The sequence below is a fragment of the Tauraco erythrolophus genome, chromosome 13 (assembly GCF_009769465.1).
Source record: "Tauraco erythrolophus isolate bTauEry1 chromosome 13, bTauEry1.pri, whole genome shotgun sequence".
Taxonomy (NCBI): Eukaryota; Metazoa; Chordata; class Aves; order Musophagiformes; family Musophagidae; genus Tauraco; species Tauraco erythrolophus.
In genome coordinates, this window is record NC_141477.1 from 10,159,052 (window position 1) to 10,447,409 (window position 288,358).

The 288,358-nt window shown below is 43.6% G+C and overlaps 2 protein-coding genes across 2 annotated transcripts; one reads left to right on the plus strand and one right to left on the minus strand.

Annotated features, from left to right (window-relative positions):
- The first annotated feature begins 5,719 nt into the window (after positions 1–5,719).
- On the plus strand, positions 5,720–18,954 carry IL13RA2 (interleukin 13 receptor subunit alpha 2). The gene is made up of 9 exons (XM_086619800.1): positions 5,720–5,813; positions 9,605–9,756; positions 11,708–11,861; positions 12,335–12,455; positions 14,774–14,958; positions 16,084–16,241; positions 17,095–17,239; positions 17,893–17,995; positions 18,912–18,954. Exons 1-9 carry the CDS (start codon positions 5,720–5,722, stop codon positions 18,952–18,954), a joined length of 1,155 nt encoding a protein of 384 aa, XP_086475926.1.
- A 15,253-nt stretch (positions 18,955–34,207) lies between these two features.
- HTR2C (5-hydroxytryptamine receptor 2C) lies at positions 34,208–153,892 on the minus strand. The gene is made up of 5 exons (XM_086619563.1): positions 153,863–153,892; positions 144,139–144,562; positions 93,473–94,114; positions 54,461–54,661; positions 34,208–35,040 (listed from the first exon to the last, which is right to left on the minus strand). The coding sequence occupies exons 3-5, from the start codon at positions 93,855–93,857 to the stop codon at positions 34,208–34,210; spliced, it is 1,419 nt and encodes a 472-aa protein (XP_086475689.1). The 5' UTR covers positions 93,858–94,114; positions 144,139–144,562; positions 153,863–153,892.
- Between the last annotated feature and the right edge of the window lie 134,466 nt (positions 153,893–288,358).

The following is a 288,358-nucleotide window of genomic DNA, read 5'->3' on the forward strand; positions in this document are numbered from 1 at the left end:
AGCTTGTTTAATGCAAGTTGTATAAAAGAGACTGGCTTCCCTGAAACATGAGGCAGTTAAGAGGCTTTTACAAGTCATTGATTTTTTTGTGCCACTGGCAATTTCAAAACCATCCCTTTGGATCAAATGAACCATACTGTTCAATACCAAATGGTCTGTTCATAGCTGGAGCCTTTTAGTTTTTATTTTGTCAAATAGGAAGCTACTTCTAAACGTGGAGCTGAATTGCAAAGTTGAAAGCTTTTATTCTGAACTATCAGATCCCAATATTTTCGTATAGCGAGACAACGGATTGCCTGACAGAACCAATTTAGCACAACTGGGAGGAACACATCAAATCCATTTTAACTAAAAAGGATTTGGCCCATTTTTTTGGACTTAGATCCAGTAATGATCTTTGCTAATTGCTTTGCCATTCTCAATGAGACATTTCAGCAATGATGCCGCTCTTCGTTTCCTCAAACAAAAACAGGTTTTTACAGAAGTGCTTTTTAATTCCTGCACGCGCCTGCCCAGCATATCTGTCAGAGGCCAAGGACCCAGCCCCAGGGCTTCTCTGCTCTTTGAAATCTCTTGTGGAGCGTGGAGGCATTTGTACAAGTTTGCCTTCCCTGGACTTTAGCTCTTGTGTTAATCTTGCCCCTGTAGAGCAGCTGTGAGGCTCTGGGACCTGGCCAGGCTCCTGGAGGAGGAAGCTCCTGCAAGATGTTCGTCAGCACACAGTGACTCCAGGAGTCACTCACCTGGCTGACAAATCCCCAAAAATGTCATTCATGAGTAAACCAGACAAGTCAGTGGCATTTCCAAATACAGTTGTAATGGGTAAGGCAGCCATGTGAACAGGAGGAAAAAATCCCTATGGCTTTGCCCATGGCTGGGAGTGGGGGTGTCTGATACCATGGGGCTCTGAGGAGAGGCGGGTGCAGGGCATGGCAGCGGGTGCTGAGCCCAGGCAGGAGCTGTGCCAGCCATGGTGTTTGGGGATGGCTCGGTGCACAGGGGTTTGCCAGGGCACCTTCCCAGTTGCACCCAGAGCTTGCTGGTGGGCAAGAGTGGGTATAATTAATTGACCCCTTCTTCCATGAGCTTGTCATCACCTTACGCAGGAGTTCGTTGCAACTTCACTCTATTTGTAGAATAGTTAGTAAGATTCAAATCACCCACCTGTCCCTGCCCCGAGCTCAAGGCCATGAGGCTCTGGTCCGGTCTGTGCAGGGATTTTTCCTGTGTTTCCCACAGCTTGCGAGGGTGTGGCTGACAGCTACAGCTGGTATGGTCAGTACAAGCTGCGGTCTGAGCATGTGGCCTTTGCAGAGGTGTGCCCTGAGCCACCACGCTCTCTCCCACCCCCGGGCAGTGCCTCCACTCAGCATCACTGGAACAGGGCTCGGATCCTGTCCAGCTTGCCCTCAGCCCATGTCCATCTCCAGGACCAGTGTGGGGATTGCATTAACGCTGGCAGAGGGAGGAACACCAGGAGCATCAGGTACCAGCTCAACAGCGCGAGGCGAGGAGGAGAACAGTGTCTGTAGTGTGCAAAGGGAGGTAGTTTGGGCGGGAGGAGGCGGAACGTGCAGACGTTCTCCAGCACAGAGATGCACTTGCAGCTCCTCCCTGGGTGCTCCAGCGCTGCCAGCTGCATTGTGGAGCCCTATTGTTGCAAATCCCAACTAGGCTTTTTTTTCAACCTAATTTTCCCAGGAACTGACCCAGTTCTTGCACTTGGGAACTGGCATTCACCCTACTGGCAAATGTTTCTCATCTGCTTGAAATGATCTGTCCAGTGTGACATTTTCAGTGTAAGTAGTTTACACAATGAAAACGCATGAACTTTAAATCTCAATCTTGCATAACCCCGAAAGCAGGGACATACATTTACCAGCAGCAAGGGACTTTTTTCCCTGTCCTTTGCAGAAAGTAAGAAGGAAAGAGCCAGCACTGTGCAATTGCAGTGGAGGAAGAGCTCACCCATAGCCCCCTCACCCTCAAAGTCACAGTGAACTCAAGGCAACAGGGTTTGTACTGCTCATTTCTGCCACTTTTTGCCTTGGAAAGATGAAAAGCAAAGGGCTGTTCACCTCTTCAGTGGTCTCCAAGCACGGGCAAAGCCCCCGTGGCCTTCTGGAGCTGTTTCCCAACCAAACGCCACCGCAGATCAGGACAGTGGTGGTGGGTCATGGGCTTCCTGGTTCCCCACTTCAGAGCTCCTCTTGGCACTCAACAGGATTAACTGGTCTTCATAGTCCCAGTGCTGCTCCTTGCTCTCATCTCTGCTTTCAAAGCTGTGGACTCACCCAGCACACAGAAGTTGGTGTCCGTTCTAGGAGGTAGTTGCTATAACCGGACATATGGGATCACTTTTTATCTTTAGCATAACAAAAGGCAAAAAGGTTCTGCAATTTGGCTTGTGACTACCTTGAAAGTTCAAAAAGTTCAAAATTTTGAAGGACGGTCATGTTCTTTCCGTTGGCACCTACCTTCCCAGCGTCTTACCAGAGCCAAATAGCAATGATGGGATGAGAATGGCTTCACACCTGAGAAGCAACCATGCCTTCCCCAGGTCCGCATGGCCACCGCAGCAGCACTGCCCTGCCTGAGCGCATGTCTACCAGCCTGCACACAGGGAAACGGAGAGGATAACTGGCAGGTGGAAAGGGGCCCGATCCTGCCTTCTCTGCTCCAAAGCATTCCCGTTGACTCCAACTGGGAAGCAATAACACATTCATTCGGGCATCAATTCAAACAAGTTAAGTAAAGTTCAGTCTTGCAGGGGTGCTTGGAGGGCAGATTTCTTCCTAATGAGAAGTGCTCCATCGGTTCCTGATGCTGTTTCTTATGTTCGTAGTATGTCTGAACTGTTTCTCAATGTTCCTGAATTTGACTATGGGAAGATCCAGCCTCAGCCACTGCTTGTTGAGGCATGTACACAACAGCTCCACTCTTGCTGAGGCATCCTTTTGTTGTCCATCCTGGAAGGATGTTGCAGCACCCAACTTCCCTCGACTCATGCAAGGCAACATGGAGATGACCCACCCGTGTATTACTGGTCATGACTCCAGCACAACAACAGGAATCATGAGATGTTTTTTTCAGCAAGGTATATTCGGTACCAGAGCTCTCACTTGAGACAAATCAGGTGGGGTTGAAGGACCCTTTCCTTGCAAAGGATGCTCCAGGCTGGGGACAGGGAAGGAGGGATGAAGTAAATGGTGAGAGGCAAGGCTGTACAAGGGTCATGTTGACCAGCTGTGCTGATATGCCTGGTCCACAGGAGAGCAGCGAGGGGATGCATAATTTTGTTATTTCCTGCAGAGCCCTGAGAGGCAGGAGCAGCTGCATTGGCTCCAGAGCCAGCAGAGCCAGCAAGCTTGGGGGGAGATGCTGCGGTGAGTCAAACCAGGACTGGCCCTAGGGGACCACTGGCCAGAGCCACGTGGGCACAGGCGCTGAGTGAGGCCGCAACTCCCAAGTGTCGGGGATGGCCATGTGCCACCACCGCAAGGGTCTCAAACAGCCCCTGGCAGACAGCCTGCACCTATTATGCCATCTGGTTTTCATTGTAATAAGTCATTTAAACATTTTGAACATCTATTTGACCTACTTGAGCACAGTTACAGCAACAATTAACACCAACACCTCATAAATCCTGGCAATGTCCTCTCCAGTGCTAGCTTAGTAAAGACTCCGATTGCGTGGCAAGGGCCATAACATTGCAATGTGGCATCTGATCCCTGAAGAGGAAGACGGGCCTCTTTAAAAACCTCCAGATTTCTATGAAATGCAAAGTTTTGAGCAGAGCAGCCATGAGGCTGCTGAGGAGCTCAGCACTCCAGAGGCAGACGGGCTCCTACGCACTGAGAGGTCCAAGTAAGAGCACTTTGCTGGTTTTCAATCTTCCTGTGTAAGCCTTTGTTTATTTTTACTCACTTTTTGAAATCATGTGAATACGTTAAAATTAGCTGTACTGGAAACGGAAAAAGCTTCCTCTGCTAACGTTCGTGCGCACTCCTTGGATGCTGTTACCAACCAGCTGTGAGTTACAGCTGCCGCTTTGCCAGCTCTGGGAGCCAGCTCCCCTTATCATTGCAGCCTTGCTCTGAGTTATGAGATCTTGCTAGGGCAGAGACACACGCATACAGCCAGGTTTGTACTGACACCAGTTTTACGTCGTGTTCGATGTGTGAAGAAGTAACTCCGGTCATTTCTTCTGACTGGAACGTCTCCATATGTTCTCATTTCATAGTGAAACAGAAAAATTAGTGGTATCGCTTATACTTATGTGATGGGCTTGGGAGGTGATTTGATATTAATTTAAATTGAAAATTAGCTGTTAAGATTGTTTTATATTTCTAATTGCTGCCATGTGTTGCCAGTTAGAATTTCTGGTTAATTTAAACTCCACTCCCCTCCCTCCCAGCACAACCTGTCTCCTCTGGCTCCCCTGAGCCACTTCTTCTTTAAATGAAGGGGCTTTTGTTGGCCCCAACCCTGGCTTCCCCAAGGTCCCTCTGACTTGAAGCTCTGCCATTCAGCAAACCCCCAGTTTCGCATTGTTGCACCACAGCCGCGGGTGCTGAGGAGTACGCAGCCATGCCAGAGCATGGCCTGGGAGTCCACCACATCGCCAAGGCTGCGTGGACAGGGACTTTGCAATCTGAAAGGAGCTTGGTGATGCATTATGTCTTCATGTAGATGTTGCCAACTTCATACACAAGCAGAGCTCAAGCAGTGGCTTCAAGCTTTCAGAAAGATTAATATTTATATCTAATATATATATATATCTCCCCCTATCTTTATCTCCTTATCTCTATCTAATATATTTCCATATGTGTATCTATATGTAAAAATTAAAAGAAAAAAACCCCACATATATTCATTTTACATGAAATCCATGTGCTTTCTGGTATAGGGAAGCAGGCTGGGCTGATGTGTCTGTAGGCAGCAACTCCTACCCACCTTTAGCATGAAATCTGAAGGAAGGAGAAGCCCTCTGGAAACACTGATCCTCTCTCCCTCTCAGTCTCCATCTTCTCTCCAGTAGATCTGCTCAGGAAGAGAAATTTGTCCCCTTCAGAAATTGTCATGACAACTAAGAAGACTTCTCACAAGCATTCCTACAATTTCTTTCTTGTTGAAGGGTGAATTAGAAAGGAAATTCTCTGTCTACATTTTTTTTTCTTTTTAGATACCAAATCCTGAAAGAGGAAAGCCCAAAGCACTGCTGACAGTTGTATAAGATGTGTCTGTTTATTTGATAAAGCATGGCTCAGACGTTCTGTTCTGGGTTTTTTTAAGTGAAAATGTCATTGGACCGAGGTGCTTCCTACAGCAGGCGGGTCAGTGGCTTGGCTGCCTCACTCTTTCCATGGAAGATGTCCGGCAGACAGCTCGGTGACTGCAGCACAGGCTGACGTGCCTTCACAGAATGTGCTTAGCTAGCCGGAAAGTATTTCAAGTGAAGCCAAAGTCATCCATGTGTTGCCATCCCCAAAAGTTACAAATAAAAGTCCTCTGGGAAATGATTAAGCTGACTTGGTAAACAAGTAAAAAGGCACTTGTTGTCAGTGCTCAGCTCACAGAGGGAACACAAGGGCCCCACCGATGCACTGAAGCCTTTCAACTCCGCTTTATTTCCCCAGCCTCCGTGCACGCGTGCTGCAGGACTGCTTGTGTGATGCTGCACCTCTCCCTGTGGGAACCCCCGAGGCCCTTCCTCCGAATGGCTCGCTGGTGGCTTCACACTCTCTCCGTGGCGCTGGTGTGGGGCTGTGTGGCGACTTCGTCCTCCTCCTCCTCCTCCTCCCGCACTGCAGGTAAAGCCTGGCACGCCGCTCGGTTGCTGCCTAACGCGTGCTTCACGTTAACTCGGGCCCTTTATGAAGTTTGTCCTTCAACTGGAGCTTTTCTTGTGTGTGTTACAGCGAGTGGCTGATTTATAAACCTGTAATCAATTGTGTAAATATATTGTGTGTTTAGTGGGGTACTTTTCTGAGTAACTTCAAAAGGAGCAGAAACTGCCTTTGGCACACAGCGAGTATATGGTTTGGTATAGAGTTATGATATATCAATACCACCTGGATACGTAAATACTCCTGAGCTTGATTCCAGCTGGACAGCCTGTGCTAGGTGTAAGAAACACAAGGCTTATTCATAAGGGGAGAATAAGACTTTCTTCTAAAAAAATAATCGCTCTGAAAGCTATCTCTCATGACAATGGCACTTCAAGCACCCTTTGCTTCAAGCCTTCCAGCATCTCTTCGCTGCACCGCACCCACCGGCCCCAGCTCTTTTGGCCTCCAGTAGCTGGGACTTGGCACTCAAAAGCTGTCCTTCTTCAGAGAGATGGTGAGCAGATCTGGCCGTCCCTGCTGCAGCCGCTGCATGGTGGAGAGATGAAAACTTGGCCCTGAGGGCATCGAGAGGCTCCCTGTCCTCCCAGCCAGCACCCACAGAAAGCTGCCAGCAAACATGCTGCTGCCACACTGAGCAAAGCAGCACGGCCTTTAAAATGAGCTTCTCAGACATGAAAGTCACCCTCACCTCTCTGAGCAGCATGGAAGAGTGCAGGTATAGAAGATATGGGAGGGCACCTGGCAGGCTGCCATCTTCCCACTGCCAAAATAAGCAGAAGATTACAAAACCTCCCGCTGCGTGCACCGCCGGAGGCATGGCATGGCGTGGGGCAAGGCAAGGGAGGCAGCTGGGGATGAGCAGGGGGTTCGTCATCAAAGCCATGATGTTCGAGGGCAACCAGGAGTGGGTGGCCCCGCGGGCAGCAGCGGTGTGGCCAGCACATGGCTACCTGACTCACCGCCACGCAGATCAGGTAGAGAAGTTGTTTGGTTTTTTGTTTCAAGAAACGTTCTGGGTCAGCTTTCCTTCAAGGCTGGGTAAGGAAATGCAGTATTTCTAGTCCTGTGTTCTGTATGAATGAGAGGGAGACTGGTTTGTCATGTCATATTGTGAAAATGAGAAACTGCAAGAAGCAGTGCTGACATTTGAAAACCGATCAAATCCCAGAACAAAAGCTACATCCCAAAAAGAAGCCTTTTCTTTCCTTTAGAAATTCAGTCAAAATTTATTTTGCAAGAATTGCTTTTTACAGTTGCGATTGCTTTGAAAAAATATCACTGCTTTGTTCAATCTCAAGATGGAAACACGTTTCAGAGTGTTATTTTTTCGGGTCATGAATTCCATTTTTGACCAACCTAACCATCTCTTGACAGCTTATCACCAGTCACAGTTTATCATGACAAAGGCTAGTAGCTTATGCTTCCCTGTTTGCTCATCATTTATCCGCTCAGGAGGAGGTTCCGGAGCGCAGGAGAGCCCTGCTCGCAGCCCTGCCCACACGTCTCCCTGCCCAGACACCTGCTCACACGCAGTGCGCTGGTGGTGTGGAAGCCCTCCCTCGCACCAGCCCTGGTGGTCTCTCAGCCTGGGCTGGCCAGTGGGAGCAACTCCCCTCTGCCTCCTCCCCACTCCCTCCTCAGTGAGGCTATAATGGCCGTTCTGGACCAGCCACTCATCCATTTTTTAGCAGCTGCAGCTCTTCAAGCACCATTCCTGCAGACTTGCTGTTCCCCGCACTGCTTCTCCCTTTCCTAGAGACTTTGCATGTTTGTGAAGACCCATGAGGTGAGTGAGGTGCCCTCGCCTTGCTCCCGCTCCCACCTCTGATGCTCACCAAGAGCCCAGCTTGAGCACTCCTTGCACAGGCAGGGCTGCTCTTGCCCCTATTTCCCCCGCTCTGCCCATGCTGGGAAATCTGTGCCTGTTGTAGCGTAGCAATAGAGTCATAGAATCATAGAATGGTTAGGGTTGGAAAGGACCTTAAAGGTCATCTAGTTCCAACCCCCCTGCCATGGGCAGGGCCACCTTCCACTAGATCAGGTTGCTGAAAACCTCATCCAACCTGGCCTTGAACATTCCCAGGGATGGGGCAGCCACAGCTCCTCTGGGCAACCTGTTCCAGTGCCTCGCCACCCTCACAGTGAAGAATTTCTTCCTCAGATCTAATCTAAATCTTCCCTCTTTCAGTTTAAAGCCATTGCCCCTTGTCTTATCCCTCCATGCCCTTGTAGTGATATCAGACCCTTACCTCCTGCGGGAATATGGGGCTGCTGAATACAAGATATTACACGTGCAGGACCATGCCCCATTGCCCCTGGAGCTGGAGCAAGCCCACCACCCCCCTCTGAACCCAGGCTACATTCATGGGACTCACAGCTGGTAGGAGGGAGAGTGTTTTACTTGTTACACAGAAAAACATATAAAATCTATTTTTTCTCATAATTATTATAGTCTATTGTTCCTTGACCCAAGACCTCCCTAAATACATGGCCATGATATCCTACTTTGCCATCTAATGTAACAACAAATCTCCCATGGAGCTTTACATGCTGGGAAATGTTCGATCTTAAGACTGCTGCCTGCAGCGTCTTTCATTTGGGAGAGTTTCCTTAGAAGAAATAAATCCTCCAAAGATGTTCTCTGCAAACTTTCCAAGGAGCACATTAAAGTTTGATTTATACCACCATCTTCTACTGAAAGATATTCTCAGGATCTGCTTTCTTCATGCATTTATTAAAAAAATAAAAGGAAATAATGGTGTAAATCCTGATGAAGACATGAAAAGGTGGCAGAGAAGCCAATGACCTGGAGGCCAGACTCAAACAGGGAAGTGGTGGCAATGCGGGACTCGCATTGCCAGGAGGTGGGCTACAAATCCCAGTGAAAAAGGTGTATCATGCAGTGAATCTGTAGAAACACAATTGGATAACCTCACCTCTAGACAGTGGAGAAAATTACCTTAGATGTTACAAAAATTGACTATGAACTAATAAAACTGAATAGCCAAACGGCTTTCGTCATGTAAATGACCACTCCATACAGATCTGGGCTTTTAGGAAGCATGTAGGGAATTCATCCATAATATATGCAGATTTATTAATATATGCAGCACCTTACCATAGCTTAATAAAAGCCAGATTGACTGTAAATGCATGTTTTTGTATAGCTGATAGGTTTCCAAAATAAGAATGATTTTAACACTCTGCTTTTCTGCTTCTGTATGCTTTTTGTCTTGTTTTTTCATTAATCTTTAATATACTTGAAAGGAATAGTTAAAGCAATACGGGTGATTTGTGTCTGTTACGGTTAAGCAATATAAATTTCCCTGACAGCATGCTGTGATCTGTCATCCTACGCTGGTGTATGTGCTGAACACAACGTTTGCAAGGATACTTGTCCTGACAGTCAGTAAACATCGTGAGTTAAAAGTAAGCAAATACAGGACTTGAAAGGTCATCTCAGGACAGTAGGTTTTTTTAAAACTGCTTGAAAAAGATCGTCGAAGATGCAGCAATTTTTGTGCCTTTTTAATGAGCCTTGAGTGATTTCTCCCAGCATCAGCAAAAACTGTAGAGCAGGAGTAGAGCTTGTGCATGTTGAGAACAGGCTGTTAATAGCCAGGGCCTGGGCCGGCAGTGCTTCCCTCCACATCCAGCAACTCCATTTGTCATCTGGTCAAATTTCACAACGTGTTTTTTTTTTTTCTTTACATCGACACTCTGTTTTACCCCCTGCTTTGTTTTCAATTTAGTTGCTCCCCCACAAGAGCTTCAGATCACTGATCCTGGCCTCTTAGGTTCCCTTGATATAGAGTGGAAAGCTCCACCCAACATACAAACCTTCAATGACTGCACAGTAAAATACAAGTTTGAATACCGCAACTCTGGTGACAGAGACTGGAAGGTAAGACAAAGCACAGTTTAATCTTCTTAAATCCAGGCTATTGTTCTGCCTTTAGTTTGTGCATAGGTTTATGTTTGCATTTCAAGGGGGAGCGGGTCCAAAGCAGTTTCAGCTTTCCATGAAAAAGCCAGACTTTCCAGTGGTTTGAACCTTTTGCCAGATGGGAATATGTTTTGAAATGTAACAGCAGCAGCAGTCAGAGAAGGGGCCGTTTCTGTCAAAGGGTGTAGTGCTTGCAGCCAAAACCAATCCAATAATATCTAGCAGCATTCCTCGTCATACACTTTTTAGAAAGTCTTTACAGGGCTTGAACTCAAACTCAGTGTCAACAGATCCTTAGGGATGCAAAGTGGTGAATAAATAAAAGATTAAATGGCATTAATTATCCTAATGCGCTCACACTGCCTTTTCCAGAAGGGTGTTTCTAACTCCCATTTAGTTTGTCTTTTAGATTCAGTTGACTCTATGACAAAATTGTCAGTCTTCTCTTGTTGCTGTGTAGCAGGGCAACAGCAGACAGGCACAGGACAGGAGGGGTTATAGGAATGTACGTGGGGAGTGCTTAGAAGACGAAAGCTGCTGCAGGATTAGGAAGGTAAATGGAGTGAGGTGAGGATAAACCCAGCCTGTTTGGTTGGTGCAAGGTCCTGAGGAACACATGAAAAAAACACTGAAGGCGTTCCCCAACAACTCAAAATACAGATTTGTTTCCTGAAAGAGAGATTTTTTTGCACAATCTTAAAGCAGGAGTGCTAGAGAGCTTGTCAGCTGAAAGGACTGGGGAGAGGGAGAAGGAGCAGTGGTGCTGTGAGCCCCAGCTTCTCGCTGTGAATGGTTTCCGCGCATCCTTCATGAGCTGATCATCAGCTTCCTCCACCCAAGGCAGCCAAGCCACGGCTGCCAGGCTGTGCTCAGCTGCCACGCAAAGGGCTTTTGGCCCAGCCACCCTGCGGAAGCATGCCGAGGTGGAAAAGCATGGTGCCTCCCACCCTGTTAGAGCTATGGATTGCAATAGGGAGGGCATGGAAAGGAGCTCCCCACCACGCAGCACAAAGAGAGAAAAAATAAATGCGGTTTAAAAAACCACATCAGATCTAAAAAGTAGAAAAAAATCATCACATCTGGTACCTTGCCAAAACCTTGACCACAGATCAGGTCACGAAGAGTCAGTCTGAAAAAAAAAACCCATGAGACATCAGAAGAAGCAAGAGTCATTGATGTCTGTTAGAAACACGTGGCTCTTCCTTACACTCTGGGGCTGCTGACAAAAAGCCTGACCGTGGGCTGCTACAGTTCCCGCTGTAGCACACGTATGCGTTTTATGGCACATTGCTTCTGTCCTGCCTGGGCTAATGTGACACCTTCTCTCTCTTGTCGTTTGTTGTAACTCTTGCCAACTTATTTATCCCTTGTGTAAAGTAAGGCAAAGCAAGTCTGAGGAAAAGAAAAAAGCAAATAACCTTCAGGGGAGGTGCTCAAAACGTCCTACAAAAGGCTGAGTCCAGTAGCATGCAGTGGTGAGCCCACACTATGCTGCCTGGCTGCTGCTCCATCCTTGCAGGGTCTGGTTGTGCTTCCAATGGGAACCATCAGTTACAAGACTTGTTGTTCGTTTTGTTCCTGATTTTCTCATGTCACATCTGGGTTTACAGTAGTGTCCTTGTCAGACTCTCCTCTGTGCTCCTGGCTGGTGGGGACCCCTTGAACCATAGTCTGCTCTGTCTTGTCGTTGCTGGTGTCCTGTGGGTGGAGGGACTAAAAGACAGTGAGGCTGGGCAGAGCAGGTGGTACAAAAGTGCTGGAGAAGCACTGGGCAGGAGAAGCAGGACAGAAACGAAACATTAAAGCACAAAAAAATGGACCTACTCACTGCTACAGCAGGAGCAATGGTAGCTGATTCCGCAGCCCCCTTAATGACAAGAAGTGTTTATAGAGTCTGTCTTTCAACCAGGTTATTTTTACTAGGAAGCTAAAATTCAGAGTTGGATTTGACCTCAGCAGGACTGCTGAAGTGAAGGTACAGACACTGCTCAAAGGACGGTGCACTGATGACGTGGAGGTGCAAAGTGACTGGATTTATGCTACCTTTCAGGTCCCATTGCAAGGTTAGGAGCAGCCTTCGATTCCTGGTGCAGTTTTGCACTTTGCATGAGCCTGTTGCATGAATCACTGCTGGCCTGAGGGTTGCTGGATGGATAAGCCATTGCAGGGCTTGTTGACATAGAAGACACCAGAGCATCTGCCTGCTTCCACTGGCTGTGGTTGTGGTTACTGGATACTTGGGGCTCCCTTTCCCCCTGCCCATATCCTGGTCCTGCTGGGCTGCCCTGCACGAGCTCCGCTGCTGAACGACAGTGTCAGTTATCCATCCTTCTGCTCTAAGCACAGTGAACCGGCTTTTATAGGAAACAGGGCAGTTGGCAGCAAAACTATCTAATAACGGTGATTGGCCTTCTTTTCTTTTCCTTTTTTTGTCTCTCAACCACAGTATAGAATTGTTCGAAGACATAAAATGATATTTCTGCTGGGCCTGACTGGTACGTTGCTAAATAATGCTTATTTCCTTCTCGTTTGACAGGAGAACTGGAATCAGAGGTTCAGAATTTCCACTGCATCTATCATGACTGGGAATACCTCAGATGCACTTGGCAACCAGGTCTCCTCACTCCTCATGGTGTATACTATGGATTATATTATTGGTATGTATCAGCAAAATAGAAAAACATCCAGGCAGCAATCAAGTGCACCTGTCAGGGTATGAAAATGCCACGGCAAATATGCTTTTACAGCTGGCAATGCTATTACATGATCCACCCAGACTGAGCAGAAATAATGCTCCAAGCAACACGTGCCTTCTGCCAAGGAAATATCAAACCCCTCCTTCCTTCCTTAAAGTCAGGCTTGTGCTGACCTTCTACAGGGACTGCCTTCTCCCTTCCTCCTTTCTCTTTTATTCACTCCATGGAGTGCTTTTTGCATGTTGTGCATCACGAAGACTTGTGCTTTCCCTGTGCTGAATGTACCTGGATCATTCTGGCTGCACATTTCCCTTGATTGCAGTGCATATATCTCTATAGGACAGGATTCAACAGAAGATTATCAAGCTCAGTGAACCCTGCTCAAAGAGCAGGGCTTCTTAGCAACTAAGAGTTTTACTTCCCAAATACACTTTCGTGGCCTTAGCACCTCTCATACACGCAAACATGCTGCCAAGAGGTAGTAATAATGCGTGTTTCTCAGTTATTTCTTCTATACTGCTGCCTAATGATTCTGTTCTGCAAGAAAAACAAAGCTAGACTCGGTGTTTTTGGACAAAGTAAAAGCTGTATTTGTGCTTAAATGCTTATGATACTACGGCAAGGATGACTAGTTATGAAATCATTGGGTTTCACGCCTTTGGGCTACAAGTAGAAAACCATAGCTGCTTTTTAAAAATAGTTTCCATGTAGCTCTTGGTAATAGTCTTCAAGACAGAAACACTGATTTAAAACCATTTTGCTAATGACAAATATCGTTCTGCTTGAATGAAACCATGGAAATGCATGATTCGTTCCTAAAAAAAAAAACCAAAACACCCTTATTTAACTGCCTGTAACAAAACCAGGCATTTGAATCTGGGTCTCATTTTATAACGTGAGCAGGTGGGAACACAGCCACAGCATCCTTTGATCCCTGTGAGTTCATTTTTATAGCACTACCACATGAAGTTTTTTCCCCAAACATGAGGTGCTGTGCAGGGAGGCTTTCATTAGGGATAGAGGATGGAGGCCAGATCTGGCCCTGCCTCAAGGGCACCAACCCAGCAGGAGTCTTAAAAGGTAAAAGGAAATGCTACGTAGTATTTCCAGAGTGGGGCCAGAGGCTGAGCTCTGGGGGGGGCCCAAAGGCAGGAGGCAGTCTGACAGGACAGGATTGCTGTTGCACATCACCTCTGGAGTCCCCAACACAAGAAGGACATGGAGCTGTTGGAGTGGGTCCAGAGGAGGAGGATCACGAAGATGATCCAAGGGCTAGAGCACCTCTGCTATGAAGACAGGCTGAGAGAGTTGGGGCTGTTCAGCCTGGAGAAGAGAAGGCTCCAGGGTGATCTTATAGCAGCTTTCCAGTACTTAAAGGGGGTCTACAGGAAAGCTGGAGAGGGACTTTTTACAAGGGTATGTAGTGATAGGACAAGGGGCAATGGATTTAAACGGAAAGAGAGGAGATTTAGATTAGATCTAAGGAAGAAATTTTTCACTGTGAGGGTGGCGAGGCACTGGCACAGGTTGCCTAGAGAAGTTGTGGATGCCCCATTCCTGGAAGCATTCAAGGCCAGGTTGGATGAGGCTTTGAGAACCTGGTCTAGTGGAGGGTGTCCCTGCCCATGGCAGAGGGGTTGGAACTAGATGATTTTTGAGGTCCCTTCCAACCCTAACCATTCTATGATTCTATGATTCTAATAACCAGCAAACCCCTTCCTCGCTCCCACACCTGGTTTTCCATTACAAGCCCACATAGGTGCACAAGACCTACCTGCAATCAGCCATAGCTGCTCATTAACAGCCATTACATTCATGACACACATCATCTGCCACAAATCGATAGGGTTTGGCTTGGAGGGGACTTTTCTGCAACTCCAGACTTGGTGACTGATGGTGTCACAAGCGCCCCATGGGAGGATGAGTGTCTCCATGAGTAGGGTCCAGATCCCGCCCGGCTCCACTCACGTAGTGGCACCTTGTGAGGCCTCTTGTGCTCCAGGAATGGGCTTGGGGAGAGGCTGACACAGCCTACAAACCAACCTGGGAAGCCACCTGTGCATGGTAATTTTTTTTTTCTCCTCCCCACACTTTTCCCATAGCAGGAGTCCACGTGACTGATGCATAACTGTGCTTTGGATCACTTGTGAAAGGCAAAGGCTGGGTAGGATATAGATGACACTTGATAGGTCCAATCTTACAAAAAAGGCCTTTACCCAAGTACTAACTGCCATTGCTTTGGTTATGTTTTTCTTTCTGTTTTCCTAACACCCTGGTAGGTATGAGGGCCTGGACCACGCAGCACAGTGTGATGACTATATTCAGGATCACGGTATCAACATTGGCTGCATGTTGCAAAATCTGAGCCAGGCAGAATATAAGGATCTGAGCATTTGTGTCAATGGTTCAGCGGCGGCCACTCTGCTACGGCCGTTGTACGTCACCCTTCGCCTTCACAACCTAGGTAACGCTGGCAGGAAAGCAGAAGGGCTCTGGGGACCCACATGGCCACCACGCACCCAAGGCTCATGCCTTGCACGAGGGGGCTGAAACAGACGTGTGTTCTTGTAAATGGGTGGCTGTAATGTGTCTGGGTGGATTTCCCCCTGGAGAAGGGGCTGTGGCATGTGCCACACAGGACTTCAGTTTCCAGCAGTGTTTGCAGGGGAGCAACCCCACTCAAAACCCACCCTGGAGGGTCTGTGGGTGCCTCCAAGTGCTGCGCTTGGCAGCTGGACAGCTTGGGACATAATGGTCTGCTGAGCCTGGCAGAGCAGCTATGGGTTTCCTAGCTCTAGCAGCACCACCACAGAGGTGGCTTCATTTGTGCCAGCTGGAACTAAAACCGCTGCTCTGCTCCCGCAAGCACAGGATTGATCTTTGTGCTTTGCTGTTCAGAGCAAGCTAAGGAACTAAGGGCTGGGGAGAATTGAGTGCAAGGTGTGACAGGGTCTGCCAGAGCAAAGGTGGATTTCAAACCCATCAGAGACAGGGAAAGGAAGCAAACCATAGCATGATGTATGACCCGATACATGTACTCGCTCTTTGTTATGGGCACTTACCATGCTGATGCATTCACCCACCTGTATATGTCAGGGGATAAACAGTCCTTCAGTTAAGCCACTGGGCTAATAGGCAGGATTCCTGGATTCAATTAGTGCTGCCATGTGCTTCATGTGTGGCTTCGGGCATCTGACATAAACCAGAGCCTCTTCTGGGATGCAGAGGGTGTCATGCCAGCACTGTTGCAGTGCCCCGCTGCAGGGGCTGAGGCTGCCCTCGCAGCACAGGGAGGGCTGGCCGGATGCACTGCCAGGGGAACGTGCCCCGCGCAACGCTCAAAATGCTGGCATTGCAGCCCAGAGTGAGAAGCTAGCCCAGCCCACATGCCGAGTTAAAATAAACAACCCACTCTCCAGCCTCAGTGACAACCCAGCTCCCGCAGCATTGTGGCTGATAGCAGTGGGAACTCAGAAATCCCACCAACTGGGAGACGGGGCAGAGGTGGGCAGTGATTAACTGAAGTCTTTCCTACCAGAAGCTGTTTGATTGCACCTCTTGTCCTCCTCTCTTTTTGTTCTCCCCTCAGCAAAGCCCTCCCCCCCGCAGCAGCTGGTGGTTTCCATGTCTGCATCTGAGGAGCTTCAGGTGGTGTGGAGCCCGCCGGGCAGCGGAACGCCGCCCCAGTGCCTGGAGTACGAGGTTCAGCTGGCGGAAGATCAGGGGAATGCCAAGGCTGCCTGGGCGGTAGGGACAACACGCACCGTGCTGCAGGGAGGGGGAAGGGTCGGGGAGCCCTGCCTGATGGCCGGCAGTGGGGAGGCACGCTGGAAAATTGGGGTTCACACCGAGTTGCGGATGGAGCGTTAGCTACCCCATGCAGGGGCTGTGCAGGGACATGAGCTGGTGCTGCGGGTGGGAAATGCTGACCGGCTGCTCCATTGCATGTGTTCCTCCCCATCACCCTCATCTCCAGCCGCAGCGTTTGCTTCAGCAGTGACAGATGCCAGCGCAAGCCTCTGAGCGATTGTGTTCACAGGCCTCCTGCCTGTTATCTCAGGAAGTTGTCATCACGGAAATTTAAAGGTTGTGGATTGTTTTCCTGAGTATGGCGGCACAACTTGGTCCAATGAAACTGTAATTCTAATCTCTCCAAAGAAGTGGCCTGGGACACAACACATCCTTTATGCACGGTGCTTCTTCCTTGTGCGTTATCCACGTGCAATTTTGATAGCAAAAATGGCAAGAACTAATTAACGGTAGGGGGCATCTGAAGGACATTTTTTCTTTAATTGCCATATTCTGCACATGAGAATTCTTAGCTAATTTAATGAAAGATTCCATAAATTAACGGGCATAAATGGCAACATACATGATAAGGCCCCCCAGAATGTAGGTATTTTCAGTAGATTCATCTCCATGATCATCTTCCTGGCATTAGCTGTCCAAAACTGTTATGAAATAATTCAAAACTGCCAAAACATAACACAAGGGTTTGCAGAGCCTGGAGAGTATGTTCAGAAACATGAGGCCATGCCAGAGAGCTACTGGTGATGGCACATAATTCCTTGATGTTTGTTGTCTCTGTTTTGTTTCTCAGTCTGTGTCAACCCAAATGGAGACCACTTTAACAATTTCCAGAGCAAATCAAAGCCGCGTTTCATGTGTTCGTGTCAGGGGGAGAACAAATTTTTTATGTGCTGACCAGGGCTTTTGGAGTGAATGGACGCAGGAGTGTTTCTCTGGTATGGAACCCAAAGTAACTAGTGTTTCTTTCACATCTTTTATAAAGCCTGTTTGGGACCAAGGGCTGATGGCTGCCATGGGCATCTGCTGGTGTCCAGCACTGGAGATGGGATCCTGGTTTAGTTACACCCTCAACCTACTCCAGCACAGCGATTCCTACAGCTTTGCATCTCCGGTGCACTGAGCAAACAAGCCTCCAAATATTAACGCTTCTGCACCAGCACCTTCCCCTGCTGCACGGGGACAGCTGTGATGGAGGAATGACTGCTTTGCAAAAGAGAGCACTTGGTACTCAGATTCTCTCCACGGGCATCCTCCTGGTGTCCTGGCCCGCACCATGGATCAGTTCCTTTGCACCCCATAGGCTCTATAGAGCTGTCCCTGTGTGCACTGGCTCTGCTGCAAGATGCAGAAGGCACATAGTGGTGGCTACATATATATGCAGGACATATCTTACACTGAAGGAGTATGTTACTCTATACAGTACCATACACTTTTTGTATATCTGTAATAAACAAACAAACAAATAAATAAATGTAGGGTAACAAACCTGGACACACTGAGTTTGCATATGAGCCCAAGCTTTGTAAGAGGTAATACGATCCATTCTGGAAGCTACAGTTTTCTTATTCGCTGTCATTTGTCTTTGCAGTGTCCAGAAAAGAGGACAAGCAGCTATTTATCCTCATTCCAGTCATTCTGAGTTTGTCAAGTAGCCTCGTAATATTTATGTTGATTGGCCACTGCAAGAAAAGGTAAGCACCAAGGCAGCCTTTCCATGCAATGCACTTTTATGTGAGTGTCTCAAACTACAGTTATAAATGAAACAACACCCTGAACACTAAGAGCCAAACATTAATAGGTGCTCTATGACTGGACACCAAACAACAGTTTATTTTCAGGAAACAACCTTGTTAGTGTGGCTGTTCCTGATATGAAATGCCTCCCAACAACACTTAGAGATCCAACTGCAGAGACCCAAATCCTGGTCGTACAAGCCCAGACTGCTTCTGTTAAACACCGCAGTTACTTGCAAGCACAGCAGTGTAAATGTCTTGCCCCAAACTGCTCAGACAACTGAGATTTGTACTGACTGTGTTAAAGAAATGCCATTTGTATGGGCTAAGGCCTCATTCTCTTTGCGCTCCCATCCCAGTTGTTGGCATTCATGTCAGTGGCAGCACATGGGGAAAGCAGACACAGTGGATGAATTTGCCCGTATCCAAATTATTGCTACTGATGACGTTTTCTTCGGGTCTGAAGGACCACTTAGAGAGAACTGATCCCCTAGTACTGGTAACTATTATCTTTTCCTTATGGCCACACAGTGTAAGCAAGTGGGTAGGTTTTCTAATATACCTTTTAAGGCATCACTGATGAGGGAGAACTGGTTATAGAAATACCTTCATGTTGTCCTCAGAGATGAGCTAGCACCTATTCGGTAGCTGAATGCCTGGAGTCTGACACACACTCCCTCATCTTTGTTTTGTATCTGCCTTTCAAATGTTTTAGTTTGTGAAATTTGAACAAAGTGTAGATGCTAGTAAGAAAACTATGGAAAGCAAGTGCTCCCTGCATTTCCACTGGGAGGCGGTGTTGTGTGACGGGGGTGCTGTAGCATGTCCCCAGCTGTCTCTTGGTGCTGGGAATAACAGTCTGTTCCCATTTCAGATCCCCAGCAGAAAAGCCATTGAATGCACCAGTGGGATGCTAAGTCTGCTTGCGACTGCTGTACCGCTTGTGTTTGACGGATTGCTCTTAGAACATCATCCCAAGGACAGCTGAGAAACCCTGAGCTTTCTATAGCCCATGTGGGTCTTCCCTACCCGCTGCCATTCATGAGGCTGGTTGTTGGAATTGAAGTCCCCAACGAGCTTGGGAAAATGTTGGAGGAGTTTTAAACTGACTCTGGAGCAAGCTGTTTCCTATAACAGGACAAGGGAGAAAAAGGAGGCAGTGAAAACTGCCATGAATAAAGATAACACGTTGCTCTGTGGGTTGTCTTTTTTTTTTTTTTTAAGGACGTCTTTAGAAATCTGTCAACAGGACACAAAGAAGAGCAGCATTCACACACAATGCTAGGTACAAATGCCTGCATCTAGCCACTGTACCCCACTTCACTTCCACCACATCATCACAGTCCCCAAACACAGCCTGCTGAGACCATCTAAGTGCCAAACGTGAGCTACTTGAGCTATTTATTTCATTGACTGATATGCCTTATCTGTTGCAAAGCTGAAGTGGGGAGGCCTTAAGAGAAACCTTTATTGTAAAAAGGCATGATCATAGCTACTGCAAAGAGCAGATGCTTCAGAGGAGAAGTGAGAGTCACTCTGGCAAAGGCAGCACGGGAACTTCTCTAGGAAGTGGGCACTGGTACCAGAATTCAATGAAACACCCAAGATGTCTCTCAACACCATGTATTCAGCTGACGAAAATGATTTTTAAGGAACCATTCCCTATGATGATAATAAAAAAAAATTAAAAGAGATCAGCACTAGATGAGATGCTGTCCTCCAAGCCCATTCTGGATTTCTTTGGTCAAAGAAATAACCCACTCAAACCCAGATGTTTAGTGTGCTTTCATTTCATCTGAACAACCCAGAAAATATATTTTCTTGCAGGAGCATTTATTCGAAATGGGAATTTCTCGTGAACGGTGGAAGCTCAAAGACAAAATCAAGTTTGCGTCAATCAGCTACGTAAAGAGCCATGCTAATCCAATCAGGCACAAAACAACACAGCAAGTGCTGTCTTACACATCCAACTGCAAAATTATTCAATCGCTGTCAGCTGCTTCCACTGCTAAATGGGCAAAACCCCAATGTTATTTGGAGAGCAACTGAAGGAGGAAAGCACCAGAAAAAAAAGGTCTATGCACAGACTGGAGCAGAAATGAAGTTTCCTGGCTCCTGTTGTTTTGATGAGACACAATCTCTGCCTCTACTGCCTCCCGGGGCTTCTGGCCACCCAGCATGGGATGGCTTTATGTTTAAAAAGACCCATGAGCGTGCAATGGGCATTGAAATACTGTGTTTTACCTTGATGAATGCAGCACGTTAGAATTGGAGAAGGGAGCTGGACGTGCAAGGCACTGACTGATCAAACAGAGAAGGTGAAAGAAACCATGAGAGAGGGAAGGAAGCAGGAATAAAGCTGGCTTGGTCAGAAGCAGCCCCAGCCCCAGCTCAGGGAGACCTGGCTTGCAGACATCTCCAAAACATGCTCATCAGAGCATGCAGAGTCCCCTTCCTTCCCTCTCCGGTCTGCAGCAGGAATTTCACAGTGACAAAGGGCACAGCCCTACACCGTGGCTGCCCCTGGCTGGCACAGCGCAAATCAAATGTTTTGCTCTGGCTTGCTCCGAGGCTGGGCTGCCTGTGCCTCCCTGCAGAGCGACGGGCCATCAGGGCAGGGCAATCTCTGGGAGGACCAAGCCTGGATCTCCTGCTCTGCAAGACCAAGATGAGAAGGGATGCTCAGCCAAGCTCATTCTAGAGTTCTTGAGTACTTTCAGGAACTAGAGGACTTTGGCACATCCAGAACTGGATAGCATTTGGGCTATGGGCTTTCAGAACTGCCATCAGGGCAACAGCTACTGCATTAATAACAATAGTTAAAACCAGAAAAAGCACTAAAGAAAACTATTGGAAAGAATCCCATTGAGATTTGCCATTATTGGAAATAACTCCTGGTAGGTCTCTGAAGTTCTGCAAGCCTCTTAAACAGTTTAAAGGTCTACTAAAAACACATGAGTGTGTTGTGAACCTCCCCCAGGGGAAAAGCGAGGCAGGCAGCTGGAGCCCACCTTGCTGCCCTGGGTACGTCTGGTGCAATCTCACCCGCTTCACCACGTGGGAACACTGGGCACGGGCATTGGGAGTGGACCAAACGGTGTGGCAAGCCCGACTTGCTGGATGGGTTTAAGTTGAATTAAAGGTTCTAGTCTAAATTTGTCCAAAAAAAGGTAAGAAGGGAAGAAGAATTAAAGAGAACGGGCACAGGTAGGAGATGGCAGAGGAATGGATGTTGTACCTCTGCAGCTAGAACTCAACCCAAAAAAGATCAGAGCTATTTCAGTAACCACAAAATATAAAAGCTAGGCTGAAGCCTGCCTAGAAACCTGCCTAGTAACAGAGTGATAAATTAAGTACATCTACTTATGGTATCTGTATGCTGCAGCTTTACAGGAGTGTTTCGGCAAGGAAAGCTGGGCTTGGCCCTGGCACAGGTCTCCCCGCTCACCAAAGTCACCCTGCAGCAGCAGCAAGGCATCCCCCACCTGCTTTCTCACAGCATCACATCTGCAGCATGTGCAAAATTTAATCCTAATAGGTGGCCAGCTGCTAGTCCTTCCTAACATCCTGAACCTTGCTAGAGTTTCTGTAGCGTGCTTTTTTTCCTGTGTTTATAGAATTACAGTAATTACATATTTCTTTCACATAGTATATGCATTGCAGTGGTTTAATTCATTTGCTGTAGTCCATAATTAGTATTTTCAGTAAAGTGCTTTCAAAATCCCTCCTTTGGAGTATTCTGTACTTAATGTTCCCAACTCATGTCTGAGTTCCCGAGTGTTTTTAACCATCTTAGCCCCACATGCCTGGTGAGGCATGTCTTTGCCAAACATACAAAGAGAACTCCTTTGCATACCTTTGAGTTTAGGGCCTTTTTTCTGTCTTTAACTGATAAAGTCTTAGAGCCATTTGTTGAAGAATAAAAAGCAACCTTTCCTACAGAATTTTTTTTTTCCCTAGTGAATGTCAATGCTTGTCAAACATGTGAAAGCACGGTCCTGTGCATGCTGCAGGGAAATGCAAAATCAATTTGCGTCTGGCATATTCTAACAGCCTTTGGGAAGCAGCAAACCAGGGAAGGCCAATGCCAAGGTCACCAGAGTCTCTGAAATCACAAAATCATTCTCCTTCTCCTACAGAGGTCTATTTTCAAGCTCCCAACAAGAGAATAATTTAAAAACCACTTTACTTCTGTTTTCTCATTATCCATCCTCATATTTTTTCATTTTTCTGACTGGCCTCTGAATATAACATTTCAAAGTGCTTCAACCATTAGAACCTGCCAATGGCTGAAAGACATAAAGCAAGGCTGGCATCTCTTAGGAGCTCTTTACTCCTCTTACACTTGGGGAAATGAAAAGGTAGAAGTTGTATCTCACCTGCTGAGGCATCTCTGCTGAAGTTTTCCATCTCGTACAGGCGCCAGAACTCCCATGGCCACTGGGTGTCAGCAGCTGTGCTGGGACGCAGAGGAGGAGGACAGCGGGTGCAGCATCGCTTCTGCCAGCATTCAGTATTTAGTGCATGAAAATGACATAGAGGGGACAATGGCTCTCTCACTGTAAGACAGATGAGGTTTTTTCTTTTTGTAGTGCTAAGTGGAGAAGTGTCACACCTTTGCTCCAGCATTCAGCGCCAGGCTGAGTGCAGGGTAACATCACCTGTGCCTCATGATCACGGCCCAGCACTGCTGCACTGGCTGCAAGTGCATCTCCCATGGCATGTGCCAACCAAAACCAGCCCTTGCCACTGCCCTCCCTTCCATGCGTATGCCACTGAGCACTCACAGAAGTACCCCATCGGCTCAAACTGGAGGCTCAGCCAAGCAGGGATCATGCTCCACTGTATGTCCCTGCCTCACTCTGGCATCAGATCCTGCATCCCAGAGCCACCATGGGTCTCAGCACACACCCCAGAGCCACCATGGGTCTCAACATGCATCTCTGAGCTCCATGGGTCTCAGCAACCACCTCAGAGCCACCACAGGTCTCAGGACATCCCCGAGCCACTGCATACCTAGATCTTGAAAGGACAGAAAGCGGAACAGCCCTTCTGGCTTCAACTTCCAGATGTCGAGGCTTTGGGAGAGCAGTAACTAATGATACTTGGTGGACGAGAAGCTCAATATGAGCCGGCAATGTGCTCTTGCGGCCCAGAAGGCCAACTGCGTCCTGGGCTGCATCAAGAGGAGCGTGGCCAGCAGGTCGAGGGAGGTGATTCTCCCCCTCTACTCTGCCCTCGTGAGACCTCACTTGGAGTACTGCGTCCAGTTCTGGAGTCCCCAACATAAGAAGGACATGGACCAGTTGGAGAGGGTCCAGAGGAGGGCCACGAAGATGATAAGAGGGCTGGAGCACCTTTCCTATGAGGACAGGCTGAAAGAGTTGGGGCTGTTCAGCCTGGAGAAGAGGAGGCTCCGGGGTGACCTTATAGCGGTCTTCCAGTACCTCAAGGGGGCCTACAGGAAAGATGGGGAGAGGCTGTTCAGGAGGGCCAGTTATGATAGGACAAGGGGTAATGGTTTTAAAATAGAGGGAGGTAGGTTCAGGTTGGATATTAGGAAAAAATTTTTTACTATGAGAGTGGTAGAACACTGGAACAGGTTGCCCAGAGAGGTGGTGGATGCTCCATCCCTGGAGACGTTCAAGGCCGGGTTGGACAAGGCCCTGAGCAACCTGATCTAGTTGGAGATATCCCTGTTCCTTGCAGGGGGGTTGGACTAGATGACCTTTGAAGGTCCCTTCCAGCCCTAACCATTCTATGATTCTATGATACCATCTAAATTTTAAAGAGCTTCTTGGGCCACGGCAGGTTTGCAGCTCACTGCCTTGTGCAGCAGGATATATTTGAGAGCACTGTCAAGATCTTTATGTCTATGTAGAAGCTGAATTTTCTCAGGAGGGCCTGTAGTTCTCATAGCTTCAAGGCAAACAAGCACAGCTGATGCATGTGCTTAACAAAATAATTTGAGGCAACATATTGTGGCTGAACTGTCTGAACAGCTGAAACAGCTCTGCAAACCGTCTGTGTCAAGATCCTCTTCCTGGAGTAGAGAGAGACAAAACAACCAGCTGAGAAATGACGGCCACCACAAAGTTTGCACCAAAACCAAGTATTCATCTCTCTGCTGTCCTGGGCTGCCTGCCTCCTGTGCCAGATCCTCATCCAGATGTACCACGGGACTGCTCTGCTCAGGAAATAAAATGTTGTTTCAGCAAATGTTATGCTACCAGAGACATTTAAAAAAAAAAAAAAAAAAAAAAAGAAAACTAATTTTGCAGAATCATACAATCATGGAATCATAGAATACCAGGTTGGAAGGGACCTCAAGGATCACCTGGTCCAACCTTTCATGGAAAAAGCATGGTCTAGACAAGATGGACCAGCACCCTGTCCATCTGGATCTTAAAAATGTCCAATGTTGGGGAATCCGCCACTGCCCTGGAGAGATTATTGCAATGGCTGATTGTTCTTATTATGAAAAATTTTTCTCTTGTGTCCAGTTGGAATCTCCCCAGGAGTAACTTGTCTTTTCCCCTTGTCTTTTCCATGTGACTCCTTGTAAAAAGGGAGTCTCCATCTTCTTTGTAGCCACCCTTTAAATAGTGGAACATGGTGATAAGGTCTCCCCTAAGCCTTCTTTTCTCAAGGCTGAACAAACCCAGTTCTCTCAGCCTTTCCTCTATGGCAGGCTCCCCAGTCCTTTGATCATCTTTGCGGCTCTTCTCTGGATCCTCTCCAGCCTGTCAACATCTTTTGTGTATCACAGGGAACAAAATTGAACACAATATTCCGTGTGTGGCCTGACAAGTGCTGAGAAGAGTGGGATAATGACTTCCTTATCTCTTTTTTTAAAAAAATAATTTGAAATTCCTAAATTCAGCTTTGACATTTCCTCTTCTGATGGCTCGGCCCAGGAAACAACCTCAGTGTTTAAGCAGGTCTCACCCCACGGAGAGCTGAGGGCAGGTACATCCTTAAGCACAGGATCTTGACAGGCATGGTGGCAGCCCTGCTGCGGTCCCTGACAATGTGTGCACTCATCTCCGACAGCAAGGAAAGCCTGTGCAGCACCTCTACCTCCTCTGAGATGCTGAATTATGCTGCATTTCCCTGCCTTTGCTGAAAGGTGCAGAAGATCGCCCTAAGTTCCTGCAGCTGCAGTGGAGGCATTTGGGTGGTCATCAGTTGTTGTTCACAAACTATTGTTTTTTTCCTTCCTTGCCTGGGAAAATGTGAATTGTAAAGGCATGTCACACCTTTGGTGTGTTTGGATGTCCCACCTCACCAAAGCACCAGAGACTTGCAGGAGTAATTTTCATTTAGGAAAAAAAAAAAAGTCATAAATATCAGAGGTGTTTTTACAAACCAGAAAACATCTTCCTTTAATAGAATTCACTTATCTAGATATCTTTACGATTTAAAAACAAATGAAGTGTGGCAGAATGTTCTTCATTAGAATTCACGCAGTGGTGGAGAAAACATGTTATACCAAACAGAAACATGATGTTCTTGGGATAGGAAGCTCTATTTTTCAAGGCTAAAATCTGTAAACACATCAGTCCCTTACCACCCAGGAATAGGGTCAGGCTCAGAGCACAGAAGAGCTATTTATCTGCCCACGTTTGGAAAGAAAAGTTGCACTGGAACATATGCCAGATAAATGAAAGATGCCAAGTGCCCTGTGTGAACATGTTCTGCTGTTAGTGTCCAACCATCCCCAGCTCCGTCCTGCTTTGGATCTGCTGTTGATCTGCCTGTGTGCTGACCACTATGGTGATCCACAGCAGGTCTGTTGGGCCAGCCTGCTTGTGCAAAACCTCATCTTCACAAGGATTGCAGCCTCCCAGCTGCCGTCGAACACGTCAACCTCCCCCGCCCAAGCGCCACTCCCTGTGTGGCCATGACACGCAAGTGCAACTTCAGTAACAGCAAACAGATGCGACGAGTCCGTTAAAGCACCCGGTGCATGCAGCTTTCTCCATGGAACGCCTACAGAAAGTTTACGTGGGAGAAGAAACCAGAGACAACAGATGCAGGTTCCCATCCTGCCTGTAGGTACCCAAACATCCGTTGCACCCTCACAGGGTCTGCCTGCAGAGCTGGGGCCACCCAGGGAGCCTGGGAGAGCCGCTGTGCCACTGAGAGGTCCCCATCTGATGCATAAAGCCCAGCAGAAGATAGTAGTTGCCTTTTATCTGATGATATTCCAGCTCTTAACTGTTGAACTGGAAACACGTCCTAACCTTTGGGACTCTCAAATTGGTCCTGACTGGGAGCTGCCCAAGAAGTTTGTCCCCATGCTGCCAATTTATTTAGAAACACCCACGCTGAGAAAACAACAACCTTGATGTCTGCCTGGTTCAGCTGAGTCCACTTTTAACAACAGAGAGCTTAAAAGGCCAACAACACAATTTATTTTACTGAAGCAAAATCATGAAGTTCCTGGCTGCACAGTTGGAAATGCAAAGACAAAGAAAAACATTTAAAAAGTCAGACAGTACAAGCACAAAGCAGGCTCTCAGCCCTCAAAGCTGCTCACCAGCATTTTCTCAACCACACCAGCTAACGGCAGCCCAACAGGACATTACCTCAATGCTGCGGCTCTCCAGAGCAGACTGAGACTGGCTCCAACGGTACTCAATGTCAACGAAAATGTTGTTGTGGGTAAATAAAACTTAGTTATGTGACTGTGTGCAGTCAGGCTTGGGCTAGCCGAGCTGGTTGGTTCTGGATGCTTCTGAGAATGCAGATGAAATATTGCTTCATAAAATATGGGGCTGGCTCAGGGCTGGGAACATACAGCCTTCACGATCCCTTGACTTTATGTGGTCCTGCTTGTGGGAGAGGCACTGACTTGGCATGGCCTCGCCTGTCTCCCTCCAAAATTGTGGCATTTTTCCTGGATTTGCTAGGACTTGGAAGGAGCGTGGTACGAAAATAGTGTTCTTGCTTCAAGATGTTTGTTCCTCCCATGCTTTGGGACACACCTCCGAGGGGGTGAGAGGTGCTGCTGTGCACATGGCTGTCTTGGCACCTGAGCTCTGCCGATCAGGAGGCTGAGGACATATGGGCTGAGGTGGGCCCTCCAGCTGTACCCCTATAGCATAAATTCCTGCGTGAATGCAAGAGCAGAGCCCTCAATGAGCCTTTCAGTTGCTGTTACTGCTGCCTCACCAGAAAGTGCAGTCCTAGACCTGGAATACTCCACTTGTTAGAAACCTGCTTCTAATTCATAGTTTATTTCTGGCCCTTTTTGTGTGCCAGTGTTTTTCTCTAGCCTAAATAGCTCCTTTCCCTCTTTAGTCAGAACAAGCACTCCCTGATGTCCTGGTGGAGAGCTTTCTTCACCCGTCTTCGGATGCTAGGAGGAACAAACCAAGCTTTCTACTCTCTTCCCATTGAAAGCACTCTCTATGCTTCTGCCTCGACTTGTGCCTATAACCTGGGCTCCTGCTCAGGCCCAACACACAATCCTGTCTATTTTTTAAAGCAGAAGTGTCAACTAACTACAGTGCAACAGGAAATCACATTCATTTACCCCCAAGGAGCAAAGAACTGGCCAAGGAAAACCACCATTTGTTCACCACAGTTTGCTGCATCACCTGCTTTGTTGCACAGAGTCAGTAATACATCCCACCACTTAGCTAAACACCCTGGCAGGACAGATTAGGAGAGGATGCAGGTGGTTTTCTCTTCAGCAACACCTGGGAAAAGTGCAAGATGGACCAAATGCTCATTGGAGGGTTATCCCACCTGTGCTCTGGCTTTGTGGCTGCGCTGCAGAAAGAAGGGGGAGTACTTAGCTGAGGGGGCTAAACATTGCCGTGGCTTCACGAGTGAGTCACTGCGACCTGCAGATCCTCTCTGAAGACATTTTGGGACATGAAGCATTGGCACCTATAGGGGAGGAACCCCCAGCACTGCTGAGATCTCTGCTGGGTGTTCGCACTTACCTGTTGCTTTGAGCAGTATCATCATCATCTTTGGGAAGTGTGGGCTCTGCAGGAGGGGTACTGAACTCTTCCTCCCCAAAAAGTCACAGAAGAGTTGTTCTAGCCTTCAGTCAGGGAAAAGGACTCCCATTAAAATCTTCAGTGGCATCAATGAGCATGTTGTCAGCACCCACCTGTTCTTCTGCAGGAGGAGACACTAACGTTAGCAGCACACACAAACGTAGAACTACTCTGAATTTTAACAAATGCAACCAGGCAGAGGTCTAACAGGCACCAGCCTACACATTGCTTTTAGTGTATCAGCAATTTAAATAACTCAAAATGCCACAATTAGATCCTATTAAAAACATATGTTGGATAATTAGGCTGTATTTTAATTAAACATTAATTTATCCAATTTGTTGAATTAATTACGATTCAAGCACAGGAAAGTTCAGAACAGTGGATTCAACATGCCCCTGTGTGATGCTCCATGATTCATTTTTCAAGTCATTGAACACCTAAGTGCTGGTAGCCCAGCGAAGTGACAAAGCAGTAGCCGTAGTCCCAGGAAACTGCTGGGAAAATTGTATTTATACGCTAAGAGATCCTTCATTTTGAGGGGGAATAGAACATAAGGCCACATTCATGAGAGATGTAATACGTAACGAGGATTGTTTTACCGTCTCAGTTTTCCACAGTAAAAACTTGTGACTTGTGTCACCGCTAGACACTTACCCACTTGCTAAGCCCCTCTCCAAATCTTTGAAGTTGTGGCCCAGGAGGCCAGGCTTTTGCAACCTTTTCTGCAGTTGCAGTGCTCAGCAGAGAGTGGAGCAAATCCCGCTGGGCAGCACGCCAGGACGCGCTGTGCTGGGTCGTAAATCAAGGAGGCTCCCGGGGAGAGCGTGCGGGAGAGCTGCCCAGAGCGCCCAGGCTGCCTCCCCACGCACCGGCACACCCTCCTGCTGTCAGCAGAACCCGTGGTTCAGGATAGTTTTAAGTAAAATTTTTTCAGTGTGTAGCTCATGCATTTGACCGCTCATTAAAGATCTTCTGGTGTAGTTCTTTAATCAGCCAGTGTGCCTTGCTGCATTGATTTTCTGTCTCCCATATATATAAAAGCACTCACCTGCAGACTCTCCATCTCCAGGTGGTTATGGGATTGCAGCATCCCTGCACAGCTGAGACACAATGACACATCACATAGCTATTTTGTCGACTTCTGACAGCTTCAGAGCACAAGTGTCAGAGTGGATAAAAGGAAACAAGCAGAAGACCTGAAACTTAAAGAAAAATGAGGGAGAGGCAGAACAGTCAATAACAACTTCATAGTTAAAAATGAAAAAATAAAAGCCTTTTTTTGGTACATGCACCCCTACCACTACATTATTGCTAGAACAGCTCACATTTCACAGTTACACCTACAGCCACATTTGATCTCTCCTTCACAGGCTTCCTCCCGAGCTGTTCAGCTATTCCCATTTTTTCAAGGGAAGACTGAAGTATGATGACATCTCCTGTTGTTTTCTGGGGGCTCTGGGATGTGTGTGTTCATGTGTGCAGATGTGCGCATACATCTGTCCATCTCTTTTCTTCTGCTGCACCTGCCCAGGGTTTGGTGGTCTTTGTATGCTTTTTCCCAGGAAAAAGCTTCTGGTTCCTTTTCTGCCCCAGTCTGAAATGAAGACAAAGCCAAGTGCAGTTCCTGGCTTGGCATGTAGCTATCCTAACGATACTGTGACCCAGGGAGGAAACCCATTCAAGAGACATCTGCATCTTTATCACACGACAAACACTGCTTTTGGAATGCCAAATTAGCGTAATTTGTCTGCAAGAATATCATACACCCTTCATCAGCTCAAAGCTAAACTATATTTCTGAAGAGTTGCTTGTCATTTGCTTTTTTTCTTTAAAATATGTTTTTCCTTTGGAATTTGGGTCTCCATATCCAGGGCCCTCACATCTCTAGCACATCAAATAACTGCAGTCAACCTGCTGACTTGAAAGGGAAGAGCACCAGCCACGGTCCACACCAGTGATGAACCTCCTTGTAGGGCTGCCCAGAAGAAAGGCACTAATGGTTGGCATGAGTGTTTCTATGGAGAAAAAGGCACTAATCACACTGTTCACCCTGACTTCTCACACATCACCTAACATCAGCATCTTTAAATTATCATTCAGATAAAAACTATTGCTGACTCACAAGCCATTAAAACAAGGAGAGCTGTGCTGAGGTGGGATGCCTTGAGGCTCCTCAGCATTGGCTCTGAACTGTATGCCACAGCCTCTGGGTAGCTGCTCTTATCTTCAGTGAGCACAGGACTGAAGGAGCAGGAACTTGTCCTAAAAGGACAGCCTTTGAGGTCCTCAGAGGTCCCCAAAGCCACCACGGCTGACTCCATGGATGCTACACCCCAGACTTGGCTGTATGGGGCAAATGTCACAGACATAGATGAGCCAGCTCAGGTCTGGCAGCCAGGTCACTCAGCCACAAGGCTTTGTGCCTCAGCAACCGTGGCCAGCCTTGCTCTGGCCTCTGGTGGGGAAGGCTGCAAGGCCCTGCAGCTCAGGAGGGTGCTAGTTCAGGGGCTGACCCCACAAGTAGACTCTCCGATGCAAGTCAGACAGGGCGGTCTGTTTGCTGGGTCACAGCCTCTACGAGTGTGCTCAGTCTTGCAGGCAGCCTGCCCGCACATCTCCCATCGGGTTTGGGAAATGAAGCAACCAACACATTTCAGCCTACAGCACCATTTCCTAGAAACTATTTTCACTTGTTCAGTTCAAACTCAAAACAAAACACCACCACACATACTATTTGCAAGACAAAACTGTACCTGAGCCAAAGTTTGAGGACTCACATAAAACCTCCAGCAGGTACTCTCACCAGGCAGCCCCAGGGCAGAGCTTCTTGAGGCACCACCATGGTTAATGACTACAGCTCAGGAGAAGCAAAGCTGCTGTGGGGACAACCTGACTTTGGTTAAGTTGCAGAGAACTAAATCCATTCTTCAAATTGAGGTAATTTAAAAAATGTTATTTTAAACAGTTATTCATGGAGGGAGCAAGGAGAAGAGGGGGAATAGTTTATCATTGTCTTCATATTTAACAAGTTTTGGGGTTGGAAGTGTTGGGATATCTGCTGACACTAATTCCTGTGATTAAGCAACTGTGCGCCATACTTCAATTGTGGGAGGAGAAATGAAAGTTATCCTTATCCTTATTCTAATTTTTTGTCGTTGTTTTGTATTTTGGTCAGGATATATTTTTCACTCAGGAAAGATTTTAATTGGGGACAGATGAAAGAAAGAGAGGGCACGTTCATTTATTTATTTTCTGATAGACCATGAAAAAAAAATTGAGTGATTAAACCAACAAATTTTCTTTAATAAATTAATAGCAGCATCACAAAACCCTGATGTGAATGACCCAAAGGAAGTTGGGTAAGTGACAGTATTTAACCATTGACAAAAATGTTACCAACCGCTGCCTGGGAGAGAATGCAGGCACTGTAAGGCAGTCCCCTTGTCTATTTATCTAAACAAGTGACATACATCAGTACGGGTCCAGCTGAGTCGCAGCGCTCAATGTATTTACAGTTCTGGTGCTGAAGTTTTAAAAAACATTTAAAAAATTCTGTAAATTCTCTGTTCAATTCCCATTATTTACATCCAAGTATAGTAGGTTCCCTTTTTGCCCATACAATAGAACCAGCAAGATGTGAAGGTTCCTACGCAAAGATGCCTGTGTGTGGACTTATACTGATTTGAGGATGCTGTGGAAAATGAGCTATTCACACATGACCTATTCACACATGTGCTAGAAGCTACTGTAATTCAACTTATTGCTAAATGCTTTCAAAGTCTGTGGTTGGCTTTTAAATATACATATATGTACACACACACATATACACACACACACATATACATGTTTAGAAAAGATGTGCTATGAATTCACCCAAGGGAAAAAAGAATTTAAGAAGCAATGTGAGCTTTCTGATTTCTCTATACTGTTTGAGACAGTTAAATCTGACTCACAGCAAAGGACAGTCACTGAAGACACAAGTTTGTGTCTCTGACCCATCCTTTTCCTACTGGTTACCAGACCTTTTTGGAGAAGCAAGTGGATTCCCAAGCGGTCAAGCCCATGATGGTATCAGTAGGCTGGCACACGGTGCATCTCTCCTGCCTTCTGCAAGCAGTAAGCCCCACTCCGCACTGGGATACCTCTGCTGCACACATGGAAGTACTATGGATTTTACCCAGGAGCGGATGAGTGAGAAGTGAGGACCATCAACCCTTAAGGAGCAACTCAGCAGCAGATGCGACCCATATGTTGTGTTTCGGTAGTGGAGTGGCCTCAGTGAGGTTGTTGCTGTATACAGCAATGCAACAGCACAACGTTATGCTAAAGCACTAGCAGAATTTTCCATTTCTTCTACAAGTTAATTTTGATGGGATGAGCACAGCAACCTTAGAGTACAAGCAGTTCATGTTAGTAAAATGCAATTTATCCGTGCCTAGTGTAAGCTTTTCTGTTCTGAGGATTTTCATAGCCAGAGGCTGTCAGTGATGCTAAATGTATCCATGTTAGATGGGCACTACAGCATTTGTGTATTAATGAAAACCTAAAAACCTTATAGGTGATATCTGGCATTAGACAATACTTTACACAAGGAAAATTATATGAGAGGCATCACCCCAGAGGCACAGTGCCAGAAAGACACGATGCCTTGGAGTTTTTTTCTACATGGGAACACAGAGGAAAATTAATTCAAATTATACATGGTGTGAACTAAAAGCAGATTACTTAAACTGCATTAAATCCTGATGTGGATGCTTTCATTAAGATGTAAGTGGCGTTAATATGATATACCATAATTTACTTTGGGAGTGAAATGGAATAAATCAAATTTAAAAGTTAATCCAGATTAATCTTTCATATAGACTAGCTCCAGGTCTGCTTCTTTCCTGTCCCTGGTCATCGTTCACTTTTGAAGCACGTCACCAGCAAATGATTCCAGTCATATACTCTGTCCAGCTCTGCCCACCCCCTCCCGAGACCGAAGGAACAAGCAGGGACCCTCATTTATGCCTCTCTTCTGAGCATCCCCCAGGGAGGCGTATCCTGCACCCCACAGCCTGGTCCTGACCAGCACCACACGCGCAGCAGCTTCTGCTCTACACACGAACCAGCGTTTTATCATCAGCACTGCAAGTCCTAGTGCGCTGAACAGCAAAAGCTAAACAAGCTAAGGAATAAATGGATGTGAGGACCGAGAGGACGAAAGCTCATACAAAGCCAGAGCGCCCTTCTCCAGGTCGGCTAAAGACCCTGGTCATCCAAGCAACCTGTGAAGGCAGTGCCATCCACACCGAGCATGGCTTGTTCCGTCCCAGACCTGATGATTATCTATAAGACCAAAGGAGGGCTTTTGATAAATCTGAGGCACTCCATTTGTGAAATGGTTGAAGCAGATCACTGGGGTTCACTCTGTTTCTCACGCTGCTTCTCCAAGTGTGCAAGCGATCCCAGCCAGGATCGCAAAACCACACCAGAACTGCATTCCCCACCTTCCTAAGGGCCGCTGGAGCCTCCTGAGGGATGGAAAGAAAACAGCAGGTTTGGAGAGGGAGTCAGAATTTAACAGAGGTCCCTTGAAGTGCAAGATTGCCCCAGTATGGCAGTGAGCCACCACCCGTAACAGGACATCTGGCCAGGTGCCTGCACAGCTGTTACACTTTCCTGATGCCTCTCTGCCAGGTTTCTGTACAGTCTTTACACGGCACAAATAGGGGTGAGGATTTAAAGTATATATTTACTGTCAACTTGAAAAAGAAAGTTATACTGACCAAGTCTAATAGCATGTATTTGATATATAACTATTAACGTGCCATTCTGGACTCCAGCAAATGCCACCTGAGATAAATATTCAGTATTTTTGTTCATGCACTGGAAGAAGAATTCAAACATTTTTTCCATGACATATGCAAAGTAACTAATAGTTCTGATCTAGTATTAACAGTAAATATAGAACCTTAAACTTCACTGCAGTATATTAATATATATGATTTTAAGTACTGGACTGGAAAGACAACTCTTTTTTTTTCTTTAAAAAAAAAAAAAGCTTTGTTTAGAATGCAATATTTACATTGTCCTTTGACCAACACTTACATTTTTACACAACACATTTTGGCTACAGATACACCGTAGCACAGGGCTGTGTGAGCCACCTTTACACACAGCTCACTCTTTCGCTTACAACATTACAGCTGTTTATGGAGAGCTCTGAGGTCCCTGGTTGCATTTCAAGGCCCTCATCAACTTCACCTAGTTCCATGCTGTTGAGTTCATTGCCATTTCGATAACTAGTTAAAGTCAGGTCTTTCCCATATAAAGCTGTTGAAGCGACATTCAGACACTGATTCTGCCGCAGTGCTGATTTTTTACCAGTCTTGTACTGGCAACGGATGTAATTGGAAAAAGCCCTGCGGTACGTTTTATTGAAGAGTGTGTATACGAGGGGATTAATCCCAGAGCAAACGTACCCCACCCAAACAAACACATCCAGGAGTTCACTCAAGAGGTCTTTATCGCAGGCTTCCTTGCAAAGGACAGACATGACATTAGTGATGAAAAACGGGCACCACATGATGAGGAACAAAAAGAAGACGATGCCCAGGACCTTGGAGGCTCTTCGCTCGTTGTTGATGGACTGCATAGTTCCTTTCCGAAAAAGCACTGCTTCCTTATTTACAGGAGAGTTCAAGTGAGATGCTCCCTCATGATTGTGAAGCATTGAAATGTTCTCTGTGTTGTTTTCCTTCTTGAGGCAGTTTACGCTGCTCCTCCTCTGCTTGGGCACCTCTCCGCACATAAACACTGTTGCCTGTCTCTGCAGCACCTGGACGGTCAGGCAGTACGTGATCACCATGATGATGAGAGGGATGAAGAATGCCATGAAGGATCCAATGAGGACAAAGTTCTCATCGTTGAGGACACAGGTCCCATTTACGAACACCCTGGATTCATCCTGCAAACCAATGACTGGAATGGGCATAGATATCCCTAGAAGAACGAGACCAAAAAAGAGACAGTTACCTTGGATGGACGGGGCTCCGAAGAGGCAGCAGAGATGGTGCAGGTCCTGCACACACTCAGCCCACTGCCTAAAGCTGTTTGAAAGTGAGGTTACTACTCCCAGATGGAAGGAAAAAACGTGTAACAACACTGCGGGGAGTGCAGCTCCAGGGCATCAACATCCTCCACTGGGAACAACTGCAGCTTTGCTGTGCTCCACAGCCGACACAGTGAATGCAGTGTAACTCCTTTATCAAGTTCTTTTCCTAACATTAATTGTGATTTGTGGGTGTAGAAAAGGCAGCCGTTACCCTGCTCTGATCCAGCTGGCCACTCCGTGCCTGCCAGGTTAGGGGGGTTTTGAAATCACTAACATAGGGTAGATAGTAGCAAACTTTAAAGAGGAAAATTATCAAAATGCAAAAGAATTACATCTGTGAAGATTTAGAAGCAAGTTTCTTAAAGACACTGAAATAATCCTAATTGATAGAAAAATGGCCGCTTTTGCTATGGCATCATGGACACAGAGAAGAAAAGCTCCTGGCTTTCTGGGTCCTTATTGACGGTCCCAGTGCAAGCAGACAGTGGTTTCTGCAAGCTCTGCCTGCCCAGGCATTTCATGCACAAGCAGTGTTAAACTGGGAAATATCACAGAGAGAGTCTTGCTTGAATTCTGACAGTCAATCACATAGTCAAATGAAAAGGCTGCAGCACACATCTGCCTGCTTCCTATCCCTCTATCTTGAATACAGGGCTGAAAACTGGAACAATAGACAACGTGAGAGTAGAAAAGGTGTAACTAAAATGGTAATCAGATTGAAATGATGGTCTGAAATCAGAACCCCAGCTACAAACTGTGAGGTTGAAAGGAAGGAAACTTTAAATGATTCAATTATAACAATAACTAGAATACATCTTCCAGCTACTCCTAAGCACTAAGCAGGCTAATAAGCCTTGGGAATCACTGCACTCACCAAGGGAGTTTCTTTGGTATCTTGATGGCACAGCACTTTTTACAGTCTTGGATTTAACAGTAGACAAGTGAGATTAAGAATATTTTTGATCCCTTTTCCTCTTCAACATCACCCAGTGCAGCTTGTTTGTCCAGGATTTCAGGCCATCAGGCCTTCCTGAAGCAGAAGCAGGAGTCCTGCACGGAGGGTCTTTGCAGACAGCTATGTGCCCATGCTGTTGGGCACATGAGCAGAGCAGACAGCATATCAAGCCTGGAGCACAACTGTCCAGGACTGCACATAGTAGCCCACACCCACAGCTAGCTGCTGGCTTGTCCCTTGCAGAGTGAAGGAATGAAAGAATGAAAGCAATTTGAATAGCTCTAATTCAGATGCATCAACTTAATGTCCTCCAACAGTGTTTTCCTCTAAGGAATATATCTGTATACCGTCTCTATTCTACCTTGTGAAAGTCATCAGCAATTTACCATGGGGACAGAAAGAAGAATACAGGACTCATGCCAGAGTACTGGATCTCACTCGAATATTTTTCATGTATACTAAGATCCAAACTTTGTCCCCTGATCTGTGGAGCTCAGTCTTACACCAGGACAGACTCAAAACCTTCCAAAGAAATCTGCCTAGGCACAGCCAAAAACAACAAAAGCAACAACGTATTTTGGAATATCACAACCTGTGTGTATGTGAGAACATGGAAAAGACGTGGTGGGCTGGATCTAGATAGACCATCATGGGTTCATCTAATCCTATCTCTTGTCCTTGGCAGGTTTAGGGCCATGATACAAAATGGGGCAGCTGTCAGCACTCTAGCTTAAAAAATTCCACAGCAAGAAGTTGCATCCACACCTCGTTTTTAAAATAACCTTTGAGAGACCTGTCTTCCATGAATTCTTGATCTCATTTATAACTTCACAACACTCAGTGGCATTCAGTTCCACAGTCTATCTGTTTGTCATGTGAACAAAGTATTTCTTGCTCATTTTAAATTTGCTGCCTGATAATTTCCTTTGAATCCCATTGGTTCTTCTACTGCGAGAAACAGTGAATAATCACTCTCTGGTCACCTTTTCCACCTTCTCAGTGATTTTATAGACCTTTATCATCCCTACTGCCTGATATCTCTTTTGGAACTGAAGAATGTTATTCTATTTACTCTCTCCTCATGCCAAACTCATTTTACGCCTTTGATTATCTTTCTCCTTTTCAAACTCCTCTCTGTCCTTTTAAAGAAAGGAAAAAACCTGCACATCCCAGCAGTTAGCACCAGAATGTCTTTTGTTCTCCCCTTCCTGTCCTCTGGCCGCCCAGCTGTAAGCAGGCACTCACACCACAGACATGTCTGTGGGGCTGGCCATGCTTTTCCTTAGCTCCTTCACCCCAGAAATAGCCAATGCTGAGGCCACAGTTGTGTCTGGATTGCTTTTTTTGGGGTTGCCATGAGCAACACAGGTCTGTGTGAACTTATTAGAACTAATCCTGTGGGACTCTGAATTTCTAAACAGGAAGAGTAACATGCTAAAGAGATTAATCGGGGCATTTTTCCTGTTCCAACTAAGTGTTTTCCAGGATTCCGGAGAATACATTTGCAATTTGTCATTACTATAAAATTACCATTTGCCAGTAATCTAGTGAAGGAATTTCTTCTGAAAAGTAATGATTATAAATGCTTTCTGCAATTATAGCTTGTGTTTCCTTAGCCCAAGTGATAGTTCCAGGACTCGGTCTTCTTTCCCTCTACATGCTGATGTTTAGCAGCTTACCCTTGGCAAGGCAGTTGCCTCCTTTCTGGTATGTTAACCCCTGTTACCTTGCCTGTGCCAAATCCCTGTGACTGCAATAATCTTGATCCCATCAAGCCATTGACTCTTTATTGCTAAAGACATCTTTCTAACGCCTTGGCTCCATAAAACCACAGACATTTGGGAAGTGATGGGAGGTGGACAGAACAGTCTTTAGACAAAGAAGAAATTTGAATTAGATCAATGGTATTACACTGGGATTATATTTGTACGGACAATTTTATGATTTAGAGCCCTCTATAACATATACCCTTTGAAATAAAACTCCCAAATTAATACAAGTTCATTCATGAAGTAGTTATCACTGAATTCACGTTACTGCTTTAGCCAAGGGAAATGAGATGAGATTTCAGGATATCTTCATGTTCACACACATAAAGTACATTTGGGAAGAATAGCCTACTTCTGGGATATGATGGATATACAAACCACGAGCACTGATGGGAGCGTAAAACTCTGCATGAGCACGAGATGCCTCAGCACTGGGGTATGAAGAGGAGAGAGGAGGTAGCTGCTGTAATGAAAAAGTGTCCCTCACCTCCCTCTGTTGTAACAAAGTGAGATTTCAAATGAGAAAGCACAGAAGAGAGAGAGAACCAGGTCTTTGTCTGCTCTTTCCTCCAATCCAGGAAAACCCCATCGCTAACAGGGAGGAAGAAAGATGCCCTTGGAGGAGATGTCAGCACATGTTCACTCAGCTGCCAGCTAGCCAACAGGACTGCTGAATGGGCAGCACTACCCTCTTCTCAAATCCTTTTTTCCTCCTCACACTTGTCCTTTGTAACTCATTCTTTAATATGAGTTTTATCACTGATCCACCCCACAATCCAGACCTAAAGGGAACTAAGTCTGTTACACAACTTGGGTAACAGGGACTAACTCTGTACCACCCAGGTAGTGAGAAGGGAAGTGTGAAAGGTCTCAGACAGCCCAGAGGGACTTCCTGCACGGGGGGTTACTGCAAAACTGCTATTGCCACAATCCTAAGTGCACAAATACCTGCTTGATGACACAGTTCAGACCCTGGCCCTGATTACCCTGACCAGTATGTGCTGTGCTTACCACTAAGCATTCCCATGGCACCTGAACATGAATGCCTGCCTTACTTGAGTTCAGCTGTCTGAACAAGCACAGAGAAAGCATTCCACTCCGCTTGACTCAAGCAACCCGCAGTACTAACACTGTGGTTGTAACTGTTCATAATTTAAGAACTAATGTCAGTTGGTCAGAGAAAGCCAAACTCCCTACACCAGCAAATGGACAGTGAGTGCCAAATCAGGCAAGAGGCTCAGAAGCCTGCTGCTGCTGTCCAGCCTTACGGCTGTTCAGCTTTCTGAGCCCCAGTGCAGAGCATTTCATGAGCTTTAGCCTCGCACCCGAGCTGACACACTCTTCATCAACAAATGTCAGGCTGATTTAGTGAGCTGAGGTTTCAAGACTTGGAGATATTTTTTCAGTTGTGTCAAACTCTAGAATCATAGAATCACAGAATGGTTTGGGTTGGAAGGGACCTCAAAGATCATCTAGTTTCAACCCCCCTGTCGTGGGCAGGGATAACCCTTTCTTATCAAGGCAGCAGAGAAGCCCCAGAGAGAGGTGGTGGTGTGCAAAAAACTTGCAAGGTAAAAGCTTTGCAAGCTTATTGCGTATCACACATTGGTCTTCAGAGCAAACTTGGTCCTCTTACTTGATGTTTGAGCAGTGCCTGGGGCAACTGGTTTTGCCCCAGTAAGAAGAGACAACCAGCCACCACCAGCCACCAAGCCATAAACCAGGTCCTTGCTAGACTCAATGCTGGGAGCTCTGTGCACCCTTCTGCCAGGCAGCCAGGCAGCAGCAGGACATCCCTTTTCAGCACAGTTCACAAGGCAGAAGATGAATGTGATTTCTTCTCTTCTCCTCTCCTTTAGCTTCTGTCTGACAGAGAAGAGGGAAGCAAGACACAGACAGACCCTCTGGGTTACAAATCCAATTACAGTTGTTGTCCTAACTGCTTCTCATCAGTTTTAAAGATGTTCTTAAGCCAGCAGAACAGTTCACCAGATGGGGCTGAGATGGCACTGTGGACATAGAGTAACAGATGTTCTTCACAGATTCTCAATAAAACAAAACCTAAATGACTACAAATACAGCTTTGTAAAACATTTACTAGCTTGTTCCAGAGAAAAAGCTGGCTAGAAAGTCCAAACTGACATTCACAGAATTTAGACTTAAATGAAAAACAATAATGGTTTTGTGTTTTAATATCTTGTTTTCTTCTGTGAAAGCCCATGAGACTGATAGAGATTACTGGGAAGATGGAGTCTTTGATGGTTATTTCCACTCAGAAAGGAAGGAATTTCCATTCTTTCTCATAACGTTCTTACACAAGAAGTTATTTCATTTCCTCCAAGACAACAGCCTCACTGAAGAAAACAAAGGCCTGTTTGCGGGTTTACTCTGTCTTTCCATGTGTGGGGTTCTCAGGGCTGAACACGAGAGGGGCCAGGTTTTGCTGCAGGTATATGGGCTTGGGAACATCAGGGATCGCCTCTTCTGGTGTCAGCACTGGATTCAAAGTTTGCTGTGGGCCATGGCAAGGGCTCTGCTGATGCAGGTGAGCTTTGGACCTCGCTACCATCCTCCTGGTGTTTACACATGACTTAAAAAAAAAAAAAGCAGAGAGAAAGCTATGTGCCAAACCAGCCTATGGCTGCCACAAAAGTAATCTGTGCTGCAAAACCAAGACCACTGCTGTCCATGCTAAACACTGCATGTTCAAATCCATATTTTTAATCTCATATTTATTGTTATACAAGATAAATATGGGTTACAACTTTAAGAGATGTTCACCTGAATATTAGCAGCTGTGGTAACTATGCAATGGCATTCAAGTCTGTCAGAGGAAGTAGGAACTGACTCCCCTAACCCTCTCAGAAAAGGGAAAAGAGAACTAAACCAAATCTGTTTGGTTTCTTAACAGAAGTGTCTTGAAAAGTGCCTGCACATTTCTCTGATAATAACTGCCAGACAGGGAGAAGTAAACCACAATAGACAGTAGCCTCCTGACTTGCATCGTGAAAGAAAAGGCACCGGTCTCAGGAAACAAAGCTCTTCAGAGGCAAATTGAAGAACATGGGCTTTGAAGGGTTCAAAACCACAAAAATTCCATGTATTTCCCATATGTCAGCAGACTAATTGCTGTGCATTTCACGTGCTAATACAGCAACAATGCACCTTCAGAGGTGGATTAGGTCTAGTTTTATCTAACCGTTCCAATAAAACAACAATGCCAGCCTTGTGTTGGTTTAAAGTCAAGGATAAAAGGGGGCTGAACTTTGAAGGATCTCCCTGCCTGCAACACGCACAAGTGCAAACAGAGGAGTGTAATTTCTGACTGTGCCTGAACAAGCTGCTGACCTTTAATTAAACCTTGCAAGAGCACTGAACAACCCACACCCAGATGAAATAACAGCAAATGCTGGTAAGAGACTGAATGTCATGGGTTAGGCCAATCCAGCAACTAAACCCCACGCAGCTCTCCCACTCCAGTAAAATGGAGAGGAGAAAAATGTAATAAAAGAGCTGAGGGTCGAGACAGGAACAGAGGAGCACCCACCAACCACGGTCCTGGGCAAAAGAGGCTGTTTTCTTAAAGCAAAACAGTTTATTAACAGCTACCTACAAAGAGAAAAGCAAACAAAAATGGTTACTTGAGAGGATAACAAGAAAACAAGGCCAGATCTTAAAACCAACACCAATCCCCCCCTTTTGCCTTTTCTTCCCAGCTCTACCTCCTCCCCTCAGCGGGGCAGGGGGGCAGGGAATGGGGGAGTGCAGGTCAGTTCATTCCATGTTGTTACTGCTGCTTCTCTTAAAGGAGAAGGAGTCCTTACACCATTGTCCCTTGATCCAGTGGATCCCCTACTCACGGTGAAAGCGTGAATCCTGCCCGCTAGGAGGCAAATCCTTACCCCATTGGATTTGCCCCAGGTGCGGGCTTTACCAGTCTCGGACTTTTAAGGAGCTGTTGCCACTCGCTCTGGTGTGGGTCATCACACAGACTTTAAATGCGCTCTGGCGTGGGTTGTCATACCGACCTTAAATGCGTCGTCATACAGACTTAAAATGTGTAAATGTGTAAATGCGCCTTGACCTGTGCCCATGATTCACAATAGTCTCAGGCTCAGGCATCTCCTTTAACGAAACACCTCCCCATCGGCGGGGGTCATCCCACGGACTCTAGATGCGTACCGTGCTCAGGCTCAGGCATCTCTTCTCGACGTGAATCCTCCATGGGCTGAGAGTGGGTCTCTGCTTGCTCCACTGAGGACTGGCTGCAAGGGGGCCACTTGCAAGGGGAACTCAGCCGCGGCACACGTTGTTCCGTTCCATCTTCACTGACCTGTATGATGTGTGTGGCCGTTTCTCAGATCTCAGTCTTTTCTGGTTGAACTCGGCCCGGTGGGCACCCTGGGAGCGGGGCTCTCCCCAAGTTCCCCAAGCGGCTCCGTCGGGGCCATCCTCGACAGACGGGGTACCGACCTGGCTGGGAGCGGGGGCCGTGCCCCCCTCCCTTCTTGCTCCTGGGCAAAGGCACACCTTTCCGGTTCCTTTGTCCCGAGGTAAACAGGCCAATTCGCAGAGATGCCGGTTGGCACAAGCCCCGAGGGGGATGGGAGTCCGGTCTGATGGGCAGCTTCTGCCACCCAGACCTCTCCCCCACTTCAAACCATGACACTGAAGAAATAAATTATTTTCCCACCTGTCCTTCTATTTTGCTGGATTACTTCTCTTAGTTTGCTCAGCCATGTGTTTCCAACGGTGCATTTGAACAAAGGAGGATGGAGTTCCTGTTCCTGCTCGCAGCATACCTGCTACTAGGGCTGGGCTTTCCCAACAAAGCCAAAAGTGATGCCTGAACTGATGATCAGTAGCAGTAACCTCAAACAGGAGACACCGGCATCTCCTTTGCCCCTGGAAATGAATGTAGTGGAGTGATGAATCCATCTTCCGTGGAAAACACTTTGCAGACTATCACCATCTGCTGCTGTTCCAGGCAAAACATTTCACTGGTGTCTGATGACAAAATCAAACCAATCTAGGCACCTGTACCTGAAATCCCAAGGTAGTTCCCTTGCTACAAGCTCAGCTTGTTATCAACTGCTGTGATCTTCCTCAACCTGATAACTCTTGCTGATGTGCTAGGGAGATCAATGCCCCTCTTGGGAATCACCGTACAAACACTCAGGAAAAAGAATGTCTTTAGAGAAAATAACCTTGTAGTTAATTCAAACGAATGGGAAACAGGCAAACAAAACCTTAGTGTCATGCTCTAGGCCATAAAGCAAGGGTTTCTGTCTCACCCACGACCAGGAAATAAGCCCGAAAAAGTTTCATGAGCACAAACCTGCTCTACTGCTCCACCAGAAGCAAGTAGTAGCCTGGCTTGCAATGCCAACACCACCTCCACGTTCACTTGAAGGTGACAAAAACTATCAGGACGGCCACCACTGCAGCACCTCTGCCTACAGAAATCAACTACAACCCTCATGCCCATGAGGGAAGAATTTCAGTCCAACATACACTGTCAGACATTTAATGTCAAACATATAAAGGCAAAAACACATTAATAAATTTTTTTTGCCAAATCTGGAGAGAAATTAATGCTGCCCTCTCTTAGGATTTACCAACACAGAACCATTTTTCTCAGCAATAGTTTTACCGTCCTATCAAAGCAGTGCTCGTAGTCAGGAATTTGTACACTTCTCCAGGAGTTGAAGGGTGCCTGTCTAACCTTTGCTTTGCCAGTCATAGTTGTCTTGAGACTACTTCTTTTTCTTCCAGTGATGAGCCACAAACAGAACCAGCCTGCTTGGTGGGAGAGGTTTGAGCAAAATCCTGGTAACGCCCTTCCGTTTGTTGTCTTCTCCAATAGCAGTGCATTTGCTGTTTTTTTTTCCATGAAATGTGTCCAAACATTTGTTTGCTAATCAGATCATGAAGCCTACAAAGAAATTCACGGGTGTGTGCTCTTATCCCAAAGCACAGTTTCTCAGGAGCAACTACTGCCCAGCGCAGAACAGAGGGTGCTCAGGAGCAAACGTGTCTCATCAGAGAGTGCGCCATGGGAGCAAACAAATGCCTTGCTGAGAAAGTCACTGATCCCAGAGACATACCTAAAGACAGAAATGCAAATCAAAACCCTAAACATGCTCTAAAACCATGATCCGAGGGAGGCTACATGAATTACTCCAGTCCTTTATCTCCATTGCATAACCTGCTCTTAGCCTGTAGGGAGACTACAATTCCTTTTAGTGTTGGTGGTATCACTCCAAGCATGTTCCTCAAACTGAGTATCATTTCCCACTGGGATTATCCCCAGTGAGACAGGGGAAGGCTTAACTGATACCTGGAGGCTCTTTAAGGACATCATTAGGACAGTTTGCATGCATGTTTCTCTGTCATGAGAGAGAGGAACACTCAGAGCAGAAGCAAAAAGCTGTTAGACATAAGATCACTTAATCCGAGATGAGCATTTACTGATCCTTGCAGCACACATCTTTCATACTTGTATAAATAGACCTCCTCGGTGAAACAATGAAGTAGTATGAAAGTTGAACGGGGATGTAAAATTCCTTTTTAAAGTTGAATAGTTTATTACAGATACAAACTCAGGATATCTACCTGAAATCAAAAATTATAATATCATTAGTGAGTCAGAGAGAGAATAAAAAGAAAAAAGTCGGATTTTAACACAACACATCATGATATTGCCATAATTCAATGGAAAATTTCCTTTTTTTGTTACTGTGTTTTCAATAAATAAACAAACAAAAGACATGCAGGCTCTGCTTATGGCACTGATACAAATAGCAGAATTTAAAGGATGGACTGATCTCAGTCACTTATCAAGTAAATTGAATTTGCACTGTTACTAAGGATGTAAAACTGAGCTGGGAAATTATTAGCAAGAGTAATTTTGGTGCTCTCTAGTAAGCCACCAAACTTTGAACTTTCTGGGAAGCGGAGGAAAACCCCTTTTGTGCTCACAGGCACACAGCTGGGCCATGAGGAGCTTCAGAATTAGAATGTTTTACTTGTTTTCGTATCAGATGCAATGTGTGTGCACCCTTCCGCATCGCTGAAGTTTTTATTTCACATTTCCAAAGTGGTATTTCTTTTACATTAATATTACCCAGTTAACACTTTCTCATGTATTATTGGTGTGCATTTAGAGCTTGACTAGCTCCTCATCACTCCTGCTGAGAGCTGCATGGCGATCTCCTTTCTTGGCCAGGGTGGTCCAAGGCCACCTTCCTCAGAGCAGGTTACAGGTCGCCCAGCGAGATGGTTAAGTCCACGTGTTACTCCTGAAAACCTTTGCAACTGTGTGAAGTCTGAAGCCTTGAAACAACATCAAGATTCTGCCAGCAAGCTCACATCTATAATGTATCTTCATTTTAAATTGTGTGGATATTTCTGTTGCCTACATTTTTATTTCCAGCTTCAGCACAGTGCTATCTACTACAAAACTCATTTTTACAAGCCGAGCACTCTGCAGCACTCACTTCTTCTCTAACTGAACACAAAAAGTCTTGCTCACGTTACATCTGCTAAAACACAGGACAACTGGCTGTGATGTACTTTAATGTGGAATAAAGAGGACTTTGGAAAAGACCCAGCAATTGTCAACAGACAGGAGGACTCTGTTGTGTTCCCCTGCTTAAAAACCTAATCATAGGTTTAGGCTGGTGCAACCTGCCAAATTCATAGATCAATTAGCAAAGAACCTCTATTATATATTGTGCTGTCAGCATTAACACTTCAGGAAAACGGAATGTGAAAGCTACTAAATAAAGATAAATTATGTGCTTTTTATTTCCTATTTTAAATCCTGATTCTGGAACTGAATTCAGGATTCTTTACATGGGATGCATTTAAAAGATTCTTCAGTCCAACTGAAGGAGGATTTAGGAAATGGCAAACTGACCAGCCTGCACTTAAGTGTTGGTTTGAATTTGACACTTCAGTAGATGTACAGAAAGGCACAAATTCTTTCACAAATTTTAAAATTGATTAAAATAGATGAGTTAGGAAGTACTTTTTTTTGCATGAACACTGCCAGAACTGGAAGCCTAAAATAGGGCTGTACTAACAGGTGCAGATATTCCGTGTCAACAAATAGTTGACAACTCACTGTCCCTGATTGCTTCTTTCATTGATTGGGTTGTGAACGCTCCTGCTGGGTCTTGTTGCAGGCTACCATTTGGCTATCCTTTTGGCCTCGATAAGTATTTCCTGCTGCAGAATGCTACTGGAATAAGCTTTTAACATGCCTGTCTTCTGGTCCTTGGAAAGCCCCGTTTTTCACAGCACATTTTCTTTTGAAGTTTGATTCAAAGCCCATTGTAATGGGTGTAGTCTCCTACGCATTTTAACGCAGCCAAATCAATGGCGTGCACTCAGGAACAAAGAAGATGGCTGCATCTGCAGGGTGGGAGGATTCGATCTCAGAGTGCCATGATGGTGAAAGGGACTCGGAGTCGTGCTGAAACCCAGCCACGTGTGAGCTTTGGCTTCGTGCCACTGAACGAGCCTTCGGACGGGACTGTGGGGGGAAAGACTGTTGCTCCCGTGCACCCTGCCGATGCCAGGGCTGCCCAGACATTCAGCCCCACTCTGATGTTAGCAGGTTTTAAAAAAGGGTTATACCAATTTGTAGAGGGTTCAGAGAAGTTCTGCAAAAAATGATGGGATGTCTGTAAAACCTGCGTTTCTAATGAAGGCTCAGTCCCGTTAAAATAACGTTAAGAGGATATGTATCAGACTGGATAAATACCATGGAAACAGATTTATGGTTGCAGGAGGCTTTTTAAACTAATAGGCGAAAGTGGAACTATATAAATCAGTGGATGGAAGCTAAAATTAGGCTAATACATGTTGGAAGAAGCATGACCCTAAAAAAATCTTACCTAAGAGCAGAGTGGATATTTATCACTAGAAGTCCTTAGGAATATACCAGTTATGAAGGTCGGCACATTACTGACTTCCAGGGTAGCTGCTGGAGACTCTCATTAAAGATTTCTGGGCGATACTATGTGCAAGACCACAATAAATGTTTAGACTCTCTACTCTTGGCCTTAAACCTGAACACTTGGCATTCTCTGATGTGAGTGAGCTTTGGAGAAAATTCTTTCAAAAATCACACCATTAGGTGCTAATTCCCATAAGGACCAGACTCCATTGGTCAGGATTGCTCCAGGACACAATGATTTTAAAAAGAATTCTTTTTCTTTACTGGTATTTTTTTTTTTTGTGCTGATGTCCATTATTTTAAATTGATATTTCTTAGCATATCTTTTTGTTGGAGTAGCTTTTAAATACAGTGTTTCTAACTATATATAAAATTATCTTGCTGATGCTTATAAATGTTTTCTCCCAAGAGCAAAATCTCTAGCTAAACATTCTGGGCAAGTAATGAAACCGTCTTTAAAAAAATAACCCCTTTGAAATGCACATATTAAGTAGAGTGAAGAAATGAAGAATTTTTTTTTTCTTTCACAACTTTAAGCTGTAGTGATCTTAGATGTTGCTAACAAATTTAATATGTATAAAATTATCAGAAAGATTTTCTTTTTCCCAGATTTTACTTCCCTTTAAACAATGGTCATCAGGTTTACAGGTCACTACATATGTTGTAAGTAGGATTTTATAATAAGATCACAGCTTTGAGATTACAGCTCTTTATTTTTTTTTATACAGCATTTATTATGATAAGACTGAGTAAATGTTCTATGTATCGATGTCCTTTGAGTAGTACTCTCCATTTTTCAGTTCTGTCAATACCATGCTCAACTGAAAGCACCATCCATGCTAAGGGTCTCCTTCTAACCCCACGCAGACAGATTGCCACCCCTGACCATGTGGCATCAGTTTATGTCTTACGTCTTCCTTAACTGTTTGTAAATTATATGCTTTGGAAAGCAGAAAGGCATTTTGATTTTGTAATACAATATTCTCGAGGCAGACTTGCCTTGGGAAGCTGTAAGCTGCATTCTTGCCTTGGAGGTTTTTTAAATTTACTAAAAAACTTCAGGTTCAGTAGAAGCAATGGATGTGGGTCAGTGTGGCAGTGTCACAAAATCCAAGTGGATGACATTTTAATGCCAAAGAGAATTGTACTTCTGGAAAATAATAATGACAGTGCTTTACCCTGCTCAGTCTGCTTCAAAATGTTTCATTTGCATTAATAAAGCTTTGGGATGTCCTTGTATGGTCGATGCTATTAGTATTGCAGGCCCATGCTTTTAATGACATGTGTGTAGAAGTACAGCAGATGGGTAATATAGGAGTAAGAATAATAGAAGTTTAACTAAACTGGCCTAATGGCAGCCAAGGCAGTGGATGCTGCGGCGGCGAGCGATTCAGCCAGCTGCGGCTCAGTGCCAGGCAGCCTGGGCGACTGCGGCTCGGAGCGAGCCGAGGGTCTTGCGCACCGGGCTCCATCTATCCCCGATGCCTCTTGCTGGAGAAGACTGTAAAACATCATGGAGCAGTGCCGGGAGACAGCTGGGAAGAGAGATGTTGCTGGTTGTCAAACACAGGCATGTCCTGCAGGTCTGGGGCTGAAGCCCAGTGCCCACCTTCGTGGTGCGATGGGCTCAGGAGCTGGGGCAATGCGTTCAGCCTACGAGTAGGCTCCGAGGCAAAACGCGGTGGTTCGCTCACGTCCTTCAGCTCGTTTTCCAGCCCAAGCACATCAGTGAGCGTGGGCCATCTCTGCAAGGAGTTCTTCTGGTTTCCTTGAACAGAGCAAAGAGCTGAGACGTTGCGCTGGGAGAAGAGGTGCCACTAATAAGGCAGTAAATAAAACACATGTGCAACGTTTTACCGTTCAGTTGTAATTAACTCTGCACCGCCAAAAGAACTGAAGCCAGAACCACACCTCAATTACACACCAATGTGAACGTTCATCCGCTCTCGGCTGGCTAGCCCTCTGGAGACCATGGCTTCTATTTCACTTTTGCATATGCCAAAACCACCACAGCCTGGTGGGACCCAAGTGGAGGCAGTGTGCTGGTGTGGTTCCTGCTGCTCCTCCTAAAACCCAGGCCTAAAACCCAGCAAGGCTGAAGAAAATCCTGGCAACTTAAAATTCATTTCCAAAAGTGGAAGGAACAAGGTGAGAGCATGAAGGATTTTGGCTGCTCTCCAGGGGCAGTGCCTGCACCCATGTCCAATGCCTCCAGTCAAATTCAGACAGATCGTGGTTTGAGAAGCAGAAGGCTTTTTCCTGACAAAGAGCAGAAAAATTCCTGCCTGCAGTGCAGAGCCTCTGCTGTGATCAGCCCCTTGCTCCAGGTATCTCCCAACGGTAACCCTGACTCTGCGGAGACAGAGGCCAGCAGTAGCTGGGAGGAAGGGAGCATCTGTGATGGAGGCACTGTGGCCACCAGACCCCGGCCGGGCAGGGCCGAGGACACATGCCCCAGGGACGAGCAAACCAACACAGAAGAAAGCAGGCACAGCCCCTCTCAGCATCCCTGAGATTTTATTTCAGAGGGGCCCCGGGGGGCCTTCGCCCCCTGCTGGTAAGCGTCGCAGAGGGACCCGGGGCAGGTGGTCCCCTGAGCCCGGCTCTTCCGCCCAGACCCTCCACAGCCTCGCCACGTCTTGGGCGGTCACTGGCACGGAGCTGTCGCTGTCCCAGTGATAGGACCGGCTCCTGACACGCCGTTGGGGCAGGGGGGGCATGGGGTGCGTATGCTGCATGTTCTCAGCGGAGAGTCTGCGCTGCCGGGTCCCTCCAGGGCCCCGCTGCTGTCCCTCCTGCTCCAGCCCCAGCACGCGACGGACGGGACCCCGCTGCCGTCTCTGCCACTGCCGCCCCAGCCCCACGTAGGGATGGAAGCGGCCCCGCTGCTGTTCCTGTCCCTGCTGCCCCAGTCCTTCGTTGGGATGGAAGAGGCTCCAGTGAGGACGGGCCACCCCAGCATAGTCACCCTGCGGCTGCAGGCGGCGGATGCCCATGATGTACCGCCGACAGAGAGGGCAGGTGGCCATGATGGTCGTGTTATACCACTGCTGGATGCACACGTGGCAGAACATGTGCCAGCACGGCTCCACTCTAGCAGGGTCTTCGGGGGGACCCAAGCAGATGGGGCAGGAGTTCCTGAAGGGTCGCAGTGCCGCCTCCTCACGTCTGTACGCCTCCATTGCTGCTGCTGAGGCTCACTGTCCTGTCAGCTGCTGCTGGGACTTGAGGTCTCCTCTGTTGCTGGCAGGACTTGATGGGTGTCGCTGGCGGGACTCGGTGGGTGCCCCTGGTGGGACTCGGTGGGAGCCACTGGCGGAACTCAATGGGAGCCGCTGGCGGGACTCCAAGGCTCAGCTTCCGCTGGTGGGACTTGATGGCTCCTTGCCTGCTGGCAGGTCACAACGTCTGGTGTGCTGTTGGCAGGACTCGATGGCTCAAGTGCTGCCTACAGGACCCGACGTCTCGTGTGCCACTGGCGCTATGCGACACTGGTATTTATAGCTGCCCACCACCAAGTGACGTCATGGGTCTCCAGGTGACATCACAGTGTTCTCTGGGGCGCACCAAGGACCTTCCCCCCGCCTCAGAGACAGACACTGGGATGCAAAGCCCATCTGGCAGCGTGCTTCACACCTCCGCCTTTGCTCAGGTCCCCTGCGGTCGGTCCCTGTTGCTGATGGTCAGCGTGCTGCATCGCACGCTCGCAGAGCAGTTGGTGTCTCCTGCCCCTTTCCCTTCCAGGCGTGCATCGCCACAGGGATAAGCAGAGCAGCGTGGCAGAAACCCAGCATGGCAGTACCCAGGCACGACCCCTCTCAGCATCCCTGGTGTTTTTATTTCGGAGGCCCCAGGGAACCCGGCTGCCCCGCTCAGGAGCGGGGCAGAGGGAGGCAGTGCGCGTGTTCCCCGAGCCTGGCTCTGCTGCCCGGACCCTCCGCAGCCACACCAGATCTTGGGTGGTCACTGGTGGGTAGCGGAGCTGGCTGCGCCCATCGCCGTGCCCATGTCAGGACAGGCTCCTGACACACTGCTGGGGCACAGGGAGACTGTGCTGCACATGCTCAGCGGAGCATCTGCAGTGCCGGGGACGGCTGGAGCCCCACGGCTGCTGCCGCCCCAGCCCCACGCAGGGATGGACGCGGCCCTGCTGACAGTGGTGCGCCCCAGCACCGTCATCCTCCAGCTGCGGGCGGGAGGCCCACGCTCCCAGCTCCGCTTTTACCCAGGGATTTCACCTCCCTCAGGGCGCTGGCTGTTGGTCCCACCTCTCCTATTACACGGAGAGCGGCCGGGCCCTGCCCTGGGAATCGGCCCAGCGCCGGCTTTTTCTGGCCTTTTTCTGCTGGGCTGTCCCACAGTCGCAGCACCCGCTATGTGCGACCGTCCTGTGGCTCAGAGCTCATGTCCCCGTTACGCCCTGTTGACCCCTTCTTTCCATCTACTCCCCCGCCTCGAGCGGGGCAGCCTGCACAGGCCTAATTAAACCTCACGAAGGGCCTTTTGAGACGCCAGGCTCAGCTCTCGGTTACTGTGTGGTCGTGTTTCTTCCTCGGACCTGGTGTGCTGGGTGTCTGTGGGGGGTTTTAGCAGGGAAGGGGCGGCTGTGACAGCCCCTGTAAGGACATGCGAGAACCTTCCTGAGGCTCCAAAACTCATCAGATGGATCTCTGGATAGGGCCGAGTCAGTCAGCGCTTCTCTGAATAAAAGTGTTTAAAAAGGAGACAGAGGAACCCGTGCCGGGGGGGACCTGCAGTGAAGAGAAGGGGGAGGCGGGGGGGCTTGCCCCAAGACTCCCGCGTAGGCAGCTGCCCGCGCTGGGCTGCTGCCACTTGACAGGTTGCCCAGAGAAGTTGTGGCTGCCCCATCCCAGGAAGTGTTCAAGGCCAGGTTGGATGAGGCTTTGAGCAACCTGATCTGGGGGAAGGTGTCCCTGCCCATGGCAGGGGGGTTGGAACTACATGATCTTTGAGGTCCCTTCCAACCCAAACCAGTCTATGATTCTATGATTCTGTGATTCTATTTCATCCTCTTGAAAATTGCATGGGATTTCATAAGGCCTTTCCAAGTGACGAGTAGGTAAGAGCTGGAAGATGGCAACGGTACACCCTGGGTGAGTTCTTCTCTTTCATTCTATGTTCAGTTTACTCCTGTGTCTGTCACATTTCTAAACTCATTTATGAAGTAGAAAAAGTTATGCTATAATAAGCTAGATATATACCAAGAACACTTTTCTTTGTCCATTTAATACAACCTTCTGGAGAAAGCCTGAGCAAATGGGTAAGCCCTATCACATGCCCTGAGGAGGGTGGAAGTCCAACAGCATTTCGGTGCACTGAATAGACTCTCCAGGGAGTATCAATTCTGCCTATATCTCAAAAAAAAAGGGATGCATCAAAGCGAATGAACAAAACATAAGCAAAGCCCAGAGAAGCTGTACCGCCTCTTAGCTGTGATCCCAGCAAAGGACAGCACGCAGGTACAGCTGTAACACATCTGCCTTCCCAGCCTGGGGAAGGAAGTGCTGCCTGGGGCAGTCCCCCAAATCATTGTGCACTGCAGACATCCCGCTGAGCTTCTTCCTAAGGACTTTTGGATGCCGGGGAATAAATGCAGCACCTATTGCCTTACTGAGGCTGATGAGCCATATGCCTGCAAAAGAACAGTGCCATTTCATCTTCTTTCCAAGCTATTTCTTTTAGTGTTCGATATTTCAACTGTTTCACATCCTGCATCCATTTATAAAAAATGCAGACTTGTTAAACATCACTCGAGCAAGCTGGGCAGGAGTAAGGTGTTTATACTCTACAGCAGCACAAAGTCGTCTTGCCCATCCTGGCTCAGGTACTTTTGTCCTTGGGGGACAGTAGAGCCCATAATGTTCCTATTTTCCATCATCCTGAGCCCATTCCCCACCCAATAACTCCAGGAAACAGGTAGGTCTATGGCTGTCTTTACATCTATTTAGTCAGGCCTCAGATTCACTTACTAGTTCGTGTACTCAGTGGACCACGCATGAAGTACTCGTTGCCTTGCTTTATTGCTTGGACCCATAGTCCAAATCACAATTGAGCCCTGAAGATATTCATGCAGGCAGCCACATTCAGCACTAGCCAAAATTCCTAAGGATACTTCTGCAACATGTAAGGCAGCACAGTCAAAAATCTGCAAGTTAGCTCCAGAAACAGAAACAGAACAGTCTTTTTGCCCAGGTTTTGCAATGTGCTACTTAATGTCGCTAGCGGATTGACATGGCTCTGCTAGGGGGCATACTGGCTGCTCCCTCTGTGTTACAGTGCAACACCACGAACAGATTCTGTGCTGGCTCTGAACTGCCTGTGCAAATCAAGCCCAAGCATCCTGCACGTGACGTTGTTCGCACGTGACTACTTATGCACTGAATTCAGCAGCTTGTTTTCCTATGCCAAACAGACAGCACAGAAGTTTAAAATAATAATTTTTAAAAAAAATCTTAAATTAATTTATTAAATTCAATCCTATTTCACTGTGGATTGTGTTACCTAGAGGAACCGTAGCAGGCCTTTGGTACATGAAAATTTGTTTCTAACATATTCTTGTTATATTAATGCGGAGAGAAGGCATATTTCCCTTATTTTCTTGCCTTTTTTCATAGATTTTTCCATGACAAGCTTCTTCAAAACTGGCCCCTGCAGTACCCAGACATCTAGTATCATATTCCGCTTCTAAAGCAGGTAAAACCCAAGAGAAGTTCAAGCACCTGAAACATGTTTTTCCTTGCAGTACAGTGCTGAAAGTGACAACCACTTTATAAAAGAAAAGTTAAATGTTAAATCTTTGTAAGACTGCATTTTATTCAAACAAAAAAGGCAATACAGCAGAGGGAAGTGGTCATACCATTCTTCTGACCCTGCCTCAAATGTCACTTTTATAAAGCACATTGAAAGAATTCCCCAAAAAATGTTTTTCTTCGCATAATTCTTGGTATTAGAGTCATCTCGCTGTCATTCTCTCTTTTTTTCCTTACTTTACTGCTCCTTTATGTATCACTTTTTCTCAAAGTGATAGAAAAGTGTCGTCTTTTATGTCTATTCTTCATTAACTATGACTTCAAACTTGCTAGCTCAGTACCAGCATCGATCCAGCAGTGGCAGAGTATAACACAGCCTCTAAAGCCTGCGCCAGAGCAGTAAACACTTCACCATTAGCCTGCCTTTAATTCTGCGCTGCTTCACTTAAACCGGAGCCAGTTTAACTGCAGCAACTGCAGTGTAGACATGTCACTTGTACTGGCTGAGTTTTCCTTCCGGAGTCTTTGCTAATGCTGCTTTCTGCTTTGTTTACACAGCAGTTTTATAGTACCATTTGTCTGTGTTACTGTTGTCATCAGCGTATCGATATGCACACAGCAGCGATGCTTCAGCCCTGGAAGTGGTGGTGTTCTGAAAAATTACTACTTATTTTGGTCACCGACCAACCATAATGAAAGACTTTTCTGTTTCCCAGTAATCATTTATTACGTTCAGGCATGCAGGCCAGGTAAATTAATTTGAGTATCCTCTTAAAAATCCTAAATGAAAATTGGAGTAACACTATTATTCATTAAGACACAGTTAAGATCATGAGCCGCATTGCTTACCTATGGATATGGTCCAAACTGCAGCAATTTTCATAATAGCCTTGGTGCGGGAATTGAAGCGGCTGTGCTCAATGGGATTGCGTATTGCTACATACCGATCAAGAGAGATGGCACAGAGATGCATAATAGATGCAGTTGAAAAGAGCACATCTAGGGAAATCCATATAGGGCACAACTGTTTAGGCAAAGGCCAAGCATAATCTGAAACATAGAGAGAAAAGAAATGAAAGGAAAAAAAGAAAAGGAAATAATTTGGGAAGCTAGGCCATCATTTCTGAGAAACCGTTGAGATATTTTAACTCTACAATACCAGTAAGGGGCCTGTGCATGAGGAGTGGACAAAGAAACCTCTCGTGGGGCCTCTCTCTTGGCAGTCCCTGGCTCCAGACACTCCATAAACCCGTAGCCAGTTCCCATACATCTGTTTTCCATAAGCAGTAGCTAAAAGCAAAGGAACATTAATTTGGCAGTGCCTCCAAGTGACCATTCTAGTTCTGTTCCTCTCTCTTAACCTTCTCCCTATATCTTTGCAACATCAAATGTTAGATTCATTTATAATTGCCTCATCACAGTTTTTCATGGATTGCATAGCGCTGTACAGCACTAACTTCACTCAGATCCTTTCTAAAGTTCTCTTGAGATGTACGCTCAGTTTCTGTCTGCTGAGGAGAAAGGCAGCAGACACTTTTTCTACATATTCTAACATCTAGATAAATGACACCACTTCGCTTTAAATATTCTCCCCAGGCAGTGTGCCTTCGTAACAGTGGAATATTCTCCTCCTTACAGAGCAGCTGGGATTGAGTGGCCGAAATCTGAAAACTGTTTCGAAGGTAGACAGAGCTGAGTATTATTCTTTACAGAAACAAGTATCCCAGCAAACTGAGCAGACCAGACATCCGACAGCAGCTGGCGCGCAGCTAATTTGGGTGCCTGCATTTATTAACCAGTTTACTCAGTGCTGAAGTACAGCTCGAGAATAAAAGCAACCCAGAAAGATCCTCAAGGGGCACTGGCATTTAAATTAAAGCCCAGGGAAAATTGATTTGTGAATGATACTCCCATGTTAATGCCCAGAATGGATTGCCTGAGATCAATAACACGTCCTGCCAAGCTCTGGGCTTCTGACACTTATCGAAACAAATCAACAGAGTATCTATAGTAGCTGAAAGCATGAGAGACTTCGTCAGAGTTGAATAATGAGATACTCTTGTGTCTTCATTCAGAGCATGGATATCAAAACCAATCCTGAATTTTATTCTAAGGATCAAAAACATCACTCTGCAGAACCAATGTTATATTAAGAGCAATGCAGCTCCATCCTACTGATCTCAAATGGAAAGGGAGAAACATTAGTCTTAGCGTATTTCGAAACAAAGTACTCAGGCAAGAGATATCCAGGTACCTCCATGCAGAAACCCGAGACGAACTGAACCAGAGCAAATTATTTCAAATTGTCCCAGTGAAGCCCAGGAACCTTTCACAAAGAGCATGGCAGAACGAGATGGACACATTAGCTCATTTTACCAGTGGGAAACCCACAGAAGGGCTAAGTAGCTCATGAAATCTGCACAATAAGATCTCAGTGCTGGGGAGATAAACCGTTTATTTCAGCAAGTCTGCACCACCCCTACTAGATGGACGGTAAGTGGATGGTAAGTGGACTGAAATCCAAAGCAGCGAGCATTAAGAAGTCCTTATCAAAGTGAGTTAAGTAAACCACTTTGTGGCTGGAGCATCTTTACTTTAAAAGGCATCTCTGCTGTACAAATGAATTGAACTTGGTTAAATCATGACTCAGGCTCTTTATGAAGCTATGATCAAATTCTGCTCCTCCTGCTCTCGTTCACACTTCGCAATAGCTTAGGACATCGTTTCCATTAACCTGCAATTAAGCTCAGAGCTCCAGCTAAGCACATCTCTGATTTGCTGGGTCTTTAATGGTGCCTCAATTAATACTCCAGGGAAGAACAAGTCCGATCTCCTTCAAGTGGTACCCGGGCACCCTGTACAGCCGCAGGATTTTGCTGCCAGCCCAAGCTAAAATACATTCAGCCACACTTTATCTCTCACTACTTCTCCCTCTGAGTTCCTTGAGCCAGCTTTCTGAGACAGGCTGAGATGAGCTATGAGCACAAGAGCTGGAGAAAAGCACCAGGGAGCGTGCCCTGATGGATGGAGCAGTCTCTGTGAATACGCACGGTTTGATTCTGCCCGTGCAGCACAGAGGCACAGCGATGGCGATGGCTGCTCCTCCCGTCAGGCCGTCGGCCAGGAAATCTCCAGTGTCTCCAGAAAGGGACGCCAGGCCTCCAGGCTCCCTGTGTGTGAGAGCATCTCCAATCTGATCTATGGCGCTGCAGTGGGTACAATCTGATTCTTGCTAGACCTGCGAGAGGTTTCTACAGCAACCACCTTTCCAGCATTATTGAATGATGAATAGCCTCTCTCACTTATTCCTTCGAGCCACCCGAACACTTCCCATGACTGACTCCCCGTGGAAAAACTTCTGCTATTGATGTGAACTAGGCAACGGCATTGGAACCAAAATATTAGCAGAAGCAAAAGTGACGGTAAATGTTCATACCCACAGTGTGAGGTTAGTAGGTGTCATCTGCTGTCAGCCTTGGCACTGCGGGAACCACAGCCACCAACAGAGGAAAGTAATGCTGCCCAGAATTACTGCCTGGGCAAACTGTCAGGATGTCTTTAAAGATAAAGGTGATACGAGAGCCCTCCTAATGGCTAATCCTTTTAGTCTTTACTATCCTAAGGCACTCCGTTATGCTTCTAGCTGAAAAGGCAGTTATATGAAGAGACATTTTACCTTCTCAGGAAGTTTCCTAAAATGATCTGCAATAATAAAATGTCACTCTGGAAATTTGTAGAAAGGCAGCTTGTAATGCATGACTATACCTTAATAGGAAGGGCATAATATATATCCTATATCAAAATGCAATTACTTTTAAGTAAGCATGATGTGTGCATTTGAAAAAGCACCTACACAGCCTACAAAGCCAGTGGGCTTGTACAAAAAGAAAAGAAGTTTGTTCCAATTCTGTTTCAAATAGATGTACAAAACATAAGAAATGTGCCTTGTGACTGTGCCAAGATGCAAATAAGGATTAAAAAAGCCAATTCTGTTAACAATGTTATACCTTTAAAACAATCTTGCCCTCAGAAATACTCTATCTACAGAAGGTAACATTTCTCTAATTTGTTCTATTTTTTCTCATTTCATACACAAAGAAGAGCAATTACCACATATTTAGAAGTGCAGATGACTGAGTGAAATTAATTCTTGGGCCACAGCACTGCTAAGCTTTAGTAATTGCATTTCCAATGGAAAGCATGCATCTCAGCCCAAATTTGGCTCCAGAAAGAGTGAAACAGTACTTAACACCTGGGTAAGCAAAAACCAACTTATTTGTAAGAAACTCTGATTTTTGTACCTTGAATTAATCTGTGCCCTTAAAATCAGTCATATATTTAAAGTACTGGCTAGTAGACCAGATACAATGGTTCTGAATGGAAAAATAGATGAATCCAGCAATTTGGAACAAAAGGCGGTATTTCTTTACCCAGTGGGTAATCAAACTGCAAATTTTTTTATCTCCAGACCTTTTGTGGATGCTAGAAGTTTACACTGGACAAATTCATAGAGAAAAGTGTACAGAATATTGCAATGATGTTACTTTTAGACCAGTGTTAGCTTCGGGCTCTGATCAGGATAAAAAAACTACATATGAAATCCTGGAAGGAATCTTCTGCAAAATGCCTGTGTATATGGCTTCAGCCTCCAACACTGAATAGCATCTCATGGAACCTGAGATGCTGTCATTCTTCACAGGAAACATGGGTCAAACACTCATATTTAACCAGGAGTCATGGTCCATAAGTGGGATTTCACCTCCTGTGCTGGGATGAAAAAGCAAACCACATTTCCTGCACGTCACTGAACAGCTGAGATGGGCACAAACTGTTGGCAGCAAAATACAGAAACTCAAAATCTCTGTGTGTAGCTAATTTGCTGTCAGTTGACAGTTCCCTTAAACTTTTTGTGCTTTCCATCAAGAAAGTTGGCAACAATGAAATTTAATCACTTTTGTAGAGGTTTTATGTATATGGGTAAAAAGCGTTGTGTAACACAGTTATTATGGTCATTGTGCTATTCGCTGCATGAGAGTCAAAATTACCAAGCACTGCAGCAGGAGGTGACTGAACGATCCAAAACACAGCAAATGGAAGCAAAATTAATTACGTCAAACGGCAAAACAGAATTACTCCAGATTGTAGGAGAATGGCTAAACTGAAAAAAAAAAAAAAGTTAGAACCTGCAGCTGAAAAAAACCTGTGGGACTGCAGAATAGATGGAGGCTGATAAAAACACTCTTCCTTCTCCCCAAAGCCTCAAACAAAATCTCATGAGATTTACCCAGCTATATGTGCTAAACTGGAGTAGACAGGAGTTGTGTGTAAATATACAAACACACCCCATACTACAAACGGACTGGCTCACAATATTTACATTCCAAAAAATGACTATTGTTTGTACCTATTTACCGCTTCTATAGTGCAGTCTGCCCCAGGATACCTCCTGGGAATATGCAGTGTAACACTCAGGACAAATATGGAATAATAGTGACAAAACACCTGCTTACACTGGAATAAAGTAAAGAGTTATGCAAAATTCATCCCTGTAGCTTCAGAAATTTCTCACAGCAGACTCACAGTAAGCTGCAGCAATCACTTCTTTTCTGATCATGAATGGGCATTTGGAAAAGGCTTCAGAACACAGTGGTTGTGTTTAGACAGTGATTTATATCTATCAGGATGGATAAAAGGGTAAAAACCACCCTTCAAAATCACACAGGAAGAATAAAGGTATACTTTGTCTTTAGGCTTATGATGAAATTATATATATATATACATACACGCACATATAGCTATAATGTATATATACATATGCATAAATACAGAAAAAAACCAGAGCTAAGAGGTGCAAAATAAGAACTAGAGATGCTTATCTGTTCAAATAGAGCCTCTTTTAACATTGGCTTGGCCAAAATCTCAAATACATGTAGTATTTGTCCTTTTGGGGTTCTGATATCTACTGCGTCTTACATTTCACTTTAACTACTAGTAGGCTTGGAAAGAATTGAACTAAAAATGGTAGGAAAACATGTTTGAATGAATCTCAATCCCAGTACAAAGTACAATTTCCTGGCAGTTTGCGTGGCAACACAGCATGTGCTTGAAGCATCATCTTCTAGCTTCCAGGGATCTGTTCCAGGCCATACACTGATCTACTGCTCTGTGTAATGCTCTGTGTAATGCTCTGACTCTCGGAAAGGTCAATGACAAAAATCCAGGAGACGCCTTACCTAATTCCCTGAGAATGAGAATATGGCCTTTCAAAACAAGAAGAGTAGTACAATACTCAGTAACAACCTTTGCTCAAGTTTCCTTGCTGTAACTCAGAGCAGCACATAGATGATGGGAAACAGCAACCCAGAAGACATACCAAAAAGCTGTCAATTTCTGATAGATTTTGCGGCTTTTAAAGATTCTTTCACATGTTCCAAGGAAATCCACTGTTGTGGGCAGTGGAAATAAGCCTCACCTTGCCCACTGCTAAAAGTCTTTTTACCCCTATTTCACCATTAACATACTACAACTGAAGCATTTTAGACTAACCAGACCTTCCAGTATTCACTTTAAAGTTTCATAGCTGCCACAGGCTTTACAAAAATAGAAAGCAATTACATATAGTTTTAACATTACTGCATTGCATTATTCCGGAGGGAACGAAAGAATTTAAATGATTCTCTTCTCTCTCTCTTATCTAGGAAGTAAAGTATTTCTTAGCCTGAAATACCACATCAGTGAGTGTAAAGCTATGTATCTCTTTTTTGCTAATTTATTTCCTTCAGATTTACATAGACAAATGACTCAGAGACATCCGTATCACCCTGAGAGTCACACAACTGAGAGTGCTGAAAATCTCCATCATGCCTGAGAAGTACAGAATGTATTTGCTTGACCCCCTGCTGTCCTCAGTGATTACCAGTGAGTTCACAGAAGGGATCACGCGTCTGCAGCCAAGTTTCCTGGCTAGAGGAACATCTTGTCTCAAGGGCAGCCCTGCCAATGCTTATGATTTTATCATCAATAGAGAGGAATTTAATTTGTTTCTGATATATTGAACTCCGGGGTGCTGGGTTACACGAGAGATTGAGTTTACATTTAAGTTTCTAGCCTGTATTTTTCTAGAGGAAAGAAAAGGCTATCCTAAAGCTACGTAGATCCCTTAAATAGCGCATATTCTAGCACAGCCAAGCGCTGGGACATAATCTACACACAGAGAATGAAGATGCCTTTTAGGAGAAGGACTGTATTCTTGAGTGCTGCAAGCCCAAAAAGGCTTGATGTTCAGCAGAGGGTGGCCTCTCAGGTGATATGATGGCTAAGAGGCTGGAAGAGACCATAAATTAAGAAAAGGAGAGTGACACTGTGTCCAGATGTGGTGTTGGGGAGATCACTGCTGGCACCCTGCACTTGACTTGAACCTCTGCACCTAGAAGATGCTATTTTAACATCATGTAACACAGCATACAGGATTTACATAAGTCTGTGCCACCAATCCCATACAAACTGGGCCGTGCCACCATGCCTGAGCTTTGGTTTTCCTCTGAGCTATTTATTTTTCACCTCATGGAGCCATCAGCATGGCACAAGTGGCCCTGGGGCAGGGAGCAGCAGGCAACAGACACAGGACAGTGTGGTCTCCTTCGGAAAACCCCCGCCATCGAGGGAAACCCCAGTGGAGCTAGATGTGCCTCTAAAGGTCTTTTGGTTCTTGCCTCACAAGCAACTAATTGATGTGACTGTACTTTATTACAAATTAAAGAATTGCACTCATGATGCTGTTTTGAGAATTTTTAAATAACTGTGTTAGATTTTGCTTTCTATCCAGTATGGCAATGACTTGCAGTCTTGACAGGACTTGTAGGAAAGAAGCAAATGTAAAGCCAGAATGAATGTATTATCTGATCTAGGGAAAGGTTGCTTGAATATCATTTAAGTAATCTTTCAAATGCAGGGAGCCTACTTTATGACATATTATACTTAAAACAAACCTACTAATAAAATGAGATGTTTGCTAAGAAGAAAACATAGAGAATGCTGTTGCCATCCCAAAGGCAGAATCTCTTCTCTCAGAGAGATATCAAATTATTCTGGTGCAGTCTGTTATTCCATGAATCTGTATGTTACATTCATCTTTTCATTTATTGGCGGAGACTAAAACTAGTCTAGTTTCCTCTAATTTGAAATTAGAGGAAAAATTTCTAGGCTCAATAATGTTCTTTGCTCGGAGTTTAAGCATCTGTAGCTGTTTCTCCATTTAGCCTGTATCTGGGGCTAAACAATAGCCAGCTGTTCTATTACCCAATGACTCCTTCTCCTTCAAGAAAGGGAATCAGGAAAAGGAAAGAAGACCTATGAGTTGAGATAAGAGCTACTTAATAATTGAAATAAAATAAAATAGAAAATAATAATAATAATATATAAGGACAAGTGATGTACAGTGCGATTGCCCACCACCCTTTGACCGATATCCAGTCCATTCCTGGCCAATGATCTCAGAGCAGAAAAATCCCAAAACCACAGTCCCAGAAGAGAGAGAGAGAGCAGGCCTTGGGAGAAGAATGATGGGTGAGACCCTCCAGGGACAGCGGCATTGAGAAAGAGAGTCTGTCCCCAAAAAACTTTCCATTTTATAGTAAGCACGATGTTACATGGTATGGAATGCCCATTTGCCAATTTAGGTGTCAATCGCCCTGGCCATGCTCTCGAGACCCAGGCTCTTGGACATCTGGGTCATTGGCAAAAACAAGTTGAAAAGTCCTTGAGCGCTGTGGATACCCGCACACCACGGCTGGCCACAAACTAAAACAAAGTGTCTTACCAACTTTGTTCTCACCAAATCGGCTGCTACCGTTTTCTTAAAAATCCACCTTACTTTAGAAACGCAGCTTTTCTGAACAGAAAGTTGATTCTATGATTCTACCCCAGCAAAACCAGGACAAGCTGCATCACCAACTGTGTAGAAAGGGTTCCTTACTCCAACAGAGGTATGATCTCTTCACACAATTCCAAGTTCTTCATAATACTTTATCTAAATGAAACTACAGTCTAAAAAAATATTTACACCAGTAAACATTTTCTTTTTACTGATGTTCTGTGTGTCAGCACAACAGCAGGACAGTGGTCTCTCCTTTAATTTCCTTCATGTAGATTATGGATCAGCCTTCACTCCTTATTTAAATAACTAATGAAAAACCAGTTGAATCGATACCACACTGGAAAATAAGGCCACGAGCAAACACAGACCCCAAATGAGTACCTTCTAAGTGTAAAAATATAAATATTTAAAAAAAAACTGTTTCATAACAAAGTGCATAAACATCTGACAATAACAGGTGGTTTTCCCTATTTTTGATGAAATTGAAAAAGATCCATTATCACAAGAAATATCTGCCAAAATATACAGAGCATTTGAGGAAACCAAAATTCAGAACTGAAAATGATGTGGCATTATTCAGATTACAGCTGGCTGCTGAGCAGTTACCTCAGTTGGAACAAAGAAACCATCTGCTCAAACCCAGAGTTTCTAACATGAAATAAAATTTAGACTATGACTCCACCCTAGGCTGGCCCTGACGCTAGTGAGAGGACACAAAAACATACAGAGGGAATTTATTTCTGTCTTCGGTTTCATGTGAGCATAACTCAGTGGCAATTCATCCTGATAATGGCAACGAAAAGCGCTCAAGTGCTTTGATGAATTTAGGGATATCAAAGTAGTTCAGTGAGTCAGCTTTCCTTCTCACTGTACAGTGCATCTTCCTCAACAGCAGGAAAGCTGTTAGGGACAGTGGGTTAATTGTCTGGCTGAACTTCATGCAAGTGTGAGTCACATTTTGCTTGTCTGATAGGGTGGGAAGCCAGTACAAGCCGTCAGTGAGGCTGATAAAAGCAAGAAATCACTTCACGCAAGGGAAATGAGCCATATTTTGGTCACGTGCACAAATGTTTGTTTACATTTCTGATATTTCTCAGAGCAGAGGACTTCTAAAATGCATTCCCTGCTTAGCTTCCTCCAAGTCCATGAGCATCTCTGATTCTTTGTGATTGTACAGGTAGAAATGCTAGTGAAAGAGTGCTCCACAGAGGTCACTGTATAAATCAATTATTTGAGGGTTGCTAAGAAGTCTAGACATTCTGCTCCATATCCTTGAGTGCCATCTACTGTCCTCCTGTCACTGAATACCTTAGATGCAAACCTGCTTGCAAAGCATTTCTGCCACAATGCCCAGACTGCTTCTGACCAAGAACAGACACATCTTTCATTATAGGAGAAGAGTTAGGCTTCCACATTGGAAACTTTCTCTGTGGGAGCCTGAAAATTGATAGAACAGCTCCTTCAGCAGCTTTCTCAAGGAAACAATTTTCTATTCAACACTCTTACATATGCAGTAATCTCAACATATGAGCAAGCGCCTGTTGGGATATGATCTTATTGGCATCACGGAGACGTGGTGGGATGAATCCTATGACTGGAGTGTCAGAATAGAAGGGTACAGGCTCTTTAGGAAGGATAGGCAGAGGAGAAGAGGAGGAGGAGTTGCCCTCTATGTCAAGGACCAGCTAGAGCGCATGGAGCTGCACCTGGGGACAAACAAGGTCCCGACTGAGAGTGTATGGGTTAGGATTAAAGGGAGAGCAGGAACAGGGGACATAGTAGTAGGGGTCTGCTACAGACCACCTGACCAGGAGGACTGGGTGGATGAGGCCCTCTACAGACAGATAGGAGCTGCCTCATGTTCACGAGCCCTGGTCCTCATGGGGGACTTCAACCACCCTGATATCTCTTGGGGGGACAACACAGCAGGGCATAGGCAATCCAGGAGGTTCCTGGAATACATGGATGATAACTTCCTTCTCCAAGTGGTAGAGGAACCAACGAGGAGAGGTGCTTTGCTGGACCTTGTTCTCAGTAACAGTGAAGGGCTGGTGGGGAACGTGACACTCAAGGACAGCCTTGGCTGCAGCGATCATGAAATGGTAGAATTCAAGATACTTAGGAGGGTGCATAGTGGGCTCACTACTCTGGATTTCAGGAGAGCAGACTTTGGCCTCTTCAGGGATCTCCTTGCTAGAGTACAATGGGATGAGGCCCTGGAGGGAAGAGGGGCCCAAGAAAGCTGATATTCAAGGATCACCTCCTCCAAGCTCAGGAGCAGTGCATCCCAACAAAGAGGAAGTCAGGCAAAAACATCAGGAGGCCTGCACGGATGAACAAGGAGCTCCTGGACCAACTCGGACACAAAAAGAAGGCCTATAGGGGGTGGAAGCAAGGACAGGTAGCCTGGGAAGAATGTAGAGCGATTGTCCGAGCAACCAGAGATCAGGTTAGGAAAGCTAAAGCCCTGATAGAGTTAAATCTGGCCAGGGACATCAAGAGTAACAAGAAAAACTTCTATAGATATGTCAGTGATAAAAAGAGATCTAGGGAAGATGTAGGCCCTCTCCGGAAGGAAACGGGGGACCTGGCTACCTGGGATATAGAGAAGGCTGAGGTTCTCAATGATTTCTTTGCCTCAGTCTTCACTGGCAAGAGCTCCAGCGGCACAGCCCAAGCCACAGAAGGCAAAGGCAGGGACTGGGAGAATGAAGAACCGCCCACTGTAGGAGAAGATCAGGGCCGAGACCATCTTAAGAACCGGAAGGTGCACAAGTCCATGGGACCAGACGACGTGCATCCGTGGGTCCTGAGAGACCTGGCAGATGAAGTTGCTAAGCCACTATCCATCATATTTCAGAAGTCATGGCAATGTGGTGAAGTTCCCAATGACTGGACAAGGGGAAACATAGCTCCCATCTTTAAAAAGGGGAAAAAAGAAGACCCAGGGAACTACAGGCCAGTCTCACCTCTGTGCCCGGCAAGATCATGGAGCACATCCTCCTGGTGACTATGCTAAGGCACAAACTGGAAAGACATGGTTTTGATGGATAGACCACTTGGTGGACAAGGAATTGGCTGGATGGTTGCATTCATAGATCCATAGATTTCATAGATTTCTAGGTTGGAAAAGACCTTAGAGATCATCGAGTCCAACCATCCCTAATCCCCATTAAACCATATCCTCAAGTAGCTCATCCACCCTATTCTTAAACACATCCAGGGATGGGGACTCAACCACCTCCCTGGGCAGCCTATTCCAGTGGCTGACAACCCTTTCCGAGAAGAAATACTTCCTAACATCCAACCTGAATCTCCCCTGACTAAGCTTATGCCCATTTCCTCTTGTTCTATCACCCATCACTAATGTAAAGAGCCCTTCCCCCACCTCCCCACCATCTTTTCTCAAGTATTTATAGGCCGTAATCAGGTCTCCCCTCAGCCTCCTCTTCTCCAGGCTAAACAGCCCCAACTCCCTCAGCCGCTCCTCATAAGTTTTATTTTCCAGCCCCTTGACCAGTTTAGTTGCCCTTCTTTGGACTCGCTCCAGGAGCTCAATATCTCTCTTAAAGCGAGGGGCCCAAAACTGGACACAATATTCCAGGTGCGGCCTCACCAGTGCCGAGTACAGGGGCAGGATCACTTCCCTGCTCCTGCTGGTCACACTATTCTTGATACACGCCAGTATCCCATTGGCCTTTTTGGCCACCTGGGCACACTGCTGGCTCATATCAAGCCGGTAGTCAACCAACACCCCCAGGTCCTTCTCCGCCAGGCAGCTCTCCAGCCACTCTTCCCCGAGCCTATAGCGATGCTTGGGGTTTTTATACCCCAAGTGAAGGACTCTGCACTTGGCCTTATTAAAGCTCATGCCATTGGCCTCAGCCCAGTGATCCAGTCTGTTCAAATCCCTCTGAAGAGCCTCCCTACCCTCGAGCAGATCGACACAGCCTCCCAGCTTGGTGTCGTCCGCAAATTTACTGAGGGTACATTCGATCCCCTCATCCAGGTCATTGATAAAGATGTTAAACAAAACTGGACCCAGCACTGAGCCCTGGGGAACCCCACTGGTGACCGGCCTCCAGCCGGATTTAGCCCCATTTACCACCACTCTTTGGGCCCGGCCATCCAGCCAGTTTTTAACCCAAAGGAGGGTGTACCTATCCAGGCCAGCAGTTACCAGTTTCTCCACCAGAACACTATGAGAAACTGTATCAAAGGCTTTACTGAGGTCCAGGAAAACTACATCCACAGCCCTTCCCTCGTCAACCAGGCCGGTCACCCTGTCATAGAAGGTGATCAGGTTCGATTGGCAAGACCTGCCTTTCATAAACCCATGTTGACTGGGCCTGATCACCCGGTTAACCTGTATGTGCTCATTAATAGCACTCAAGATAACCTGTTCCATGACTTTGCCCGTCACCGAGGTCAGACTGACAGGCCTGTAGTTCCCCGGATCCTCCTTCCGCCCTTTTTTGTAAATAGGGGTAACATCCGCCAGCCTCCAGTCCAGCGGAACTTCCCCAGTGAGCCAAGACTGCCCAAAGATAATGGACAGGGGTTTGGCAATGACATCCGCCAGCTCTCTCAGGACTCTCGGGTGGATACCATCAGGCCCCATAGACTTGTGGGCATCCAGCCGAAGGAGCAGATCCTTGACCCGTTCCTCTTGGATCACAGGAGCTTCGATCTGCTCTCCCTCCCTGCACTCAGACACCGAAGGCCAGCTCACCTGGGAACTGCTGACCTTATTATTAAAGACTGAGGCAAAGAAGGCATTAAGGACCTCAGCCTTGTCTTCATCCCTAGTGACTAACGTACCCCCTGAGTCCAGTAGGGGCTGGAGGTGATCTTTAGCCCTCCTTTTGTTATTAATATATTTATAGAAAGACTTTTTGTTGTCCCTTACGGAGCAGGCTAGTCTAAGTTCCAGTTGGGCTTTTGCCCCCCTGATTATCTCCCTACATGCCCTAACTTCCTCCCTGTATTGATTCCTGGATGCCTGCCCATTCTTCCAAGACTTGTAGACATCCTTTTTTCTTTTGAGATGTTCCCAAATCTCCTTTGTTATCCAAGCTGGTTTTCTACCCCGGCGGCTCGACTTCCGGCACACAGGGACAGCTCGCTCCTGTGCCTCCAGAATTTCCTTTTTGAGTAGTAACCATCCCTCCTGCGCCCCCTTACCCTTGAGAGCTGTCTCCCATTGGACTTTGTTAACCAGACTTCTAAACAGCCCAAAGTCAGCTCTCCCAAAGTCCAGCTTGGCCGTTTTAGTGTTCCCCCTCCTAACTTCCCCTAGAATTGAGAATTCTATTATCTCGTGGTCACTAAGCCCCAGGCGTCCTCCAACCTTCACATCTCCCACGAGACCTTCTCTGTTCACAAACAGCAGGTCTAGGGGAGCTCCTTCTCTAGTCGGTTCACTAACCAGTTGTGATAGGAAGTTGTCCTCCACACTCTGCAGGAACCGCCTAGACTGTTTCCTGACTGCCATGTTATACTTCCAACAGACATCAGGCAGGTTAAAGTCACCCATAAGGACAAGGGCTAGTGAGCGTGAGACTTCCCCCAGTTGTTTAAAGAATAGCTCATCAGTCTCACTGTCCTGATAGGGTGGCCTGTAGCAGATACCCAGTACAATATCCGCCTTCATAGGCCCCTCTTTGATTTTCACCCACAGACATTCTACTAGGTCATCCCCAACATTTAACTCTAAACAGTTTAGATCTTCCCTTACATACAGGGCAACCCCACCACCCCTTCTACCTCTCCTATCCCTCCTGAAGAGCTTGTAGCCATCCATGGTAGCACTCCAGTTATACGAGTCATCCCACCATGTTTCAGTGATGGCAACTATGTCGTATTTTCCCCGGATAGCAAGAGCTTCCAGTTCCTCTTGTTTATTGCCCATACTGCGTGCGTTCGTATAGAAGCACGTAAGTTGGGCTTTCGACCCCACAGCACCCCTAGGGGGGGAAGTTTTATTACCTGAGCTGTTATTTTTGGGATTCTCTTTAACCTCTAGGCAACTTGTGTGTTGCTCTTGACTACACATATCACCCCCTAGTATCACTGAGGCAGCAGGCCGAAGGCACCTGCCTACACTCCTTTCATCAGACAATGGAGGGCTGTCCTCGGCTGTTAATCCTCTAAGTCTGACAATACCCCCCACCCCCTTCACATCTAGTTTAAAGCCCTGTTGATGATCCCAGCTAGTTCTGTAGCGAGCAGCCTTTTCCCCCGTGGAGACAAACCCGCCCCGTCCCTAGATAGAAGATCTGGCATTAAGGTCAGCCCGTGGTTAAAGAAGCCTAGGTTGTTTTCCTCACACCACTTTTGTAGCCAATTATTTAAATCCTCGATCTTTGTTTTCCATCCTGTGTCATGTCCTAGAGTCGGTATGATAGAAGAGAATATTACTTGGGCCCCTGATCCCTTCAACATTCTTCCCAAAACCCTGAGATCTTTCTTAATAGTCCGGATGTTTCTTTTCCTAATGTCATCCATACCAACTTGGAAAAGAAGAAGAGGGTAGTAATCAGTGGGCAATTCAAAGAGTTGTGGTCAACGGTTCAATGTCCACGTGGAGGCCTGTGACGAGTCGTGTTCCTCAGGGGTCAGTACTGGGACCAGTGCTATTTAACATCTTTGTTGGAGACGTGGACAGTGGGATCAAGTGCACCCTCAGCAAGTTTGCAGATGACACCAAGTTGTGTGGTGTTGTGGACACGCTGGAGGGAAGGGATGCCATCCAGAGGGACCTTGACAGGCTGGAGAGGTGGGCCTGTGAGAACCTCATGAAGTTCAACAAGGCCAAGTGCAAGGTCCTGCACGTGGGTTAAGGCAATCCCAAGCACAAGTACAGGCTGGGCAGAGAATGGATCAAGAGCAGCCCTGAGGAGAAGGACTTGGGAGTGCTGGTGGATGAGAAGCTCAACATGAGCCGGCAATGTGCACTGGCAGCCCAGAAAGCAAATAGTATCCTGGGCTCTATCAAAAGGAGCGTGGCCAGCAGGTCGAGGGAAGTGATTGTGCCCCTCTACTCAGCTCTTGTGAGACCCCACCTAGAATACTGTGTTCAGCTCTGGAGTCCCCAACATAAGAAGGACATGGAGCTACTGGAGCGAGTTCAGAGGAGGGCCACGAAGATGATCAGAGGGCTGGAGCACCTCTGCTATGAAGACAGGCTGAGAGAGTTGGGGCTGTTCAGCCTGGAGAAGGCTCCGGGGTGATCTTATAGCGGCTTTCCAGTACCTAAAGGGAGCCTACAGGAAAGCTGGAGAGGGACTTTTTACAAGGGCGTGTAGTGACAGGACAAGGGGCAATGGATTTAAACTGAAAGAGGGGAGATTTCAATTAGATATAAGGAAGAAATTTTTTACATAGAGGGTGGTGAGACACTGGAACAGGTTGCCCAGAGAAGTTGTGGATGCTCCATTCCTGGAAGTGTTCAAGGCCAGGTTAGATGAGGCTTTGGGCAACCTGGTGTAGTGGAGGATTTCTCTGCCCATGGCAGGGGGGTTGGAACTAGATGATCTTTAAGGTCCTTCCAACCCTAACCATTCTATGATTCTATGATTCTAAGTACCATTGTTTTCCAGGAGTGCCAGATCAGCATAGTAATCTCTGCACATGCAGCCTGTCCCAATTAAAAGGCAATGCAGTGGAGAATCATTGTCCTTCCCTGAAACAGGAGTAGAACAGAACTCATCTAATCTGTAAACAAGATTTACATATATAATTAAATAATTCTGATAGCAACATAGATAATGCATGTATTGCTAATCAATTCTATTCTCTATAGAAACAACCTGCTGAACCATGTGAGTGTGCAGACACCCCCCAGATTGTACCCAGAAATATACACCAGGATTCTCGTAGTGGTACAACCCAGACTTACATGTTGGGGAATTTTGCTGATAAGTTTCTTTTAACTGTGGAACAGGATGTAGAAATGAAGCAAACAAGTGGAGCTAGACTAGACCAAGTTACTTAACGGCTTGAGCTCTTCTCAGATCTTGTACAATACTTGAAAATAACAGTTCAGTAGCCTTATCTTCCAGTACAATGGTTCAAAGTCTGGAGTTCCCCTCTCTCTGCAATCAACCTTAACTATCCAGCTGTCCTTCCCCTTGTTATCCCCTGACACTTTTATCCCCTGATACTTGTTATCCCCTGATGACTTTTTTGCCTCAGTCTTCACTGATAAAGCCTCTTGTCTTACCACCCAAGCTGTGGAAAGAACTAGCAGGGACTGTGAGGATGAACCACCGCCCACTGTACTTGAAGAGCAGGTTCGGGAACATCTGAGGAACTTGAAGGTGCACAAGTCCATGGGACCTGATGAGATCCATCCGCGGGTCCTGAAGGAACTGGCGGATGAAGTTGCCAAGCCACTGGCCATTGTATTTGAGAAGTCGTGGCGGTCTGGCGAGGTCCCCGATGACTGGAAGAGAGGGAACATAACCCCCATATTTAAAAAGGGGAACAAGGAAGGCCCGGGCAACTACAGGCCGGTCAGCCTCACCTCTGTGCCTGGCAAGGTCATGGAGCAGATTCTCCTGGGAACCATGCTAAGGCACATGGAGAGCAAGGAGGTGGTGGGTGACAGCCAACATGGCTTCACCAAAGGCAGATTGTGCCTGACCAACTTGGTGGCCTTTTATGATGGGGTAACAGCATCGGTGGACAAGGGTCGACCAACGGATATCATCTACCTGGACTTGTGCAAAGCTTTTGACACTGTCCCGCATGACATTCTTCTCTCTAAACTAGAGAGGCATGGGTTTGATGGATGGACCACTCGGTGGATAAGGAGTTGGCTCAAGGGCCGCACTCAGAGAGTGGTGGTCAACGGCTCGATGTCCAAGTGGAGACCGGTCACGAGTGGCGTCCCTCAGGGGTCCGTGTTGGGCCCGGCCCTCTTCAACATCTTTGTCGGTGACGTGGACAGTGGCATGGAGTGCACCCTCAGCAAGTTCGCCGATGACACCAAGCTGTGTGGTGCCGTCGACACGCTGGAAGGGAGGGATGCCATCCAGAGGGACCTTGACAGGCTGGAGAGGTGGGCCCGTGCCAACCTCATGAAGTTCAACCAGGCCAAGTGCAAGGTCCTACATCTGGGTCATGGCAATCCCAGGCACAAATACAGACTGGGCGGAGAATGGATCGAGAGCAGCCCTGAGAAGGACTTGGGAGTACTGGTGGACAAGAAGCTCAATATGAGCCAGCAATGTGCTCTTGCGGCCCAGAAGGCCAACCGCGTCCTGGGCTGCATCAAGAGAAGCGTGGCCAGCAGGTCGAGGGAGGTGATTCTCCCCCTCTACTCTGCCCTCATGAGACCTCACTTGGAGTATCGCGTCCAGTTCTGGAGCCCCCAACATAAGAAGGACATGGACCAGTTGGAGAGGGTCCAGAAGAGGGCCACGAAGATGATAAGAGGGCTGGAGCACCTTTCCTACGAGGACAGGCTGAAAGAGTTGGGGCTGTTCAGCCTGGAGAAGAAGAGGCTCCGGGGTGACCTATAGCAGTCTTCCAGTACCTCAAGGGGGCCTACAAGAAAGATGGGGAGAGGCTGTTCAGGAGGGCCTGTTGTGATAGGACACGGGGTAATGGTTTTAAAATAGAGGGAGGTAGATTCAGATTGGATATTAGGAAAAAAATTTTTTACCATGAGAGTTGTAGAACACTGGAACAGGTTGCCCAGAGAGGTGGTGGATGCTCCATCCCTGGAGATGTTCAAGGCCAGGTTGGACGAGGCCCTGAGCAACCTGATCTAGTTGGAGATATCCCTGTTCCTTGCAGGGGGGTTGGACTAGATGACCTTTGTAGGTCCCTTCCAGCCCTAACCATTCTATGATTCTATGATACTTTGATGGTTCCCCATTTTGCCAGGCCATAGGAACCCCAGAGGCTCCTTTCATAGGCCTGGAAAATAGTTTCCCACAGCAGGACTAGGTCTGGAAGCTTCATTGGCAGATAAGTCAGACAGCGTGGTGCCTGCCGGGAAGCTCGTTTCTCCGTCAGCAGCATGGGAGTCTTTCCTAGACAGCCCAGACACCTGCAGGACACGGACGTGCAAGTGGAAAGCCCCCGGCGTGATCTGCTCCACTTCCATCACCGCAAGAAAGTACAAGGTTGAAACATTTAATCGAACCTCTCTGCGGGGAAGTATGGACAGAATCACAGTCTGGGGTTGTCTCTACATTAAGCCTCGGAGGGAAGAAGGCTCGCAAGCTTCACCTCGACATGTTGCAATATTTCTTCCTTTCTCATCTGCAGAGACCTGCAGGCTAGTTCTGTCTTCAGCCCAGAAGCAGTCAGTCCTACAGCTGAGAGACTCAACTCCTGGCCCTCCCGTAGGATCTGATTCATTCAGCCTCGCTGGGAACCAACCTCCCGTCTAGGTATGAAACTCAGAGAAGACTGCCTTGTCCCAAGCCCCCTTGCCATGAACAGGGCAGGTCACCCTGCCACCAGCATCCAAAGCAAGTTTGGGAAAGCAGGGGTCTGGGAAGGCTGCGTGTGGCCAAAGCTTCACTGTACCTCTTGAGAAACATGGGACTTCTGTGCCCCCGCTCATCCCGTGACTGCCTAGCAGAGCTGATACACCCCCAATCAGCCTAATGCAGTGTGATTTTAAATCAGCCCTTTACTCCAAGCAACCAATTCATTATTCGGTGTGATGGCCCAAGTTGTAAAATCATGTAATAGGATGTCAAGGATTTGCATTATTGTAAGTGTTTTGTAAAATACACAACTTGTTACTGATTAAAACTGCTCACTATTAACAGTCTATAAAAGACTTGAAGTTGGAATAAGATTTAATCTTAGTTTGGTGCTCTCATAATGCAGCATTCATGGCCTGTAAAATGTCAGATTGTTGTCATGAGGACACATAAGAGTCAACTCAGCAAAGCCTTCTTTACAGATCCAAGGATTTAGAAACACCTCAGATTATGCCTTGAAGCGTACCTTCATCCTCACATCCTGGAATTCAGGTGACATTCCTCAGCCAAAAAGAAAACAAACAGGCATCAACATAAACCCTGCCTGACTTAATGTCCCTCTCGGACAAATGGCACAGGTACGCAGTTTTGAATCCTGGGAAGGTCTGTCTTGAAAATAGCAACGCAGGACGAGGTGATCCCATTTTCCATAGCAATGTTTCGGCATGTGGAACGTATTCCATAGATGGGAAACATCAGAGGCAAAGTGAAACTTAACATATGACCACCATCTGGGTACAGTTGTACTCCTTCATTTTTGAGTTTTGCAGAAATTGTAAGCCTACTGTAAGTTTCATTAACATGAAGTAGAAGTTTAATTTAATATGGATAAATGAAGTGTGGGCGTGCTGATACATTAGGAAGAATACTATTACCCAGAAAATTATAGTGGTCTCATGAGGTGGAAAAGGAAACTAAAGAAATGATATTTAGTTAAGTTATACCATTGGGTTTTTTGATAGACTGGTTTTTGCTTTGTAATCGAGTGCAACGTTATTTTATTATCACGATTGTACTATTACTATGGTGTAATCTTGCGCTTGATTACAAATCAAAACCAGGGATAACTATGATAATAAAATATTGTGTTAACATAATAATCTAGCAAAATGTAATAAAATAAGTGTTGCCATAGATTTAACAAATGTAAATGAGTCATATGTGTGCTGTAGTAGAACTAGTTACTCCCAAGATACAAGAGGTACTTATCCCAATATTGACTAGAAAAAGCTTGGGAAAAAAAAAGAGCTTGGAAAAAAGCTTAGAAAGTAGATAAAATAAGATATGAAGGGTATATTTAAAGGACTTCATCCTGGAAGTTGTTTTTCCTGTGTTCACACTTGTCAACATCAACTTGCCATGTTATATCAAATAGCCTTGTTCTGCAGCTGAGCATACTGAACGGAGACTGCTCGCTGACTTTGAACAGTAAAGTAGACTCAAAAATTTTGGCTTCTGCTGTGTTAAAATGCAACCTCTCTTTCCATTCATTTCAGATCAGCTGATCAGAAGGAATCAACAAAAGCTTAACTGGCAAATTCAAAATTTCACCCAACAAATAAAAAATTTAAATAGTGGAGTGAGAAGTAGTTACCATTCAGAACAAACGTGTGGATGTAAGGATAGAGTTCTCCTAAGCCTCCTAAAACCAGCCATCAATATTCATAGGTGTCAGACATGTATTTACAGTCTTCTGCATCCCAGTGGGTGCCAAATAGGTATGGTAAAAGCCTGTCACACAATTTCCATATCTCAGCAACACTAAGACCTTTTTCTACAGCTGCTGCCTCTGATTTGGGATGGAAATAGACTTTTATAAAAACAAGCGAAACACCAAAAACTTACCTAAAATAAACACATTGCAAAAAAAATTATACATCAGAAGATGGAAACAGATTGGTCAGGGTAACCACTGGTCTGTCCCAATAACTCCAGCACAGCTGGAGAAGAGAGCCTCCATGTCAACAGGAATGGAAATCAAACTACCCAAAAAGTAACAGAGAATCAACAGAACTTTATGGACTTTTCTGCCTTGCTTATAAAATCTCCTACCTAAGAGCTGATAGAGGAACTAGGCATTTCGTGTCTGTGCATTACTCGTTGAGTTTTGTACTCCTGAGCCTTTTCATCTAGGAACCAAGATGTCATCTTGGAGGAGAGATTCACTCTCTAAACCCACTGCTGTCACTGTGCTTATCAGAGTTCCTGCAGGAATAGTAAAGTTTTCCAATGAGACTTATTACAACCAGAAAACACAGAGGCGGCTGGAAAAATGGAATATATACGTGAAACTAATGCATGAAACCAAAATGTTGATATAGCACATATTTGTAATCACAGCCTAGGCTCCATGACAGGCTCATGCAAACATACCCCTCATCTCATTAGCATCTTTAATGACAATTTTGGCAGAAAAGCTAGTGAGGATCTGTTCTGTTCTCTTGTGAGTTGTCCATTCTGAAAAGGGATGTATTGCATCAATGAGGCAGCGTGCAAATTAGTGCAAGGCAGAGCAATTGGCTTGTGGTTCCCCTTCCATCAATGTAATTTCCATTTAATTACCATGCAAGCAGATTAATCACATCAGAACATCTTTCCCAGCATGTGCTGATAAAACACAGAGAGGGAACTTTATGCTACTCTTACCATCAGGTCTCAGGGAAGTGAACTAACCTACGAGGGTATTTGCTCATATTTTAATGAATATTAGACAGCTCTAGAACCAGAATTTCAAGGGCTATGTCATGTGAATTGGAGAGAGACATTAAAATCATAATTTGCTGAGTAGATTTAATTACATCAATTCAACAGACAGATGTGAAAGAAAGCAGAAGAAAAATTTGAGTTAATTCTGAGTTAATTGACCCAGTCCTGGAAACATTCATAATTCAAACTAATGTGTTAGATTGGTATATTTGTCTTACAATATATCTAAGTGCTTTTCAAAGATTTCATCTTGCTTTGCTGTATTTCTTTCCATCTCATGTAAAGCAGATATTTATATATGTATTGGCCTGCATAATGGCAGTGATTTTTCCACACTTTTGAGCTCAAAGGCTGGGTTGGCCCATTACATACACCTCTTCTGAAAATGCAGAAGTCTGTCACCGTCACTCACGTTGAGCCCTTAAGCAAGAAATTACAATATTATTGTATTAATCACATAAATAACATTAAGGTTACCACACACTGAGAAGAAATCATGCTTACTTTCACAAAATTCTGCCCATAACACAATACAGTAAAAACAACAAATATGACAGGAGGTACACAAATATACCAAACAGCAAAATGCTGACATGAGGTGTCTATCTGCATGCAACAGACCTCCCAAGTGAATACAGGGCATTATATCCAAACATAGCAAGGATGAAAGAGTTTTTCAATTACATGTTAAGACAGAGTACAGAAATACAGCTGACCATCCTTGGAGTCCTTCTGCATTTCCCCTTATGTTCTCCAGTATCTGCAGCTGCAGCCAGCACAGGAAAATGAGCCATATGTTAATCTTTACAACAGACTGCAAGTAGGACCATTCCTGGAAATTATAACTGCTCGTTGGCAAGTGCTGAGAAAACACATGCTACTACCTAGTTCCTCATCCCAATTTCACTCTGCTGGGGTGAGTGAGAAGAGATAGCAAGTTCTCAGCATGAGATAATACGTCCTAGATACTTGGCGTGTGAAAGTCTTGCTAGATTTAGCTGCAGACACCATCTTCGAGGGGAAGCAAGGGCTTTTATGGGTAAGAGAAGACAGAAGTAAAAGTAATAACTGGGATGGGGTGTTCAGGATGAACAGAATGGATGAAGCCAAGGAGCTGCACTCCCTTGTCACAGCTCAGGCCAGGCTGCTGTGGTCATATCTGTGTTTTAAGCTCCAGGTCACACATATGATGTTTCTAAACGAAGAAAATTTTATTTCCTACTTTCCTCAGTTTATTTAATCTCTGGGTAAAGATTAAGAGGAGTTGCTATCTTTTCTGCTCTGCTATTCTTTGGAATTTACTATTCCTCTCTTTTTTCCCCCCCCTTTTTTTTTTTTTTTTTTTAAGAAAAAAAGATCATACCATTTACAAAAATCAATAGAAGCAAATGTCATCTCACAGACAGCTCCCTTGCTCTCCGAGCAGACACTGCTTGAGCACCAGGCTTTGTGGTATGCTCAGAGAGGAGGTGTACATTTTAACTGGGTCTTTCTCCAGATGGCCGACAGATTGTGAGAATGAGGAAGGACTGAGCTACAGCTGAAGCCAAACTCAGGTGAGTTTTGTGAAGGAGCACCTAGGCTGGGACTAGCATCCATATCTAAGAAGCTATCACAGGTAAATACATATGTACAATGAAACAGACTAAAAATGAACTCAGTCTTGGTAAAACATCTGCAATTCTGGGTAAATCTTTTCTCTTTATTTTAAAATTTAAGTTTAAGAATAGGAGATTGTTGTGTTTTAGCCCAGGGCAGCAACTAATCACCACACAGCTGCTCGCTCACTCCTCTCCCACAGCAGGATGGAGAGAAAAGTGTAACAAAGGCTCATGGGTCGAGACAAGGACTGGGGGGGGGAATCACTCACCAGTAATCATCATGGGCAAAACAGACTCAGCTTGGGGAAAAAAACGATTTAATTTGTTACCAATCATATCAGAGAGGATGATGAGAAACAAAGTCAGATCTCAAAAACACCTTGTCCCACTTCTCCCTTCTTCTCGCTCTACCTCCTCCCCCAGCAGCACAGGGAGATGGGGCATGGGGGGTTGTGGTCAATTCATCATGTGTTGTTTCTGCTGCTCCTTCCTCTTCACAGGAAGAACTCTTTGCACTTCTCCAACATGAGTCCTTCCCACAGAATGCAATCCTTACCCATCAGATTGCTCCAGCACGGGCTTTTCTTCACGGAGTCACAGCTTAGGGTGCAGTCACTCCCTCTGATGTGGAGTCCTCCATGGACTGCAGGTGGATCTCTGCTCCACCATTAATTTTCACGGGCTGCACATCTCCTTCCACTCCATCTTCACTGACATTGGTTTTTCATAGCTGTTTCTCTTAGATGTCACTGCCTTGTCTGCTGCAGCCATGCTGGGCCTGACTAACCCTGGTGGTCCCAGCAAGGATGAACTCTGCCCTGCGGGCACGCCAGGAGCAAGGCACTTTGGATTGCTCCAAGCCACACTGCTGCGGCCACCACCAGTTGACTGGAGGTGGCCCAGTGTGGGCAGCTGCCAGTGTGGGAGGCCAGGGAGCCAGGCTCTCACTTTCCCCCCGTCTCTTCACCTAGGTCCCACCCAGCACAGGTTTCTTTGTCCCCTTCTTAAATATGTTTATTCCCAGAGGCACTGATGGGCTCAGCCCTGGCCAGAGGCGGGTCCAACGTGGAGCTGGGGAAGTTTCTCTTATCTCCTTACAGGGGCCATCTCTGCAGCCCCTTGCCTGCTGCCAAAACCCCACCACGTACACCCAGCACAGGGACTAAACATACCCAAGGAACACCCTGCGTGGCTGTGTCTCATGTGGCCCCAGCGCCCAGAGCTGCTGCTGCTCTTCCTTTCAGATGAGGCTTAAACCTGTCTGTGGGAAACACATGAGCTGTCTTCATTTTACCTGTTACTTTGGAGATCTGCCTGGCACCCTTATAAAGCAGCAAAGTTATATCTGGAAAAATTTATCATCACAGAGTTTTTATATATATATATTAAAAAAAAATCTGTTTTTTTCATTGTCTCGTGTCAATTTCTGGTTTGCTACAAAGCACGTAAGTTTATATTTATTTTCAGCTAAACTCATAGAAATTAATTACAACGAGGCAATGCACTCACAAAGCTACTACTGGATCTAACAGGCTACTGTCATAAAAAGTAAACAGATTCATGCACTTTAAAGCACGTTTAGCTTCACTGATCTAGAAGCAAACTGGGCATGAGAAGATTGCACTGACAGTGTTAAAACTCCTGCTATACTTAAACTGACATCAGTACAACAGAAATGTAACTATACACACTCCAACTTTGGGGGGATTTACGCTCCCGTAAATTTTAAAATCTGTTGCATCTCCCAAAAATTTTTAGCAAAAGGATAAATAAAAGACATAATTGGATCAAAATATTTATTTGCATTAAATAACAGCATTTAAATGTTGTGCCATTCAAAATCATTCCAATGAGTCATACTTGAACATAAAAGACTTATTTCGGATGGGCCATTCTCAATTACACTGGGCAGGCAAGACACATCTGTCCAATTTAGTGACTAAAATATGAAAAATAACTCCCTGATTGGATGTAGCATACGTGCTGTGGGTAAATTAGAAAGCTGTAAGGCCTTATGCTCAACTAGTGTAAGTAGGAGTTAACCCTCTGAAATCCTCTAGAATATTTTAACAATTCCTTTCACCTCTCAGGAACTTGGGAGGAGGACAAAGGCAGACTTTGCCAGTCTTTTCTGCTACATTTGTGGAGGCTGCATCCAAGGAAACATCCTCATTGAGATGCCTGGGTGATATTTTACATGGTTAGTGCTTGCCTAGGACTGCTTCCATGGTGTGTTTTAGGGTGAGACCACATCTCAAGTTGAGCTGTGGAGCTAGAAGTGATGCAGAAAATGTGCCTCCACTTAACAAGTGCCCACTGAGGCTTTGGTACAGAAACCTGCTCTGCAACCTGCTCTTGTTACCAGTTAGATTCTGGCTTTATTTCAGACCACAGCCTTAAATGGTTTAGAGACCATGTGCCTAACTCACCTAGTGATGACTTCCTGTGCCTTAGTAGAGCTGTGAGAGAGGAAATTTCTGATAACAGGTTCCCGTGGATAAAACTGCCAAGGGGAAGCAGCTCACTTTATGGACTTTTGAAGGAAAGTTGCAAAACACATTTACTTCTTACAAAGTACAAAGGTACAAGGAGGCTCTTGTTTTTTTCACACTCCAGTGTTAGGATTTTCTATTTAAAAACTGCATTTTGCAAGAAAGTTGAGATTGGCAAAGAGATGAATTTTTGATTTTGTAACAAGGTGCTCAGAGATTTGTTATGACTTTCTTTGCTACGCACTGACACATACAGATCCTGGCTTCAGCACCCCAACAGCAGGCAGACCTGAAAGGAAACAGGCTCTGGAAGCTGTAAGATGTGACTGCAGCAGCTCAGTGCCTTACTAATACTTGGTAGCAAACAACAGGACACAGTAAGTTAGAAAGTCCTTTTCACTCCTATGTTCCTGTGGGATCAGGAAACTCTTTGGAGTCTCTCTGTGATTTCATTTTCTTATTTGGATCACATTGCTCAGCAAGATATGATTTCTTCCTCTAAAGGGAATTTGCGTCCTCTGCCTTTTTATTTTTTTTAAATTTTAACTAAAAACAACAAAATAGAAAAACCTTAATGGTCTCAGCCAACCTGGAATAGAAGAGTTCAATCCTTCTCCAGCAGAAAACATGGAGCAAAAAAGAAGCACCTTAGGGAGAACCAGCCTCACAAAGCCAATGTAAAGGCAGTCACAAGAAGCTTTTCATCCCAGACCACACTAAGCAAGTGAATGCTCCCTGCAATACACTTTAGGCTCAGGCCCCGCACAGGCTAGGAGGACATTTCAGCGCTGAGCTGAGTGTTTCACACTGTGCAGCATTAGGTCATCTTACATGGACAAATGCCAGCTCATTTCTCTTACCTGTATGTACCAAAGCTTTAACAGGAGAGTGTCTCATGCTTTGTGTGACGGTGCTGAAACCTAATAAATAGCAATTCCATGAAGGGCGCTGAACTTCAGTGGCACAAGAGATTTCCTTCACCTCCGAGAAAAGCAGCAAAACATCTGAGACCCTTCTAGATGAAGGATGCTGCCATAGTCATGCCAGGAGCTACAGTCTTGACCAGGCAGGAGGAGCATATAGAGGGTTGGAGGAGGCAGAAAAGTGCCCTGACAAAAGCCCTCACCTCTCTGAACTTGCTGCCAATGTTCCTGCTGACTTTGGCAAGGTCAGGATCTCTCCTGGTATGTGTTGTAGGAAGCCTTTCCCTAGGTCCACTTGTAAGCACACAATTTTTACCTACCTGCTGCCACTGATCAAAGCAAAGGAAGCAGTAACACGTTTAGAAAATAAAATCTAGGGTGTTCTTTAGCATTCCTGGTTGTCATTTTTCTATATTTAGAAAAAAACATCCCAAGCTTCTCTTTTCTACTTGACAGGTCACCCTTAATCTCAGAAATATGGATTCATGCTTCCGTGTACCATTTTCCAGATTAACTCAAGCGATTTTGTTCAGGGCTTTCTGCAAGAGGCTCCATCCATGAAAAAACCTATCAAACCCACAGGGTAAATGATGAGTCTCTGCAGCATTGCTCAGAATTTGTGAAAAATCAGCGCCACAAGCACATTTTCCTGGGGAAGGCCAGGATTAGCTCTCAGCCTGGCAGGGCTGTAATGTGCTGAGGCTATCGAACAGTGCACGCGTGGCTCATTCACACCTGACACACCTCACTGCCAGGCTGGGATGCTGGCACAGCCCCCTGACCCGCTGATGTATGCCCTGCTCTTGAGTGCATACCCAGGGGCTCCATGACCCCCTCAACCTCTCTGGAGGGGTGTTGTTTAATTAGAAGTAACAAAAGCTATTTCAAGGGGTGCATAGTCAATAAATGCTCTAGCAGCCTTGCCATCTTCTCCATGACCAGACCTCATGACGAAAGCTACCAGAAACAGAAGCTGGTGGAAGTTTTTGTGTTGTGTTCATCCATGCTGGACTGTCCAGCCTAAGCTCCATGTGCAGCAACATCATCTCCAGCAGATCACAGGTTAAAGGCTCCATTAACCCTCAGTAGGCAAAGTAGCTGGTTGCTAACAGCAAGAGGTTAGGTGGAGCAAAAACGTGTGTTTACAAATCTGAAGTTTCCTCCTAAAGCTGGCATATGGACAAGAAACTGTTGTCAACAGGAATGAACAGAAGGAGGGTAAAGAATACTTCTGCCTAGACCGAGAAGCAGGCTGAAGCTCAAGTTGGATGATATACAGGCAGCATACAGTGAAGAAATAACAAGAAAGAGGCAGGTGGTAAAAAATTAAATAGTAACAGTTCTGATAGCAGAAACTGGTCTTCAGAGTCCCATAAACTGATGCTCTGCAATGTGGATTATAGCTGAGATCAAATTAGTCATAAGGACCTGGCACAAAACTGCCAGGCCCTACCCACAGCAGGTGAGAAAGGTGCCATTCAAACTCTCTCTTAAGGTTGCCATTGATTTACTCTGGGGAAAATTCTCTTTGCAACAGCAAACCCTTTGCTACATCATCCAGAGTTCAGCAGTACAGGAAGCAAGATGAGAGACCTAAGGCAAGGGGTCCTTTGCTCTCCTCCTGAAAAAACAGAAAAGATGTTGTCCTGTGCAAGTGAACCTAAGCAACGCCGAAGTGACAGGCAAGAAGCTTGCGGGGAACAGCTAATATGGGAGTTGGTGCATCCTGGGAGCTCAGACATAGCTGTCTTCATCACTGTCAGAGATGGATGTGCTGAGCTCATTCCTCAGAGGAAGGCGCTTGCTGGCCACAGAAACCAGCTCCTGTTTCCCACAGCTGCCCGGGTCCCAGCACACGCTTGCACACCACAGGCTGCATCTCACAGCAGCACGGTGCTGCAGTGGCTGTTGCTGTCCAAGCATGCTGAAGGACGGCATCTGAGGTTCTCAGCACTGTTGCAGGGATGGAAATTTGTTTTCATTCAGCATTAGATTAAACATGAGAATTTTTGAAGATTTTTTTTTGCAAGAATAGAGTTATGTTAAAAAAAATACACATTTTGAAGACAGAAGTTCTACTTTATAGCTTGACATGTAGTCCAATACACTCTAGTGATTATTATGCTATGGCTAAATTTTTAATTTTTGCACAACAGATCAACATGAAGCTGGCAGAATGGGGACTTGGACTCCCACATGCTGCAAAAATACTTCATCAGCAACGCGAATAATCCTATTCCTCTCCCAGCTTCCCAAGAGAAGTGCTGTAGACATGGATACACTTCTACAGAGTTCTCAGTTTTAGCAACACACCATATTTTAATCAAGAACGTAATTAGACAAAAGCACTCTGAGCATTTTTATTTGCCATGACACACTCTCTCAGGCTGCTACGTGCCTTCAGAGCAGTGGCTGAAGAGAGATCCTTGCTCTCCGCTTTTCTGCAACGCGAGGCATCAAGTGGTGTGTAGCACAACGGCGTTCAGACTCCCACGAGCTACGCCAGAGCAGCTACTGGAGAGCGAGAGCTCCGCCGAGTAAAGCATCGCTGCCAGAGTGTGTCATGAAGAATAACAGCATTCATTTTCAGAAGGAAAGCGCAGAGCGGTACACCTTGTGCAATGTGACCTCCATGTCTGTAACTGAAGTTAATGAAGCCTTGCCAAGAGCCCAGGAGGGACGCCTGTGCATCCATTATAGCCAGTTATTAACACCCAGTTCACTCGTCCTGCCGTGGGTAACAGATGGCAGTGCAGGTAAGATGGACATCAAAACATCGTGCAGGCTGGGTGATGGCTGCGGCTGGTTGCACCTACACACTGTTGCCCCACAACGCTTGCTCTGACTTTGGCCCCTATGCATCGCACGCAGCAAAGACCATGGCCCGGGCTGGGGTTTAGTGTGCTCTCACGTGGGTTGGAGGAAAGACTCCAATTGTTCTGCCAGACATACACCGTGGGAATCACTGACACAAGGAGCTGCCTGCGATCCTTTCTTGTGGGGCACAGGATCTCGAAGGATGCAATTCGAACGATGCTTGGAGTGCGCTACCAACAGGCCCTGCCTGCTAATCTCCCTCCGAATATTCTGAAATACATTTCTGGCTGCCACGTCCTTCTTGCCGTGATAATGCTGCAAATTTACCAGCTGCTGTTGCTGCACAGAGGCCCGGGTAAGGAAGGGATGGATTTGTCCTGAGGCAGAGAAAAGAGCTTCCATGTGGAAAATTTGCAGTGGGTCCCATGGAAATTTTTAGGAGAAATTTACAATGCAAGGCAAGGTTTTACTAAAATCTGAATTTTTATGGAGCTGGTTCCTATTATATTAAAAGTGACAAGCTTTGTAAATCTGTCCATGCAGCTGCAGCACACACAGAAAAAACAGCTCAGTTACTGATAAAGGACATTACCATCTGCCCAAAGAATTGATGGCAGGTCAAACGCTGAACACTGTTATAATTTAATCTACCAGAAGACAGATCCTGCAAATGTTAGAAGTGATGCAAAACTACTTTCCAGAGGAGCTAAGTGCACTCTGTAGCACTTCTTGCGCTACCCAACTTTAGGTTGAGACACTGTTCAGGAGTCAAATCCAACTCAAAGTAATGCTATAACACAATATAAAAAACCCTCCTAATTGACAACAGTATTTCTGCAGGCAGTAAAGACTTCCCTGACTTGCTTCCTTGAATTTATACAATATATTTATGAATTGTTCCCTTGCTTGCAAGCCTTGAAACCAAAATCCATGCATTGTCTCAAATGGAGAAGCTCAGCAGAAAGCAAGCTGAGTGTAAGCTTGACCAGGAAACTTTTCTCTATCTCCTTCCTAGACCAGAACCTCACCATCAGTGCTGTCTGTGTCTTGCTTTATATAGCATGACAGCAGCTCACCATGGAAGAGGTGGAGACAACCGTTGTCCAGTTTTATGGGCTGCTCATTTTTGATTTTTCTCTTGCTTAACCTGATGAAGACTAAAACTGCAAGGGGGCTTAGAAAGGGGTGTATGAAGGAGCCACTTCAGTCAAATAAGTGTTCCCAGACAATAGGAACAATCATTAGAGATGATACAGGTATTATGTTATTTCACTGAAAAGAAAAACAGCTGCCCCCCGCCTCTATCAGGGGGCAGCTGTGCCCACATAGACATCTTTTGTGACTTAACTGCATCCATGGTTTGACATCAGTTGTGTTTCCTCTACATTCCCAATATTCTTAATTCTCTTTGGATTGTTGCATGACCTCTTAGAGAGGAAGACAACAACAACAAACAATCAAATACCTCAACTCACCATCAGCAAGGGCTAAGCTCTTTTTATAAAAAGAAACCCCATCAAACTCAATTTTGTGTTTTGCATGGCTACTACAAGACTGCAACATGCCTTCCAGAAGAATGTCCACCAGTTTTTTCTATGAAATTAATTGAGAAAATGAAGGACACAGAAAGAAAAGGCATTTGTGCTAGTTTAATATAAATAATTTATCTCAATGAAGAATACTGCACTACAGTCATAGACAACCTGCCTGTTGAGAAAGTCCTGATTCCTTGGACAAACAAGTGGAATTTCATCAGTTAGACAAAAAAAAGTCCAAATGACTGTATCCAGCTCATATTGATGCCATTCTGCAAATTTGATTTCTCATCTCTCATAACAAAAGAATACAAAAACCTTGAGGAGATTTTCAGACAAAGCATCAATAAAAAGGCATGTCAAAATAATGAGAAAAAGTAACAAAAAGCTAGAATAAGTTAAATTCCTGAGACAGTTTTTAAATAATTCTGCCTTAGTAAGAATAGCGAGAAGATGACTCTGAAGTACCACGGAGCACTATGGTCCTTATTTCAAAGTGCTTTGCACTGCTCAGATGATGACACCTTCCCCACTGGTTTGGCTTCCAGTCTTTGTTGTGCAAAGTCCAACATTAAAAATTTAACCAAAGAAAAAAAATAAACAAGATAAAAAGCCAAAACTAAAGTATGGATAATCTCAGATGAGATCAGAAATGAAATTAAGAAGAAACTTATGCATATGGAGCCAAGCCAGCTTTCAATGTAACAGTTAAAAGCTAAAGGCTCCTACTCAAAGTATTTTGGAAGAGGCTGATGCTAATACAAGTGACCAAATTTAACCACTGCTGAGAAAGGGCATGTAGCATCCCTGCCTCCTCTTGCCAGGTATTGTCACCCTCTCCAGTCGTGAGGTCTTGTGCTGATTCCAGCTCTTCAGCCTTTGACTCTCCCTTGAGCAGAAGCCACCAGTTTTCCACCAACACAAGCTAAAGCTATGCAGGGCCCTAATGCAATTTCCAAACATGGTCAAGCAGAGTGTCATTGTAGGGTGCAATATTTTCAGGGATCTGGAAACTCCTGCAAGTTAACATTTAGTTGCCTCAAAAGTTTTTACAGAGTCCTGTATTCAACAGGATACAGAAAGTATCCAAGAGGCTATTTACTATTCCCCCACCTCTAAGCACAATTTAAACCTTGGATACCAGAAGAGAAGCATTTACATGGATTCAGGGCACACCATACAGAGCTTTCTTTCCCAACAGCAACACAGATATGCCACAACTTAAATCCCATTTGTCACATTAGGTAAACAGGCAGTTGTTCTTGTGGAGAAAATTCTCCACATGAAAGAGTAGTAGGATACTAGATATGTGAATTAAAGTTTGCTATGTATTTAATAAACTGGAAAGAGGATGAACAATGAGGTAGCGTGTTTTTAGACTTCACTGAATTATTTAGGTTAGCTGAGCTTTCAAGAAAGCTGTGGGGACTTCAAAAGAGAATAAATGCTGCTGGATGAGCACATAGCAGAACAGCCAATGGATTTTACTGATGGCAAAAGGTAACAAACTAATACATGCTGTTGGATATAAATTGCATTGCACACATCCCAGGTACAAGGTGTCACTGTAGAGCAAAACAACTCCATATCTGATTTTAGGATATAGTAAATAGTGCAAGCAGCCGAGGTGTTTCCTTTAGCTCACACTCTAGCAGAAGAATAAATTGTACTGGTTACAAACAGAAAGGTCATGCCTTTAAAATTAACATGAATGAAAAATAATTTTTGAAAATAACTCAGCTTCCATCTGGAACTTGGTGTAGACAAGATGCAGCCAAGGCCACGACTTGGCTGAATTTTTGAAGTGACTGACCATTTGTAGATACCTGAATATCACATCACCGAGTGCTAAACAAAACCTTGAGACACACAGATAACAGGATATAATTCTCATAATACAGGACACAAGTCAAACACCAGCCAATATAGTCTAGAAGGAAATGTCCCCCTTGAGAAGGCTTTTCTGTAACAATCTGGCACAGGAAAATCCATTGCTTTGTTCAGGCCCCTGTCAGAAACAAAACATTAGTCTAGTTGGACCTCTAGAATTATTTGGTCCAGCAGCTATACTCTAAACTCATTCTCCGGGGTTTTCCATTCATTAAGATCTTAGTCTATCTTTCAGATAACAGCAACCATTGGTATTGTACTATTTCCTTTCTTATTTTCAGTGCAGCTGGTGGTAGGCTTAGGGTACCTACAACTATGTAATTTGGTGGTTTGTTTTTTTTTTCAGAGATTTTAAATAATTCCAACTCTCCTTTCACTGTTGTCTCTTCTGAAGGGATGTGCACCTCACCAGCACCTCCTCCCATGCCTGCAGCCATACCCACAGCTTGTGGACCATCTTCAGAGCACTCCTGCCCAGGGCAGAGCAGATCCTGCTCTCTGAGCATCGCCTGCACGAGATGTCAGGATGCGTGTTCAGAATGGCAGCATTTGCTTCTGGGGGCCAGAGAACTAAAGCCCATCTGCATTCCTAAAAATAATTTCCTTATAATCACACCTGAACTGCTGCCGAAATAGAATTTTCTCAGGGCAGAGGTGGATGTTTGCAAGGCTCTGGGAGGCTCAGCTGGCACTGGCTCACTCTGTGGCTGGGCTGGCAGACCACGGCTTTTACCCTCACCCCAGGGTATTGCTGCAGGCATTTGCCTTGTCTTCACTGCTCTTACACCAGTCTCTCACTTTGCTCTCTCTTCTCTTTCGGCTGCTCTCTGAGAATCCTGGTTATAAGCCACAAGAAATCTCTGTTTTCCCTCTCCTCCTTTCCGCCATCCCAGCACACTGATCAAAGGAAATAAACACATATGGGAACTGGTACTGCTCCATACCGGTTCCTTTTGAGTGAAGCTGGTGCACCTCTGGCATCATTTGTAAGAGCATTATTTTAACAAGGTGAGATTTCACCTTTCTCCTGACAGTAATCATGTTAATACTTAATATCCATCACATAAATATTTAAAGCCTCACTACAGTATTGAGAGAAGCAATTAGTAAGTATCTGTGTAGCCCTAGGAGGGCCCCAATGCTAAATCTGATAAATACTCATGTTGAAAGAACTCCTTGAGCTTTCACTGTGCCAGGACATGCTGCTGGTGTTCTCTGGCGATGAAGCCTTGGTGGTACTGTGCTTGCTTTCACTCCTTTTCTCAACATGATGTTTCTGCTCTCCACTGCCACGACACATACCCTGGCTCCAGGCACTGCTCTGCCCATCGCCCAGGCTGGGAGGGCTCCAAAATCTCAGAACATCTAAAAATTTCAGCTGACACCATTGCTAGCAGAGCTAAACATTGAGCAGCAGTTACTACTGGTAGTAACAGAGATAGTTGAATCAGCTGGGAGAGGAAAGGGACCCCCTTGGTCCTCCCCAAGGTGTGCAAATGCACATCCAGCAGCCCAGAACCGGTGGGACGATGCTGCCATGAACAGGGAGGCGTCGGGGGTAACGTGGCACAGGGAGGACAATGCCAAAACAGTGTGATGAGTCACAGACAAGATGTCCACTGCCATTTCACAGATTTTGGGTTTACCCTTTTTCCAGACCACTGCTGGATTCTAAGTGTTAAAATAATGCAGAGTGATCTCACCAGTTTGCTACTGTCAGTTGTCAGTCGTAAACCAGTAATAAGTAACTAGCCAAAAACTAAGCCAGGAGTGTGTCAGAAGGGGAAGACTGTTAATTAATCCAGGTGGACTGACACAGTCACTTACACATACATAAAACTGCAGCTATTTAACTCACAACCATGAACACGCCAAAAGAGTTAAGGAAACTCCACTATAAGAAACATCACTTCTTATTTTCTTCTTTTTCTTCTTTTTTTTTTTTTTTGAGAACGAAAGGCCAAAACAGCAACTCCATTTATCTACTTGTATCCTTCCTACGTGGCGTTTGGACATGGGTGCTTGTAGCTGGTTGGCAGCAGTAAATATTAACCTGTACCTTGAGAGTCAATTACTAGAAATCAGCAGGGGAAAAAAAAAAAAAAAAAAAAGATGGAGCAAATGGCCTCAGCTGCTCAAGAACTGCCTTGCTCCTTGCTGCAGCTTCAGAAAATACTCAGCATCAGAGTGTGCAGCATGCCCCAGCACTGCTGAAATCTGCATTGCAAACACCCCAGGCACCCTCTATCTGTCCTCTCAGGTATCAGCTGCACCCAGGAACTTATTCAGCAACACCTTGTCCTTGTCTCACCTGATCAGGTCTCTCTGCAAGATGTTCACTGCTGATAGCAAGTGGCACCCCAGGAAGGCAAAGCAGGGCCAGGTGAAATGAGACTGCAGCACAGGCTGTTTGAGCAGCATCTCCTTCTGCTCCCCCCTTTCCTTCTGCAGGGCGAATAAACGGCCAGGTCTGCTGCAAGTGCTCAGCACATCTCTGCCGCCACATAATAATGATGATAATTATCAATAATAACAATAATCTGGCTGTAAAGCTGCTCCAGCAGTTGAGGCTAATGGATGCTGAATCTAATGTCAGTCCTCCTGGAAGCTGCGTCATGCTGCCAGCATTACAGTGTTTTTTGAGACTCAAAGAGAAGAGAGAAGCCTGGGCACCTGCAGTGGCAGATGAGTGTGTTGGTCCCTTGTTGGCCTCCCTCTGGTAACTTCTTAGCAGCTATGAACACATTTCATTAGAACAAAGAAAGTTTAGTACCTTCTGTAATTTCCACTCAGATGAGCTGGTGAGGTTCCCTTGCATTCCTACACTAGTCCCAGCAGACAAAGAGCAGTCCTCTCTCTTGCCCATAACACTAGATATGACGCAAAACCACCACTGCTTGTTCCTAAAATGCTCCAAGGTGAGGAGGCAATCTCCATGTATTGTCAGAAGCTCCATTACATGCAGAATACATGATCCCCTATCACACCAGTATTTTTAATTAATCAGAAGTTTCTCCATTGAGATTAAACACAGTGTTAATTTCTCCTTTACTCTCTCTAATACATGGTTATTAATTAGCATACTACTTTGTTTAGTTCTTTAGGAACTGCATGCTATGGAAAACGTTCTACGTTGTCAAATGCAACTCATCAACTAGTCCAAGACATTTAAGAAAGATTAACTGATAAACATATCAGAGCGCTGACTAACTGGTGAAAAATCCAGCTTGATGCATCCTGCCATCCCTTCCTTTATAATAAGATTCTTGAATTGACTGACAACTTGATTTTTCCTTCTTTTAAGAAACGAAAAGCACTGAAAACCAGAAGTCTTTGTGGAGGGTGTCTATTCAAATTTCTGGTTATGCTTGAAGTAAAGTCTACTTCATCTACCTTATGATCTGAAAGGTAAGGAAATGAACCTTCTCTGCAAAGTAGAATTTATCATTGGGGCTGAGAGAGCTGTTGTGGAATCTTAAAAGCAACTTCATCACTCTTCTATTTGTTATATGTAATTTTTAAGGTTCCTTTCTGATTATGTATATTAGAAGTGACTTCTACAAATCCGTTAGAGATGTGCTGCATACCTTTCTCCGTATAGCATATGGCAGCTTTTGAAACAGCCCGGAGTCGTAATATGTAGATTATATAAAACTCACAGGATAAAATATGCAGAGTAAAAATGACTGAACATTCATAATTACATCTCCAAGCAGTAACACTCGCTCTGGTTGGTCCATGGCCATGAACCCTGGTTACTCTCAGAGGAATTCTGCTGATGTGTGAACATTTGCCCCCTTAATCACTGATACTTGTTTGTGTGCTACCATGTCAAACAGAATATTTGAAATATACTAGTCAAAACCTACTAAAGCATTTGTATATTTTTGGATTTTCTGACCTCTAGCTCTCAGAAAACAAGATAAAGTCCACTGTCCTACTGGCCACTGTAGCACCCAGAGTGCTTGCAGGCTGCTGTAAGAACCACCATTTTTCCAAAAACTATAGCTCAAAGGAATTAAGCCAAGAAAACCTGTGTTACACAAAAAGGCAGATTTTGTCCTCAAAACTGCTGGGTGCAACGATGCAGGGATGCTACTTATGACACCAGACAAAACAGACTCAGGAATAAGTGATGGACCTCTGGGGGCTCTCAGTTATAGTAAGAGCATTTGTTAATGTTGTGACGCTGTCAAGAGCCTTTCCAGCTGCTGTCTCATGTTGCCATAAGAACTGGTACACCAAGCTGAGTATAACATACAAGATACCAGCCTCCTCTCCCTGCCAAAGCTCGAAATAGGTGTATTTTCTGAAAAGCTTAATGACTCCAGTGCATGTGAAGCTGAGGAAGACACAGCTGTGTTTGGTCCAAGTTGTATGTAGCAATGAGTGACAGGTTTAACCTGCTTTTTCTCTGTGCATGCATGTTTTATTTACATGAAATACCAAATGCTGAGGTTGTTGATGTGCTCTGTTAGTCTTACATCCTAAATGATTTTTCTAGACGCCCAGAAAAGGGCATCTGCATATTATGGTGGATTTAAAGAGGAGCAATACCCTGGACACAACCTCAGTCTTTTTCCTTTGGTCCTCTCTCAGGCATATCCAGTCAGTTCATGCACTTTAGCTTCTGTGTATCAAACCAAGTGTTTATTTTTTTCAGGATAAACGAGTAAATAATCACTTGGGAGAGGGGACAGACTTTCTCTACTCCCTCTGGCAGCCTTCTCCCCTTGCTGCTGGAGTGGCACAGCCCTGGCTGCTTACTTCCACGATTAGTAGCTTAAATAATATAGAAAAGTGATTTCATAGAGGTCCTATTTAAATCAGTCCACAAGTTCCTCTGAGGCTCTATTTTCCTCAAATGGAGCTTTTCCTCCTGCCCTCACAAAGCCTGAAGACAACACACTTGCTTCGGTCCAGTCCGGCAAGGGCTACCAAGCTGGCCCAAGGGAGCAGTGCCAGAATCCAGCACAGCCCCAGCAGCCTCCTGGCTCCCTTGAAATAGCAGCAGCTATTCTAATTTCTCACAGTATTTCTACAAATTTTCCATGCATGTTCCGAAATTATCACTTTGGAAAAAAAAAATAAATCTACTTAGTGTCACTTGCCTGAGGAGAAGTGTTTGGGCCATCAACAGCTAATACTGGTGCTCTGGTAGAAAAGAGGAATAATTACAATTCCTCTTCAGATCAATTATATTTACTTGCCTCTAAATATGCAACATGGTTTACACCTTTAAATGACCTTAAGTAATCTTTTTCTAGGCAGAACAGAAAATCCATTTCCATTAGTTTCCAAAGACTCAGGAAGTATGTCTGTAGGAAGATCACTTCCATAAATTCTGGGTTACCCAGTGACTCTAAAAAGGTGAATTTATGGAAGCGTTGGTCAATCAAATAATTCTATATTTATATGCTCCCTTTCAAGCTCCAGGGAACCAGAGTAAAATGCTAAAAATAAAATACACATGTTGTAATACACAGAAGATTTAGAGATGGAACTATTCTGACAGCTCAAAATAAAAAGCTTTATGCATAAAAGATCTCAATGGCTAGGTCTGTACCTAAATCACATATTGATTTAACTCTCTGTAGACGAGTTATATAAGCTTTGAAATTATGTATGCTTGACCAATGTGTTTTAGAAATGAATCTCTGTCTGACTTAATCATTTAGGCAAGAGAAGAAGTCACATAAATATCCCAACATTTTACTTTATAGGACAGTAAACCAATTTCTAATCAAATCTGTAAGTAAACAGCATTATTTGTTTCCAAGAAATATCAATATTAAAATACTATTCAAAGAAAATCTGAAAACAGCCTTCAAAAATTGTTAAGTGTTATCTATTAAACACACACATTATATTGATACGTGTGTATACAAACATGATGATGGGAGATATAGAGGCAAATGCAATACCCCTTTGTACTATCCAGGGATGGAGTGTCCCAGCACCACACTGAAAAAAATTGGATTTGGAGTACAGAAAAGCAAAATGACACCCTGAAAGGCACAAGGCAAGCTCAAGTATAAATGCCAAGAGTGAAGGCTTTTAACCCCTTTCTCAACCACGTTATTGCTTAAATCACACTGATAGCAGCGGGAGCTCAAGGACTGATTCTGACTTGATTTAGAGCTGGGTCAGTCACAAACATGCTCCTGGGCTTTTCCCTAAGCTCCTGTATCCTAGCTAGTTTTGGGGCAGTCCAACCAAAAGGTAAAAAGCTAACTCATTGTTCTAGTTACTCTGGGTGGCCTCAGCAATAAAAAAAAGCAACAGTGCTGACACCATTCACAGGTCATTCCCAGCAGCATGGAAGCAAGCTCTGCTCCCAGAAGAGCATCACCCTCACTCAGCAGAGCCTGAACCTCAGCACAGACCCATGGCCAAGTCCACGCTGATACTCCCCAAGCTACCAGTGCATGAAAGATTGGGCAAAGCAGATTGCTGCAGCCTTGGGGGATTCCCTGCGAAAGCATATAGTCAAACAAGGACAGAAGTCACTTACCATACAGGACTGTAATGAGCGACACGGGCATGACCAGGATACCCACCAGCATGTCTGCCACTGCCAAGGACATCAGGAAGAAGTTTGTGGCATTCTGCAACTTCTTCTCCAAGGACACAGCCATAATTACCAATATGTTCCCCCCGATGGTCAGCAGGATGACAACCAAGATCAGGAGGGCTGGCCAGTTCTTCTCCCTGACAGACATGCGAGAGACTTCGCCCTTCTCAGAGGCATTAAGAGGATCAGATGTAGGCAAACTCTGATTCAGAGTCCAATTGCTGCTTAAGGACCAAGCCATCAGACCACCATGCAAACTGAAATCCAGTGTAACAGACACTGTTGTTAAGCTGAGTAATATTCCAGTGCTACTTAAAGCGCTCATCGTCTGGGACTGGTTTTCTGTCTCTCAACCGTGCCTCAGAGATGATCTCTTTTCCAAATTGTAGGTCCAAGGCAGATGTCGAACTTCACAAAACCTGAGCCAGAAAATCATTTGATCTTCCATAGTGAAACAAACTTTACAGAAGTTAGCGTGGAGCTCTTCTAGTTTCCTTGGGTGTGATGGAAGATGACCACTGACCAGCAACCTTGAGGGAAAGGAGACTTTGCAATCTCCAGCTGGTTTCCAGGTCCACCATTCTGAAAAGGAAAGAAAAAGTATATTCTTCACTAAAATCCCAGTATACACAACATCTCTATCCCCATTCAAATGACATTCTTATTCTCTTCCTTCCTGCTGTCTAGGATGTTCTCCAGACTGCAAGTAATTTATCTTATGGGTACAGGCTATGCCTACAATTATGGGGGAGAGAATCACATCAGTGTGCTCTGGCTGGTTAAAAGCTGATTATCGCTAATTAAATGTTTTGTGAAACCTGCAAAAGCAAGGCTGAAGAGCAAAATATGTTTCAGTTGATAGCCACTTCACAGATACTCTGCTGCTGTGTAAAACAGTAATTGCACGAAATTCCAACCAATCCAGATAGCACAGCCAAAGCACAGTGTAAACCATCACCCTAAATGGAAGTGTTTGGATATATTTTGCATATTCTGAGGTAAAACACAGGTGTTGTAAAACCCTTAGATGTCAATGATTAACTCTCTTACAATAGTGAAGATTACAGTTGGTTTTTTATTGGGAAATAAATGGAGGATAAGACGCAATATGTATTAGGTAACATTATGCAATGCTATGCTGTCAATTTCTCCAAACAAACAGATAACAGAGTTAAAAGAAGAGAAAGGACAAACTTTCATAAAAGCTAAGCAGTTATTTCTGTTCCTCTTCATCTGTTTTTATGCAGCTGTGTTTCCTGGCTGCTGGACCAGTAAGCCCAGTCCCACCAGCCTGCTGCCCAGGACGTGCCAGTATCAGTACCCTCATCACGCATGCAGTCGGTACAATAGATTTCCTCCAAGTATCTCGCATGATTTATGTTTCTTCACAAATTAACTGACAGCAAGGGCAAGTCAGATTACGTCCCCTGACTGCCCATGTACTGCAGGCCAGAAAGCATCACACTGCTGCCTCTGGAGGAGTCCATTAGCCTAAGGCATTGACCTAATTCAGCAAATTAAACATACTCTTCACTTCAGGCGCTCACCCGCTGAGGCTAAAGACATGTATTCCCAATCCTGGCTAAATCACATCCTCAGGATCTCAATCACTTTAACTGCCAATTCTGTACAACTGATGAAAACAGCAGCTTTGCTTTGCATTTCCATTGCATCAGAGTCAGGATCCTAACAACCATGTATGGGACTAAAAGCACAGAAGGAGAGCACTTAGTAGAACAACAAAAACCCTCACACACTGTATGGAAGTTAACCAGCAAGTAGAATAAAATCAACAGCATGCAACTTACGCCAAGCACATTCTCAACTTTGTGTACTACACAGGAAAAGAGCTGTTTTACCACTGTTAAATAACTAACTAAATAAAAGCCAGATTTTAGCCCTTGAATACACTGTGGCACATGTGTGACACAGCAATTTGCCATCCAGGGATTAAAAGCTAAATGTAATTCATGGGATTACACTAGTTTTTATGTAGATAAGTACTCAGAGTCCTATAATAAAATGTTTAATATTCATGGAGATTTCGGAAACTTACTAATGGGCTTTGTGCACAAAAACATTTCATAAATGAGCGGTGCATACAATGAACCCAGATTTGCTTCTGCATTATAGTTAATTACTCCCAAAGGGTCTCTAAACCTCATATTTAGGAAGAAGTTTTGCACTATGTGCACAGAAAATAATTTTGCAGCTGCACATGCAGAAGAATTAGCAAGTAGTCATTGGACCATTTATTTTTCCAACTTAGCCAGTCTATAAAAAGTCTCTAGAAAGTTTAATAATATTTCAGAGTATTTTTTTTTCAAAACACAGCTTTTATTTGAAAGCTTGTAAACATCAAGGGCAACAAGAAAAACTTCTATAGATATGTCAGTGATAAAAAGAGATCTAGGGAAATGTAGGCCTTCTCTGGAAGGAAACAGGGGACCTGGCTACCCGGGATATGGAGAAGGCTGAGGTTCTCAATGATTTCTTTGCTTCAGTCTTCACTGGCAAGAGCTCCAGCGGCACAGCCCAAGCCACAGAAGGCAAAGGCAGGGACTGGGAGAATGAAGAACCACCCACTGTAGGAGAAGATCAGGGCCGAGACCATCTTAAGAACCGGAAGGTGCACAAGTCCATGGGACCAGACGACGTGCATCCGCGGGTCCTGAGGGAACTGGCAGATGAAGTTGGTAAACCACTATCCATCATATTTCAGAAGTCGTGGCAATGTGGTGAAGTTCCCAATGACTGGACAAGGAGAAACATAGCCCCATCTTTAAAAAGGGGAAAAAAGAAGACCCAGGGAACTACAGGCCAGTCAGTCTCACCTCTGTGCCCGGCAAGATCATGGAGCACATCCTCCTGGCGACTATGCTAAGGCACATAGAAAATAAGGAGGTGATTGGTGACAGCCAACATGGCTTCACTAAGGGCAAATCCTGCCTGACTAGTTTGGTGGCCTTCTATGATGAGGTTACAATATTGATGGATAGGGGAAGAGCAACTGACATTGTCTACCTGGACTTATCCAAAGCATTTGATACTGTCCCACACGACATCCTTGTCTCTAAACTGGAAAGACATGGTTTTGATGGATGGACCACTTGGTGGACAAGGAATTGGCTGGATGGTCGCACTCAAAGAGTTGTGGTCAACGGTTCAATGTCCACATGGAGGCCTGTGACGAGTAGTGTTCCTCAGGGGTCAGTACTGGGACCAGTGCTATTTAACATCTTTGCTGGAGACATGGACAGTGGGATCAAGCGCACCCTCAGCAAGTTTGCAGATGACACCAAGTTGTGTGGTGTTGTGGACACGCTGGAGGGAAGGGATGCCATCCAGAGGGACCTTGACAGGCTGGAGAGGTAAGCCTGTGAGAACCTCATGAAGTTCAACAAGGCCAAGTGCAAGGTCCTGCACGTGGGTCGGGGCAATCCCAAGCACAAGTACAGGCTGGGTGGAGAATGGATTGAGAGCAGCCCTGAGGAAAAGGACTTGGGAGTGCTGGTGGATGAGAAGCTCAACATGAGCCGGCAATGTGCGCTGGCAGCCCAGAAAGCCAACCGTATCCTGGGCTGTATCAAAAGGAGTGTGGCCAGCAGGTCGAGGGAAGTGATTCTGCCCCTCTACTCTGCTCTCGTGAGACCCCACCTGGAATACTGTGTTCAGCTCTGGAGTCCCCAACATAAGAAGGACATGGAGCTACTGGAGCGAGTCCAGAGGAGGGCCATGAAGATGATCCAAGGGCTGGAGCACTTCTGCTATGAAGACAGGTTGAGAGAGTTGGGGCTGTTCAGCCTGGAGAAGGCTCCGGGGTGATCTCATAGGAGCTTTCCAATACCTAAAGGGGGCCTACAGGAAAGCTGGAGAGAGACTTTTTACAAGGGCGTGTAGTGATAGGACAAGGGGCAATGGCTTTAAACTGAAAGAGGGGAGATTTCAATTAGATATAAGGAAGGAATTTTTTACATAGAGGGTGGTGAGACACAGGAACAGGTTGCCCAGAGAAGTTGTGGATGCTCCATCCCTGGAAGTGTTCAAGGCCAGGTTAGATGAGGCTTTGGGCAACCTGGTGTAGTGGAGGATTTCTCTGCCCATGGCAGGGGGGTTGGAACTAGATGATCTTTAAGGTCCCTTCCAACCCTAACCATTCTATGATTTTACGATTCTATGATTCTATAAAATTAATCTTTTTTCCAAGTCACCTTTCTCCAGTGAAGGAGATCAGGCAGCTTTGTGGCACTTGAGTTTTGCTGTGCAGGATACCCCTGTTAAAGTCAGGGGGAATTTCTGGGTCTCCAGAAACTCACTCTTTGAAGCGACTCTTGGGCGCTCCTGATCGTGCCACAATAATACTTAGGTGGGATGAGCAGAAAGTTCAAGTCCAAACACAAGGACATAGACAGGAGGACACCCAGCCTTGGTCTTTCTTCTTCCCAGGTCTGAGCTCTTGGAGAAGGCTGATGTTACTAACACTCTCACCATTGATGTGGATGAGCTTGATGTTTCTGGCACATGCTAGTTAGGGTTGCCAAAGGAACATGGGCAGAAAGAGGCCTCGACTTTCGAGCTTAAAAAAAACCCATAACATCAAAAAGAACAACCTAACTGCAAGATAAGGTTTCTGAATTAAAAAATGTCAAATTTTATAACTACTCAGGACTGAACTCTGAAATGGTTAGTAGGGTCATTCTCTCTTGCATTTCACAAATGTATTTGCAATAACATTTTCTTCCGTGAATGATATTGAACCAAACCATGGAGTTAAAAAAAACAACAATAAAATCAGTAGGCAGAATTATCACCTGCTTATTCATCAGTTTTATTATTAAAAATAAAATATACATTATTTGGCTACTGCAAAAGGTTCCAAAATTATACTAGTCACCAAATACAATTTCTTTGAGTTAAATTATCCTCAGGAGAAAAATCAGTTCTGTCAGGAAGGTCTAAGAAAGGGAGACTTCAAAATTCATTTGCTTGCTTTAAGCAAGCAGTTTTCAGACACACACAGAGACAGACTTTGAGTAAAATGTTTTCTACATAAAGTCAATTCTGCAAATCTTGTGCACACTAACTTCTCAGCAAGAAAAATACATTTTCTGAAGTCTAACAGATTTCTCAATAATCCTCACCCATACTCCTCTCAGTACTTAAAAATGTACGTCCCACATGCAAGAGTAAATTTATGCTATGATATTGAAAAGCTAAATTTTTTAATTAGAACTATAACAGTAAAAATTAATCTCAGACTCCAAATTCTATCTTTGCTATTAGAAGGCATTATGATGTCTTTTAAAACTTGGCATATTCACTTGTCTATTACTTGGAGTAACTCATGAAGAGAACCATTACCATTTACCATTTTTGTGACAACACAGAACCAGGAAAAGAAAATGAAATCACAAAGACACCTAAAAAAGCATTTTCCAGGTACATTTATGGAAATGCAATACCTGAAATAACTGGGTACATATGCAAGAAAGATGTGTAGAAAAAAAAGCAATGACACTGGCAGGAGCTCTGCCTTATCCTATAGCCCCCAAATTCCTGGTTTAGACAGAACAAAGATATTGGCATTGCTCTGTATGTCACCGTGACCCTGACAACAGCCAGAAAGAAGTTGGCAGCTCTTGTTCTCGCTGCCACCAACAGCTGCCCCCTGGGTGCAACCAGCTCCCCATAGCTAGGAAATGGAGGAAAGAAGAGCTAATCTCTCAGACCAGAATAGCATCATCACTTGCTTTAATGTTGCTTAAATTCAGTCATCATCAGGTCTGGCATAAACAGTGACAAACCTCCAACTCTTACCTTGGCATAAACAGAAAGAAAAATATTACATGGAAGAAAGGCGACTCTTAGGTCAGAGACAATGCTTCTAGCTCCAGCTGACCACATTTCTGAAAAAAAAACCTGTGCTAGAGACCTTATCAAGTCTCATTGACCCTTTTTTTTTTTTCCACATTACCTTTATTTATCGTTTTACTTTTATTTTTCACTGCCTGGAGAATCATTGTTATTCATCCCAGGATAGCATCAGGATATCTAGTGGCAAGAATACCTTCAAGAGGACATCAGGATAATGAGAGCTTTCAAAAGTGGTATAGGTTTTATTCAAGACCATAATAGTTAAAAAACCCCCAAATAATAATTTAAAAAAATATATATCTCAACTGCCTTAAAATCAACAGTGGAACCATTTGGCATATTCATTCTGAAAAGTGGTACGTGGGAATTTGGCTGCAAGCAATGCTCAAGATTGGGCTCCACCTTCAGAATTAGCCGTCCTATTGCTTTGTTAATACTTTTATATCATTTTACATGGATTCTGTCTCGAAGCCATCAGCTTTGTTTTTCACTGCATCCTTCGGTTTCTACAAGATAAAACTTTATGATTAATTCCTTCAGCTACAGTCTTCTAAGCACATCACTGTACCAGAAAAATAATTTACATTTTATTCATGAATTCTGCATATGTTTAAGAAATATCTCTATAATTTTAAATTAAAACCTGTGCCTACCAGAGATTTTATCCAATAGCTAACTTCAAAGCACACATACTGAATTTTGTGGTCAGTCATCAATTCCAGTTCAATCTACTACTGACTGTCCTTAAAATTGTAATTTAAACATTCAGCAAAGCCAAGCTCTTGTCTCTGTCACTCCTGCTTTTTGATAGAGGTAACTAGCGAGTTCTTTGGACACATTTTTTCCTTCCATCTTTAAGTCCACTTTAGAATAAACTGAAGCTAGAAAAACATTTTTGTTTCTCTTCTATCAAGAGCACATGAATTATTTAAAGCAAGAATTTGGTATGTGGAAGTTTTCAGATATTCTAGAAGGTTAAGTCGATGGGAAACAAAAGCTACAGTGGTTCATGAGTCTGTACAGGTGGGGCACTGGGGGGTTCACACGCCTTTGGGAGTGTTTACCATCATTACTCTTGCTAAAAGGAAAAAACAAACAAGCCTTTCTTGGAATAAGCACAATTATTTTTTCCTTTGAATTAAATGCATTCATCTTTAGTTGGTTTACCGTTCAAAGCTTCGAACAATTTTTCCTGGAGAAAATCAGCCGCCTGCTGAGAACTCAAGATGTTTCCCAGCCCCCAGTCAGGATCCTGCCTCTCCTGGACAGACTGAAGAGCTCCTGCACCCCCGTAAATCGTGTACTTACTCTCTGGGACTTGTAGTCTGAATGTTAACAACATGCATTTGAAATCAGGTAAGAAATCAAGGATTGTCAATTTAGCCCAAAAGAAGAACCTGAGACTCAGGCAGATTCTGAGAGGAGAGTAATATATTAATTCTGCTAAGTCTTGCTATAAAAAACAAAAGTACTTAACTGATCAGAAGTGATGAGTTTCAGCAATTACCTCCCCTCAAGAAAAACAAGCAATGTCCGATGGCTTGTCAAAGGCCATATGTGAGCCAGAGATTTTTTTCTTCCTAAACTATCAGCAGTATTCAATTCTCTGAGTCGCATCGACATTTCATTTATAAGCAGATGAAAGCCAACAAGTTGTTAAAGATCAAATATATGTTTAAATCAAAAGGGTTTTTTTAGCCCAGGCTTTGATGGTAGACCTCCCTAACAGTAAAAATAAATCTGAAGTCAAGTAAACTGAACTGCAAGTACTGCAGGTTTTGACAGGAACATAGTTGCAGACAGTTCACAGCTATCTGAGCTGGATAGTCAGCTGACATAAATTGTTATAGCTCCATGAAGCCCTTTACAAAATGGAAAATAATTCTAAACTATATAATAAGATACACTGTTTAGGCTCACAAAGGCAGATTTAAGGCTTCATTCTTCATTCTAAACTCTGTATTTCACACTATTTGCATCTTTACTAATTTATTTTTTTAATGCATTGCCAAATTTTCATTTTTCTTTGGAACAGAAGACTGCTTTAAAATACATCTTTTCATGACACCCTTGCAAGGGCTCCTACAGTTTTAGCGACTGAATAAAATTGTGGTTTTATGTTTACTGAATTCTGTATTTTAGGCAATTGCAATTCATCTTTCTCCTTTTTGTAGCAGCACTAAGATGCATCCCTATTTCTGTACAGATCTGTTCTTAAGTAGCGTGTAAGAATGCAGCAAGTCCAGAGACCACCAAGGTGACTGGGCTGAAGCATGTTAAATACCGGGTTTGGATCAACTGGGTTTGCTTCAGCCCAGAGAAAAGGCATTGAACGGAGACGTATTTGCTGTCTACAGCTACCTGCTGGAGCTTTTAGAGAAGACAGGGAGATTCTTCCAGGAGCTGCACAGCAAAACGTCAAGAAGCAACTGTTACAGTGATAGACCTAAGGAATCGTGTAAAATAAGAAAATAAATAGATAAAATAAATCACATTGAGGGTAATCAAACAAGGGAAGTGGGCCACAGAGAGACTGTGGAATCTCCATCCTTGGAGATGCTCAAAACACAGCTCAGGATTACTCTCAGACACCTGATCTAACTTTGAAGTTAGTCCCACCTTGAGCATGGAGTTGGGCTAGAGACCTTCAACAGGTCCCTTCCAGCCTAAATTATTCTACAGTTGGATCAGGAATGCGTTTCTGACCAAAGCTGTCCAACCTGGGGCTGTTTGAGCTCCTATCCCTGGATATACACCCTATGCTTGTCCCTACTACTCAAGCTCAGGATAAGACCAGAACATTCTGTCCCCTTTAGTTTCCCCAAGACCAGAAATAAAGCCATGTGCCCAGCTGGGAGAGCACAACCGTGAGGACCCCAGTCTGCACGACATGTGGACAAGGACCCTACAGCTGCACCAACAGATACCCCTAGCAGACCATGAAGATGCACACGGTGATGCCCAGTCCTCACCTCTGGTCACCTGTTGAGGTTACAGGTGTCTGAGGAACCTACAGGTTAAGTATATTCTGAAAAGTGGCAGCTGTAGAAAGCCCCAATTCGTTTAAGTCACTTAGTAGCATCAGGAAACATTCCCGTCTTTTGAAAGCAATACATGCACGATCAACACAGAGGCACTTTTTCACAATCGTTTCAGTGGTAAAATAAAAATCAAAGCCTAATAATTATTCTGCAGATACTCACTTCAAAATTAACTGAAGATGCAGTCCAGAGAAGTGCTTATGCCTAATTTTAAGAATTTAAACACTTTCCAGGCCACTCTTGAACTGAGGACCATATTACTAGCACTTTGATTAGGGACTTTCTTTCCAAGCAAATATTCAATGCTCCCTCTTCAAGTTTTGCAAGAAATTCTGGAATTTTTCCCAGCACGTACTGGAGATAAATAATTGTAAAAAACACTTCATAAAACCTTAGGGAAACCTCCCCAAACACAACTTTTTATCACTGTTTTTTAATTCCAAAACAGAAAATAACTATTTGATTACTTGCAAACTAAAAAAGAATATTTCATTTTTTCACAGCAAGGGGAAAATGGATTTTCTCAGACACAAGCTCAAGTAATGATATCTTGTAGGGTCATAATAATGAATCACTACCATTATGTCCAAAAGCAAATAGCATTAATTTCTCTCTCTGTATCTTCCCTCATACTGAGTCAGAAAGGCATTAATTTCTTTTCCAGACATTTCAAGGCAATACAAGCACACAGAAGAGATCTTAATCTACCTTCTGGCAGCAAAACTAGCAACCTTATTTTTTATTTTCCCCTGGTGGAAGAGTACCTGGGAACCTCACAAGAAGATGTAGATACTCTGCCACTCCCTGCAATGATAAACTTTCTGTCTCGGCTCAGACACACAGAATAAATCTGAGTCTCATCACATACTGTCCTAACTTCTTGGAATGATTACACCATAGTTGTACATATTTTCTCAGTGTAGATATAATTTCAAATTGCCTTTTTTTTTTTTTTTAAATTCCAACACAGAAAATGTTGTTGGAAAAATTGAAAAAAATTAAAAAAAAAAAGCATGTCCCCAGCATTTGAAATTCACTTTTGTAAAAAGACCAGCTGAGCATCCCTCAGCCTCCTTGGCAGGTATACTTTAGGATCCTTATTATTGTGAGGAATGTTTACCTGCCACTTTGCATGGAGTTAATAATGAATTAAAATTTGGATTTTCCTTTATCCTTATTGATAAATAACCGAAAGCATTCAATACCAGCATTAAAAAGTCAACACTTGCTATAGGCATCGTGTGTATCTGCTCCCTGGCATGGGGAGGTTTGAGAGTCCGTAGAATCCACCAAGGTAGCTCCTGTGGCTGCTAAGACCCCTCCTTCTGCCACCACTGGGGTGATATTCCCTCAGTCTCTTTTTAATTCAGCTGTAGGATGTGGCAGACATAAAATGTAACATTGGTGGAAAAATCTTATGTGGTAGGATTTTTACCCTCAGTTTTTCAGGGTGTTGTGAGTAGGAAAGAGTTTAATAGTACTTTCCTAGAGAAAACCAGTTTTTCTCTCCTCTCTCAAACGCTTTGCATGACAACTCTTTGTTTACAGCATGAAGGTCTGGAAATGAGCACTTGCAATGTTTGTTCCCAAAACAAAACATACTAAACCAAAACAACAAAACCACTTCCCCGGCTTTCTGAAGCTAACTTTTTGAAAGTTTTAAATCCACACTTATTTAAAAATCAGAAGATCCCACAATTTTCAGCAGTTTTTGCAGCTCAGTGCTCTACCAAGTATGTGGTTGAGTATCTTCATAATTCTAAGTTACCATATATATGGCATTTGTTACCAGTATGTAACCAGCATGCATGCACCTATAGAAAAATACACCTAAACACATGCATGCATCTAGATAAAAAATAACCATGAAGTGATTTATTTTCAAATTATGGTTTTTTGGGAAATCTCACATTCAATAAAACTGAACCTGACACTCTTAGGTTGTTGTGCGTACTTTGCAATAGTAAGAGAGTGCGGCAGTCCATCTGGAAAGCAAGAACATGAATACTCACTGGGCCAGCTCATGAGTCATGGCATGAACGTACACATACCATTACATAAAACACATGTGCCCATTTTCAGGGGAATGGTGGTGACTCATCTATTAAGTAATAATGCATATCTGGTAACCAAGCAAGAAATCGTTTGATGTTGCCTTTGGAACTTTCTTTTTCACTCCAGTTCTCTGTCTCCTGAAATCACACCAGTTTGGTGACATCACTCGTTTTCCAATGAAGAAAGTGCAATTTATTACACAGTGATGTGGGGCACATGCTGCACCACATGCCACAGGTGATCCAGGGAGAATCTCCCCTTTGCTTTGCACGCGGACCACGGGCTCAGGCAGCTCAACCTGTGCCAGACTGTGCACAGGCACAACATCACCAGAACATGGCTGCTCACCATGGGGTTCACACAGCCAAAATCATTTCTCCCTTAAATTGATTTTCCCAGCAAGCACCTGAACGTGCAGAACTCTCTAATTCAAAGCTAAGAGAGCTATTTATTTTAAATTATAAGATGTTTAATAGAGGCCTTGTACCAAACGTGGTGGTGCATTATCAATATATGCCACTGAGTGCCTCTCCTGTTGTCAGTGCTGCCCAAGCGTCTTTAAAAAAAAATAATAAAAAAAATCACCGCATCAGGCAAGCAAGCAGAAAGCAAAGCAAAGGGCAAAACATAACAAAAAGTATCTCTAATGAACTGACAAACTGCTCAGGGCTTTTACTATAATAGTATAATTAAATATGTGTTTTCACATACCTGTACAATGTCAGAGAAGGGATTACTGAAATATTCATAAGTTACTTGACTTATCTGTGTCTTGTACATAACAACAGTTGATGTAAGAGCAGTTACACAGAAAAATGTAGCTATTCATGGCAAAAATAGCCACAGGTTACTATTGTATGGATGATGCTCGTGGAGTGATTCAAACCAAGCTCTTGGCAGTGTGCAGCCTCTTAAACACCAAAGCTCTGATCCCACGACTGCTTCTCTTCTTTAAGGTCTATGGAGATGCTCTACTGCCTTCCCCAACAGAGAAGGAGACCATGACCTCTTCTTCCAGTTTTTACAGGCTTTTATGTGACTATTTTATATATGAGGAATATGTTGAGTCCTAGGAATGTTAGGGAACAAAGGCTGATAAAAGGTAAGTTAAGTAATTCCTTAAAAGAGATTAAAAAAACAAAACCACCCATAAACAAAAAATAACAAACACCACCCCTCTCCCCCCTCCCTCAAAGAACATTGCAAAAATGCAAGGGTTTTGTGTTTGTTGTTTTTTTGGTTTGGGTTTCTTGTTTTATTTTCCTCTCTCTCCTTTTTAGTATCTGGAAGTTTGGTTTGTTTATTTTTCTTCTATTTTTCCCTTTGAAAACTGATCCACATGGACCTGAAAGGGGATGACTGACAGTATAAATTCAGAAAGCCTAAACTCCTCTCATCTAAATATATCACAACTGGATATGTTGGTAAATCAGTACTAAGGGAAACCCTAAAGACAAAAGCAGGCAGAAAAGAAAACTCTTAATAACAGGTATTAAAAAAAACCCACAAATCCAAGACAAAGAACAACATCAGACTGAAACAGTTAAAAGAACTAGTCTGTGTGATGCCTGCATTTAAAGATAGAAAATGATCCACACAATTATAAACATCTTAGTTTGACCTTAACCAGGCAAAATTTCAGAACAGATTTAAAAGGAAAATTAAAGACATGAAGATACATGGAAAAGTGCTATGAAATGTGACATGAGTTTCCCAGATGTACATTGTAACAGTCTTGACTTAGTGTCCTGAGATTTTGTTTGTTTGTTCTTTAACACCCTATTCTAGAAGCAAAAAAAAAAAAAAAAAAAAAAGAGTGGTTCTAATTTACAGAGAGTTCATTAAATCATTTGATTGGTGTCACCAGGGAAATTATTAGGTAAACTCCAGAGAAACAGACAAATAGAGCAATTGTGAAACTGCCATGGAATTGGCTGCAGAGGAGATGAAAATGGATTAGGCTGAAAAACCAAACGCTGGTCTGGAAGTAAGTTGTTTGCTGAGGTTGGTAAAGTTTGATCTTGATAGTCATTCCATTCTGATTCTTTTTTAATGATGCCAAACCAAAACATTTACTTTGGGAATTAAATGTGCTGGTGATTCAAAACTAGCAACACCCACATCAGGAAAGACTGGAATATCATACAGGAGAAGCTGAATGGATTTGAGGACTGAACTAGTCACCTAAAGTAATAATGAAATGTGATAATACAAGCTATAAATAACTAACAGATTTTGGCTCTAAACTAAGATTTTATCAGTTGGAAACAAAGATAATTACTTCAGCATCTGAGCCATATGTCAGCACAAGAGGGACATGAAAGACACAAATATAATCTAAACTATTTAGATAGCAAGCAAGGGGTTTCTTGAAAAGATACAGAGGAATTAATCCCACTGGCACAAGACACTTGAGTCCTAAAACTTGTATTTTTATTCACTAATCTTCTATTTTCAAGAAAGATGATTCAAACAGGAACAAGCCTGTGCATTCACAGGCAGGAGCGTTCTGCCTGTGAGCCAGCTCCAGGCAGCAGGCCATGGATGTGCTGCACCTAAGGCACTTTGGTGCACTGGGAAGTTGAGTGAGCACTGGAGATGGCTGTGCCATAGGGACACGGCCATGCAGGCCAGCTCAGAGGCTGGACAAAGCCAGTGTGGTTGGGCAGCGCTCATCTGTGGGGTCAGCAGAACAAAGGAGTCATCTGAGAAGAAAAGAGTAAAAGGATTGGCTTGTTTAACTGTACAAGGGGACAATGCATGGTGGACTCCAACAAAGTAGAAATGACCACCACCACCATCCCTGTGTCCCCATTCCATTTCTTTCTGTAGGCTCTGCTGAGGCAGGGTCAGTCATGACTCTTGCTTTGAAGAAAAGAGACTACTTGCAGGTTTGTGATACCTAGGCAAAGCCTCTCATAACACATTTCTGAATTCCAAGTATTCCTCTGCCTTTCTTGGTAAGTTCTATGTTTGCAAGAAAGTACATTTTCTTCTTCAGCTACATCAATCATCTAACTGTTTTTTAGTATCTAAATGATTACATGGTTCTCTACATACCAACTTGCTCTCACCCCCTCTTCCTCACTCCCATACCATTAGACCTCTTGCCTCGGTTCTCTCCACCAGTTTCCACCCCTCTCCTTCCTCACCAGCAGCACCAGAGGGTGGTAACACAGAGTATCCCCCGGGGAGGTCACCCACAGCCCTGCTGACCTTACTATCCCATTGACAAGCACCCAGACTAGCTCCAAGGAGGCTGATCCACAGATTCAGCCCAAGAGGCCATCAGCACTCCTCCCCCAGGCCAGCTTTCCTCCCAAAATCCAGGATCCAATTTTCACCCATTTTCCATTTTCCCTTCCCTCTCTCTCTGATCAGATGCATCCTTGCACAGGTAGGCAGGCACCATGTAAGCCTGCTTTCCCTTTTCAGCATTGAACAGTTTAATACTTTTATTAATTTGCTCTAACAACCTGGCTTTTTGATTAAATCTTATTATCTAGACTTTTAAAAAAAATATTACTAACTTGACTTTTTTTTTTTTAAGTATTTTTTTCATTTCCTTAGTTCTAGCTTCTTTCCTTTCCTAGGTCTTACAGCTGAGAGAAAGAAAAAAGGGGCCAGAAATCAAAATTTTTGATTAGCTTTGGGTTTAGTAATAAAGAAAGAAAAAAATAGATAGACTATTAAAATTCTTAAATTACTTTACTTTTTTCCCAAAAATTGTTCTAGGGAAAACACACTCCAGTATGAACTAAATTCACTACTGTCTTTCTTAATACAATGATATGAATTTGAGCTTTTTTCCCCTACTTTGTTTATTGTTATCTAACTTCAATTTATGCCTTGCTATTTCATACTCATAATTCACTGTTAATTCTCCTTAGAATGATGTAGCAACTCTATTATGAACTGTAGTTTTTTTCCCCTTCATTCCCTTTCACCCTTTCAAGAAATGTAATAATTTACGTCAAATGTTTTTCTGTATGCTCAACTGCTCTAAAAGCAAATAAACACACACTGCCTCACCTCCCCCCCCCCACCCTGCCCCCCCCCATGCTGACTGCTTCATGCCATGAGAGGTTGCTTTAATCTGGATGCCTTATTCCAGGTAAATTCTGCTTTATGCTGCTGCTCCCAGACTAAGCCAGGAGCAGTTTCTGAGCTCTTACACTATAGTAAATCACGAGTATCATCAATTAAACTAGAAGGCCCAATCACCTCTCCGGTCAGACAGACCTCAGTATAGTCACTCTTGATTTGTACTAAAAAATAGGCCAATTGCATTGGAACATCTTCAGTGAGATTAGAAGCAGGCTCTTTATTTAGAGAAATCATTTAATTTTCAAAGCATTTGACAATTTTAATAGACATCATCTATGAATAAGTCAGGGTGTGTAATATGCCTGAAGCAAGAAGAAAAAGGCTCATTAACTTTGAGAGAATAGACAGATGGGCACGTTGGGATAGAGCTGACAGCTCCCGAATTATGTAAGAAGTGAAGAGCAAGGAGTCGGATGCCACGCGCACATGTGCAGGATTCATTTCCATGGGAGCAAATTGCAATGACACAAACTGTCATCTATGACATCAGTAAATGAGTCAGGAAAAATGAAATGAAGGAGACAAAACATAATGGAAAATACTTCCGTTTCCAGCATGACATGAAAGGCAAAGGAGGTCTACAAAAGTTGATGCAATTTGGATTAACCTGGTTCTATTTATGAGCATGCACATGAAATAAGGATTTTGTACAATTCACCTTCCATCACAGAGAGTGCCTGAGGCATGCAGAAACTGCAGCAAGGGAAACAGTCCTGAGATGGCTGGTGCTGCAAAGGGCAGACAGATGCTTGGCTGCATTTAACAAAATGGTTAGGACCACAACAAAGAAAGTGAAAATAGGAGAGAATCACAGAATCACAGAATGTTAGGGATTGAAAGGGACCTCAAAGGATCATCTAGTCCAATCCCCCTGCCAGAGCAGGACCACCTAGATCAGATCACACAAGAACGCGTCCAGGCAGGTTTTGAACATCTCCAGAGAAGGAGACTCCACAACCTCTCTGGACAGCCTGTTCCAGTGTTCTGTTACCCTTACTGGGAAGAAGTTCTTCCTCATGTTTAAGTGGAACCTCCTGTGTTTCAGCTTATATCCATTTCCCCTTGTCCTATCATTGGATGCCACTGAGAAGAGCCTGGCTCCATCCTCATGACAGTCACCCTTTACATATTTATAAACATTAATGAGGTCCCCCCTCAGTCTCGTCTTCTCCAAGCTAAAGAGACCCAGCTCCCTCAGCCTTTCCTCATAAGGGAGATGCTCCACTCCCTTCATCATCTTTGTGGCCCTGCGCTGGACTCTCTCAAGCAGTTCCTTGCCTTCTTGAACTTAGGGGCCCAGAACTGGACACAATATTCCAGATGTGGTCTCACCAGGGCAGAGTAGAGGGGGAGGAGAACCTCTCTCGACCTACTAACCACACCCCTTCTAATACACCCCAGGATGCCACTGGCCTTCTTGGCCACAAGGGCACATTGCTGGCTCATGGTCATCCTGCTGTCCACCAGGACCCCCAGGTCCCTTTCCCCTGTGCTGTTCCCCAACAGTTCAGTCCCCAACTTGTACTGGTACATGGGGTTGTTCTCACCCAGAGGCAAGACTCTACACTTGTCCTTGTAAAAGAAGAGAAGCTGTAGACAAAACCAGGAATGTAATGATGGAGAAAATATAAAGGCTAAAGACTAACAAAGAAGCAAACAGCGTAATGGAAAGGCAACCTCTGGTCTCAATGACTGTCTACAAAGGAAAACTAGCATTTAGAAGTGAAGGAAAACTGGCATTTAAAAGTGGCATCATTCAAACAGGATCCAAAGTAGTAATTTCCTTTTTTAAAGGAATATTTTTCCTACGTTTACCTAATATTTGGGTGAAATTTGTCAGGTGCATTAGCAGTGTTTTCCAGCCAGATTGTGGATGACTGTTGTGGTCAGAGACCCAACGAGACTCGTCCCCACATAAGCGACAGGTGACAGCAGACCAACTCTCCTTGTGCAGATCATGCTAGCACGAGTACATCAGAGGGAGGTGGTAAAATGTACTTTTAATAAACTCAACTAAGGAAAAAGAATAAAACTATCCAAACAATGCATATATCAATCAGATAGTGTCTGCATTTAAGTGGCTGGAACAAAGGCAACTGAACTCTAATGGAGCCGATTTTCTCTTGCAAGGGATTACTAAATTGCTCTCACTTTGCCAGCAAGGTAACATCTACATGAACAGCTCAGAGTTAAGGAAGCACTAAACCACCAGTTATCAAATGGCGAAAAACATTTTTATTTTTTCCCCTTGGGTAAAGCTAATTTGAAAGAGAAACACTTCTGTTCCTCTGATAACAACAAGCCCTTCACAAGAGGGAAATACTCCATGTGAAACAACAGGGCAGGTCCTTCACTCCTGGCTTCTAATCTCTAACTTCAATGTCATCACAAACTAAAATAACTTGGGTGCTGGCACTGTTGATTATAAATCAATGAGAACTTTCCTGCTGACTCCAGTTGAGCTGGAATTTAATTATTTTATATTTAGTCTCACAAGGAGTAAAAATACATTTGAAGGCAACAGGCATGATACCTTTTCTGACATCTGATACAACTTCTGTGCAGGCTGGATTAATTAATTATGCTGGCCTGTTGACCTATTAGCAAACAGGAAAGCCAAAAAGCAGAAGTCCAACGCCCTAATTCCTGTACCATTCCTATTTATTTGGCCACGTTTCCCACACATCCCAGCTGAAGGGAGATCGTCTTCCCTGTATCAGCAGATCTGTGTTTGGAACAGCTGCAGAAGTGGGGCTTGGGTACATTTGTGCAACAGCAACGCAAACATCTCTCGAGTTCTGTGGCAGTAGAAGTGCATCTCATGTTTTCATTTTCTAAACCCGTCGCCAACTAATATAGAGAAACGATCATAAGAATATTTAAGAACAAGCAGCATCACGCCAGGTAGCCTAATACTTTAAGCAACTTTACACCAGCCAGAGAAACCATTACAAACATATGCTTTGATAAATGGCAGAACTCTAAAAATGAAACAATTATGTTAATTCCATTAATTAACAGGAAATAATAGACTTCCATGTGCAGATGAGCTAACAAATGTCATCATATAATTTTTAAATTACACTGGCATCATTTTTCTGTCATGCACATCTGACCCTCAAGGAGGATTTGCATATAAAGGTCAAAGAAGTAGCGAACCCATTTCTCAGTTCCCAGTTTTGTTACACTAAAGCAGCACAGAGCAATTAGAAACACTAACTGCTCAGTGAGGCCGCAATCGGCTTCATCCACATGGGTCAACAGGAGCACATCCCACCACGCCGATGCTGCTGTGAGCCACAGTGCCTCGCTGGTGGGAATCAGTCTGCAGGGCTGAAGTTGTGACCTTCAGACTATGGGGCACAGCATGAACCCTTGTTGCCAACACTACCTGCTGTCTCCTTAATAATTTGGGGAAGAAGCCACGGGGCCAATCACTCCGGCTGATCCGTGAGGCATACAGTTTTGAACTCATGGCGTTAGCTCGCAGGCCCTTTAATGAGCTGTCTCAGTAACTCAAAGGAAAAACAAATTCACTCTGGTTGATGTGTGATCCTTATGTAAAGATGAGAAGGCAGGATGCAGAAGCCTGGAACAGGGCTACATTGAACATTTGAACCTTACTGAGGAGAAATTCCCGTGCAGAGTGCGACCCAAGCGTTGTTTCTGGTTACAACACAAATATTTCTATGAGATTGCCCTAGGCAGAATGAGATTTTATCCTCTGCTCCAAAATTAACAGATTTCTCAGTGTTATTAAAAATAATATCCTACTCGAGCACTTCGTTCTGTAAGCATGAGCTGTCAGAAAACCAGGGAGCTCTGTACAGATACTGACACAAACCAGGATGTTGTCTGCTGGAAAACCGCTTTGGGCAAGAACAACATCAATAGATGGTAGATAGCAAAGATTGCACTGGTGGTGATGCGCTGCTGCACAACACTTTGCAAGAGCTTCAAAGAAAGCAAAGAGATCTGACAAAACAGGCATCTGAGCATTATTCCAGACCAAGGGTAACAAAACACACACCAAAACACTCTTCAGCAACATTACGCCAGAAAAGAGGACAGGAGTAAGGCAGACATTCACCAAAGTGGGGAGCACCATACAAGCTGTTAGAAACCTCAGGGATGGAAGAGGCAACCAGCAGTCATTAGACGTAATGGGTAGAAATATCAGTTTACAGCTCCTAAGCAAAACTGAGCTTTTTGAACCCAGCTGCAGTCTCACTGTTTATGATGGCTATGAGAGCTGTTAAGACGCAAAATGTTAGAAACCTCTCGAAAGCCTCTGAAACACTGGACAAAGTCACCTGAACAGACCTGATGCAACCCAAGAAATCTTCTTGCAGTAGTTTGTCTCTATCAATCAAAAAAACATTGAACACAAAGAGGATCCCATTTGAGCTGATGGCAAACACAAAGTAAGGCATGTTATTTTAAAGCTCTTTCACTACCAGGCAAGTTGTATGACTTCATATTTGCTGAAGACCAAGGGATGGTGTAATTATTATTACTATGGCTTATAGCAACCTAAGGCACAGAAATTTCATCAAATGTGGGGACCTGAGTCCCATAAAAGCAGAAGGAAACTCTGTCACAGGCACAGAAGAGCTCTGAAAATAAGGAAATATGAACTTAACCCTGCTTTTACTTTGCCAGCGAAGCTGTGTGGGAGGACAGACATTTTTCAAGCACAGAACTGAGGAGGAAAGCAGAAAAAAAAACAACTGAAAACTAGAGATTGTAACTTCATTGAGGATTCATAAGGCATAAGAGTACCAAGCAATAGTTTTTATATTTGATGCTTCTGTAGCATTAAATTCATTTACAACACTGAAAGACATAATACTTTGCACTTTCTGGATAAAAGCACTACTGTAGTTATTTGGATGTAGGAAAAAGAAAAATATCAGCACCATGCTGCAGAGCAGAAGCCCTGAAACACTACGAGACCCAGCTCTGAATCAGAACGGCTGATTCATTCAGAAACAAGGCTGTTGCACTTCTCCTCTTAATCCTACTCACCACGCCACTGCAGCCCACTGAGAACAAAGTAAGTTCTGCTACTTCTATGGCAAGGGAGATAAAACCACTTGGTTCGACAGCTTACAGAAAGGGTCACTTCTCACTGAGCTCCAGAAGAGCTGGGAGGCTTCAGCGACAAAACCTGGGACTGCAATTAGGAGGGCAGAGTAGAAAAGGCTGGAAGAACAGGGCTTATTTCTTGAGAACTAGAGATATTTTGGTAGCTTGCTCATTATAATAAGATACATATTTAAAACATAACAAGAAAAACAAGACCCAGGAAAAGCAAGAGCTTGTATCAAAGCCAAATACTCCATGCAGCTTGCTCCCAGGAGAGAAACAGAGGCAGCACTTGACAGGCCTGAATCTTAACACATAACAAGAAAAATACAGAATAAGCTTTTTTACAGGAATGAGTGAAATACAGGACAAAGCTGGAACTTCAATCTTAAAATTATTTTTTTAAGCAACATTATAAAGAATTCTGATAAACATCTTAAAATACTTCTTGCTCCCACTTGCTACTGTTTAATATCAAATGAAGTCTTTTTACTTCATTTCTTTCAAGCTGTAAAAGCACAGTCCAGTTATGAGCAGTAACAGCAGTGCGAGTTACTCAGACTCCTGCTTTCATATTACTTTGAGAAAAATGAAACTAGTTTAGTGTTGCCAACTGCCACAGGTTTTCCTCACAAATCTTTTAATATCTTGTGTCTTGGATTTGAGACAGTAGGTTGTTGGGGAAGTCTTCTGGCTGTTGTACGTGTTGAATAGAAAGCACCTGTGTTTCGTTAAAACAGGTGCTGTGAGTCACATTGGTCAGCTGGAAACCGCATGACCCATGGGTGGTTAAAGGTGGGGCACTCCCTCCTGGGAGGGGGGCATTTCCATCTAGTACATTGGAGAGGTAGGAGCCCTTGGAGAGCGGTTGGAAGCCCTCTTGTGATAAAGACCTTCTGATATACGAGGTGATTGCAACGACCCTTGGGTTGCGACAAGAACACCTACAGTTTGTGGCAGTAGGTCTCACAGCTGCAGACAAAAGATGAAAAATAAATCTCTTAAAGGCTTCAAAAACAGAAAGCAAAATATAAGCAAACCATATGTATAAAGCAGGGTGTATTATTGTCTGAGTTTTCAGGTCTTGGGCACTTGACTCACGGTTCTAAAAGGCTCTCAAGGCCAGTGACTTTGCACTCAAAAACTTCAATTAGAGATTCTTGAAAAGCTCCACATCCAGAACAGTCAGAATTTAAGGGAAGGATTCAAGCTCTATATTTGACACCATCCTTCCACCACAACTTTATTTGCAGATGTCCCCACAATAACACTGTATTCCCCAAAGCCAGCATTTAAGTTTGCAGGGTTCCACAACACTGCTCTTCCTCAAAGCAAACCTGCACATCGCAGCTGTGCCAGACCCAAGGAGAGGCCAGGCAGCAGGGAACAAGGTCTCAACGCCCCAGTGCATCGCGTGGTGCACAAGCCATGGTACTTTATCTCTTTCCAGCATGGCGCAAGTGGGATCTACAGTCTGGTTAAGCCACAGCTGGGGCAAGTCAGTCTCTGGGAAGAATCAGATCATGGCAAATTTCTCTTATAACACTATAGATGTTTGCCCATATAGGTAACAACCAAGTTTTAAATATTGTAAGGTGGTGAATAATAATTTTTGGGTGAAGAGGAACATTCATAGCAGGGTCTGCAGCTGGGAGTTAGCCTGTGAGCAATGCAAACCACAGCACCAGGGGACATTCTGGCTTGCGAGAGCTGCTGGTAACAAGAGACCTCATTTGTCTTGGAAAACTCTTTTTTTTTTTTAATATCTACAGAGCATCACACAAATTTAATATGAGCCACAGCCCATACAGACATAGTACATGTACAGTTTGTACAACAGATCTCCTAAAACAGGAATGTTTTTGACGTTCACAAGCCTTCTGCCTACAGATGCAGTGTCGGTGGTCAGCTGAACATGTTTCCTTAACAGTGAGAAAACCCCACATTGGAACCGTTTTGGAGAGGGAATTAATCTCTGCTGTCAGCATTACAACAGAAATTTAAGTGAAAGGGCAAAAAAAATATTATAGGCACACAGAAAAAAGGCAAACCCACACATCCTCCTAACCTTCTGCCCCTTAGGCCCACCAAGAGCAGCTTACTGCACTGACACCCAGGTGCTGACAAAATAAGCAGACAGGGCTGCACTATCTTAACCCAGCAGGCTATGCTGCCTGACCACATTTTCCCCAGAGATGAGCAGCTGATCACTTAATTTTTTCCTACATTTCTGTGAAGACAGAAAACAGACGCTCTTGACACAAAACGCACACAAATAATACATGAGGAAAACTATAATCCTAAATGATTCTCCTGGACAAGACAAGGACATGAAAGACTTTTATAAACATCCTCTTACCTCTTTTCTTGCTTGGATAAATGTTACTTAGAAGATCTTTTTATCAATACAGGCAGACACAAAGCATGTTTACCCTGATGTACTTCACACAGAGCTATCAAAAACAAAGCCACACATACCGAGGTGTGCTTGGTGTGCTGATTTTTATGAGCTTTATCTTGATTTTTGAACAACAGCAGCTGTGCACTTAAGCATCTTCCTCTCTTCCCCCCATGCTTCAACATGCCTTGCTTGCACATCCAATACAGTGACAGTGACAAATTGTCAGGGAATTCCTCCATGCCAGGAGTATCCTTTATTTTATGAGGGTTTGTCGTTGTTCTTGTGAGATCTTTCATAGAATACCAAGCTCTGCACTGTTTTGTGAGATCTAAGAATGGCTACCAGAATGGCTTGCCATTGAAAACCAAAATTTCTTCCCAATTTACCAGCATCCAGCTCAGGCTGGAAGGTAATAATCTTTTTGTATATCTATCTATCTATACACACAAACATGTATATACATGATATCTATCTCAATCCATTTGTCAGTAATAAATAACTTAGTATATAATTTCTTTTTCTAAAAAAAAATCAAACGGGATGGGGAAGGAAAGAAAATAGAATAAAAACAAACTCCTGGTTTAGGGCATTTCCACCATCACAATCTCTGCCTCAAATCCCTGTTATCTGGGAAAGACTTTCCTACTTGGAAGAGGGTTTGGGCAGAATTCAGAGCTGAGCACAATCTTCTTATGTGACTGAAAACAGTATCTTCCACCCTTTCTTCTCCCAGTGGCAGTTGTATCCTGGGGTACCACTAGGTTCTTTCCAAAACAAATGTGGCACAGCTGCTATGATTTATCTTCACAGCTCATAGCTTAGAGTTACAGACAGAAAATACATATAATAAGGGAACATCTTATATTCCTGCAGGCTGGAAGAGTTCCCTCAGCTGCCAGGAGAATGGTACAAATTGCCTGAAAAGTTTGAAGCAGCGTTCCCAACTGACTAGCTCCATGCTTTGTTTTGCTAAAAGTTTGGGGGATTATCATTGGTTTTGGTGAGTTCTCCAACTTCTGGAGCAGGAAAAGTTTCCCTTTGCCCTAGGCAGAGGAAAAGGCTTCTGCAAGAGTGAATGAACCAACAGAGAATTGCAAGATGTGTTTTTTTTCCAAATCACCCCATAAAATTCCTGCAGTATATGTCACAGGTACACAATCTTGCATAAAACAGGAGTCAGTAAAACAGCACGTTTTGCACACAACTTCTGTCTCTGGACCCTGGCATGGGCTGTGTTGTGGGGGTGCCAGCACTGCTCCAGGATCTCGCTCTGCAGAGCAGTGTCAAGGATCCCCTACTCCTGCCCACCCTAATCCTTGCACTGCCACAGAGGGGACACCTGTGTCTGAAAGGAGATCAGTCCTAATATGCCTAAGCCATAACAATTTCATTACAGAGAAACAAGGTGGGAAATTGAAGATAAAATGCACTTCTGTAAGTATACTAGTGTGTTTTAAATTCATTTTAGTAGTAGTTACTTGGTAGTTACTATGTTTTACTTTAGTTTTCTATGCCATCTTACCTGCAGAATTTGGAGTTCTTCACAATGCAGAAGCTAAGGCTAGCAAGTGCACAAGCCATTACTGCAGACCCTTACTCCTTCTAACATTAAAAATACTCTTCTCTCCATCTGAGGAGATCAGGCACCACTGCTCAACAGTCTCCCCACTGAGGCTTGAATGTCCTAGGGCATGGTCAGGGCAGCTCAGGGTGTCACTAAACAGAAATGGGAGTTAAGCCATTTATAACTGGTTCAACAGGCTGTGTTGGTACCAGTGCCCTTGTTTCGGCTGGGACAGAGTTAGTTCTTTTTAGCAGCTAGAAGAGCTCTGTGAGTTTGTTTTAGTCTGGGATTCACTATGAGAAGAATGTTGACAGCACACTGATGGTTATAATTGGAACTGAGACCTCAAGGACTTTTCAGCTTGCTGTTCCAGCATGCAGGAGCACAACAGGCTGGGGGGAATTATGGTTTGAACTTAGATTTAGGACTGAGGGCTAAATTAGCCAATGGAGTACTCCGTATCATGCAGCATCATGGCCAGCATATAGATGAGGGTGGATCGGGAAGAAACTTTCTTGATCTTCCAGGAGTTCTCTTCTGAGGGCTCTCTTGGACTCTTGGAGTTCTCTCTCATTCTCTTTTCAGGCTTCTTGCTCATCCGGGATTGTGGTGTCAGGACTTACCTGTTTCGGAATTGTTTGCCAGGATGGGACAGACATTGGTCACCGGGTGGTGAGCAATTGCACTGTGCGTCACCTGTTTGTATATATTATTGGCAATATATATCTTCATATACTATTATTTCATCATTATTACCTTTATTTTTTATTATTAAATTATTCTTATCTCACTTTTCCTCTTTAATTTTCTTCCCTATTCTCCGGGGGTGGGGAGGGTGAGCAAGTGGCTGTGCAGTGTTTGGTTAGTTACTGGCTGGGCTAAACCACAACAATGAGGTAGGTTATAGGTATTGGGATGTATTTATTAGGTTTTCTCCTTTGTATAAAAAGACTAAACCAGAGGTGTGAAAAAGTAATTGCTAGCTTCTGGAAGTATGAGACAGTTCAGTTCTGCTGTGTCCATTTAGTGACTAGTAAAGATTTTTTTATCCTCTCATATGCAGTTGTGCCATAAAGATTGCCTTATGCATGCTCAAAGAAAAGGAATCTGCTTTATCTTGACTCCTCTGATACATCCTGGCTCTGCAGCAATCCTATTTACTTGTTTTGCTTGCAGATGGTAAGATGTAACCAAGAGAATATTTATTACTAGAGCTGGTTGGAAGTAGTTCCACAAAACTTTTTTCTTGCCAAATAAAAATGTGTTAAGTCAACACAGAAACTTTTTTTTTTGTGAGGAAACAGTTTTGATGCATTTCTCAACAGAAAGTACTGGAGAAAAATGTTGAGAAATTTCATTTTTACAGTTTGAAAACAATAATCCTGAAGTTTGAAATTACACTTTTATTTTTATATTTAACAAAGTGGTAGCAAAAAAAAAAGTCATATTAAAAATTATGTAGAAATCAAAGTTTTCCAGATGTCAAAATGACCCCAATTGACCCAAACTTATTTCTTGTTGAGATTTTTAGTTTACATAGGCTTTTTGACACTTTTACACTTTCTGAGTATAAAAAGGACTCCTGAATAACAGTTGTGGGCTAGAAAAGCTGTTTTCCACCTAAGTACTAGTTATGTTATTAGGCTAGCAGTGAAAGAGAGCGAGACACCTTGTTACTTTGTGGATTTAACAACCTCTTCTATCACGCTAAAATAAAAATGTGTGAACATCAACCACATGGAATACAAGTTCTTTGTTTTTCTTTTCCTAATGAACTATGCAAAGAACGCAACATAATTTTGCCTTCCAAAGAAACTACTACACTATCAGAGATACTAAAAAAGCTCTGGTTCTGGCCAGCACCCATCTCTGCAAATGCTGTCACAACAGTCTCCAAGCTATCACTTCAGCAACTGCCCCTCACGGAAAAACATATTTCTTCTAATTAGACAAAATTCTAACTCCATGTTTGAAAAGTATAGTTTGATCTTTTCACTAGAATCTCATTAACCACTTGAGTTTAATTGTTAACATTTGCTTTAAAAATTCACTGAATTAACTACCAATTGTGTGAGTGCAGCTACTGCTTTGGTGAGATGATGCTTATTGCTGCGGTACATGGGAATGTCACCTGGGGATGTGGTGTGGTCCATGCCCACCCAAGAAACTTCTCTGAACATCAAAGAGATGTAGTTCCTACCTTTGGGTCTGACATCAGCTCACTGGATGACTTTGGGCAGGTTAACCCTTTTCCTTTCTAAATACATTTAGGATGGTCAGACCATTAATTGTTTGGAGCAGGGACTTCTCCTCCCCTTTCTCCTCAAGTCCCACCATGCTTTATAAAGTGCCCAATACAACAGGACACTGAGGTTATCATTGCAATAATAATTGCTGGCAAGGAGGGAGAATATCAGTACCCAGGGAACGTGCTCCTGATGTGTCTGGTGAAGTGACGCTCCCAATATGAGAAAAAAATAATGTAAAAGTGCATGCCTGGGTAGGGCTTAATGCCATGGTTACTCATGCAGGGGCTCCCGCAGAGCCCAGAGCAGCGAGAAACCTGCTGAAGCTTGGTGTTCTGGGATAAAACTGAACAATACTGATTCCTCAATGGAAACCTTCCAAAGAAGTAGGAATCCGTCATTTATTCAGTAACAAACAGGTTTTCAAACAGGGTCGCAAACACTGAATGTGCAGACACACGCTTCTACTCAGCCTCAGTTACCAAACGCAGTGATTTGCAAATCCAGGACACTGCATGTGATGCAGAGTACAGGAAACTCCTTTTTTTTTTTTTTTTTCAAATGCAGAAAGATGTAATCAGAAAGCTATTTTCTCACAAAAGCTCTTCAATTTGATTAAAAAAAAAGCCCAGCAACAAAAAACTCCCCAAACAACTAACTACTTCTTTTGGTTTAAGTCAGGCAAGTACATAAACTCTCTTAAAAATAAACAGACACAAGACTTCAGGGGTTTTTTTTTGATCTCAGGGGATGATTTCTCATAGCAACTATGGGTGAGTACTTCTATGTTAAGGATTCCCTGAGTCCTTTTAAATTCTCCAGCTGATATTTGCTGCAGTGTTTTGGATATGCAGAAACGTGTGAAACTTCCCAGGAAACTGAAGGGCTCCAGCACCGGCTCTCTCCTGTTTGGATGCTAACTCCAACATTTTTGCTTCACAGCAAAGGAACGTAACAAAAGTTACTCTTTTGTTACCAGATTTGACACACTTAAGCAGCCTTAAAAAAAAAAAATCACTGATACAAAGGAGCTAGCTGAAAAACAAACCTTTCCAGCTTCCCAATGTCATAAGATATTTTCAGATGAATAAAGGCATAAATTTACGCAAGAACTTCTACATAAACTATAATATCAGCCTGCATGAGACTCAGGTGCTTTTGTTATTTCTTCATTTGGTAAATTCAGGCGTAACAATTCCTGAAGTCCTTTGGCTTTTACAAACAGGTATGATTGACAGTCTCTAAATGCTCTGCTTTTCATAACAACTGTGATTGACAGCCCCTTGGTGTATAGCCCAGTCAGCCTAACACTGTTATTGTTCTCTAATAACTACCTGATAATTTTTTTTAATGTGTTGCTGTTATGGTTCAGCTAAGAGTCCTCAGAACTTTCCAAAAATTGATTTAACTTGCATTGATCTTGGGCTGCCTTTCTGCAAGCCTGATTTGGTGGCAGCGCTGGGATCGCAGACAGTAGTGCCCAAGGCGCATTAACTGTCAATCTATCTGTAACTGATGCTTTCCCTGGAAAACAGAACATATTAAAGCCCAAATATGTGACAATCCATGTGTCATTTTGGCATATATCACTCACACAGTTTTTGTACAAAGGGAAATGTTTCTTAACTTAATAGTCCCTGGAGCATAAGAACATAGCTAGTAGTTTGTGTGCCTCTAGGGCCAGAGCCTTGTGTAGGATGCGTGCTGGCAGCTGAGCTCAGTCCGGCACAGTTTATTACTTCCAAGCTGCTCAAGATGGCAGCTTGTTTAACTTCTGCTGAAAGCAATAATTGAGATTTTTCTGTCTTACAGAAAGATCATCCTCAAGAACACTCAGCCAGGGGACTGACTTGTGTGAATCCCTAGCAGAAAATCATGACCCAGAAGGGTCATTTTTCCTGAGTATTTTCTGATACTTACAAAATATAATTAACTACATTATTTTTATATGAAGCGATTCAACCGTAGTGCTGCCTTACTAGAGAATGACAATCCTGGTTAGAAATGCTCAACATTTTTACCCTTGTACTAGGCATAAATCCAAGCTGGTGTTCTTCTGAAATTTGAAAGTGTACCTTTTTCATCTCTGTCTCGATTTTCAGATAGGATGGAAACAAGCAGTGTGGAAAAATGAAAACCCACATCGTCTCAGATTTCCAGCTGAGGAACATCCTGGATTTTTGCACACCTGTAAAATTGAACTTGGTAGAGCAGCTTGAAGTTGAATAAAATGTTACTTCCACATCAAAGTAGTATTGGGAATGAACCTTAGCCTTGGTGGCTAGTTTGCCAATTACAAACCACAACACCTATTGCAGAAACTTTGCGAATGTTTTTTCTTGAGTATGTTGAAAAAAATTATAAACTCCACCCATCTTTCAAGAAAGGCAAAAAAAAAAATTCATGTTGGAGAGCTATTTAAAGTATATTATACTATATTATATTTAGTTACTCTTAAAAGGCCAAATAAAAGGAAAAAAGCCCTGGAAGAAGAAAGCATGCTCAGTCTGGGTCTTTCCAAACGTTTCCAGCTCTGCATTGGGGTGCTGAAAATAGTAAGTATGTGTTGGAAAGAGAAAGCCGAGTATCCTTCTTGGACTTAGCCTTTTGAAACCAGAACTGTGGACCGTGAGCACGGTTTGTAGTTCACCTGATGGGTTACCTTTTCAAGAACTGGTCTAAAGTTTGTCCTCTGCACCAACATACACTATGCATCACCAAACGTACTATAGATGCAGGGCTTAGATTTGCATACATAACTCTGGAACATAAAGTTTTTTGTTCACATTTACTGCAAATGAAAGCAAGTACACAATGCACAGATTGTATAGCCAAATGGGCTAATTCTGCTCATAAACATTTGTTCACACAGATTTAGGGGCTACATTGGGGCCAATCGAACAGTTGGGCCTTTATTCATTGTTAATTTGCTTTCCAGTACTTCTGAATTTTCCCAACATATTTATAGAACCGGCCATTTCAGTAATGTATTTTCTGTGGCCCTGACCCCAACCTCTAATTATCCACAGGGCTAGTTCTGTTGTTGAGTATTTTTCCCATACTGTAAACATACCAGGCATTTTCTAAAAGTTGGTTTTGGGTTGATAAATTGTGTACAGAATGATAGTGAGGTAATGAATCATTGCAGTGACGGTGCACTGTTTCACTACAGACTGAGGAAACTATTCCTTGCATACTAGATACAAAGCAGAGGACAAAAAATTCAACCATCTATAACTTATGCAAACACCATGAGCAAGAGCTAAAAATGGCTTCTCATAGATCTTGAGTCAATGGTATATCCGATCCCTTTTTTCCATGCACTTCCAGGATGCCTTACTGAGTTCTCAGCCCGTCATCCTGCAATCCCTCACCTCCAGCTTGGGCTCAGAGACTCCTGTAACCCAGCACAATCATCTCGGCACGTCTAAAGTCTGTTCTGGCACCTAAAGCTCTGTTCTTCCACATGCACACCAGCTCTGGTTGCTCACCAAAACGTGCATCAGAGAATAGAAAAACCACCGTACAGATAAACTCTTTCTGGGGCACAGAGAGGGCAGGGAGGACTCATGCTTGATACCTAGGGACCTACCCCACTACTAGCAGCAAGAAAGAAGTTTCCAAACAGATTAAGAGCAATATGCATCTCTGCTATCTATGTGTGGAAAACAGATCCTGAAAAAACAGCGTTTTCAAACTTGCAGAGATGGTGGCTTGCAGGAACTAACAGTCTTTTGTGAACTCAGAGCTTTTAAAAATCTTTAAAGCAACTGGACTCCTTCTGGTGCTTCATACGAGATTCCCAGACATTTCCCTAGCACAGATCGACTCCTACCAGGCACCTTGTCTCATGGATCCTGTCATTCCTACACTTCACAGATGCATGGTTAGTCTTGGGGAGATTCTGCTGCATGGAAGAGTAAGATGAAGAAAGTATTTCCTGTATTTTTAGAATTAGAAATGAGAAACAGAGGCCCCATCAACAGCCAATTCTTCACAGACCACAAGCTGCCCACAAACAAGCCGAAGAAAATCCTGTATATGGAAGAAGTGTTAGCATCATCTAGCAACAGCTCATATCAAACAGCTACAAAACTACAGTGTGTGCTGTACTAGATATATCAAACTAAGACAAATTAATGCTCAGTTTTGAGGCTTCTTCTCTGCAGTGGGTGGGATAAGCCTTTCCTTCAGCTTTTGCTGTGTTTCAGTTCATTTGTCTCATCCTGCTCCTACCAGTTCTACCCCACAACCCCATAAATCTCTGACAAAACTCCAGAGGACAATCAATTAAAGTTATTATTTCTTACTCCATACAAGTTACTGCTTCATCTAAGTTTATTCAATATGTTCATGGTCCTCACAGGAGTTTTGATGACCCTCACTTTCACTTGAATTTTATTACAGTAGAAAAATCTTTAGCACTGTTTTATGTTTCATTGTGGAAAAAAAATGTGTACTGTAGTTTAGGCAATCTTAAATCTTGACTAAAATACTTTTGTCCTCTCTAATTATTACTTTAGCAACAGATGCACTTCCAGCATCCTCTTCCCATTCATATTTCCTTGCAACCACATTCTAAAACCACATGCTAATGAATCAGAATTTATTTAATTTCCAATTTCACTAATTATTTATCACATCAGCTAAATCAGTTTCATTTAGAATTATAGGCTTAGTTACATAAGATGGATTTTTCTCTCTATTAAAAACATTAAGCTGCCTAAGAGTAACTAATATACTAAATTTTAATCTCTGCTCAAGGTCCAAACATATTATTAATAAGTGGTCTCAAATTGGCAAGAACATGCTTAATTCTAACATATCCTTTTAATTCAAAATTAATTAAACAAGAATGGAAACAGCAAATTTTGTTATTGAGTATAATAGATCCTGCAAAATCACACTAAAGCATTTTTATGTTCCAGAGACAACACTGAAACTAGTCTGCTTTCGTATCTTCAAGGATGCAATATATGAATATAATATGCAAATATGAATATAATAATCTTGTCAACAAATGAAGCAAAAGGTAAGGTGCTGAAAGATGCATAAACCTTCAACTGCCAGAGGTTAGCTCCAGAGACGGGAATGTTGCAGGTATCAAAGAACAGTGTTGACATCAGAGCCTGGCAGGTAGATCCTGAGAACCTTAAAACATTGTTTTTTAAAAAGTGTGTTTGTATTACTGAAAGAAAATTATCTTTCCCTGTGACAAATAATGTGGGAAATCTGCTCTTCACAGGTGTGCTCCCAGCCTTAAAAGCACAACAGAGCATCTCCAGAAATGACTCCTGCTGCATTTATCAGTGATCTTCTACACATGGGAAGGCACAATAACCACAATAACATCTTCTGATACCATGTCTTTGAAGCAACACCCTTCTAGCTTTACAGGCTTCCTAAATCTGAGGCAGCTCTGCAGAGAACGATGGGTACAATGTGTAACTGGGAAGCAAAGCTCAGCTCCTCTGCTTAAGAGAGAGCAGCTCGTACTGTTAGCTCAGGAGCCTCCAGCCTTGCTCATCTGCTGTGCATCACTCATACCCCAGCATGATTTCTTCCCAAGACAAAAATCACACCACTTGCTCTTTGCAGATTAGCTCAATCCATGTTTCTCTGCTCCAGTTCACCAAGCAAAGCCAAGTACTTTGGGTCTTTCAGTCACCCTAAATCCCGTCACTATTAACAGAAACTCGCTGCTGTTTTCTTGGTTTTGTGGACCATTTTTCTAGCCTGAGAATTTTGAGGCATTTCAACAAAGTGGAAGAGAATGGAGCAATGACATTATTTTTGGCCTATTTCCAGGCAGAGTGGCAGAGAGCCAGTTCTCGGAATTCTTCTGAGAAGCCAATTGATTCATGCTTTTCTCAAGTTCCAGCATCCTTGTGAGAAGCTGTCAGAGGGCAGCCAAAATAGTACAATTGCTTCACCTACTGCCAAACACTGAGATAAAAGGTCTCTCTGTCACGGAGCAAACAGTCTTCCCCCAAATTCAGATTGCACCCAGAAGTTCACCAGTCAGTTAGTCATTGCTGTAAATCAACATGACTAATCAGCTCATCTCAGCATCTTAACAAAACTCTGATGCTTTTCCACCAGCCTCAGGACCTATGGGTTGGTTTGACACAAGGCAACACTGGTAAACTGCACAGTGGGGTGGAGAGTTCACATTGAAGAAGCCTCTCCACAAGATCCCGAGCAAGTCTTGCTTTAAGCCAGGCTTGAAGGTGTCCTGTGGCTAACACTGCCAACTTTTCACTTACATACCTGGCCAGTGGCAGGAGCTGTGCAAGCTGACAAAATGTGAGGGAAAGACAGAGCAAAATGGAGAACACCACAGCCTGGATTTCTTCTGGCTTTGCAGTCTTAGAAACTAGCTTGAGTCAGACAGAGAGAGAAAGGGGACTATAATTGAGACATGTTCTTTCTTTAGGTGAACTAATTCATCTGACCATATTTCAAAGCATCCTTAAGACGCCAATATATTGATATATCTTCACAGGAATAATTCTGCAGAAAGACTGTCAGCTAATTTAGCAGGACTCCTTCATCACAAGTGCTTACGCAACAACTCAGTTATCTGTGGACTCTCAGACACTTTCAGCCACACAATGTCTGTACAAGACTGGTAAACACACTTATATTCAATTTACAAGTAAATAAATCAAGACCTACTATCTTGGAAATAAAATCTGAGAGAAGCAGTAGAGCAAACAACATACCCAGCTGGGTTCATCCCCGGGCTCTCACTACAGGAAGCCTGGACTGTGCACACTCAAAGTTTTCAAGCTTTTTGCTCAGCCACAAGAGCAAAGCACACCCTCTCTATAAACTGGAACTCTTTGATAATCACTCTGCTTGCCAGACTAGAAGCAATAACAGAAAGGCAGAAAATAGAGGGAGGTGATAAAATTAAGATAGTCAGGAATGTATTTCACAGAACTTTCATGCGTCAGTGCTGTTCCACCAGATACCTGCGGGAAAGCATGACTTTGGGCATGTTTTAGACTGGCTATTCATCATGTCTGAAATCAATCAATTGGAAGTAAGCTGCATCAGTTTACCAGCCCAGCTTTTTTTCTTTTACCTTTTTTTGTTTTTCTTCCCCCAGCTGCGATATTCGCTGTCTAACTAGTGAGTTGAATTAGTTCACTACTGGGTTCAGTGAAATCAAGAACTAATGCAAGAGAAGAGCTGGGAACACACAGCCCCAAGTGAAGGCAGGGTGAGGAAGCCTGAGCAGGACCACCTTTCAAGAGCAGTTAGATGCTCAGTAGCTAGTTGAGCAGAAGAGCTCAACTCATCTTATGCAATTTAAATATTATTGCTGTCCTATGCAGACATGGAAAGATGCTCTCTACAGCTGCCTGGCATAGCCTAAGCTAGATGCCTGAATTTCAGCAGTGTGAATGTCTGAAAACCACGTGACAGCTCATGGACCATTTTTATGGTCAATTTAAAGCAATTGTAATGTCTGAGACAGTTTCTTCAATGCTCATAACTGAATTCAAATTAAAAGCAACAACCAAGAGACACAAGCCTAACCATCTCTGCCTACAGCAGAAGAATTGATATATTAACTAAAGGGTAAGGTGGAACACATTGTACCTCAGGAAATGCTTTTGCTCCAAAACACATTAAGACTGTCAACAATTTGGCTTGGATGTTTACAGTGTGGTACACAAAACAAAATCATTACCATTTCACAGTATGCAATAAAACTGGGCTTTAGCACTGACAGTAATGCTATCGAGAAGAAAGGTACATGGCCAGCATCTAAAATAAAAAATTCCCCAGGTTGGAATCACAAGGGATTAAATTTTATAGTTTATGTGATACAAAAAGGTCAGATTAGATCACAAGGTTTCTTCTGGCATGAGAAAGTACTATTTAATCCTGCTGCTTATGATCTGTTACCACTGTTCTTCACTTCCCCCTCACCTATGTACGTACACAACATGTATGTAAAAATTCTGTCCTCATACATACCCTATCCACCACAGGGAGCCCTTCGGCTGATGGAGCCAGAACTGCCTGCAGAGCTCCATGTGAACAGAACCTGAGTATGGGCAAGAGCTCTGCAGTTAAGACAGCTCAGGGCTTTGGCAACCAAAATAAGTCTTGTACTACAAATTGGGTCTTGGTTACATCTTTTAATTAACCAAAACATCTGTAGTAAAATAAGTGTTTAATATTCCAGGACAAAACTTGCTTCTACTTAAAGCAACATCAAAGAAAGAAAAAAATCAAGGCCTAAACAAAAAGGCAGTGCATTTTTCATGCAGAGGAATAAAATTTTCTGCTCAATAGCACAGAATACTACTAAATTAGAGGTAATAGTTGCATTCAGAATACATCTATATAGGCAAATGTGACACCATCAGTAGTTAAAACAGCCACAAGTTATATGGTATGTGAACTATTAAGTTCATGACAGTAGTATACTACTGACTGCCTGTCGCTCACCAGCCTGGGCTGTGGCACCAAGGACGCTGTTGCATCTTCCGCAGCCAGGAGGAAATGGCCTGCCTCTTGTAGGCAGGGTCGGTACCTTGAGCTGATTAGTAATTAGTTCATTATCTCAACTCAGTCCAGCTGGGTAATAATGACTGGTTGCCATAACTGCCTAAAGAATAAATATCTTTCTGTAGGAAATTTAGTAAATAACTGTTCATCTCAAAGGTTTTATATTTTCCCATGAAAAGCTAGGAGTAGACAATACCAGCAACATAGTGGTAAAGTAGAGAAATCCTCCAGTAACCTATAGAAATGCTCCAATACTTCTTCAAAATATGCCCTGTTAAAACTGTTGGACTCATTGACACAGAATGTCATGAATACTAAATTTTAGATGAGTTCAAAAAGCAACTAAATAAAATAATGAGAAAGGAAAAAAATCCACTTGGGGCTATTAAACAGGATAGTACCAGATCTGGCTTAGGAAGTCCCTAAGCAGAAATTGCTGGAGCCTAGGAGATTACAGGGGCGAGGGCTGTGTGCTTGCCCTTGGCCCAGTGCTCCTCCCTAGGCAGTTTTTACTGGTCACTGTTGGAAACAGGATGCTGGGCTGGATGGACCTTTGGACTAACTCAGCAGAGGCACTCTAATGCCAAGAGCTCACAAGAGATGGGCAGCTCAATACTGTGCTGCTTTAGTGTGAAAACAGTCAGATTTAGTTCTTTTATACAGAATCTAATGAAGCCAATGTGTGTCTGCTACCTAGGGATAGAGTTCACCACAATTGAGAACAGAAGCACACTTTGGACATTTAAATAACATCTTTTTTTTTGCTACTGCATCTAATGTATTGTGCTAAAAATTTCACCAACAGAAATCAGTACATGCAGAGGATGACAGTTTTTTGGGAGCGAGTGGAGTGATTTTTGTTGTTTTTCTAAAGAAACTAAACAAACTAATTGATGCCAAAACAAATCAGAGCCCTCAACCATAAAAATAATATCCCTCCCTTCCCTAGGTCAAATAGTTCGGTCTTCTGATGAGAGGAGAAAGTCCAAATTCTCAGTCTGAATGTAATAAATGATGCTCGGAGACCACAAGATGAAGCTAATGATATATTGGAAATCTGTTGTGACCACTGCCCTGGGATGTGGAGAAACCTTTTGGCTGCTGCAGCATCCTGTGAAAGTTCTTTCCCTATGCAGGCTAACTAAGATACACCTGTAGCTCGTTAACTGGGAAAGTTACCTTGAAACAGGTGCTGTAGCATTCAGCCAATCACTCTGGGAGATGGATGGTCAAGTGACAAATAGCCTTGACCCATCTAGTAAACCATGTGACTCCTGACTATTTAAGGCAGGGCGTTTACTCCTAAGGGTGAGGTATTTCCTCCTGAGCCTTGGAGGAGTGTGGGCCTTCCTTAGAGTAGAGCCTAAGGCCTTTGTATTAGAACATTGGTCTGCTTGGAGCCGCCTGAAGCCTTCCAGCTGTGACAACTGGTGACCCCGACGTGATCCAGCCACAACTAAGATCTGAAGGTACGTGCTTCCATACATGGGGCTCCAAGGGACGAACTGCAAATTAGAATGATGGGACAAAGCTCCACAAAAGAAAGCATGATGTTTTCCATTCTCAAACCTGCAATGACAATTGCAGGTGCTAAAATAAGTGATGAAGCTCTCTGTGAGCTGTTAGATTGGGCGGCAGAGCATGAATGCCTGACCGACCTCAACACCCCCTTTAGCTCAGAAGCGTGGAAGCAGCTAGGGGATAAGTTAATCTATGAAACAGTATTTGGATGAAAGAACCTGACCGGTCTGCTATGTATTTGGGGAATTGTATATGATGTAATGCAGAAATGGACGGTAGAAAGGAAGGAAAAAGTATTGCCAGATTCTGATGAATCCGCAAGTGAAGTTTCTGAAGGGGACGATGAATTATCTGAAAGGGGACTGACCATGGGTAGTGCACCAGTTGTGCCCCCGCTGTCCTCAGATATGGAGAAAGCTGTGGGGACTGCACAGAAGCTTTACCCCTCCCTGCGAGATTATGTCCAACCCAAGTGTCCTCCTCGTGATTTTTTGCGGGAATGCTCCTCCGGACAAGACAAAGCATCGGAGCGTCCCCCACCCTTCGCCCCAACAGCCTCCCCTTCTTCTGCATCTCAACCGGCTACTTCAGCCATTACAGCAGAACATGTTCTTCCTACTGCTCTGCCATTGGTCCCTCAACCAGACCAGGCACCACAAGGACAGTTCCCGGGCATGGCACCCTGGTTTACCGCAACCTGATGTCCTGCGGCATCACCCATAGCGCCCGGCTATCTGCCACGGGCACAAATGGAGCAACCCCGAACAGCGCATTTCATAATACAGCAGGTTATGGCAGGCTTGCAAGGAATGTCGCAACAACTAACGGCACTGATGGAAATGTTGCGGCAGGTTACTGCTGCCGAATCTGTACCGGGACAACCTGGGCTGGCCGTGCCAACCGGCCCAGCAACGACCCCGGAAGTGGCGCCAAGCATGCCACTGACAACAGCAGTGGCACCTTCACGGACAGTGGTGCCGACACAAGTTTCCGCAACCCAGACTGCATCTCCGTGGACTGTTCCACAATCAGCCACAGCCTCTGCCTTTACACGACCCGTTGGCCCAGCGTCTGCATCCTGTCAGAAGCCATTGGACACACCCCTGCCTGATAATGTTTCATCACTGCAGGAAGCTGTGGCGACGGTCAGACAACAACAAACATGGCCAGCCCACAACTGTCCCTGGACACTTCCTGAATGCAAGGTGACTGTGCGTCCAAAAAATTCAAAACAGTTCTGGGAAGAAGTCAAGAGGCGGGCTCTGGAGGCTGGCGACTGGGATCTAATAGAAAAAGTTGGGTTGCCTGAAAAGAGGTCTGAGCAGATTGTTCAGGGAAGTAATGAACGAACAGAGGATCTTATCCAAGCCTTCCCAGTACAAAAGGCGCTTCCTAACTCAGGTCAAATTGACAAACACGAAACCATCGCCTGGAAGGTAGTCCAAGACCTGCAAACCAAGGTAGCACAATACGGCTTAGACTCTCCTCAGGTCATGCAGATCATCAGGATATTAAATACTGACCTACTCTCCCCATTCGACATTAAACATCTAGGTCAGGTATTATTTCAACCAGTACAATATACGGTCTTCGAGGCCAATTGGAGAAGAATGGCTGAGAGAGCTGCAGCCGGAAACATGCAATTACCCCCAACTGACCCCAGATACGGAGCTCCAGCAGATGCTCTACTGGGAGCCAATGCTTTCGCTGACCCCGATTTTCAAGCTACATGGCACCCCCAAGTTCTTGAGCAAGCCCAAAAGATCGGCGTGGGAGCTCTATTAAAGGGCATAGATATGGCTGCTCCAAAAACACGGTACGTGAAGATTTATCAGGGGCAGAAAGAACACTTTTTATCTTTCATAGAGAAATTTGCTGCAGCCCTTGAAAAACAGGTCAAAGATGAAAACCTGAGACAACTACTATGTAAGCAGCTGGCAAAAGACAATGCCAATGAAGAATGTAGAAAAAGCATAAATTCCATGCCAGGGGAGCCTACACTAACAGAAATGATCGAAACATGCTCTAAGCTAGAATCTGAAAGCTGTAAGTCTGCTCTGGCCACAATTCTACGGCCTATTCAACCCAAAAATGCTGACCCGGAACTGAAAAGACAACCTAAGAGGGACAATAGACAAAGACAGACGAGACAAAGAAGAAACAAGGATAACAGGAGACCTGCTCGCTGCATAAGATGCGATAAGCCAGGCCATTCTGTGAGATATTGTGAATCCTTGTATCATGCCAATGGCCGACCCCTGACACGTTCGGGAAACTTCCCCAGGAGCGCAATGGGGATGTGCGCTCAGACAGAAATGTTTCCCCAGAGCATGATACCAACCCAGGCTTACTCAGCCAGCTTTCAGCCAGCACAAAGGGATCAGCCAGGGTGGATGTATGCACCGCAACAGTCGTCTTAGAATCCTGTCGGGTCTATAAGGTTCCCTTGGATGCATTTGGGCCTCTAGGACATGGGCTAAGTGCATTATTGGTGGGAAGATCTAGTACCACCATTCAAGGGATCTTTGTTCACCCAGGAGTTATTGACGCTGACTTCACAGGACAAATTTGTGCGATGATTTCCACGCCCACCCCCCTGTCACAATACCAGAAAAGACTCGGATCGCTCAACTTGTACCCTTCAAATCAAGTGTCCCTAAGGCAAAACAACAGAGTCGTGAAGGTGGTGGCTTTGGTTCCACAGGACTTCTGCAAGTTTACTGGACTGCGGATATCTCCAGCCAAAAGCCACAGATGACTTGCACCTTAATATTGCCAGATGCCCAGCCGTCCAGGATTCAGCTCCGAGGTTTGATTGACACAGGGGCTGATGTGACAATCGTCTCCTTCTCCGCATGGCCTCCTACATGGCCTTTAGCCCCCATGGGGTCAGCCATTGCAGGACTGGGAGGAACCACACAGAGTTATCGAAGCGAACGACCTGTGGTGGTAAAGAACGCAGAGGGTCAAACAGCTACAATTTGGCCCTATGTCACTACAGCTCCACTCAACCTCTGGGGGCGGGATGTCTTGGCGGCCTGGGGAGTACGTATCGGGACAAATTTTTGATGGGGGCCACTGTACTGAAGGGCGCACAATATCCTACGTTGCCTTTGCAATCGTTAGCAAACAAACCCATCTGGCAACCCCAGTGGCCCCTACCAAAAGAAAAATTAGTCGCCCTTCATCAACTAGTTAAGGAACAATTACAACAGGGACACCTTGAACCTTCTACCAGTCCCTGGAATACGCCTGTCTTCGTAATTAAGAAGAAATCAGGAAAATGGAGATTGCTACAAGATCTCCGAAAAATCAATGCAGTAATGGAAAGCATGGGGGCATTGCAGCCTGGTATGCCCTCACCCACCATGATTCCAGCAGGGTGGGAAATCTTGATCATTGATTTGAAGGACTGTTTTTTCACGATCCCCTTACATCCTAATGACAAACCAAAATTTGCCTTTACTGTACCTGCGGTTAACAACGCTGAACCTGCAAAGAGATATCAATGGAAGGTCCTACCTCAGGGCATGAAGAACAGCCCGACTATCTGTCAATGGTACGTTGCTCAAGCTTTGTCCGGAATCCGTAAGCAGTTCCCTGAAGCATACTGCTACCATTACATGGATGATATCCTGGTAGCAGCATCCACCCAGGACGAGCTGCTGAAGATACAGCCTCGGCTACTCGCTGCTCTGCATTCTTATGGATTGCAAGTGGCTCCGGAGAAAGTTCAACAGCATCCTCCTTGGAGATATTTAGGAGTCAAAATTTTGGACCAAACTATACAACACCAAGAGGTGCAATTCTTGAGTTCTATTAAGACCTTGAATGACGCTCAGAAACTGTTGGGCGTCATCAATTGGTTACGTCCCTATCTAGGGCTAACCACGGCGCAACTTGCGCTGCTCTTCAATATTTTAAAGGGGGACCCCGAGTTGAATTCACCTTGAAAATTGACTCCTGAAGCGTGACCGGCACTAGAGGAGGTTCAACAGGCCATTTCTGCTCGTCAGGTTTACTGAATAGATTCCTCCATTGATATTACCGTTTTTATTACCACTCCAGATTCTCATCCAACAGGTATCATTGGCCAATGGAACAAACAGTGGTCTGACCCCTTGCATATTCTGGAATGGGTCTTTTTGCCGCACCAACCAAAAAAGACAGCATCTACGCTATTTGAATTAATTGCTTGTCTGATAATCAAATGCCGTCAGCGCTGTCTACAATTGATGGCAGCAGATCCTGCAATAATTGTTCTGCCAGTACAGCAGGAATACTTTGAGTGGAGCCTTACTAACAGTGCTCCTCTCCAAAGTGCGCTGGAAAATTTCTCAGGACAAATTGCATACCATCTGCCTAGCCATAAATTGCTGCAATTGGCAAGATCGACAAGCTTTACCTTGCGGCCAAAAAATAGCCGAGTGCCAGTACAAGGACCCACCGTCTTCACTGATGGGTCTGGGAAAGCTATTGTTACCTGGAAGGAGGAATCTGAGTGGCAGGTGCTGGAAGGCCATGAGTCAGGCTCAGCACAGTTGGTTGAACTAAGGGCTGTTGCCATGGCCTTTCAACGGTTCTCGCAGGTACCTTTGAATTTGGTCACCGATTCTGCTTATGTGGCTGATATAACGCAACGCTTAGATTGTTCACTTCTGAAAGAAGTGAATAATGCGACTCTGTTTTCTCTGTTAAAAACCTTATGGTGTGCAATTCAAGATCGAGTTCACCCATATTACATCCTGCATATCCATAGTCATACTAATTTGCCAGGCTTTATAACGGAAGGCAACGCCAGGGCTGACATGCTAGCTAACCCCGCATGGGTAGCACCTCAGCCCGATAAAATCGCACAAGCCAAGGCATCGCATAATTTCTTCCATCAAAGTGCACATACCCTGCAGAAACAGTTCCACTTAACGCCCACTGAGGCTCGGGACATTGTCAGCGCTTGTGCTGACTGCCATGGACTTGCGGCACCTTTGCCATCGGGGGTAAACCCCAGAGGCCTAAAGGCCCTGCAGCTTTGGCAGACGATGTAACGCATGTTCCTGAATTTGGCAGGTTTAAGTATGTGCACATGTCTATTGACACTTTCTCCTCAGCTATGTGGGCAACTGCTCATACTGGGGAGAAAAGTCACGATGCCATTGCCCATTGGAGACTCGCTTTGCGGTCTTGGGCGTGCCTTTTTCTATAAAAAACGATAATGGCCCGGCCTACGCCTCACAGAGGACGCGGCAGTTTTTACAACTATGGGGTGTAAATCATACTTTGGGTATTCCACATTCTCCTACTGGCCAAGCCATTGTTGAACGCACTCATGGCACCTTGAAGCGTGTTTTAGAAAAACAAAAAGGGGGAATGCATGGAGAAACCCCACAGTCGCCTAGAAAAAGCGTTATACACAATTAACCATCTTACGGTGCCATCAAATTCAAATAATCCCATTATTTTGAATCACTTTCTTTCGTTGCAGTCTTCAGGCGAGACGCACCTGCCCCGAGCAAAAGTCTGGATACGGGACCTACTCACTAAGACGTGGGAAGGCCCATATGAGCTTATTGCTTGGGGTCGTGGGTATGCTTGCGTTTCCACAGATACTGGGATACGATGGCTATCTGCAAGATGCGTCCGCCCTGACCTGCAACATCAGAAACAGAACAGGCAACGTCCGAACGATGGCCAGAACGGAGATCATCCATCAAATGACCCTTCTAATGGAAATAATGACATCAGCCATCAACCTGTTCCTTCCACGAGTAGAGACTAAATTTCAAGTCTCTGTCGGAGTCAGAATGTTAGAATTAATAACTAAATGTATGACTGGTTTGCTAGATGTATCTCCCATGGTATTGCTGAAAAATCTCCCTGCTTGATTTAAACTAATCTTAAAACAAAAAGGGGGAATTGTGGAGAAACCTTTTGGCTGCTGCAGCATCCTGTGAAAGTTCTTTCCCTATGCAGGCTAACTAAGAAACACCTGTAGCTCGTTACACTGGGAAAGTTACCTTGAAACAGGTGCTGTAGCATTCAGCCAATCACTCTGGGAGATGGATGGTCAAGTGACCAATAGCCTTGACCCATCTAGCAAACCATGTGACTCCTGACTATTTAAGGCAGGGCATTTACTCCTAAGGGCGAGGCATTTCCTCCTGAGCCTTGGAGGAGTGTGGGCCTTCCTTAGAGTAGAGCCTAAGGCCTTTGCATTAGAACATTGGTCTGCTTGGAGCCGCCTGAAGCCTTCCAGCTGCGACACTGGGAAACCACTCAGTTTGTTCTCTGGTTGTGGTTTGACTGCCTCACCAAGAGCCAGAAGCAGGAGAACAATCCATACTGCTGGGTGTGATGTTTTTCACTGTTCTACAGCTGAACTCCTTGGAAGCTTATCTTCCCTCTTGCTTACTGCTTTAGTGACCTTAGAAAACGTAGATAGAGATAATAGAAGCAGAATACTAAAAGGATTATTGCTTTTATTATCCTACTGTTGGGAAGCTGATTGAAAGCACATATCCTTTCACAGACTACCCTGGCCGTTAGCACTCTCAGCTCTCTTCTTACGAAAGGTCACCAGACAAGGATATTAAACATAGCCTTAACTATTGTGGACTCTCTGCTTCCAGCACAGATGTCCTTCTCATGGCAAATGTCATAGGGAGTTGTCTGTCTCTAGCCCCAGAGTCCTTTTTTGCTTCTTACTAAAACACATCAACAACTTGGATTTTCAAGAAAATGTTACTGGCCTGCTAAAGAGACAAAGAATGGTGGTGAGTGATGGACAGTTGCATAAGTAGCTGCAACTTCAGCTGCAGGATTTCCACTAGATGTCTTGTTTGTGATTGTCCCTGTGAGCCACTCCACCAGGACACAGTGGAGATGTGAGCTGGCTCAGTCCCCTCAACGCTTTCCTGCTGAGTGGCAATACAAAGCCAAAATAACTGTGTGAGAACCACCAGAGATACTACCTTGTATTTTCACAATGCCAATCTAGGGACATTTTACAAGATCTGAAGACAGGGCCTTTAGTATTTTCCCATGATAATAGCAAGCTGCTTTCTAATGTCAGGCCTTATGTAGCTACCAGCTGCTTTGGCATGAGGTAAGATCTCCTAATGTCTTCTCCTACCATGTGGAAATGGCAAGGCATGAACCATGATGATGCTCAATGTAAAATAGATTCTCCTAAACCCAGAAAAGGGGTCAGGAAGGGAGAGTATGCTTCTAGTCTCCCTGGGCTGTACAAATTACCAGTTACAAAATCAGTGTATTCAAGAATAGGTTGCACTGATCATGTCCCTAAGCATCTAACAGTCTTACTGCATGGTCGCACATCTCCTTTAATATAGTAGTTTTCATTCCGTACCCGTTTTGGGTAGCAATGTGTATGCTGGAACACCAGGGCAATATGGTGTTTAATTGAGGATAGGAGCAGATTGCCAAATAGCTTCAGCTGCTGTGAGATATTTGCGTCTATTTTCTCTGATGCCATCAACCTCTACCCTTAATACATCACTGCTTTTGTGGAAGAATCCCCCACAAGGTTACAGAGCACTGTGAAACAGCATCATTGCTCAGAATAAAACCGAGTGAGGGTCAGCTGCTTTTCTGCTGTTATTGGCCTGAAGAAGTGAAGGAGCCCTGCTTGCTGACAGCCGTTACACAACGGAGATAACCTGTCTTTCTGCAGTCATTTGTGGCTGTCAGGAGAAGACAAGAATAAACCAGGAAAAGCCTCCAGAAAGGTCTGCTAAGAACTGAGCCGAAAGAAACATCTCCCTAGATACAGTGCCCATACCCTTGCTTTAGCTTAAAACACATCCTTATGCAACCTCTACTAGATGACTGCAGGTCATAATCACATATTGCTGTTAAAATTACTGATTAACCTATCCAGGAAGTGTTAAAACAGGCAGAGGAAGGAAGGATGTTAGGAAAAATGGTTATTTCCCTGTTCATCATACAGGATACACAAGAGTTGCTAAGCTTAAGAAAATAGGTACATGCCCCCTCTTGCTCGTTACATGGAGTTATGAAGTAAATTGCAGCATTTTAAATCCTGCTTATCCACAAGCCAGATAAATTAGGATTTCTTTCTTTCTTTTTTTTTTTTTTATTAGCTTATCTCAAAAGAGCTACAAAAATATGCAAGCATATCCAAGCAGGTCAGCACTGATGCCCATTCAGAAGGTGAGCTAGTCAATAAAAAGAAAGAAGCCAATCATGGACATAATTGGGCACTACTACTCAGGAAGATACTAGGGAGAAGAGAAAGGAGAGGAGAAACATGACTGTATAAGGACAACTGCTCTCCCCAGCAGAGGCTGGGCAAATCTGCTGTTGTGAATAAGATGCATTTCATGTCCTTGCTTGCAAACTGAGGAAGCAAGCTATGATCAGACCCTGGCAATTAAAACAATTGTTCCAGTTTTAAGCTTTTTGTTTTCCTTGTTAATAAGCTCAAGATATTTCCTTGTGAGAGAAAGCTCTGTAATTCTGTAAACTTACAAACATTTGTGAAATCCAGGATTAATGATTATCTTCTGAATTAGTGCTGAAGCTCTAGGGCAATCTAGCAGCTAAATTAGTACTTAAACTGTATATAAAGGTCAGGATTCAAAAAGAACTGTAAAACTCTTCTGAGACATAAAAAGCAAACTTGCTATCAAGGTCTTCAGGATAAACACAATAGTCCTGGGTTTTGTCCCACTTACTCTAAGCACAATGGAATTGCAGCAATACAAAAACTGGGAGAACAAGATTAGATGCAAGCCCAGGTAATGAACGGTGATATCAAATTAAAAGCTGACCTTGAATTTGTTGTATCTGAATTTTTGCCAAAGGAAAAATTTCCAATGCCTTTCAAAAGAAAATGTAATGTAATCTAACCCACATGCTCTCCCAAACAGAGGTCAATAACATTAATTGTACCTTTTTACATTGCCCCAAAAAACCTGAGTGTACTGCATCTATTGAAGTGTCTAATACCAGCTAGAATCGAGAACAGCAGAAGCCAAATTTGGATGAAAATGTCTATTCTGGAAGTCACCAGATATTGGCTTCTTGCATTATCAAAACAGCATAGGAAGAAGAAACTTTTAATTCAATGCAGCAGCAAAGAGTTGCAATGAAATTTATTGCCAGGGAAAAACAAACAAGCAGGCAAACCTCTGCTCAGCATAAAAAGCAATGGTCTTCGTAATGGTACAGAAAGACTCATCCTCTTCTCCCTTTTCAAAGAAATAAAGCTCCGTAAATCCTGAGCACATTAGTAATCTGAACCCTCTCGATGCTCTGACTTGGCCTTGCTATCAGTAGGGAGCTGGAGCAAAGGAAGGGCACAAAACAAACCTGAAACGCAGTAGCCCACTTCCAGGCACTACCGTTGGTACCAGAAACGCACTGGTAAATATTTATCACGTCCTCTTTCGCAGTGGACAAGGAACGGCTATTCCACAGTCCACAAACTCTTAAAAAATCGAGAGAGAGAAACTACCCATCTGTGCTGCTGAGCACCAACACAAATCAAGGGCGAGTAATGAGGTCTGACTGCGTGTTTCAGGCATCATTTATTGAGCTGGGTACCAGTCAGAAGGATGCGATTTCTCTGGTAATGGGCTTATCGTATCCAGGATCTGCTCTTTTGCACAGCAGAGCACTGCCCAGATTCCCTGAAGACTTAAACCCAGACGTTTCATGGTTTGAAGGCAGGGCCTGTACTTTCTTTGTTCTGCGCCACACTAATAACACTGCTGGTTCTACGTACCTGTTGATAAAAAAGAAACTGGCAAACTTGTGGGTGTTATACAGTCAAAAAGGAAAAGGGATTAGCATTTCCAGCTTGCTTCTGTCCCCTAGAAGCAGTGCTTTCCTACTACCATTGCTTGGCAGAACACGAGACTTTGTATAATGAAGCAACTAATGATGGGTGAACATGTAGCCTGAGAATAGGATAGGAACAGAGAAGGAACCTTAGATCAATCTCACAAGCATCAGAAATGGGTTGTGTAGACAAAGAAGCAATAAATATTATGTTTTGCTGGGTTTTTCCTGGCACTAATCCATATAGTTGCCTGGAAAAGAAAACTCCAAGTGTCCATTGTTTCCTCTTGGGTTTAATGAACAGCTCACCAGCTAAAAGTTTTCAGCATCACTCCACTGAAGCACAAGGACTGGACCCATATAGTCCAAGACTATATCTATATTATTTTTTATTTTCTTTTCTCTTTTTTAGGATAGAACTAAGGAGCACTAAGTGATCAGAAGACGCCACAGTTTGTCCATATTAGCCAGGTCTATCTAAGGCTTTGGCACTTTGTTTCAGCTCGGGGTTTTGAAAGGTAAGCCTCAAACTGCTGCTGCATGGTTCAGTCTGTATAGAAAGCAATAAAGAATAAACCACAAAGAGAGATGGATAGAGTTTTAATGTTTACAGAAAAAAAACACCTGACCTAATTTTAGCTATCATGTTCTAAGAAAATTTGCTGCAAATAATAAGAGTGAAGTCGCTACCCTGCATAGTTTGGACTAAGTGGATAACCTGCTTTAGACTTGGCTTCAGAGCATATCAGGAATAGGACATGGGCTGTTTTATGATGCGCATGTTTTGAATTCAAGGAAATCAACTTTTTTTTTTTTTTTCCTCAAAATTATCATCTTACATCTATATTTGAATCCACAAATGGCTCCTGATAGAATAATACATTGATTAAGTCATCAAACAAAATGCTCTCTGGCACTGGTAGCAAAAAGGCAGCAGCTGTTTCTAAGAGCAATTGTGCGTCAAGTGAAAAAGCTGACACGTGTCAAGTTAACATTTAGCTACCTGACCAGGTTATCTGTTTCAGTAGCAAAAAATGTGGAGTCAGCAGGAATTTTTCTACCCAAAGTACACAGAAGGAAAGGAACCTCTGCCTTTCAATTCATTATTTAATATACTTCATGCAACCCTTATGTTCACAATCTGTAGCTACATTGAGAAACATAAGCGATCCAAAACCTCCAAGGACCTTAATGATTACAGAACATGCAGGAGGAACTTGTTGACAACAGCAGCAGTCATTTAAATCTGCTGGCACTTCCAGAGACAAGTAGCTCTGTATAAAATCCAGCTGGAGGTGGCTTCCCTTCCTCTTGGTCTCTGAACACTGATGTCAGAACACTCTGACCTACACCCACTGGGTGATTCACAGGGCAGCTGGTAAATCCTGTAGACGATCGGATGCAGCACACTAGTAGGTTGGGGGGCTTTTTCTCTCCTGAACAAGCAATTCTACTGCAGCCATCCCAGTGAGAAATGCTCCCCAGAAACAACTTGTGGGTCAATGCTCTTAAGGCTTTTTTTTTGTTTCTACACCAGAAAGTTATATTCTCATCAAGTTTTAGACAAATTCTAGAAAATCATTCCCACCTCTGTCAGGAGAGGAAAGTCGAATGTTTTCCTGGAGCAGAACTTGCATAACAGCCTCTGCATCCTCTTTAATGCCACATCTTTTAAAAATTTGTTCTTTGGTGGACTTGTCCAAATACTAGGAAGCTCTCAAAGAACAAGAGAAGAGTCTGCCCTTTGAAACAGTGGTTACTTCTGCTGCCAATGCCAGCCTATCCATCACTGATTCTTGCCCTACCTGTTCTCAAGAAGTCTCTCTCAAAGTAAATTCTGGCCACTTGGATCTGTGGCTCCCCAAATCTCTACAGAATCGAGAACTCATTGACAAAACTCACAACCATGCAGAGCACTGGGGCAAAAACCATCCCATCTCTACTTGCATCAAAGGAGGATGTGCTGCAGCAGTCTGAGACTTCACAAGTCTCCCGTCTACCAGTGAGACCCCCCACTGGGGTCTTGTCCTTGTGTGCAGAACTCTGTCTCCCTCCTACCTGCTACAGCATTGCTTAAAACATCCTGCAATATTGGTACCTACTGGTTTTTTGGTCTGTGAAACTTCAAAACACTTTTCTCAGTTTTAAGGGACAAGGGTAGTACATGAAAAATCAAGAGGCTTAAAGGTAAGACTATGAAAAGGAGATAAACTATCTTAGCTATAATTTTTTAGATTAAGTCTACAGGAGCTTTTATGAAGCTAGTGAAAATCTTCTAGATGAACCTTTAAGGTTCATAATTTTAAAATTATTTTCTTTCTGCTGCCTCCTCACTAACATCGCTGAAAAAAAACAATGTTGAAAATAAGTTTCCAGCACTGTAATCCAGCCCGCGAAAGGCACTGAAAAGGCTTCTATGCCTACAACTAACAGCACAGCTGAAGGCACATCACTTCTGCTCCTTGTTGTATTTTTCCATTGTTTAAATTAATTTAAATACGCAGTAACCTTTATCACATGAAACCAAGAAGGCAAAGCATTAGGTTCGATATGTGTGCTGGGCCTGGATTGCCTTGCTGTGAACTACAGGAAAAAGCAGTGCCTTGAGATTCCTCCAGTTCGAAATGCGAGAACCTGTGTTACTTGTCTCCCTTCTCCCACCTTCAAGAGAAGCTTTGCCCCACGTCTTTTTTTTTTGCACATAGCAGCCCACAGCAACCAATTCAGGTGAGGAAACACCAGCAGAAGTTTGCCCTAAATAACATATAACTTGTGGGACAGCAGCGAGCATCTCACCAGCACAGCTGCAGGAACTCGATTCTTACCCTTATACTTATGCTTTCAAAATATTATAAACAACTGATAAACAAAACAAAAGTAAAGCTAAAAACCACACAGCCAAAACCTTGGGATTAACATTGCAACTGTCGACCAGCCTACCTTTCACTTTGCTTTTATGCAGTATTTCGCTCCAAATTTTATGTTTGCCAGTAAACTTTTCAAAATAGTGAACAGTATTGTTTGTCTTTGTGCAATATCCAGTACCATGGGACCTTGCTAGTCGGAAAGTACCAGAAACTGCTCAGTTAAAGGTGTGTTCAGCATTTTCTTGTCTGCAGTAAGAAAGAGGAAAAACTATAAGATAAGTGCCTGAAGTGTGAGATTAGATAAAAGTTTTAAGAGTCGCTATATATATCTAATCAGTAGAATACACAGAAACACAGATCCACTGATACTTTACAAGACAGTGAGAAAATTCTGTGTTTCAATGAGATTACCTAAAATTGGCACATCTGGAGGGCAGGGTAGGTGACCAGTGCCATCCCATGGGCACTGGTGTGTTCCCAGAGACACCCACAACCTGGCACGTGCTGCCAATTGCATGGGCTGGCAGTCAGGGGTTGCAGGCAAACAAACACTTCTCCAGCCCCTTCTTCCCCTTTGCACAAGAGAGCAGAGACCTGGGTCCTTCCCTGCTCTGGAGGGAGGATGTACAGAGCTAGGAAGGCAACACTTGCTGCCCTGCCAGCAGCACGGCAGCATCTTCCTCTATTCCCAATGGTTTTAGCTGCATCGGTCTGCAGGGAAATGCTCAGAAAAATGTCTCTGCTCAATGCCCAGCTCTGTAGCGTCAATCTCAAATGACAAAGCATTTCTAAGGCAGGACCATGGAAGAGAATGCAAACACAGCTCAGTCCTGTAGTTGCAGGAAGAAGAAATGCTGGCAATAATGGAAAGGCATCATCAGTATTATTATGATAAAATGTTTGTAATTATTACACTGGTAATTTTTCCAAATGGATTGGCTTAGAGACAGGTCTCTTGCACTGATTACTAAATTATTTTCTTTACGAAGGTCTAAGTGGCTCTGTTTTCCAGATGAATAGCCTGAAGCCAGTTGGTTCAGAGCTTTAGTCCCCTGAGACTCACCTTGGACAGTAAAGAAATGAGACAGCTGAATGCTAAACTATTCAGTGTAGGAGCCCAGCAGTGATTTGGCTGATGAGAACACTTTAGGTAAAGTACCTTTCAATTTAAAATAAAGACAGAGATGAACTGGGGCTAGTTAAGTCACAAGAAGTCAGAAGCAGAATTTGCTAACAAAGCATTTTAAACCAAGTAAACCTTCCTAAAGAGATTCTTGAGTTCATCTCAGCTCGCCTGGTCTGGGAGAGCTGCCTTGCCAGGCAAATTAAGGGCAGCGGGTTGACATTGGCACTTTCGCAATCCAGCCAACCCAGTCACTGCCAGACATCTGGGACTGCCCTCTCCCCTTTGCCTGCCCCCAAGGAGCAGCACTTTTTTTATCCAAACATGCAGTAATAACCTTTGCCAAGCATTTACTGACCAACACTTACTTTTTTCTTGCAAGAGAGCACCTGCGCTCAGGGAGGGAAGCTCTTTGCAGCCACCTGCACATCTGGCGCGTGGTGCCGCAGCGCTGCTGGCAGGGACCGCAGCAGGGAGAGGCCGTCAGGGCGCAGGGCGAGTATGTCACGCTCTCGCGGTACCACCTAGACACAGATTTCCATCAGCCTTTGCTAAAATGGAAAATGTCCTGGGCAACACAGCAAGAAACAGTAAAGTTCAGTCCTTCTGGTAGCTGCTCCGAAGAGGGTTTGAGGCCAGTGTACAGGGAGGAGCTAGGAAAGTTTGCTCCGTCTGTGACTCAGGGTCTTGCAAGGATGTCTTCAGTGGGCTCTTTTCAAAGCACTCTGCTCTTGCGGATGGCACTGAGCTGAACTGCTTACCAGGGAGGAAACTCAGATACGTCAGGGAGACCTTTGAGGGAAGACAGAGAGAGAGGGAGGAATGAAGAACAACGTTCATCCTTGAAATCTAAATCTATCTGTGGCTTCTACACAGTACATTTCAAACATCCCCATTAAATTAGTCCATTAGATAAAATCCTATTAATCAGATGACTTGGTCAGCTGTGGCTTACTCAGAATTTGTTGTGGGTTTAACATTTTATCATCAAAAATGGTTCTGGGTAATTTAAACCCCACAACTCCAAGCAAAAATTGTCGACAATTAACGGCTTCAAATACGAGCAGCTTTCATCACACAAACACCAGCAAGATCTCAACACCACTTTCCACTCCACTTTACTTGTTTATTTAGTCTGGTTTACATCTAAGTTTCTTCTCTGGGTTCAACTGACACAAGCTTGCACTCATTTGAATCGCTCCTCTGCAAACACAACAAACCAACTCAAGTCAGGAAGCTTTAATCCATCACCAGAGTTTTTCAGCAATCAGACCTCTAAGCATTAACTTTGGTAATTAAAGTAGTGTATTGGACAAATTTTGCAGAAGGGAATATAAAGGCATATTTCTGCGCAACAGGGAGAATTTCTACCTTTTGCAGTCACTGGTGGGCTATCAAAGCCAATATAGCATGACACATGATGTCACAGCATCCCCAGGCTAGAAAAGTAAGCAATGTGAGTCACTCACGAATAGAAACAATTCAAAAGGTCATTAAAAAGTTACTAAACCTCACAAAATTAAATAAATACATTAATTAATTAAAAATTTCATGAAACAACAGAGTTTAATTTTCTGTAGTAGTATCACATGGCTTTGGAAACTGCCCTTCAGTAATCCAGCTAAAACTTGGCATGTTTCCATCTCCACTTATTCTCCTTGCTTATGTCTACAGCATCATCAGACACTCATCTGAAACATCAGAAAGAAATGAAAAACAGGATGGAGGGATTGAAGAAAAAGGAATACTAGTATTTAGCTTTCATCCTGTTCTGGGCCAATCCTAGGCACAAATACAAACTGGGCACAGAGTGGGTTGAGAGTAGCCCTGAAGAGAAGGATTTGGGGGTGTTTATAGATCAGAAGCTCAACATGAGCCGGCAGTGCGCTCATGCGGCCCAGAAGGCCAACCGCATCCTGGGATGTATCAAGAGAAGCGTAGTCAGCAGGTCAAGAGAGGTGATTCTCCCCCTCCACTCTGCTCTTGTGAGACCCCACCTCAAATACTGTGTCCAGTTCTGGTGTCCCCACCATAAGAGAGACATAGATTTGTTGGAGCATGTTCAGAGGAGGGCCACAAAGATGATCCAGGGGCTGGAGCATCTCTGCTATGAGGAGCTGGGATTGTTCAGCCTTGAAAAGAGAAGACTTCGGGGGGATCTAATAGCTGCCTTCCAATACCTGAAGGGAACTTACAGGAAGGCTGGGGAGGGACTTTTTACAAGAGCATCCACTGATAGGACAAGGGGAAATGGGTTTAAGTTGAAGGAGAACAGATTTAGATTAGATCTTAGGAAGAAATTCTTCAGTACGAGGGTGGTAAGACTTTGCAATAAATTGCCCAGAGAAGTTGTGGATGCCCCCTCCCTGGAGGTGTTCAAGACCAGGTTCGACGGAGCCTTGAGTAGCCTGATCTAGTTGAGAGGCGTCTCTGCCCATGACAGGGAGGTTGGATTAGATGATCTCTAAAGTCCCTTCCAGCCTATGCCATTCTATGATTCTATGATGAGTCTCAAACTCACTTATCCAAGACAGCAAATAGCATCCTTTTGGAAGTGCAAATTATAGCCACCAGCCACTAGACATATCATGGAACACAGCATGGCTGTCAAGGGGAGCCAGGGAGCCCAGGCCAGGGGAGAGCATGATAGTTTGAAGAACTGAACAGCTCTTGCTCCAAAACATCACTGCTGCACAGCCTAAGAAAATAAAATACACTCACACAGAGCCCAGAGCATCAAAGCAGCCCCAGCCAAGGCTCATTCTGCCAGAGGCTGTACAGGCATCCAAGAAAGATGGAAATCTTTGCCCAAGAATGTCCTGTGGGTATCTAACACAATACAGAAGTGCTAAACAAGTGGGAAGGAGGAGGAGGAGCAGCAGCAGTACAAGGAAGGCTGTGAGCACATGCATGTTGGTTGCAGCACACAGTGCTTGTACAATCAAACCAGCTCCAAACCAGGACTGGCATAGAAACAAGAGCATAGTGCAGGCAGTGACATCTATATGCATGGAAAACAGGGGAAAGTTACTGAATGTAACTGATTTCAGCTCAACCGGAGACCTACTGTCATATCAATATAAGAAGTACCAACCCATCAGTGCTCTTGGAAGAGGGAAGAAAGCCAAGCATGAGGTACGGGAGATGTGCACAGTGTGTTCTTGTATAAGAGGATCAAGTGGAACAGCCATTGCATATTATTGGCTCTTCATCACTGTCTGTTTCCAAGTACCACAAAACCCCTGTCTTTGGAAAAGTCCTTTTTCCGACAGAAGTTACTCTGAACTGGCAAATCTCCTTTATCAGGCCACCCTACAAATACAATGCAATTTATACTGCATACAGATCACAAATTCCAGTGGAGACTTTGCTGTGCTACTAGCTTGAGGCCTAAGGCACTCACCTTGGTGACCATCTCAGCATGTGATAGCCACCAAGATCAGCCTATGAACAGAGGACAGTAGCAGCTACTTTGAGGCTGATGAGTGACAAGCCCCCAGCCTTAAGTATTGGTGTTGCACGATGCCTCCTCTTGTATCTTTTATAATATGACCTTTCAGGAATGCAATTTCCAAAGTGACTAGTCTTGCTGGTGACACACAGCTAGAGGAAACAGAGAATTTACAGTAACTAGAACAGATCAGATTTATGGACTAACAAGACAGATGATGCAGTGAGGCAAGGAATGAAATCTAACGAGGCCAAGAAAAAAAATTAAACACATGCTATATTCCAGCCTAATCAGCAGTGTACAAATAGACAGGAAATGTGATCTAAAACAATTTACATAATGTTTAGTAGAATGATAAAGGAAAACCAGAAAAGATCTTGCAGCTCTTACAGACTTCATAATACAGAATAAAAACCAATGGAAGACTGTAAGGCAAGTTAAGAGGTACTGTTGAAACATTTTTATGAACAGCAAAAGGAACCTTTCAATCTCAGGAGCACTTGTTGCCACACTGAAAGGTGTGAGACACTGCCAAAGAGGTTTCAGAAGGTTCAAACCCAATCCTGAGAGATTTCATAGATATCAGGTTATTTGGGCAACATTAATATTTTTGCAACATGAAACCTGTGGTTACATTAAATCATCCTAAAGCCTGAAGGATCTGATCACCTTTAGATATGGGACCAACAAATATAATAGGAAAGGTGTCTGCCAAAATGAAAAGGTGCACCAGGGAACAAAATTGGCTTTGAGGAAAACAGGAGTGAGAAGCCAAGAGTTTGAACTTGTCCCTGAGAAACCCTTGGTGCTGTGTTACTCGTGGCTGAACCATATTGGAGAAACCACATCCTGTGTCAGAGTATATACTGAATTACCAAACCAATGTTGCTGGGGGAAATATTGTGATAGAGTTCAACTCAAAGGATTCCTTTACAGATAACAACGTCCTGAAGACCCTAAAAATGTTCTTTGTGCAGGTTTATACTTTTACTCTGAAAACATTTACATACATGCTTAACTTCATATGTGTTGACTAATTAAAATCAACTGGGATAATCATGTGTTTCCACTTAACACATTAAGCATTATAAAAATCAAGTGGATTGGCATGTTGATATGTTTTCATCTCTGCCTTTGGTTAACTATATATTTTTTGTAGTTATATTTGGGATAATGGGATGAACTTTGAGCGAGTCCAAAGAAGGGCGACTAAACTGGTCAAGGGGCTGGAAAATAAAACTTATGGGGAGCGGCTGAGGGAGTTGGGGCTGTTTAGCCTGGAGAAGAGAAGGCTGAGGGGAGACCTGATTACGGCCTATAAATACTTGAGAAAAGATGGTGGGGAGGTGGGGGAAGGGCTCTTTACATTAGTGATGGGTGATAGGACAAGAGGAAATGGGCATAAGCTTAGTCAGGGGAGATTCAGGTTGGATGTTAGGAAGTATTTCTTCTCTGAAAGGGTTGTCAGCCACTGGAATAGGCTGCCCAGGGAGGTGGTTGAGTCCTCATCCCTGGATGTGTTTAAGAACAGGGTGGATGATCTACTTGAGGATATGGTTTAATGGGGATTAGGGATGGTTGGACTCGATGATCTATAAGGTCTTTTCCAACCTAGAAATCTATGAATCTATGAATGAACTGCAACTCCCAGAAAGTGAAGAGACAATGCAAGATTTTAAAATACTATCAGAAGTAATATTTTGTTTCTAAACTATCCCTTTTACTTGAGAGCACTCATTTTTAAAGGCCTTCTGTATATACAACATTATAAAATATTTCCTCAAACACAGCAACTTATTAGCAGTATTCCTGACTAGTTTCTTAATTGGGCTCAGAAGTAAAATTATCATTCAGATGTTAGCAGTTTTGTTGTTCAACATCTAATCTATTTTGAAAGCTTAAACAAATTCTATAAATATCTAAATTAAATATAATCTGCATTTGCTTAGTGATTTTAATTAAGAATTAAGTTGCTATTCCCCTGAAATGTGTAAATGTTTAAAGCCAGTGCAGTAGCAGGATAATATGTCAGGGCATTTAAGATTCTGTATCATTATTAAAACATTTTTCAGTGTAGGCCAAGTTTAGCACTTGAGCTGCTACACAACTACTCAGAATCATCTTTAAAAAAAACTGAAAAACTACAAAAATTTGAAAACTTAACTCTCTTTTAAACTCCTCTGACTGAGACACAGAACAGGGTTTTACTCATTTTTTTTTCCCCCATTTTTATTTCCCTATTTTTATTTCTACTTTAAGCCCAGTTTCTCCAGACCTTCCTTCCACAGGCAAAACTCTGAGTCTATGACTTTTAACCCACTGGATTTGTCCAGGGTCCGACAAAGGAGCCTCACAGAGATTTATGTGGCTTTAGGAAGAAAAGCCACCTATGCTGACTTCACACTATTCTTTTAAAACAAGCCAGTTACAATCCTGTTTCAGACAAATATTTGTTCATTGCACGAGGGTACAATATCTGAATCCTATCTATGGATTCCCATGGGACTAAATAAATCCAGAAGACCGAAGGGCAGCGGGTCCAGCTCAGTGCATGCCCCCCGCACACTGAACCTGCACTGAGGGTGCCCATTTCAGAGCATCCCCCTCAAGCCGTGTGTGTGTGCAGGAGGCAGAAACATCCATGGTTCCTGAACTGGGCTTCACCAGAGGCACTGGGAGCTACAGGCTGCATGTGGGAAACACAACCTGGTGAGACACGCAATGAAGCTGCGTGCAGCTGTCCGCACTGCAAAAGGCGACCCTGCAACCCTACGGAATGGTCCCTGGGCACCTCTGCGTGTTACTGGGTATGGCAAAAACAGGCGCCCGCTTCCTCTGCAGGAAGGAAAAGCCTTATACCTGGCATTTCCAACCCTACCGTAACACAGCAGCGGAAGAGCCCTCTCATCACAAACATGTCTGAGAAGGAAAGAAATTCATAAAAGATGTAAGACACTGGATAGCAACAAATTAGATGCCTAAAGTCCAGGATTGAGAACAAAACCATTTATAGATGTGTAATTAGAAAACTACCTATTAAAGTAGACTGCAGTTGTTTAATAATAGTTTGTCAGTGAACTAATGTAATTAACTGTCGGACAGAAATGAGGACAATACAGTGGTTACAGATCTTAAGTAACTAGAAGAAGAACGAACTGCAAAGGTTATAGATATCAGATTCAACTGCAAGTCTTTTTCTCTCTTAGTCCAGAAACAATTTAAAATGCTACTTCTATTTGTTCTTATCTTTGAAAGTCCGACTGTGTAGACTGCAGTTGCATTTTGCCTACTATATAGACACTGTACTGGACAACTTTTCCTCTGTATGTTGGTTTGCGGGAGAGAGCCAGAGGCAGGGGGACGGGTTGTACCTGCCTCTTACCCCAGAACTGCTTAAATAGGATTGAACTGAGAACCAGCAAATAGAACCCCCCCCCAAAAAAAAAAAAACACAACAGAATGAAAGAATATTTAAACCCAGTTTCAGTAATACTGGACGTTACCAACTAAAGCAAAGGAAAATTACTATTTTACAGAACTTTCAGTTATCCTTTGAATGGCTTCATGGCATGTAAGAAGATAGTAACAGCTAGAAGAAGAAGAAGATGACAACAGATAGAACAGAAGAAGACAGAAGTCAGCTGCATATCTCTGGAGGCCTGATTTAAAACCTCTAATTCATAACCAACAGCACACTTGGTGATCTAGAAAAAAACAACCCCTCACAAAAACCAAACCAACACCCCACGACAGAGCGATTCCCACACACAGACTCACAAGCGGGCAGAAGATTAACTCCTATTTTGATCTTTTGCTGAGAAAGAGCACAATTTTGACACAAAATTGCATTCTCTCCAGTGGACACTAAGCAACTCAGAGCAGCACAGACCAAGAGAGCATTTTCAACCTGCCATCCATCTGACTTCAACCTGTTATACCAATTCAACTGGTGACATCCAAAATCCCAAAACATGAGCACATCACTGTTTCCTCATTAAAAAGTCAGCATGGGCAATTCAGGAAATGTAGATTTTATAGAGCGCTCTTAGGAAAGAAAATAGAATAGAGCAAAGAGTCACCAATTAAGTTTTTTTGCAGCCAGAAAAAGCAGGCAATAACATCCTCCACCACACTTGAATTTTCATCCTCTGGAAGTTGGCCCTGGGCTGAAATTAAACTGGGTGCAAAGTGACAGGTTCTCCTCCACCAAGGCAGGGTACAGCAAACACATTAAACCCACAGAAATTCTACAGAGCTTCAGCTTTGTCCTCTGCCATTTTCCTTTTTACTGCAGTCCTTTGGACAGAGCACGAAACAGATGCGAGCATCGCCTTTCACTCTGTCCCTCAGGCACTTCTCTGACATTGTGTCCAATTAGCATTCCTGTTTGTTATCCAATATATCACTCATAATATTTTTAGTGCAGTCAACCAGTTCCTCCCCAAATGAGAGGAAGGTTAATGATGCTTTCTGTTACTGTTACTATATGCTTTGCATAAGAAAGGGAACGGATTTCTCAAATAACAGGAAACAATATTGCTTTCCTGAAACTCCTTAGAGCAGAAGACATCCTTTCTTCACCAGCGAGGTTTAACTGGACTGCCCATGTTCTACCAGGTCAGGAGTTGCATTCTGCTCCTGACACACAGGTACCCTGGAGCCTACAGAGAAGCGGCCCAAGTGTCTTTGGTCTAGACCCTTTTCTATAACACAGCAAAAATTGTTCCTGGAAAAGATGGAGCCAAATCCATCAGTGACAAAGTTATTTGCACTGGTGTGCTGCTGGGTTGTTTTCTCCCTTCCCCTAGACCAGTTACTCAACCCAACATCTAAGCCTGTGAACCACACATCACCCCTGGCCCTGGGATTGGGGTGGGTGGAGGGAAGGGGAGCTGCTGCTCTGAAGTCCGGAAGGGCGAGAGTGGCATCAGCTTCCCCCTTCGCCTCCAAAGTAGCACATGCTAAACCCACCTTGGCCATTTAAAGAGCAGAAGATATTAGAGGGAGCACTATGCAAAGCAGAAATATGATCTAAGCAGAAGTTTGACCTAGGAGCCACTGACTGTAGCCAAAATGTTTTCATTTCAGTAACTAATGTTAACCCTATTGTATAATCCTAGTTACCTGTTAGTTTTCTCCCAAAGAGAATGACTGTTTCTGATGATTGCCTGGTAACAGTTACCACTGGTTGTGTCATTACAGTAGCTTCAAATTTTTTTATGCTAATATCACACCATGGTTAGCAACTATACTTTTCCCCAATTTTTACATTTCTTATTTATTAGATGATTAATATACCTGCAATTAGTTTCAAAGTGCTTTTGGATCAAAGCTTGAATTCAATTAACAATACAGAAAAAAAAAATTTAATAGGTGCAGTGGCTACAAAAGAAAACATCAAACACGATCTGCATTTAAATGAGAGTCATCATATGAAGAAAATTATCTCCATAATTAGTGGCTTGAGCCAATTGTTGCTGATCATAATACGATCAAAGGGATAGAAGAGACCTCACCTCACCTACACCTTTGCCTAAGCAAGGATTGATGATAGCTTCTCTTCTGAACTAAAATGGTTTGCAATTAAGCATAATTTCATGTGTTTAGCCAGAGAATTCCCCAGGTTGTAGCTTTCTTTACATGTTAATAGGAAATGTCTAACGCTTAAATATTGGTTTTATGTAAATTTAAGATATGATGATGGGTTTAAATCTCAATATAGAAATGATGAGATGTCATTTTCATTCTGAAGGGGATTATGCTCTGATTTCAAATAGAAATATCAGGTTTCAGTTAAAAAGACAAAAAAAAGCCCACAACAAAACCCACACAACACTTCATGCCCCCTGGAGATAGAACTGTCTGAAGGATGCTACCAACAGGAACAAGCTCAGGGCAGATCCAAAACCTTAATCCTCAATGGCACCAAAGCAGATGGGGCAGGAAATGCAGTCCAGCTCCCCCGCACAACCCATTCACAGGAGCAAAGGGGTCTTATGCAAAATAGGAGACAGTGCCTGGGCTGAGCAGAATGTCAGTCACATCTCAGCGCATCACCAGGCTCAAACACTCACTCCTTCAGTCCCTATTTTTCACTGGATCCCACTGACTTGCTTGCCAAAGCGGGAAAACTCTCTACATGCTACTTGCCCTGGTGATTTTGCCACATCAGTTTTGCTCAGCATCACAAACGTGGCCCATGCTGGTCTCAGGAGTGTCCAGATGCTCAGCAAGGCTCATGTGCACACACCAGGATGTCATCTCTCTAGCTGGCAGCGAAGTCCGTGGGCCAGCAGATGCAGGGCAGCCCAGGAGAGAGCTCCTCATGGGCCCATCCAGGAAAGCACTCCCCCTGCTCAGGTCTGAGCATGCAAACCTTCCCACAAACCCAACGGTGGGCTGGCCCGCACACCCAGCTGAACCCCAGCCCTGTGACAAAGACAGTCCAGGAGGTCAGCTCCCTGGAGCTACAGCCATGGTGCAGGCAGCTGCAGTCCTGCAAGGTCTGGCTGAAGCCTTGAGTTTTAGTTCAAACAGGAATTAATTCAGGGAAGCCCTTAAAGATCCCTCTTGGCTTCAAGATCTCTTAAAGCAAGCACAAATCACTAGCGTTTTGTCTTGGTGCCACGTTTTATACTTACTTTTTGTTACCAGGAACGACTGCCAAAAGGGAAGAGAGAGGAACTCAGGTCCATTAGCCATACTTTATTTTTCATGATCTTCCCAGAAGTCCTTGCCTATGCTGTTCTGATGCATCTTTGCAGTCCTTATCCAAGTCACTGAAAGCCCTCGCTGCAGCCCTGGGATATCTACAGCTTTTAATCCTGGGTGACAGCAGCACAGACAGCAAAAAGAGAGCTTAAACTCCAGACAGTATCACTGGGAAGGACAAATTCCCTGTTAGCTTGCTCTTTTCTTCACAGAATGACACTCACTATTCAAGCTGGAGACATCATATAAGGTACCGATTCTGAATATATGCAAAATGAAGGAAATGGCATTTCTATCAGCAGGAAACATTTGGGTCAAATTTAAGACATCAGTTTAGGAGTGATCAAGTGTTCTTACGCCAAGAGCTCATAGTCACAAGTTTAATTTTGTCACCATCTAAAAGTTACTGAGCCATTTCTACTACAAAGAGTGTGCTTATTTCTGTCCCTTCAGATGGGACTCACCAAAACAACTGGCCAAGCGCTCACAGAGGGGTGAAGAAACACAGACCAGGGCCCCCGTTACAGCCACTGCCTTTGCAAAATGTTTATTTAATGTTTAAAGACTATGAGGCTATACTTTGCACTGTTCACTTTAAGATCTAGACTACCTAAGACAGGAAAAGCACAGCTTATTTCATTTAGTTATTAGCCTTTCAAGATAGTCTCAGAGCATGTGCTTTAAGAACACTAAGCAATAACAACTAATAATGTCTGAGTCACTGGGCTGGCTTGGTTTTAGATGTTAAGGGGTTGTCTATGGATTTTCCCATTTATTAGTCTTTTCCTTCAGATTAGAACATTATTTTTATATTTACAGTTATGAAATAAATGCCTTACAAGGGTTTTCCCCTTTAAAGCAGGGTTCCAAAGTTACTTACACTGAAAATTATGATGCCTTGAGGTTGAACTTGAGGTTCCTCTGGAAAATATTGTTACTGCAAGGTTAATACCAATGAATATATTTAAAACTCATGGAAATACATTTCTCGTGGGGCAGCCAAAATGCTGCAGTCCCTAATGACCTGTGCCACAGGACTAAGAACTGAGCAGCTGCAACTTCCAGCAAAGTTTTGAACATCACCAATTTGGGAATTAAAAACTCTCCTGAAAGAAACTCTCCAAGACTTAGAGCAAGAGCACGATGGGCATCTCTTTCCCTGGAATGTGCCATTACTTTCCGTATGATTTGCTCATATAAAACCCTGCTTTCCATGTTTTAAGATTCCTGAAATCCTTTTACATTAATTGCACGTAATTGTGGTAAATGCAATAAAAACCACCACAGAATTTATTTACCTTATTTCTAATGAATAATTTTGCAGGCACAGAGTACCCACTCTGCAGCATGGGCCCTCAAACGCAATGTTCAAACAGCCAAAACCCAGCACTTTGAAAAGCTGTCGAAGCTTTTTTGCAGTCCCCACTCCTGCATTCAGTGAGGAATATATATATACGATGTTTATTTAAAGGTTTTGCACAATTTCAGAAGGCTGCACAATGTTGCACAGATAAGCCATGCCGGGAGGAAATGGAACCGGGGAAAGGGGAGGCACTGGGGAAAAAGACTGGCTGCACAAGACAACTACCACGGCATAGCAAAGGCTGGTTCATTGGTGCAAAAAAGGGAATTGAGGGAAGCCTTAAGCGCCATAGGAGCTGTCTAACGCTTGAATTTTACATCTGGATTTACCGATGTTCTAAATGTCCACATCATTATGAGTCTCACAAAACTCATATTCTGTAATCAAACAACCAAGTGGAAATTTCAATTTTCATAATGTTGGGAGCAGGGGGAGGAGGTTATTCGCCATAGCTGAAAACCAACAACTGCTAATAAAATGATCTTAAAATCCTAAAAACTTACAGAAGTAGTTAAAAGAACCGTTAAAAATCTCTCAGTGTAAAGGTGCTGAGTCATGTTTTTTGAGTGTGTGCCAAAACTGCACTGCTCACAAAACAAACACACTCTTCAAAAAAAGATCTTTCACAACTCTTCTGAAAATAATTTTTATTTCAATTCACTTGACAAAATTCTCACTATGGACAACTGAGAATCACATATCCAACGCTACACTGTGTCATGACAAAGTTGGTCCTACCTAATGCCTGGTCAGAATCCCTAATGGACATAAATTATTATACACGGAGATGAATTAAACATGAAGATTATTTATTTCCATAATACATTTAAAATATGTATTTACTTGTATGTGATGAAAATTTTATTGTTTTTTCTTGGGAGATAAAAGGGACAGGATGCCTAGTGTTAAAATGAATTTTCTAATTGGACTTTAATGAACCTTGTAAAACCTCTTGATGCAGCTTTCTCACTTTTAAAGATCACTCAGTCCCTATCTAAAGAATGAGCTTACATTAGGATTGAAAGTTCTGCCTTTTAGTGGTGGGGCTGTGCATGCTGAGTCTTAACTTCAAACAGAGGCACAATATTTTTCTTTTCAAAATTAAGAAGAATCAACACATTAGCCAAATGGAATTACTTTACATTATTTTAGATAATGTAAATAATTTATTTACATTATTTAATTTGTGAGGGAAAGTACTTAGGAAAAAGAAAAAAACCCAAACAACCAAAACACTGCCAGTCATTGGCAGATTAAAAGCAATAGCAAATTCTACATTCCAGAAGAATTTTTCTCCCTAAAGTTTCCCCTTGAAAAAAACAGATTGTTTTGGCTTTTCAGAAGGAGACTATATTTTGACTAGTCTGCTGTGACCAAGGTTATGACAAATGCCTTAAAACTGGCAGTACATTTATGCTATTCATACTGCCAGAAAAGCTGTTACTGGATTTTTTTTATTTTTTATTATTTTTTTTAAATGCAAACATTACTGTAGTAAAGAAATATTTTGTGTCATTGAAGTAGAAAAGATTGAAGTAGAAAGTTTGCATATGCCAATGTCAGTGAAGGCAAAGAGTGTGGACATGCCCCTCCCTCATCTGTGCTCTTCTTGGTTTGGTCTCCTCCAGGCTGTGATGAGTCCCTAAGCACTGCAGTGGAGCTCCCATAACAGCCCCAAATATTCTTAGCAATAAGGCAGACGTGGATTCCTAGTTTCACAGGCCTTTTGGAAACATTTTCTTCCTCTTAATGTCAAACTTTTCCTCTTATATACGTCTCTTCCTTTTGCCTCAAGGAGGCTTTTATAGCCACTGTGTCTCGTATTACGGATCTGAAATGTCAAATCAGGCTACAACATTGCAATGAATTATTCCCAGCAGTCCCATATTATAGACTTAGGAATTCAGATTGTTATCATCATCAGTGGCTTCAAAATTAATGAATATAGTTTATGAGCAATCCTCAGTTCAATTTCATTACCTTACAGCAAACTTGAGTTAAGGAAAACCATGGCTTCAATCCAGAAAATAGTGTACTATGCATCAGTCTACAGGAGCGCTCCTAATCTGAGGTCGGGCAACCACTTGCTCTCATGCCTCTTTGATATCAAAGGCTTCTTTCTTTGAAAAGACCTTTTCAATTATGTTGTATTCCTATTCTATTAACAAAAGTCCCCCCAAAGATATATCAAACTCTCATTTAATTACATCCCTAGCCCTAAAGCCCCTTGCTGCTTTGTAGGAATAAAAATTTCCTAGATGTTAAACAGGAACATCATTCCAGAGGAAAAATAATGGCGAGGATAAAAATTTATTCATGAAGAAAACTAGAACTTCATTTAGTACCTTAAAGACTTCATTAACAAAATTCTCTGTGGGTATCTGCAAATGTTAAATGAAGATCAAGACCTTAAACAGTTTGTCAGACAGATGAGCACATCAAAGCATTTCAAAAATGAAGAACCTGAGACTTGAAAAGCTCTCAGAGAGCAGAAGTGAGAAGAAATAAAGGCTAATGAAGCAACTACAATGCCTAAAGAAATGTCTAGAATAGGTTTTCCTTTACATTATCATCCTCTGACCTTAAAAGGACTAAAAATAAGGCTGAATTCACTTCATAACATTCGATATTTATTACAGAGGTGCAAATTTCTGTTAGAACCCATTCTTCCTTTTTTGATCTCCTCTTCACTCTATACCTGAAAGATCTCTTTGCTGTTATTTCAAAATTATTTGTCACACTGGGAAATAGAGGAGAAAATACTGCATGCATTCCCGTAAGCCTGCTGAAAAGATGCTGTAGTCCTGGCACAATCCCTGGACTAGCTCCAGCTGCTCGCCGCAGCCCCTGCACCTCCGCAGATATACCCACACAAGGAGTTGCTCCCAAGAGTTGTCCTCTCTAAAGCAACCAGCAGCCTACAACCTATAATGGCCTACCTATATCTATATATGTGTATCTTAACAGCCATAGCCAGGCATAGAGATCAGTCAGAAAGGCCTGCAGATATGTTGTTGCTGATGGACCAGACTAAGGTAATTAGGCATCAGATAGGTGTAAAGACATGCCAAGCCGTGTCCCAGAGGAGATGCTCCCCCTCTGCTGACAAGAGCATAGCCCAAGGTCTCCCCTCTTCACTAGATCAGACCCCTCAGATGGACAGGCAGACCTAGATGTCTTCACTAGATCAGACTCCTCAGATGGAAAATAGCCTGCTTACTATGAGTAATTCAGTGTCATTTCATGTAACTACATCTCTATAAATATCCAGAATAAATAAATCAAACTTTTTTTCATCTGTAACCTAAGGCTCCAAAAAAACCCACAACACCCTGGTGCAATGTCTTCATGCTTCAGACATTAGCTGTGGCAAACATGTATCCACTCCAGTATACAGCATGACACCATGCTGTATGCTCAACTCTCATGACCAGCAAAGGCAGGTGTATGATGAATCTCAACAAAAAATGTCTTTTATTGTTGACAGTAAAGAATTTTTTGGAAGAAGAGGGCTTAGTTAGCAACTGACTCCAACTCTAAAAGAGCAGAGCCTGCATGAGCTGTGTAATCAGCCTTATACCTCCTCTGAGAGCTCATAAACAAATGGATATAAGATGTTATAATAGTTCCCTTAAGTTCTCAAAATATTTTTTGTACCCATCATGATTTGTAATGAATATCTATTTTTATCTTGTATAACACATGCTGAGTTTGTGGTCTGCATGCTAATTCTTTTGGAGCAGAAAGGTTTGAACCCCACATGGAAAGGGCTAAATCTGTTGTAATCCTTGGGATTGATCCTTCTGACTTGCCAAAATCTAGTCTCAATCCTGTCTCAGGGTATTCATTGCTGTGTTAGCCCCCAACACAACCTGAATTTTAAATGTACTTGCTGCAAGAACATTGGAAGACGCCGGTTTAGTTGCTTATTTTATTGAATGTAATGCTTTCCAAAATAGGATGGGTTTTGATGCATGATTATCTGAAAACCCTGCTCTTAAGATAAAAGTGAAATCAACAAAACATTTCAAAGCAGACAATTTGGGAACACTACTGGAGATGCATACAAGTGCTTATTTCCCAGAGATGCATATCGTACCCTGCCTGACTGCAACAGTGAGTGCATTGCTCTTGGGAAAATTTCCATGGTCAGACCGTGAGCTCCTTTGAGCCAAGGGGGCTGCAAACCCACAGGTGCCAGGGAGGAAACCTCCTGGAGCTGCGGGAGCCTTGGCCACATGTCCTGGTTTGCAGGATCAGTGCCAGCACTCCAATTTCCTTGGTGAGTTGGATTTATCAGCCTGTGGCCCCAGGAAGGAAAGTACCTGCACCCCAGAAGACAAGCATTCATGCCTCAAATCCAGTTCTGCAAGCCCTGGAGCCTCAGCACAGAGGAGCAGAGAGGTGATGTTCACTTTTGAAGACTGTTTGATGTGGGAAAAGAAATATCATGCAGGATGAAGACAATCCCTTTGCCACCGATGGGAATTCATCATGATGGAGTCACATGTGGCAGCTGTGCAGCCATTTCCCCACTGCAAGGGTTTCACAAAGAGACTCATAGCTGTTTTCAGGTGCACGTTGATAGGTAAGATGCTCCTAAACTCACCTTCCCTCTAGTGGACCATAGGCAGAGGTCCCAACTACAACACAGTGCAGTTTTTACCTTAATGCTTGATAAAGCATAAAGCAAACAAGTTCTATCAGAAGCAAATCCACAATCACAGACTAGTGTTGCCAGTTGGAAATTAGGTGATAAGCTGCCTGCAAGCTCATTACCACCTGGCTTCCAAAATAAATTAGAAATTTTCGAAACCAGAAAGCTGAATAATCAAGGAAATTCTATAATGTCATTTACTGAGGAAATAGCATTATAAAACAATATTTGCTTCTGCTGCAGATTGACTCTAGCCATGGAATTTATTAACCACTGGTAAATGTCTATCATGTTTTTCCTCTCCAAGCAAAACAAATCTCTTTGTACTCACCCTATCCCCCTTAGCTAGCTCACTAGCATTGTACTTAATGCTAAGGATGAAAAGAATAATGGGATTCAAAATACAGTATTGTTTCTAAACCCTATTAAAAGGAAAGCCACCAAGTACAAACCTGGGTAATTACTTCTACCCAGAAGGAAATTACTCAGGCAGCTTCCCAGTTTAAAGCACTCAGAGGGGAAAAAAAGTTAAGCTAGGGCTTGATTTTATAATTGGGCTGTTTCATGAGTGTGTGACTAAATAAATAACCTCTGCAAACAAAAAAACAGGATCCATGCTGGACACATGCAGCTATCACTTGTTACTTTCAACTGTATTTTACTGTATTTTTATCAATATTTCAATCTTTAATTTAAAATTCTATCTTTCACTGGTAGTCCCAGAAAGCTTTTCAGTTATATGAATGTTATTCTTAGTTTTCAGAGTACCATTGAGGTTAACAATATCAAAGAAATGTCTCTCACAGTATCCTGAGGAAAAAAAGAAATTCTTAGTAAGCAGTACTAGATAGCAGTAAGTAAATTATTTGCTTGCAAAATATGTGATATTGCAGTTGATGAGAAGTAACAGGTGAGTAAAACTTGTTGAGAAAGGGCACAGGAATGTCCCCCTTGTTTATTTATTGAAGTTGGAATTAAATTAATAGATATATTCGAATATTGCCTCTGGGGACAAATCTCCATAAATAGGCAACAGCTGTGATGGCTTCCCAAAGGAGTACAGTATGTTCTTTGCCTGATCATACCCACCTCAGGAAAGGACGACCCCAGTGCAGTGCTGATTTCAGAGCGATGGAGGTGTCCTGCCTGTGGGCCACTGGTACACTGAAAAAATCCCAGTCTCAGACTTCCATGCCTCGGAGCAAGGTGTTACTGGGGCAAATCTGACCATAAACCGCTCGACGGGGGTGATTGTGATGTTCTGTGCTCACAGACCATTTATCACTAACTATGAGGCATTATTACAAAAGCTGGCTTTCCTGTTATGAGATGCACAGAGGAAGACTTCTGTTTTAAGTGCTGTCTGTGACATTTATCCAGTTTTCAGGTATTGCTCATGACTGACTGAACTAGAGCATCGGTGGATTTATTTGCTAAAAGACAGCTGCACATGGGGACACCGGAGTCAGCATGATCTGCAGGGCCTCAGCATTTCTTTAGTCACACGCTCCAAATAATCCCATTTCTCCCTGCTGCCAGGCACTGCCAGAGCCACAGCTGGGAGGTATTTGGTAGTACTTCACAAGCAAACAAGGGCCATCTTCAGCTGCATAGTTCTGGCACCTGTCTCTTCAGGAGAAAGTTCTCCTCTCATTTTTCCCTTTCAGCCTTTCTGCTTTACTCCTTTGGCCATTTTTCTCTTTTCCCAGCCTCCTCTGCCCTACCTAGCGAGATGAATCAGACATCCCACTAGATGTGTCTTACAATGCCATAAAGACACCCCAAAAATGGTTGAGCTGACCATGTATCTATCTCAGGAAATCCTCAGCTATCCCACAGACTCTAAACCAGCTCTGACTCTAAACATTTTTTGGTTGCTACTACAGGGCTCACGCTTAAGGCTCTGGCATCCAAGGGAGTTCCTTCTGGCCTCCTTGATTTAGTCAGCTGGTTCAAACTGCAGCCATCATCAGATGCGCAAGAGTCACCAAGTGGTTCGGGATCGAAGAACCCCAAAGACTGTTTATAGCATTAGCAGCTACCACCAAGAAGCTGAGTGACAGCACCCACATATTTACAGTTCAATGAAGAAATAGATCCTCTCAGCAAACTGGAGCCTGCAGGAACTTTGCAGAACATGTCAAGTTCCACTGATGGAGATGGGTCACATACAGATGAAGTAAGTGATAAAGCAAATAGTTGCAAAATGTATGCGAGGGCCCCATACACCCACATCTGAAATGTCAACCTTCCTATGAAGTAGTTTACAGTCTCCCATAATGCCCAAGGAAGTCAAAATGCGTGGAAACGTGATTTATTTCAAACCACAACAACCGAAGGAGCTCTCGCAGAAGGAAAAATTTTCAGGTTTTTAAGCAAATCTGGTCCAGTTATTTGTGCTATTTTCAGGACCCTGTGTGTGCACAGTGGAAAATTAAATAATTTCCAAAGTCACTTTTCATGGCACTATGTAAACCACAGCAGTTCAGATGACTTAACACAATCTGCTCTTTAGTGCTCTGCGTTAGCTTTTGTCTCTGCTATTAATTTGACAGGCTGGCATTTGAATATCACCCTTGATCTCAGAATTCATTCCACTCCTACCTCCTTACTACTATTGGTCCTCCTCCTACAGCTTCTTTCACCAGCACACTGTCAATTACACAACTACACTCAACAATTCTCAAGATAAAGAACTTCTGAGTTTCAGAAAGGAAGGGCAAATACTCATTAGCTCTCAGACCCCCTCTCTCTGAAGTCTGTGTGAGTTTTGCCATGGACTTCTACGGCACCTAAGCAACCTCCCTGTAGCCGCATCAGATCCTGAGATCTTCGTTCTGTACTTGGAGAGAAAACACCAGTCCATTTCTGCCATCTGCCTGTTCATACTCTTCAAAATGAAGGGCTGTGCTCCAACACAGGTACACTGCAGCTAGGAATTCTGTGTTATGAGTGATTTAATATTGACGTTTTCTCAGGCCCAGTCTTTAGAAAATGAGTCATTAGGTATTCCTCCTCAGTGTACTATCCGCCGAATTCACACTGCTTGATATGCCATTACTTCTACATACACAGACAGTTTTCGAATTTCTACTAATGTAACATAGGGCATGCCAAAATCTTTCGCTACACCTACTTCAGCAATTAGTTTCAGTGTACCAGTTTGGTAAGACAAAGAGTATTTGCATGTGAATAACGCTGTGCTCCCAGAACAGCCTGCCAGCCCTTCTCCACTGCCGCGGAAAGCACAAGCATTTTCATGGTTGCATATGCTGAAGGTTCAAACTATTATTAACAGTCAATGCTGCTGCGTTACAGAGTATCAAGCACATAATAGAAAATCCTAGACACAAAAGCAATGATTTTTCAGCTGACCATCCATACTATCACAATAATTTTGAACGCATGCGAGGCTCAAGAAGGAGGGTATCAGCTGCAGATTCATATGAGGAAAGGGCAAGAGTGGTTCATCCACCCATCAGCAATACCCAGGGGAGCAGATCAGCTTCCATGGCTTGTAACCCAGTTCCTGCTGTACAGGCCCTTCCTCCTTATTCAGATCAGAGTCTTTGACAAAAGACTTTCTGGACCAACATGGAGCCATACCAGCTGCAGTCTTCTAAAACTTCTGCATAGCCCTTCCAAGAGTTTTCCTACAAAGGGATCTGAGCTGGCCAATGTTAACATAGCTGTATTCTCAAAATCCTCTGCAAGCAATGGAGATTTATTTCACAGCTACAGGGAAGGTGACAACAGCACTGAAAAAACTGAACATCATGCTGAGCACTGCACAGTGCCAGCCTCAGAGGCAGGGAGACAACCCAGATTGCCGCTCTCAGCCTTGTGCCTTGATCACCAGAATTTGCTCAGTCCTGCACAGTTAGGGACAAACTGCAAAGAGGATACAGCTTCATCTAAACCAAGATGCCATACAACACAACAGATAAATACAATAACTGTAGATAATGAAATGACCATGGTGATGCACCTAATTGAAGTGCCCTGCAGGAGTCCAACTGTTAGAAGCTCACCATCCCCCATCAAGTCGGGTGTCAGTTTACTAAGTAACTTGATTACCAGGTCTACAAGATTTTATGGTGTTGCGGGGTATTACAAGAGAGATTATTTTTACATGATCAGATCTGCAATGCTTCCGTACAGCAAAAAGGTCACCGAAATGTTCTGAACACTTGTCAGGACACTCGGCTACAGAAAGTTATAACTCTTTGGAGAAAATGCAGCGCAGGTTTGAAAGGGAATATTTTCCAAGCCCCTTAAATTCCTTACAAATTACACCATGATGCATCTTTATAAGGGTAATAATTAAGATGCTTTTCTGCTAGGAAAAAGCCCCCAATTCTTGTCAAGTATATGCATGTTTGTAAAACCACTTGCATCTAATCTAGAGAAAACATTAACAAAGTCATTTGTTCTGATGATTAAAAAAAGAGGATAAAAGAAGCCCCATGTTTTCCTCTTACTCTAGCTTGTGCATGGCCTTTTTGGTGCCCAAGCGTTTTCTCTCACACATCTCTCACATCAACCTGGTTCTTGGGCGCTGACTTCACAACTCAGGGTAAAAAGTCTTGAATGAAGAATTAAACTTCTATCCAGATAAGAAAAATAAAATTTTAAAAAAAAGCTGATGGTAGGGGTAGACAGGGGAAATACAAGTCTTTCTGGGCTATAGTCTTATTAGTCTTGGTTTTGTCCCCATGGCAGTGGGACCTCTCAGTATAGCCTCTTCCAGTCACGTCCAGCCATGACAATTCAACTAAAAATTTGTGCCTTACATGAGCCTTGATCTGTTGCTCACCAGCCTGGGCTGCGGCACCAAGGACACTGTTGCATCCTCCACAGCCAGGAGGAAATGGCCTGCCTCTTGTAGGCAGGATAGGTACCTTGAGTTGAGTAGAGTAATTAGTAGTGCATTATCTTCAACTCAGTCCAGCTGGGTAAGAATGATTGGTGCCATATTGACCAGGTCAGCAGCTCAGTTCATGAGGTGTACAGTTTTCATCATGCCTTTAGTCCTGAGGCACTAAAGTGACACTTACTTACGTGGTTTCACAGTTAAGCTGCTACTTAACAATCAAATCCCACCTGTTATTTTGATGTTGGTGTAAAATCACATTCTGTGCTTTCCATAATTGGGCAAGGTAAGGGAAGAATCTCTAATTATACAACATAAACATGAAAACATGAAGGATGAAACTCTCTATGCCTTTGATATAATCTGAAATTTAACTGCATTAGGCCTTGAGAGAGCTCATCTAATCTCACCCTGCTGGCAGCAGAGGCTTGGACCAGAGACCTCCAGAGGTCTTGTCTGACCTAAACTACTTTATGAGTTTATGACTCCAAGTGCTTGGATTTTGCTGATTGTGGGTTTAAATCCAAATATGCCATAAACCCACTTGGGACTGAGTTTCCCACACCACGTAGCAAAGCAGAGCTTTCTTACCTATCATCCATCACCAGCATTCACTGTCTCCCTGTCCTTACTGCAAAGACAGCTCTCATGCCAGCCTGTATAGTCTGACCACACTACCCGCTTCCTATCCTGGAGCTCTGGAGCTGAAGAGTTAAGATGTCCCAGTATCCCAAGTTTATGAATCACCAGATCCTTGAGTGAACAGTGCCCAGTAGCTGCAATTCTCCACCGACTCCATCACCAGACACAAAAAATTACATCACTTAAAATGTTATGGTTTTTTTTCCAAAGTTGTAAAGAGAGAAAACAAGAAAATATTATTGACACAGAACACAAAAAAAATCATCTTCCAGTGCTAAAGCAACTAGCTCACAATCCTGGCTCTCTGTGGTTAAGTGAGAACTACTGCTATTGAGAAAAAAGAGGGTTTCTTAAGGTGCCAATGCTCTCAGCTCAAGCATGGAACATCTCTTGCTGGCTTAGCAAGGCTTCCTCCTGCCCATGGCTGGCACTGCAGTGCTCGCCCTGGTACTGCACACAACCTGCCTTCCCGCACGTGTGTTCACATATTGCTTGCTATTTAGCACATTCTCTCAAATTGCTTGTTTCTGGTGCAGCTTTCCAAAGACAACAGATAAAATTTATGCATTGTGTACAAAATATTAAATGTATGATCACCTCGTTAGATTTTTCACTAATATTTTTCCATAAGCATCACATAAAACCTGATGATGAGGTGGTGAAAATGGCAAGTGGAGACCTTGCGTGATAGCACCTCACTTTCCTGGTCTTGGCTATACAGACTCCTCCTGGGAACCCTTCATATGTGTCCCAAAGCCACGGCAGCTTAATACCCTGCAGTCTTCTGGGGGCTGAGTAACGGTAGCTGTGTAAACGCAGGATTTTGGCCTGCATTAAAGAGAGAGTTAAAGCTGCCTTTTAAATACAGCAGCATTTACCAGAGGCTAAGGGCTCATATACCATTACCACAGCTCAGGTGATATGTGGTGAAGTGTAAAACTAATCATGAACCTGAAACTTTATCTATTTACATTGCAGTGATGACACTCTTCTGTTCAAAATCCCCTGGAATCAATGCAAGCTCTCTCTGCATTCAGTGCCTTATGTTTCCTGCTACGGCCACATTATTCACTTTGATTAATGATCACTTTGTGTACTATTAGCTGAGCAAGCAAAGTGTGATTCAAACATCTGAAAGAAGACCAGGGAGATATTAAAGCCTATAGCACAATCAAATGGCCTTGCAGCTCCCTACCCTCTCCTTCCCTGCTCCTTTTTAACCAGCTCTGAACTACAGGATATATTTCCTAAGAACCTTCCAAAGATCCCCTCTTACTATGGAAATAAACAACAGTATTTAGAGCTTCACTGGGTTGTTATGAACAGCTTTCCCTAGCTTTCGAATTTCTCCCAGACTACAAAGCCAGCAGCACTGAAGAAATTAACTAAAATGCACGTGCAGTTTACTGAACAGCATACCATAGATAAATCATCACTTATTGCTTGGAAAGTTTCAAAAGAAAATGATGGGTTAAATGTTCACAAAGTACCAAGATGAAATGACGTAAAAGTGAAAAAAAGTGAGAAGTACTAACATGACCTATACAGGGATAGGACAAGGGGCAATGGATTTAAACTGAAAGAGGGGAGATTTAGATTAGAGTTAAGGAAGACATTTTCACAGTGAGGGTGGTGAGGCACTGGAACAGGTTGCCCAGAGAAGTTATGGCTGCCCCATCCCTGGAGGTGTTCAAGGCCAGGTTGGATGAGGCTTTGAGCAACCTGATTTAGAGGAAGGTGTCCCTGCCCGTGGCAGGTGGGTTGGAACTAAATGATCTTTAAGGTCCTCACCAACCCAAACCATTCTGTGATTCTATGAAACGTAGTTTAAGTCAGAGATATAGGGGTTTGGTGCGATGAATCATGAAACCTTCATGGCCAGTGCCTCGTGGTCCTAGTGGTAATCTGGCTGAGAGTCTTAAACAGTTGAGCTAAAGTGAACACTCTCAGTGAGCTTGTCTTCCTCTCTCAGCTTACTTCCATACAATATGCGATTATTCCCTTCCTCTTGCCTCAAAATTAGCAGAAAACAGCTTTCTGTAGCAGAGTTTTAATCAGCTAGTTTGTTCACAGAAAGATAAAGCTATTAAGAATATTTCTCTCCCAAACCACCAGATCACATAAATGCAATGGTTATTTATGAAACCTGTCAGAGAGTCAGCAAACCTGGTCTTCTACTGGGGAAAAAATAACAATGTAATGAAAACTTTGTCTTTAGTTAGAACCAGGATTACACTTGCAGTCGTCCTTGGCAACAGTCTGAGCCATTTCCTTCCCCCCACATACTTTGCCCAATGAAGCTTTCTCATGGCTTGGAGCTTCAGGCAAGTTCTCCAACTATTTATCCCTAAAACATATACAGATATAAGAGGTTAACTGTTATGGCATCCAATCATTATTAGCCAGCTGGACTGAGTTGAAGATAATGAACTAATGAACTAATTAACTCATGGTACAGATCCTGCCTACAAGAGGCAGGCCACTTTCTCCTGGCTGTGGAAGATGCAACAGTGTCCTTGGTGCTGCAGCCCAGGCTGGTGAGCAACAAACTGTCCTTTTGCTACCAAGAGAAAGAGAGATGTAGAGTGTAATTCAAGCTTTTTCAACCTCTATCAAGAAAATCTGCCAAAATAATCCTGCAGACCTCAGCAACTTGCTGGCTCCTGTTATCAGCAGTATATGAAGTGCTAAGGAAAACTAAAAAAAACCCACAACAAAAAAAACTCCCTAAAATACAAACAACCTAAAATACAAACAGACAAAAAAAACCAAACCCTATTGGCAGAAGTTTTAGTGGTTCTCTGAAACCCAGGAGCACAGCTATATGTGCTTCAATATCTGATCTTGTTTCTGACTCACACTGGAGGGATGTGTTTTATAGAGCAGACCTCTAGCAGCTTTCACTGCCACCTCTGCTCACCCTTCCCTGTGCATTCAAAGCCCTTCAGATAGTCATAGAGAAGAGGTAGCCAAGGGTTGCCTGCAGACTAATGTAGACGCAGATGCAGGTAAACGAAGAACCACCTGCTTCACATGCATCACTGGGTTGCTGCTACGATGCAGAGCCAGGATGCTCACGACAATTTTCAAGTCTCAATACTGTGCTGCAGTTTCTGAAGCCTGAAAGGCCAGGGCTGCAAGCAGGTGCTTTTGAAAGCCACCTTTGAGAGGGAAACTCAGAGGCTGCAGCTTGGATTTATAGCTCCTTTGAAGCAGCTTTAAAATTCTCTCTATAAAAAAAACCCAACAATTTGGCATTTCTGAGATTGAACTCAGCTTTTAAGATATCAGGATGATTTGTGAAGGACTACCACAATGCGGAGCCTGCAGACACATACTTTATTCAGAACTGCTAAACCTGCACTATGAATTTGCAGAAGAGGCACACATTTACAAAAGGGGCTGAAAAATCACAGTTTGAACAAAAATAACCCTACAAGAAAAACTGTCGGAATACACAGGATCAGAAATCTTTCAGTTTTTAGAAACCCAGAATTTTATTAAGGTGAAAAACTCTCAAAGTTCTCTTTTAAGCTTCAAGAAAAGCAAGCCACAGAATACTTCAGAAATAAATATCATCCTTTGATTCACAAAGGAAGTATTCCTCTTTCACCCCCCTGTAATTCACAAAGAATAAAGCATTTAGAATATTTTCTTCCAAAATAGCACTCACTTGGTTAGCTAGATCAGAGGTCTGCCTACAGAAACAATAATGAATCTGCAGAACTATTTCAGTACAATCTCAGCTCCAATAAATTACGTGGCTACTTTAAATAGATGTTATGCATCAAACTGCAGTTCTCAATCATATTTTAGCATATCCCTAGAATATGTTATCCACTAGTTATATATTAAATTTGCAGTTTAAATCCATATATGAAGAAAACTATTGCAAGACTTGGTTATTCTTGTACAAAGCAAAGGAAGATGAAGTTCCTAGAAAGCAATGTGATGGTAAGAAAGCTAAGAACAGAGGCTTTTTGCTCATTTGTTCATTTTGAGTTTGGATTTGATCTGTTTGGCTTTTGCATCCCTTGAGTGCCCTCACGTGTAAATTGTTCCAGGAGCTGTTCCCATCCTGAGGCAGAACTCCAGCCCTTGGGAAGGAGATGGGTATTGGTGCCTCCAGTTCTCCACTTAGCAAACAGGAGCAGTTTTAAAGGGGAGATACTGCCAGTGCTCCTTCTTTTCCAAGAATACACTATGTGAAATTCTAGAAACAAGATGCAAGTCTTCATGCACAAGATCAAATCTGAACAATTGCCTTTAAACAACACTGAAAACCCACATTTTAGAGTGGCAGAGCAGTTCAAGTTGTGAAAGTCTGCAAGCAAACTAGAAGTCAGGTGTGAACAGGGCAGAACTGAAAACTGACAATTTTCAAACACAGAAATAGAAAATAAAAAGCCAAAAACCATTCAGTGAAATGAGAAGAGGGTGTTTTTTGTGAGCTTCACAAGTCACCATGCATCACGGAGGTGATATTCACATCCAAAGCAAACGAGGAAGGGGTTGCTTTGTTTTGAGAATTGTCATACTTCTTTGGCAGAAGTCACACCACACAGAGCTTGAAGATTTGATGCTTGTACTTGACATAAAGACTTCAGTACTCCCTACTGCCTTCTCTCCTCACAAAACAGTCTTATGAAATCTACTGTGGCCTTTTCTGCACCTCTTTTACACCACATGTTCATGGTCTGTATATGGCTCTCAAAACATCATGAAAGCATGTGAGAAACAGTAACTTAAGACACAATGAGGGCTTTTTACAAATAATTTGTTCAAAGCTAAACACAAGAAGAAATCTAAGATCACACAAGTTTAAGCAGTAATTAGTAATGAATATTTTCATAGATTTCATAGATTTAAGACTTTAGAGATCATCCAGTCCAACCATCCCTAATCCCCATTAAACCATATCCCTAAGTAGTTCATCCACCCTTTTCTTAAACACATCCAGGGATGGGGACTCAACCACCTCCCTGGGCAGCCTATTCCAGTGGCTGACAACCCTTTCAGAGAAGAAATACTTCCTAACATCCAACCTGAATCTTCCCTGACTAATCTTATACCCATTTCCTCTGGTTCTATCACCCATCACTAATGTAAAGAGCCCTTCCCCTACCTCCCCACCATCCCTTCTCAAGTATTTGTAGGCTGTAATCAGGTCTCCCCTCAGCCTCTTCTTCTCCAGGCTAAACAGCCCCAACTCCCTCAGCCGCTCCTCATAAATTTTATTTTCCAGCCCCTTGACCAGTTTAGTCGCCCTTCTCTGGACCCGCTCCAGGAGCTCAATATCTCTCTTAAAGCGAGGGGCCCAAAACTGGACACAATATTCCAGGTGCGGCCTCACCAGTGCCGAGTACAGGGGCAGGATCACTTCCCTGTTCCTGCTGGTCACACTATTCTTGATACACGCCAGTATCCCATTGGCCTTTTTGGCCACCTGGGCACACTGCTGGCTCATATCAAGCTGATAGTCAACCAACACCCCCAGGTCCTTCTCTGCCAGGCAGCTCTCCAGCCACTCTTCCCCGAGCCTATAGGAATGCTTGAGGTTTTTATACCCCAAGTGAAGGACTCTGCACTTGGCCTTATTAAAGCTCATGCCATTGGCCTCAGCCCAACGATCCAGTCTGTTCAAATCCCTCTGAAGGGCCTCTCTACCCTCGAGCAGATCGACACAGCCTCCCAGCTTGGTGTCGTCCGCAAATTTACTGAGGGTACATTCAATCCCCTCATCCAGGTCATTGATAAAGATGTTAAACAGAACCAGACTCGGCACTGAGCCCTGGGGAACCCCACTGGTGACCGGCCTCCAGCCGGATTTAGCCCCATTTACCACCACTCTTTGGGCCTGGCCATCCAGCCAGTTTTTAACCCAAAGGAGGGTGTGCCTATCCAGGCCAGCAGTTATCAGTTTCTCAGCCAGAACACTACGAGAAACTGTATCAAAGGCTTTACTGAGGTCAAGGAAGACTACATCCACAGCCCTTCCCTCGTCAACCAGGCAGGTCACCCCATCATAGAAGGTCATCAGCTTTGATTGGCAAGACCTGCCTTTCATAAACCCATGTTGACTGGGCCTGATCACCCGATTAACCTGTATGTGCTCATTAATAGCACTCACGATAACCTGTTCCATGACTTTGCCCGTCACCGAGGTCAGACTGACAGGCCTGTAGTTCCCCGGATCCTCCTTCCGCCCTTTTTTGTAAATGTGGGTAACATCTGCTAGCCTCCAGTCCAGCGGAACTTCCCCAGTGAAGTTACTGGGGAAGTAATATAATAAAAATTATTAAAAATAAGTAACTTATTTTGTTACTGAATTTAGCTTTTTTCTGCTTGTAAAATAAGTAGTAGTGCAAAAAGTGTCAAATTCGGCTTTACTTCTTAATTTCTTTGCAAAACATTTGACAGGACTGCATTTGCAAACCTTAGGCAAAAACATGCACCATCCAAACTTTTAGGCGTGCATTCCTTTTATAATCTTGTTACCAATGAGACACCAATGCAATCATTAGCAGCCAGCACAATACAGCCTTTCCCAACAATAATGAAATATATATGCTCAATTTCACATCCACAAAATACGAATATTTGAAATTAAGTTGGTTTTACATAAATGTTCCTGTTACAAAAATACTCACATATCCCTAGGCAGCAAATTTTAAAATGGTTTTTCCTTTAATATTCCAAGCTGAATTGCAGGACTTTAGACATACAAATACCTGTAATGCTTCTTATATATGTATTTTTAATACACATATCAAAAGCCTATGCTTGCTCAGTGGCAAGAGAGTAATGAAGAGTTTTAAAAGCAGACAGATTATAATTACCATGCTGCTGATTTGCTTAGTCTAGTAACATTTAGTGGAAAAAACCACTGTTCTACTGAAAGGATTGCACCCTAGAGAACATTGGACAGTTTAGTTTTGCTCAGCTTCTCGAGGCTCCTGCTGACAGCTCCAGCAGGGCTCACCCACTGCCTCTGGACCGGGAAACACAGGCATCCCTTGCCCATGGCTCCTGGACAGCCAGCGGCTAAGGAAATCCTGCTCCAGCTGTGAACTATAAAGTCCAGACTTTAACCACGCCATCGGGGCTGTAGGTGGGATTTGTACAACCAACTGCAAAGGCCTTTAAACTTGACCGGGGAAGGGACAGATGGACAAGAGACACTCCTGGCTCCTCTCCTGTCAGACAATTGGCACTCAATACATCCCCTTTTCCCTCTGCTGACCCTCTCTAAACTGCCTCTGTGTCAGCAGCAGAGTCCCTGGATACATCTTATTCAAGAAGGCCTGTGGACTGGAGTTTCTTAAATTAACTTTTCTAAGCAATTCCCAATCGTGGAAGTTTTTAAAAAATGTAGTTCATTCTGATTCAAACCAAAACCCAACAGAAAGAAAGAAAACAGCCAGGGCAACAAAAGAAACCCGCAAAACCCAAAACCCAACCCAAAAAAATACATCCCAGGATCCTGCTATTTGGCCTACTTTATGCTTATCTATCAATCTAGTATCTAAGATAAATTCATACTTGACCCACATTGAAATGATGCCGGTAACTTTAAGAGACCTTTTTTTGCATAAGCAGTAATGTTCAGTCGTTTGAGAGGCACCTGGGACTCAAAATGCATTTCCTGGACTCTGTTCACTCTATGCCTAAATATTTAGCTTTGTCCACATTATTGGTCCTCTCCCTGAATGACAGAGCATACGAAGGGTCAGAAATACTGTTCCTGTTCTCTGTGTAACCACGCAGCAGCAACATCAGCAGGACCGCGAGTTCCCTTGGTAGGAGATGTCCGTTCTGAGCTGATGGGAAAATGACCGTCATGATGCTTTATGGCTACATGGAAACAAACATTTTGAATGCATAGAAACACAGTCGTCATCTCCCTCCAAGTGGGCACTCAAAGTGGATGAATTGCGTGGATTCTGGCTCAAAGCTTTGATCCAACATGTTAACCTCCACTTTGTGGGTTAAATAATACTACGTATGCAGAACTAAATCTGTTACATCATCTACAGTTACGTACATGTAAATGTTAACCCTGAAAACTTATTTTCAAGCTTGTAAATAGCCCTATAATTACAATACTTTTGATCAGGTTTCAGAAGAAGTCATCGGTGCATTTTTGCCCACTGACACAACAGAATGTAATTTCTTCCCCCAAAAAATCGATTTGCTTTTGCTATGTCTCTTCTCACAGTGCCTCTGAACATCAACTCAGAGAAACTGTCTACAACACATTTATTTGGTCACCAAAGGAAAAAAAAAACACCACAAAACAAAACCAGACTAAAAAATAAACGTCCCAACCTTTTACCAAGCAGTAATTGAATCACAACTCCAGGCCTTCATCACTTTCTGTTGTGCTCTGAAATATTTCATCTTGCCCAACGCAATTCCTGCTCCCCAGGTCACAGTGCTGCGACATGCATTGCACGTGTGGACCCGCGCACAGAGGACATCCCGCTGCAGACTCCCCATCCCGCAGAATAAAACTTCCTAATTCCAGACATCTGTTATTTCATGCCGCTCATCCAAGAACTAGAAACTTCTTCACTAGTGTTTCATGATTACCTCAGCTATTATAAACATTTTAATTTTACATGATCTGACATTACTTTGTGCTTCCTTCTGCTCCAACTTGCTATGATGGAGTTAGAAGGGTGGCTGAAAAAGCATTAATACATTTATCTGTTTTTATGCAAACAGAAACAGCGAACTTGCTTTTTCATGGACTGGAATTGAATTCAATGTGATCATAAAGAAAATGTTAACATAGCAAAATCACTGATGAATAATTCAGGCTCTTAGGAGTGAAACACTGAAGGAGACATTTTCAGATGACTGTGTTGACAGGCTCTGATGTCCAATATGTTCACCGCAATGGAGAATGAGTTGGAAAGCCCATGAATGTCATTTTTCTAGTTCATTTAATTCTCATCAATAATAGATGACATCATGTATCCGTTTTAAATTCCCTACTCGAGAGGCTGGAACATTCATGCTAGAAATGAAAAGTGCATCACAATGACGTCAATATCCAGACGTAGGAATGAGTCAGCTGTGTGCTTCTGACCGAGACAGCATTGAGAGGAGATAAGAAAAAAAATCCCAATATGACCACAATATTCACAATAAAGAGAAGTCACGTGTGAGTTATGCCACAAGTGAGTTATTTCCTTTGCTGGCGAGTTCAGGTTGATAAGGGATATGCTTTCTCCAATGCCTGTAGGTACATGTTAGCCTCTGGCCAGGCTGTCAATCTGCAAAAAACAGGTTAACTAACTCTAGCACTTGTTTTCATGCAGCCTTTTATCCCTCCCAGACTACAATTTCATAAAGCCAAAAGCAGTTTGCCTGGATCTTAAAAATTTTCAGTGCTGGCCCACTGACTCTGATTTTGCAAATAGAGACCACGGGAATCGATCACAAACAGGGACAGCAAAGCAGTAGAGTTAAGATTCTTCATGCCAAACGAATAATGGAAAGTCTCCCTCACGATGCTCAATAGTCAAGCTCATCAAATCACAGTCATCATTTTAAATAATTTGTGATTTATGTAATCACACACAGGTCTATTGAGCACAATTAACCTATATTGATACATCTCTCAGAAAAAAACTTTCACTATTGCACTTCTAATTAGTAAATAGCAGATTTCCCTAATTGCTAGAGAAACGGAGCTCACTCGTAGCAACAACCCTGCAGGTCAGCAGGGAGAAAACAGGCAGCTCAGTGAGGCACATACCTGAAACGTCACAGTCTTTTCACAAAGTGGACACGTGACACGTCCCTTTATCACGTGCCTCAAAGTTGTTCCTTAGGTGGGGACATCTCACAAGCTGCGGAAAGCTCAGACTTGCCAACTTCCTTGTTTTCCCCAAGCCTGCTGGCCTTTCTCTGAAACACCAAGCAAAGCAAAGCAGAGTTATAAATTGAGGTGGGTGTTGCTCACATGTCTTAAGCATCCATCAGCAGCTACCAAGCCAATATAAAACCGTTCTTCACACACATCCAGTAAGAAGTTTCCACTGGGCCACCCAGGACTCAAGGACAAACAGACACATTAATGGGATGGTGTTACCCACCCTAGCAAACTACTTTTTTAAGAAAAACAAGCTCCTTGCCCCCTTCCTAACGCTATGAACTTCTCCCAGTCAACCCACACTCATATTGGTGACTCCTGGCACAGAGGAGCCTCTTTCTATTTACAAACTTTAAGGCTGAGCCAAAGCTGGTAATATGGCAGCAGGTTTGCAAAGTTTCAGCTCTCTTTTGGCTTGAAGTCAAGCATGTACAGAAAATATGCGTCACAAATCCCAAGGCTGAAGCACAGACCAATAGTTTCTAGATTTGTGCAAGATGGAAGTCCCTACAGACTGGATTTTCAAAGGCATTTTGCTAACCAGTGCAATATTAAAAGATAGCTATCAGCACCTGAAAGCCATGGAAGTATCTGAAGATCTGACTTGGTGGCTGTCCACATCAGTGCACCGCAAGAAACATTTTCATAGTTCGCTTCTTATACATAGAGCTGCCTTTCCCATACTGCAAAATTAAACTGCTTCACAACCGTAGTATAAAACTGACTAATTGAATGTTTTGACCATGAAACCATAACTCTGACAAAGCCATAAGATTTAAAATTACCTTTTGTATGATTTCAATAGGAGCTTATTACCTAAATGTCAGATGCAATCAATAACATTACCTTTTGGTATATCCCAGTGTACGTGATTTATTTGTGGTAATGTTCCATAATTACAGCTGATATAAAATGACTAATCAACTTCACATTTAGACACTAATTCATCACAGTTAACCATTCTATTTGCAACTTCCACCCCATTTGCTATTTAACACATTTTTAAAAGCAGTTGAATGATCCTTAAATAAGCCAGTGAAGGATGGTCCTTCATGTAGTTATTTATTTATATATGTGTATGTGTATATACACACCTATACACACACACAAAACTGACCACTGCCTTCTGTTTGGCCATTAAAATATTTTACAAACTCAAAAAGTGGCCAATTTTCAATGCAATTCACAGCAGGTGAAGTGATTGAATATTTGACAAGTGACAGAAATTAAGCCAGTTTCTACTTCCTTTCAGTTCGTGTCATTTATTTTATTGGATTACAGTTATTAGAAGCTGGGGGCGGAAAGTGGGCAGGAGAAGGGGGATTGGGTTTAGTTGTTCAGTCGACAATGTAAGTTACTCATTTTGGCACGTACCACAATGCCTATTTTTACACAGCCCATCGCTCCGCGCTCCCCAAGATGTGCCTTCACCCACACACCACTTGTGCACCGTACAAGTCACATTCCTTATGTAATGACAACATCTTGTCTCAGATACGGAGGTTTGTGCCAGAGCATGTGAAAGGGGGAGCAGATTCGTAGAAAGGAACCAGCTGGAGGCACCGACATAGGGCACGAGGACCGGGCTTGTCGCAGTGGAGTTTTTCCATGGTTTTTTTTCAAGTCCTTCCATGACAATATCATTACTATTAGTAACATATTACTATAATTCTGTGCTTTCACACCACTGATTTTTGCTCCCTACACATAAAAATAAAGTTTAAAATTAAAGGGATTTTCTCCTTTTTCCTGTAATTTAAAAGCTATAATTATAAAACAGATATTTCAAGCTTCAGTCAGTCGCATGGCTTGCTAGCTCACATTATTTTAAAAAGGATCAATTTACAAGAGAAATTAAAACTAAAGTCAAACCAGGTTTTTTTAGTGAGTTTTTTTGCAAAACTATATGCTGTTATTGCTCATGTGAAAATCCTAAGTAGGAAGTTAAAACTAGCTCAATAAATCATTTTACATGGTGAAACTATGTTCTTGAGTGTGTGTGTATATATATATAAAAATATATATTTCACATAACCATTTAAAATTTATGGGTTTTCTTTCTTGTACATTGGTTAACATTCACGGTTACTTCTTTATACCATTTATTATTTATTTATTATTTATTTCATAAACACCATTCTAGAGATTTTAAGTGGTTCATACACAAAATATAAAAGATTAAAATTATCTATATTTGCCTTTATGTATTACTGATACAAGAAACAGAAGGAAAAAAACCCTGTATGTCAATATAGAAAAATGCAGACATATATTAACCACGAAACTTGTATATCTTATAAAAGATCAAAAAGACTGGTGGAATTGAAAAAACTCAGGACCTCAAAGGCTGTAAGATGACTGCTGTGCCACTCCTCCAGGACACACACTATAGCCTGTTACCTTGCTCTACTGACTACCCAGCAGCTCGACACCAACTCACTAATTTCTCTGCACAAGTCCGTGACATGACTTCTAAAAAATTTATATAGAGTGGATGAGATGCATGATCATGTTGTCCACAATGACCATGTAAATTACTGTCAATCAGATCCAGCACTGATTACATTTCAGAGAAAGGTCAGATAAACATGCTAAAATATCATTATTAAATGATATAACAATTTAGATTACAAGCACAACAGACAACTTTCTAAACACCCTGTAAGGAAAATAGCATGCTTTTCTGTGCTATCTAGGGAAACAAATGCATACAAATAACTAATAATAATAAAGCAGAGTAATTGAGTTATTCAAAAGATATAGTGGCTCTCCATCCTACAGAGATTAAAATTATATAACAAAAATAAGATAGTAATGAGCTAATTCCATCATCGTCATTATTATTAGCCTGTACAGTTTATGTAAATGTTAACAAGGGTTGTCAAGACACTTAGATGATAAAGCATATGCAGCAGACAGATTGGTTCAGTTTAGCATCTGAATTTACATTTTAGCTAAAGAGAACGATTTAAATATAAATTTCATTTGAATTAAAACATACAAAAGGATTTTCATAAAAAGACCTTGTTCCCTATAGATGTCTACGAAAAAAAGCTGTCATCAAAATAGAGTTATTTCAGCAGATTTCTTTCTAAAAAGACAAGAGATGGATGATATGAAAGTGAATGAGCCTGGCAAAGTAAACCTCAAAGACATTGACTTTATGCTATGCTTTTCCCAGAGCCACGAACAGACTCCGACAATGTCTTGCTTTGGCGAACACCCGCGTGCCAAGACCTGTGTGGTCCTCTCAGCCTCATCCCTCCACGGAGCAAAGCCGCACGTGAGACGGGGCACTACCTGCTCCTCCAAGCTTTTGGGTGAAGGGACACACAGTGGGATAGCACAAATGGAGCAAATCAACTTCATGCAACAGATCACCAGCTCCGATAACAACAACAGCTGATTTAGACCGGGACAAGCAAATTGGGTTTTTAGTGCTCTGGATGGTGCCAGAGTTGGCACAGACAATCTGTTAGGGGAGATCCATCATCAAACGAGCTGCAAGTTGGGCTCTGCTCTTTTTTTGCCTTGTGGGGAGCCTGCTCTTCTCAGAGGCTGGAGGGGCACTAAGGCAGGGAAGAGCCAGCCAGTGGCATAGGACACTGCCTGGCTTCTGGCCACTGGAGCAAGCGTCATCAAAGGTCCCTCAGGAGACCTGGCATGGTGTGACCCTTCAGAAATAACCCATAGCCCAGTTTGGGCCTGCAGACTATAAAATACATCATTTTTGTAGATTTTGATTTAATCTCAATAACTCAGTAAGGTGAAATTGAGTCTGCTTTTTTCAGGCCCTGTGAAGCAGTATGAATATCCTCTAGGGCTTTTTTCCATTTCTGCAGAAATCATAATATCTTCTATAAAGTCTAGACACAATTTTCACAATGTAACTTCTAATTAGACACCAATATTGCTGTTTCCAGATCAGACAGCTGTTGTCAGCAAAGAAACACTGTGCATCTGGAGCAATTTAATATATTATTTGAATAGGGTTTCTGTCTTAGAAAATTATAAACAAGTTCAATTTCATGGCTATAGAAGATCTGGCTGCTTCAGGTAAACAGAAATGTTGAAATGTTTTGTCATTTCATTTGAAGACCCTTGGAATAATATTGGCTCCATATACAAAGCACACTGCAGAAAACGATAGGAAGGCAAACTGTGAAACCAGACAAAAAAGATTACCTCAAAATGAAATCAATGACTTAAGCACTGCTAATTATGATGTCATTGAAAGAAATAATTCAATCAGCCAGAGGAAGAGATCGATTGGAAGGAAAATGACCAACTAACTGCAGCAATACTCAAAATGGAAACACCTAAAAAACTGCAAGATGTTTTCATGATGTCTTAGGAAACCACCAGATAACTGTTTGAGTTGTGCTTCAGGACGTGCTATATCAAATGGCACACTGTGTCCCCAACCAAATCCTGCAATTTTCTGCAGTCCCTTAGGCAGACCGTACAGCAAAGTTTTCAAAGATTTCTGCTCTTACACTGCATGCACCTGCGTTGCTCTCCTTGATGAATAGGGATGTAGACAGAATTTCTAACTGAAGTTCATCCAGTGTGTGCAAACGGATGCAGAAACACTCAACTGGAAATTCTGAAAAGAAAAAAGGAAGTCAGCCTCTGTAGCAGCACCATGCTATAGTCATACGCAATTGCTGTTGCATTGAAGTTCCTTGTTTCCATAAGGTGTTTACAGCCGTTTTTCCACCCTTTATTGCAAGTCTTCATGGCGTGGATGACATCGAAGTATTAAATCTTTTTTCTTACTCTAACTGCATAAAAGAATAAAATTGGGATTATGTATGCTGGCACACACACACTGTGCATCTACAGGTCATAAAAGCAACAAATCCAGTATATTGCAGTCACCATTTTTGCCAAGCAAAAATGAAATACATCATCGCTTCCAGAAAAAACAAATCCACTAACTCTTGAAAGTCAATGTTGTATTTGCATAAAAAGTGATCTAAATATTACTTTACAGCCAGCCAGCACGAATTTGAGGAAAAGAAGTATGAAGTGTAATTACTATGCTACTGAGAGATACTTAGCAGTAATTTAAAAGTATTCTGCATGTTTGCTTAAAGGATTTACACAATTGCAAAAGAAGTGTTGCATTATAGTTTATTAGTATATCCTGAACTGAAAGCATACCTTTTGCAGAGATACCCTACTCCAAATATTAACTTGTTTGAACTACAAGATTTTAAATGACTTTTTAGTAACCACAGGAATAAGGAAAAAAATGCAAGTTATCAAGAAATGTCCCATTATGTGCATTTCAGAGATAAGAAGGGGAGAGTGATCTTAAACAAGAACTGTGACCTATCACAGACTAAAGCTCACTCACACATGAAAGTCCAGGCGGAGCTGAGAGTGTATCGTGGGCATGGGGACCTAGGCAGCAGTGAGAACTAAACTCAACTGAAAATAGCAGCACGGAGAAAGCAAGATCAACACATAGATGGAAAAAAGAAAAAAAAAAAAAAACCACAAAAGAGAAATCAGTTCACAGACCACACAGGAAAAAAGGAAAGACTGGGAAAACATGATTTAGGAGGGCACCAGAAGCATGGAGAAACCCTTCTTAGGGTAAAGAAGACCATCTGCCATGCATGAGACTCCACTGTCACTGGAGTTTGGCTATGGTTTCATGGAGACACCTACAGTGATTTTACAATGTATAATACAGATGTGAAAGAAGATGACAGCTCACAAATACTAAGTCACCAAACTCAGAATGTTGACCTGGGAAAGCATAATCTAAATGCATTGCTCTCACCGCTCAGCCACGACAGTGAAGTTGTGCTGACCACTCAGCTTCCTGCCCCGACTACAAATGCACAGGAATTGTGAGAAAAGAAGAGAGGCTCTGAATTTGAGCTCTGCTTTCCTCCACAGTGCAAAGTTTTCAATGACAACAGATGCTTGCTAAGATTACTGTTTATCTAGTTGTCCTAATCTTCTCTCTGAAATTTGCATTTACATTTTCATTTGTGGAACCAAGATGAAGAACAACATATTTTAGGAATAGAAAAAACAAATTCAAGGAGTTTATTACCATGGTTTATTAATACAGACACAGATAACTCAATAGCAAAGCAAGAAGGTGGCCTAAGGGGGGCACTTCACCATGTGAATTTCCAGGCTCAGTCTCCATTTGCAGGACTTTGCTTTGGAAAAAAATCTAAAAACAGACAGCAAGGAAGGTTTGCTCATTAGTAATTCCTGCTGAGGTTGCATAAGCCATAGATTTATAATGTTAGCATTTTCTGCTTCCATAGATATGATAAATATATAGCTTGTCATTACAAAAACGAGATACAACTACTGACACAGCTGAGTTTTAGATAATGAGATAGTATCTTGGAAAGCATAATTAGAGGATCAAGGGTGAATCTGAGGCCATGTCAGTGCCACTATTTTTATAAAGGCTTTGAGATTTCAATTTGTTAGTCTAATAAAAAAATTCAAGTTAAGAACTAGTAAAAATTCAAGCAAGCATTGAGGTCGCTTCATGTATCTGACAATCCCTCTCAATTGCACTGATTAAAGAATTGAAGATGGTGCAGAGCCAGTAAAAGAAGTGGAGCACAGCAGGAAGGGCAGCACTTGCCAAAGGGAGAAATGACAGAGCAAAACCAAACGAACACAGGGAGGTGAGACCTGCAACACAGTACTACCAAACCTAGCTCATTTTCCAGCCTCACTGAGGTGTGCTGGCATGGGAGCCCACAGATGTTCAGCTGAGGGCAGAGATGAAATCACACCATATTGAACAATCAAAATACCCTTTACAGTGCAAGTCCAAAATGCCCATTAATTAGTTGTTAAAAAAACGGGGCAATGAAGATCAACTCTTTCTGAAAACTTATGGCAAGTCTGAATTATGACTGTTTTGGACAGTAAAGAGAAACAATGAGAATCAAAAACATCTTTCTGGCTGCCTTTATAAATTCACAGTTATGTTCTGGTTTGGGGGAAGTCCATTAAGACCACTTCACTCTCTGCATTGCACCATTCCTACAAAGGCAGCTCTATTATTTCTCATAAGTAAAATTTGTTTTTCCTCTTGGCTGATGGGATGACTGCATACCAGTAATTTATCTTTGTCTGTAGAAACGCTTCCTGACACTGCTTCATGATGTGTTCTTTAAATGATGCTACTTTCCACTCTTCCATTATCTCTTTTGGCTGCACATCAGTGTTGCTCCATGGGGCTCTCATCCTGCTGTTCTTACTCAGGCAAGACTCCCGTGACACCTCTAACATCCCCATACGAGCAGGCTCGCTGCACACAGGAGACATTTTATTCCTTCATTACTGAAAAACTAAGAGGGGAACAATTTTCTCTTTCCCACTTACAGCATTGCATTCAAAAGCCCCAAATACAATTAAGTGCCTACTTCAAAATCCTTCTTCTTAGTTTCAGTCTCTTTCCCATGGTGCCTCTGGTAGGGTAGAATATTTTTTAATTATTTTTCCTCTGTATCAAAGATAACTTTTTACTACAAGGAACTGGGCAAAACCATCATCTAAGTGAGTCAGAGAGCACGCTTACAAACCTAAAGCTGTCCAGGGCAGCCAGATGGCAAAGTACCAAGTAAGGGTACCCTGTTGGGTGGGAAACAGGTCTGGAAGCAAATCTGTGCTTCAGACAGAAGCCACCACCCCACCATGCCACAAGGCAGAACAAGCCAGGACTGCTGTAAGGGGCAGTCAATGTTTTTCAGGTGTGTGGATACCAGTATCTGAAAGGTACTAATGATACCTAATTAGCTATTTCCTCTTGGAGCTTCCAGCCTGGTTCACTGCCATTTTATTCCTTTTTGTCCCTTTGCATTCAGTGTTCTCTCTCCCCATCTCACTCTGCCTCACTTCAACACATAAGCTATAAGCTTCCAAGATAGAAGCTGGCTGTAGTCAACTGAGACCGGTTTCAGGGACTATAGTTCTGCTGCTTGTGCCAAGCTCTCCCCCAGAGCTCCTCTTTACAATCTGGACAAATAATTTCCAAATAGTCAAACTATTTTGATTTGATAAACTTTTAATAAAGATTTAATTAACTGAGGAGAGGGATAGGGGTGGGAAAATTATGAAAATGGAAACAACATTTTCAGTGAAACAACTTATATTTGAAGAGCCTTCCAAAAACAGTCCCTTCTTAGGAATGAGTTTTCTGCAGAATAGCTCCTTGGTGACCCATTAAGAAAGCACAGATCTACCAAATATGTTACAGATATTTCACATGTGGTTAATTTCCCTGAATTTTCAAGCATAAATGAATCCATAAGGGGCAAAAAGTAACCTTGTGTAAAGAAAATCTAGATGGACTTTGGACAGATTATTTTCTATATTACTGACATTTGCATAAATTGTTCTGAACAGCATGGAATGTATGCTGGGAAACAACTAGCAGATAACCTGTCTGCATTTCCCCTACAGTTTGTTGATTTATCATTTCAACCACACCATAATCTAAACCAATATCAGCATCACCAGCATCTTTATCAATATATCTGATTTCTTGCAGCAAGTCATTTGAACCCATAGAGAAGTATCCACCAGTAATGTAGAGTCCCAACTATGACTCATTATCACTTCTGAAGGCTTATTTTTGGACATCGACAATAGTGACGCTGATCCTATAAAACAGATTAACGGCTGGATGTGCTGGTGAACATCCCAATGCAAGTCCTTACATAAAAATAAACAGTCCAGAGGAGTTGGAACATTGACAAAATTCGAGCCAACAAGCCACAGCAAGGGCAGTTTTGCTTATTCATATTTAACACATTCAACCCTGTCCAGGCATCCCTTTACAACCGTATTAATTTTTTATTAGTTTAACAATCCATCCTTTACTGTTGCATAATATTTTTCACCCACATTGAGACAACGTAGCTGACGTTATCATTTTGCACTTGAAAGCATCATTTCTGAAGGGCTGAATGAAATACCCCAATTTAAATTCACATTAAACCACCTGCCATTTTTGCCATCCCTGGTGCTAAACATGTCCTTTAACTCTTGCTTCCCAATGTGTCTGCTCAGAGCAGCCCACATATGTTTACTTCTAGCGTTTAGGTTCTCTGGCATCACCATTTACTCAGTTCCCATGTGATTTAATTTACTGTCCCTCCCAGTCCATTCTACCAGCTTTATTTCCTAACAGTCTCAAGCTCTTTCAACCAGCTCCCTATTCTCTAAAGACTACCCTTTTGGCTCTTCCCAGGAGCACATCCCACCACAAACCCCCTAAGCTGACTTTGAGCGTTTTCATGATATATAATATATACACACATATATATTAACTTGCCGACTTCCACCAAGGCACCTACAGTTCTCCCACAATTACCTCCAGAAGTTCTGAGACATCAACCTCAGAAGAGGTCTCTGAGACATTGGTCTCAGAAACGCGTAGCAGCGCACTACTTGGTGGATCGCTTGGGGAACAAATGATTCATTCTGACTGAAATTATGGACTCTGCTTCTTCACCAAGAAAACAGCCACTGCTTGAACAGGACAATGAGTAGTCATATCATCAGGAAAGCCGGTTTGCCTACAAAGACCTGCACGTTTAAATAACTGAAGCTTTTCAGCATCAGACAGATGTGCAAACAGGAGTTTAAAGAACACTGGAAGTTGATGAAGAATGCTCAACAGCTGAATGACACAAACTGCAAGTGTTACAGGAGAGAGAAATGAAAGAGAAGAGGCATTTCTGTATTTTAAAGAGAAGATGTGAGCTGGCACAGCACACCACAAGAACAGTATGTTTGGAAATCTGAAGGGCCACCCATGGAAATCACAAAAATCTCTGCAGAGCAGACATGTCTGTGAGTCATTGGAAAGGTAAACAGCTGCCTATTTGATTCTGATGATCTCTAGAGTGAGCGATAACTCTTTTAGGGAGCCAGGAAATTATGTACCTCCCTGAAAAGAGATGTCACAATCTGGAAATGTCCAATGCAGGCAGAGCACAAGGGAAAGGCAGTTACAATAGCGTCGGAAATGCTTTGAGACCTGCAACCTACAGCAAGCTGAGCTGACCAAGTCCCTGCCTGAAAGGATTACAAAAGGTCTGCATCGATGCTCACCTTCACTGGGATTTGAGGAAAAAATGTTCCTGTATTCAGAAAGTGCACAGGATGGGAGTGTGGATCCAGACACAGCTGTTTGCTATATCCAAGTTGAGAGGGGACCCGACCGGGCTACAGCATCTTTTGTCATGCATAATCCCTAATCTCACTGCAAAGGAAAAGGAACATGGAGTTTCTTAGATATTTTGCAGGTTAGAGATAGAGACCACAAGCTGGTAGTAGCTGTGTTCCACACCCTGACAACCAGCTCCTGCTTTGGCTTGCAAGAATGAAGCCCACCACAACAAGGAAGACATTTTTAAAAATAGGAGTGGAAGGCTACAGCGTGGCAAACAAGCATTCATTTATTTGAATACATTGCATTTGTTGCAGCCTTAAGCTTGCCAGAGGCACAACATAAACTTCTCCACAGCAGTATCTTTACAAGCCCCAGGGACATCTCTGCTAGGAGCAGCAAACTAGCAGTGGAGAGGTGCAGGTTAAATTCCATTACCACATAGATACTGGAACGGCAAAGGCTAGAGAAAATGCAAGAGCAAGTAAATCAAGCACATAGATTAGATACAAAGAATCAAGCCCAGTTTTACTTCAGTTTGACTGAAAATTAACAAAGGACTCCTGCATTTTCCTTCCAGCCAAAACACTGTATCAATAACAGTGTTCTGAGAGCCAGCCTTAACAACCACACAGAGAACTGAGCTGCGGTGAGCGGTGGGGAACAGACAGCTGGAGAAGTCCTCACTACTGGTAATCCCTTGCTCCTAGGGTTTGGTTTTCTGGTCTTTAAATACAACTAGAAGAGAACTCAATTCAGTTACTGTCCATAGGAAATAAGGATAACTGAAAAACAGGAAAGATAAGAAAAGGGAAAAAAAAAAAAAAAAAAAGCACATTGCAAGAAAACCATAGATCCGACACCCAACGCAATAAATTTACCAAAAGTATGCAGATCATCAGCAAATCATAGAATCATAGAATCATAGAATGGTTAGGGCTGGAAGGGACGGACCTTCAAAGGTCATCTAGTCCAACCCCCCTGCAAGGAACAGGGATATCTCCAACTAGATCAGGTTGCTCAGGGCCTCGTCCAACCTGGCCTTGAACGTCTCCAGGGATGGAGCATCCACCACCTCTCTGGGCAACCTGTTCCAGTGTTCTACAACTCTCATGGTAAAAAATTTTTTCCTAATATCCAATCTGAATCTACCTCCCTCTATTTTAAAACCATTACCCCTTGTCCTATCACAACAGGCCCTCCTGAACAGCCTCTCCCCATCTTTCTTGTAGGCCCCCTTTAAGTACTGGAAGACCGCTATAAGGTCACCCGGGAGCCTCCTCCTCTCTAGGCTGAACAGCCCCAACTCTTTCAGCCTGTCCTCATAGGAAAGGTGCTCCAGCCCTCTTATCATCTTCGTGGCCCTCCTCTGGACCCTCTCCAACTGGTCCATGTCCTTCTTATGTTGGGGACTCCAGAACTGGACGCAACACTCCAAGTGAGGTCTCACGAGGGCAGAGTAGAGGGGGAGAATCACCTCCCTCGACCTGCTGGCCACGCTCCTCTTGATGCAGCCAAATAACGCTGCTGCCTATCTCTGTATCTTTCTTCATGCACTTACATGGTAAATTTTGCTTCCCAGGTAGGGGTGCGACAATTTGGAAGAGAGCTCAGCCCAAAAGGTAACGACCAAGCCCATTCATAAACACTCATTAGAACAACAGCAAGGACCTCAGCCCATGGTTTATATGGAAGGGTAAGGATCAGTAATGGGAGTAAAGACACAGGCAAAACTAACTTTCTTAGTCTTATTTTGTCAGCCACTGAACAGCTGCCCCAGCATAGGCACCAGCTATGGCAGCTGGTTGCCAACACTTCGGTTTGATCTGGGAGAGCAACACCCCGCCAGAAACTCCCCAGAGAGCTGACTTGGGTGAAGGGAATTAAACACAACAAAATAACCCAACCACCTTGTGCTGGTTTTGGCTGGGATAGAGGTGATTGTCTTCAGAGTAGCTAGGATGGGGCTATGTTTTGGAATCGTGCTGGAAATGGCATTGACAACACAGGGATGTTTTAGTTACACAGAGTCAAGGCCTTTTCTGCTTCTCATCCCATCCCATTAGTGAGCAGGCTGAGGGTGCACAAGAAGTTGGGAGGGGACCCAGCTGGGACAGCTGACCCCAACTGACCAAAGGGACATTCCTTATACCATATAACACCATGTTCAACATGTAAAGCACAGGGAAGGAGGAAGGGAGGAGACCTTGGGAGTGATGGCATTTGTCTTCCCACGTAACCATTACTCATGGCGGAGCCCTGCTTTCCTGGAGATGGGTGAACACCTGCCTGCTGATAGGAAGGAGTGAAGGAATTCCTTCTTTTGCTGGGCTTGTGTGTGCTGCTTTTGCTTTACCTGTTAAACTGTCTTTATCTCAACCCACGAGTTTTCTCATTTTGACTCTCCTGATTATTTCCCCCATTGCACTGCGAGGGAGCGAGTGAGCAGCTGTGTGGGGCTTGGCTGCTGGTTGGGGTTAAACCATGACACTCTTACAAGCCAGAACAACTGCGACCAATCCCAATAGCCCAGAGGACTCCTCATCAAATTTTCTAGTCTCAGCACAGTTCATCCTTGACCAGAAAACTAGGAATAGATATATCTGCATGCCACTACATAGGAAACAACTCTTTCCTGAGAGTTGTGAAAAAAACATCGAGCTCTATCTTTCAGAGCCCCCCAAACCGCACCACTGCAGATGACATGCTGGCTATCATGGAAAACAGATGCTAAATCTTCTCCTGTCCTTTTCCCATGCACTGGCCGCCCGTTCCAGCCCTCAGCTCACCCCAGCTGTGCCAATACAGCTCTCATGGAAGCCACGCTACTAATCACGAATGATCCACTCTGCAAATAGCATCTGGTTTCCTCATCCCAGCAAAACTTTACTTTCAACTGCTCAGCAGCATTAACAGCACACAAGTGCACGCCTCATTTGAGGAGTCAACATGCCATGGCATTCGGAAAGAGCTTATCCAAGGATTTGTGTGAGGTCTGAACTGACTGGAAGACCATTAGTTATATTTATTTCAGCTAAAATTTTGATTTTAAATTTTATCTTTTTTTTTTATGTTGGGCTTTTCTAAACAAAATATCGACCATCAAGTTTGGAAATGCAATGAGCCCATGCTACAAAACTCATTTTCAGCTGTGCCGTGCTGCACTGCTAGAATTGCCAAGGTCTCCTCTTCTGTCTTCCTCTGTTGCACTCCAAGACTATTCATTCCCAACACAATCATTCACATTTCCATTTTTATTTTATTGTACTCGGATATGATGCAACCTGTATTTAACAATGCATTACCATTTTCAAGGGCAAATATTTTTCTGTAATCCCAACTATGTCATTATTCTCTTTCTATTACACATACTTTAAATGTCAAAATCCATCTCCTAGAACTAATCAAATATAAAACAAGCCTAGCAGGAGAAAGTGAGTTTGAAAGGGGTATTCCAGATGAAATAAAAGCTTAAATGTCCTTTCTCTAAAGAAGACCTTGCCTATTATTTAATTTACTTTCAGGTTTTGAAAAGATCTCCCAAGGACAACATATAGTAGACCAGATTCAGGCCTGTCATAGCTCTTGTTGAAGTTACTGCCAATCTGGGGCAGCACGTATTATATCGCTAAATGCTTAAGAAGAGTTAACCTGAACATTATGAAAGAGGGAGGGAGGAAATACACCATCACTATCTCTGATTTTAGTCTCTGTTACTCCCAACAGGCCATAAGGAAAAGAAAAAGCACAAAGAAAATGTTAATGCAATGAGTGACTACTTTATGAAAATCGAAATGTGTCAACATCAGATGTTTGAGTGTTTGAAATTAAGGCTGTGAGTCACCTTTTCCATAAATTCCTTTCCTTATGCAGTTTGCCAGAGCTAATTTATTCTTCCAGTAGTGGTTTATTCCCAGCGCTAATCTTCCATAATGCACAAATAATTGGTTATCTTTTAATGCAGCTGTTAAAGTCTATCTGATACTGCAATACACTTAACTAATTTTACATTTATAGTACAAAAGTCTGGTTTGGTTGGTTTTTGTGGTTGGGTTTTGGGTTTGGTTTTGTTTTTTTTTTAACAAGAAGTCCTGAAGTAAAGCCTGCCTCCATGTTGGTATAATTCTCTTTAAAGTAGGAAGTTATTTAACTTGCTTTTTCTGTTTGAAAGTTTTAAAGTACTAAACGAGTTCAACACATCACTTTTATTTTTCTGGCCTCTTAATCAGTTCAGGAAGCATTTCTCCATAGGGGTATAGTTCAGTTTCTGACAAAGGTGCACCAACATGTCGGATCCTTTCCTGGCTTAGCAAGGACAGCGTCTCAGCTGAATAAAATGAACAGTCTCTTCTAGAATTTCGAAATTTCCATGCACTTCAAAGTAAATTGTTCAACTCTTTTTAGGATCTAGCTCCTTCAGCAAGTGAGGAAATACATCAAGTCTTAAGACATCTGAAGCCTACTTCTAGGCTACAGCTGGGATCTTGCTTCCACTCCCAACTTGATCAGCCCATTTAGGATACAAATGAAACACTGTGCGCTTGTCCCCAAACATTGGATAACACCAATTAGTACATTTCTGTCCAATTTATCTCCTTCTTGATTCAGGTAAGAAACTTGATATATTTTGTATTATATTTGCCACGGTCCTCATAATTTAAAACCTCTCATTTTCTCCTATTTTGGACATTCACTGATAAAAAAATACATTTATTTTTGTAGTATATCATCGATAAGACTACAGCTATCTTGTCTGCAGGATGGTATTTAACCCGTATTTGCTACTAGGTTTAACATTGACTAGCTTTTTTGGAGCAGCTCTGGTGTCATCGTTGGGTGCCCTCACACAGATGGGCAAGAAAATAATACTCTGTGTAGTGTTATCTAAACCTAGACCAACTCTCTAAATATCTATTCTTCATATTAACATGCAGAATGAGATCACAGAATCACAGAATCACAGAATGTTAGGGATTGAAAGGGACCTCAAAGGATCATCTAGTCCAATCCCCCTGCCGGAGCAGGACCACCTAGATCAGATCACACAAGAACGCATCCAGGAGGGTTTTGAACATCTCCAGAGAAGGAGACTCCACAACCTCTCTGGGCAGCCTGTTCCAGGGTTCTGTTACCCTTACTGGGAAGAAGTTCTTCCTCATGCTTAAGCGGAACCTCCCATGTTTCAGCTTATATCCATTTCCCCTTGTCCTATCATTGGATGCCACTGAGAAGAGCCTGGCTCCATCCTCATGACAGTCATCCTTTACATATTTATAAACATTAATGAGGTCCCCCCTCAGTCTCCTCCAAGCTAAAGAGACCCAGCTCCTTCAGCCTTCCCTCATAAGGGAGATGCTCCACTCCCTTCATCATCTTTGTGGCCCTGCGCTGGACTCTCTCAAGCAGTTCCTTGTCCTTCTTGAACTGAGGGGCTCAGAACTGGACACAATATTCCAGATGTGGTCTCACCAGGGCAGAGTAGAGGGGGAGGAGAACCTCTCTCCGACCTACTAACCACACCCTTTCTAATACACCCCAGGATGCCACTGGCCTTCTTGGCCACAAGAGGGCACATTGCTGGCTCATGGTCATCCTTCTGTCCACCAGGACCCCCAGGTCCCTTTCCCCTGTGCTGTTCCCCAGCAGTTCAGTGCCCAGCTTGTACTGGTACATGGGGTTGTTCTTACCCAGAGGCAAGACTCTACACTTGCCCTTGTTGTATTTCATTAAATTTCTCCCCACTCAACTCTCCAGCCTGTCCAGGTCTCTCTGAATGGCAGCACAGCCTTCAGGTGTGTCAGCCACTCCTCCCAGTTTAGTGTCATCAGCAAACTTGCTGACCGTGCACTCTATTCCCTCATCCAAGTCATTGATGAATAGTTGAACAATACTGGTCCCAGTACCGACCCTTGAGGGACTCCACTGGATACAGGCCTCCAACTGGACTCTGTCCCATTGACCACTACTCTCTGGCTTCTATCCTTCAGCCAGTTCGCAATCCACCTCACTACCCAATCATCTAGACCACAATGCCTCAGTTTAGCTGTGAAGATGCTGTGGGAGACTGTCAAATGCTTTACTGAAGTCAAGATAGACCACATCCACTGCTCTACCATCATCCACCCACTGGGTGATGTCCTCATAAAAGGCTATCAGGTTTGTCAAGCATGAGTTCCCCTTAGTGAAGCCATGTTGACTGCCCCTAATGACCCTCTTATCCTTGATATGCCTAGAGACAGCACCAAGGATAAGTTGTTCCATTATCTTTCCAGGGATGGAGGTGAGGCTGACCGGTCTATAGCTACCTGGGTCTTCCTTCCTGCCCTTTTTGAAGACCGGAGTGACATTTGCTTCCCTGCAGTCCTCAGGCACCTCTCCTATTCCCCACGATTTGACAAAGATGATGGTGAGTGGCCTGGCAATGACATCCGCCAGCTCCCTCAGCACCCGTGGGTGCATCCCATCAGGACCCACGGATTTATGGACGGCCAGGTTGCTTAACTGGTCCCTAACCAAGTCCTCATCAACCAGGGTAGACTCCTCCTCTATCCTGACTTCCTCAGGAGCCTCAGGGTTCCGGGGCTCGTCAGGATAGCCTCCAGCAGTATAGACTGAGGCAAAGAAGGCATTCAGTAACTCTGCCTTCTTCTTATCCTCTGGGCACCCTCCTCATTCACGAGTGGGCCTACATTGCCTCTATTGTTAGTTTGATCTGCAATGTATTTGAAGAAGCCCTTTCTGTTGTCCTTGACCTTTCTTGCAAGGTTTAATTCCAAGGAGGTCTTAGCTTTCCTAGTTGCCTCCCTATATCCTCTGACAGCACACCTATATTCCTCCCAAGTGGCCTGCCCCTTCTTCCATGATCTGTACACTCTCTTTTTCCACTTGAGTTTGCCCAACAGTTCCCCATTGAACCACACAGGTCTCTTGGTGCCCTTTCCTGACTTCCTACCTGTTGAGATGCACCAGTCTTGAGCTCGGAAGAAGAGGTCCTTGAAGGCTAACCAACTATATTGGGCCCCTTTACCTTCTAGTACTCTGTCCCATGGGATTTCTCCTAGCAATTGTTTGAAGAGATCAAAGTTGTCCCTACTGAAGTCCAGGGTTCTAGTTCTGCTAGGTACTCTCTTCCTGCCACATGAGATCCCGAACTCCACCATTTCATGGTCACTACAACCAAGGCTACCCTCGACCTTCAGCGCTTCAACCAGACCCTCCTTATTAGTGAGAATAAGATCCAGCAGCACTCCTCTCCTAATAGGCTCATCCACCATTTGCATCAGGAAGTTATCATCAATGCACTGAAGGAACCTCCTGGACTGTGGATGGCTGGCTGAGTAGGCCTTCCAGCAGATATCAGGATGAGTCAAAAGATGAGTCAAAAGAGCTGACAGTGACTTCAAGTGGCTATCTTCTCTTCTCCCCTGTTCTGGGGCAGGATAAAAAACATATGTAATCTTTCTTTACTAGAAATCACCCAACCAGGTTTTAACTTGTAGCGAGTTAATCAATGAAGCAGATTTCACAGCTTTCACCAAGCAGCCAGCTCTAATGTTTCACAGTCTCTGTAGTTTGAAAATATCTCCTAAATCAAAACTCATTATTTATTTCTCTTATTTTCTGCAACAGCCAGATAATAATTCATGAAAATTCTCTTCATAACAATGTTTCATATATTGTGAAGTCGCAGGAGCCCTCTCTAGTCTAAAGAAATCTCAGCCTGTCCTCATCAGTCATATATTCTGCATCTCTTATCCTTCCACCCTTTGGACACTTCCATTTGTCTGCATATTTCAAGAAGATGAAGCATAAAACAGTACACCTCTTTAGGATAACATCAAAACTCTTGTGGTCACCACTCTTAAGCTTTTTAGTGGCAATGTGAAGTGCTTCCTTCATATCTGCACAGCATTCACGATGTCAATGGACCTAAAAATTGAAAGTTTTTCACTCCAGTCAGTCAAGTCCCTGCTTACGGGAGCCCCATGCTGGGTAGTCAATAAGATGCCATTGGCAGGATTCCATACTGTGTATGCCTGCTGAGTTTACAGCCAATTTTAATGCACATGAACTTTTCATGAAGCTCTAAACCTTGCATACTACAATAGAAATCTTTATAGACATTCCTCTAATGTGAATCCTGTTACACTACTGCACCTTCCTCCTCAATAAATTTTAAGATACTTGTTTGGAAGAGCATCTCTAGTATACAAAATAAATTATTTTTTTATATATATGACAGGACTCCGTTTATTAAAAGTTCTCTCCCTCTTCAACCTCCACACTAGTCCCAAATGCCTATTTGCCATAGCTGTTCCCAAAGACAGGCATGTATTCCTCAACTGAGTGAAGTTAAGTAATTTTAGGCAAAAATGGAAATGCATTCCAAACTGTAAACTTCTTAAATACAACTTCAGTAAAGGAGCAAGACAAACAACTTTATTTGCTTCCCAGGAGAAGGTGTTTTAATGGTATAAAATCCTAGCATCAAATACATAGTGATCCAGGAGAAATAACTGTGCCCTTCTCACCTGACAGTACAAGGCTCCAGCTGCTGCTTTACGCACAAAATTTACACACACAGCTGCCACAGCACCCAAAGAAAGAGGAAGTACTAATAAAAAGAGGGCGTTTCTAGGATGGAGAAAGATGCCGTTGTTTTTCCCTGCGTCACTGCAAAACCAGTTGAAGTTACTATGCAGCTACAAAACCAGGCAACTTCAGGGTAAAAAAAAAAGTAAATATGACATGCTAAACAAATTGATGGCAGGGGTTTGCACACTCAGGAAGATCCCTTCCTATTCGAGACTTCAACAAGTGGGTTTTGTGAAGCTGCTACAAGTATTTACGGAAAGATAATATTTTTTAAACAAGAAAATTATGCACAGCCACCTGCCTTTCACACCAAGTCATTCTGGAATTGAGTAATGCACTTGAGCATTTCTAAGATTATATTTGGCAGTTTAAAAATATACCCAGATCCCACCACCCATACACGTACAGCAAAATCACATCCACAAATATCTCAGGGACAAAACAGAAGCAAATGACAAGGCGAAGGAAGAAAGCAGCCAACAAGGATTGGAGAAACAAGCAAGATCACGTCTACCTGTCATTAGTTGGCGCTAACTTAACTTCTCTTTCTAATCATCTTCTCCCTCTTAAACCTGTACATAAAACACAGTGCATGTTTTGCCTCCTCCAGAAAAAACACTGAAATTTCGCTGGAAATGAAAGTGTCCTCTGAGGCAACTCGGTTTTTAGCTAGCTGCTCCATGAGTACATAGGCTGGGTTTAGGAGAGGCCAGTTCTGGAGCCTTTCAGGGACCAAGCACTGCTCATGCTGCAGTGATTTAGGCTCCCTCATTGCTCACCAAAGGGTGCAACGTATGCTCAAGAGTTATCAGTGCGAGAAAGAAAATGAGAGAGAAACCAATGAGAGACTTGTTGATGAACATAAATTAAAGAAAAGATCCTTAATCTGTCAACTCAGTCTCTTAGAACAAGGCAAAGTAAAGGCGGCACATTGAGAAATATAATTACTTACCTTCCAGCTGAAATAAATTATAAGTTCTTAAGCCTAGCAGACAGTTTTGAAGCCTGTAGGAGCAGCAGGTAAATTAAAGGTGGCTGCTCTGCAGGCTAGCTAGTTCTTAAATCTCTCCTCACTCTATTCTACACTTCGTTAAGTTGCAAAAGGGACTAGACGGTCATTTTCATGAAAATCATGGCCGCATGAAGTACAGGAAGCCCAGCAAGAAGAGTGTTCTGACACCAGTCCTGCATCTCTCTGGACACATTTTTCCTTCAACTGAAGCATGTGATTTATAATTCTGGGAGACGACTAAATGGAAATGCTCTTTCCTTCGCTGCAGCAATGAGTCACCATCCAGACACCACCGTAAACTCAGTTACGCATTGAACAGGGGTGGCTTATCTCCCTCAGCCTTATCTACGGGCAATGGTGAGGAATAGGCCACCTTTCAGAATTTCTAGATCAAGGCTGATTCAGAGCTATGAAGGAAACTGTCTCAGGAAGCCTAGAAGGAGCTTTACCTCCCAAGTGGAGCATTCTACTAGTGAATAATCAACGGATAATTATTTTACCTGGACCTCAGCAGCATGCAAGACAAAGCAGTGCTACGCAGTGGGACTCACGAATTTATGGTGGCTAAGGGACCACAGTCCTCATGTATCTCCCAGCAATGCAGATGACTGATTTGTTGCTTCACTGACTTGCATTTCAATTTACCTTTTTCACCTTAATTTCTCCAAATTCTTTGATATGTCAGCTATTTCCCAATGGAATTGAGAAATAGAAAAGAGGAACTCAAATGGTGTTAAGTGAGACGCAAAAGTGAAATGGCTGAAGAACTGACATAAACTTGGGGAAAATAATTACAAAACTGTCATCTAAAACGTCATCAAGAACAGAGTTACACATATCCTAAAGCCTTTGCTAAAGAAAGTCTAATACCAAATCAAGAGAAGGAGGAGAAAGCGACTTTCAACAATTCACATGAGCTGGAAGCTAATCAAAATTCAACCATGAAGATGGCATTTCCTTTAAATGAGTTTCCCTTCAGCTTGTCAAGTGTCGATAGTTTTAAATAGATTGTACTTTGAAGTTTAATTACTAATGAATTTTGGTTTGTTCTTTAGTGGTCTTTAATTTAGTGTAGGTATTAAATTAACATAAAAAAAGCAAACAACCCTTCTGTCTCCTCTCAAGACCTAGTTTTTACAAGACATTAGAAATACTAATAAAAACTTTTGAAAAGTCTAAAATTACTGTGTGTGGCAAAACTTCTAAATAAACAGTATGAGTGAATATTTCAGCATTTATTATACACACACACACAAATTAGATTTATTATTCCAACAGATTCCTGGGCTTGGAGCCACAAGGCCGCAGACTCCTTTCTTCTCTGCATGCTCTGAGCTAGAGAGACCAGGATTTATTCACTGCTGAGCAAAACTTCCAGGAGCTGCTCAGAAGAAAGCAAACCAGACTTGCCTTTCCAAAGAAGAGAGTGGGAGTCTGAGTTCCATCTCACACCAGGAGATCACCAACAACAATCACCAAGACGCCCAGCATGCATCTGAACTTCTGAAGGGGAGCCCCAGGTAAGAAAATACAAATGCTAGGGAATATGCACTGCTTGTAACCTGTGGAGAGTAAGATTATAAAAGTCATGCTCTGAGAAGCGAAGTCTTGTCCTGTAATAAATCAAATTTTTTAAAAACATTTCTCTTTATGGGAACAGAGTGAATTTACTGTATGAAATCATACCTTCTCCAGGAATCAGGGGAGTCAAATAAAAGACAGGAGACATTTGGTACCTGCCCTGTGCTTAGCCAGTTCAGACTGAAGCTCCAGGTGTGCTTGCTTATAAGCACCGAACTACTGCTGCTAAAACAGCCCTATGTGCTTCACAGGTGACTGACAGCAGGACAGAGATTGTGCAGGCATCGACAGCTGGAGCATCTCTTTGGGGACAGAGGAGGTGAGATGTCCCTGCTACTCTTACAAGGTTCTCTGCCATCCCCAGCACACTGGCCAAAGGAGCAGCTTAATAATATGCTTCTATTAACAAGGGTGGCCCAAACACTGATTCATACCCTTTTTTCCCCAGAAATGTCTAGAATTTCCCTAGAATTGCTGGAGAAAGGCTCACCCATGCAGGTGTAGCCTCCTTGTGCACTTCATCCAGCATTTACATGGAGGTTTTACTGTTCATGCAGCAGTAAATGCCAGGTCAGCTGCTACAGACATTGAACTTGCCTGATCTTTTATTCTGGCTTTGCATCTGCCTAATGAAGAAAAGCAGTCCCACATCTATGATGCCATTATCAATTAAATATTATTGGATAAACAAATATAAATAGCAGGTGGAAAAAAAAATCTTCCCAATATCTTAAAACGCCAGAAGATTAATCTCTTTCATGACTTGGAAGAAGTCATCCACACTAAAATTACAGCAGGGTTTTCAAAGTATGTACCTTGAAAGACAGAGTAATAATACATGGTTACCACTTACTAGCAGCAGCCTCTGAGGACATAAAAGAAGTAAAAAGCAATGACCTACGGAGAGTAAAGAGATGTATTATCCGAGGTACCACCCAATGGTCTGACTGACTGAAAGGTCGTTTCCAGTGCAAGCTTAAGTCCCTTTTCTGGACCAAAACAGAGATTATAGCAGAGTTTGAAAACCCACAGCAATGGCTCGTTGCTATGGCTATGAAAAGGAGAGAGCTAGCTTTCCTCAAAAGCATACTCAAACAAGAGGACAAGCGGCCACGATTACAAGCAATACAGAAATGTGCAGTTTTAGATTTCAAAAATGGTTTTCCCTGTCTAAATCAAACACCTTTCTCCCTGCCCATCTCACTCCGGTAAAATCAGAGGCTCCAGGCTGCCCTAGTAGCAGCAAGAGAAGTAACAGGAACTTTATGAGACAGTCCCTGAACATGCGTGACCCTGAGTGACTAAATCTCAGCCCACTTCGCTTTCATTCTTTCCACATACATTCATTCTTTTTTTACATTTGGGCTTTGAAGTAGGATAACATCTAGATTCAAGGCTTCATGTCCCCATCCCTAAGTAAATTCTTAGTCACAGTCCCAGGAGAGCTGGATCATTCCCCTCCCTTTTATTTATAAGATTGAGTTTTGTGCAAAACATCTTGATGAAATTGTGGCTCTCATTCACAATTGCAATCATCTTGGAAGTTTCTATAGGTATTTTCGTGCTGTTTCTCTGTGTGTGTGATTTGCTACTTGTCTCATTTTGGTGACCTGGCTATTCAAAATCACACACATGCAGACAGGCTCCCTCCACTGATGAGCCAAAGACTCCTACACCTTGGAGGTGACAATTGGCAACAGTTTTTGCCTGGGTTGAATCCAGGCAGAAGCTGTGGACATTTCCACACCAACCCTGGTACTACCTCTAGCCCAGGAGGCTTCTGTGTCACCATCTCCCCAAGCCTTGCACCTTCAGATCCCTTCCATGCCACACGCAACCTGTGTTCAGCATGATGCCACCAAAGCCCATTGTAGAAAGTTGCATCTCTTGCCTATCATTGGTTTTGGATATTTTAAATTGACTCTGATCTCAGAAACAGCCCCAGTTGACAAGCATTGAGCCCGCCAGCAATACAGGAAACGCTACTGAATCCAATTACTACATCTCTACAAGACATATTGCTTCAAGGCTTACACAAGGCAAAGCCACATCCTGAGCTAGTCCTAGAGCTGTCTGGAGGAAAGGATAACTCCTGGTGAATTCTTTTCACTGACTCAATAACACAGCATTCGGTTCCAGTTTCAGAAGGACATCTGTCCCAAGCTGCAGAGAGGTTCATGGGCTCCTTTTGCCTCTGAAATCTGCCTATCCCCACTCTGAAACAGCTGCGAACACAGGTGGCAAACACAAGCCTAGCAAAGCTATGCCCTCTGAAATCAGATTAGGTTTTGCCAGGATGTCACCAGCAGTCTCTCTTGCAGTCTAGGCTAATGTAAGGTTTGGAATAATCCAGGTGACTGTCTGGACTGAGATCTCTGTATGAAGCCTTCTACTGGCAGAACTGACTATGCCCCGACTTTGCAGTGACGTTCGGGCCAGCACGTTGCTTCTGCTCACACAGTATTCCCACAGCATCAAAGTCTGCAAAGGGTTAAAACGCACCGGCAATCCTAGAACCCATTTTCACAACATCTATCCCTCCCTCTGAAGTTGTTCTGTAGGAAGAAAGGCAACAGTATTCCATCTCATCCCAAAACATTTTACAGCCACTATCAGAAACACTCACCATGACATGGCAAACAACCAAACAGACCGTGGCCAAGTATGAAACACGTTACCTTCCCAAAACGGTTCAAGCTCCAGCCACAAACCACAACTGGCAAACCAGTAATTTAGATGATTACCAAAAGAAAAAACCTACATCACCTTGAAGACAGTTCTGAAGTCTCTGACTTCCAAGCACTAAAAATTATAGCTGATGCTATTAAAATATAAAGCAAGCTCAATGTTACACACCAAGAGAATAAATTTACAAAGCTCGAAATATTGGGTTGAATGATAACAAAAAATAATTTTCCTGTTCTGAAAACTGGCAGCTTCTCTGCCCTAGAGGGAGGCACTTTCGAACAGATTGGTTTTTATGAAAAGAGAGGAATAATATTTCCATATGGAAGGCTTGGTTGTTTGGTTTTTTATTTTCCCTTAACTGACATATGCATTTCAGATGTAGCAGTAAATTAGGCATTTTCATGAATGTTCACAGCAGCGTGCTTGGCACTGAAGTGTTCAGAAACCCACAAACTACAAACACTAGAAACTACAAGTAGAGAATTGTTGTCCCTATTGGCTTATGGGAAGCAAACTCTGTTTTGCTTTCTACAAGTAAATTTTTCTTCAGGTTGGGAAAAATCATTTCACTGTTTGTACCCAAGCTGGTCAGCATCCTCTAATAACAGCAAATCTTAAGAGAGTGTGAAGGGAAATCACTGCCTAGGTCCTACACCTTTGGCCAGTGTCAGCATTAGTAGAACAGCCACCCAATGCAAAATCCCAAGAATACTTGCAATAAAGTAAGGAAAGCCCCATAGGGCATCTATGTCCTTTTCAAGGTAACTGCCACGAGGTACCAGGGACTAGTCTTTCCCACCAAGACCATTTTCATCACAAAATGTTTATCCCCTGAAGGGAAGGAACAGATACAGCCAAATTCCAAGACAGCAGTGCTTGGGGACCCAGGGAGAGACCCAGCCACTATGATCATGGTCTGAGTTCGTATTGCAAACACAGTTTATATTAGATGTGAAAAGCATGAAAAAAATCCAAGATACGCTGTATTGCAAGCATGAAGGTTGAGCATACAGCCAAGGAGGAATCTGTTTTCCTCTCTTTGACTGCAGTTTCAGCAGCCTTACAGAGGGCAAAGAGTAGTCAGACTGCCTACTAGTGACAGATAAAACCAGAAGAAAACTTCTAGCTATCACAGCAGGAACAGTCTTGCAAAAATAGCAGCTGGGGCAAAAAATACAACATATGATGGAAATTAACCGTGTATGAAAGGTGAGCTCTGTTTCCCTGCACTATCAGGAACCAAATTCATAAATGCAGAAAGCTGTATTCTCTCCTCAATTCCTACAATTTTTTGCCTTTTATTTTTTTCTAGGCTGTGATGATGAGCCAAAAATATGACTTGCTTATGGAAGTCCCTCAGGCCTACCACTCTGGGCTAATGTGCTTTTCTTCTACATCAGACAAAGTGTTGTTTACTTTACCTGTTCCTGCCTCCCACCTCTTCCCCCTGCCTTCTATTCACCATAGTAAACCACAATTTTCATTTCTCTTTCTAATCCCTGTAGCAATGTTTCTGTAACTACCATAGAAATGACTGCAATCAAAACAATTCCTGTTCTACCAGTTCCAGTAATAAAAGATCAGGCTACACATATCCTGAACATATTCATAGCACTGCTGTAAACCTTCCCTTCACACCTCCCACCTAACGAAGGCTAAACTAAACCACATATTTGCTGACAAGAGATCATCATCTTTTGTCTACCATCCTTCATTAGCTAATGTCAAAGCAATTTACAAACAAAGGTCTACATCAACAAGATAACGATGGGTCAGAGAAACAAGGGACTTGTCTGTCGCTGGGAGGATAATTTCAAGAATGCAGGCCTGCCTACCTTCACAAGTTTTTGCAAGCACGTGTCTGGCAAATCTGATTTTTAGTTCTAGTATACAAATGTCCTCTATCTCTTCTCGGATTTTGCTTCCAATTAAATCCTTAATTTCATGAGATGGTTGTAAACTATATGAATAACAAGTCATCATAATTGTTTCCAAATATTCCAAGCTTTTTTTTGATTTCCAAGGAATTCAAGCCACAGCAGCTTTTCCCACAGAGCTAAGTCATATCGATGTAACACTTATGTACAGTCACAGGTATCTATGGTAACAGCAAATGATATCACATTGCCACAGGACTCATGCCTGTTCCTTCCTTGACTTTTGTGCAATCTACTGGCTAGGACTGAATTGACCCGTGAGGGCATCCGGTCAATACCGCTCCCAAATTATGATCTGAATGGAGCATCTTAGCATGCAGCATGCTTTCCAGAGCTGAGTATTGAGGCAGATAGCAGAAGTCCTACCCTCACACCTTCAGAAGGGATTTCCAAAAGTTAACATGCCTTGTGGTCAGCTACTTCGTTTTTGTTGATTTTTTTTCATCATATAGGTTTTACCTGCTCTACCTTGATTTTTCCTGAGGCACTTCCCTCGGCTCTGACATTATCTGCTCGTACACCCACACCTACCGCCCCAGAAACACCTCTGTCCCAGAGGCATCACAACTTCTCCTAACTCCCATCTCTTCCCTAATACTTTTCTAATGTTGCTCCCCAAAATGAAACTGCTACTCCAGATCCACTCTTGCCATCACAGAAAGCAGCATTTTGCTGCTCCTTTCTTCCAGGGCTTAGCACTGACACATTATTATAGTTGTCATTTCTGCTGTCTCATCATGTCATGCAGTTATGCCTATTTGCTAGTCCTTTATTACCCCTACATCTCCCAAAGCTTTACTAGCCTTCCCCCTCAGTTCTGATTTATTTATCTTGGATTACAAGCCCTAAATTCATTAGCTTGTCCTTTCACAGAATGAATCTCAAAGTGGTTTTTTGGCTGCATTTGGAATTTCTCTAGATACCTTTGAATTTTTTCTTTGGCATTTAGAGGCATCCAATTTACTATAATCTGCCACTTCTGATACAGCACTGTTTGTTCCCTCTTTTAGATCATCAAAGGACATATCAGCATCGGAAAAAAAAAAGAGCCGATGAGTTACTGGAACTCCCTTCAAATCATCCTACAAGTGAACAAGACATCCTCTTTTTCATGAGGCTGAAGGCGATGAAGCATTTCATGGGTACTGAAGCCAGAGGAGATCACAGCTAGCATTAGCCACAGTGATGTTCACAGACTCCCTAGCAGATGTTCAGACACCCTCCCAGGGAATTCAAACATATGATTTTCCATTTAATTGCCCTGATCAAGAAGAGGAATAACAGAAAAACAGAACTTATGAAAATGTAAACTCAGGATTGAAAACAATAACTCTATATTGAATATGTTTCAATTTCAGTTATTAGAGCAAGGTCTTGTAAGTCACAAAAGGGTAGTTTCTTAAATACTCAGGAGTAGAAATCAGTCATTCATTCTGTACATATTACTGATGTTTAGAACTTCTTGGAAATAATTGAGAAATTCTCCAGGGCTTGCCATTTAATCAGTTATGACTTACTGCAAAGGGAAATACACACTGCATGAGAGTGTTCAATATGCAGTAGTTATTACCTGCTGTGCATTTTGAAATGACACTCCAGAAGCTGGGAGAAAGTATGTATTTTCAGAGATAAATTGAAGACGTCCAAGATGCAAAATATCTTGCAATTACAAACAGTATAAATATTAAAACCAAAGCCAAGAAACCTTCCAAGATAACTGACAGAACAGAACACGTCTTTCTGAAGGTTACAATGACAAGATAATAAATTATTTTAAGTGATAAATCCAGGCAGCAGCAAACACACACCAAAATCTTAAAATAATCTAGGATAATTCACAGTGGCTCAAAAATACTTACAAAACGTTCATTGTTCACTTGGTCAGAACGCTGATTAGCAGATTACAAAACTGCATCAAAATGTTACCAAGCTACAAGTTAAGATCCCTCAATCTATACCAGAAACCACTAGATTCAAGAAAACTAAATGTGAAAGAATTTTATGTTCTCTCCTTAAAAATTGAGAAGAGCCTAAAAAAAGCCATCACAGTATTGGTGACAACCCACACCATTTGGCAAATACAGCAAGGCAATGGCTAACCACCTCTATAATCAGACCAGGCATCAGAAATAGCAGAACACATGGTTCACCTTTCATTGTTTACAAGGACAGTCACCAGTCAGACTTTCCCAGATTTTCTACAGAATATTTTGGGTTTCAGTTCTATTAAATTATTCTTTTACTCAGATAATCCTAAATGATAGCCACTACATAGTGCTGATGTTTACTTTATTTCTCCTTATTACTCATAGAATCATAGAATCATAGAATTGTTAGGGCTGGAAGGGACCTTCAAAGGTCATCTAGTCCAACCCCCCTGCAAGGAACAGGGATATCTCCAACTAGATCAGGTTGCTCAGGGCCTCGTCCAACCTGGCCTTGAACGTCTCCAGGGATGGAGCATCCACCACCTCTCTGGGCAACCTGTTCCAGTGTTCTACAATTCTCATGGTAAAAATTTTTTTCCTAATATCCAATCTGAATCTACCTCCCTCTATTTTAAAACCATTACCCCTTGTCCTATCACAACAGGCCCTCCTGAACAGCCTCTCCCCATCTTTGTTGTAGGCCCCCTTGAGGTACTGGAAGACCGCTATAAGGTCACCCCGGAGCCTCCTCCTCTCCAGGCTGAACAGCCCCAACTCTTTCAGCCTGTCCTCCAACTGGTCCATGTCCTTCTTATGTTGGGGGCTCCAGAACTGGACGCAATACTCGTGAGGTCTCATGAGGGCAGAGTAGAGGGGGAGAATCACTTCCCTCGACCTGCTGGCCACGCTCCTCTTGATGCAGCCCAGGATGCGGTTGGCCTTCTGGGCCGCAAGAGCACATTGCCGGCTCATATTGAGCTTCTCGTCCACCAGTACTCCCAAGTCCTTCTCCTCAGGGCTGCTCTCGATCCATTCTCCGCCCAGTCTGTATTTGTGCCTGGGATTGCCACGACCCAGATGTAGGACCTTGCACTTGGCCTGGTTGAACTTCATGAGGTTGGCACGGGCGCACCTCTCCAGCGTGTCGAGGTCCCTCTGGATGGCATCCCTCCTTTCCAGCGTGTCGACGGCACCACACAGCTTGGTGTCATCGGCGAACTTGCTGAGGGTGCACTCCATGCCACTGTCCACGTCACCGACAAAGATGTTGAAGAGGGCCGGGCCCAACACGGACCCCTGAGGGACGCCACTCATGACCGGTCTCCACTTGGACATCGAGCCGTTGACCACCACTCTCTGAGTGCGGCCATTGAGCCAACTCCTTATCCACCGAGTGGTCCATCCATCAAACCCATGCCTCTCTAGTTTAGAGAGAAGAATGTCGTGCGGGACAGTGTCAAAAGCTTTGCACAAGTCCAGGTAGATGATATCCATTGGTCGACCCTTGTCCACCGCTGCTGTCACTCCATCATAAAAGGCCACCAAGTTGGTCAGGCACGATCTGCCTTTGGTGAAGCCATGTTGGCTGTCACTCACCGCCTCCTTGCTCTCCATGTGCCTTAGCATGGTTCCCAGGAGAATCTGCTCCATGACCTTGCCAGGCACAGAGGTGAGGCTGACCGGCCTGTAGTTGCCCAGGTCCTCCTTGTTCCCCTTTTTAAAAATAGGGGTTATGTTCCCTCTCTTCCAGTCATCGGGGACCTCGCCAGACCGCCACGACTTCTCAAATACAATGGCCAGTGGCTTGGCAACTTCATCCGCCAGTTCCTTCAGGACCCGCGGATGGATCTCATCAGGTCCCATGGACTTGTGCACCCTCAAGTTCCTCAGATGTTCCCGAACCTGCTCTTCAAGTACAGTGGGCCGTGGTTCATCCTTACAGTCCCTGCTAGTTCTTTCCACAGCTTGGGTGGTAAGACAAGAGGCCATCTTAAAATCATTACCTGTTTCTCAGCTTTATGTAAACCATTGTTTTCCCACCAATCTCAGTAGAATCACGATTCCTCAAAAGCTCATTTACCTAATAGGAGAAAATGTTATTTACTGGCTCATTGTACCAAGCTTGGCAGTATGTAAAATAGAGAAGACAGTTCACAGCCCCATGGCCTGAGCATACATGACACCAAGAATAAGTTACAGACGCAAAAGCATTTCAATAAAAATAGATAAGAAAATGCGACTGTCGTGGCTTGTCATGGGTTTGGAATGTCCCAAGATGTGAAGTGCCAGTAGGGTGTAAGGTGAGAACTATCCAGAAAAATCGAGCTTCTGCCTACCCAGTTCATTTACTGCTCAGGTACTAGCTCTGCAGCACATTGCATAACATTAAGAGGGGAAAAAAAGGAGATGCAAAACAAAGAACAGATAGAAGAATAACGAAGAGAACGACTTGTTATTTCACTGCAGATTTTTTATTCAGCTTTTCTTCCAAGGAAGTCTAAAAGTAACATTTATCTCTGTAACACTGAGATACACTCAAAGAACACTGCTGTTCTTTGAAGATATTCCTAAAACTCAGCTGTGGCCCAAAATTTGGCAAAAACAATGTAAAAAAAATCCCCACCAACAGTTTGGAAATATGGCCTTTCTCCTGCTGTGTGTTCAATAATCTTCTCCTACACGCACAGTCAGCTGTAACCCGTTTGATCTCTGTCTTCAAAAATTTCATAAAATCCAGGATTAGATGCTTCTGCAACAAATCATGGGTGCTAGCCATTTCCAGAGATGGCACTCTGATCCGTCTTTTCTGCAACGACACATACCAATATCACCTCCTTGTGCAGCTCTTTCATGTATATGTCTTTTATCCTACTCGATCTTAGGGTCAGCCCATAGTGAAGTTCTGAGGATCGATCAGCCAGGGAGGTAAAATAAACCCAGTTTATATTTACCAAGCACCTCAGAAATGATTTAACAGATGTTCTCAGTTCTTACATGAAGCAGTTGCTGCAATTTCTGTGTTGTTAGAAGCTAAAAAAAAATTGTCAAACAGATGAATGTCTTGGGTCTGGCAAATTGCAGGTCTCATGGCTGCAGAGATCAGCCACTTTATCAACCAGATATGACAACTCTCCAACAGTTCCTCCTAGCATCCTCTCAGAGCCTCACAAACACAAAGCCTTGATTAGTTTCTTTGCTAACTATGCCCTTCTGGAATGACTACACCTGAAGCTCTTGAAGTTTTTTAAGAGGAAGAAGTAAACCTTCATCCAGATGTGCAGCAGTTTGATGTCTTGTGCTACCTAGTAAGGTTGAAAGCCTCAAAGTGCAATATATTGCTCTCCCCCTTCCCTCCATCTCACCTGATTGCAGTATTTTTTCAGCATCTAGAGTAAAAGTGCCTTCCTTGTGTTCTGAAGGAAAAAACAATGACGCTGTTTCTTGATTCAGTCTCAGCTAAGAATTTGGATCCCTTGGTTGGGGCTTTAAATAAATGTACCCTTCCTGAAACTCAGTGAAGTGCAGAGAGTAAGAGGTAAAGCTGCATAGGAACATCCACGCAGAGCCTTTGTCTGCTTAGATATCAAGTATCTGCCCAGTGCTCGTAAATTCATGGAAGCAGCTTAGAAAGCTCCAAGGATTCCAGTCCTGAGGTTCGAAACCAGACAAACTGTATGTAAAAGGCACATGATCAGATACTCTGCATTTTAGCATCAGCCAACAATGCTGATTTACTCCAACAGTATGAACCCCACATTTAACCCTAAATGTTGTATACAATACACAGACAATAAACAGACCACACAGCAGGCTCTAGAAAGTCTGTGGTCTTCAAAATTAACATATGACATGGAAATACCATTTACTGAGCCATTTAGAAACTTGGTTCAAAGCGTACAGACATGTGGCAATAAATTCCTACACAACTTTTCACCCAAAAGCATCCTCATTTCTATTATTTCTGATAGTGTAAAGGTGCCTGGAGATAGACCATTCCCAGCCAGAACACCAACAGGTATTGAGCTCAGAAACAAGTAATTCTCAAAGATGTGGAGCATTTAGTTCCATTTTGCTGAAACGTTCCTTTGCGTGTCACTCTTTCCAGACTCTGGGACAAGGGTCTATATCGTCCTCCATCAATCCGCTCTTGCTTTGTTTCCTGTGGCTGACAGCAAGTGCCATCTTAAAACTTTCTTCTGCGCTGTTTTGCCTTTCGGTTTTCTCACATTCGTTTGATTTCATAGTGCTGGGCAGGACAGTCTTTCAGGAACTAAAGTGAAAATACAAGAGATGACCCTTGTCTGGAGTTTCCCTGGCATTTCCCAGTTTCTCAGCTTTTCTGCTCTTTGTCTCTCTTTCAGGCATACCCAGACCTTAGAAAGCCAGAGCAGAGAAGTCTCTTTCTTCCTTACATCTGCCTTTTTAACACGAGTTTCTGCATGAAGGTTGTTCTTTACTCAAATGGATTTTCATAATGAGGTTTAATGGCTTCTTACAGGTACCTTTTACCACCTTTTCCTCCAGATCTGCAAAACCAGGTGTGTCTCCCCATCCAGCAGCTAATGGTCAGCCCGTTGTAAGGAAAGCAGAAAATTCCCAGCTACAAGATGACCTGCAAATGGAAAGGTTTGGCTGAAGGCAACGTTACTCCAGACAGTGAGTGGAGTTCTGAATATCCAGGAGACTGGGTCTTCACCTGAAGAATTGTCCAGTGACACCTATAAAGGGAACACTGGATACATACTTGCATACACATATACATACTTACACATGTGCAGTAAAGTATATTTATATATTTAAATATATATACATACACATATATAGATGAATGTATATAAAAACATCCATAAAAGTTACGCTTGGATATTTCAATTCAATATCAATTTCAATTTCAATATCATCCTTTATCTATGCTAGAGCCAAAACACAAAAATTTAAACCAAGTTGTGTTTACCACTCAGCTGCTACGTTCCCCCAGAGGCAGCAGTATATAACAGATTTTTGCTATTACAGACTTAATAAATCATATTTTATATCAGTGTTACATTGCAAACCCTCATTGGATTTATTGATTTGTTCTTCTTTCCTTAGGTCAAGTTAAAACTTTCTTGTGCAGATAAATGTAGCTCCAGAGCTAAAAGACGACCTGAAGCACATTCAGTTTGAAGTTTCTGTCTGCATACTGTGTTGTAGGTTATGCTACCTGATGGCCAAAATTGAGAAGCTAAAATCCATCTTCAGAGATAATTAAAAAAATTCAACTGTGAAATGAAACTATCAGCATGCCACCTTTTAACTAACAAGATTAGAGTTACAAAAGCTGTGAGCTTATACAGTTCTCACCAGTGTAAGTCCCTGTGGAACTGCAGGCTTTATAAAGGATTTCAATCCAAACCCACAATATTTGAGCACGCCTGAAATACATAGAAGCAAGTTATTTTATTTTATTGAGGCATAGCAGGAGACACGATCAGACCATCCAACATGACAAAAACCAAAGAAGACTTGTGGGACCAAGGACTTAAAAAGCTGTTACTACATCTGCAGCAGACTCATGTAGCCCTGTTTTGGGCAATTCCTCTTGCTCTTAGTGGGCCCAGTGATACAGTGAAACAAAATGCACAAAAACATGAGTTTTTCCACTACCCACTTGGGCGAAACAGAGTCTTCTCAGCTCTTATGAACAAGAAAACTCATGAAAATAAATGCTAAAGCAGTGCTGAATCACTTTATTAATTAACCACTAGTGCCCTAGCTAGGCTTGTCATCTTACGCATAAGTATTCAAATACTTTACTTGTGCACAAGGGTTCACTGTGTCCACCTGAAAACTTTGAAAATTAATTTTGTCTTTGATTAAAAAAGTAAAATTAGAAGGAAGAGATTTCTGTTTCTAACAATGTTTAGCTTGCAAAATACCTTTTCAGTGGTATAGGTTCTGGAGCTCCTATAAAGTCTGAACCAACTAACAGTGCTTATTCGTACTTATCATAACGAGAAGCTGTGTGCCTGTGGTTTCTTTGGTACAGAAGAAGAAATGAATTCTGATGGGCTTTTGAATGTGAGCTCACTGTACTGCACTTGCAACATTGCCAGCTACACAGGATCCCCGTTGCCAGAAAGTTGTAATTTGAGACTATTTCAGCACTCACTCCTGCAGTGACCTTGGATAAACAGCCACAGTGTAATCCCGATGGGTCAATATTTGCTCTCTGGAATCCCAGCTACACTGCTGTGATCCTGGAAAACGTCTCTAGTACTCTGATGTTTACCACACAGATGTGAGAAACCCACTAATACAAGCTTTGAGGCAGAGAATAATGGAACTAAACACAGGTCAGCAGCTAGAAATTATTACTGAAGGAAAAAACAAAAGCAAGATCACACAGAAATATTCTATTATCTCATCAAAAATCCCTCTTAGAAAGTGTTCCACAGCAGTAAGAAAAAAACTTTAAATATTTTGATGATGCGTCATTTTCCAGCTTTCTGTTCACTGCTTAAATAAATATACCGATTATGTTAATGCTTTTAAACAAAAAATTAGGTTCCTTTAACAATCTCAAAGTCTGCAGGCAGTTCAATTTCTCAGTATTTAAAAAGCAGCTTTGTCAAAGGGGTCAAAGTTGCTCATATCAGTTTGGTATTGCTATTTGAGCACACACATGCTGACAGTTCAGCTCTGCTTCTGTGTCCTTAGGTGCTTACACAGCAGCAAAAGCAACTACACCAGACACCAGAAATACTGACAGATTTTAATTTCTGCCCCTGATTTTGCCTGCAACAGGAATAGCAAGATTTATTCTCCTCATTGAAAGAATGTACTTTGAAATCTCTTGTTCACTGTAACAGCATAACTACATCACTTAGTTATCCAATGAATTAAATGAGGTACCATTGCAAGAATCTGTGTTAAAGACAAGACAACACTCAAGCCTTTAAACTAAAACCTTTCAACTGCTGGGCACCCCCCGTTAACGTTGCCATGCATATTTGATGGGCTTTTACCAGATATAATCATGAAAGTGCTGAAACTCCCATCCACTGGGACAGCTGCACCTTGTGCACATCCTTTGCAATGGCTACTGCTGACAGTCCCCATCTTATTTCCTTGGTGTCTCAATTCTCCAGGCAACTCAGTTGGTGATTTCCTGATCCTTTCCTGTGTTCACAATTTCCCCTGTGCCTGCGATATCTGAATTTTCTTCTTGGCAACCACAAAGCTCTGCAGCATTCACACTTTTATCTTCATTTCAGAGGCATTTGAGAAGCATCACAGGCAAGTCAGAGGTACAGGGAAGCATAAGGAAACCTTAAGTGCCTCCCTGTCTGCCCCAGGGATGGATTGTCATGGAGATAGCACCTCCTGGGTGAGGAGGCTTGTGTCTAAACACATTGCTGCTTGGTACTCTTGCCCTTGTGACATGCTCCAGCTGACTTACCATTGGGGAGGATACCATTCAAAGAGGCTGGAAAAAGCGTAGATGTTTAGAAAATAATCTTCCCATGAATAATTTTTGCTGGTGGCAGCAACATGTAAATTGTACTCCTTCCTGCTGCTGAAGGAACAGGTCAGGGTTTGATCTTTGCCAAGTTAACTGAGCTCTGACACCGCAGACAAGGGGCTGGCTCCGCTGTTGCTGCCTGTTTTCTTGCAGTGGTGGCATAGCACACCTCACCTGCATGCTTCTCAGTGGTTCCTTAGCTCATACATCTTTCAAGTTCACACTCTGGATGGAGAAGGCCAGTTTTCACCAAACCCATAGAGATCAAGTAGCTCAGGCAGAGGGTACATCATAGCCAATTTTCTAGCCTGTTTGATAGCTGATGCACAAGTATGCCACATGGCAGCCTCCACTGCTTTGCTCTAAATTCACCAGGTCAGAAGCGAATTGTGTTCATTTCCTTTTCTTTCCCATCTCCATGCAGACATGTTCTCTCTTCCTTCTCTTCAGGGTCCAAAATGCTTGTGGTCCAAAGCAGAGAAGACAATACGCACAAGCAGATTGCCCACAGGAAATAACACAGTGAGAAGATGCTCTTCCAGACAGCAATGCAGGCAGGAACTTAGTCTGCGTTTCCAAATCACTCTCTGAAGGTGCCTGCCTTTCTTCACTACCACAGTTGTTAGTTCAGATGATCAGCTTCCTGACTTAGACAGCATAAGTGCCTGAATGTCGGGGTGCCATCTCCCTCCCCTCCTGTCAGTCTCCAAAACTATTCTAATTTCTGCCCAGTCTTGTCTCTAAACAAGGGCCCTCCCTCATTAGACAACTTCCCCAGACACAGTTGCGTAGGACAGGTAACATGCTGTATGAAGACACAGAACATTATGACAGGAAGGAAAAACACACTAAATCAAGAGGAAATCAGGACCTCCTCCATGCACTGACTCTCATTACAAATCCCCATAAAGATTATTATTTTCCAAGCAAGCAACATCTCTTCTCCAAAAGAATTTGAATCATAATGATTTCATAGATTTCTAGGTTGGAAAAGACCTTAGAGATCATCCAGTCCAACCGTCCCTAATCCCCATTAAACCATATCCCTAAGTAGTTCATCCACCCTTTTCTTAAACACATCCAGGGATGGGGACTCAACCACCTCCCTGGGCAGCCTATTCCAGTGGCTGACAACCCTTTCAGAGAAGAAATACTTCCTAACATCCAACCTGAATCTCCCCTGACTAAGCTTATGCCCGTTTCCTCTTGTTCTATCACCCATCACTAATGTAAAGAGCCCTTCCCCTACCTCCCTACCATTCCTTCTCAAGTATTTGTAGGCTGTAATCAGGTCTCCCCTCAGCCTCCTCTTCTCCAAGCTAAACAGCCCCAACTCCCTTAGCTGCTCCTCATAAGTTTTATTTTCCAGCCCCTTGACCAGTTTAGTCGCCCTTCTCTGGACCCGCTCCAGGAGCTCAATATCTCTCTCAAAGCGAGGGGCCCAAAACTGAACACAATATTCCAGGTGCGGCCTCACCAGTGCCGAGTACAGGGGCAGGATCACTTCCCTGTTCCTGCTGGTCACACTATTCTTGATACACGCCAGTATCCCATTGGCCTTTTTGGCCACCTGGGCACAATGCTGGCTCATATCAAGCTGATAGTCAACCAATACCCCCAGGTCCTTCTCCGCCAGGCAGCTCTCCAGCCACTCTTCCCCGAGCCTATAGGGATGCTTGGGGTTTTTATACCCCAAGTGAAGGACTCTGCACTTGGCCTTATTAAAGCTCATGCCACTGGCCTCAGCCCAACCATCCAGTCTGTTCAAATCCCTCTGAAGGGCCTCCCTACCCTCGAGCAGATCGACACAGCCTCCCAGCTTGGTGTCGTCCGCAAACTTACTGAGGGTACATTCAATCTCCTCATCCAGGTCATTGATAAAGATGTTAAACAGAACCAGACTCGGCACTGAGCCCAGGGGAACCCCACTGGTGACCGGTCTCCAGATGGATTTAGCTCCATTTACCACCACACTTTGGGCCCGGCCATCCAGCCAGTTTTTAACCCAAAGGAGGGTGTGCCTATCCAGGCCAGCAGTTATCAGTTTCTCAACCAGAACACTATAAGAAACTGTATCAAAGGCTTTACTGAGGTCAAGGAAGACTACATCCACAGCCCTTCCCTCGTCAACCAGGCGGTGATACATCATAGAGGGTGATCAGGTTTGATGGGCAAGACCTGCCTTTCATAAACCCATGTTGACTGGGCCTGATCACCCGGTTAACCTGTATGTGCTCATTAATAGCACTCACGATAACCTGTTCCATGACTTTGCCCGTCAGCGAGGTCAGACTGACAGGCCTGTAGTTCCCCAGATCCTCCTTCCGCCTTTTTTTGTAAATGGGGGTAACATCCGCCAGCCTCCAGTCCAGCGGACTTCCCCAGTGAGCCAAGGCTGCCCAAAGATAATGGACAGGGGTTTGGCAATGACATCCGCCAGCTCTCTCAGGACTCTCAGGTGGATACCATCAGGTCCCATAGACTTGTGGGCATCCAGCCGATGAAGCAGATCCTTGACCCGTTCCTCTTGGATCACAGGAGCTTCGATTTGCTCTCCCTCCCTGCTCTCAGACACCATAGGCCAGCTCACCTGGGAACTACTAACCTTATTATTAAAGACTGAGGCAAAGAAGGCATTAAAGACCTCAGCCTTGTCCTCATCACTAGTGACTAACGTACCCCCTGTGTCCAGTAGGGGCTGGAGGTAATCTTTAGCCCTCCTTTTGTTATTAATGTATTTATAGAAGGACTTTTTGTTGTCCTTTACGGAGCAGGCTAGTCTAAGTTCCTGTTGGGCTTTTGCCCCCCTTATTATCTCCCTACATGCCCTAACTTCCTCCCTGTATTCCTCCCTGGATGCCTGCCCATTCTTCCAAGACTTATAGACTTCCCTTTTTCTTTTGAGGTGTTCCCAAATCTCCTTGGTCATCCAAGCTGGTTTTCTACCCCGGCGGCTCGATTTCCGGCACACAGGGACAGCTCGCTCCTGTGCCTCCAGAATTTCCTTTTTGAGTAGTAACCAGCCCTCCTGCATCCCCTTACCCTTGAGAGCTGTCTCCCACTGGACTTTATTAACTAGACTTCTAAACAGTTCAAAGTCAGCTCTCCCAAAGTCCAGCTTGGCCGTTTTAGTGTTCCCCCTCCTAACTTCCCCTAGAATTGAGAATTCTATTATCTCGTGGTCACTATGCCCCAGGCGTCCTCCAACCGTCACATCTCCCACGAGACCTTCTCTGTTCACAAACAGCAGGTCTAGGGGAGCACCTTCTCTAGTCAGTTCACTGACCAGTTGTGATAGGAAGTTGTCCTCCACACACTGCAGGAATCGCCTAGACTGTTTCCTGACTGCCATGTTATACTTCCAACAGACATCAGGTAGGTTAAAGTCACCCACAAGGACAAGGGCTAGTGAGCACGAGACTTCCCCCAGTTGTTTAAAGAATAGCTCATCAGCCTCACCGTCCTGATAAGGTGGCCTGTAGCAGATTCCCACTACAATATCCACCTTCATAGGCTCCCCTTTGATTTTCACCCACAGATACTCCACCAAGTCATCCCCAACATTTAACTCTAAGCAGTTTAGACCTTCCATTACATAAAGGGCAACCCCGCCACCCCTCCTACCTCTCCTATCCCTCCTGAAGAGCTTGTAGCCATCCATGGTAGCACTCCAATTATACGAGTCATCCCACCATGTTTCAGTGATGACAACTATGTCATAGTTTCCCCGGATAACAAGGGCTTCCAGTTCCTCTTGTTTATTGCCCATACTGCGTGGGGCAATAATGATGCCTCTTACAATTCAGAAAAATGATTACCATAGGTAATTAAATCATTAATACTAAAAAAATGACACGTTCTGACATGCACAAGGAAAGTGTGAGTGTTTAATACCACACTCCGTGGTAAGGAATAAACAGTTTTTTCGTTCTGTAGTATCAGCCTTAGATTTCAGAGCAGTTGATGAACATACTTTTGGGCAGAGTGCATAGTAACTGGTTACCTTCACACGTAATGCAGGAAAGCAAATTCACTGAGAGGTCTGCTACCCCAGGCAAGCATCAGCCAGCAAATATAACACACATGAGTGGGGACAACATGCTGCTCTGAAAATCAAAATCAGAGAATGGTTTGGGTTGGAAGGGACCTTAAAGATCATCTAGTTCCAATCCCCCTGCTATGGGCAGGGACACCTTCCACTAGACCAGGTTGCTCAAAGCATCAGCCAACCTGGCCTTGAACACCTCCAAGGATGGGGCACCCTCAACCTGTTCCAGTGTTTCACCATCTTCGTTGTAAAAAATTTCTTCCTTAGATCTAATCTAAATCTACCTTCTTTGAGTTTAAAGCCATTGCCCCTTGTCCTACCACTACACGCCCTTGTAAAAAGATGTATCCTCAGTAATTTAGAAGCTATCCAACATACATGAACTTTAATTCTAGGTTGCTAAGTCAGAGCTATTAAAAAACAAGGTTTCTTGTAGCAATTTAGCTGTTCTAATTCCAGTCCAAGTTGGCAAGGAGAACTGAGAAAAAAAGCGAACAAAATATCTATGCATCCACGTGATCTTATTTTTTTCTAAATAAAAATTAGTTCCCACACATCAAGTCAGAATCTGAAGTGCCACACTCATTTTTGGCTCCTAGCAACTGTTACACAGATCTGGTCCAGACACAAAGCAGTATTTTTGTAATAATTTTCACAAAAATACTCTTCTGTCTATTCCAGTTTAGAATTGTATCAATATGAAGAAGAATAAGATTTCTCAGAAACATCCACCTGTTAAAATGTGAAATTTCACTGAAAACATCCCTGAGATGGTGAATTTTCTACAGCTTCAATCAGCCTCAATAATTGAGTAACAAAAAGAAATATTCACCCTGCTTCCTCGAGATACCAAGATTTCATCTCTCCAAAAGTGATTGAAGACCCAGGCTCTCTATCACATCCCTTTGCAGGCTCTCTCCTATACAAGCAGCTCAGTAGGACACCCTGTTTGTCCTCCACTCTTTACATTTATCATATATAAAATTCTGAAATAGTACTTCTAATCTGATATCCATTTCCCCTCCTGCCCCAACCCACACCCTTGAACAATCAAAAAGAGAAAGATCGGGGAAGGAAGAGATGAAGCCGAAAGTAGTCCTTCTCAGGCACAAATTTTGGCTCTAGTTTTTGACTCTAGTTCTTAGCATTCTCAAAGGCCACAGTCACCCGAGGGTGACGTGACAGCTCTGGGGCTTCTACCTCCCCATGCAACCGTCAGCGCTTGGCAGCAAGCATCAGGAACCTTTGGTGAGCAAGTGAGAGAAGAGGTCAGATAAAAAGTAAATTGTGACTCCAAGGGAGAAGCATAATCTCACTCTCAGTCATGAGATGATGAAATGAAGTGCTGAACTTCACCCTGTTGATACGAATCATGCGTTTGGTCTTCAGAAAAAACTTCTTGTCTGTCTTTGCTATTTAACATTAAAACATTTCCACTGACAAATCCTGTGGCACAGCAAGGTCATACTTCTCCGAAATCTTTCACGCATTCCAAGTAAACACTCAAACACAGTCTACCTACTTAAACTATGTAACCTTTTCAAGGGAAGCCACGCAGCATAGCTAAGATTTTTTACATAACTGATACCCTGAACGCATGAGCATGGATAAGAAGGCACTGTCTGTCTGTGGGTGAGAGCTCATTACAAAGCCAGACTAAGTCTGCAGTAATCCATACTGGAGCAGAGACCTGCCAAGACAGGCTCCAGGAGCTTCATGTAAGCAGGATCACTCTGCCACCAAACTTCGCTGCTTTTGAGCAAGCCACATCTGCCATCAGTTTCTCCCCGTATGAACTGGTAAAAACATTTCCTGGACTAATTCACAGTATCGCAACAGAGCCATGTGAACCAGGGTAATACAAGCACAGGCACTTTATGTTAACACCAAACTGACCTAAAAGCAGATAGTAGGCAGCAGAAGCTACAAATATCATTACGCGAACTTACAAATAAGAGAGTAAAAGAACACATGTCCAGGTCTTTCCACGATTTGTAATGGAAAGAGGATAAATTAGCAATGACATTTCAGAGTTCATGCCTAAACGACTCAGGAGTCTCCGCTCCATTTACAAAAACGACAATTAGCAAAGAGGCACAGGAATCAGAACCACCTGCAGTAAGAGAAGTGTGAGCATGGCACATTTTGGCAGCCCAACGTGAGCTTTAATGAGGTAACTGTCAGGTACCAGCAGCATCATGGTGACAGGCTGAAATAGGAGATGCGTGATCTCCTGGGTTTGTATTATTGCATTGAGCACAGTGGTTTGGTTATCTTCACGTGGTGAAATGTTACTTTGCTATTCTGTTCAAGACGTAAACAAGTCTAATATAGGTCTTGATTGCCATAGACAAACTCCTATCTCCATCCTGTGAAAATGTTCTCTAGTGCTGTCAATGCTAGGACCTGGCAACACAGTTTCTTCCTTTAAGCAAGTCAGGCTGTGATAAGAGCTAAATAAATTCAAACCAAAATGCAGGACGCATGCCTCTGTGAAAACCTTCTCTCACAAGTTCCTAAGAATCAGCATCTGGAATGGAAAGCAAGAGAGAACATGGAAAAGGAGAGAAAAGGGGAAAAGAAAAGGGAATGACACCATTTCACTGAAGGAAATGCAGAAGAGAGGGAACTGAACGAGAATACACTGCATGCTGAACTTGCTACAGCACTACAGTAAATGTCAAAAAAAGTGACAGATACAGACGATAAAAAAATACAGCATGTTCCCCTTAATTGCATGCTAATTCGGTGGCAAACAAAAAAAAAAAGAATAAAGAAGAAAAACTTACTTCTTCCACAAACTAGACTTGTAATAAAAGTCAGTGCCTCGGGCTTGCCAGAGTTAAACGTGTTGGCACTCCAGGCCCCTGGCAGAGGCAGGGATACCTGCCATCTTCGCACTGATTCTTACACCACCACTTTTCCTGGAATAAGGCACAGGGAAGAGGCTCACTCTGAACCGGCAGCTATTGACACCTGCTATCAGTGGGGAGGAGGGATGGACTGGGCAGGAGCTGCTCGCAGGCACACAGCTGAACCAACTGCCCTCGGACAGGCTGGATATACAGCCAACAAACCAGCCCCGCAACAGAGCCCCGAGGCCAGTGACAGCCCAGAGAAGACCCTCTTATTCTCACAAACACGGCTCTTCCTTCTAAAGAACGTTTAGAGATGACAAACCCACCACTTCTCCAAGTGCTGACGTTCCCCTAGATTCCTGGGTTTATTGGTGGCTTTTACCTCCTGGCCTCCCCAGAGGCTTCATTTGGGGAACCACCATCCAGGTCAATCTCCAGATTAGCAGAAGGAGACAGAAGAGGGCTGGTCCCTCTGGCAGTCTCCATCCCCGGGGAGGTCCCAAGTGGCTTTCCCTACACCATCGTTGGGGAGAGCCACATGGACAGGGCTGCTGGAAGGGCCAGCCTCACCCTCAAGTGCTATTGCTTTGTTCCTCTCTCCCAAAATACCTGCTGGAGCCTGAGCATGCTTCTCCCCTTGGCTCTTTGTAATCCTAGCTTGCGTCTTTTGTCTACACATGTCAATATATTCCCTCCTACCTTTTCCACAGAATGATACATACGCACAAGCCCTTACTTTTTTTTCCCCTCTCAAATTTCCACCTCTCTTTCCTTTGATCAAAGTACTTCTGGTCCTCTCACCACCTCCAGCACAGAACAGCTCTACGTTTTTAGCACACAGTACTTAACCTCACTATTTATGCTTTTCGTTTGGTCTATTACGTCTAGGGAGAAAACATTTCCATTAATAGATGTGGTGTTAATTCAGAGTCAGAAAATTTTAGTATCCTGAATGCCAAATCTTTATGACAATATCACTGTTCTACAAAAAGAAAGTACATTAAATAGGAAAAAAAAATGCACATATGTGAATGTGTAGCGTGGTGCAGAGTGAGAAATCACAGGAACAGAGTCCTCAGGAGCAGAAAATCACTGACCTGGGCTAGGCAGAGAGGCTGCAACCAAAGCCTCTGCCCTGGCTGATGCTGATGCTGCTCAGACGTGGCCATGCCACTCTTTGGGCACGTCTATGTGGTTTTACTCCACCTTTGCTAGTACACTGCACACAGTGCACTGCTATACAGTTATTTTAACTCGACACCGCTGTGAGTTAATTGGCCCCGCTGAAAGCCAAGATGGTCAGGATTAATAATTAGTGCTTTATCACTGAGAAAAGTACCATGTTTTTGCAGTCACCTTGGGTGGACCTTTCTGACGGCAGTCCCACAGCCACTTTTGTTTAAAGAGTAGCCCAAGCACTGCTTTGGCTCGGAATAGACCGTGACTGTGGGAGGTGTAAAAGCCAGCCCAGACCTGGTTATAGGGAAGCTGCTGCAGAACTCCCAGGCAGCACCCAGACCTCTGCCAGGGGTGGTACAAGTGCTAACAGGATAGTGGCAAAACCCACCATCACTGCCAGGATTACAGTCGTGCCGAGCTGCGGGAGGCCATCAGTGCAGACTGATAGTGCTCCCACAAGGAGACTAATATCCTTCTCCTTTAACACCTCCTCGCTCACAACTTCAACGCTTTATGATGGACACAGGGCACTATCCCTGATCTTCAGCAACCCTGGTAAGACCGTCCTCCTACAGCTTACACCCTGCAGGCGTTCTTCCCTCCCAGGGGCTGGCAGTTTGTCTCAGCAGTAGACAGTACAGTGTCCTCCAGGAGCGCAGGAGGTAGCGAAAGGTGAGAAGCAGAGGAGTGCTAAGCTAGACCCGTCTCCTCCTCACTCTGCCCATGCACACTGGCAGTGGGGGAGGATGGAGAGGTAGCCTGGGAGGGATAACAGTACAACATACTCACAACACAGTCACTGTTGGAATGCTCAACAGCACGAGAAAACAAGTTTACTCTCCTATATTCAAGGCATATGTTGCTTCAGATCTATAAAAACAATAGCAGCAATAGTTTACATAGAAGAACAGAAGAATCAAACAAATGGAGCAGTTAGCAATTTTTGTGCAGACGTCTCAAAAAATAACAATTTATACCACAGTGAATACTACTTTGTTATTGTGTTTTCTGCACGCTTTTTCATATAGACATCGAGTGCAGCATTCTCGGCAATATACAAGGATTTTAGTATCTTCTCCATATGGAAAGTACCAGGATGATGGGCACATTTGAAATATGGCAAAGGAGTGAGACACGATGTGGACTGGTTAGTGGAATTCTTGAAATGTCAAGTATTCCTTTAAAGTAATAGATGAGCTTATTAGATAATATAATTATTGCACTAAGATAAAAACATTAAAGATTGTATTTATTTAGGGCAGGAGCTTCAAGAACACCTGAATAATCGGACAAAGCAACAATTACAAGTGGTTACAGTCCTTGCAAGACATTCTCTCTCCTCTCCTTTTCTTTTTCCACCGTGACCTACAAACTTTAGAACTTTTCATCAGAACATATTTGCTGACCATTCACATGCACAGAAACGATGGTCGCATCACCCTGGCAGTGTCCCGAGCTGCTGGGGGATGCACAGGCAGACTGGGGTGGGCACCTGGTCTTGCTGCTCGTTGCTTGCGTTAATATTCTCGCTCTTCCTCACAAAGACAGCACTGTGAATCACACTGTCATCTTCCAGCTTTGAAGGGTGTCTGACTAAAATTCAACTACGATAAACTCTGTTCTAATCCCGTATAGTTTTGGTGCGGACTTTAAAGGAGGAGTTAAATTCTTACTTGCCGCAGCACTGAGTGCATGGGTTAATTACAGGCAGCTCCTCTCCAGCTATTTTTGGTTTTATTTTACATATAAAAATCAATTCTCCATACATATTATAAGCACACTACCACTGAATTCGCTGAACAAGGTGTGGACAGCAGCAGCCAGGGAAGTTTAAACAAGAAAATCATTTGCACTGTTAGAAGTCAGAATAACTGTACCATAATGAAACATGTTGGAATGAATTCATTGCCATCTGTCTTTATTTTGCTAACCAGCTCAATCAGACACCACAAATATACTCAAACATGAGAAAAATATTTAAATTATTTGTGCTACGTCCTTTTTCAACATGTAACTCTCAGTGTCAAAGTTTTTTATTGGTATTGAATGCCCATCAATAGCAGTGAATTCATTTGTGCACAGCCTTTGGAATATACCTATACAACTTCAAATCCACATTATCAGCACAATGCAAAAAAGCCCACAGTAAAAGAAACTTTGTTCCTCAATGTCAGGGTAAAGCCCGACAGCTTTTGTAACTGTTGGATAGGAAAAAGCTCAAAATAAAAATATTAGGTCATTCTACCACAACAGTTCTCATGCAAAGGATAATCCTATGGAATGAGAAAGAAATGATGGAGAAAGAAGCACACTGAGGGAAGAAAACAGACTGCAAGAAAAATACAGAAAATAATGAGGAGAAACTATCTGAAAACAATTAATGAAAGGGGAGGAAACAAATGCAAAGCTCTGCCCTCTGCAGAGCTGCAGGATGGTGCCCTGAAAGCCAGGATCTCTCCAGACCCTATCCCTCACCCATATGCTTTCACAAGCAGTCCCAGCCATTCCTGATCCTCATGGCACCAGGGCAGGAAAGGGGACAATGAGAATTACTTTGAGAGGAGATCACGCTGTCTGGAAGCACTCCTACTAGACAAGGTCAGCCTCATCAACCAGCCAGAAGCAGCTCATTTCTTTCCATGCCTCATATTGAAAGATACCTTCAACCCTTCCAGCCTTCAGCCCAAGGAGGCAGAGCTACGGCGAGTGCCATCCCTCCAAGCAGATCCTGCACCAGGCTGAGCTGCCTGCACTTCCATCACACGGCACATGCTGCAACCTGGCCCTGCAGAAGTTTCATTTACTTCTGAGAGGACTCATCAGCAGGCCGCGGCTCCACAGCACCCACAGTGGGAGTTAATGCTCAGGAACTGGTACAAAGGAAAGGTTTGTAGCACATACCTGCTCCAGAGCTTGGCTTATGTCAGAAAAAGGTATAGCATTATAAAGGTGAAATGCATCTCCTTCTCTCAGCACACCAGCACACCGCTCCACAGTTGTCTTCTTGAACATCTACAGGGCAGGAACCAGCACCAAGCAAACACCAAACTTCTCACACAGGCCCACCTTCCTCTGCTCAGGGCTCCTGATCCATTGGGCCACCAAAGCAGGGCAAATCTTCAGTGAGAGAAAGCAATCAGAAGGATGCAGAACAAAAGACTCCTAACAGTAGGCACGCACGTACGTGCACAGCCATAAAGCACCCAGCATGGCCCATTATGACAGGTTGAAAGAGTCCTGCCTCTGTAGAGGGCTCACAGAGCACAGGCAGAAAGTGAAACTCTGCTGCTTCAGCTGAGCTGTTGCCAGCAACGGCAGCTGCCAGTGCAGCAGGGAACGGGGCAGCACGTCTTACTGCCTGGTACAGACGATTTACAAGGGGAGCAGATTATGAAAACCCATGGCTCTTGATAGTTCCGATGCCTACTCCACAGCCAGTTTTAGGAAAGGACACCAGAGTCCCTAGATGACATCTGAAAGGTAGAGATTTGCAATCCTGTTCGTTAGTTGTTATTTAGGGCAAGAGGCCAAGTCTCAAGTGCTCCCTGTATGAAATGCCTTATAACAGGCTTCTGTCCTCAGCACACATTCCCCTCCGCCAGCCTTGCACGCGTCAAATGCTGCTGCTACCACAAATGAGAGAGAACGGAGCAGGACTGTTGACAACAACAAGGAAATTTCATGCTGTATACAGTAGAGCTACAAGTGTGTTAGCAGAGGAAAAATCAGCACTTCACTGAGGTTCGTGACTTTTATAGTGGAAATACATGAAGGAAAGCTCTGCTGACTCTTGGCATTTCTCTTTCTTCCAGTCTTTTTTCCTGATTTTGTATTTTCCACCACATGCAGACAATACTAAATTTGGAATTCTTCAGCTGTGCACAGCATGAAAAACATGCAGTCCTCTAATACTGCCTCTTGTGTAATCTTCGAGTTTCTGGCACAGCATCTTTCTTGCTAGCACAGGCTAGAGATACAGAGAATTCCTCAGCACAACCTAGCGACTAAATTTATTTTATGTAAATAAACGTTTCAAAATAACTCGGACTAGTGGCTGGAGCTCCGCCGTCAGGCACTCCAGAACTCAACCACCACTGTCAGGCTGAACGTGACAGCTGAACCCCAGCATGGAGCAAGAGCTCCCAGAAGAGACAAACAAAACACAGGAGCCGGTACCTCAGCATCTGCCTGGGACACAGACAATGTTGGATAGATAACAGAAAGCTTCCTTAAACAAGACAGAGAGGACAGTCAGTGTTGCTTCTGACATACAAAAAGATCAAGCACAAGCCACATGGGGCCTCTCGGATGAGAAAAATGATCACAGATACACTATTACTGGAAGGAAAGAGCCAAATGTCTTCCTGAAAAGGAACTGGGAAAGCAAATCAAGAAAAGAAAAAGAAAACTTAAAATGTCAAAATATTTAAAACAGAAAGAAACATCAGGAAGAGCTGACTTCATTGAAAATTCTCTGTAGCTCGCAGGCTGATAAATTGACATTTGGGACGGTGTTTGTTTTTATCCCTCCAGCAGTTTAGGACTGACGCTCTCAAAGACTTCATTCACTGCTTCAGCTGTAAATACCATTGGCATCAGAGGACCAAACGCTGCATGCTATCAGGTGAAGGATGTTCGAGTCTGGGAAGTTCAGCACGATATAAATGGAGGAGGTTCTGAACAATGCAGTTTGAGAGCCACTTGGGTCCGAAATTTTTCTTCTAAATCCTTTGTCCGTGAATAAATCTCTCAGCACCCTTTCCTTTACAGGAAACTCAATTCAAAATGGCAGAGATGAAACTAAACACCTCCCATTTGAAGAAAGCAAAGGTCAAAGAAAGCTTCAGCCTCTGGGTTAAAAATAATAACAATAAATAGCTCTAGCCCAACATTGATTTAATTCTAAAGAGAGAATCAAAAAGTGCTCCACTTGGAAAAACTTACAAAGCAGGCTTGCAAACTGAATAATACCCAGACAATTGCTTGCCTGAAAGCTGGGTACACAGCACGAATAACAGGATGGCTGAGAGCTGTTCCACTTTGCCATTTTTCTTTATCCAGAGAAGGAGTTGATGGAAACCACAAACACAGAGAGGATATTTGATAAGGGAGTGCTTGTTATGAAAAGATGGCTTAAGATGCAGATGTTGAAGACTGGAATATGCTCCAATCCTCTTACAGAAGGTAATTCCCACAGCCCTCATGCCCTGGATGTCCTCTCACAAACTCTTCTTGCTTCTGCTATATAGCTAGATTAACTCCTAAGAAACCGTCTTCCAGAAATATGAAAAAAAAACAAGATGCCCACAAAGCCTGTGAGAGGCAGGCTGGTGTGTGTAGCTTATGACATATGTAGATGTGAGGCAGACAAGGGCAGAAGTTATCTACTATAAAATACTCAGTAACCAGCCCATTATCAGACGCTTTCATCATGATAACAGCCTCCCAGATGAAATCCGGGTATTAATATAGGTATGTTGATAGCTTCCTCTAATAACTTTGGCCTAAAAACATAAGCTGCTTTTACATTTTTAATTATGACTGGATTTTATTCTGGGCCTATAAACCTTTTCTAGCAATTGGATTAATGCAAATAGCGATTTAAAGGAAGGAAAAAAAAATAATCTAAGTGAAAGCAAAACCGCCCCAGCAGAAGAGAGACACAGCTTCCAGGGAGCCCTTTGTGAGACTCACGGAGCGAGGTCAGAGCAGAGCTTCATCAGCTCCCGCCAGCCACTACCAACATCTGCAGGACTGAGATTTGAGAGGGTTACGTCCCAGGTCCCCTTGGAAAAAAAAAATGGAAGTGAAGCACTGTTCTCACGTTACCCTCTGCACTGGATAGACTTTTTTTTCGAACATCAGAAACTATTTTTCACCATCTCATGCTGGGTCTTTATCTGTATTAACGTGAACTCATGACAGACAATGAGACAATGCTACTGAGCTGATATCACCATCTTCTAACATAACTACTGCTCCATCAGAGTTTTCCAGAGCCTAGGAAACTTTTTTTTTCTTCTTTCTGTGCACAGTGATGTCTGTGAACATCATAGACCAAGCCTGATGAGTGGGGACAGAATGAACTCGCGGAAAACCAAGCTTTGTTAGGTCTGCAGCTCCTGGAGCACCTTGCAAGCATGGTAAATTAAACAAAGTGCTACATATTATAATCACCATAATTTATGCAATAAATCTGATGCAGGAGAGCACCTTTCATCACTCTTGGTTATAGCATGGCTGTACATGAAGACCGCAGCACACAGCCCGCTGCACTCCTGCAAGAGCGACACTGGGTCTAGGGGAGGAAAAACACCTCCTGCAGCCAGCAGCTTTAGCCATTTTACTCAGCCTTCTGCCCAGTGTAAAACAAACATGTAATAATACAAAATATTATCATTAGTAATCCTATGAAAGACAAAGCTCCTAAAAACTCCCACTAAATGAAATAACACTTTCAGCAAGCAACTGGAATATAATACATAGTGAAGTTCTCCCGAGAGAGCTATTTGTTAGCATTTCCTCACTGTCACTGAAAACATGTCCCATACCACCACTACCACTCCCTTTTAAATTTAATTTCAGCACAGTGAAAGAATCACAGTTTTCTACGGTAGTTCCTGTTCTTGAACAGGGCTTCAGGTCCAGAAAGCAGTTGTTGGCCCATTACGGATTCAGACTACTTCTAGTTGAGAACAGACTTTCATTTTTGCAGCCTTCACAAGTCAGTTTAGGTGCAATATTTGCCCTTGTAACAACTTTTGCTTTTAAATATCTAATTCCTTGTATTTTAGTACTTATGAAGTAACTAGTACTCACACAAACATTCAGTTTATCAAAAATCAATGAACAAAAAACCTCGTCATTTAAAAGTGCAAATTCATGGCAGAGAAAAATCAGAACGTGGCTCTGCATTTGCTGATGCAGATGGGTGACTAGAACTGCCTGAAACAAAAAACAACAATTAAAGCACCTTTCATGAAATAATGCTTTCAAAATCCAAGAATAAAAATGATAAGGTTTTTTATTACAAACAAAACCAGATGATTCAGTTTTGCTTTGCTCTTTTGCTTTAAAAACCACAAAACCAAAAACCTCAAACATAAACGTTAATATAAGATTTACACAAAGTTTTCCTGTTATATTTCTCCCCAAACTCTAAGTGATAGAAAAAACCACAGAATGTGCCAAAAACCAAACCAAAACAAAACAAAACAAAATAGAAACGAACACAAGAACGTCAATAATACAATATATGAACCTAAAATGAATTACCTCGTTATCAGGGGCCAAAATCAGCTTCCTGCACTATTTAAATCCTGCTAATATGGTTCTTTGTGGAGGTCTGGAGAACTGCAAGGATCCTGCGAGTTCTTACCACTGCCTTATTTTCATTGATGAACTGTATCCACAACTCAATTTTTGGACCCCATCTCGTGCACAAGAACAGTATGCCCACACACCAAATAAATAAATTCTAAAATCCTCCACAAAAAAAACCCCACAACATTTCTTGCAGGTATTTTATCTTCTTATCAGGTGTAAATTGAGCTCCATTATGTCCACATTGCATGCGCTGTGTATGTGACAAATACACACAGCATGTACAATGAGGACACTATAGAGCCAGAGCAGAGAGGTCACAGCAAGTTGCTTCATAAAGGAAAATCAGCGTCTGGTGGGTCAAGCCCTGCGACAGTTCTGGGAGCTGGTCTCTACTGAAAGAGGAGCTGACATAGACAAAAGCCATCCCAAAGATTCAACCATAGAGGAAAGTATCTATTTCGAAACTGGTAGGTTAAAAGAAAGGGAGTACATCAAAAGGCCTTGTAAGAAGAAAGTCTCCAGGAAATAATCTAAGTTTAATTGCAATTATCAATATATCAGTCGAATGGTTCTGTAGTGTTACTGGAAGGCAACAGATTTATCAGTGCATTAAGCAGTAGTTTTAAAAATGGCTGCACTTGCGGGCTTTGGTTTTTTTAAACACCCGTTCTATTATATGGATCTTTAAAAATGCATTATTGATAATTGCTAGGAACACTCTGCAAAATATGAAAAAAAATTCTCCCGATCCTGTCAACTGCAAAGTATTTCAAAACTTTTTGTAAAACAGTGCTAAAAGTATACTTTCAGAAATTTGTGCCTCAGGCTTACTATAAAACTTCCTTTATTAAAGCCCACAGATGTTTTTATGGATATTGTAACTAGGTATTTATAAAAATCACAGCAGAAAAGATGGGCTGGAGCCATATTAGCAGTCTCTGACAAAAGATCAAAATGCAATAGATACGTTAATAAAGTTTAAAATAAAAAAGACCAAAAATAAGATTAAACATAAAGCAGTACAACAACGCATTTCCTCCTTCCACATCCCACTTTGTCACCGACAATCCAAGAAAGATGAGATTTTGCACATACCCTGAGGGCTCACAGAGCTGTTCTTCCTGGCATTAAGGTTGTGGCAGGGTGGCTTCTAAGTGAAATGACCCTCATAAAAGAAATATTTTCCAGAAATGTTTTCCCATTAAAGCTCCCTAGGAAGTCTCCTCCTTCTTCATCCCAACAGAGCGGTATTTCATACAGAAAGTAGTATAGTATTCTTAGCCTCACTATATTTCCAAAACCATCATCTGTTGTCAGCTTCAATCCTCTCCTCAAATATTAGGAGAGCAGGTCAGAAACAAACAACAATTCATAAGATTCTTCATAGTTAATATTAGGTTCTTTCCTTACCTTCCAGAAATCTTTTTCACAGCATTTTTTTCTTCAGCTGTCGTTACGTAAAGTAAAAACATACAAGTACCTTTACTTCAGAAATGAGAAACTTAAGCTAGAGAATTTAATTTCTCTTACCATTCATCGCTACCTTTTAAAACATTCTTCAAGACAGCTTCTAGCACACTTCAGCAGCCTGAATATATGTTCACAAATCTGAGTCCTAGTACGATAACACAGCACGCCTATTCTCATACTCTTCATCGTAATATAAATGGTTTCTCTCAATCAAGCTTGTTTCTCAAGAGTCCTTTACCTGAAACAAGGTCAGAACTGCAGGAGCAAAGGCAGAACCCGGCTTTGTTACGCAAAGAAAATCTTGTTCAATAGTTGGTTTAATTCAGTTTTTCTAATAACTGGGAGATTTCTAACTCATTGCACTCGTATGTTGCTATGGCAGCATAAGATATAGTATAGCAGTTTCTATGCATCTGGTCAGATTCCAAAATGCAATTCTTCTTTTCAAGCATTAATTCACAGAATAATAAATAAAGTAAGGTTAAAACTCTTCCATTCACACCAAACAGAGTAAAAAGTGCAAATTTCCTATACTTGACCTAAAGGAACTTCTTGGCCATCGCAAAAATAGCGTTCACTAGAGTTTCAGTCAATCTCGAATGTATGTTCAGCAAAATAGCCACCTTCGTTGACATCCTTCACTAGGCCAATGAACCATGCCTGTTCTTGGTTCAAAGGCAGCCTCTGCCAGGGGCTGTAGAAAATAGAAAATCCAAATGGCACCTCCTTTCATTAGCTACTGATCACTACAGTTTCCTACCTGGTCCACACCATGAGACAAGTAACTTAGTGCAGAGATAACAGCTAGAAGTGCACAGCGTTTAGACCAGAGAGCATCTGTCCTTCATAATGCCAAAGTCCCATACAGACTAGTCATACTATCAGACAAGGTAGTCAATTTTTTATATTAGATCAATTAAGCAGCTGGAATCCATACTCTTAAAATTGACAAAAAAAAAAAAAAAAGAGTAAAGAACGCATTACCATCTACATCGTTCATTTCTGTATATCCTTCAGAAAAAGGCTCACATGCTTATAATAAACAGAGGCTGCAAGATCTGCAAGTCAGTAAAATACAGAGGATGATTCAAAGAGCGCAGAAAGGTTTGCTAGAAGTACAGAACTGATACCCTGCTTTGTGCACCAGCACCAGGGAAGTGGATCACTCTTTCTGCAGGAACCTCTCTTGTGCATTCAAAAATTCTGAACTGCATCTTCATAAATGCAAAAAAGATGGTATTTCTCTTTTACCAGCCCTCTTGGCAGAAAAAGACTGAAATTTATATCAAGTGTAGGCACATATAATTACCAAAATATATTTTCTATATCAAGCTGATAATAGATTCTGTTCAATATCCATTACATTTGAATGAACAAATACAACCACTGAATGCCAGAACTACATTCAGAATATTTAAAATTTCACATAGTGAAGCCACTGACAATTTTGGAAATACTGAACTATGAATCCTTTAACACCTCAGGCTCAAGGAACAGAAAATGATGATAAACTATATAGGTTAGAAGCTAATTTTAAAGGTCAATTGAAAACTTTTCCTGTTTCCATAAACAACCAGAAGGACAGAAAAGAGAACAAATCAAGGACTTCAATATATATTAATCCGTCATGTCGCCGTATACAGTATTAGCTTTTCAGTTATATAATGCCTATGCACATTCAGTTTCTAATTTTATAAAAAGAGGCAGGTCTTATTATATCTAAAGAGCATATCCATCTACAGGGCAGATTAACTATTCACTTACTCTCAAACCTCTTCATCGATCACACACGATCAGATCCCTAACAACATTTGGCACTCACACAGTTTCTTTCTCTGAACAGCTTTATCGATGTTACAGGGACGCTGACCCTTTTTTTTTTAAATAGAATAAGGAAAAATCTGAAAGGCTCCCAGCCTGCTGCATATTAACATGTGCCAATGTATAGCTGGTACGTGTCCGCCAACTGGCCTCTGGAAAGTAGAGACTTACCAGCCCAAAACTGGAGATGTGGCACATTTTTGCCAGGTTTCTGTGTTCAGACTCCAAGTGGCAGGGAGCAATTGTGCCCAGAGCAATTGGAGAGGCATCCCTGGGTTACAGACAGGTCCAAGGTGGTATCTCAGATCCACACCCCAACCTTGAGCTGAGAGTCAAAGCTTCAGCACCTCTACAAAACTGGTAGTGTGAGTGCATGTGTGAAAGGGTCCAGCAAGACAGGAGACAGCTGAGATCTCAGCGACGGTGAAAGAGGAGATGCAGGGAGAAAAATACAGTCTGGAAAGGGAAAGGTGACAAAGCATGCTGCCAGCAAAAGCTTCACAGCTGGGGATGACCACTGAGAGATGGCTGGTGGAGTACGGTATTTAGAAAACCATCAGGAGGTGGTCTCTTTGATCTCCTGCCTAGTGCAGTGGTGGCAGTGATATTGGCTCCCGAAGGTTTTCTGAGCCCACCCTTACTGGTCGCCACGCCGCTTTGTTAGACCCAGCACTTACGCTGCATTGTCGATGTGGCCCTGAAAGACTCCTGGTTTACAGCGCTGACCTTCAGAGCGATCCCTCTGCTTAAAGCTGCTCACATCTCCTGAACTGAAGAATTATTTTAAGAGAAGGAGAATGATTAATGAAAACTGGAAAAAACTAACATAAAACTCACTTTTCTTCTGAGACATGAGCCCAAAGTCTAATAGTTAATATTTCCAAGCACCACTTGAGCCAGCTCTAATTTTACTAATTAATGAGCAACGACACACCTTACCCTTTAAAGCATTCTGGCAACAGAAATCCCCAAACCTGGCTTTGAAGAGAAGGTCATGCCCAGCCTGTCACTCACTCTGATGGGCACACTTCGTCTCCAAAGCTTAGGGCAGTATTTTTCTTCTCTTTGAACCAGAGCAAGGCCGACACGGAGGCCTGCACCGTGGCATCTGCTCCGGGACAGAGTGCAAGCCAGCGATCCCCCTAAAAGAGGAGTTTAATCATGCCCTGCGGCTGCATTTGGCCTTCCACCCCACAGCACTCCATCCACCAACTGGGAGCAGAGATGAGGAGACACTTGCACTCTCTTCTCTTTCAGCTTCTGCAGCTGTCTTACCTGCCCGCACACATATTAGATGGCACTGTCCTCTAGGAGATGCAAGTACTCAGTGTAGCCCAACCTTTACTTTTATGAGAACATGTCATTTCACATGGAAAATATTGTCATATTAAATAGAAAGAAAAATGATTATTCTGAGATCAATCTAATTTTCTTTCTGCAAATATTAAAAAGCAAGGACTGGGAATGCTAAAACAATTCTAATTTCTGCAATGGAATTTGATCAGACTATTATGAGCAAACAGGATTTCAAATAATTTTTTTTTTCTAAACTCCTGTGCTATCCAGTCTCGTTAGAAATTCCGCAGAAGCCAGGTCCCTAATAGTTTTCGTCTTCTTTCTGGCATTTCATGAGACCTAAAAATAAAGCAACTTTTGCACAAATAATTTCATCATACTACAAAGCATGAGTTTGAGTTTGCTTCTCAAAATAGACATGTATTTAAAATACTTTACTCAGCTACCAGGCCTATCCAGCCCTGAACATTTCTGTTATCATTATAAAGCCTCACAACGTCACCAGGCAAATACAAGCAGCCACTCCTTCCAATCACAGCATGTTCTTCATGCCCTGACCCCATTTTTCTCAACCACATTTTTTGTTCTAAAATAAAACCAAAAATTTCTCACACGAAGTGACCATAAACAGGGAGCAAACAGGCCACAATAAAAGTTTCTCTCAGCTTCACCCACACGGACAGGACCAGAACATGCTCAGCTCCTATCTGAAATGTGGCTCGTGACTCTATCAGAAGTTACTACTTTTAAAAAAAAACAACTCATAGATTCCGCACAGCTTATGGATCACGGGTGTTCATGAGTCAAAATACAAGGACTCAGAATTTACAGCACTCTGTTTTCAGTACAGCAGGCGAGACTTTAATAGATCAGAAGCAGGAAAAAGCAAAGTGTCTGCTCTTCAAGCAGAACCTGTGTGTCATCTTGTAGACGTGGACGGCAGTCAGATACTAAAGGGGCAAAGCAAAACAGCACAAAACCTGAAGTAAAGCTTCATCTCCACTGTAATCATTCTTACAGAAAATACTCTACAGAACATGACTGTTCTGACAATCAGCTACTAACGACACGGGCTCTATTAAAGAAGTTAGTATCTGAGCATTTAGCAGCAGGGTATCTGCTGGGTGAGAGACCTCGGCTGTGAAATTTAGCTGAAGAGAAAAGCAAAAGCATTGGGGAAGTGCATAATCTTTAAAAAAAATCTATTCCTGCACAGCACGAGAGCTCGAGCATGTGTTTTCACTGAACAATGCAAAATGACAGTAAGCAATACACAGAAAAGTCCATCAAAAATCCATTTCTTCAGAGCATAAAGCACCACAGAGATGGAGACGCCTGGCTCAAATACCCAATGACTTTCCTCAAACATCACAAGGGCTGGGGCAAGAGTCACCAAACTCCCTGCAATACTTCCCAAGTTTGGTCTTTCCATTTTGCCTTCTCCTCGCCAGTGTCCATCTGCCACCACACCACAGCCAGAGCAACACGGAGGTGGGACATGTCAGCTGAAGAAGCTGGATGGCATTCGTCAAGGAAGGAGAGACAGGAAGGGGGCTGGCAGAGCAGCCACAGCACAGGGCCTTTAGCTGGAGTGGATGGAGTATCCCTGCACGCGCTGCAGTCACATCTTTGCCTGCAGTGCAGACGCATCCTAAGAGCATGGCATGTGATGGACATCAACCTTAACCCAACATGGCAGTCTTTATATTCCTGAAACACATCTTGCATTTATGATAGCAAAGAATCAAAGCTCCAGAAGAAAGACCATTTTGATGGTTAGGGTAGACATGGATTAAACACTGAAATCATCTTAGAAATGGTCATAAATTAGTTACTTAGTTACATAAATCACTAGTTACTTCACAAATACACCTTTTGCAAGATGCTAGCCAGGTTAAGACCTGGCAGTTCAATATTTACAGCCACCAGGTGCTATATACTCCAGCAACAATAAAGCACCTGGAATGCCCAATGCTGAATTAGATGCTTTCTGAAGAAGAAAGACTGCTTTGCATAAGCTTCTGTGAACTACATTTAATAAAATCTTCTTTTTAAACCACGTTTTCTCGGATGACACCATGTTTGGTAAGCCATATCTTTTGGTGCTTTTTAATTCCATTAAATTGTAAAAAACAGTGAAATAATGGGAAAGCCAAGGAAATCCAGCGCTGATGTACTACCATAATTAATTAGAAATATCTCCAAGTCATCATTGTGGGGCAAATAGTTTTGAATATGCAAGGTTTGCAAGTTTCAGCCATTTGTGTAAAACTACCAAGGACTTTCTTGCTTTAAAGCTTTAATTCCCGTTTCAGAAAACTTGGAAGCTGACCTACTTTTTTCATTATTAGGTCAGGAAATACATAATGCAAATTATTCTGGATGAATGTGGCAGAATTTCCATATTAATAGCTTGCATCCACAATGTATAACATCATCTGTTAGATAATAAGAAGCTTTGTTATTATTTTTCAATGCACTGGATGAATACATACACCTAGTAGCACTACTGAAATGGTAATTAATTATACTTTAATAGAACAAGTTGTTACCTCTGATCTACAGTACGTACTTGAGTTATATGGTGCTATAGTACTTGGAAAAGATCCTTTTCTCCCAATTCGACTACTCACAAGACCGTTCGGACATCGTGTGGTGCTCGTGAGGTCAGGATGAAGATGGGGGAGGCAGAGAGGAAAAGGCTAAGTGCATTTTATTTTGAACACTCTCTATTCTGGTGCAGTTGCACAGCAGGATCCAATTCAGAGTCTCCTCACATCAGCAGGTTAAACCAGCCTCCAGTCGCACTCGGCAACGGCAGCAGCCAGGAGGGATTTCATGCAGAGTGGCACCACCGCTACAGTGGGAGCAGCATGGAGGAACTCTTGGTGACAACACACAAGGGGGGGATGTGGACCCTGAGGCTAGAAATGAAGAGCATGGGATTACAGGACTAGGCTCAACAGGACCTCCCCCCTGAGAGCCCAGCAGCTCCTTGCTGAACACACGGAGCCTTCATATGCCACAAGGAGAGACTGTGTTTCGCTGAATCGCAGGGTCTCCCTGCTCCTGCTGAGCTCTCCATGAGGAAGGCTTGAGCCTGAAAGCACTGTCTCCCACAGAGCCAGCAGCTTTGGCAGCCTTTTGCCATGCTTGCAAGGACTCAGCAGGATCAGCCAATCCCAGGTTCCCACCAGCATTCCCGGTGCAGGCTCTCCCCACCCTGAAGTGGCAGTACAGCACGCTGCTGCACAATTGTCCCATGTCACCACTCTACAGCTGCCATTCGACACCTCTGTGGGTTCACGGAAAGTATTCATGCCAGCAGGGCCCTCCTACATCACAGCACACAACCTGCAGGATCCCCTCCAGGAGCCATGTGGCCATCACCCACTTTAGGAAGCGACTGCTGCAATACAGCAGCAAGAAAGAGAAACATGAGGCCATCCACAAAAACAGGCTCTGGCTCAGCCAGGAAATTAGTGGTAAATGGTGAGTTAATCACGCAACTCATCCACTATCACCCCAAAACAGCACGAGGCAAAAGGAGGTTTGCAGGGTCAGCACCCTCACTCCAGAGCAAGGTCATCCCAGAAGGAAGCGGGACTGGTGCCCGTTGCAGACACAGGTTTCCTGTCTCCTCCCTGGCAGCCAAGCTGTCACATCTCAAAGCACAAAATGTGCATTTTAGCTCTGACTCTTCCGATCACAGTACAACAACCGTACGAACGCTGCAGGAAAACACCAAAGCACTGCAGTCGGATACCCAAGCCACGGCTGCTGGCAGCTGAGGGCCCAAATACTTCACTGCAGATGTGGGGGGCAGCGCTTGTGCTGCAGCACTGAGCTCACTGCAGGAGCAGGGACTGCAAAGGGTCCTTCAGCTCCAGTCATCTGCCATGCAATCGTGTCACCTATGACAATGACTATACATGTCATTTCAAGATGGTGTAGGCCACTAAATGCATTTTTCATGAGTGTTGGTTAACACTCATGATTAATTAAAGATTAAACCATCTTTAATGAGTCAACAACATAGAGCAGAGTCTCAGAGTGATACTTTTATAATTCCAGTGACAAGATGAAAAACTACACTGTACTCAGTACGGATCAAACTAGATCTCTTCAAAACCAGCTAATCCTAGAGTATATTATTTCATTCTGTCATGGCAGTCACATAACTTTGCCTTTTACTTTATTATTGCTTTATAATTTTCTCAAAAATTATTTCTAAGTCACAGCTTCCAATTCAAACATTCTCCAAATTTATTTTGCCATGTAAGTGAATTGAAAAAAAAAGCACATTTAGCAGTAACTTAGTTCCTGTATAGTTATATGGTTTCCCTAGTGGTTGCACAATATGCAAACATGTATTTTAGAATGGAACTAAACCCACTCAAGCTGAAAAGAGCCACCAAGCATAATTGCACAGCATATAGTATCCAGTAAATTCAAAGCACTTTGCAGAAGACAGGATGTTCCTTCTATATAGACAAAACCAACTCAAACTGTCCACGAGCATGCTGAGCAGAGCCCAGAAAGACTAGAAAGGTCATTCCATCTCCAAAGACATTTATGTTATCTCATAAACACTCTTTTTGAAGATGCAAGCACATACTCAGTGGATCAGGAAGGACAGAAAGGAAAGTAACGCTTCCAGGACTACCAAGGCATTGCTGCTGGCCTTGTTATGTACCAGAGCTCCCAACAGAGGTTTCAAATGAAAGAGGCTATCTAGGGCATAAGAGCCTTTCAGATATTCACTGGAGAACAATTCATCGTAACATCTTTGCATTAAATATTATTCAGTTTTGAAAATTAGAAGTACAAACAAGGTAAGAGAGCTGAAAGCAGCAGATGAACTCATAATAGGTTAAAAGAGAATGAACGTAGATCAATAATTTAGAGTCACACTGGAAAGGGTTAGCTGGGAGTAGGGGCTCTTCCAGCTATCGCAATGTCCCTTTTGAATATGAATAATGTCAACTATTACACAGATGGCACCCTCCACACTGGGTACATTTTAGCAAAACAAATTATGCAGTTTGTACATTGCTGTTTGGAATGTTAACTAACAAGGTAGAACAAAGGGCTATAATTTAAGTGATCTTTTAATTTTGCAAATCTTTTTTCTTTCTACATTTACTCAGAAGGGAATTATCAAGCAATCTGCAGCCTGTTACATGTCTACACCACTGGAAACATGAAACAGTTTCAGTCAACTCAATCTTATGGAAAAAAGACATCCTCATCCCAAACAGAAAGAGACTGTCAAAGTTACAGCTTAGTGACCACAAATGAAAACCAGAACTACATGGAGATGATCTTGAAAGTTACCATGTTAAAGAGCTGTACAAAATGAAAGGTTTTTTGAAACTGCAGTGGAAAAACACTTTTTCAGAAAAAGTTGTTACATGAAAGCACCAGGGTTTATTAACGCACACCTGATATCAGAGCATGCTTTGTTTACCTTACAAAGTATCCTGAATATAAGTAGAGTATAAAGCTCAAAATACTACATAAAAGTTAATCCTGTACTTTACAGGGAAATGGCTGATAAATCAGATCAGTGAGCCAAACACAGGACAGGAGATGGACACAGAGAGTGAGACACAGCTGAAGCTGGGCAAACAGTGTTTCTGAATCTGTTCCCAGTGTTCATCTGCTAGGAGGCACGCAGGGCACCCAGCGCAGCGGAAGCAGCAGTCTGCAGAACCAGCACCCTCTCCAGCACATACACCCCCACAAGCAGGTTTTTATCTCATCCCATGTTCATACCTACTCTGGAGCCTACCTACCTTCGTTTCTGCCAGTCCCAGTGGCGAGGCAGGCAGGGACAGCGTGGAAGAGTCACCTGCCCGCTGTCAGCCGTGCTTCCTGCAGTGCCAGGTGGCTGTGCTGCAGGTACTAACGTGTCAAGGTGAGGATCATTCATTTGGAAATCAGCAGCACGTGATTATGTTAAATCGCAGCCCTGTATATACCTGCAGTACCAAAAATACAACTCTTTACCATGCCAATCAAAGCAGTATTTATAGTGGCTGTACAAAACAGCATACCTAACGTGGATCAAGGTGGCAAGCCACCTCCCCCCTTCCCAGAGATGTGGTATTTTAGCACAGGGCCTGATGCTGTGAGCACCCTCCATGCCAGCTGATGTCAGACTGCCCTTCCCACTCAGAAAACAGGCCAGAAGAATTAAAGGTAAATAAATAAACGCATACCACCCCTCAACAATCTTAATATTAAAATATTATAGGAAAAAGACTGACAAATCAGCGCACACCTACTGCTCATGGTTGCTCTGATGGCAAGTGCAAAGCTCTGCCCCAAGAAAGTATGGTAAGTAACAAATCCTGTTACCGTTTTCAGCCTGCCAAAGGACAGCGTGGTATGTCCCAATCTGAAAGCTAGATGACTCTGCAGCCTTTGTGGTACATCTAATGAGCAGATATGGAATGGCAAAACCAGCTTTATAGCCATAGAGGGAGTAGTCTGAATCTGCAAAAAGCATGAGGCTCAACTTCATTTATATGTATTAAGTTTGTTTCTAAGCAATAGGCAAAAACCAGATGCCTAGAAGTACCTGGCATGTTTTAAAACTGCAGAAACATCCCTACTTTTGTTTTAAAGAGATCTTTTTGTAATGTAGAAGATTGCACAAGGAGCTGAACTATCATTGCTTTTACTTTTTCAGCTTCACGCTCTATGACACAGAGCTATGAAAGCTCTAATCAGCTATGCTGCATTAATGCATAATGTACAATAAAGTTGTGAAAGTAAACATATGGCTAAATATTATTTATTACTCCCAAGAAAATTCAATTAACACAACATTGTAAATAACAAGAAATAGTCAGATTGAAAGTGTAGGCAGACAAAGCTAGACCATTCATTTGTTGTATGTCACCAAAAGGGTTTATTCACTCCCTGAAGTACCTGGGAAACAGCTTTCCATGGCAGAATCTCCTACCACTCAGCCAGATTTCTGTACCAGCTCTGCAAAGACTTTCGTGAAAGACTCAGTGGGAGGTCATTACGTGCTGTTTTGAAGATATTCAACAATTATCAACAAAGATATTCAACAAGATCATCAAAACAAATGCTAAAGGTTGCCACTCAAGAGCTCCCAAGACCACCGCGGTCACAGAACATCGGCAGAGTTTGTAGCTGCATGGAGCCAAACGCTGTTACAATAAGACGAATGGGAAAGGATGAAGAATATTGTGACACCAGAAAACATTGCTGCAAGTGCCCTTTGACCACACCATGTCCAGTTCCTTTACTGGTGTCTGTGAGAGCAGACGTGCTTAAAAAAGAGGCATGTGGCTTTCCTCTAGCCACCACACATCACTGAGTATGTCAAGAAGAACCCATGCAGCCTGACATTCAGCAGTCAACTGTTGATCTTATAAAAATATTTGTTGAGCAAGAGGTGCATTTATTCCTTTTCATTTAGGTGCAGAAATAAAAATAATGAAGGAAAGTGATGTGGAGAGGCTTCAATATAACCAGTATATAAAAGTGCCACTGCATACTGCTAATAACATCCTTCACATCTGACATTTTATTTCTCTCACAGTGGTATGATGGAACTTAAAAGAAAAGCTGATGCATAATAAGGAAAGCAATGATAAACAATGGAAGTTTAAATCTGCAAAGATTCTTTTAAACATTTATGAAACAAGGGTTTTTAAATCTATCTATGCAGGCTTATTGTTCTATTATAAAATATTGCCCACAATGTTTTCATTCTGCTTCTCTTCTGAATAGCAGAAAAGACTTTGATATTCTTAGAGAGGTGCAGGATACTATTTTAACACCATCCTCTAATGCTTGCTTTTCTGCTACTTGTAGAACAAAGAATGATCGTACACTTCCCAAAACAAAGGCAGATCTTTGGCTTTCCCAGTCACTGAAAGTAGTTGAATTTGATTTTTGAGTGTTTTTTTTTTTTAAAAAAAAAAGAGGGGAAAAAAAGAACGTAATAGAAAGCATCATCAATACAAGATGAGATGTTCTCTCCTCAAATCACAGACAATCCAGAATGGAATTCCCTTGCCATTTTTCATTAGCTAAGTAATTTTTGTAATCACAAAGTAATGTTTTGAACATTTCAAATCTGGAGCTGAATGTATTACTGCTTTGAGAAATTTCACTTAATCTCCTATTAAGAGTAATGCCTCCTATTCACTCTTGAAGAAGTTTGGCTGTGAAAAAGAATAATGATTTCCAGTCTTTTCACTAGAAAAGACCAACACCGCTGCAAAATCTGTCTGTACGATTTTGAGTGGTTACACCAGTACCTCATTACAACAACAGAGTGTGGGTATAAAGTACAACAGAAGTCAACATCAAATGAAGTAGGCATGGGAGAGACCCATGTCCCTAATACAGCGCGTATGACGGGGCAAGAGCTGCTGAGTGCTTCGGACACAGCCCTGAGCTACCCAAGAGTCTGCAAACCCAAAAGCGCATTGTCTGGGTTTGGGAATCACCAGAGCTTTGGGAATGAAGCCAATGAATCTCCTGCTGCCTCCTTCATGCTGAACCATCCAGGCACACCAAGCCCTGGGTTACCCACACACCCCACTCCGGCCTTGCTGCTCTCTGCCTTTCTGTTTGTTTCTCCCCAAACGACAGTTTTGTTCATTTGGGTTTTAAAAAATGTCTAGGAACAGAAGGGTCTGAACTGAAAGACACAAACCAGTGGAACATATTGATCTTCTGCTTTCTGCAACAGCTTACATTGTTCTGCAATCTGTCCTGGCTGAGTGCTGGACAACTTTATCATCCCTGTTTTCCAGATGGGGAATGAGCTACTAGGCAACTCAGCTACTTGTTCAATGCCATGCACACAGGCTTTTGCGAAAGAGAAGGTTGATGCCAGATCTCAGAGCTCCCAGGCTGGCAGCCAAACCTTTAAGCATCTGGTCCCTTCAAGGGAAGGACTAATGCCCAACTAACTGGCCATCTTTTGACACAAATGGACTGAAGGCTTTGCAGATGTGTCCTGCAATTTTTGTAAACTCAGCAATTTAAGTGGGATCCAATGTAGAAAACCCACTGTTAAAAAATTTACAATTCTGTTGCCTTATGTTTTTAATGTCTAAACTTTTAAAATACCTAAAGTTTATTAAAACTTAAATGATCAAATATCATCAATTTTTCTGTCAAAACTTCATTGGGATTTTGTTCCATAAATTTTGATTTACATATTCAAAATTTTTAAGTTATTCTAGAATTCATTATGAATTGTTCAAAGTATAGAAAAAATTGTATTAAAGGCAAAAGCACTGGACCAGTTCTGACTTACTCTGTATATCTGTGTATCTAAAAATAAATCGTCACTGTGATTCACACTTGGAAAGAATTTTGTAGGGCAGTGAACACCCCCTCTCTTTGCCCCCTTGCTGCCCAATAAAAGAAGAAGAAAATGGTGGAACCGGAAAATCCTAGCTCTTCACCTTCATATCATGGAAATTTAACATGAAAAAAATAAGAATTGATGGTTACCCCTTTCCAGTCCTTTTCTATATATCAGTTTGATTAAAGTCCAGGATGAGAGGTGAAAAGATCATCGTTACCACGGAAGTGTCTGTTTGTGCATCACTTCAGCATCTACAGCAGTATGTGCAGTGGCAGGACAATTTCTGAGAGTAGCAAAACATACTGTGGAAGCGCTGTCTTCTTCCCATCTGCTGTAACACTGAGAAGCAACAGATCATAGAATCATAGAATCATAGAATGGTTAGGGCTGGAAGGGACCTTCAAAGGTCATCTAGTCCAACCCCCCTGCAAGGAACAGGGATATCTCCAACTAGATCAGGTTGCTCAGGGCCTTGTCCAACCTGGCCATGAACGTCTCCAGGGATGGAGCATCCACCACTGTCGGGGAAGTTTCCCGGCTGCTACAATAGAAAGCACCTGTGCCCTGTTAGGACAGGTGCTGTGAGTCACGTTGGTCAACCGGAAACCACATGACTCATGGATGGATAAAGGTGGGGCACTCCCAAGAGGGAGTGGGGCATTTCCCTCCTGGAGTTTGGAGTGGCAGGAGCCCCCTAGAGAGTGAGAGTTGGAGCTCTCTGTTGGACTAAGATAGCAGTGAGTTTAAGAAGAGCCTTCTGATTGTGAGATACCTTGTGGTCGCAACAGTCGGTTGGTTGCGACCCATTGGAAGAAGACACAGGCAGTCCGCGACATCTGGTGACCCCGACGTGATTTGTCGAAACGTGAACTGCCTGGACCGCAGGGTGAACTGCGGTGGAGACAAAACCCAGCGAAGCTTGAGAGCAGCAGGAGCTGCGGATTGACCAGTTTTGACCTAGACACCTGGAACAAGGTGAGCCGCTGGGAATGGACATGAGACAGAACTCTGTAAAGGAAGGCCAGACTTTTGCATTTCTTGAATCTGCGATAATGGCTGCGGGGGCCAATATAAGAAGCAAGGATCTATATAATTTACTTAACTGGGCGGCGGAGCGTGAAGACCTAGTGAGTCTCAATACGTCCTTTAGCCTTGAGCTATGGAAGAAGTTGGGGGATAAGTTGCTTTGTGAAGTAGTCTTTGAGAATAAGGACTCGACCAAAACTGACCTGTTGCGTACATGGGGGGCCTTGGATAATATAATTCAAGCAACAGATTATGTATCAATGGGCAAAGGTTTTGAGGAAGACGACGAACTGTCTGAGGGAGGACTGGCCTCAGACAGCATGGACAGTGAATTGGGTTTATCTTCACTGTTCAAGGAGATCAAGGAAGTTGCGGGGACTGTGCAGGGACTTTGCCCCACCCTGCAGGAGGTGTTAAAACGTCCCCCACCCTTTGCCCCAACAGCCCCCCCTTCCCCCATTATTATGCCTACGGCTCTGCCATTTGAGCAATTGGCCCCACCCTTGGCAACTTCCTATCCCGCGGTATCTGGTTATCCGGCCCAGGTACGTTTGGTGCAGCCAATAATACTACAGCAAGTTATGACAATACTGCAAGGTATATCCCAGCAGTTAGCAGCTGTAGTGGAAACCTCTCAGCAGGCCATGACCCATCCTGCAGCAAGAGAGACTGCAGGAGAAACCTCTCAGCAGGCCATGACCCATCCTGCAGCAAGAGAGACTGCAGGAGAAACCTCTCAGCAGGCCATGACCCACCCTGCAGCAAGAGAGACTGCAGGAGAAACCTTTGAAGCAAGTGATAGTTCTGCTGGGAAGTTACCAACCGCACCTAGACCAAGGAGAAAGTCGCCAGAATCCGCCTGTTTATTGGAATCAGACCCCTTGGGAGCGACTACAGTAACAGTTCAGCCTCATGACCCAGTTCGCTTCTGGGACGAGGTTAGAACAAAAGCAATAGAGGCCAGGGACTGGGACCTGGCTAAAGCTCTGGGGGTACCAGTTAACAATAAAGAATCATCTATAACAGAAATGAGGGGAGGGCCTAGTGCGTTCCCCGTGGCACTAGCCCTTCCGGGTTCCCTGCGTGTTAGGAAGCAGAAGTGTTATAGATGTGGAAACCTGGGACATATAAAATCGGAATGCCCAGGACGAAAGGGTCAAAGGCGGACAATAAATGCTGGAAAAGTTGATGGCTTGGTTAATTGCCATAAATATGGAAAACAGAGATGTTACAGGTGTGGGAAAATAGGCCATATTGCTAGGCAATGCAATTCAGAGGTTTACACTAACGGCTGGCCGAGAAATAAAAGAATGAGAAAGCGTATGCAGATGTATAATGGTCCGGACAAAACTTTTGCGGGAGCGTTATGGCATCCACAGGTTGATCAACAGAAAAAGCAGCCACAGCAGCCAAGGTGGATGTATCCGTCGTCGCCGGATCAATGGATATACCCGCCGTCACGTTACGGCAAAAAATGAGAATGACTTACAAACGGCGACGGAAAATGGAATTGAAAAGTTGGAAACCCCTAAAGGCTGCGAAGCAATTTTTTTTTTTTTTTTTTTTTAAAGAAAAGGGGGAATTGTCGGGGAAGTTTCCCGGCTGCTACAATAGAAAGCACCTGTGCCCTGTTAGGACAGGTGCTGTGAGTCACGTTGGTCAACCGGAAACCACGTGACTCATGGATGGATAAAGGTGGGGCACTCCCAAGAGTGGGGCATTTCCCTCCTGGAGTTTGGAGTGGCAGGAGCCCCCTAGAGAGTGAGAGTTGGAGCTCTCTGTTGGACTAAGATAGCAGTGAGTTTAAGAAGAGCCTTCTGATGGTGAGATACCTTGTGGTCGCAACAGTCGGTTGGTTGCGACCCATTGGAAGAAGACACAGGCAGTCCGCGACACACCACCTCTCTGGGCAACCTGTTCCAGTGTTCTACAACTCTCATGGTAAAAATTTTTTTCCTAATATCCAATCTGAATCTACCTCCCTCTATTTTAAAACCATTACCCCTTGTCCTATCACAACAGGCCCTCCTGAACAGCCTCTCCCCATCTTTGTTGTAGGCCCCCTTGAGGTACTGGAAGACCGCTATAAGGTCACCCCGGAGCCTCCTCCTCTCCAGGCTGAACAGCCCCAACTCTTTCAGCCTGTCCTCATAGGAAAGGTGCTCCAGCCCTCTTATCATCTTCGTGGCCCTCCTCTGGACCCTCTCCAACTGGTCCATGTCCTTCTTATGTTGGGGACTCCAGAACTGGACGCAATACTCCAAGTGAGGTCTCACGAGGGCAGAGTAGAGGGGGAGAATCACCTCCCTCGACCTGCTGGCCACGCTCCTCTTGATGCAGCCCAGGATGCAGTTGGCCTTCTGGGCCGCAAGAGCACATTGCCGGCTCATATTGAGCTTCTCGTCCACCAGTACTCCCAAGTCCTTCTCCTCAGGGCTGCTCTCGATCCATTCTCCGCCCAGTCTGTATTTGTGCCTGGGATTGCCACGACCCAGATGTAGGACCTTGCACTTGGCCTGGTTGAACTTCATGAGGTTGGCACGGGCGCACCTCTCCGGCGTGTCGAGGTCCCTCTGGATGGCATCCCTCCCTTCCAGCGTGTCGACGGCACCACACAGCTTGGTGTCATCGGCGAACTTGCTGAGGGTGCACTCCATGCCACTGTCCACGTCACCGACAAAGATGTTGAAGAGGGCCGGGCCCAACACAGACCCCTGAGGGACGCCACTCATGACCGGTCTCCACTTGGACATCGAGCCGTTGACCACCACTCTCTGAGTGCGGCCATTGAGCCAACTCCTTACCCACCGAGTGGTCCATCCATCAAACCCATGCCTCTCTAGTTTAGAGAGAAGAATGTCGTGCGGGACAGTGTCAAAAGCTTTGCACAAGTCCAGGTAGATGATATCCGTTGGTCGACCCTTGTCCACTGCTGCTGTCACTCCATCATAAAAGGCCACCAAGTTGGTCAGGCACGATCTGCCTTTGGTGAAGCCATGTTGGCTGTCACCCACCACCTCCTTGCTCTCCATATGCCTTAGCATGGTTCCCAGGAGAATCTGCTCCATGACCTTGCCAGGCACAGAGGTGAGGCTGACCGGCCTGTAGTTGCCTGGGTCCTCCTTGTTCCCTTTTTTAAATATGGGGGTTATGTTCCCTCTCTTCCAGTCATCGGGGACCTCGCCAGACCACCATGACTTCTCAAATACCATGGCCAGTGGCTTGGCAACTTCATCTGCCAGTTCCTTCAGGACCCGTGGATAGATCTCATCAGGTCCCATGGACTTGTGCACCTTCAAGTTCCTCAGATGTTCTCGAACCTGCTCTTCAAGTACAGTGGGCGGTGGTTCATCCTCACAGTCCCTGCTAGTTCTTTCCACAGCTTGGGCGGTAAGACAAGAGGCTTTATCAGTGAAGACTGAGGCAAAAAAGTCATTGAGTAACTCAGCCTTCTCTATGTCCCGGGTAACCAGAGCACCAGTATCCTTCCGGAGGGGGCCTACATTCTCCTTGGACTTCCTTTTGTCCCCTACATACCTATAGAAGCTTTTCTTATTGCTTTTTATATCCCTTGCCAAATTCAATTCCTTCAGGGCTTTAGCCTTCCTCACCTGATCCCTGGTCACTCGTACAGCTTCTCTGTATTCCTCCCAGGCTATCTGTCTCCGCTTCCACCCTCTATAGGCTATCCTCTTCATTTTCAGTTGGTCCAAGAGCTCCTTGCTCATCCACGCGGGCTTCCCGGTCTTTTTGCCCGACTTGTTCTTCATTGGGATGCACCTCTGCTGAGCTTGGAGGAGGTGCTCCTTGAATGTGGACCAACTTTCCTGGGCCCCTCGTCCCTCCAGGGCCGCCTCCCACGGCACTTTCTTTGCCCATCAGGTCCTTGAAGAGGCTGAAGTCCGCCTTCTTGAAGTCTAGGGCACAGAGCTTGCTGTATATTTTCCTTGCTGCCCCGTGGATCTTGAACTCCACCGTGTCGTGGTCACTGCAGCCAAGGCTGCCCTTAAGTTTCACATCGCCCACCAGTCCCTCCCTGTTGATGAGCACAAGGTCGAGCATGGCACCCCTCCTTGTTGGCTCCTCTATCACCTGCAGGAGGAAGTTGTCGTCCACGCATTCCAGGAACTTCCTGGACTGCCTGTGCCCTGCCGTATTGTCTCTCCAACAGATGTCAGGGTGGTTGAAGTCCCCCATGAGGACCAGGGCTTGTGACCGCGAGGCTGCTCCTATCTGGCTATAAAGCGCCTCATCTGCTCTGTCCTCCTGGCCAGGTGGCCTGTAACAGACCCCTACCGTAACATCCCCTATCCATCCCCGTCCTCTAATCTTGACCCATAAGCTCTCTGTCAGCTCCTCCTCCGACCCCAGGCGAAGCTCCACGCACTCCAGCCGGTTGCTGATGTAGAGAGCGACACCCCCTCCTCGTCTCCCCTTCCTGTCCTTTCTAAAAAGCTTATACCCCTCCATGTTAACACTCCAGTCATAGGAGTCGTCCCACCACGTCTCCGTGATGCCAATAAGGTCGTAGCCCTGCTCATGTGCACGCATCTCCAGCTCATCCTGTTTATTTCCCATGCTGCGTGTGTTGGTGTACATACACTTCAGTTGGGCCCCCGATAAAGCCGACTTGCTGGCTGGAGCGACAGGGGTTCTCTTGGACGGCAGTGTAAGTTCGTTTGAACATACCTGCGATCCTTCCTCAGCCTCTGGACCCTCGGTGTTGGCACTGGTGCCATGCTGACAGTGGTGGGCTGAACCGTGCTCCCTCTCCCCCAGCAATACTAGTTTAAAGCTCTTTGGACAAGTCTGGCAAGCCTTTGTCCAAGCACCTTCACTGGTTTGTCTGAATTTTAAAAAAATCCTAAAATAGAAGCATTGTCTATAAAAATGTATTCAACATCTGGACAAAAGGGAAAATACCTTCCAATTAAAAGACAGCAGGTCAAGGAACCTGCTACTTTATTGACAACGGAGAAATCCCAGTGAGGCACTCCAGCAAGCCCATCTGCCAGGGGAAACACGAGTAACTGGGAGCACTGGGAGCAGAACAGGGGCAGGCGAAGAACCTCTTCAGAGAAGGCAGGTCTGTAAAAAATCCCTCTTTTACTAGCAATTATCCTGGAAAGTTTCCTGGACTATAGATCTGCTCCTCTACTTCGCAGTATCATGGATAAGAATGGAAAGGAAATCTGAATTGCTGTTACTGGAGTTTGTGGGAAGCTGCCTCTTTGCTATCATACTGTATTATTCTAGGTCCTAATCGGATATTTTTTCTTCCAGTTGTCTCATATTGCAGAATGTGCAAAACTTCAGTGTCCTACTGCAAGATTATGAGATTCAAGGTAGCAGAATTTCTTCTTGAAGCTACTTACATTGACCACAAATTAGTTTAGCATCATCATTTTGCCCTTGCCAAAAAGAAATAAATAATAACACAACAAACAAAAAATAAAATAAAATTTAAAAGAATCTATCAACTCAAAAGAAACCAAGAAAACCAAAATACATTTAAAAGGTCGCATTTGTTTTGCCAGCTTAGGTAGCTGGCAGTGAAGACAAGCACTTCCGACACTCACTTTTTAAAAACCAGAGAGCGCATAATGGCAACACTCAGTTCACCACATTTGCTGTGTTTGAACATTTCCTGGAGCACTTGTGTTGCTTCAGGATTCGACAAAAGGAGCTACTCCGCACCCTAGACATTCAAGACTTGCATGGGAAGGTGAATGCATCACTCTGCACTTCTCAGAAAAGCTATATTAACTGTTTATGTGGCCCAAATACTGGGAAAAAAAAAAAAAAAGAATTCGTTTTTGTTAATCACTTTCACTCTGTGAGTGAGAGTGGTCAACCCAAACTGATCCTTGGAAACAGCCAGTGTAGTACTTGGCATGGTACATTCTGCTGCAAGAGACTGGAAATCCCTCTGGTTTGTACTCTCTCCTTAGGTCAGCTTCCTCCAGCAAGTAGAGAGCAGCATCCAGGCTAACAGCTCTGCCAGGTTTGTCCTCTGGGCCTGTGCCACCCCAGCAGAGGACAGAAGGGTGGTGATGGCAGCGAGGCAGCAGTCCCAGTGCTGCGAGAGGAGAAGGAAGCAATGGCAGCGGTTCAACTCAACCCAGAAATGCCACTGCTCTAATGGATCCGGGAAGGGAGGGCAGCAATACTCAGGAAGTAAAAATGCAAGGGCAAGACTTTCAAACATACTTTTAAAATTAAATAAATAAAAAAAGAATAAATTTTTTAAAGTGTGCAGAAAGAAAAAGAAAAAAAAATAGCCCAGTAGGAATTCAAAGTTCTTTGTAATGAAAAAAAAAAATTATTTTGCTTTTAATATTTATCCAGCCTGTATAAGCTCATGATCAGTTTTTTGATTTTCTTTTTACGTCCACTGATTTCAAGCACTAGACCTGAGGTCTAGAAACCATCAGCTGCAGGCTGAAGGCTCCTTGTGAATCCAGCTGTCCAGTATCAAGTCACTGAAATTTTTCATCTGGCACATTGTTATGGCAACATTTCCCTGTTAGAAGCACGTGAGAAGTTCTTGCAGCACACAGAACCTCTCCTAATACAAGTGTTCACTTTGAAGGATCATACTAAACATCAGACAGGTCTATTCCTGTGGCTATTCAGGAATGGGAAGTTACACCTTCAAACATGTAAATCATCATCTGCCACCAGAATGAGAAGCACCTGAGTAGCAGGGGGTCTGCCATCTGCTCCACGTCTAAATCCAACTCTGCCAGGTAAGGAAAAAGTAAGGGTGAATAAGAAACACAGCCACAGCTTGGCAGAAATCAGAGGTGTTACAAAGAAAAATTATTTGCAATGCTCTTGTTTCCTGCAACAGAACAGTCTACTTTACATTAAAAAAACCCAAACACAATTCATTTAAACACTGCACCATAACTCAACAAAATGCTCCTTCCCAGAGGAGGGCCAATTTATACAAGCAACTAAATCACCAGGACTTCCCCAGACATTGACATTAAGCTAAAACCTAATGTTAAACAAAACCAAAAATAAACCAGCACCAAAACACAAAAATGCCAACCAGAAATCTGGTAAGTGGATAATTCATAAAGACAACGACTAATTTTTGCTGTGATTCACTCAGTGAGTAACCCTCACAGCTGCTGCTCTCCAAGCAGCAAAGAAAAGTCAATTAGGGTGCAAAATAGCTGCGTGACTAAAGAGGACCCTAACAATGCCATGGGATCTGCAAGCGCAGAAGCCCGGGGTGAGGAAGGCCCATCGCTGTAGATCCATCCACCTCCTTATCCTCATGGCTGGTCAGGGGTGACAGCTGATTTCTGCAGGCAGATTCTGCCGGAGCTGCTGCCTGCGGTGCCCGCAGGACTGGCACCTTGTGCCACTAAAATTTCTTGCCTAAGGGTTGCTGCAAAGATGCCAACTCACTTTTGGGTATTTTGCTGCTCCCCTGCTGTGGTGTCACATTAATACTTATGTAAATCCTCCATCTAAGAAGGGACTGAACTTTTAAATTACATGCTGATATTAACTGACTATTCCTGTCAAGCCTATCCAATAAAGGGCTTTTCTCACAGCACAATAAGCACTAAACTTCCTGGATTCATTTTGCTACATAGATTCAGCTTGTTTAGGGCACACAGCCTCAAAAAGTAACAGTCGCACAAACAGAAAAGATGGTCTTGCAGCAGAAAACTATTTACATGGGACTCAAGAGCAGATCCAGACTCACTCAGCATGGAGCTGTTACAGAACTGTTCATAGGGTGTCTGACCACTGCTGGAACAGCAACAGAAACGTCAATTCTCATTACTAACCCACATTAGATATCCAAAACCTCTCCCTCCCACAACCCAAATCATTAAATCCTAAGAGATATTCAAGAAAGAGATGCACACATACAAGAAAACAATATACACAGCTGAAAATAGTTCTGCTATGGATCATATAGATCTGGTACAGGATTTTGCTGAAGTCAGCAAACCCAAACTCACAGCCAATACAAGTTACCTGCCCAAGCACCTACCCAGGTGTTTTCACTTACCCAGGGATTTACGCCTTTGAACACAATCTGTAACAAGCTGAAAACTGACCTGCCACAGCCCGGGCTGTTGTTGGCACATGAGAAAATTCAGACATGAGCTGCATTTGCAATCTTAGGCAGCAGTTTAAGCATCCCACGGAAGAAAAGATGTAGTCTGATGAAAGCAGGAAAAGAAAGTCTGGCTTTCTTTTTTTAAATTGAAACAATAATCTTTTAGCATTCTTCCTGCAGAGACAGCCTCCTATGTGCCTGCATGGCTGGGGAAGCAGACAGGTACAGAAACGAGGTCTTTTGTTTGTTGCCTCCTTCTCAGGGTCAAAATTCCTTAGTACCAATTTGTAAAATGCAGCTGGGAGTCTTGCAGCCCTCAGGATAATCGATTAGCTGACAAAAGTGAGATCACATCTTCCAGACTCATTCATTAGCAGAAGTAGAGCTGTTATTAGAGAAGGGTTTGCTTCACCTAGCACCATCAACGGGCAGACCCACATCACCCCTGTCCTCAGCTGGGTCCTGCTTTGGTTGGATAAGAGGAAAAGCCAACCATGGCCTGTTACTGCCATTTTTAAGACTAAAACTCTCTTATGCTGAACTCACACTCATTCAAGAGCAACACAACTATTTGCATCAACAAGACAGTATGAAGAGGAGCTGCAGACACCTTCAAGCATAAGGAATTGCACCCCTGGCAGTCTCTTCAGGAGAGCTCACTTCAAGCTTGTGCAAATGCCACTGGGAGACGATACATGACCCTTTCCCATCATAGCCTGTTATCAAGAATTTCAGCTTCAGAGCATCACAGCTGGTGAACTAAACTCAAATGTCATCAAAAAGGAGAACAGAGTGCTGCTGCCACCGTCTGACGGAGGCACAATGCAAGCAGGGACAGGGAATTGTCCCAGCAAGAGTACGGCTCCAGGGCACGAAGCCAACGCATGCAGTCTGCTTGGTCAAAGGAGCACCAACAAACAGAAGACAACTGCTGAGCATAGACTTCTTCATACCACTGCAGGCAGCTGGCACGGGCATAAAGTCCTCACCCCGTAAAGCTCACCCAGCAGTGGGCAGAAGGTATCTACAGCCAGCCTGAAGCATAAATGAAGGGAAAATCTTTTCCAAACAATAGTTCCCATCCCAAGTGGGAAAGTTGAGCTGAGCTCCTGAACAGCAGAAGCAGAAAGGTGTTCAGACAAATATATACAGAAAAACCTGCAGTACAGAAGCCAGCCCTTATCATGATTTGAAATCAGGGCATGGAGGAGGGGACAGAGATCCTGCCCTGCCTTGGTCTGCAGGCTAGAGAAGGGTGGTTGGAGGAGCTATGCATCATTCCCACTGACAGCTATGCATCACCTACCCCACACTGAGTGAGTGCAGTGGGAGTGCTGGGTGGTGGTTCCCCTTCCTGCTTCCCCTCAGCTCCCTGGCATGCCTGCAAGGAGGCAGCTATTTAGCTTGCAACAGCAGAGACAAGCAGGGAGAGGCAGAAACATCCTTTCTCTCATTTTCTGTCTCTGCTGTGACAGAACATTAGGGCTTTTACTGAACGATTTACTGGTATCGGTTATGAAAGGGAAGAAGTAACTCTGAGTGGAAGGAAGAACCGAGAACAGAACCAGCTGGAAAAAAGATTTCCATAAAGTTAATTTTTAGCCAAAGTCCTTTTTCCCCCCTCCATGTACATATTTCTGTAGGAGACTCCAAATAGTAATTACTCTAATGAATTAGTCCACAGGTGAAGAGGCAAACGTACACTCCCATACTTGGCCAGTTCTAGCTGATACACTCTCCAGAAGAACAATATTTAGCATTTTACAGTAATGGCTTGTATCCAGTAACTAATTAATCCTCTCAACACAGAAGTGTATGAATTTTTTTTCTTAACGTTAAAAAAAACCCACGTGCACTATCTCATGCCAATCTGCAACTACAAAATGTTCACTTCTTTACCAGAGCACAGGAATGCTGTTTTAGGGCCTGATTCTGCAGGTTTACACCAACTCCACACTTCCTACAAAGACAGTATTTGCTGAAAACCAGTGCATCATGGTTAACTGCTGCCAGCCACCTAAAAGGCCAGATGTTCAACAAGAAATTAGCTCCCTTAAATCCATTGAGGGAAACTAGTTTCATAGTCTAGTGTCTCTTTAAAGATGATGATGCTTATTTCCCCAGCAAGGTCTAAATTAAATTCAAGCATATTTAAATATATAGCAGCATCTATCATGGTGACTTTCCAGCCAAGTGTTGATACCCTTTATAGGCTTGCCCTCAGAAAATATTGCTGCATGCCTATCAGGAGGAGGCTTCAACCCCATCCTGAGGCAGAATATTCTCTGGTGGCTAATATAGCTGTGCAAGCTCTGCTTGCAGCCTGCTTGAAGCAGCCAGAAGAGGCTTGAGAGGCTCTTGCGCATGGCTTGGTCATGCTAAAACTGATCTTGTACTGCCTGGCAGTACAGTGGGACTGCATGGAGCAAGCAGAGGGGATAGATTCAGATGCTGTTTGCAGGGCAGTAAGCAGCTCCTAGTGTCACAGAGTGGGTCATCCCCAGAACTGGTCCATCATTAAATATCACACAACCTCCACTTTCCGCTCCTCACAAAAATCAAGGTGATCCACTCTGCTTCTTACACCCAGACCAGTGTTCAAGGGTCATCAGAAATGGGTTAAAGACCCTGAAAAGACAGCAGCTCAGGACCACATGTTGATATGCTCCCGAATAGAAGCCTGCAGGGAACTGCACGCAGTTCTTCCATGTCCCCAGTGGAGGTTTAATGATTTATTCTTCCAAAGGTTTGAGAGAAGGTTTTGGGGCTTTATATCTCTGATGCAGTGAGCCTATATTTCTGATTTCTGTTTAACTATAAAAGCACAGGCCATATGGCACTTCCTAGGATGCAATTCACTTTCAGTGCAAAGCTGCAATGAATTTAGGTAAATTCTCATGAATATGTAAAAGGCTAATTTTCAAAGATGCATAGACTTGGTTCATAGAAAATATCCTTCTTAGCCAGACCAGGCAATGACCATCAGGTGATGACTCACATCCTGCACACTCAGGATGGCATGAATAGTTTTCAGCCCTTCAGTATCCAAAGTGAATCAGCACAAAACTTGCCAAATTGCACTAATCTAATGCTAGTCACACTCAGAGTTACAATCACAGACAACAAATATTAGATCTGTTCCCTCCTTGATAAGAAATTGTTATCATCATAAATTTGTTGTTCAAACAGCTAATATCTTTAGAAAATTTCCCTAAGGTCAAAAACCGAACAGGTAAAAAATATTTTGAGTGTCAATGTGTTCAATACCTCAAAATCTCCATTATAAAACCTCTTCTTTTTTCCCCAAATCTCATTAGAACAGGACACAAGACTGGCTGGTTTTAGAAGGATAAAGCGTGCTCAGGACAGCTTGGAGAGCAGATCCCAGCAGCCAAAACCTACCACCACACTGTGCTGTTCAGGCAGCATGCTGACTTTTTACCACTGGTGGGGAAGCTGGCCAAGACCACACCATTTCCAGTGAACGTTGCCCAAAATGAACAAGTTTAGCCAAACCTGAAAGTAACTTCCACCAGAGCCTTACGGGGAGAGCAATGCATCGTACACCATCACGCAACAGACAGAGACTTTAAATAGTGTAGCTTCAATGGCACTCCCCGCTCCGGCACCTCCTCCCGCTCCATCCGCACTGACCACGGCCCGCGGGGCCGTTTCTCTCTGCTCTCAGCGCTCTCCGGATCACTCGGCCCAGCAGCAAATACATTGCAAACACATTACAAAAACCATTTGCACAGTTACTGACTGAGGACGACTGATACTTTCAAAGCACAGAATTACTTCACTGACAGTTTTCAAAAAACTATAAACCTTTAGGTCTCAAACTGGGAAATCAAGACAACTAGCACCAACACGCTCAGAAATAAGGCCCCATGTACATGAAGGGGGGTGACAGGTTAAGACGTACAGTCAGATGAGTGTCTGAAATGATGGTGAGGATACTGCTGGGACCTCCTGAAAGTGAGAAAGATCAGAACCACAGCTTCAGGTGGAGAAGGAATGTACAGATTTGATATGAGAGGGATGAAAGGACAGCATACCCAAATCTGTACCACTGAGAGAGTCAATATTAGCTAGAGTGATCCAACAGTCTGAACAAGAGTTCCCTTCTTTCTTTGTTAATGATCTGGAAAGATTTTCTCTTGTGCACATAACAGTTTCTGGGTTTTGAGCAGAAGTACAGAGCTCTGTTTTAATTGACGTATCTTGCTGCCTGTTCTAGTAACAAAACGCAACATCTTTTGCCAGCAGCTGAAAAGGTCACCATCTGAAGTTGACCTGCATCCTTTGACTGCTTTAATACAAATGAGACTACTGTATTTTGTATTTTTTGAGCATCTCACTGAAGCCAGCATCAAAGAGGAAACCAGAAGCAGGCACATACATGGCTTTGCTTGCATCTTTCTATGAGCAGACTCCAGTGCTGATCAAGATGACTCCATTCAAGGCAGTCCCTCAGCTGGCCCAGACCGATAAACTGCCCTCGTGCACTGGATCCCTAAATTATAGGAACATTTGACGAGTTTTAAAAGTCACTTCTTAGGCTTTGCTAGAAACTCTGAATTAATTTTTCCCTCCTCTGCATAAGGAGAAGTACTAATTCTTATTACAGATCCAAAGAACCATCACAGGATGAATCACTAATGAATTACTCAACTATTTGATTTCTGCAGATGGCCTCGCTTCCTACTGCAGCTCCCTACATGCTGCTCTGTTGCTTTCTCTTTGTGACTTATGCAGTACTATAAGCCAAAGTGTAAGTCCTGGTATTCCTGAACAACAAGATAGAAACATCAGTAACTGAACAAACATTGCATTTCACCCTGGAGATGGCCTCTTACAGCAGGCTGTGCCTACACTAAACTCTTGGACGCTGATGAAACATATACTACGTAAAGTTCAGCCAACCATACAGAATGGCATTACAAAGTTTTAATTACACCCGGTTCAAACATGATACACTTGCAAGCAGCCATGCAAAGTCCAGCTGGAATCCAAGAAGGAAACCTAGATCTTCTATTTCACTAGTAGCTATGAAATGTAGTAGTGGCCTTACCCATTGCCTGCCCAGGTATAAACCAGCAGGTTTAGCTAGAATTGTTGTACCCCACCCACCCTCAACTGTGCACATTCAGCAATGTCTTCTCATTCAACACAGAAATAAAAGCAGATTCCCTTGCACAGAAAGAATAACCGTCACCCAGCAGCATTAACAGGCTCTTACTCTCTTCCACAAGACAGCACCAGAGGGGCATATCATCCTTGACATGCTCGGTCATTTCTGTTGCTAGAATTAATTCAGAATGCCAATACAGACCTAATAAAAAGGCAGTTTCTTCCACTACTACTTTCAGGACAGTATCTCAGAACAACACCCCTGCAAGGTAGCAAAAATGAAGAATTTTAACTTCAGCATTACATTTTTTCAGAGGAAAGAACATCCAGAGAGCAGCAGGAAAATGCAGCAAGAATTACACTATCTGAAGAGTATTTAGGTAGTAAATGCAGCAAGCAAACAACAAGTCATTGGGAAAAATAAAAGATTTAAGGTTCTACATAGCAGATATGCCAACACCATGTAAAAGGACCCCATAGCAGTACTGAATTTGCCTTAAGAACACAGCAAGGTAACTAACTTAGAGATCTCATAGCAGCCTTCTAGTACTTCAAGGGTGCCTATGTCCTAGTTTTAGCTGGGACCGGGTTAGCTCTTCTTTTTAGCAGCTAGAAGAGCTCCGTGTTTTGGTTTTACTCAGAGGCTCGCTCTGAGAAGAATGCTGATAGCAAGTTGATGTTTGTGGTTGGATGTGAAACTCCAAGGACTTTTCAGTGTGCCGGAGTGCAGAAGCACGGCGGGATAAGGGGGAGCATAGTTGGAACAAGGGGGACACGATTCCCCTTGTGATTTGTGGTGGAACTTAAGACTGAGGGCCAAACTGGCCAATTAGTATTCCATATCATGCAGCGTCATGCCCAGTAGAAAAGTGAGGGTCAGCCGGGAAGAAGGGCTTTTGCGCTTTGGCTCTTTCGCCGCTTTTGCTCTTTTGTGCTTGCTGCGCTTTTGCTCTATTGTTTTTCTTTCTTTTTTTTCTCTCTCTCCCAGTACTCCCACTCTCGGAGTACTATCTCTCTCTCTCTCTCTCTGCCCCTCTCTATTTTGGGACCTCGCGTTCGTCCGGGGTTGCAGCTTCGGGACGAGACGGGCTTCGCATACGAGGGGGTGGTGAGCATCTGCACTGTGTATTAAATTATCTGTATTAAATTGTTCTTATCTCAACCCACGGGTTTCCCGTTTCTCCTTTAATTCTCTCCCTCATTCCTGGGGGTGGGGGAGGGGGAGTGACCAGCTGTGTGGGGTGTCAGCCTAACCCACGACAGCCTACAAGAAAGCTGGAGAGGGACTTTTTACAAGGGCGTGTAGTGATAGGACAAGGGGCAATGGATTTAAACTGGAAGAGGGAAGATTTAGATTAGATCTAAGGAAGAAATTCTTCCCTCTGAGGGTGGTGAGGCACTGGAACAGGTTGCCCAGAGAAGTTGTGGATGCCCCATCCCTGGAAGTGTTCAAGGCCAGGTTGGATGAGGCTTTGAGCAACCTGCTCTAGGGGAACGTGTCCCTGCCCACGGCAAAGGCATTGGAACTAGATGATCTGTAAGGTCCTTTCCAACCCAAACCATTCAATGATTCTATGAAGACACTCCAAGGAGATCATAACCATGCTGACGTGTGATTTTTTGGCATAACTATTGAAACTCATGAGAAGAGAGCCTTAGATCAGAGCAATCAAATAACTATGAACTTCAAGAAATATTTACTCTGTGTCCCTATGGAGTTGTATTCCCCCAGAGGTTCTACAGTTCAATTTTTCCTGCAACTACATAGACTGATACAGGTATTTATACTCCAACTACAACATATCATGTAATATTAAAGTGTCTGCTCTCAAGGAGCATTAACAAAAGCAATTAAATGAATGTCAGAAGGGTACATGGCTTATAAGGAGCTTCTGCTTAAACACACAATACAACAAAAAGACACCAATCCCTGTTCTAACAAGCTGTGGAATTGCACCCAGGATCCACTAACATCATTGTGATAAAACAGTAGTCTTAACAGCAGCAGAAACACTACAAACAGGATTGCTATTAGCAGGGTGGACACAGAAATGGCACCCGATAATCCAGTTTCTCTGACAGCACGGGGATGTCCTCTCCCACCTGAAGCTGTGTTCCAGCACTGCCTTGACAGGTTGTCACCATGCCTCCCATCAGAGTTTATATTCCTCTCCATCCATTTGAGCTGTTTACATGAACAGTCTTTAACTGTTCCAGCAAAAATGAGCCTGCTCAGCTTCGATCATTTCCTTTTATTAACCGAGCTCACTCGGTGCTTCTTCACCCATTTCAACACAACTCTTCAGACAGAAGATCAGTGTAGGCAGCGGCTTATCACCTGTCAAAGCTGCTGCATCCCTGATGTAGCATTGGCATGTCTGATAACACGTATCTTTGCGATTAACAAAATTTCAGACATTTTGAATAAAGCAAGATTTATGACAATGAAAATTAATTAATCTTCAGGAGATAGCCATCGTCCTATTTCTGTCTCCACGGTGCCAAATCAGTTACATATCTCCAGACCTCTGCAAACATTCAGAGGTCTCAGTTGTCCTCTGTAAACCACGGGAAGCACTACCATCTGTCTGTCTGTCTGTAGTCTTTGTCCAGATGTTCTGCTGTTAATCGACCCTCCCTTCCCATCACGAAAGTGCTTGTTAACAACAGTGTGCTTGTTTTGCTTTTTCTATAGAGCTGCATTCAGACAGGTTGGACAGTTTTGTAGTTTTGCTTCAGCTTTTCTTCTGACAGATACTTTAATACAACTTACCTCAAAACTGACAGCCTTTCTCCGAGGTGCAGCGCACACAGCCATGCCTTTACCATTCTAAGTTGATTTCTCTCCACCCCGAGTTTCACAGATGCAGCCCTCCAGCTGTAGCACAGCTCTTTACTGTCACACGTCCTTTCTTAAGCTCACACCTCAGTGCCAAACCAAAAAGAGAGACAGGAGATGTGCAGGTGCCATCCCTGCAAGGGATGATCTATGAGAAACTTTTTATGCCTCTTTTCACTTACCCAACCCTCCCACCTCTACATTTGCTCCTCTTGATAGATCCTCAAGAAACTTTTCACACTGTGCGGCTTAATCCTGTCTGGGCTTTGCCCTGCGGCCCAGTAACTCCCACTGTTTCCGGAACTATGTTGTGCAAACAGACAATTAATCTCTCCCTATCACATGAAAACCAGCTGTAATTGGTATGGCCATCAATTGTAAGCATGCAAAGTGCTAATGTTTGCCTATAAGAAAAATAAAACAGGCATTACTATTTCATAGAAGTGTAATTATTTTCTCCCGTTTCACTAGGTGTCAGTACCAGTGTTCTGGCAAAAGGCCACGGGCATATATATTACAAAAGGCAGAAAGAAAAACATTACAGGTGCAGGAAGGAGAGGACAGTACGGGCTGTGTGAAGTTATCAGCATTTCAGCAAGCAGTGAAATGTTGAAAGATGCAGAGCCCAATAAATAACTGCAAGGGCATCAGCTGGGTATAATAACAGTCAGAAATGCACCCAAATAAAATGATACAACACAACTGATAGGAGATGATGAAACGAAGAAACACTCCAGTAAACAATGACTGACCTTAAAAAGCCAGAAAGGCTCAACCGAAGGTAGGGAAATAGATCTCTCAGGGGAGAGATGTTAACTCTCAGGCAGTTAAATTCAGAGGGCAGGTTGTTCACGGAGGATTTCTGTTTCATAGGCTTATTCTAGTTTAGAAGGAAGCACAACTGATGCTATTGCTACACTCCTGGCTGCAATGTCCCACCCCAAAGCCCTCTGAAGGCTCATGGCCCTCGTACTGTTGCGACAAGCTTTAAGCCCACAGCCTGTAGGAAGCAGGGGATGAAGACAGAGAAGCTGTGTTTCTGCACAGGGCAGAATTCAGGATGGTGTAATTCCTACATACATCTCTTCAACCCAGGTAATCCTGCAGGTGCAAGCCTAAATACTTCAGCTATACTAACACTTAGCCTGGCCTCTTGTGCCAGGTCCACATCAAGATGCAAGACCTCAAACACCAGAAAGCCAGATATAAAAGCAGTTGCACAGAAGGAATTACAAACAGAAAGATGACGGTCTTCTTTCTCCATTCCTAAACCAAACTTTGTACCCCAAAAATCCCAGAGGAGTCAGTAGCCCAAAAAAGAGTTATTCCACATGTTTAAACTACGCAGGCATAGGCAGAGAGCTAACACCATGACTGATTTAGATCCTGAGCGGGTGATAGCTGCACTCTGTGCTACACTAACCTATGCTTTTCCTCCTCTTTCAGTCAACTCACATCTCAAAACATCTTTTCAATCGCCTTGGACAGAGGGAAAACCTCATCCCTTACCTGGCGCCATGCTGTAAGCAGGAGCAGAGACGGGCACTGTGGAGCTTTCTGAGCACATGAACCAGCCCACTCGTTCTCCACTGCTTGCAAATTCTCTTCATCTCTGGCCTCACTCACAGATAAAACTAAGCCTCTACGTACAGACAAATCCTAAATATTGACAGCTTGTAAAAAGCTTAGTACTGAGGATTGCTATGAAGTATTATTTTGTGGAGTAATTTGCTTTCCAGAGCAACCCATGTTTCACTAACAGAGTAGAAGCTATCGGATATTCAGAGAAAGCTTCCAAACTGCAGCTAGGGAGGCGAGCACGGCGCAGGGCACTGGGAACAAGCACTATTTACAAGTGTCAGGCTTCTGCCAAACACCTAAGGAAAACTATATACACCCATATATGAAAGTATAAAGCCAACGGCATTCCCAAAACACACAGCATTATGCACAATGTGTTTGAGGTTCATTCTGAGTTTTAGGAGTAAGCTAAAATCAACCAAGACTCCCTTGGAAACAAAGGTATTTTATATTTTGATCAGTTTCTCAATTCAGTTTGCTGTTTGTGTGAGCATGCAGGATGGAGTAGAGCATGGACAGGAGTGAAAATCTGAGGATATCGAGACTGTTTATTTCAGTGTCAGTGCTGACCTATATCCTGTAGCTGACTTTATAGGCACCCCTTGGTTTTATTTCACAACGTTCACAACAATGTTTTAGGATTTTCCCATATTTAGCCTTTTATCACCAAATGCTAACACCTAATTTCCAGAAGCAGACCCTTTGTAAAATGGATTTTACGAAGCTGATTATTTAATATGTCAACTTTTTTCTTTTAATGATACTAAGCATTTTCTGCCTTCACGTTTCATGGAAAGCACACACCATTCACATCTGATGTTCCTCAGGCACAGCTGAATTGCCTTCACTGTCCAGAGGGAGCAGACATTTTGCAGCAACACATCTGATTCTTTTGGAATTGCGTGCTTCAGAAATTTCCCACCAATTTGACACATAAATTATAAACTACCTCACCAGTTTCAGCAAAATACTTCTGATTTGCATTTGTGTAGCTAAAAATAGGATTCAGGGGAAAAGTCCAAGACAGGCCCAGCTTGATTCAGTTCCCTGTTTATTCCCAGTCTTAAGTGAGTCAGCTAATGAAAAGCTGATGGGACAGCCAGCATCACCGGCACTTTTCTTGAAAGTCTGCTTGGAGACAGATGCAGTATCGTAAGCATTTGGATCCTGATCTTCCCTGCTCACGTCAGTTCTAGACAGAAAAAATTCCAGACACCAGAGGATCAACTGGGCTCACACCAGTGCAGTGGCCCGGGAAGGTTTCCCTGGACAGCGACAGGGCCAGGTTTCCATTCTGCTGCTCAGCCCAGTTTCATTCTCCGCTCATTCCCACCCTGCACAGGCTGTGCATCTGGTTTTTGACATTTCTAGGCATTTTACTCAAATCTCACACTATTCACATCTGCAGACTTCTCTTCGAGGACGCTCCAAAAATCAGCTGTCCAATACAACCCTGATTCAGAGGTTAACTGAGGTCTTCAGATCACCATAGTAAGAACCCAGAAGATACCAACTGCTAATCAATTAGTGATATACGTATTCACACTTATCTTGAAGCAGAAACCCTCTTTACTCCCACTGCACACAATGTAGCAAAAATACCCTGCTTAGCCCAGCAGCTAAGATACACACACTAGTAACTGAAACAGAAGGCTCTCTTCTCGTAGACAGATATGATGAACAAATCTGAGGAAGCAAACCAAAAAAGTTTGAGAAACTTCTTTCTTGAGCATGAGACAACGCAACAGAGAATGAGTGCCATGTTATTCAGTAGATCACCATCTTTCATCTATTTACAAAGCACATTAGTTTCATAAATTAGAACTTGAATATTACTATGCCTGATGAATACCATAACAGAAGTTGTATTTGTCTGGCTTTGACAGTGGGCAGTGTTAAGATGCACACAGGATCAATTGTGTAGATTGTTTCCATACTTTCTGCTATGTGGGACAAAGTACAGACCTGGAAGCACTCCTGCCTTTGCTCATGTCTCTCAAGCCAGAAGTTTTCATAACTCATACCTGCTCATTCACCATCCATTTCTTGTTGCACCTCCATCACAAAATCAGGCAGCTATAGTGATAGCTGTGGGTTTACACCCCCCTGCTATTGTGAGTGACCCCATCTCCTTGCTTGCTGCTTCCTCTGCACCTATCAGTTTGTCTCATACTTACTAGCTCTCCCAGGTACAGGCTATTCCCATCATGCATCTATAAAGCTGCTAGCACAACGAGGTCTTTGTTCAAGAGTACGGTTTCTAGGGACATCATCAATACAAATTCATTAATATGCTGCATTATAAAAATCCAATCAGACACCCAATGAAAGTGTATTTAGTAATTCTAAAATTATTATAAAGAAAAACATTTACAATGAGGGATGGAGAGGATGAAGGTCAGAGAGAGCAACAATAATGACATAAACCAAAGGGAAATGCTACCTGAATAAGAAACAAAAAGATAAAGGAAGCTTTGAAAAGCCAACAACGGAAAACAAAAGATGATATCAAGCAGTAAGGAGCCTACAGACACTAGGCCAAAAATGTCTAGGCTTCTTCTTTTGTGCTGTGAAACAAGAGGTCAGAGGGGTGAAGGGCTGGCAATTTCATAGATTTCATAGATTTAAAACTAAACATAAAATGTCAGCTAATCTGCTGGAACTTTGTGCCAAACACCAGTGGCTAGGACTGAAGCAGGTTTCAAAAGAGGAGGGGGCACTGATACCAGCTTACAAGACCAGCTAGGTTTCAGTAGAAGAAACAGGACACTCCGATGACTGCAAGCCCCTGATTTCCTTGCAGGGGACCGTTAGCTCAGTCTCAAGCCGCCCGTTTCATCCTCATCTACAGCAAGCTTCTCGCCACTCCCTGGGCAGCAGAGGTCTCTGACACTAAGTAGGACCAGGACCAGGCTGAGCAGAGGTCTGATCCAGGTCAGCAGCTCCTGTGCTCTAAAAGCTGCATGGTTCTGTCCCAGAGCACGCAGGGCAGCCCTGTGTCCCAAATTGGGACTGCACATAATCCTCTGACTCAGAAAACCCCTACATTACTGGTGTTACTGGATGCTGAGAGCGCACCATGCTGAGTACTTGCAGGCTTCCCTTAGCCTCTCCTTGGGGGCTGTGGGATGCTCCTGGGCTATTTGGGCTGTGGGTGCCCCGGGGTACCTGCAGTGCCCCTTCTCAAGGATCCACCACCCTGCACCCCGCCATCATCCTCTGCACACACCAACTGGACACAGGAGTGAAACAAAGGCAACAAGTACAGAAAAATCCTCTGAAACGGTCACTTTCAACAAGACCCTCTCTGTTTCTCTGATTCCCATCTGTCAAAAGCAACTGCACACACAGGGGCAAGCACTGGCTTCTCAAACAAAAGCAAAGCAGCCAGAGCTGCACATGTTCAGGAATTTTTTCAGTTGATCATTTTCTCTGGTGGAACTCCAGCGAACTTTGACTTCTCCTAGTTCCTGGAAAAGCCATCCTCCATCTCACTGTCCTGATGCATGGCCAGTCTGCCTGTCAGTCCCCCCGGCCACAGTGTGGGATCCAGTTCCTCCTTCTCACATCACTCATCCTTCACCTGGGCTGCTCTTCTTCTCACAAAGGGCTTCCAGCGGACATTGCTTGGCCCACTGTAGTGGCTCCTATTCCACCAGGAGTAGCTACCCATTGTGGCTGTGCAAGTCACAAACAGCTATTTAAAAAGCAATCGGTCTCCTACACAGGGTCCACTCAAGCCAATGCTTTGACACACACAGCCCTGGACCTGGAACCTGAGTATTAAAGTTTCTGCAGCTCAAATTTGCCACCATGTTCCCTCCTGATGCACGGTGTAGTCTTGCTGCAGCTCTTCTTTCACTGTGTTTTAAAACTGAAACCAGTAAAATTAATTCCATTAGATTTGCAAGGTACGTAAGAGCTACTATATTTTCTATTATCTTCATTTGCAATTTCCTGATTGTTCCTTCATCAGAAGAACGTAGTTACTACAGTGTATGTTAATTTAGAACACATTTTTCTTTATTAGAAAAAAGAAAGCTTATTTTAGCTGAGACCACAACAAAGAGCAGTCAACTCTGGTTCACCTTTGAGAGGGCTGAAGCATTTCTGTCAGCTATCTGGGCTCATGCAACAAGCTCAAAGGTGGCTGCAGGTGGATATGAATGGAAAGCTCTTCCTCTCCACAGGGCTCACTGAACACTTTAAATGCTCAGCTTAAAACAGTAGCGGGATGCTTTTGAATACTTTAAAAAAAAAAAATTACCCTGTTCACTATTTCTTTTTCATATTCATGCCAGAAAATATCAAGCAACAGCTCTTAACCAGTATCTGTTCTGTAACCAGACACATATGGTTACATGTTCTGTGGTGCTGTTAAAGCATGAAAGTGCCTCTTTCTGAAGACAAAATGCACTTTAGAAAAGGAATGCAGAGAAAATGAAGTCAAGGACTCTGTATTTTTGGCTTCATTGCCTGAAAATGGACTGCTCAACTTACATCCGAATCAGATAAGAGAGTCCAGCATTAGGTCCTTGGTATTCAAACGGTGAACTGAGGCATAGCTGGATTGCACTCAAAGAAAAGACGGGAATAACACCACCAGATAGCCATTGGGAGCCTACTTGGATACACAGTGCAGATCAGGGCAGCCTGTTTGGGCATGCAAGTGTTTCTGAATTTCGGGGAGCTAAGCCTAGCTAAAACTGTAACACCAGGTCATGCATGCATCCCTAAGGAAAGCAAGATAGATTTCAGCTCTTAAGTGTAATTTTTGTTGGGTGGCTCTCATAGCTTAACACAGACTCACCAAGCAACAGCAAACAGTTCAACAGTGTAACAGACTCCAGAAGAAAGTTTAGAAAAATTTCCATTTTTAGAAAATCGTCATAGTCTGTACTAAGGTTTAAAGGCAATGAGATGTTACAAAGCCTGTCACAGGTTTTACATTTTGGGCCTTCTGCACATAAGGAACCCAACAGAAATGCTGCTGTGACCTCCTCTTTGCACTGACTGAGCCAGATCATAAGGCAGTACTTCCGTGAAAGGACACACAATAACAGTTAACTATTATATTCTCATCAAGAACCTCTGGCTTTTAATAGTTCTGTTTCTGGAGGATTCCCACTTGCACTTTGCAGGTGGCCACAGATAAGCGGGATTTCCTCGAGCTGCGGGCACATCAAGGGCCAAACGTCTGTTTAACAGACTCTTCTGTTCCAAACCTCAGCTGCAGGAAGAACACAGACCTTTTGCCCTGCTGTGAATTTAGAGTATCCCAGCAAGTAATCTCTGAAGCAGTGAGTCCTGTCCACTCGCATCCTGGAACAGATGATATTGGAAATCCACCCTGGAGAGCTCAGTTTCCCTGTAAGGGAAGGACCGTACCCAGTCTGAAGGTAACCATCAAGCCCTTCAGACATCTCAGTGGTTTAGCATTTTTCTCATTCTTCTCATTAAAATACTGCTCTGAAAATATTTTGCATGGCTGGAAGCTAGAAGCACAATTTTAATCCTTCCCTCCATCATTAATTCATGCAATTATATCTTCCCCTGGTTCTCAATCAACATTTTGCCCTAGTACCTCAATGACAATCATGCAATTAGTACAGCAGCGGAGAACCAGGGCCCCTCTGTAGCATTATCTCCATGTCTAAGTGCAGAGAGAGGAAAAAAGGCAGACCCTGCTGCAGTATTAAGACCAGACCCAAGAGCAGGTGGGAAGACAGTGGAAAGAGATAGTACAAATAAAGATGCATATAATTCTTCTCCAGTCAGAAACAGCAATCACAGCTCACCACCTGCTCATAATGCTCTTTTTCAGTGGACCAAGTCATCAGAGCAGTTTGCAGTTGAATACAATCCGTTGTTTAGTTTAGGCAGCCACAAAGATTACAGGGCTATAGAGATTACTATGCAAAGAAAGCAGAGCACATATGTGTGGACCAAGCAATCATGCAGTGGATGCTAAATGCTTTGCAGCGTTTACAAAAAGGAGTGGGAATACATAAGAGACAAAAAAAAATGGGGAAAATTAATCAAAGAAGAATGGAGGGCTGAATGTCAGGCAAGCCACAGAGGTTTATCTCTTCCCATCCCTGGGAGAGATGCTCAATGGAAATGGTGAAATAATATCCCTAATTAGAACAGGGAAAAAAAACACCTGCTGACATATAGATATGACCAAAAGGTCCTTTCTCATCTCCGGTTTTGATACTATACAAATTATTTAGCACCTGAACATTCGTGCTATTAGAAGCACAAGCACGATCCCAACAGATCTGTCAAAACCCTGTGAGGGCATCGATTGAACCTGGCCAGGTGCTGCTGCACACGAACCTGGACTCTCCCTCGTGTATCCTCTGCCTGAGGGCAAGCCTGCCTCCTCCTTTTAAGCTTTTCATTTTCATTTTTGCTGTTTAGCAAGAGGGAATGATGTTGCTAAGTTAGCTTTCTTTAGAAATTACAACACAGAAAAATGCCTCTTTGAACTTAATGGGTTTTCCAGAAACATTCCTTTTACATTCACTGGAAAACTACCACTACATCACCTTGCTTTAATCATTCATGAGCACATTGCTAAGCTATTATTCGTATGCTGGGAAATATTTTGCTACATGGCAAATCTGTTAAACAACAGTAATATTTCTTGTTTGCAACAGTTACAGCACATGGAGTACAATCCCAAATAAAAACTGTTTATAGGGTTTCTGTCCTGTTCTTGTCAATCACTACATACAAGACTGATTAGTGCTGTTGATTTGTTCTTGTTTTCCCTTGAATATTTCCATTCTTTTAAGGTTTTTTTTCCATAGACACAGTTGATGTTGTTCTGAGTTCTTCTCTTTATATTTTCCTTATGATTTCGCAGAGACTTCACAAACATAACCACGGGTTGTTTCTGGCATTCAAACCGCTCCTCCTTCCTCTCTCCTCTAGCTTATACCATCTTTCAAAATACAATTTTAAGTTATTTGTCTTGGCCACATTGTAACTTCTTCAGGGCAAGTTTTCTTCAATTATACTGTGGATCCTTTTGCCTATTGCTGCTTCAAAGTTATCAGTCAGGTTTAGACCTATGTGACCTTACATTTGATACAAGATGACCTGAAGATTTCACACCAAACTCCGCAAGTTGTCTTTCTCTCTCCTTTTCAAATCCTGGTATTGATGAAATGTCAGAAGTCATTTAGAGCTTTAATTACAGACATAAACACAACTTAAAAGAAGCTGCTGTCTGGGTGCAGCGAGGGCTGGCGGCTCCCTGGGGGCCTGGGCACTTTCCACCATGCCAGGCAGAGAGCAGAGCAGGCCAGGGTCAGCCCCAGCCCAGGGCATCAGGCACCTCTGTGGGGACAGGGACAAGCTGAGGGACATCAGCCCACAGGTAGCTGGGAGATACGGGGTGGGGTAAGGGACCAGCACTTCTCTTGCTCCTTCCCACTCCTCACTGGACCCTGCCTCATGCATGTTACTCAGAAGGTGTCCCAGGGACCTCTAGCTCATCGCTGCCCTACCACAGAAGTTGTGCCATATCTTTTCCATCCATCTCATTATCTAGCACTTTCTCCCAGTGCTTGAAAACTGTCCCACAGGGCCCTAATATCCTCACACCTCGAAGGGAGAAGATTTGTCGCTGCATACAAGACTGGCACACACGTTATCTCCAAGTTATGCATATGCTCCTGAGCTTAAAGACGTGGTTTTATTTCCCTCTCAACATTAAAGGGTGAGTAGCTTTTGTTTGAGCTCATCTAGAATTAATCAAGAGGTAGGCATCACTTGTATACAAACCCCCTTTTTCCTGAAGCCATCTGCAGAATGACATTAAGAATGGCAAATTAGCTACTGATAAACCGTCCAATTTGCATTCGTGGCTATTGCAGACAAGAAACTGTTGAGCTACAGGTAAGATCCAGAACTGCTATTTATCTCTAACGTCAGCTCAAGAGAAAAACAAACCAACAACATCCAGCAAGGAAGTGTCAAAGAGATCCGTGTAGGATAAAAGAAACCAGACATGAATGTGTAAATATTTCACATACACACTTTTCAGAGCATGCTCCAGTCACCAGTAAGTGCTTGAATTAAGTATGTGTCGTGGTTTTAGGCTGATCCAGCAACTAAAACTCACACAGTCTCTCCTTCTCCAGTAAAGTAGAGAGGAGAGAAAAAAAAAAAACCAAAGGGGCTAAGGGTTGAGACAAGAACAGAGGGAGCACCCACCAACCATGGTCCTGGGTAAAACAGACAGGGCTTTTCTCAAAGCAAAACAGTTTATTAATGATTACTTAGAAGGACAAAGGGAAACAAAAACCGATTACTCGAGAGGACAGAAAGAAACAAAACCAGATCTGAAAACCGACACCTTCCCTCCCCCCTTTCCTTTTCCTCCCGGCTCTACCTCCTCCCCCCAGCAGCACAGGGGGCAGGGACTGGGGGAGTGCAGGTCAGTTCATTCCGTGCTGTTACTGCTGCTTCTTTCTTAAAGGAGGAGGAGTCCTTACACCCTTTTCCCGTGCTCCAGTGGATCCCCTACCCACGAGGAAAAATCCACAAACTTCTCCAGCGTGAGTCCAGCCCACTGGAAACAATCCTCCCCACAGATTGCTCCGGTGTGGGCTTTACCACAGTCTCGGGTACTTAGGGAGCTGTAGCCACTCGCTCCGGTGTGGGTCGTCACGCAGACTCCAGATGCCTCTCTGCCTTGCCGTGCACCCCAACACGACCATCCTCAGGCTCAGGCATCTTCTCCCCACGGGCTGCGAGTGGGTCTCTGCTCCACCGAGGCCGTCCTGGTTGCAGGGGGGCCGCCTGCTATCTCACCATCAGCCGCAGGGGAAACTCGGCTCCGGCACACCTCCTCCTGCTCCATCCTCACTGACCTGGTGTCGATGCGGCTGTTTCTCTCAGATCTCAGTCCTCTCCAGGTGAACTCAGCCCAGTGGGCACCCCGGGAGTGGGGTGCCCCCGAGTTCCCCAGCTGGCTTCGCCGCCGCCATCCTCCGTGGGAGGCGCCGGCCCGACGCAGGCAGCTGCCCGGCCGGGAGCCAGGGAGCGGGGGCAGTGCCCTCCTCCCATCTCTGCTCGATCCTGGGAAAAGCACCTTTTCCGGTTCCTTTGTCCTGACTTAAATAGGGCAATTCGCAGAGGCGCCCTATTGGCTCAATCCCGAGGGGGATGGCAGTCTGATCTGGTGGCCAGAACTAAGCCTAACCCGGTTCCAAAACCAGGGAGGTTGCAGGGAGCAAAACCCCTCTCCTGCCACCAGAACCACCCCTCCTCCACATCAAACCATGACAGTATGCATTACATCAGGACTTAAAATGGGGGGAAAAATAGTAAATACTAATTGCCTAAATGTAATGTATGTAAACATACATCAACAAAAATGTGGGGTTTCACCAGCACAGTCCTCCTGACTCCTCCTGCCAGCCAGCACTCCCAGGATTTTCTGCCCCAGAAAATTGCTGCCACCTCCCTCTCCCGCCCAGGTCTCTGGGAAGGTGATGTTCAGAACTGTGTAATGCCTTTACATGATGGGAAATAATCTTGCTGCTGGCATTTCATTTGAACTGGCTGCTCTGAAGTCTATAAACTGGTCTATAAACCAGAATCACCACATCTAGCTACCTTCATTGCAGATTTCAGCTTTCCTTGTTAGGGCAGTATTGAATTGCTCGGCCATTAATGAAAAGGCAAAAACACTGTGTTTGTTATCCAGAGAATCCCTTCTCTCCTTTATAAGCATTTATACGCACTCTTTATACATGATACCATGCACCTCTTTTCGTTACTCCTTGTATCAAGTATCTATCATGCATTTATTTCAATGAGTGTTTCATCCATATGGTAAGCATGCACGCAAACTCAAATTGTTAGTAGTGCTATGCATTTAGTTCATGCTATGTATCTTTCAACATTATATTTAGTCATCTCCCTGTCTGCACATCCTCCTCCATAAAGTATCACTGGTGCCTTGTGGAGACCTAATCCGTTCATAGATTCTACAGATATTTCACTCAGTAATATCTAATATTTTAACTTACTGCTATGCCCTGTAACCATACAGGTACAAATCTGGATTTACAATTTTTGAGGCTTTTGCAGCTGTGTTTTATCCTGCATTACACAGGTGAGGCAGTGGTAGGTGACACTGCTCACATGAGATGGTCACTCAGTTAATTAAAGAACATAGCTCCGTGCCACCTCAGACACACACAGCTCGTCTGTTGTGAACTCACGGGAACACTTAGAGCCCAGCCCTGATCTCATTACATTTGAAGTTACAACAAATAATAACTCCGTTATTATCATCACATTATTCTTGTCACGTTAGCATGTGATGAGAATCTGCCTTCGACTATATACACAGAAACACAACTGCAGTAATTTCCTTTTAAATATACAAAATACAGATTATTTATACTTTAAAGCTAGGTACCTCTATCACCAACCCATATCTGAGCTTCATTTCAACACTGCAGCACCCATATTTGGCACAGAAAGGACTTTTCAAATGAAAAAAAAAAAAAACGACAACAGTTTTGTGCATGTTTAGGGACACGGTATTTCCAGAATATTTCAGTGTTTTGCTGCTATAGGGTCACAATAACTTGAGCTTGTCCAACCTCAGGAAAAATGCTAATACAGGATGAATGAGCCCTTTAGGAATTTATATCTGTTTATCCAAAATGAGCTGCAGGTTGTCTTGCCTCAACCAGGAAATATTTCCTTTGAGTTTCTCAGAAAGATTAACAGAAGCACAACTGACAGCTTGCTGCTGTTCAAGAGACAGGCCATGAAGAGCTAGCAATGGGAAGCACTGTGCTAGGTTTATAGCTATCGTGAACCTCGCCCTATTGCCTGATTAGTGGGTTTGGTGGGGATTTCCCACAAAGGTGGCCAGGCTCTAGAGTGTAGTTACAGACTCTGGAGATGCTGAGAGTCTGCACTATCCAGCTAACGAAAGCCCAGTTGCTCACTGTCTCAGCAGCCTTGAGAACAGCTGCAGAAGCAAGGGCCATCCAGGCAGAGATATTTCTATCGCACGTTCAGAAATAGTACTTCATGATGCCCAGAGTGCTCCATATGGATGTCCTGATACTGCACAGTGCCTTCCAAACCATTCCCAACTTCAGCAGCCCAGTGACTGAGGAAACATGTCAAAACTTCTGCAGCTGTACATTGAGGAGCTCTTTGAAAATCAGAGCGGAGACGCAGAGGAGCATGCAGACAATCAGCACTGGCCATCGGATGAGCTAGAGCACGTGTACAGGCATATCCAGGAGGCTTGCTCCTGAGCAGCATATAATTCATAGCTCCCACCCCTCTGTCTGGGAAGACACACAGGAACACAAACATCCCCTGCCCAATAAAATGAAAACTAATCAAGCAGCGTGGCATGGGATAAACTAGCTGTTCAGATGGGTGCAGTGGTATGAGAGGACAACAAGAGCAAAAGCAATGGGTCAGAGGGTCTGATTTGGGGTCTGAGAGGAGTTACATTTTCTCCTGTCCTGGTAAGAAAATCCATGGTTACATTTGTGCTTTCTTTGGCTGGTTGGTGGGGTTTTTTTAAAGTACCTTTTAAGTTGAAGAATTTGCAATTTCGATGCTTCCTGTGGGCACTGGAACAACTCCACAATATGGTGAAACAGTAAGGCTCCCAGCACAAGGGAGAACAGGCAGATCTCAAGGCTGGGGAGATGAAGTCCTTTGATATGCTTATAAGCACAAGAAGGTCATTCCAATGTCATAGATTAGTCAGATGCATTTTTGCCATTTCAGACACTAAGGGAGATCAGACTCGGATGCAAATCATCCAGCTTCAGAGAACTGCCAAAAAAAATGCCTTGGGAAATGCTGAACTCTCTGTGCTATTTGCAAACTGGCAGATACTCCAGGTTTCTGCCAACTCATATAACTACTTTTATTTAAAAAAAAAAAAAAAAAAGAAAAAAGGTCTTGGCCTATTTTTACCATTTTTTTAGCCCAGAAATCTGCTAGATGTCATCCTTCTTCTCAGAAAGTGTGGTGACACAGGTCTGACACAGATAATCCGAACTAGACGTATTTTATTGCTGCTCTTCTCCCTCAAGAACCTACTCCTTGTTCGTATTCCCAGGGTGCAGGCTGCTCTGGAGCATGGAGATTTGGGGCATAAGATCAGACACGAGCTGAGAGGTGCTGGCCCTGCACCTCCTCAAACTACTGAAGGTCTCAGTGATGAATGATTCACAGCTGTCCTCACCATCGCCTACTCTCTGTCTTCAGAGAATGAAATCCTGCCTCGGTAAAAAAGAAAAGCAACTGCATTTCTACCTCCTCTTTCAATATTTTTACATTTTTCTTTCATTTCTGTTGGAAATTAGATGTTTTAAGAATAGACTCAAAAGAAAGTTAAAAAAAGAGCATGCAAATATATTTGCATATCATGAACTGCCAAAGTACACTCACGGCTTTTTTTGTTTATTCTCGCATAGGAAACATACCGAAAAAAGTTTTTAAAATGAAAAACAATGAAGATTCTCTGAGGTATTTCATATTTTCCCATTAGGGGAAAGAAAAAAAAAATTAAAAAGCAGGAATTTTGTCATTACTTGGAAAAATGTCATTACTTTGGAAACTTCAGACCCAGTAAACTGGACTTCCTCAGTGTAACAGACAAGCCCCAAGTGTCTGTGCTGAGCGGTGACTCGAGACAGGGTTGAGTTACAGAGAGAGGCCAAATGTCTCTTCTCTTGTCTCAACTACTCCTGGAGTAGGGATCAGGGCAGGTTACAGAACTCCAGGAATAGGGGCCAATAAATAGGGGCAACCCTCCCCATTCCTTCCAATTAAGAGACTCTTCCCTCCGTTGGCAGGGCCAATGCTGGATCCAGGACTGATGATCTTTCTTTCTCTCTCTGTCTCTTTTGTCTCTCTCTCTCTCCCCCCCCCCTTCTTTTTCTCTTAAAGTTGTTAAGTAACATAAGGATTATCTTGGTTTTCTGTAAAGCCGCGTGGCTTGGGTGGGTATAATTGTGAGGAGGCCAGTATAACCTGGGGAGAGCCCACGCGTACCAAGTGCTCGTTGTACAGAAGTTCCCCATTAAAGTTGATTTTTGGTTTGGACCTTGAGTGTTATCTCACCTTTGTGCACCGAGGGGATTTGCAAATCTGAATCACCCCTCCCTTTTCCCAGGCATGCTGTGACACTCAGCAGAGGGATCAGAACACAGATTCCAGGGCCAATGGTGGTTAAACCAAACAAAACCAAACTCAACCCAACCCATCCCTTTCTATGTTTGAAACCCTATGCTCTCTCTTGCTTCTGTCTGCCTTAGTGAATGTGGTGCACCAGGAAGGCCAAAGGAGAAACACTTGCATCCAAATCCATACTGGTGCTCTAGCCTCACATCACAATCAGCAAAAAAAAAGGCAGTCTATCCCTTGCCAAGGTAGGTGTCCAAGACAGATACGACAAGCTTTCCAGAGGTGCTCCTCCAGGTGCACTTAAAGGGCCCGGCCAAGAGATGAGCAGTTTGGGAGGACAATGCTGAGCTGAGACCTTCCAACTGCTCCAGCAGGTCAGGCTGGGGAGCCTATTGTGGAGCAGGTGGTTTCATGGGAGATTTGAGAGGGGCTCAGCAGAGCTGGTCATTTACTCAGAGTGAACTGCTGCTCCCTGCATACCAGCCTGTTTAAACAAAAAGAGACAAGCAGGAAAAAAAAGGTATAGAACAGGAACAGGACAAAGGAAGAAAAGATTCAACATACTCTACCATTTTCTACGCTAGTTAAAAGCAATTCTCCAACAGTCCCGATAGATACTCAGTCAGAAATAGGCTTCTAATTAAACGCAGTTCTCCGATCCCCTAAAAGACCAAAAAACCCTGTATTGTGTTAGTCTGGAAAGCAGAACCACTGAGGATTACTTTAAGAACCGACAATACCCTCATTCAGAAAAGGCAAAGTTACTCTTACACATCAGTGGGATTGCGTATGCTACAGCTGCTCTGCAGGTGACGGATCACAGCTCTGCATGTTGAGACTCCATATTGGCAAAGCTTCCTGACACATTTCAGAGTCTTTGTTTAAGTTGAGGGCACTTATTTAGCTGCACAATTTAATTCCTAAATGGGCAGATACTCACTAGAGTGAAGGCCTTTTTTTTATTTTTCCTAAATTATGCTCTAAATATTGCTACTTATTCAAGAGTTCCCTTTAACAACCTGTTCAAGGCCAGGCTGGATGAGGCTTTGAGCAACCTGGTGTGGTGGAGTGTGTCCCTGCCCATGGCAGGGGGTTTGGAACTAGACGATCTTTGAGGTCCCTTCCAGCCCAAACCATTCTGTGATTCTATGATTCTACGATTCTACGATTCTACGATTCTACGATTCTACGATTCTACGATTCTACGATTCTACGATTCTACGATTCTACGATTCTACGATTCTACGATTCTACGATTCTACGATTCTACGAACAAAGGAGACTCTAAAATACATAATCAAACAGTCATATGAGAACATTCAAAGTTATAGGAAATGCTGTTATATTGCCAGAATTAGTCACAACCATGAATTCCCATATTCATCTTCTTTCTCAGCAAGTATCTATTCCTCCACAGCACCTCAGAGTCATCAACATGTACTAGGGCTCCAGTTCCAAGCACTTTACAAACACAAACCAAAATGACTGTCTTTGTCTCCCAGTTTACAGTTCACTTATCATAAGCTTCTTCTCTTACAAGTTTTATCCAGTTGGCAGAGCACCTCAACCCAGGCATTTCTGACTTCTTGTCCCCAGAGCATGGTGCCATCAGTTACTTAGTCTCCAATATTCACTGTTCGTGTCACCTTGGAGTAAGAGGTGATTCTGCAGCCTGGTGCAAGGAGGTTATTTTTAAATGATTTGCACAAATAGCTCTCCATTAGCACTGCAAAAGGATTACTATGCAGTTGTAATTCTGTTTGTGAGCAATACAAACACTGTCAGTGTAATCTTCCTTCATAGATCTATTTGTAATATTTTCTGAATTTATTTCTATGGGAGATACATTTCAATGAAGAGCCTATTGCTAATACAAGTATTAGCTAATTATCTGATGGCAAATTTTAAATGCAGGAAACTGAATATTTAAACATCACTGAGAGCAGGGGTTCAAATCCAAACCTTCTGTAATTTCTTTTTCCTCTCACGAAACCAGTAAAGCCTGGGAACCTGAAATGAAACCTACCTTTGGATTGCTGGCCTCTAAGAAGTTTCCTATCCACGGAAACAAAAATTACTTTATCAGAAGCTGCTAAATTACTCAAACCCATAAAGTAATTCTGTAAGGACATCCATTGCTGACCACTCCCTATATAATTTCTAAAATGCCTCATTTGTTCCTTATTTAGATTGCGTATGGTGCACATTTTAGCATTTGGCTGCATTGTACAGATGACAAGTAAAAGCAAATACAAGTTGTTACACAAAACACATCAAGCCCCATTGAATTTGGTGATTCAATCTATTTATTTAAAGCAAAAGTAGCTCCATCACCTGCTTGCTACTATCTGTATTATTTTCACACTAAAACTATTCACACTTTTTTTTTTCTTAGCTTACACTATTTAATTGCAATTATGAAAAAAACAGGGGCCTATAAGGCAAATAACTTCATTAAAAGCCTTAGATATTGCAGTATAGTATGGCATGGCAAGATTTCTAGTGCCATGTATGTAATAGCCAAGGTCATAATTTCTCCTCGTAAAAGGTTCTCCATTGAAATGGAGGAGATGGTGAATCAAGTACATGGCTTGTCTTGTTTCTACTAAGAAATGTATTCCCTGTACCTTTTTCTTGTCATTAGCATTTCTGCAAATCCTGTGACCTGACCGGTGAGTGATACCAGTGATGCTATCAGGCATTTGGGCATGGGCTTTTTCTCATAAGGAGGCATTCACATAATTTCTACAACCTGATGTGGCAGAAACTCTATGTGCTGCAAAGTCTGCTTAATAACCCAGGAGCTAGACTCTTCAGAGGTTGCCCTGCACGCAGGATAGACCTTACCCAGGCACCTTCCCACCACAACAGGGCTACAGGGCATCAGACAGCCTCATCCTACAAGGTCTCCTGAGCTGCCCTGCCCCTATGGAATAGGCCACCCACCTTTTTGCTTGGCTACCTAATCCCAAAACAGCAGGGACACAATATTTCAGTGTTATTACCACAGGTGTTTGTTCAGTATTTCTGGTGACATGATTTATACACACGCACGCATACAACAGTCCTTTCAGAAGGCTAATTTTTTCGGTGGAGCACTCCCACAGAGCAGGGAGCTCTTTAGATAACACCAGCACGCAGCAAGCAGCTTCCCCCTTGCAAAGCTATCCCGTTGTTAGTGCAGGTATTTGTTGGAAGTCCATCTGGTTAATTTTTCCTTCAGGCACAGTTGTATTGATATTAAAATAAAGCAAAGAAAAAAGAAAACCAAATAACGGCAACAATAAAAAGCACCACCAAAAATCTCTCACACACACAAAAAAAATACAAAATATCCACAAAAAAAACCCTACACTGACCACTTTTTTTTAAAATTAGATTTTTTTTTCTTTCGTTTGTGATAGTATTTGGAGTGGTCACTTCTATTCAAATAAAAGACAAATAGCAACCACCTGTTGCATTCACTTGTCAGCATATCTGTATGGAGACAGGAGCATTAGCTCTGTTTTCCATCGCATCCTGATGCTCCAATAACCAGAGATAAGGCAAGCAGCCCATGAGAGGTGTAGTGTGTAGCCAGAATATAAAGACAGTGCAGAGGTGAATTCCTGTTGACCACATTACTCATTTTGCCGTTCAGTCTAACAGGAACATTTTTAGAACATCCCCTAGAAAGCAGCAGGGTCACAACAATCACTCTCCCCCCTCGCCCCCCCCACCTCGAGATGTGGTTTGGAGCAGGTTTAGGCAGAGGTATGAGAGATGCACAGCAGTGCTGTCCCTTCGAAAGAGCTCTCCTTCGCATCCCCAGCCCTTCGCGCTGCCAAATGCAATTTCTGTGCAGTGCCCTGTTCAGTAGTGCGGAGCATTAAGACAAATCTCTTGCTAATGTACAGGTTTGACATTTTCAGATTTATTCAGACATATTACCCATAAATGCCTCTAACACAAAGGACGTTATCAGAATTTTCTGTTCCCAGGATGTTTGGCACTCCATAACTCAGATGCATTTAACTCCTCAATAACCCTTGTACATTTGGATAATTTTTTGCAGTAATCTATAATTTTGCCTGGAGGATTCGTCCCTTAAAAAATCTAATAAATTAAATAGAAACCTGCAGTGCCCACATTTACTAGTCATTGTCCCATGTGAAAGACCACCCAGAGTGTCAGCACCAGGTGATCTCACGGCGCTCTCTGCAAGGCAGTGATGCTCAGCCAGCCCTTATGCCAGTTCCACCACATCACCATTTCCAGGCCACTCCAAGCCAGAGGTAGCAGACTGGCAGACATCACTTCAGGGTCACAACTGAAGGTAAATGTGCTTTTCAACCGTCTCCACATCAGTCAGAGCAGGAGACTAGAGGCAGAGAGGGAAAGAATTAAATACCTGCTCACCTCTGCACAGAAGTCAGGGACAAAAGACGTGAACAGAATAAGAAGGGGAAAAAAACACCTGTAAGTGCTACATCCTGTGTGAATATAGGACTTTGACTCACAGGCAATTTCCTTAGCACCTCTCTCAATTCCTGAGACAGCAGCTCAGGAATTGGGAATCATCAGGCCAGTCTCTGTCTGTGCAGACAGATTTCACTTCCAGATAAGTCCCACCTGCTGATCTCTGGCGTGGGGCACTACACCGTGGGGCATCTCATCTTACTGAATAGTGCTTCATAACCACTTCTTTAAACAAAAAACTGCTCTGGAGCACTCTGCAGAGACGTTGGGGAACGTATGAGCTGAGGGACCTGCCAGATGGAAAATGCAGTGGGTTCTGGTACCCACAAGGGCCTAAAGTGCACTGAAGTCCCCATAGGAGTTCATCACCCACCAAAAGTCTTCCAATGTTTATCAAAATCCAGCTTGCTCCTTCTCAATTCAGGTTTCTGCTGTTAAAACAGATAAATAAATAAAAAGACAAACAGCATGAGCCCCTCTAAGGCTGACATCTGCTCATGAGTGCCAGGGCTGCTCCCAGGCAGGCTGCAGCTGCCCATCTTTGAGGTTCCTCGGCAGCTCCTGTCCTTAGAGGAACCACTGTGTCCCTGACATCTTGCACAGTAATGCTAAGCTCCTGAATTTCAGTCAATTGGCCTAAAGATTTTAATCTAAAGAAGAACATAACCCTGTAGAGAGAGCCACAAATTCAGGTCTTGTCAGTGCTTTAATTACACAGGGTTATTTGACTTGTTTGTAGCTCTACCAGTATGAGATAATTACACTAATGGGAAAGCAACACTTATGGTTGGAAATACCATCAGAAGGAGCAGAATCTATAAAGTCAACATCTACCCAGAGAATGCTATTTTATTTCAGTTCTCCATTACACACTTCTACAAGAAAACTGTAACACAGACAGTATGGGACTTGCTTCTCTGAGGCTTTCCCAGTCCAGTGCTGGAGCCAGGCTGTTCCCATCATCTCTGAGGACCAGATTGCTCCCACCAGTGCCAGACTGGGAAGTGAGCTAAGCAGGCCTGTCATCACTGGCCAAGGTGCTGTGCAGAGCCCTTGGCACCTGCTCCACCTCTTTCAGAAAGCCAACAACTGCAGCAGGGCCACACTGCCTCCAGTAACTGAGTACTTACATTGTGAACTAGCAAAAAATTCACATTATGTCTGCAGAATCATACAAATCTTATAAACTCCGCCCTCTTATAGCAAAAACAGCAGAAAGAGCACCTGCATATCCAAAAACAATGGATGCTATTCCACACATCTAACCCCTACATTAGACAACTTACACCTTTTCAAAAAATTCGGAGCTAGAAAAATTAGTCTGTTTTAGACAGCTGTATTTGTTTCATGAACCACTTGCTCATTTATTCTGAAGTAGATATAAAAGATTCTTACAAAAGAAGTTCCTTTAATATGCTTTTGTTAAACTATTAAGCTTCTGAAGAGCTCTGCCAAAGCTGGCAGCATCCATTGATCACTAAGACAGCTCCTTTTAGTATTCCCTCAAGTATTCAGCTCTTTTCTTACTGTGATTTCCATTTTGAAGATGTAAGTGATGATGCTTTTAGGGTCAGCAGGCATACCAAGAACTCATTTACCAGTATACTTCACTCATTCTTCTGCATCTTACTCAGCCCAGAAAGACATGGATTTTTGTTTTCTTTAAGTATTAAAGATTATATATGTAAACAGCATCACAGCTAAGAGTAGAAATCACCAAGCATGGAGCCATCTGTTGCAATTAATTTTTAGAGCATCAGAGGAGGTAAAACATTCCTTTGTTATAAATTCTGGTGAGTTTTCTTACAGCAAAACCTTACATTTCTCTTCAGCAGCTCCACACAGGAGACAAATCCCAATCCATCACACATACCAGTCAGATGGTATTTCTCAAGATGGGTTGAATACTCAGTGTCTGCTACAAGATCTCATGGAATACAACAAATCAGGGTAAGAAATGCAGAATAAAACTATATGAATGGAAAGGTAGCTAAACAGAATATAATTAAGCAGACTAGAATTTAGCAAGAGTACTTTCATTAGCATATTAATATCGGGGTTTAAATAAAAGCTTGGTGAATACCACCAAAGAATATCACGAAAGCTGTAATAACTACCTGCTGTCTGGGTGTCAGGTTTTCTTCCAGAAGAAACAGCTCTACCCGCAGTGTACCCTACCATCGTGCCGGGGCCTTTGCTGCTCGCCCCAAGACACCAGTTCAGTCGAGTCCACAGCTGGCGCCTGCTCAGCACCAACTCCTCAGGATCAACCCATGAGCTCCATCACCCTCCAGCCGTCCTCAAAGCCTCATTTTTCACTCAGAGCCTACAGCCAGGATGATACCAGGTCTCCACAAGAAGACTGATTTTCCTGCTGGGTGTCACACAGTTACTAAAACAATTGTGTCACTCAGGGAGAGGTAACGTGCATCAATTACTATGACAGACAATGAGAGATTGACCTAATATATGCATTATTACAGCATCTATTCATTTCTAAAAAATGGTAGTTTAGATTCATTGCTCCTGCAGCGTATTCAATTTTCAAATATAATTCATTCCACAGTCCTAAGTGCAAAAGCTAAAGCCATTCAAAAATCAAATCTGAAAAACTTATTTTTGATTCTATAGCAACAAGCTGTTTTCTTCATAGTAAACATCTTGGAAGAAAATTACTTACCTTTTTTTTTTTTTTTGAGACATCAGTGCATAGAATTGCTTTACAACTTGAATTTTGCATGACAAGTTTCAGATCCATTTGAATTTACAAGGCCAAACAAACAACTCCTTAAAACAGTGATTTAAAGTCTAAACATGAGCCTTATGAAATAGATTATGTGGTTAGATCAGTTCTCTAGAAGTCTGTAGGACATAATACATTGAGTTTAAAACATCTTAAAGTCTGGCATGTGGACAAATATTGCATTTCTGGAAGGTGATACAGCTGGTTTGTTCAAACACGCTGAGAACTTGGTTTCTTATTACTTGAAACTGTAATTTTAAATTTGTGGCAAAACACCAATAATTGTAACAACTAATTGGTAACAATACATTTCTCTGCGGGTGCACGACCTTCCTCCAATTTTCCATCACATCCTCCTCTCTACACAGCAGCTCCCTGGAGGGGAGCTTCCCACCGTGCCCAGAAGTAAGGGCGGTCTATGCCTAGCTACTACACGTTGGATGGCAACAGCACATCTAACATTTTCACAGAAAAATAAAATTTAAAAAAAAAAATATTACTTAACATATAAAGACTAAAATACAGAAAACCATTTGTTATGAAAAATATCCGACATTAAATAATACACTCAAGCTGAACGCTTTCTGGGTCTGCCCTACAAGCACTGGAGACAAGCAGAGAGATCCCGCGAGATGCCAGCACAGCACTGAAGGTTCTGCCCCACAGAACTTCTCTGTGCTTGCTAATTCATGGGGCTTTTCTCTTTCGGGGCCTACAGTAGAAAAGCATCCTTATTCCTTACAGGAAAATACATGCCACACGCAAAATGCTGTGAGTTTATTTGCTATTAACCAGCTGCTGTATGAAGTACGAGATTTAGAGACCATTTCTTCTACAGGAAGCACAAAAGTAAAGCACTGCTCAAGTGGCAAAAAGGAACTTCCCATGAAGCAGGAATTTCCCTTGAGCTTTCAGCACTGTACCCAGGAGGACGAAACAGCAGCCAGACCCTGAGCCAGCCAGGACAGTGAAGCGATAGCATGGACCTCCAGAGCCACTGAGCACAACAGCCTTTACAGCGGGCTTAATATTATCCACTTTTGCTCTCTAAAAAGTGAAATGTCCTTTGTGAAAAGAATGTGGGGACTGCATGTTTTAGGGAATGTGAGCTTGAGTCTGGCATTTGCTTATTAGAGGCAACTAAAAAAAAGAAAAAATGATGCTACAGCAGAGCTTTGAGAAGACACCCACAATGCTGATTTACAAATCCCTAGATTCAACATGGGAAGCCCACTGACCAACACCACACAACAAACAAGAAACCAGCAATGGGAGGGAGATACTGTTCAGACCTTGGCTCATAGACTTGAGTCAACACAATCCGCATTTCTTTTGTGGCTAGAGGTATAAATTAGCACACAGTAAATTAGGGCAACATAAACTAAGCTGTGGATTTACAGCATGTTAGCTGCTCATTGCAATAGCTGTCCTGAGCCCTGACAGTTCTTATTCACGGGGCTGTCACAGACAACAGTCACCGCTGCACCTGCACACCCGATTTTACCTGCACTTAGTTCCCAGAGCCTGGCACAGTGTCTGCAGCAATTGCTTTGAGAGGAGGAATACTTTGTGTTTCAACAGATCGCATTCATAATTCATGCTCTTGGCAAAGCAAGTGAGTTAATCAATCAATATAAAAATCTCAGCTGAATTCAATAATCAATAAAGCGCAAATCTCAGCCTTTTGCTCTTGGGAATGATACTTATTTGATTTTTTTAAAATATTCTCATTAATAGGTGGATCTGATTATATAAGCATTGCGCTGATTTGTACGTTATGAGGTTTATTCCCCTGGTTCTGTGGATTTACTTTCACGTTTATTTGGATAGATAAAGCTGAAATCTAGGCAAGATCACAAGACAGGATCTGATGAACAATCATTGTTCTTATCGAATGTAAATTGCACAGAGAGTTCTTGACACAAGAAACTCATCGCGATTAATTACTATGATCATTGTTATTTTAAATGCATTTTGACAAGATCCATTATTGGTAAGCACCATTAATTTCTCCTATTCTCCTAACTGTTTTTGTGGGACACTGAAATTACATATGTCATAAAAAATGTTCATATTAAAGTATTATTAAAACTTAATACAATAGCAGGAAAATTATCCATACTATACAATGTGTTCATTGTTATGAAAAAATGGTAAATTGCTAAATACATAATAGGCTCAGCGACGAGAAAACTCGTGTTGCATAGGAATACACCTACTCTACAACATGTTATCTTATTTCAGTACTTCCCTTAGAAAACAGAAATGAGAGATACAATAAATTAAAATTGTATATTTTGCAGGTACACAGAAGTTAACTTAATACTGGAAATTTCTATTTTGCGCTAATATTTTCTTTAGAAGTTTCATAAACAGACAATGATCTTGTGATGAGGCAGTAATGATGTATCTGTGGGGATATCTGAACTATTTTCATGTATCTTCCTTAGAATAAGCCAAACTGGGAATTCTCGTAGTTGCAGACAATGAATGAGACCTGGATTAGTTGCCCACCCATGGGAATGCCGGCTGTGTGTGCCTCCCGTTCGCACACGCACGGAGTGCAAATGAACACATTTGCATCACACCAGCAGTAGCCTCTTTGTCCTAGTGGAAGCCTCAGGATCAGGTGCAGTAAAATCACCTCTCTAAATTAAGGGAATGCAATTGCCTGCTGACAAAGAATTCAGAGGTGAACAATGTCACTAAACACATGCAATGCCAGGGGAATGCTTTTCCCAGCTTTCAATGCATGAGCATATTCAAGAACTACTACAGAACTTACTCCAGATACCTGTGGGATATGCTGTTTAAAGAATAAGCAAGGGTCATTCACATGTGCATTATTCATATAAATTAACGTTAAACTTTAGCACTTTCTTTGGGCCACAGCAGTGAGCACCATGTAATATAGAAGATAAAGATTCAGATTAGCTGAGTCCCAATACTGAAACATACTGGTATCAGTTCTTTGCTGGTAAGAGAGGAGGAAACACTGAGGCTTTATGGATATAGTGCAGTATTTCAACTGCCACAAAGCAGAATATACTGAAACTTTAACTAGTGTATCATAACATCAGTCTCTCAATACTTTTTTACTCTCTTGGAAATTATCCCTTTTATTTGCATTCAATCAGGTCTTCTGCAAGGCTGCCACATCAACATAGGATTGATCCAAAAGGTGTCTTCAAATAATTTCCTTGCCTTCACAAACATGACACTGAACTAACAAGTTTTTCCATCTTTCATTATATTTTGAGTAATCTGCGGAGAGGAGGCTAGGGTACACTCCAGGAAGCACTGGGGTATTTATTCCACCAGATAAACTGGTTCCTAGTGATCCAGCCTCAGTCACACTACTCCAGACACCAACGCATTCCCTTCCCCCTTTGTCAAAAGAGTTGCAAGGCTGATCTATAGCTTATATATATTTGCTTGCTACAACCCGTTCAGATGAAATTACTGATGTTATTGCATCTATGCATAATATCTATTCCAGTAAATAATCCAAAGATGCAGTGAGGAAAGCCTTGTATACAGCACTGCTGCATCCCACATTGCTCCTTGGGCAGCGGAGATCTCGCATCCACTGACTGCAGCTTTGGCTTCTCCTACCCAATCTCTGGAGCTTAATTTTGCATGGTCACCACCTATACTTATCAGAAACATCAAAAGAAAACTTAGCAGCAAAGGAAGGAACAATAGATATTGATGAAAGCTGATGAGCCAAAACCTCAGAGTTTTGCAGTTGAGATGGAAGTGGAAAGGCCAGACGCTTTAGAAAAAAATAATCGCTGTTCCAAAAAAGACATTTCTTTAAAAAAAAATAAGTCAATATACAAACTCTTTCTGTGCTAGCATTTTCCCTCACAAACAGATAACAAGTAAAGAGGGAAAATTGAAAGTGAACGCTTACTATATTCTTCTGAAGAAGTCCTAAGTGATTTTATAAAAATTGTACTCAGCTAAAATAAAGATGTTTTCAGCTCCCAAAGAATACCCGATCAGTAAATTTCAGCTGTTCTATTTATCGTTAAATGTCGCAGCTGGAAGGCTTCAGGCAGCTCCAAGCAGACCAATGTTCTAATGCAAAGGCCTTAGGCTCTACTCTAAGGAAGGCCCACACTCCTCCAAGGCTCAGGAGGAAATGCCTCACCCTTAGGAGTAAACGCCCTGCCTTAAATAGTCAGGAGTCACATGATTTGCTAGATGGGTCAAGGCTATTGGTCACTTGACCATCCATCTCCCAGAGTGATTGGCTGAATGCTACAGCACCTGTTTCAAGGTAACTTTCCCAGTGTAACGAGCTACAGGTGTTTCTTAGTTAGCCTGCATAGGGAAAGAACTTTCACAGGATGCTGCAGCAGCCAAAAGGTTTCTCCACAATTCCCCCTTTTTGTTTTAAGATTAGTTTAAATCAAGCAGGGAGATTTTTCAGCAATACCATGGGAGATACATCTAGCAAACCAGTCATACATTTAGTTATTAACTCTAACATTCTGACTCCGACGGAGACTTGAAATTTAGTCTCTACTCGTGGAAGGAACAGGTTGATGGCCGATGTCATTATTTCCATTAGAAGGGTCATTTGATGGATGATCTCCATTCTGGCCATCGTTCGGATGTTGCCTGTTCTGTTTCTGATGTTGCAGGTCAGGGCGAACGCATCTTGCGGGTAGCCATCGTATCCCAGTATCTGTGGAAACGCAAGCATACCCACGACCCCAAGCAATAAGCTCATATGGGCCTTCCCACGTCTTAGTGAGTAGGTCCCGTATCCAGACTTTCGCTCAGGGCAGGTGCGTCTCTCCTGAAGACTGCAACGAAAGAAAGTGATTCAAAATAATGGGATTATTTGAATTTGATGGCACCGTAAGATGGTTAATTGTGTATAACGCTTTTTCTAGGCGACTCTGCGGGGTTTCTCCATGCATTCCCCCTTTTTGTTTTTCTAAAACACGCTTCAAGGTGCCATGAGCGCGTTCAACAATGGCTTGGCCAGTAGGAGAATGCGGAATACCCAAGGTATGATTTACACCCCATAGTTGTAAAAACTGCCGCGTCTTCTGTGAGGCGTAGGCCGGGCCATTATCGGTTTTTATAGAAAAAGGCACGCCCAAGACCGCAAAAGCGAGTTTCCAATGGGCAATGGCATCGCGACTTTTCTCCCCAGTATGAGCAGTTGCCCACATAGCTGAGGAGAAAGTGTCAATAGACACGTGCACATACTTAAACCTGCCAAATTCAGGAACATGCGTTACATCCGTCTGCCAAAGCTGCAGGGCCTTTAGGCCTCTGGGGTTTACACCCGATGGCAAAGGTGCCGCAAGTCCGTGGCAGTCAGCGCAAGCGCTGACAATGTCCCGAGCCTCAGTGGGCGTTAAGTGGAACTGTTTCTGCAGGGTATGTGCACTTTGATGGAAGAAATTATGCGATGCCTTGGCTTGTGCGATTTTATCGGGCTGAGGTGCTACCCATGCGGGGTTAGCTAGCATGTCAGCCCTGGCGTTGCCTTCCGTTATAAAGCCTGGCAAATTAGTATGACTATGGATATGCAGGATGTAATATGGGTGAACTCGATCTTGAATTGCACACCATAAGGTTTTTAACAGAGAAAACAGAGCCGCATTATTCACTTCTTTCAGAAGTGAACAATCTAAGCATTGCGTTATATCAGCCACATAAGCAGAATCAGTGATAACGATTCACAATATCTTGCAGAATGGCCTGGCTTATCGCATCTTACGCAGCGAGCAGGTCTCCTGTTATCCTTGTTTCTTCTTTGTCTCGTCTGTCTTTGTCTATTGTCCCTCTCAGGTTGTCTTTTTGGTTCCGGGTCAGCATTTTTGGGTTGCATAGGCCGTAGAATTGTGGCCAGAGCAGACTTACAGCTTTCAGATTCTAGCTTAGAGCATGCTTCGATCATTTCTGTCAGTGTAGGCTCCCCTGGCATGGAATTTATGCTTTTTCTACATTCTTCATTGGCATTGTCTTTTGCCAGCTGCTTACATAGTAGTTGTCTCAGGTTTTCATCTTCGACCTGTTTTTCAAGGGCTGCAGCAACTTTCTCTACAAAAGATAAAAAGTGTTCTTTCTGCCCCTGATAAATCTTCACATACCGTGTTTTTGGGGCAGCCATATCTATGCCCTTAATAGAGCTCCCACGCCGATCTTTTGGGCTTGCTCAAGAACTTGGGGGTGCCATGTAGCTTGAAAATCAGGGTCAGCGAAAGCATTGGCTCCCAGTAGAGCATCTGCTGGAGCTCCGTATCTGGGGTCAGTTGGGGGTAATTGCATGTTTCCGGCTGCAGCTCTCTCAGCCATTCTTCTCCAATTGGCCTCAAAGACCGTATATTGTACTGGTTGAAATAATACCTGACCTAGATGTTTAATGTCGAATGGGGAGAGTAGGTCAGTATTTAATATCCTGATGATCTGCATGACCTGAGGAGAGTCTAAGCCGTATTGTGCTACCTTGGTTTGCAGGTCTTGGACTACCTTCCAGGCAATGGTTTCGTGTTTGTCAATTTGACCTGAGTTAGGAAGCACCTTTTGTACTGGGAAGGCTTGGATAAGATCCTCTGTTCGTTCATTACTTCCCTGAACAATCTGCTCAGACCCCTTGTCAGGCAACCCAACTTTTTCTATTAGATCCCAGTCGCCAGCCTCCAGAGCCCGCCTCTTGACTTCTTCCCAGAACCGTTTTGAATTTTTTGGACGCACAGTCACCTTGCATTCGGGAAGCGTCCAGGGACAGTTGTGGGCTGGCCATGTTTGTTGTTGTCTGACTGTCGCCACGGCTTCCTGCAGTGATGAAACATTATCAGGCAGGGGTGTGTCCAATGGCTTCTGACAGGATGCAGACGCTGGGCCAACGGGTCGTGTAAAGGCAGAGGCTGTGGCCGGTTGTGGAACAGTCCACGGAGATGCAGTCTGGGTTGCAGAAACTTGTGTCGGCACCACTGTCTGTGAAGGTGCCACTGCTGTTGTCAGTGGCATACTTGGCGCCACTTCCGGGGTCGTTGCTGGGCCGGTTGGCACGGCCAGCCCAGGTTGTCCCGGTACAGATTCGGCAGCAGTAACCTGCCGCAACATTTCCATCAATGCCGTTAGTTGTTGCGACATTCCTTGCAAGCCTGCCATAACCTGCTGTATTATGAAATGCGTTGTTCGGGGTTGCTCCATTTGTGCCCGTGGCAGATAGCCGGGCGCTATGGGTGATGCTGCAGGACATGAAGTTGCGGTAAACCAGGGTGCCATGCCCAGGAACTGTCCTTGTGGTGCCTGGTCTGGTTGAGGGGCCAATGGCGGAGCAGTAGGAAGAACATGTTCTACTGTAATGGCTGAAGTAGCCGGTTGAGATGCAGAAGAAGGGGAGGCTGTTGGGGCAAAGGGTGGGGGACGCTCCGATGCTTTGTCTTGTCCGGAGGAGTATTCCCGCAAAAAATCACAAGGAGGACACTTGGGTTGGACATAATCTCGCAGGGAGGGGTAAAGCTTCTGTGCAGTCCCCACAACTTTCTCCATATCTGAGGACAGCGGGGGCACAACTGGTGCACTACCCATGGTCAGTCCCCTTTCAGATAATTCATCGTCCCCTTCAGAAACTTCACTTGTGGATTCATCAGAATCTGGCAATACTTTTTCCTTCCTTTCTACCGTCCATGTCTGCATTACATCATATACAGTTCCCCAAATACATAGCAGACCAGTCAGGTTCTTTCGTCCAAATACTGTTTCATAGATTAGCTTATCCCCTAGCTGCTTCCATGCTTCTGAGCTAAAGGGGGTGTTGAGGTCGGTCAGGCATTCATGCTCTGCCGCCCAATCTAACAGCTCACAGAGAGCTTCATCACTTATTTTAGCCCCTGCGACTGTCATTGCAGGTTTGAGAATGGAAAACATCATGCTTTCTTTTGTGGAGCTTTGTCCCATCATTCTAATTTGCAGTTCGTCCCTTGGAGCCCCGTGTACAGAAGCACGTACCTTCAGATCTTAGTTGCGGCTGGATCACCTCGGGGTCACCAGTTGTCGCAGCTGGAAGGCTTCAGGCGGCTCCAAGCAGACCAATGTTCTAATGCAAAGGCTTTAGGCTCTACTCTAAGGAAGGCCCACACTCCTCCAAGGCTCAGGAGGAAATGCCTCACCCTTAGGAGTAAACGCCCTGCCTTAAATAGTCAGGAGTCACATGGTTTACTAGATGGGTCAAGGCTATTGGTCACTTGACCATCCATCTCCCAGAGTGATTGGCTGAATGCTACAGCACCTGTTTCAAGGTAACTTTCCCAGTGTAACGAGCTACAGGTGTTTCTTAGTTAGCCTGCATAGGGAAAGAACTTTCACAGGATGCTGCAGCAGCCAAAAGGTTTCTCCACAGTTAAAAATAAATAGATAAGAAAAAAATCTGTTTAATTAAAGATTAAATAATTATTGCTGAGCAATCTGAAATAAAAATCATTTGTCTGGTAAACAAGACACACAATAAAGAAATAAAATGCTACTAAGTTACAAGTCATGCGAATGTATATCTCATTAGCAATCAGAAAAAAGCTAAATAGTTATTTCATCACTTTAAAGATATTACCAGCTCCTCAGCAAACATCATTTGCCATGTATAGTCATAGACTTCAGCATCACTTTAACTTGTTAGAATTTCTCCAAAATCTACTGTGGATGTCTGGCAAGTTGTCATGGTTTGATGTGGAGGGGTGGGGGTTCTGGTGGCAGAAGAGGGGTTTTGCTCCCTGCAACCTCCCCGGTTTTGGAACCGCGTTAGGCTTAGTTCTGGCCACCAGATCAGACTGCCATCCCCCTCGGGATTGAGCCAATAGGGCACCTCTGCGAATTGCCCTATTTAAGTCAGGACAAGGGAACCGGAAAAGGTGCTTTGCCCAGGAGCCAGCAGGGAAGGGAGGAGGGCACTGCCCCCGCTCCCTGGCTCCCGGCCAGGCAGCTGCCTGCGTCGGGCTGGCGCCGCCCACGGAGAATGGTGGCGGCGAAGCCAGCTGGGGAACTCGGGGGCACCCCACTCCCGGGGTGCCCACTGGGCTGAGTTCACCTGGAGAGGACTAAGATCTGAGAGAAACAGCCGCATCGACACCAGGTCAGTGAGGATGGAGCAGGAGGAGGTGTGCCGGAGCCGAGTTTCCCCTGCGGCT

Bases quoted from the DNA above. Each gene is read 5' to 3' on its own strand.
- IL13RA2 (XM_086619800.1), top strand. From the start codon at position 5,720: ATGGCTCGCTGGTGGCTTCACACTCTCTCCGTGGCGCTGGTGTGGGGC. The intron at 9,757-11,707 runs GTAAGACAAAGC...TCTTTCAACCAG, and splicing joins CTGGTGACAGAGACTGGAAG to GTTATTTTTACTAGGAAGCT. The intron at 16,242-17,094 runs GTAGGGACAACA...TTTGTTTCTCAG, and splicing joins ATGCCAAGGCTGCCTGGGCG to TCTGTGTCAACCCAAATGGA.
- HTR2C (XM_086619563.1), bottom strand. From the start codon at position 93,857: ATGAGCGCTTTAAGTAGCACTGGAATATTACTCAGCTTAACAACAGTG. The intron at 54,662-93,472 runs GTAAGTGACTTC...TCTATGTTTCAG, and splicing joins GCTCATTACAGTCCTGTATG to ATTATGCTTGGCCTTTGCCT. The intron at 35,041-54,460 runs GTAAGCAATGCG...TCGTTCTTCTAG, and splicing joins AGTTTGGACCATATCCATAG to GGATATCTATGCCCATTCCA.